The following is a 288,358-nucleotide window of genomic DNA, read 5'->3' as shown; positions in this document are numbered from 1 at the left end:
ATGGAGTTAGAATAGTAAGTGGCACCCCTACACTATCCAGCACTTACTCTACTCATGCACTTTATTGGAGTTAGAATAGTAAGTGGCACACCTACACTATCCAGCACTTACTCTACTGAGGCAGTTTCATGGAGTTAGAATAGTAATTGGCACCCCTACACTATCCAGCACTTACCCTACTGAGGCACTTTCATGGAGTTAGAATAGTAATTGGCACCCCTACACTATCCAGCACTTACTCTACTGATGCACTTTCATGGAGTTAGAATAGTAAGTGATACATCTACACTATCCAGCACTTAACCTACTGCTGCACTTTCATGGAGTTAGATTGGATGTATGACCCCTACACTATCCAGCACTTACCCTACTGATGCACTTTCGTGGAGTTAGAATAGTAAGTGGCACACTTACACTATCCAGCACTTACCCTATTAATGCACTTTCATGGAGTTAGATTAGTAAGTGGCACCCCTACACTATTAAGCACTTACCTTACTTTTGCACTTTCATGAAGTTCTAATAGTAAATTAAAACTAAAATCTATTCAGTAATTACTCGACTGATGTATTTTTCAAAACTTACAAAAATAATAGTAAGTAGCATATTTACACTATCCAGCATTTACCTTACTAATAAATTTAGATGTTTTTCTTTGTGTTTCTTTGTGGAGTGATATTCCCACTTTTTTTCTCATTTGGAGGGCTTCAAAAGATAAATTTGAGTATCTAAAATGTATTTAAAAATTTTTAGAAAAGTGAAAATCGATTAATTATGATCTAATGATAACTGATAAGTGTTAATTCGACTCTTGATATCTGCATTGTATACTTTTTTCAAATGTAAAAAAATGTACCTTCTTTAAATGTATTTGCTTCTATTTCGAAAATGAATGGCTTTCTTCTTAAACCAAGTTGGTTTTTCTGTGTGAAAAAAATAAAATATAGATATGGATTAATAATTAAGAAATTATGTAAAATAATTTCTCATGTGTGTATGCAAAGTAAGTGACAACCCTGCCCATACAAAATACACTACTTCCACCCTACAATACCCATAAACGAAAAACACTACCACACTACACTATCCACACTACTCCCACCCCTACTCAAACTAAACCCTAAAACACTACTACGTTACCCACACTACTCCCACCCCTACACTACTACACTACCCACACTACTCCCACCCATACACTACCCTAAATTCTAAAACACTACCACACTACTACACTACTTACACTACTCCCACCCCTACACTATCCCTAACCCAAAAACACTACCACACTACTACACTACCCACGCTACTCCCACACCCTACACTACCCTAAACCGTAAAACACTACTACGTTACCCACACTACTCCCATCCCTACACTACTACGCTACCTACACTACTTCCACCCATACACTACCCTAAACCCTAAAACACTACTACGCTACCCACACTACTCCCACCCCTACACTACCCTAAACCCTAAAACACTACTACGCTACCCACACTACTCCCACCCCTACACTACCCTAAACTCTAAAACACTACTACGCTACCGACACTATTCCCACCCCTACACTACCCTAAACTCTAAAACACTACCACACTACTATACTACTCACACTACTCCCACCCCTACACTATCCCTAACCCAAAAACACTACCACACTACTACACTACCCACGTTACTACCACACCCTACACTACCCTAAACCCTAAAACACTACTACGCTACCCACACTACTCTCACACCTACTAAAAAAAAAGTAAAAAGTACCTTATTTTAACTTGTGCTGAGTTATGTTGATCTGTAGAAAAATAGCTTTTTTTACAGAAAGCTTGTTTATTGGTCTCACTTGTTTGGAGAACTGTTTTAGGAAGAAATAAATAATTATCGTTTCTTAAAATAATTTATTTTATTTTTCTCAAATGAATACTGTCTGTTTAAATATTTTAAACGAGTTTAAAACAATTACATTTATATTTTAATGGGATTATTTAGAGATATTTTTAAATATATTAAGGTATTTTATTACTTAAAGGTTAATGTAGTATTATTAATAGTATTTAGAAAATAAAAAGATATAATTTATTGCTGCTTAAGGGGTCGATTCCGATCCGGTAAAATTCCCGTCCGTACGATTCGTATCCGGAGCCGTTTCCGTACGACTCGTACGGACGCCGTACGACCGGACGATTCCGATCCCGATCGGCCGACCCGGGCGCGATTCGTACGGTACACGTCGATTTGTACGGAAAAGCGCACGATCACCTACACACCGTACGGCGCGTACCCCCCATGATCGCAGGGGTACACGCCGTACCCCTGTGATCATGCGGGGTACGTGCCGTACACCCAGCGTACATGGGGTACGTGCCGTACACCCACCGTACATGGGGTACGGTGCGTACCCCATTTACGCTGGGTGTATGGCACGTACCCCGCATGATCACAGGGGTACGGCGCGTACCGCTGCGATCATGGGGGGTACGTGCCGTACCCGGGGGGGGGCGTTCCGTACCTGTTTCGGCGCGAACTCTGCGTTTACGACTGTTTTCGGCTCCCGTAGGAAAAGGGTCGTACGGCGCGTACCCGACACGAATCGTACTTGCTGGGTCGTAAAAACCAGCCGCGAACCGTAGTGATGTCGCGTACAGCCGGTTCCGAGTGTAACTCGTACGGAGATCTGAGTCGTACGGAGTCCTGTACGACTCGTACGGAGTTTGGCACCTGGTACGGATCATACTTCGTCGTACGTACGGGACGTCTACGGGTACGATTCGTATGGGGAAAAAAACTCCCCGTACGACGATTCGGAGCGCATTTTACCGGATCGGAATCGACCTATAAATGTTCTACATAAACATTTGTTTACTTCGTTTTTTATTACTTACTTGAATGTCTTTGAATAAACGCTTTAAAGTTGGCTACAGCTGATATCTCGTTGAAGAGGTCAGAGAGTCACCTTCTGATGTCTGCTTACTCTGGGAGTTGATAATCAACTGAATTTAAAATGGTGTCTTGCTCCTATTTATATCTTTTTGTCAGTAGCATCATTAATTTTTTACTTTACACCGTTAGTTTTCTAATTTTTATTTAAGACATTAAGGGGCTCATTAGGATGGCGGACGGAAGAGCCACCGCGGCCCTGGAGTAGGCGGAAAAAGCCTTTTCCGTGTCCGCCTGCCGCGGATACTCCGTCCGCCATATCAGGATAGGAAAACGTGTCAAATTTCCGTCCGCGACGGAAAAGCACGCTCCGCCGCCGAACTACACACGAGACCGTGGCGGACGGAACACATCCGGAGGCCCCGCCGTACCTACTGACGTCGAAGACCGTCCCCCAAATCAAGATGGCGGAAAATACACATAAAACCGCAGCGGAAAAACAACCTGTCTGAACACGGCGGAATCCCCACAGCGAAGATAGGTGACATAGCAGAGATACCCACCGCAAGCTGACCACCACCATGGACCCAGCGCTACACGCTTTCCCGATGCTCTTCGCGATCCACCACGTCCTAGTCATGGCCCACCATGGACGACGACGCAGGTAAGGCACAAACCATTGGCTGTCTGCAGGGGAATACCAGTAAGGGACGTGACGTAGGGAGGGGGAGTGTCATGTTACCGAAACCACTGATGAGAAGCAAATACAAATACACATTAGTAGTACGCAAGCAGGAATGACAACGACAGACCACGAGACCTGATAGACTACCTTTATTGTACAAAATAGGGGTATAATCACAGTGTATGCGTGAGCATGGGCAAAGTGGGCACCACAGCAGCTACATCATTGGCAGTCAACGAGAGGGCAGAATGCAGTATCAGAGCATCAACAGGGCATTGTGGAGTACAGAGCAGGTACATCATAGGCAGTAAACGAGAGGGCAGAATGCAGTATCAGAGCATCAACAGGGCATTGTGGAGTACAGAGCAGGTACATCAGAGCAGGTAACGAGAGGGCAGCATGCAGTATCAGAGCATCAACAGGGCATTGTGCAGTACAGAGCAGGTACATCATAGGCAGTAAACGAGAGGGCAGAATGCAGTATCAGAGCATCAACAGGGCATTGTGGAGTACAGAGCAGGTACATCATAGGCAGTAAACGAGAGGGCAGAATGCAGTATCAGAGCATCAACAGGGCATTGTGGAGTACAGAGCAGGTACATCAGAGCAGGTAACGAGAGGGCAGTATGCAGTATCAGAGCATCAACAGGGCATAGTGGAGTACAGAGCAGGTACATCATAGGCAGTAAACGAGAGGGCAGAATGCAGTATCAGAGCATCAACAGGGCATTGTGGAGTACAGAGCAGGTACATCAGAGCAGGTAACGAGAGGGCAGCATGCAGTATCAGAGCATCAACAGGGCATTGTGCAGTACAGAGCAGGTACATCATAGGCAGTAAACGAGAGGGCAGAATGCAGTATCAGAGCATCAACAGGGCATTGTGGAGTACAGAACAGGTCCATCAGAGGCAGCACGTGAGAGGGGCTAAGTGCATCAACAGTCCATTGCACAGAACAGGCCCATCAGAGGCAGCACGTGAGAGGGGCTAAGTGCATCAACAGTCCATTGCACAGAACAGGTCCATCAGAGGCAGCACGTGAGAGGGGCTAAGTGCATCAACAGTCCATTGCACAGAACAGGCCCATCAGAGGCAGCACGTGAGAGGGGCTAAGTGCATCAACAGTCCATTGCACAGAACAGGTCCATCAGAGGCAGCACGTGAGAGGGGCTAAGTGCATCAACAGTCCATTGCACAGAACAGGTCCATCAGAGGCAGCACGTGAGAGGGGCTAAGTGCATCAACAGTCCATTGCACAGAACAGGTCCATCAGAGGCAGCACGTGAGAGGGGCTAAGTGCATCAACAGTCCATTGCACAGAACAGGCCCATCAGAGGCAGCACGTGAGAGGGGCAGTATGCAGTATCAGAGCAACAACAGGGAATTGTGGAGTACAGAGCAGGTACATCAGAGCAGGTAACGAGAGGGCAGAATGCAGTATCAGAGCATCAACAGGGCATTGTGGAGTACAGAGCAGGTACATCAGAGCAGGTAACGAGAGGGCAGTATGCAGTATCAGAGCATCAACAGGGCATTGTGCAGTACAGAGCAGGTACATCAGAGGCTGCACAACTACGTGTCCCTACCAACCCGTCACAGGGACCACAAGAGTGCCACGCAGTTCTCAATGGACACACCATGTGAAGTAACATTTGAGTGAAGTGTACAGCACCTCACATCACAGAATCAGGGGGACTGCGTGAACTACCTGCCTCGGACACACTGGCAGCACCAGCAACAGGAGTGTGAGACACAGCCACAGCCCGAGTGACACACACATGGGCCACGGACCCAGACACACTGGCAGCACCAGCAACAGGAGTGTGAGACACAGCCACAGCCCGAGTGACACACACATGGGCCACGGACCCAGACACACTGGCAGCACCAGCAACAGGAGTGTGAGACACAGCCACAGCCCGAGTGACACACACATGGGCCACGGACCCAGACACACTGGCAGCACCAGCAACAGGAGTGTGAGACACAGCCACAGCCCGAGTGACACACACATGGGCCACGGACCCAGACACACTGGCAGCACCAGCAACAGGAGTGTGAGACAGAGCCACAGCCCGAGTGACACACACATGGGCCACGGACCCAGACACACTGGCAGCACCAGCAACAGGAGTGTGAGACACAGCCACAGCCCGAGTGACACACACATGGGCCACGGACCCAGACACACTGGCAGCACCAGCAACAGGAGTGTGAGACACAGCCACAGATGTAGTCACTGACACGTGAGCCACTGACCCAGACAGACTGCCAGCACCAGAAACAGGAGTGTGCAACACAGCCACAGATCTCCTAACTGACACGTGAGCCATAGACCCAGATACCCTGCCAGGATCTGCAACAGGAGAGGGCACAACTGACACTGTGCCACCATCTGATACATGAGAGTCAACTGCACCAGCGCCACTGGGACAACTGAAATGATGAGCCACAGGGCTGTATGGGCCAGGAGGCAGGGTGGGCCTGGGAGCTGGGGATAGCTCACCTAGAGCCAAATCGGGGTTGGCAGGTGTCAATGGTGTGTGTCTGCGTTTCTTAGGGAGGTGTGAGTGCACCCTGGACAGGACTGGACTGCCAAGTGGTGGGGACTCCAAAGAATCACCACCCAGCATAGGTGGAGCAACTGCTGCCGGGGATCTGGTTTCTGGGGACGTGCTGGAGCCTGCTTGTCGTTTGCTCTGTGCCTGCCGCCTGGACTCGGAATGATGTGTAATGGGGGATGCAACAACAGGGGACACCCACCTCTGCTTCTGACTGGCCTGGATGGGAGTGGAGGTATGTGGGGACTCCGCCGCGGAGACATCAGTTTGGCGTTTAGTAGAAAACATCAGCCTCAGTGCAGCCAGGGGTGAAGTATGCCTGTCCTTGATAGCGCCATTGTCCATGCTAGATGCCTTGTCCGTAGGATGTGCCTTATCCTTAGGTGGAGTGTTGTCTCTGGATGTAGCCTGTGCCCTGCTCGCCGCCCTGTTCCTGCCAGCAGGCTTGTCGTCTGTGGTGCACCTGTCTCCAGCAGACACCTGCTCTCTGTGTGTGTCCCTGCCCTTGGGAGTGGTCCTATCCACTGCTGTGGGCCTGCTCTTGGGAGTCTCCCTGCTCTTAGTAGGTGCCTTAGTCTTCTCACTGTCCTTGGGAGTGTCTCTTACCTCTGCTGTGGGCCTGCTCTTGGGAGTCTCCCTGCTCTTAGTAGGTGCCTTAGTTTTCTCACTGTCCTTGGGAGTGTCCCTTACCTCTGCTGTGGGCCTGCTCTTGGGAGTCTCCCTGCTCTTAGTAGGTGCCTTAGTCTTCTCAATGTCCTTGGGAGTGTCCCTTACCTCTGCTGTGGGCCTGCTCTTGGGAGTCTCCCTGCTCTTAGTAGGTGCCTTAGTCTTCTGACTGGCCTTGTCCAAGGAACAGTCCATGGACATGTGAGTATCCCTTGCCTTGGGAGTACCTTTCGTGTTGAATGCCTGTGTAGCTCCGGAAGGCATGTCCCCCAACAACACTTGTGGATCCTGTGTGTGTACTCCAGTGCATCTGACGTCGTCTACGTGAACAGATTTAGCTGATCTAGGGGATGGGGTCTGTGCCCTGCGTGCCCTGACGTGCTGTCTGACGCTGCTTCTAGTGCAATAACCTGTATTTGAGTCCTGCTCAGAATAATCACTACCCCCTGAGACATCCAGCGGTGTAGATGGGGAAACAGAAGTAGCACCCTGTTCGTTCGACTGTACTATTGCAGACGACACACTGCTTGCCAATGACTGCACTGTCCTGTGTAGACCTGCAAGATCGCCATGCATCCCTTCCATGAATGCCACCACCTGCCCCAACTTCCTATCATGGTCCTGGAAAGCATTTGTCATATTGGTCTGCCCCACACACAGCTGTCGCAGCAGATCAACGGCCTCAGCACACAGTGCATTTTGGCTCACCGTGGCAGGGGCAGCGGTGCCTGCACCGAACGCCACTCTGCTCCCCCTACTTCTCCGGCCACGAACAGTACATGGTGCAGTTGGCGGAAGTGTGGGCCCTGTGTGCTGTCGTACGACAGAAGGTGATGAGTGCCCACTCCCAGTCTGTGACAACAGTGCAGGCTCACCAAGAGTGTCCGACGAGGAGGACGATGGTGTCTCCACATGCGAGTCCTCAGGGACGGTCCTGTCCCCCTCTCCGGCGCTGGCCTCCTCCGTGTCAGTCTGCGTGTGTGCGAAGTCTGAGCCGGACTCATTTCCTCGGCTACTCTCCACCGTCTGTGGCTGAGTGTCCTCTGTCAAAGCTGAAATGCACACAAAAGATGTGTGAGTCATGGGCACACTCACGTACAGAAGGAACAGGATAGCCAAATCACATAGCAGACAAAGGTTTAGGAGCCCTCATCCTGCACATGGCCCACCCCTACCAGTCATCCTCACATTTTCTGCCATGGGGCCATGGACCACTAGGGGATGTGCTTTAACACTCAACTACTAAGCAAGTGGCGTGTCAACATGGCGGACCTGGATGTCAAATGAGTACCACCCAATGGGACCAAAATGGCATCACAGGCATACATACGCAACACGGAACTCAATAGTGTGTCTGTGCACCAATACATGCATAGCACTCACAAGTTTCCTACACAGACAGTATGCTCACCGCTAGTTTGCTGTTGATCGGCACTCAGACGTTCGGCCAGTTCAGGATGCGTCACTGCAATGATACGGTGCATGAGAGGGGTCATGGAGCGTCGGGCCAGACGGGGCGTCCTTGGAATCAGGCCCAGTGTTACTTCCGCTACATTCTTGCTCAGCCTGGAAATGTCGTCCCAGCGTTTGTGGCAGTGTGTATGTCGTCTGTTGCACACCCCCAATGCCCGTACTTCCCGTGCTATGCTCCTCCACAGGTCCTTGCGAAGGTGCAGCTTGACCTACCATGATGGGAGACAAAAGGGTTTAAGTCAGTGGACAGGTGGCCTGTCACACACATAGGGGCAAGACGTTACTGTCAGCAGCCATGCACAATCAGGAACATATGTCTAGCCCACACTACACAGCTAAGATAGAAATAGGCCTGATCATTTGGCCCCCTCATGCACACCAACATGTCCCACACTGCACTTACCACCCGTCCCGGTGCGCCGTAGAGGCGTCCATAGTTGCGGAGTACACCGTCCACGAGGACATCAAGCTCCGCGGCGGTGAAGGGTCGAGACCGGATCTCTTTGCCACGCGACATGGCAAGATCACGGAGTATGGCACTAGAGCAGCAGTCGGTGGTCAGCTCAGCAGCAGCAGCAGGTCGAGGTGATGGTCACAGGCAGCAGTCGGTGGTCAGCTCAGCAGCAGCAGCAGGTCGAGGTGATGGTCACAGGCAGCAGTCGGTGGTCAGCTCAGCAGCAGCAGCAGGTCGAGGTGATGGTCACAGGCAGCAGTCGGTGGTCAGCTCAGCAGCAGCAGCAGGTCGAGGTGATGGTCACAGGCAGCAGTCGGTGGTCAGCTCAGCAGCAGCAGCAGGTCGAGGTGATGGTCACAGGCAGCAGTCGGTGGTCAGCTCAGCAGCAGCAGCAGGTCGAGGTGATGGTCACAGGCAGCAATGGTCCCCAGGGTAGGAAGTTTCATTTTGGCCAACACACATATATAGGGCCCTCAGCACGTGTCAGTGGCATGCGTCGCCAGCAATTGGTCAGCCCTGGAAGCGTGATCGTGAAATGGGCCAATGACTGGCCCTGTTGTTGCGGTGCACAGCCTCCTGCTACTTGCGATCAGCCGTATGCGGCCAGCGTCCCTCTTCCCATTGGCTGCATGTGCAGGGACCGTCACGGGCACACATCGGCAACCGCACGTGCAAGCCTCAGGCACGGATGCTTCAGTTGCAACAATGTACTATCACTGGCGCCTCCATGGCGGTGCACGTACACAGCGGGGGAGGTGCAGGCCTATACACCCTGTAGATGTACTCAATGGACATGCCAGTTCATGACCCCCCTTACAGTCACCTTGCATCAGCCACCGTACACCGGCCGGAGCGGCCGGCCCATGAACAACCGCCGTGCCAGGCCCTGCCCAGGACCGCCGTGCCGGCCATGGCAACCACCGCCATTGCACGGCCCTTCCACTACCGCCGTGCCAGGCCCTGCCCAGGACCGCCGTGCCGGCCATGGCAACAACCGCCATTGCACGGCCCTTCCACTACCGCCGTGCCAGGCCCTGCCCAGGACCGCCGTGCCGGCCATGGCAACAACCGCCATTGCACGGCCCTTCCACTACCGCCGTGCCAGGCCCTGCCCAGGACCGCCGTGCCGGCCATGGCAACAACCGCCATTGCACGGACCGCCAGGGAACGCCGGTAGTGGAAGGGCCGTGCAATGGCGGTGGTTGCCATGGCCGGCACGGCGGTCCTGGGCAGGGCCTGGCACGGCGGTAGTGGAAGGGCCGTGCAATGGCGGTGGTTGCCATGGCCGGCACGGCGGTCCTGGGCAGGGCAGGGCCGGCCGGCCGGCCGGTGAAGGCTGGATGATGCAATGGCACTGTAAGGGGGGGCATGACCTGCCATGTGCATTGACATCAGCTAATGGATGTGTTGGCCTGCACGTCCCCCGCCGATCACGTGCCCCGCCATGTTGGCGCCAGTGATACAACATTGTTGCAAATCGACCATCCGTCCCGGAACCTTGCACATGCACTTGCCGGTGTGTGGGCGTGACGGTCTGTGCACGTGCAGACAATGTGAATGTCGAAGGCGGCCCGCGTATGCCCAGACGTAAACAGCGGATGCAGTGCACCGCCATGGCGTGGTCAATGTTTGCATCTTAGCCGATGATGCACCTTGTACCATTGTCTGCAGCTGCCTGCTCACGGTTGTGTGCGTGATTGCGTGGCTACACATGTCATGCTCCATCCCATGTGTGTCCATACCATGGCCATCGGTGAGCCACAAGTGTCCATCACGTGTGCATGTCCACATCGGGTAGTACCCTACACAAGTTTGTCGTACCTCACATGTACACAGTAGATCCCGTATGTATGGGCACCTGTGAATCAGTTGTCAGTGAGTGGTATGTGTCAGATGATGACTATGGTGGGGGTTCTGTTGTGTACTGTACATGTGTGTTGCCTATTGTGTCCCCATGCATGTGATGTCCGTATGCACACCATTCCTGGTGTTGCCATTGGTGCATCATGAAATGGGGGGGTGGGGGGGTGTTTAATTTAGTATGTGTGCATGTACTTGCATGTGTGCATGTGATGTTGGGCCTACACATGTGGGTCATGTCACATGTCTGGTTGGCAGTGATGTTGAGGTGAGACACTGTGCATTGCACATGTTGCTAAACATCATGTTGCTAGTGGATGCACATTGTTGCTACGTCAATCCATGTTGTCCTGACAATCAGAGGAGTCACACATATGACAAGCATACACTGGATACTACATGTTGGTAGAGGGCGTTGACATGTGATTGAGTTGCACACACATGCGTTGTATGTGATTTGACTTCCATTCCATCTACTCCCACACAGGAGGGCTCCAAATGTCCATCGCCCATACACTGTGCTGGAGGATATGGTGGACGAGGAGGTGATCCGGAAATTCAGGCTGGATCGCCGTCGATTGTTGGAACTTGTGACCCTATTGTCTCCTCACCTGCAGCCGCGAAGAACCTATCCAGGTTCCATGACACCCACGCAAAAGGTGATGGCGGCACTCCATTTCTTTGCAACAGGCACATTCCAGTACACAGTTGGCGATGCCGGGGGAATGTCACAGGCCATGTTCAGCACGGTACTCCGGGATGTACTGACAGCCATGATGCTGTACAAGCATGACTATATACATTTCCCTCAGGCGGCGGAGTTGGCAGCGGTCAAAGCTGACTTCTATGCCCTGGGTCGTATTCCACACGTTGTGGGTTCCATTGATGGCACGCATATCGCTATCATTGCACCACGGGCACGTGAGCAGGTGTATAGGAATCGGAAACACTTCCATTCCCTGAACGTGCAGGTGGTGTGCCAGGCCGACAACATCATCTCACATGTGTGTGCAAGATTCCCTGGCTCTGCACATGACGCCCACATCATGCGGAGCAGCATGGTCCCCCAACTGATGGCTAATCTGCGTCCGGCACAAGCGTGGCTTGTTGGTGAGTATGCTGTGGTGACAGGAGTGATATCTGTGTGGCATGGTGTGCCCCACAATGCAGGTTGTGATGTTTCTCTCTCTCTCTCTTCCACCAACACAGGCGACTCGGCTTACCCAAACAGGCCTTGGCTGCTCAGTCCCTTACGCAATCCCACTACAGCTGGAGAAATGAGATACAATGATGCCCATGGTAGGACACGTCGAGTGGTAGAACGGACATTTGGCCTGCTCAAGTCTAGGTTTCGGTGCCTGGATAAGACTGGAGGGGCCCTGCCTTACTCACCAGGCAAAGTATGCAAGATCGTGATAGCGTGCTGCATGCTTCACAACCTGGCTGTGCGCTATAACATTGAACTGCTCTTGGACCCTGATGAACTGCAAGTTCCTCGCCCTCCCGACCCACCCATGTCAACTGATGAGGATAGTGGTGAGGAGGAAGGTGTGGACCAGAGGCGCCAGATCATTGATCGCTACTTCCCTTGATTGTGAGTGTGCTCCTCTTGTGCTGCTTGGGTATGCCCTGTGAATGTGTGCTGGTGTTGTGGCATAGTGGTGTGCTTCATCTCTGTGTTCTGCTATGTGATGCATGCATGTGTGTGTGTGTGCTAAATTGTGGCCAATGCACGTCTCCATGATGTGTGTCGTCTCATCCATTACTGTTGTGATGCGTGTGGGTTGTTAAATGTTGCACTGCAGTGTGTTCTGATGAGTGTGATCATGTTTCCTGACGTGTCTTTGCGGTTTCTATTTTCCCTAGGTCACTCCCGCAGCGCCATGATTCTGTACCAGTTGGATACCTGTACCTAGTAACATCTGTTTCTGATGCATTCATGTGAATAAACATGGAGGCAACACATGATTGAGTGAGTAAGTGGCTTTTATTTACAAATTGTGCATGGGTGTAGGTGCATATTTACAAATGAGTGAAGGGGTGGGGGAGTGAGAGTAGAAGGTTATGGCAGATGAAATGTCCGTGCGGACACCACATAGGGTGGTGTCTGCCTAGTACAGCAGGCCTGTGGCAGGTGGGACCGGATAGTTGGCAGGGTGAATGGCATGCGCAGGTACTGGTACAGTCATTTTCTGTTCCTCTTGGAGCGTGTGCCAGCTGCTTCCACACTGCTGTCGCCCACTTCCAGCCTCGGACGGCCCCTCCGTCTTTGTGCCGGTACGGAGTTAGCTGGTTGCGCTGGGGCATCGGGTACCACATCCGCCGCAGGTGGCGGTGGCGGTGGCGGTGGCGGTGGCGTTGTTTGTGGCCTGATTGTCCTGGTGAAGATGTCCACTAGTTGGCCAAGCCGCCTCTCAATGGCCCCCAACATTGCAGTGTTGTCTACAAAGTCCTGGTGGGCCCGGTCTGCCTGTGCCTGACCACGTTGATAGCTCACCTCCACCCTGCCCAGTGCCTCCAATGACTGTTGCACAGGATTGGGTGTGTTGGTATCCTCGTGTCTTCTTTGGCGTATGCTCCTGCCTGCCGGATCTGGCCTTGCATCTCTGCCTTGCCTCACACTCTCCCTGCGTGGCTGGGATGGCGCTGGCACGGCGTTGGCCGTTGGGTTGGGCAGGGTGGCAGGGGCAGGAGTGGTGGTAGTAGTGGTGGTGGTGGAGGTGGTGCTGGTGGTGGCTGTGCAGGTCACAGTGGCCGGTGTTGTCACAATGGCAGAGGCCGTAGTTGTTGGTGCAGGGGTGACCTGGGAGCCAGATGGCCCTGGCTGGCTGCTTGTGCCGGGATCATCCTCTGCCCCGGAGGTGGCTGGCCAATCGTCCCCTGAGACGTCTGTGATTGGCGAGTCTGGAGGGCGGGTGTTGCTTCCAGCTGTCAGATTAGGATGACCTGCAAAACCAAAATGTGAGGATGAGTAATGTGGACTTGACAGGTTGTTTTCATTTTGTTGCCGATTCTGTCTGCACTGGTACTCACCCCACCCACCACCACCACCGCCATCCCTATGGACATGGGGGCCTGTTGGGAGTTGTAGTTCCATCCCCTCACACCCACCACCACCGCCATCCCTATGGACATGGGGGCCTGTTGGGAGTTGTAGTTCCATCCCCTCACACCCACCACCACCGCCATCCCTATGGACATGGGGGCCTGTTGGGAGTTGTAGTTCCATCCCCTCACACCCACCACCACCGCCATCCCTATGGACATGGGGGCCTGTTGGGAGTTGTAGTTCCATCCCCTCACACCCACCACCACCGCCATCCCTATGGACATGGGGGCCTGTTGGGAGTTGTAGTTCCATCCCCTCACACCCACCACCACCCACCACCACCACCACCACCGCCATCCCTATGGACATGGGGGCCTGTTGGGAGTTGTAGTTACATCCCCTCACACCCACCACCACCCACCACCACCACCACCACCGCCATCCCTATGGACATGGGGGCCTGTTGGGAGTTGTAGTTCCATCCCCTCACACCCACCACCACCGCCATCCCTATGGACATGGGGGCCTGTTGGAGTCATTTCGACGTTGGTGAGTATGTGGACTGCATGCATGGGTTGGGGTCTGGGAGATGTGTCTTCACAGTTGTGTGAGGCACACCATGTAGTTGTGCTCGTGGTGCTTGGTTTGTACTTACCAGCCTCTTCTCCCTCAGGAAGTCCATCAAGGCTCTCAGGGTGGATGATGGTCATCACCTTGTCCTCCCACTCGGTGTAGGGTAAGGGCTCCGGGGGGGTTCCACCGCCTGTGTGATTAGCCCGGAGATAGTTCTTGGCTCGTATGGATTTGACTCGGGTCTTTAGATCATGCCACCGCCTCTGTATGTCCTGCTTCGTCCTCGGGACGCTCCCGGAGGCATTCACCCTGGTGACTATCCGGTCCCACATGCTGTTTCTCCTGGCTATGCTGGTCTGCTGCACTAGGGCCCCGAATAAGTGGGGTTCCACACGGATAATCTCATCTACCATAACCTTCAACTCGGTGTCAGTGAATTTTGGTTTTTTTTTTGGTGCCATGGTGTGTGGTGCTCGGGGTGTGGGTTTGCGTGGATGGGGAGGTGCAGGTGTGTGGTGTGTAAGAATGGTGTGGTGGGTGTTTGTGTGGTGGGTGTGTTTGGGTGTGGGTTGTGTGAATGCTATTTGTCTTTGGTCTCAGTTCAGTGGTGTGTCCTGCTAGCAGCTATGCTGTGATGCAGAGGAGTTGTGGAGTGGGTGGGAGTTCTTTTATGGTGTGTGTCTAGGCCGTGTCTGAATGGTTATTGGCAGTCAGGTGCTAGGTGGGAGTGTTGCCAGGTGTGGATTGTGTGGTGCTTGGCGGTGGATCATTGTGTGTTGTGATTGGTTTGGATGTTTTCGGTGGGTGGCCGTTTTTTTTCGTGTGTTTGGTGATAAACTTCCGTGGCAATGTATGGCATTGGTTTGACAGTAGGGATGTTGTTTGTGTTGTCGTTCCGCTGTGGAGCACGGATTCTCGGTGCATTGGTACCGCTGCGGACGTGGATGGCGGTGACTACCGGGGTACTTGCGGAGTTATCCTAATTGCGGACACGGACATTGCGCAGGTATCGCGGGGGTAGTGGATGTATTCGCGGTCATGTGCGTACGCGGCGGTCGGTGTTCCTTCTGTTCCGTCCGCCTGCCGCGGACTCTGGTGTACTCCGACCGCCGCGGACGGGGATTGGTGTGCTCCGTACGCCGCGGTCGGCGTTTTTTGCATGTTTTATCCTAATTGCTGTTGCGGATTTTCCGCGGACAGGTCCGGAGTATCTTGCCACCTTCCGCGGCGGACGGTACACGTTTCCGTCCGCCATCCTAATCGACCCCATAATGTGGAAACGTATAATTTAAAATGTTTAGTTTCGAAGTGATGATTTGATACTTTCGTTCCATTTTGGCATCCATTTTGAGACTACTGTTTATCTTTAATGTCATGGAAATGGTTGATGGACTTCTTTTTAAACCTCAGTACTTAAAATGGCGGATATATATATATGCAATATATTTCTGTTTATATAAAATGTTTCATTCTCATTTAAATAATAATCGTTTCTATGTTTTTATGAAAAGTTAATTTTTGTCTCTGTGAAATTTGTGAATTTATGTAAATGCGAGCACTAAATTTGTTACACGAGTATTAATTTTGTTACTCGAGTATTTATATTAAAAATTCGTTAATTTATTAGCATTTCCGTGCAGTTTGTCACCAAATTTTAAAACACTTCCCCACCCAAAACCCCTAATTTCCCTGCATCCCGTCCCAGATTTTATATTTCTTAAATAAAATTTTTTAAAAATTGTTACTCGAGTATTAATTTTGTTACTCGAGTATTTATTTTAAAAATTCGTTAATTTCTGAGCATTTCCGTGCAGTTTTTCAAAACATTTTAAAACACTTCCCCACCCAAAATCCCTAATTTCCCTGCATCCCGTCCCAGATTTTATATATCTTAAATTAAAAAAATCATTAAAATGCGTTGTAAAAGTATGCGTTATAAAGGATTTCGTTGTAATAGTACTTTTCTATTACTTACTCTATATTGCGTTGTAATAGAATTCGTTGTAAAGTATTGCGTTGTAGTATACTATGCGTTGTAAAAAATGCGTTGTAAAAGCATGCGTTGTTATAGTATGTGTTGTAACGTCATGCATCCGGGAGGAGGTCGCAAGGTTCTGGGGACCATGGGAGCAGGGCTGGTTAGTCAGTGCTGGGGCTGGTGGGGCTGGGTGCAGAGTGAGCAGGTCAGCCAGGTGTTGTGCGTCTTTGAGGTCCTCGCGGTCATGAAAAGGCACCTTGGGGAGGAGACCTCTGGACAGTAGGGCCACTCAGTAAGTGGGTCTTGGGTGTCTCGATGTTCCTCGATAGGTGTTTGCTACTGATGCTGCTGGAGTTCGATGTGGACTCTTCTTCTTGGTATTTGCAATTGGGAGTCCAGTACCCCTGGTATTGGTACGCCTTGGCTCCGGTAGGTCCTGGTGCCTCCAAACTCAGTATAGAAGTAGTTCTGACCCTCCTCAGCTGTTGTACCTTTTCTTGCTTTGGTGCTGCGTCAAGGTCGTCGGGGAGCAACAAGTCGACAAACTGGGCTTCATGGGATTGGTGCCTGCGGTGTGCAGGAGAGTGATACCTCATTTCAAGGAAGCTTCATGGTGATTTCTAGAAGGCTGGAGGTGCTCCAGGGTTCTTAGCATCCTTTCATGTTTTAGGGCAACACAATAGAGGTGATTGTCGAGTCCTAGAAGCAACATGTAAGGTCTGGCGCCTTTTTCTTCTGCAGCAGAGCTTCAGTTCTCAAGCAGAGGGTCTTCTTTGTCCTGGTCTTCTCTTGTCCGTCAAATCTGATTTTCAGGTCTTGTGGTGCCACCTAAATACTGAATTTAAGGGCATTACAAGGGCAGACAGGGAGTAGCCAATGGGCTACTTACCTTTAGGGTGTCTACCCCCTCTAGTGACCACTTCCTGTGGGAAGAGTCACTCTCCTAGCCCAAATAGGAGGTTTTCTCACCATCCCAAGATGGTGGGATTTCAAGAGAGGGGTTCACCTCGCCTGCCCCACCCTCCGGATGGAGAAGGCTAAGTGGGGACCCACCTCATAATCTAACTAATTTTCCCGCATTTCCTCACACCAAAAGTGGAGCAGGAACAGGGGCCTGCCCCCCCCCTCCTCCCCCACCCCACAATCTGGAGGTTCCTGAGTTGGATTTCAAAGGCAGCATTGCCTATGAAGCTTCCTGCCCAGGAAGGCCATCCTGTTGTGGAGGAGGTGTGAAACACCTCTGCCCAGAGCAGGCTTTTTCTCTGTCCTCTAAGAGCTCTGGCTTTCACCCCATGAGGTCAGAAAATGTTTGGCAGTGGCAGGTTGTCGAAAATAAGTCCGGAATCACACCAGTGCTAGGTAGGTTTTCGGGGGACCCTCCAAAAGGGTCTCCTGTGTGAATTTATTAATAAATCCAACTCTTGCATAAGTGAGGATTTATTAAGACAAGATGTTTGGCACCAAACATCTCAGAAATCAGTGAAACCATCATGGAGATAGGAAACTTGTGTTGACAAGTATTCAGCTCACTCTTTATGTCTTCTCTGTGTACTTAAAACTCAGAGTGGAATGGACATTATTGGGGCATACATACTCATCCTAATATGCCACACATAGGATATAGTGCACCCTGCCTTAGGTCTGAAGGCCAGCAGTATGGGAGACTTACCTATATACAATGAAGTGTATGGGAGGCATTGCTGTGTGCCATGTTGACTCTACGTATTTCTCTGCACCAAGACATGCATCCTTCAATAGCAGAGTGCATAGCCTTGGTGACGGGTCCCTGAGGTAGCACAACCAGTGCTGCCGCCGCCAAGAACCCTCTACAGTACCCATGCCCTATGTACTAGGGGTAACTGAAGTAGTACCAATCAGGGTACAGTTTTTGTGAAAGAGAGGCACTGGAAACCTGGTTAGCAGGGACCCAGTGCACTTACAGTTCGAAATTACATTGGGCAAAAAGTGAGGGCTAACCATTTCAAAAGAGGCACTTTCCTACAGCAGCATATTAGCTTCAAATTCAGCTGTAGCAGGAGTGGTTGGCTGTTTGGAAATATAAGCATATCCAAAATAGCATACATTTAAAAGAAATCTAGAGCCAATCACAGATTCTTCAGGACCTCATATAAAAAGACCTACACTACACTTATGACTTGGTTCCAGATGTGTAGGAATAGAATATTTGAATCACCAGTCATACACTAAATGAAGGCTTACTGGGTGTTTCCTCTGCTTGTTTTCGTGAGGCTTGATGCGATAACCGAATTGGATTGACTTACTTTCAAAACAATAAGGTATATGACTAGTGATTCAAGTATTCTATTCCTACATATCTGGCACCAGGTCATAAGTGTAGTGTATGCCTTTTTATAATAGGTCCTGAAGTATCGCCACCTGATCCTTGCCACAATTTGAGGTGAGAAACATAATGACCTGAAGTTTTAAATCACTAAATTTATTATGCCAATTAGGTTATTTCCTAAACTAGCACATCATTGTTTTAATTAGGCTAGTGAGCTCATTCATTAAATAGTTCTGACACTGAGTATCACAACACCTATTTTCAATCACACTTTACACCACCCTACATATATCACAAAAGCCTACACACCCTCACTTCACCATACGGCTATTAAAGTAGTAGGTGCCCGTCTGGCATTGTAGCGCCGGCCTGAAGAGGAGCTAGACCAATGATGAAGCATGACACCCTTTTGGGTGTGTGAAGGCCCATGCTACAATTGGAGCGCATTTGTTTCCCGGGAACTGTAGTACTGTCTTTTACGTCTTTGGGAACCGCCCACCCTTAAACCTGTATTGTATTTATTTAGGCTCATGTGTGATGGACCTGAAAAGCTTCTGGTTCTCCTTATATAGAGTATAATGAAAATAGGTCAGTGAGTTACTTGTTTTGTCTGACAGATCCTTTGTTACTTGCAGTTTATAACTTATAATCCTAACATAGAACAGTGAGTTATTAACTGATATCCAAGATCTGCATGCAAACTGCAAGGAATAGCTCAGAGAGTTACATTTTTCCCCAGTGTTTTGTTATCCTAATGTTGGTAAAAGGGTTCATTTGGATAGAAGTAAATTGTGATTATTAAAGAGAACCCCCAACCATGGTGTTATGTTTTAAATTCTTGATTTGTGCTTCTCCAGACCAAGCACTGTTAAACTATCCTTCCTACCAGTATGGATGCAATGTGACAAACACCTTGTAGTCCTCGGTCTTATGTAACATTTTCTATACACTAATTTACACACCTATGATTGATGTCTCTGTGTAGTGTGTGTGATGTAAAGTGCTCTGACACTCTACACTGGTATGAGTGGTGGTGGCGCTTTAAAACAAATTAAATGCATCTTAGAGAGAGTGGTTTTGGGCACTTGAGGGGGCACTGTTACCAGATGGTTGTGAGGGAATCCGTCGCGGAGGTAATCGTTGGGGGGCGCCAACAAACACTGTCGCACTGGGTGCCACCAGTGCTAAAGCTGGCCCTGTCTTCAATTGAAATGACCATCACATTTTCTCAGACAAATAGATTAACTGATAGAACTATGCAGCGCACAAACAATAATATGTGGAAATGCCATCACCTAGTGTATTGATTTGTTTTGATAGTATTAAAATATTTTTTTTCACCACACTTCAGAATTACAGAAAAAATTGATTCATTTGTGCTTCCCTACTTCTGAAATATTCTAAAATATCTGTACAGTTAATTTAAAGACATTTAAATTTTGTTGAGTGCTAGAGAAAAAAAATAACTCCATACAGCCTTCCATCCAGCACACCCCGAGTAGCCAGTATGATTGTCACATAAATCCTCTCACTTTGAAGTCAGAGAAAGAAAAGTAAAACACCAAGCTCCCTCATAAGACAGAGCCAGATGTTTGACCTTTGTCTTTGAATACACAGGAAATGTGACAAGATAAGAACAAGATTTACAGGCCTGTTGACAGAAATCGAGCGCTGGTGGAAAGGTACTATAAATAGGATTTAGGCAACGGAAGGAACAAACTCAAGCTGGACAAATAAAGGCAGGAAATAGAAAGCAAGCAAATGTGAGTTACAAAACACAAAGCCAATGGTAAGGAATGGGCCGAATGCACTCCCAGGGAAGCTTTCTGAATGTACCCAAGATGTTGTTAGAAACCAGATGGCTGCGCTGTGTGGTAGGCTTCGACCTAAAACCTGGGCGCGGAGACGTGACCTAAGGGACAAAAAACAAAAAATGTTAAAGAGGGTCTAAGGGGAAAATGACTTTAAAGACCACCTTGCATCCTGTCCCCCAAACTAACTAACAACAACACACAGGGGATGCTAAGGGTCTGGAAGAGACTACAACATACTCTACACTCAAATGTAGTGTGAAGGAGGTAGCCACTATCAGGAGAGAGAGGAACAACAATGAAAACAAAGTGTAAAAGTGTGCCCATCAGCCCACTCATTGGCGGAATCTCATCATCTGGGTTTCAGTTGGAAACTGGTATCTACTAGTTACCTCTCTTAGGCATGTGCAGAGGAATACTAGTATAAGATCCACCAGTGTGAGAGACAGCCAGCAGGATATATTGATAGGCTGACAGGAAAAAAGAGTTGCAGTGCTCAAGAAGTGGGTGAAAGTGTAGGAATGTGATATTAAAAATGCCTGTTATGATGCCAAAGTGCAACTTTATTGAGGAGGGTCAACATAACGGCAAAGTTAAAAGCAAAGTGATGATAGTATCTGAAACAAATATTACTATCAGTTGTAGAGAGGATTGGTCAACATGTTTGAGCGTACCAAGGCTTTCTTCAGGACCTATATATTATACACTACTGCAATGGTGAAAGAAGTAATATAGACCTACCAGTCAATGATTATGTGCGGTGGTCTCATATCATTGTGATTAGAACTCTCCCATCAATTGTATGGAGGTGGCCTTACCTCGCCTGTCCGTCGTTGCCCCGGTCTACCTTCCCCTCGGCTCAGAAGGCAGACCGGGGCAACGACGGACAGAGCGGGGCCCCTGCAACCTGAGCGAGTGCCAAGTTGAAGGGTTGCACTTTGGCATCAGAACAGGCATTTTTAATATCACATTCCTACACTTTCACCCACTTCTTGAGCACTGCAACTCTCTTTTCCTTTCAGCCTATCAATATATCCTGCTGGCTGTCTCTCACACTGGTGGATCTTATACTAGTATTCCTCTGCACATGCCTCAGAGAGGTAACTAGTAGATACTAGTTTCCAACTGAAACCCAGATGATGAGATTCCGCCAATGAGTGGGCTGATGGGCACACTTTTACACTTTTTTTTCATTGTTGTTCCTCTCTCTCCTGATAGTGGCTACCTCCTTCACACTACATTTGAGTGTAGAGTATGTTGTAGTCTCTTCCAGACCCTTAGCATCCCCTGTGTGTTGTTGTTTGACGTGACCTAAGGGCCAAAGCTGCCGACTTTGGAACTGGAAATCCAGGTTTGAGTACTGAATCCCTGAATCAATCATTTTAACATCCTGTGGTTCTGGGCATATCGCATAATCTCCCTGTGCTTTTAAAAATGAATCTGACCTTCTGTAATATAATCTTGTGTTCATGTAAAATGCTCTCATGACCAAGGTCCAAGCTCTCACTTTTTAAAAAAAAACCTGAAAAGAAAAAGCATCGAAGATGTATAAATGGTCAGCGCTTCGAATTGAATTCAGAATAAATGTTAAAAATCTTGCGCCTCTTTCTGCAACAGCATGCTGGCTAAAAGTGTATCTAATCCGCGGCAAGGGCAATGAGTTGCTGGCCCCCTGGTCCTTGCTTCATTGGTCGTGGTCAGTGGCCCAAGGACCCAGCTGGACACCTCTATAGACTTCATCAAAGAAAAGTGGCCAGAGTGTTGATTGCAACACAGGCACAATCTTATTTGTGGGGTTTATCATCTCCTTTCGAGTCAGGCAGATGGGACAAAACTTGAATGACGTGAAGCTGGACTCAGAGTTAGACCTCAGAAAGGTCTCCGGGTGGTCAGATAGGTGTCAACCATGGTGCGTTTCTGCTTAGTCCGCTGCTGGGCTCTCCAACCATCGAACACTCTCTGTCTGTCCCTCCAAACCTTGTAACCTATTTCTTTCTGGGCATGCTGAGCTCTCACACTACCACGGTCTGATTCCTGTTGGTCTCCTGTTGGGACACTCTAGGCACCAGAGCGAGGAATTCCAGAAGATTCCAGAGGCACGGGTAAACGTAGTCAAACCTTTCTATAGTTAGAGATGCTTGCCCAAAAATAACATGCCTATACCACCTGTCTGTTCAAGTAGTTAATCATGTAAAAAGAAGAATGCTTGATATTAAACCACACGGAAACATAGAGTGATACAAAAATTATGCAAAGCATTAAACGGTACTCTTGGTATCTTCCATTTTAGGTGTGGATCTTAGTGAGGGAACAAATGTCAAAGGAACTGTTGCTATCTCAAATAATAGGATTCTGTCAAAGTCCTTAGACATTTAGGACCTTATTTACAAGGCCCATGCGCCCCGGAATGTCACTTTTAATGACGCTCCAGTGGTGCACATTGGAGTGCCAGATCTACAAGGCCACTTAAAGCTACCCTGCCTGGCTTTTCATGGCCCTGTAGACATGGCATGAGGCAACGCAGAGCAAGTCGCTGCGTTCCCTCACACTGCGATGGGGAGGTGTGCCATGAGCGTTACAGTGGGTTTTCCATGGCATTTGACACATTCTCAGATTTACAACATTCTGTAAACCTAGGAATACATCAAAAGCCCCAGGGGAGGCCCAATGAGGAGAAATAACTTTATTTCTCTTCTTTGTTTCCTCTTTCTAAGTGTGGTGCATTCAGCAGCACACTTAGAAGGAGAAGATCACTTCCAATGATTGTTTTTTGTGCAGGAAGGTGTCCTTTCCTGCACAAAAACACTCATTCCCACAGCGCAAACATCCTTGTGCAATGATGCAAGGGTGCGTGCATTGGCGCATGGCAGTCAATTTAGTGCCAGCACAGGCAAAGAGGACAGAAATGCACCCATTGTGCACGGGATGCCTGCGTTGGCGCATGGCAGCTAATTGAGTGCCAGAGCAGGGAAAGAGGACACAAATGCGCCGTATCTAATAGATATGACGCATTTCTATCCTTTTCTTTTGCAGTAGGGGAGCCAGGGCAGCAAAAAGGATTGCGGCGCTGCCCTATGGCAAAATATTGTAACTGAGGCCCTAAATTAGCAGTGTACAATGAAAATGGATGATTCAGGAATCAATAATTCTCACCTCAGCACCACCAACCTTTGAGGTTGGACTCAGATGCGGTCTCCTTAAATAGTAATATACACATATAAGTATATGTCTAAATACATAATTGTAAACGTGGTGCATCTTATAAGCACTTAGCGAAACCAGGGTGATTTTTAGGGTTATCAGCAAAATGTTTGACAACTTATTCATCATATATTGTGCTATGTCTGTTCCTTGACTTAGATCTCTCATAAGAGCTAGATTCTGGCTATTTTTATGTTCTCGACAGGCCTGACCATTCTTCTTTTTTTATAAATGTTATTGTTAACAGGGAGACAAGAATTATTACATACATTGTATCACTTACAACCCTGGTCGGGCCGGCTACATGTCCTGGTATGAAAAATCTAAGAAAGCAGTACATGTGATACACAGCAAGTCGCCTGCAACCACTTTGGGCCGGCCGCGTTGATATGGTAGGTACAGCGTTAAAAAACATTGCACTAGTGGATATCAGTATATATGATACGGCCAATGCTCCTGCGCCCTGACTGGCATGTAATGCATAAAGAGTGCCCTGAACCCCTCTGGGCTATGATGGTAGAGCCAGGGGCTGTGTCACTGCCCACTACCCGACCATGGGAGCGCGATTGGTGTTGCAAAAACAGTGGCTGTACGGCCTCGTATGTTGAAGCATCAGGAAACCTATTGAGGTTGTGTACTAAGGAAAAACATCTAACAAAATAACTTCTTACAGGTCAGAAAATGTACTGTCTGTGTTATAGTGATGAGGTGCCGGGTCATGTCGCAAGCAGGGTGGGGATGGGGACCAAGCTCCGTCAGCTTGCGTGAGAAGTCTCCGGGCAGCCGTGGGAAGTCGCAGATCACTCGGGCCCGAAAAGCTGGAGCGCTCTGAGTTTGGGGGGCTGAAGCACTTAAATTCTATGCGTGTGAGATAGTGTACGAGGGGCTGCCATATCCGCTGGAACCTCTTATCGGTGTCAGCCAGGCTGTGCGACAGCCGCTCCATTGCCAGGAGATGCCACATCCTAACGAACCACTGCGCCACAGATGGAGGCGATGTTTGTCTCCGAGTACATTCGATGAGTGGACGTGCGGCTAGTATTAGATGGCTCACTAATGCCGAGTCGGCATGGGTCATAGCATCGATGCGGGGTGGGCATAAGCCTAAGATCATGGTGGTGGGCATGCCTGAGAGCGGGAAGCCCAGAATACCCTTAATATGCCTGAGAGCGGGAATCTCAGAATACCCTTAATATGGCCTAAGACTTCCTTCCAAAAGGTTGTAATTACCTTGCAGGACCACAGAATGTGGCAGAGAGTACCACCTTCCTGCCCACAACGCCAGCATAAATTAGGGACCGTGCGGTAAACAGTTGTTAGACGGGAGGGTGTATGATACCATCGAAACATCAATTTGTACAATAAATGTGCGTGTCGCAATAATACGGTAAGTTTTAGGGATGTCGTGCCATAGTGTTTCTCATTGTTTAGTGTTTATTTCCCCAGGGGTATCTTCTTGCCACGCGGCCTGGTTTTTTAGGTCTCGCACTGCGAACCAATCGCAAAGCGATCGTCGCTGCGAGACTCTATTGCATTCGTTTCTGCTTTCAGGAGTCAAGGGAGACAGGAGACAAGTGATGTGCACGCGCAACCTTGCGAACTGGGATCAGGTCGCACGCGCTCCTTGTAAGCAGACACACACACACACACACACATACAGAACCCCTCCCCCCCGCCGTCGCACACACATACAGAGACACACACACACACACCCCACCCCTCCCCTCCCCCCCCGCCGCCGCACACACACGAGCGCACCCTCCAGCACAATGGCATTTTCCTTGCACCACTGAGACCGCGCTCCCCGGCCGCTTCGTAGCTGTAGCATGACTTTATTAATGTGTTTGCATCCTTCCACCTCCTCGTCTGCTGACCCTTGGATCCCAGGGCCAGCCAGGGTGCTCTGAGTGCTGGCCGAGGCACGCGAGTCTCCTCTCCCCAACGCGCGCAGCAGCTGCGGCGCCTCATCTCCCCAGCGCGTGCGCCACCTGCGGCGCCTCCTCTCCCCAGCGCGCGCGCCTCCTGCGGTGGCTCCTCATCCCCATGCAGCAGGCACGCGTCGCAGATAAAGAAGCTGGCTTTGCCTCCTCCCGTATATTTAGACGTCTATGCTCAAAGAAGATATGCTTCTGAGTGATACCTGGCATTTTGACTATTTCTGTGGCACAGAGAATAGATTGTCAAAATATCTCCCCAGGCTATTCAAGGGGCAGAACTAGTGCTTAGAGAACATGTGTGCCGTACGAAGCGCACCGAAAATGAAAACAACGGGCGAGCGCTGCTCTGATAGTATCTGGGGAAATAAATGAGGTTTTGAGGCGTGCCCGGCACACAGCGGGGAAGGGTACGTCCCTCTACCTCCCATACTCCCGCTCTCTCCTGGCCCCTCCGCCCACACAATCGCTCTTGACACAGGATCGTGGCAGATATAAAGCAGACATCGGGCTCTGCAGAAAGGGCGGGAGCAGCGTACACCCTCTGCAGAGAGAGGAGGAACCGTGACAGGCACCACAGACCGAGGCACGAGAAACACGGTCTGCCCTGACAGGAGCGAGGAGACCGTGGCAGGAGAAACTCGGTCTGTCCGGACAGGAGCGAGGGGACCGGGGCACGGGGTTTTCCGCTAACCGAGAGGAAGACGAGGGACGAAGGTAAAGACCTTCTATGTGCCCCTAGTCTGCCACCCGCGTTTCTCTCGTGAATGCTTGTGATCTCTAGTTAGTGCCCTGTTTCTCATAGCCTTCTCCGTATTTAACTAGGCTGTCTTCTGCACTCCTCTAGTCACTCCCTTGTATTTCTTTAGTCATCTACCCATGGGCTTCTCGGCTGCATCTTGTGTTCCTCCAGTCTGTCCCACGTTTGCTCCCGTGCTTCCTTAGTCTGCCTCTTGGTTTGCCCCTGTGCTTGTCTAGTGCTGCGCTGACTTCATCTGGTTGGACCCGATGCTTGATTAGTGTGTCCCTGTGTTCTGCTCGGTTCCCTCCATTCCCTGGTGTTCTGCTAGTTTGCCCAGTGCTTCCCTGGTGTGCCCATATGTTCTCCTGGTTTGCCCAATGCTTCCCTAAAATGCCCATGTTCTTGAAGTGTGACCACATGCTTTACTAGAAAGGCCCTTGTCCTACTAGTTTGCTTCTATGCTTCCCCAGTGCTCTCCTGCAGTCTGCTAGTTTGCCACTACTTCCCTAGTGTACTTCTGTCCACTGCTATCTTGCCCCCTGTGCTTCCTAATTCGCTCCTCCTGCATTCTTCTAGTTTGCCCCTGTACTTCCCTAGTGCGCACCTGTGTTCTGCAAGTTTGCCCCTTTGCTTCCCCAGTGCACTCCTGTATTCTGCTAGTTTGCCCCTTTGCTTCCCCAGTGTACTACTGTATTCTGCTAGTTTGCCCCTTTGCTTCCCTAGTGCACTTCTGTGTTCTGCTAGTTTGCCCCTGTGCCTCCCTAGTGTGCTCCTGTGTTCTGCTAGTTTGGCCTGTGCTTCCCTAGTGTGCTTCTGTAATGCTGTGGTGGCGCTGAGCGATGCTGTGGTGGCCTTCAGCGATATTGTTGTGTGCTCAGTGATGGTGTGGTGGTGCTGAGTGATGCAGTGGTGGCGCTGAGTGATGCTGTGGTGGCGCTGAGTAAAAAAAATAATGCAAAGCATTGTCATTTACAATGCCAGTAACTCAAACTTTAATCCTGCGAGACCTATTGCATTGTAAATGCTTGTAATGTGTAGGAGCTGTGATTGAGTGTTGGAGTACCTAGCAAGTTCTTGAGATTAGTCCTTTAGAGCCATCAAAGTTGGGTACTAGTTTCTTGAAAGGGGAGAGGGGGCGCGTCGCTGCTGTGTGTATCCTGACCTGTGTTGCCCAGTGTCACATTTGGAGGTTTTGATGGGGGTTGTGGTAGGAAGAGCAAACTTCACCTTACAGGTCTTAAAGGGCTTGATGGTGTCGCCTTTTAACAAGACACTGAGTGTCTGGCAATCCCACTCCACCCAGTAGCAGAAAGCGAGTGGCGGCTGGCCCGGGGGAAACACCGGGTTGCGCGGTTGGGAGAGGGGAAGGAAGAGAGACCCCTCTTCAATGCAACTCTGTCCCAGATATTTAATACCGTCCTGGTTGACGCTGCAACATAGGCACTGGGCGGGCTTGCTTGTTTGGGCAGCCACACCAGGTCCCACAGAGGCCGGCATGCTACTGCCCGGTCCATGTGGAACCAGTGCTTCTCGCTTTCGCGCACCACCCCCTCGGAGATGTACCTCAAGTGTGCTGCCCAGTATTATTCTAACAGGTTTGGGCACACCAGTCCACCCCTGTCTCAGGGTCGCATCAGTAGGCAATGAGCGATGCGAGGAGGCTACCCATTCCATATGAAAGCACGAAGGTCTTTCTGCAGACGATGGATGTCCTCCTGCAGGATTGGCGTGGGCAGCATCTGAAAGACGTAGAGAACCCGGGGAGTATATTCATTTCGATAGCATTAACACGCACCAACCAAGAGATATAAAGAGGTTTCCACTGCTGTAGGTCCGCCAGAATCGCGCGACGGAGGCAGAACTAATTAATGAGGGCCCACTTGGAGGGATTGGGAGTAATATAAAGACCCAGATATTTAATAGAATCAGTTGACCATTGGAATGGGGTGACATCCTGTAGTGCCTTAGCCTCTGCGGCTGAGAGTGTGAGATTGAGAACGAATTACTTAGTCACATTGACCTTGAAGCCAGAGAAAACTGTGAAGGACTGCAGGTTGTCTTTGACAAGAGGGAGTGAGGTCGCGGGTTGAGCAAGGGTGAGAAGGAGGTCATCGGCAAAGAGGTTGATCTTGAGCTCGTGCCCACCAAAAGAGATGACCCTGATCCCCTTGGAAGCCTGGACGCGCATAGCCAACGGTTCTAATGCCAGTGCAAAGAGCAGTGGCGAGAGCAGGCACCCCTGCTGAGTACCACAGCCCAAAGAAATGAGGCTTGTGGTTCTCCCGTTTACACGAATACGGGGAGGTGGAGTGACATAAGATGCCATGATTTTGGAGACAAAGGTCTGTCCCAAACCCACCTTGTGTAGCACCGCCTAAAGGTATGTCCAGTCCACCCTGTCGAATGCCTTCTCCGCATCTAGTGAGAGAAGACAGGCGGGTATGTCGAGTCTGTGGACTTTCTCTACTAAATGGGCAATTCGCCATACGTTATGGGCCTCTTGTCGCTGGCGAATAAACCCCACTTGTTCTGGATTGATAAGGCCTGGCAAATACGGGTCGAGGCGCACCGCAAGGATTTTAGTAAAAAGTTTTGCATCCGTGTTAAGAAGGGTTATAGCGCGATATGAGAAGCATTGTGCGGGGTCTTTTCCGGCTTTAGGTATAAGTGAGATTTCTGCCATTGCCATCTTGGGGGTAAGCCCAGTGTCCTGTGAAAAGGAGTTGAAGAGGGTCAGGAGGTGATCCTGTAGTTGGGGGAGGAACGTGCGATAAAAGACCACTGGGATCCCGTCGGGTCTAGGAGCCTTGCCTAGGCGAAGAGAGCAGACTGCATCGCACAGTTAGTCTGCTGTGATGGGGGCATCCAGGAGGACTGCGTGTTGTGGGGATAGGGGTTCCCAAATGCATTCAGTAAGGTATGTGTGGAGCCGCGTGGGGGAGGGGTCTTTGCGGGAGTACAGTTGCTGATAATAGGCCCGAAAGCCTTCAGTTTCTCTCTATCTGCTGTTACCCAACCCCCATCACCCACCCTAATTTGGCAATATGGGACTTTGCAAGCTGGTGGCGTAGTTTACGTGCCAGCAGCTTTCCTGTTTTGTCACTTCCCTCATAGTATCGTTGACGTAAGGACAGGAGGGCACGTTCAGCTAGATATAGAGATATCTGAGAGCTTTACAGTGTGGAGGCGTCGCAAGATAGAAGATGAGACAAAGGCGTAATCAATGCGAGAATAGGAGGTGTGGACATGTGAGTAGTAGGCGTAGTCGCTCACGCCAGGGTGCTTATATCGCCATGCGTCTATCAGCCCGTAGCCTTCGATATCCTGTTTAAGAGTTGCCGACATGGCTCCTGTGTTTTGAAAGGTCACAGCACTTCTATCAAGGGAGGGGTCTCACACCAGGTTAAAATTTCCGCAGACAATGACGTCTCCTTCCACCTCCCCCAGTTGTTCCTGTAGAACACGTCTAATAAAGGTGTCTTGGGAGTTGTTGGGAGCGTATATGTTGAACAGTGTGAGTGACTGTTGCCCCTGAAGTAACTGAAGGGATAGAAAGCAGCGCTCCTTGTCCCGTGTCTCTTTGATTACAGTGGTATAAAAGGAGGCCTTGCATAAGATACCTAGTCCCAGGGTTTTAGAGGTGGTGTATGCCCGGTGACACTTGAGGTCCTTGGGGTGAGCCATGCGGTGAAGGTCTGCCTTAGGTTCATCTGGCAGCAGCACCAGTGCCCTAGCCTCTGCCAACTAATGTAGTGAGCGGCGTTTGCCCTGCCATTGGAATAGGAGCGCGAAGGGGTGGCCCCACAGGTAGCGTATTCCCTGGGCGCGCTAAGTCACAGCGCTTCCGGAGTGTAACTGGGGAGAGGTCTTGGTAGAGCTGAATCATTTGGCCCAGAAAAGTGAGCTCAGCCTTGTTTCTAGCCACTTGCATTATTGCCTCTTTTTCAGTGAAAAAGTGTACCCTGGTTGAGATATCAGGTCCACTGTCAGCTCTCCCCGCTCTCAGAGAGACTCGATGAGCCCGGTCTAAGGCAGGAGGGGATGTGTCATCATCTCCTGGACAGCCTGTAGGAGCTCCGCCATAAAGGCCATAATGTCCTACCCCTCCACTCCCGGTGGAACACCCCAGATGCAGATGTTATTATGGCGGCTCCAATTTTCTAAGTCCTCCTGTTTGGTCTGCAGCTCGATATGCTGGTCTTCTAGCGGGTCGAGGTGGTGCCATAGCATCTCCTGGTCCTCAGCCCGAGCATTGACAGTCCGTTCCAGGTCATCCACCCTGTCGCCAATTCCTGACACCCCTTTTCGACTGTCCCAGACACCTGCTTTGAGGTCGTCTCTGAGAGAAGAGATATTGGATCGTATCTTCTGGAGAAAGCGGTCCATATACCTTTGGGTGATTGGGGCTGAGAGCTCTCTCTCTGCAGGCACCCCCGATGACATTGAGGGACGTGATGCTGCTTCCGGTTGTGAAGCTTTACCCCAGAGGGACATTACTGAGATATCCTTGGAAGCCTTGGAGCGGAGCATTGCAAGCAGGGGTGTACCATGTTCACTTCGAGAGGCCCATCCTCAGTTCAGCTCACCAAATGACAGTTCCACGCCTGCTGGTTCTCCTCGGACCCAAACAGGACCACTGGGGTGGGAGGAGGGTCCAACCAGATTCAACGGGACGAGTGCCGCTACAGGTCACCTCACCGGTGAGCAGGCCAATATTGGTGGGTAGGGGCCAACCAGGGTAGCCAGAGTCCGTATCAGCTAGAGTCCATCAGAGGTGAGCATCCCCAACCGCATTCCCGTTGCCAGTCCCAGCCGGGGATCACATCCCTAGGGCAATGCCTCACTCACCATCCATGTCCCTGGCGCTGTGAGAGATTGCTGCAAGAGCTATCGCACCACGGGCTGGGTGGTCCGGGGGCGCCACGCACCCGGCGAGGACGTCCGTCGCTCCACCCACCAACAGTCCAAGGTCTTCCAAACGTCCGGCGTGCATGCCAAGGGCGGTCCCCCCATGCGGCATCCCAACTTTCAGCCAGCACTGCCCGCTTACCAGGAGGAGGGGAGCCCGCCTCTGTTTCTCCGGCCTACTACCATGGAGGCCTCTATGTGCCGATGCGCCGGGTTAGTCTATTCTGGCCCAGGGTGTCCGTGCAGGTCAATGGGCGATGCGGTGTTGTCCCCTCCTCTGGCCCACTCCAAAATTCCGTGTAGAGACGGGGGACGTCCTGGGCTGTGTTCTGTAGAGGGCGGAGGCAGCTGGGCCCAGCCCGGGCCTACTCACATGGCGATGCAGTCGTCGACCCACTCTGCTGTCTGCGGTCACCGCTGCCGAGCAGGGAGCAGCCCCAGACAACCTTCTTGGCAGCCGGGGGCCCCCAGGAGGGAACGGGCTCACCCCAAAAGTGCCAGTTGGTAGGAGCCTAATGTCCATGTGCCGCTGGAGGCAATGGGCGTGCCGCAGATTCCGGAGTCAAAATGGCAGCCCCCGGCTGCTACCACCAGCCTCAGCCCTCCAGCGAAACAGAATGTAGCAGATCAGGCCAGCCGGTGCACAGACACTCGCCAGTCAGGCTCTGGCAGGCTCCAGGGGCAGGTAAGAGCACCCTGAGTCAGTAGCAGACTCTCAGTGCTGTCAGATGCGGGCTCCGGGAGGACGGAGTGCAAAGGAGACATGTCCTACTCCATTGCTCACGTGGACACGCCCCCCCGACTGTTCTTCTAAAGCACATAGTACCATCATTGGCAACACTCCCCACCCCACCATACTTAGCATGCATGCGAACAAATAATACACCACACAGTTTTCTGTTTTGGGTAAAATTGCTGCAGGTTTATTACATACAACGTTATGTAATATGGTGGCTTATCTTATGGGCGATCCAAGAGCAGGCAACCATCTGGGCCGCTGCCTGCCTAATGAGCCAAGCAGCACTGGGGTGAACCCCATCTGTGCTGCCTCTTCTGGTGATCCTCTTCCTGGATCACATGACACATTTGGTCCCTTATTACTCATGCCCCTTTCAGAGCGGAGCGTAGCAAGGCAAGCCCCCGGTTGTTCAGGCCCACAACCACCCAAAGGACTTACGGGGCGCCAGAACGGTTTTCCAGGAACCTCCCATGAGGCTCCTGGGATTTAGCTCTGGCACCGCTTTTGTGCATCGCAGAGGTAGCCTTCTGTACCCATTTACTTCCAGATCGCCCTGTAACTCCGCCTGCAACAAAAAAAGACAACATTACAACATTCTTTCCCTCTTACCTGCCACCAGCCACGCCGGGTAAGCAGTAGGGTGGGAGATGGCGTGTCCGGCGCGCAAAAGAGGGCGTCCAGATGGTGGGGGAGGCATATATACCCCTCCCCTTGCCCTCGCGCCCAGGAAGTGATGCTCTGCAGCGCGCCGCGAACCAGGCTGAGGGACTCCTACCTGAGTCCCTATCCCTAAAAGGAGGAGGGGTGCCCCAATGTCACTAGAGAGCTGCCCTCTTTAGGTAGCGTTAAGCAACTTAACGTAGCTTAACGCTGCCTTGTAAATAAGGCAACCTTCTTGAGGGATGGCGCCAATTCACTAATCATGGTAGAGCAGGAGAAAGTATAACAGACACCCACCTACATCAACACAACCAGAGGCTGAAGAGAACGCCACACGAAACGCTGAAGACAATATCACAAATTCAACAGAATAAACTCCCAACAATCCATAGGATACTAACTAGCCCCAGACTGGATAAACTCTATTAGAGACAGCAAAGGTAAAACACCTCAGATAAGAACTGGAACTGAACCCACAAAGCACTTGGGAAGGGCACTATTTAAAAGACACAAAGGCATGGGGCCTCGGCTGACTGCAAGAGACTTCCATGAAGATAGTTCGTTACCGCATGAATGTACATTTGCTGGGGGGGGCAAAGGGGGGTGAACTGGAATGCTCCCTCCATAGAGGTACCAGGGAGGGGATGAAAGGCACTCTGCACTGTTGGGGAGGTGGGTAGTTTTAATTCCGTCATGCAGGGAGGCAGGGTGGGGGTAGGGAAGGGGCGTTGGGAGTTACAGGAATTGTATTATTAGTTATAGTTGTTTAACACACATAGCAGCAGAACACGAAATACATCACTTGGTAGAGCAGCATCACCAGCCCAATGAATACATTACCACAGAGGGAGCGGGGCGACAATGACGACTAGATAATCAGATCTTACACTCTCCATGATCAATGCAAAACACATCAAGTAACATTCACCTTCAGCTCCTTTCATGGAATGTGAACAGAGGGAAGGACAAACTGAAGAGAGGGCTGATATTACAATATGTCAAACGACAAACACCGGATGTGGTCCTACTCCAGGAGACCCACCTGGTGGGCACCTTATGTAAAGCTCTCAACAGATGGGGTTTTAAACTAGTGGTACACTCCGGCTTCACCGCGGGTTCGAGAGGTGTAGGGATCCTAGTCAGAAAACAATTTCCCCAAATCATATAATAGACATGGACAGATGAACAGCAATATCGGGCCAATGGGAGGGACAACCCATTAACATAGTAACAGTCTACATCCCCTGGCACTACATACGATAGCTCTTCCTGCACTGAGTACTTTTCTACTCAAAGTGCCGGAAGGGGAGTTGATAATTGGGTAGGACTTCAATATAACTCCGTATGACCAAATAGGCTGTCTGCCCCCAAGGAAACCACCCCGAACCACTTACCAGTTCGCTGACTTCTGGGAGCCATGGGACTCGTAGATATTTGGCGAGCACAATACCTACAACTTCGAAAATACACGTTTCACTCAGGAGCACATAATAGTTTATCACTAATAGACTTCGTGCTTACATTAGCAGACAGAGTGGCTAGGTTCAAGGGGTGCACCATCTAGCGAGAAGCATCTCAGACCATTCTCCTATCCTGTCCAGCTATGCCACAGAAACCCAAAACCAGCGCCGTACATTTCCTATATAACCAGAATACCTAAAAAAAGCACAAATACGGAAGGGCCTTTCCTGGGCCACACAATATTACTTCGCAGAAAAAGAACACTCAGTCACTTCACCAAACACCCTTTGGGAAGCATATAAGTATATAAACAAGTGATCAGGGGACAAGCTATCTTCCTCATATCAGGCCACAAAAAGGAGACGAAGCGAGTGATGGAGGCCCTAGAACAGGAAGTGCAGGACCTAGAAGCACACTCTCAAGACCCATCTGACTCCAACACATATCGACACCAAAAAGCAGGAATACATGGAACACAGGTGGGAGGAAGCTAGAACTAGGCAGGTAACCACCCGACACAAGATTCATGAAGTAGGAGACAAAGCGGGTAAACTGCTTGCCTGGTTAGATAGACGTGAGTGAGCAGACAGATGGGTGGCTAGGTTAAAGACCGACTCAGGGCACCTAACCAAAGACCCACAACATATTGTAGAAACATTCACACAATACTATGCTAACATTTATACACAAGTAACCACTGCTACAGTAACAGAAGCAGACGAATTCCTCAGAGACATCCGCATTGCCACACTCACTGAAGAAGAGACACTACAGCTCGAGAGTGATCTCACAGTAGAAGAAATAACATAAGCTATAGGTAGTATGCAGTCAGGAAAGGCCAATGGACCCAACGGCATCCCAATCAAACTGTATAAAATGGCATCAACAAAATTAACACCACACCTGATAAAAATTTAGCAGGCCAGCTTGGAGGCCAGGGAGCTCCCCAGGGACCAACGTCTGGTGACAATCCGCAAACCAGAGGAGGACTGTGCCTCATAGCGATCTATTTCAGTGCTTAACACAGAAGCTTTAATACCGGCAAAAACACTTGCAAATAGACTGACATCATACCTTACCAAACTTGTACACCCAAACCAATCTGGCTTCATGCCGGGCAGGAACACAGCTCTTAACTAACGTTGTCTTCATGGGGTATTGGGACCTAGAAAGAAAACCATCCAGGAGGAGGCAGTCATCCTCTCCTTGGATGCCTGCATAGCCTCTGACACTACTGAATGGTCCTTTCTTTTTGCAGTCCTACAGCGCGTAGGGCTCAGCCCCAAATTCAGGTCCTGGGTCTGTCTTCTGTACACAAAGCCACTTGCACAGGTAGTGGTCAATGCTAGACTATCAGAAACAGTTGCTCTCTGGCGAGGGACACAACATGGATGCCTCCTGTCTCCAATCCTTTTCACTCTTGCACTAGAATGGTGTGGGTAAAGGGGACCCCCTTATACGAGACTCTGTAGCGAAACACTTGAACACTCTTAAAGCAAACAAGTAACTGAAAAAGCCCATAAATGCACAACCAATCGTGACCTCACCACCACAGGCCAGCATAGTTCACCTACTATCTGACCCCCTTGGAGTGCGGTATCACGATAGACAAAGAATCGCCAGACTCTATACATGAGCCATCTGCAGCTCTCCCTGCCAATCCTTCTTATTTTTGGCCACCAGTTACCCCACCTTTAAAGCTCCACAAAAGGCCAGCGTAAATGTTGACCTAAAGAGGCGAACCTCCTCTGTGGACCTACAGACGTTTTCTAGGACACCCAAAACTGCTGAAAGTGTGTCTATACCAATGGGGCACCGGGCATCTTTCTGTGTCCCCTGCAAACGTTTCTAACCCCGCAAAGCCCTTTGCACTATGAAAGATCTGGCTGGGTCCTGGTGGCCATGCATTTTTTAGAAGAAAGAGATTGCTGCCATGTGGCATTGTGCGCCTGCTGCAGTGAACCTGCTGCAGTGAACCTGCTGCAGAGCGCCACCACCTTCCTCAATGCTACTAATAATGACAGGATAGTAGTAGATTCAGGCCACACCCATCTCCCACCCATCCCCTAGGAAACTACAGTAGGTGCTGAATGACCCTTCATAAGCCCGCCTTGTCCTGGTTGCTAAACTTGCTGCCACAAGGTCCAATAGGTTTGAACACCAGTTGCCACAGATGGTCTGGAAAAGGTGTTGGGGCTTCTGCTGTTTCTGTGTGGTGAGACCTGAACACCTGCATCTTGAAACAAGACAGAACATCATCGGCATTATTTAGTACCCCTGGGACATGCTTGGCCCGAAATAACACATTCAGTTTCATGCATTGGAGCATTATCTCCTTCAACAACCTCAACTTCATTTTACATTTGGATGCTTAATGGTTAATAGACTCGACCATTGTCATATTGTCAGACCAAAATATGACTGACTGGTTGCGGAGCCGGTCTGGCGGCCATTTGGATAATGCCACCAGAATGGGGAAAAAGCTCCAAGAAACCTATGTTAGCAGTCAGCACCGGACTCCACCCAAACTGCTGGCCAGTGCTGCGCACACCATGCTGGGCCCAGGATGGCACCAAACTCCTCGCTACCCACCGCATCGGTAAGAAGGCCTGGTTCCTCACTGGTCTTGGCGGGGTTTGACCACACCACAGTGCCATTGAAATCTCACAGGAATGCCAGCTAAATACACATGTCCTGATGTACCTCGCAGGACAACCTGGTGTGGTGGTGCTTCTCCCTCAAAACCGACATTGCCAGCGCAATGGATCACAAAAATGGGCGGGCCATGGGAATGATCTTCAAAGCAAAATTGAACTGCCCAACAGTCTTCTATAACTGATGTAATGTGACTTTATCCTTACTCAAATAATCCTGCAAAGCGAGGGAGAAGGGGGAAACCTTTCCCTGTGGGAGCCATGACACCCCTGCATCAGACTCTAATTAATTATTCAGGAACTCAATGACCGTTGACGGTCCCATAGTCTTGCCTTGTATTAGGGGAACTCCAAACTCACTCATCAGTGCACTGAAGGAATGCAATGCCTCACCCCACTCTGGTGAGCCAGGCGAGCGTAGGAAAAGCAAATCATCCAAATAGTGCAACACCCATTGGTGTCCCGCTCTCTGTCTAAACACCCACTCTAGGAAGGAACTGAACTTCTGAAAAGTAGGAGCAAGAGACCGAGGAATCCATGGGAATACACTTATTCATATAATCTTTCCCCTAAAACTGAAAGCCAAGGAGATGAAAATCCTGAGGGTGCATGGGGAGAATCAGCAAGGTCGACTCTATGTAGGACTTCACCACGAGGGTACACGATCCCAGCTCCTGGAGAATCTCAATTGCCTGGTCTAAGGAGGCATACCTGACAGAACATACAGTACCACAGGGCCATAGCAGCCGAATAAACGCTGCATTAGGAAACCTTGAGCCGGGAACAGTGATTTTCGAGCAAACTTTTTAAAATTGTATTTCTGTATGTTGCTATTTTTTAAAATACTCACGGAGCACTTACTACCTCCTTGCTTACATGTGCGATCATCACACTGAAGCTGGGGCCATAGCAGCCGAATAAACGCTGCATTAGGAAACCTTCACCGCCATCTTGGGTGAGTCACAGGGCGAGCAGACTACTTGCTCGGCCCTCCCACCCTGGCCAATATAAAATGGAACTCCCTCCCCGGAGGCGCAATGGACGGGCGCAGCGGGCGCGCCGAAGGCTCGCCAAAGGCAAGCCCGTCTGCGCCCGTCCGAGCCTGCCCCGAGCCTAGGGCCACCCCCCCTGGATCACAGACTCCTGATTTACTACACCCGGGAATCTATTATGATGCAGACTGTCTAAAATTGTTAAACACCAATAAAGCCCACTGCACCCCGATCAACCTACATACGCTAAACTATGTCCCATATACCTGCCCCCTTTGTTCTCTTCAGATTATGGACTACCTTCACTTATCAAATCCAGTAGCTACACCTTACAACAAATCTTCCCATACCATCAAACTAGCCCTTCTAAACGCTCGATCTCTCCCGAAACATAGGTATGAAATTGCACAACTTATTGAAAGTTGGCACCTCGATATCCTGCTACTCACCGAAACCTGGGGAGACCAGGCGTCGGACCCTGATTTCACTTCAGCTACTCCGGAGGGTTTCTCTAACATCAGACTTGATAGCTCGCTTAAAAAAGGGGGGGAGTGGCAATATTATATCGCGACACCTTTCGTTTACGCACAGAACCTCTAAAAATTAACACATGTGAGGCTCTGAATTTTACTTTTGTTACTCCTTACTCTACCTCCTTCAGAGGCATTTTGCTTTATCGTCCCCCTGGCCCCCGTTCCACTTTTTTGTCCTCTTTGAGTCATATTTTAGAACCAATTCCTGGAGAAAACAACTTCACCATCTTGGGTGATTTTAATTTTCACTTAGAGAGGAAGGAAGATCCCGACACTCACTCCCTCCTCACTGAAATTAATGCAGCAGGTCTCACTCAATTTGTCCACTCTCCTAAACACCTAGCTGGACACACACTAGATGGAATTTTTTCCAATCTCAACTCTCTAACCATAGAGCACATACTACCTCTCACATGGACAGACCATTCTGCTGTCTGCTTCAACATTCTCCCTCTGACCCCGATTTTCACGAAATCCTGTAAACCTGACACCTTTAAATCCTGGAAAAATATTAATGCCCTTGAAGTTATCAATAAAGTAGACCCCCTGAAAGAAATTGACACCTCTGACCCAGAAGCCGCAGCCATCTATTATACTACATGTATTAAGACTGCAATCGACACCTTAACAGACTTTCAAACTCTGCCCCATGGTTCACTGAAGCACTCAGGTTAGAAAAACAAAGTTGCAGACGCCAGGAACGTAAGTGGCGTACTAACTATGACCCCCATGAGAAAAGCTGCTACAAAGAAAAACTAAAAAATTATAAATTATCAATCATTAATCAGAAAAGTATTTTCTTCAATAATCAAATCGAATCAGCTCAAGACTCAATTAAACAACTCTTTCAGGTCGTATCTCATCTTTCCGGCCATGACAAACCTTCCACTACAGAAGCCTCCCAACCTATGTGCAATGCACTTTCTACTTACTTTCAAGAAAAAGTTTGTGATATCTATTCCAATTTTAACAAACTTACTAATGATACACATCAGACCCATACTCATATCCCACTCAAATCCACACACCCCAATCCCCCCATACCCCCCAATTATCCCAACTTTTCATTTAATCACACTTCGCCTGAGCTGTTTCACAAACTTATGATGTCCACCAACTCTGGTTCACCCGATGATCCCTGCCCACCTTCAGTTATTAAAATGGTTCCAGAGAGGATCTCAATTGTTCTTGCAGACATCTTTAACGCCATGATTTCATCCTGTATTTATCCTACCATATGGAAAAAAACAATAATCAAGCCTCTACTTAAGAAATCTACCTTAGACCCCTCCAAAGTAACTACCTACAGACCTATAGCATGCATTCCATACCCATCCAAAATCATTGAGAAAATTATGAATATTCAATTATCTGAATATATAGATTCCAACAACTGCTTAGATGCCTCCCAATTTGGATTCAGGAAGGGACACAGGACGGAGACAGCATTAATAAAAGCTTCAGATGAGATAAGAATGATCCTTGATAAAGGAGGCGCCGCGGTGCTCATACTACTCGACCTGTCCGCGGCTTTCGACACGGTCGATCATTCCATTCTTATCGACCGTGTCGGAAAAGCCGGAATCTCATCTAATGCCCTCTCTCTCCAGGCTTCCTTCCTGACAGACCGAGAGCAATCAGTTTCCATGGGCACTTTTTCCTCTGACTCCTTTTCACTACCTTGTGGAGTCCCTCAGGGATCCTCGCTAAGCCCAACACTTTTTAACATTTATGTGGCGGACTTAGCGAGGATCATTAAAGCTCATCGTCTAGCAGTTACATCGTACGCAGACGATACACAGCTTGTCCTGGCTATTAACAACAATGGAATGGAGGTTGCTAACTTCCAAAAAGGAATGGTTGCCATATGTAACTGGATGAATTCAAACTGTCTGAAACTTAACTCAGATAAAACCGAGGTGATGGTGTTTGGGAAACTCACTCCTGCATGGTCTTCTATCTGGTGGCCGCAAGATCTTGGCCCCCGCCCAATCCTGTCACCAAGGTTAGAAATCTTGGTGTTATCTTTGATAACAAACTCTCGTTTATCCAACAAGCCAACTCTATAGTTTCTGCCTCCTTTTTTACACTTAAAATGATTTAAAAAATCCAACCTTATCTCCCCTTAAACACCATAAATACTTTGATTTCCACCTTACTAATGTCCCGAGTCGACTACTGGAATGCACTCATGCTTAATGCCCAAGAACAAGTAGTCAATAAACTTCAGCTGGTCCAAAACGCAGCTGCGAGACTCGTCACAGGTACACCAAAATTCAAACCCATCTCTAATACCATCCGTAAACTTCATTGGTTACCAATCAGACAGCGTATCAAATTCAAAGCCCTCTGCATCGTTTTCAAAAGCATTCATGAAAAAGCACCTTCTTTTCTTAAAGATGTCCTCTGTCCCTATCGACCACTACGCAATCTTAGATCTGCTGATGCAAATCTTCTGAAAGTAATCAAAACTAATAAAGCGACTTGGGGAGATAGATCCTTCGCAGTAGCCGCGGCTAAACTATGGAACACCTTGCCAGGACATCTAAAAAACGTTCCAACACTACTGTTATTCAGGAAGCAGCTGAAGACGTGGCTGTTTAATCACTAGATCCCTTCACTCTCGGGCCCAACCTTTCAGTTTTTCCTGTCAAAGCGCCAAGACACCCTTGGGTAAAAGTGCGCTCAACAAATTGCATAAAATAAAATAAATAAAAATACCATCAATTGCTTCATTTAAAGATTGCCCACTAGGAGCGGACAGGTTATGTATTAACCGGAATTCGCCCGGGTCCTTCCTTCGCACCACCCTCAGTGGCGAGCAGACATAACCTTCCAAGGGTACTGACTCAAATGGGCCAGCCACCCTCCCCAACCTCACTTCCTTATCAATCTTTGCTGCAGCCACTGCTTGGTTAGACCTCAGGGACTGCTGATTTTTGCAATGGGGAAAGTCCACATATCCTGTGGCTGTTATCCTGAAACCCTCCTTAAAACCTTTAAAAAGAACCTGAGCTGCTGCCGGGCAACTATACCTATTAAGCCATGGGATCAATTACGTCACATTCACTGGTGAGGGGCCTTGCAGAGCATTGGGTCATTAGTTATATTATTTGCCCCCTCTATTCTTTGATTTCTTGAAAATGTTTAAATCAGGGTGCGAAGGGAGACCGCAAAAGGAGAAGGCATGCTTGAATTTACACGACTCAGGCGGCCTGGTACTCCCTCCTTTTCAAAGCTGAAAAAAGGCTTTGAAACACTTGGCCCACCTGTACAGGGTTAAATAAATACACCTGCCGCCGAAAACCAGTATATATACACACTAGCCTTTCCCCCTCTTTCACCAGGGCACAATAAATACAGCTATCGCCGAAAACCAGTATATGTAAAAACTAGCCTTTCACCCTACAATTCCACCCTCATGTGAGCCTCTACACCAGATCCGCCACCGCGTGTGCTACCAATGTGGGTCAGGCAAGTTGAAACTCAATCCTGTGCTCCTGTCTGGCCCGAGATCCGATGGCCAAATTTCTGCTCGAGATCCTGAAACGCTGAGATGTAAACCTGGAGTGGGAAACAAAGGAAAACAGAAGACAAAATTAGATTCTTGCCCCTTTGGGCATCCGGCAGCTTGTATTAAAGTGGAGGGGTCCGACATGATCCAGTTCCTCTGTGACCTGGAAGTGTTTAAGCATTTCCAGGTCGCCACGCGCCCGGCAGCCAATGCCTGCCCATGTGCGTTATAGGCTGGTGCCAGCGGCGTTATCCACCACCAGTTCCCCGTCTGGGACCGGCATCCCACCATAGGCATGTCGCCCCATAGTACAGGGCTGCCTTGACAATGTGCAGGTTGAAAGCCCTATAATGTATACATTAGAGTCTTGCTGGCGAGAGTGCATATTCATGAGCTGTCACAGCCTCATCCCTTAAAAGGAATAGACCAGATGACTCCAGTGTGGAACATGGAAAAAAAAACACAGGAGTTTGACCCATAGACCGATTGAGATCTGGGTAATAATATAACATGTAACAATATCCCAATCGGTATCAATGGGGGAGGCATCAGATGATGAAGGGCGGATCCGAGTGGTGACTGATGGGAATCTTTTCACAGAGATGAGAGACCCTATGTGTGATTTCCACAACACATTATTTAGTTCTACTCCTTTTTCCCTCTATTCACCACGTAGGATTTTAACTTAGTTTGCATTTGCGCTGACCCCTTGCTATTTGTTGTTGAGGTGTCTATTTAAATCACGTCATCCATTTCTATGCATCTATTGTAAATCATTTTGTGCTAAACCACACAGTCACTTGTACATAGTTTCACCATTGTCACTACGCGCCTTTCGCTACCATATGTGTCACGAGCACATTTGTGCACCAAGTCCAAAATGGACTGTATGCAATTCTTGTCTACAGTGCTGAAACAACTGTACAATTTCCTCAATAATTCCTTTTAAATATATGATGCCATGTGCACATATGAAAACTTTTCGTGAGTCTCCCGCTTTCCTTCCTCGTAATGTATGTTACATACTCAATTAACTGCCTCTGCCATTGATACCGATTGGGAAATTGGGATATTGTTACATGTTATTATACCAGGTACGAGTGATGTAGAAAATAGAAGAAACTGTAAACCAGTGATAGTAATGATGGGCAGTCATATAGGGAAATAACTACAGGCAGAGACCACTTCACCTGCCGGAACCGCAGTTTCATCAGCAGTTGACTCGCAAAACCTCCTACCGAAGGACCCAACTACCTCAGATGCATACTCCTCAACCGCCCGCTCCGCCCGCAAATATGCAGTCGAATTATGGGACCTCCTCGACTCTACCTCCCCCGACATCGCCTACCTGATGGAGACCTGGCTGAACCCCACCTCAGCTCCCGACATTGCCATAGCCCAGTGGTTCCCAAACTGTGCTCTGCGGCACCCCGGTGCGCCGTAATGAGGTGCCAGGGGCGCCGCGCGCCCGATGTGGGAAAGATATGTGAATGTGCGCAATTAACAAATGATGCGTCTTTCCTGTCAGCTTGAAGGCAGCAATCCTATTTAAATTACCCAGACGCAGTGCAACACACGGGGGTGTTACAAATGCCACCTGTGTAATCCTGAATCATGGTTTGGCCCTAAGAGTGCAGGGCCGCCATACAAGTTTACGACGTGCTTTCACGTAGCCTCCACGTACCCGCGCACAGCAGTCTGTGGAGCCTCGCGCGTTATTGCTGCCCTTGTTGTGCTTCGCCTCTTAAGACCCTCTTCACGAATTACACAGGTTGGTTGAAATACTCCTTGCTTCCTTACTGCATTACTGCAAAGAAGGGGGACATGACAAGCTCGTGACCCCCAAGCAGCCCTTGTATTTATGCTGGGTGCTGTTCGTGACGTACTCCTACTCTACTCCTGTGAAGAAACACCACATTGGAATTTACAAGCCCTGGCCTAGTGTATGGGAACATGTTTTGAATAACGTATGTTTCCACACTACTAGGCCAGGGCTTGTAAATTCTGGCACTGTGTTTCTTCACAGGAGTAGAGTAAGAGTACGTCACGAACAAAGTGCAGGAACAGCAGCCAGCATAAATACAGGGGCTGCTTGGGGGGGGGAAGGAAGGGGGTTCACGAGTTTGTCATGTCCAAACACAAATAGGCGCCGTTTGGCTTGCCTTTGCCACGCCTTCACGCTTCACGGCATGCCAGTTGCACGTCCGCGCATTGGCCTGCTTTTTTTGATTGTTAGGGTGCTTAGGAGGCAGCATGTGGTGGCCACTACTAACTATCCCTGTATAACGGACTAGCTAGCACTAGCAAACTAGTTCTGTGCAATTCTTTCTAGTTTAAGTCAGAGATAGGGAGTGAAGCTGTTGTCATACCCAGGAGTCATGGCCACATCTCAGTGCACTTCCAAACTGCAGTTTGTTGCCATATTCCTGCAGTATGCCACAACAATGAAAATACAGCACTTTACAAACCTTAGACATAAAAAATAAAAAAACACCCTTCCACTCCTCCTCCATGGTAAATCTGTCATAGACCATTTCTGGGGGCCCTGCAGCCTGTTTGGTTCTAATCCAGTCTTGCTATTAGGCTGTGCTTCACTCTAGCTGTGCAAGGGTTTTGGTGGTGCTTTGCTTATGGCTCGGAGCATCCCATGGGTCTTAAAGAGAAGGAACAAAGGGCCTTTTACCCTCAGTAATGCTCTCTAAGCATCACATTGCACAAGTACCTTTACCGTGTATTTGCCAAAGCAGTACAGGGCACTGGGACGACTGCTTGATCCATGATTCGCTGCACCGATGAGGCAAGCCCTCCACAGGTTCACACTAGACAAGCTCACAGTACACACTAGTCGTGGTCTCAACATGCACAAATAAAGCATACACTGCACACAATCCTACCGTAATGTGTCACACCCATTTAAAAACCTCACACTGATTTGAAAGATTCACACCTGTGATTTGTAGAGTAGCAATGAACATGTGTTCAACCCTTCTGTGCACTCTTGTTCATCTCCATCTCTCTCACGCACACTTCTCTCTCACTATTTCCTCTTCCCCATCACCTCTCTTTCCGCCCTCCCACCACAATCCACAGATAACAATAAAATCAGCTCATTAAAAGTATATCTGTGCAATGCAAAGGAAGGCACCCTTCTCAATGTTTTGCTGCACAGGGTGCCACCCCTTGCCCACTCACCTCACAGAAAACCAAGTCTGATTTTCGATTTATTTGAATAGAGCAGCTAGCTAGTAGCCAGAATGGCCGACAGGGAACAGTAACTAGATTAGAAAGCCCTCATCCGTTCGACACGCCCAGCCCCACCTTCTTGTATGTAATGGTTTTATCTCCCCTGAGAGAAACACTCTTACATTCTGCTTTGTCATCTATATGAGTTGATTTGTATATAATTTGACATAACAGTGTTTATTTGTATTCTTACACGTTCTGGCTTTGATTCTGCTGTATTTATTATTACTTCTTACTCTCTCTTGTATGTTATTATTTCCCAGGTTATGTGAAGTGCTCTGATGCGCCTGGGCTTTGTACGTGGTACATAGAAATAAATGTATTATCACGTCTCCATGTATTTTCTTTTAAACTTGTATGCAATTTTAATTTGCATCATTATTTTTCTTTCATGGTTTCCATACCCCCATTTTCTTATGGGCATATTTGAGTGGAACAGGGAACCACAGCTAGAAGAAGGGAAAGGGTTGTTGTAGGAGACAAAAAGACACATTTTTAATCTACTTCATCCCAATTAATTTCAGGGAGAAAACTGGAAGTACTCCAGAGGTTGTGCTTACATTCACCCACCAGTAAAAAAAATTGACATGATGGGGAGCCACGGCCAGCTGCCAATTAGGTCAAGGGAGCCACAGGTCAAAAAAGTTTGAGAACCACTGCCATAGCCATTCCGGAACTCTACAAGATCACCCGCAGGGACCGCACCAACGGCGCAGGAGGAGGAATCGCCATCGTCCACAAGAACACCATCAGAGTCTCAACCAACACCGGCGATACCCTCAGCACCGCCGAACACATGCACTTCCAGATTCACATCGACCCCAACACCACTCTCAGAGGAACCCTCGTCTACAGACCCCCGGACCCCGACCACAGTTCAGCGACTCCATCGACCACTTCATCAGCACACACGCCCTCACCTCCACGGACTACATCCTCCTTGGGGACCTGAACTTCCACCTCAAGAACAACAGCAACACCAACTCCACCACCCTGATCGACAACCTCGGACTCAGACAGCTCGTGACAACACCAACCCACGCCGCCGGCCACACACTGGACCCCATCTTCAACGCAAGCCCCCACGTCTCCTTCAACCACACCACCGAACCCCACTGGACCGACCACCACTGCATCCACTTCACCTTCAGGAAGCCCACCACACACCAACACACCCAACAGGCGCCTCGACGCTACTGGCGCCAGGTCACAGAAGACCAGCTAACCACCACCCTTGCCCAGAGCCCACCCACCGACCCCTGCGACCCCAACACCGCCGCCCGCAACCTCAATCAATGGATTTATGACTGGCCAACACCGTCTCCCCGCTCAAGACTCCCTCCAACAGCCACACCCACAAGAAAGCCACCTGGTTCACCGAAGACCTCCAGGCCTCCAAACGAACATGCCGAAAACTGGAGAAGAACTGGCTCCGCAAACGGACTCCGGACAGCTACACTACATACAAGAACGCCACCCGCAGACACCATCAACTCATCAGAACCGCCAAGAGGGCCTCATTCAAAGACCGCCTGGAAAACAATGCACACAACAGCAAAGAGCTCTTCAACATCGTGAAGGAACTCTCCAACCCTAGCTCCAACACCAACAACATTCCGCCTTCGCAAGACCGATGCGATGCGCTGACCACCTTCCTCCACCGAAAGATCGCCGACATCCACGACAGCTTCAACGCCACAACCGCCCCAACAACCATCGCCCCCACGACCCCCACCTGCACCAACCGCCTGCTCTCATGGACCAACATCAACGACGAGGACACCAGCAAGATCATGAACACCATCCACTCCGGATTACTGCTAGACCCATGCCCTCACCACATCTTCAACAATGCCAGCACAGCCAACACACCCCATCTCCGGAAATTAATCAACATCTCCTTCGAGACAGCTGGAAGCATGCCAAGATCAAAGCCTTACTCAAGAAACCCAAGGCGGACCCCAAGAACCTCAAGAACTTCCGACCCATCTCCCTGCTCCCGTTCCCGGTGAAGGTCACAGAGAAAGTCGTCAACAAGCAGCAGACCCGCTTCCTCGAGGAGAACAGCATCCTGGACCCGACCCAGTCCGGGTTCCGCAGCAACCACAGCACCGAAACCGCCCTCCTCGCCACCACCGACGACATCAGGACCCTGCTCGACAACGGAGAAACAGCTGCCCTCATCCTCCTGGACCTGTCAGCCGCCTTCGACACATTCTGCCACCACACACTACGAACACGCCTACATGACGCCGGGATCCAAGAGAAGGCCCTGGACTGGACCACATCCTTCCTCTCCGGCAGAACCCAGAGCGTCCGCCTCCCCCCCTTCCGCTCCACTGCCACCGAAATCATCTGCGGCGTACCCCAGGGCTCCTCCCTCAGCCCGACGCTGTTCAACATCTACATGGCACCGCTCGCCCACGTCGCCCGACAGCACAACCTCAACATCATCTCCTACGCTGACGACACCCAGCTGATCATCTCCCTCACCAAAGACCCTCACACCGCCAAAACCAACCTCCAAGAAGGAATGAAGGCCATCGCCAAATGGATGAGGAACAGTCAGCTGAAGCTGAACTCGGACAAAACGGAGGTCCTCATCCTCGGCTCCACCTCCTCAGCCTGGGACGACTCCTGGTGGCCATCAACCCTAGGAACAGCCCGACACCCACCGACCACGCACTCAACCTGGGGATCATCCTTGACTCCACCCTCTCCATGACTAAACAGGTCAACGCCGTCTCCTCATCCTGCTTCAACACCCTCCGAATGCTCCGCAGGATTTTCAAGTGGATCCCCACCAAGACGAGAAGAACAGTCACCCAGGCCCTCATCACCAGTAGGCTGGACTACGGAAACGCCCTCTACGCAGGAACATCGGCCAAGCTCCTGAGTCGATTGCAACGCATCCAGAACGCCTCGGCACGTCTGATCCTCAACATCCCCTGCCGCAGCCACATCACACCCCACCTGAGAGACCTGCACTGGCTCCCCGTAAACAAGAGGATAACCTTCAAACTCCTCATCCACGCACACAAAGCCCTCCACAAGACCGGCCCAGCATACCTCAACAGACGATTCAACTTCTACTCCCCCACCTGCCAGCTCCGCTATGCCAGCCTGGCCCTCGCCACACTTCCCCGCATCCGAAGAACGACTGCCAGCGGCAGATCCTTCTCCCACCTCGCCGCCAAGACCTGGAACACCCTCCCCGCCAACCTGCGGCAGACCCATGACCTACCGGCCTTCAGAAGACTCCTCAAGACCTGGCTCTTCGATCACTAGCAGCACCCCAGCCGAGCACCTTGAGACCCTCGTGGGTATGTAGTGCGCTTTATAAATGGCATGATTGATTGATTAATTGACCACGAGCAGTCACCAGGCCCTGGGTAAAGTATATGGGAAAGGCGCATGCTAGGAATGCCCACTGGACAGCATTTGCTACTGCCACTCTCTAGCACCCAGTGTAAGTGTGTAGGTGGAGCAACATCACAATGCATTCTTAACGCATGCATAGATTCCCTATCTGCTGCCATTAGCTGTGCTCTATTAACTCTAGTGCTCCTAAAATGTTCCTATTCCCCTAAGATTCTCTCTTATGTATACTCCTACCATCCTCTAGTTCCTTTAACACTAAGAAAACTTCAGATGTCAGTTGTGCATTTTAAAACAATAAATGTTTACATGTTTTCTAACTTATTCCTTTCTTACAACACTCTGAAGTGGCTTGAAGGCAACATGTTGGAGCTAAGCCATTCCTGAAAATGTTGATGAATCAATCTTTATGTGCATTCCTCTGCCTCTCTTCTCAGGGTTAGATCCCAGTCCACCCACTGCCTTGCTCTTTTCTCCCTTTATATTTAGAGGGAGGCGAGCAACTTAAAGGTTGACCAAGGCTCGAGCTAGATGCTGGGCTCTGGCTCAGCTCCAGGTCTTCTTAGAACCCCGAGCCCAAAATGAGCTGAGCTTTCATATGGCTTCCGCCTGACATCCTTGCTCTAGCCTACACACAATTTTAAAAAACAAAGCATTTAGAGCTGAGGTAAAAAGGAAGGACCAATGAATACTTGTTTAGTGGCTGATTTTCACAAAGTGAAACCTGAAAGCATGGAATTAATCCCAGCTTCTGCTCTTATCCAAACTGTGGGGCACACTTACTAGACAATGGCGCAGCGTGGCGCTGCAAACCATCTTGCTACGCCGAGATGAGTCATTAGGAAAGTGCAGGGATGTGTCGTATTTACAGCAATACAACACATCCCTGCGCTTTCCTCTGCCTTGGCACACAATTGGTGGCCTAGTGCCAATGCCGGCACCCTTGCACCATGGTGCAAGGGTGTCTGCGTTGCAGGGATGATTGTTTTTGTGCAGAAAGGGACACCTTCCTGCACAAAATCAATCATTGATGGTGTTTTCCTCCTGATATGTGTGCTGCAGAATTCAGCACACATAGAAAGAGAAAAAAACAGGCGAAATAAAGGTATATCTGCTTGTTGTGCCGCTTTACAATCTGAATCATTCCCAGGTTTAGGAAACCTTGTAAATCTGGTAATACGTCAGAATCCATTGGTGTTGCGTGGGAACATCCTCAGCAATGCCTCTTTCATGTAGAGTAATGCGTGAAAGGAGGCCATATTTTCAAGGCCATTAAAAGGCACACAGGGTGGCTTTGCGTGGCCTTGTAAATATGGCTCAGTATTGTGCCTAAACGGAGTGTCAAAGAAAGTGACGCTGCGACGATATAGGGTGCACTACTTGTAAATATGCCCCTGTCTGTTCTTAGGTAAATATTTTGTTTCTAAATCACAAGGGACACTGTTCCTTGTAGAGGGTGCAGCGTGTCACCCAGTCTTAAAAGTTTCCTCTTTTAAGACTGGGTGACACGCTGCACCCTCTACCCGGAACAGTGTCCCTTGTGATTTAGCAGTCATTTGTGGAGCACGGACACTGGACCGAAACGAGCTCCTGCCCCCCCCTCCTCTTATTTATTTATAAAGTTTTATGACTCACATATTTTGTTTCACCTATTCCTCTTTTTCTTCATTATTCTAAATGAACTTATGTGACTTATTAATGTCATAGCTGCCGCATATTAGAGAAATGCACTTTTTTTTAAAAAATTGAAGAGACTTTATCATATTTTACGTGATGTTTGTTGCATGATTTATATGGCAAACATTTCCAGGGATTGGCTCGTGCACAGGATCTTAGAGTCGATCCGTACCCTTGGTTCGGCTCTCCTTGTTATTTTATTGGCTCACCCACCTCTATTTATAGTCTGTAATTTCATACCTGCCCAAAGTTTCCAGGCGCTATAAGGTGGAAGGAAGCCAAGGTGGATATTATGGCGTCTGACAAAGTCCTGAAAATGAAAATCCCCTCTTTTGAGGAGCGATGTGTCCTCCTCCTGGGCCGTGCAGCACTAGAAAGTACCGGTGAGCAGCGGTGGTTTCTTTACTTGGGCGGGGCACTGTCGACCTCCCCAACTTCTGAGTGCTGCGCAGGAAAAAATAAAATGGCAATGAAAAGATTTAATTGCTATTTTATTTTTTAACGTTGTGCGCGCTGCAGCAGCCAGCCTGCCCCGAGCCCAGAGACAGACAGGGTGTATCCTCTGCTGCTGATTGTCAGCAGAGGACAGGAGCAGTGGCTGGCTGGATGCCCCAAAGTGCGCATGTCACTTTGGTCGGCTGTCTTGCTCCTGTGAAAGTGATATGTGCACTTTGAAGCTCTCCACCCAGCTGTCTGAAAACTGCTGGGTGGAGACCAACCACAGGCCAACATGGCCTGAAGGAGCGTAGAGCTAGCCTGCTCCACCCAATCCTGGCGCTGGTCTCACAGCATAAGAGCAGCGGCAGGATTTGTTAAGAGAGTTGGCTGAGCCCATGCAGCGGGAAAGAAGATCAGTACTGGAGCGAGGAGTGCAGCCAGGTAAGTGGCTTATTTTCATTTTTTTTAGATGTATTTTGTTTATGTATTCACAGTGCGGGCATCTTCTCCAGGCCGCTGGCACCCACTGATCTTGCACAGATTGCTGATCTGCTGCAACTGGTGCTGGCAGCAGCGGTTTGCCCGCCTCACCACTCCCCATAGTTGGCAGACGCCAATGCCACTGAGAATGTTGGTTACAGAGACCTTCCAGTAAATTGCAGAAGGGGTGTAACTCTTACTGAATTCAGCAATAAAGATATTTATGTGACGGCCTCAACATGTCCAAGTGAAGAAGCAAAACCATCCTTTGATGGAAGAACCATTAAATCGAAAATTTGGAGAATAATAAAAAAAAGCCACACCTTTTTTTCCTCAATTGTTTGTCATTTAAAACATCAGGATCTGGATCACCCTTCATGGGGTCAGAGGGGACCGAGATTGTGGTGAGGGACTCGTATATAATGTGGATCCTTTCATTTTTGACTTGGCCTCTCCCGAGAGAAGGTTGCTTAAAGTTTGACCCTCGCGGGCTCCCGCACAGCTCTCTCCCTTCACTTCCGCCTCAGCCGGCCCAGAGAGCGCCCGAGGAAGGCCTACGAGGGCCTGGCTGCCTGACAAGAAATCCATGGCGCTAATCCACCGGCAGAGCGCGGCTTGTGAAGTTAATGATGCTTGGGACGTGTAGAGGGAGGATCCGCCCTCCCTGAAGGGAGCTATTGATCAGCCTGGAGGCGGCGAGAGCAAGGGCAGCCCGCGCTAACCACGAGCCGTAAACTCTTTAATGGCCGATCAATACCTATTCAGGCCTACCGGCATCCATAATCACCCCTAAAGCTTCAGTGCCCCCGGGGGGCTCCAGACACTGCATCCTGAGGTTAGGAGCACCCCTGTGTGTGTGTGTGCAGTGCGCCACTGATCCCAATGCCTCCATTAAAGGTGCCCCAGAGGGTGTTGTGATATTTATCACAACTAGTAAAATCTGATGCTTTGGAATTTCGCAAAAAATGAACCTAGCCTGAGTTATATCCAAAAAGTAGGGCATAACATGCCGGGTTTGGTGCTTTCCACCAAAATCTGCATGTGTAGGCAGTGGCGCCTCCACCGCCATGGCGAAGTGGCGTCGTCCACTGCTTTTAAGCAGTGCGAGGAAGAAGAAACATAAAACGATAATAACATAGTTATTATCATTTTAAGCTTTGTGATGCTTTGCAGGCGGGGTGGGTGGGTATGTGGGGCTGTTCTGCTCTCGGAGCAGGGCAGGGGAGGAGTGGTTTGCCTACTCCTACTGTTTGGTCAGCCATCTTGGGCCACCCAAACCAGTCATGCGTACTTTCCCCATTCTCCATGCTGGCTGCATTATAGCCTGCATGGAGAACAAGCCCAGGCCCCCATTCCCTTGTTGAGCGTCGAACCAGGACGCTCAAAACCAATCACAACGCTGCACTCTGCAGCATTGGGATTGGTCAGTGGGGCCTGCGTCCTGTTCCTCAAGTTCCACGAGGCGAGCAGGAGCAGAGACGCAGGACCCAGCGGCAAGGTACGTTTCTTTTATCTTTTAATTTTTTTTTATTGCACGACCACGCCGCTCAACCCGCCGAGAGCCATGCCTGCCGCCACTGTGTTTAGGACTCAGTTACACAAACACTTTATTTTACATTTCTAATAAAAACTTGATGTCAAGTGTTCAGGTGGGATTTACTAGTCAACACAAATCAGGATTTGCTCGGGGCAGTTATCCAAAGTAACGCAAAGTTACACAAAGCCCTGCATTGCGTTACTTTGCATCAAGGGGGAGTTCCTTGGGTGGTGCATGTCCATCCCATGCACCCACACATGGATTTTGACGCAAATACCTATCTACCAAGAATTGAAGACCAGGATTTTTGCCAAAATACTACAAGGCTTATTTACAAACCCTTGCGCCGCCGGTGCGTCACCTTTAACATGAGAAAAAGTGATGTTTGGCAGCGCAAGGGGCTTGTAAATAAGCTCCTACGCATCTTTGAAGCAGCAGTGACAAGAAATTTTTAATTTCTCCTAATTTTTCCCACTTTGCATCTGTGCTGCATTTTACAGCACAGTTACAAAATTGTAAGAGCCTTAAAGCATAGGGTTTGTACTGGTAAGGAACCTTCCAGTTCAAAACCTATGTGTCAAACCACGCAGACACCTTTGTAAAATGGATCTAGGGAGTTTGTTTTAGCGCATGACCCTTAAAGTGCACAACCACAAGGAGAGAGCAGCGCAGCACCACTTCTTAGTAGATATGGTGCTATTCTGCTCTCTCTCTTTAACGCAACGTAGCACAGCAAATGTACTTGTTGCGTTGCATTGTGAGACATCTTGATAGAGCTAGGCTTGGGTATTTACCATGCTTCTTCCTTAAATATCAGCATAATTGACCTGAATTTATACCCACGGTGTAGACTATATTGCACGCTGTAAACTCTGCACCTATTAAAATTGCAATCCACAACCCTTGTGAAAGAACGGGACAATCATTTTCGAGGCCTAAAATTAAGGTGTGCAGTTTATCTGACCTTGCATCACTGTGCCTTCTCTCAGGATAGTGCTGCAATTGCTTACCAGCAGAGCCACTAGAATTATGCGATTCTGAGGCAGCTGCATTTATCTCAAAATTATGGATTTGCTGTATTAGCCACATACTCCATTATCTGCTGCATAATCTGCAGATTTTAACAAAAATAATAGTTTCTAGCTTAAACGGATCAACTGTTATTAAAAACATGGAGACATGTCCTGCGCACTGTAAGGCCTTTCGCAAACTTTGACTGGTCATCTTTCTGTTGCTTATTGCTGTATTTGGGTGTCTAATTGGTACGGATAAGGTGATTATTTTGCCCAGACAGCGTTACCATGTGTAAAAATGTTGAAATAATGAAGTAAAACAGTCACAGAAAGGTTCCACATTATGCCATATAATTTGCCTTTTTATTGCTATATAATTTATCCAAGCTTGCCACATAATTTGGTCCACCTCTGCTCCATAATTTCAGTGGCTCTACTTACCAGTAATCTTCATTATTTGTAATCCTACTTGTCTTTGTCACAGTCATCACTTTTGAGGGGGGGTCCCATCTCAGACATGAGAAAGAACAGTAAGCAAACTTCACCGCCTAGGGATGGTATAAGCAGGGGCACTGGAATTGCGCAATTTGCGGGCATATTTTGCATAACTATGGGTTTGCCACATTAATCATCATCTGTTGCATACTTTGCAGGTTTTAGCAAAAAAAGAATTCTAGCTATAATGGATCAAAAGTTATTTGAACCATTGCGACACATACTGCCGTGCAGTGGAAGGCCCTTTGCAAAGGTTGGCTGTCAACCGTTCTCTTAAATATTGCTATATTTGTTTATTAAACCAATACCAATGGAGTAAAACCTATGCACAAGCAGTTTTAAGAAGTGTAAACATGAAAAACTAATGCAGTAATGGTTTGAGCATTCAAGGAGTTTGGCTAGGGGCCGTAATGGAGGCATTTCTCCATTAACATCTCCAGTTCTTGGTATTTCTTGCCTTAAATACATTTTTAAAGTTACTCACCTGTTTCCAGCTTCATTGTTACAGTTATGTTTTCTGTTCTCAAGCACGTGCTGTGAAGAGACTGAAAAACACCCATCTCCTGAAAGTGGTGGCTTGCGAGCAGCAAGTGAAGCTGTTTGGACAGAGTTTTAGGAAAGCCAAAGTGGCTCTTTTTTATTAATCGATTGTGCTCTACGCCATGTGTGTTTGGCTTTGACATAGCAAATTTGAATGCATCTGATAGTCAATTTGGGAAGGTCTTTGCAAATTGGACTTCCTAGGTGGGGCTGGCCAACAGCTGCAAAGAGCTGCTTCGTTTTTCTGAAGGATTTGGTCCAGTCGATATAGTACATAAGGACTTTTCTGGCATCTACATTCTGTACAGCATATCCACAACCAACTGTGGCTATGGGGGAAACCTAGGGAAAATCAATACTTTATTAATGTGGAAGGGAGAGACAACTTTTGGCAGAAAAAAAGGCTGTGTTCTAACAACAGGCCAGATGTTCACTTGGATAAATGTTTCCTTGACAGTTAAGGCTTGCAGTTCACTAACCATACAGAGAAAAGCGATTCCCGATAAATCTTGTAGGGACAATGTGAAGGTGTTAGAAGGGTGTAAGCCTTTTTGAGATCTTCAATGAAGGCTTTAAGACCCTGATATTTAAGACGGGCTATTTTGCAAGTAAGTGGTCCTTCGGCTAGGTATAGGCTTATGAAAGAACAGGCTGGACCTAACTTTTGTAGGTACAATTAACCTATTATAGCTTGTATTGTGGCTTCAAAGGGCTTTTTGTCAAGATTATTACAGTAATTTACAAATAGTTTCTACTTAGCCACATAGCATACCATTGAAGTGGCCTTTTTGGTCTTTTTAAGGGGTTGTGTGAAAATCTCGGGATCCTGTGGGTTGCCAAATTCTGTGACTTGAGGTCTTGAATCACAAGATTGAGTGACATGAGATTAGGGTGAAGTAACTACTTTGATGCCTGCTTGAGACGATCTGGGTGCAGTGGTAGCTTTTGTGGAGATTTATAGACAGTTCCAGGAGTAGAAGAGTACAGTACCATCGCTGCCGAGCCCAGGCAGAAAACTGAGATTTTGTTTCATTTAGGTTAACCCCGTCTTTCTCACTACATATGGGATGATCCCTGGAGTATCTTAGTATCAGGAAACGCAAGTCAATGGTTAGCTCTAGTGAAATCAAAGACCACTGGGCCCTCGTAGTGGATAGCAGGTTGACAACATAGCATGATAGGGTGAGGAGTTGGAGGTCTAGTCTTTTACAGTCATGTGAACAGAATTTTAAGTTTAGTTCTGGATTGGAATAAGGTGCCTTGGAACATTAAACTTCAAAAAGCTGGTTACCTGCGTAGGGTTCGAAATCACAGGCTCCCAATAGGTTAGTGGTTTAAGTGTTTAAGATCCAGTAATTGTCTTGAGAAATAGTAGCACGTCATGATTTAGAGGCTTAAAGGTATGATTTACTAGGACTCACCTCAGAACAGTAGCTAAGCTTACAAAAATCCTTTAGTGGTCATTGTGGATTGTGAGAAATCTTTTGGAGAACCTCGACTCTCTTTGTGATATTTTGTGTAGTTCTCTGCGGGTGCGAGTAGTACTGCTCAAGACTGCCTTGAATGTGCTGATTCAGTGAATAGAGTGAGCAGAGGTAATAAGTCAAAAAAATGTTTTTAAAAACACGCTTGAAATAACACTTAACCAAGAGAATGAAATGTGTATTCAAGAGGAATAATCTTTTTTTTCTGTGTAGCAATTATTTTATTGGTAAAAATTAAGAATTGAGCAATATCAAATACAGTGACGCACAAGTTACTTACCTTCGGTAACAATAGATCTGTAAGAAACAGTAGTTAGTATTAGATTCCTTACCGTAGAATATCCCCAGGTGTCAGACTGGATCCGGAAAATTTTGCGTGGCAGTACCCCTGCGCGTCGGTAGGCGTGGTCTGTGGCTCCGCGTCCGTCGTTGGCGTCGGGATGATGTCGCCGGAGTACTTAGACGCCGCCCTCGCGCGCTGACGTCAGTTCTTATACACAGCTTTTCCGCGCCAGAAACGCAGAGCCATGATAAAAACCAACACTGGCGCCATAAGTAGTAGTAGTAGTAGTAGTAGTAGTAGTAACGCATACTTATAGCGCGCAGCTGTCACCCAAAGGGTATCCTGGCGCTTGACCATAACACTACCTACAAATGACATGCATTACACAGCCCTTGGAAAAAGATGACTTTTAAGATCCTTTTCAAAAGACAGCAGATCCTGCCTACACCTCAGGGATAGCGGTAAGGAATTCCAAAGTTTGGCGGCCGTAAAGCTGAAAGAGCGGCCGCCCATCCTTACCCTTTTTATCCTGGGGACTGTCACCAAGAATGCCGAAGAGGACCTCAGGGTTCTAAAGGCTGAGCACCAGGAGAAGAGATCTTGCAACATCACTGGACCCAGACCATGCAGAGCTCTGAAGACCAAGCAGGAAGCCTTGAAACAGATCCGTTGCTGAACCGGCAACCAATGAAGATCCGAATATGCAAAGCGAAATGAAGAAGCAGAGCGAGGACGAGACAGGGCCAGCTTAGCCGCCATATTCTGAACCCGCTGCAGCTTCAAGACCAAGATATTAGGAGCCCCTAAGAGCAGTGCGTTGCAGTAGTCTAATCTACTGAGAATGATACTACGCACTATTTCAATCCTAGCTGAAGGGGGAAATAGCAGAAGAATTTTCCGTAATGTACGGAGCAATAGCATGCATGTCGCTGTGGTTTTGTTCACAAAGGCATCCAACTGAAGGTTGGGCCCAAACATGACACCTAGATTGCGCGCAGACTCAGCAGCCGCCACTGTGCCTAGGATGGAGGTAGGCCAGAACTCCTCAGGTAGAGGGCGAGGCAGCCGATCCAAAGTGCAATGGAGAACCTCCGTTTTTGATCCATTAAACTGGAGTGAGTTCTGGCGCAGCCAGTCTGCCATGGAGGTCATGCAACGGTGAAATGTTTCCCTAGAAACCGCATCCTCGCCTTCAAAAGAAAAAATAAGTTGAGTGTCATCGACATAATTGATGACCGATATGCCGAATTACTTAATCAATCTTATCAGCGGGCGAAGATACAGGTTAAATAGGATCGGGCTGATAGCTGACCGAAAAGGTGGCAGAGCCACAGCTTGTTGCCTATTGCAGAGGTAGGAAGTCAACCAATCCAAGGCCTGACCGGTCACCCCGGCCTTCTGCAGCCTGCCTAGTAGCACAGCATGGTCAACCGTATCGAACGCGGCCGACATGTCGAGAAGCACAAGAAATGCCGCTCTTCCCATGTCGACACGCGAACGAAGGGTATCCAAAACTGCCACCAAAGCTGACTCAGTGCCGTGAGCCGGCCTAAATCCAAATTGGGCCACGTCCAGGCAGGCGTTGGATTCAAGGAAGCTAGACAGAACCCTAGTGACCAATTTCTCCAGTATTTTTACAGAGAAAGGTAAAGGCGAGATGGGCCTGTAATTCGCCGGGCACAAAGGATCCAAGGTGGCTTTTTTTAGCAGAGGTGAAACCACTGCGAGCTTCCAGCAGTCTGGAACCGTGGCCGTAGCTAAGGACTGGCAACAGATGGCATGAAGCGGGGAAAACAACTCCGCTTGGAACAACTTCCAGAATTTATGGGGTAGCGGATCTAATGGAGATCCTGAGGAGACGCTGTTAGCCAGCAGACAAAACTCCTCCAAGGAAGGAGTAGGAAAACAGGTCAACTGAAGCTGTGCCACCTCCTCACTAGCAGCATCAGGGACCGCTATACCAGCAAAGTCCATGGAGGGAGAAAGTGAGGAGCTAAGCGGACAGGAAACCGAAAGCCCATTCAGTATATTCCTGATTTTTTCCTCAAAAGCAGAGGCTAAGGAATCACATAGCTCCTGGGAAGCTGGACTGGTGTTCGAAATACAGGCAGGATTAGATAGATCATTAACTATTTTGAACAAAGTTTGAGACTTGTTTGCTGCCTTGGCCAAAGTATCTTCCAGGTACTTCGCCTTAGCACCCCTGATCAACATTTTATAGTCCTGAAGGGATTTTTTGTAGAGCAGTTTATCTGGTTCAAAATAGTGCCTTCTCCGCCTGTTTGCAGCGTAGTTTCTGTTGGAGGAGGTCGTTGGAAAACCAGGGAGTGACCCTCCTAGGCTTATGTTTTGCCTTACGCGGGGGAGCCACCTTATCCAGTGAATCTAGAATCTGCTGACAAAGAGCAGAATAGCTTTCCTCCACATTCTCCCCCAAGGTAAAAACCCTAGGAAGTAATGTGGGTAGACTGGAGCACTTCAGGATCCGCGACCATTGCCGACTAAGCTTTGGATTACCAGGGCCGCTCTTATTCAACAAGCCTGCTGGTAAAAGGATGGAAAAGTGGATCAATGCATGGTCCGTCCAGCATTGCTCCACTATCCCCTTAATCGAGACCTGCGAGTCATCCGCAAAAATCATGTCCACGGTATGACCTTTTACATGGGTAGGGGAGAGCACCAGCTGCGTAAGATGTACATTACTGCAAGCCTGGCAGAGTTCTCGATAGGCGAGGTCATGTGGGCCATTAGGCCATAGATTGAAATCGCCCAACACTAGAAACCTGGCATGTGAGTTAGACAGATCATGGATAAGATCTATCAGTTCCTGAGGGGGTGGCACAGCGCTGCCGGGAGGTCTATAGCAGAGTAACCCAGCAACCAGTACACCACTCTGGCCTTTTAGGGAGAACCCCAAAGGTTCGAAGCCAGTGACCCCTTTAACTACAATCTGCGAGAGGGCGAGTGAATCCTTAAAAATAAAGCCCACTCCACCGCCTCTCCCGCTTACTCGCGGATTATGCTTGATCATATAGCCCGGGGGACAGGCCCAGCCGAGCTCGACTCCACTATCCGCCCTTGTCCAAGTTTCGGTCAGAAAAAGTACATCCAGCTTCGAGGATTCAACAAGGAGGGCAATCTCTGCATGATGTTTGCAGAGCGAGCGAACGTTAAGCAATCCGCAAGAAAGAGCCCCCGAGGAAGCAGGAATAGTAACCGGTTGTCTGCCCGTGCTAGAATGGCAGCCCAGCTAGCACAACTCGGCCCTAGAATACACCAGGCGAGTAGGGGCAGCATGGCTAGCGCTAGACGCGACCAGTGCGTGAACGGGCACAAACGGGCTTACCTCTGGCGCACCACCGGCGCGCCGCCGGTGCGCCCACTGCGCGCCCACGCTGCGCGCCTGCTCACTCATCCCTTATAAACTGAGCTGCGCGGGAGTCCTGTGAGGAAAGCCACTGGACCCGCAAAAAGATGGCGCCTGAAAAACGGCCCGACTAGGAGAACACCCACGCAAGATGGCGGCCGAAAACGCCGCGAGCAGTTTCAATCGCCCACTATTCTGCCTAAGTCCCGCAAAGTGCGGGTGGTTCCACGATTATAGTGCAGGTAAGAGCCGGAGTCTATGCCCCCAAATGTCCAAGCTACACAAAGCGCCTGCGACCTATGTGGCAGCGCAAGTGTCAAGTAGGATAAAAAGTTAAAAATAGCTAGCAGCTACAGCATAGGGTTAGCGTGCGTGCAGTAGGTAGAGAAGTCATAAAAACTAGGGCCCTGAAAGGGGATGGCCTTAACTCTAGATATCGGTTCGCAGAACGGGGAGGATGGGTGGGGCGGTAAGGAATCTAATACTAACTTCTGTTTCTTACAGATATATCGTTACCGAAGGTAAGTAACTTGTGCATCTGAAAGAAACATGTTAGTATTAGATTCCTTACCTTAGAATAGATACCCCAGCAATACCAACCCCGGTGGTGGGTCTGCAAACCAATAATCACACCAGAAAGTCCTGGAGAACGGAACGGCCTAAAAAGCCATCTCTCCGGACTTGGCTGTCCAGGCAGTAGTGTCTTGCGAACGTGTGCAGCGAGGCCCACGTAGCTGCCTGACAGATGTCCTGCAAGGGGACTCCCCGACCCAGGGCAGTAGTAGCCGCCGTTGCCCAAGTGGAATGGGCACGTAGCCCCACAGGAGGCTCCTTTTTAGCCAGAGAGTAACAAGCCTTGATGCACAAGACGACCCATCAAGAAATGGTCCGTTTGTGCACCGCCCAACCCTTCTTAGCGTCCACGTAACCAACAAAGAGTTGGTTATCCACCCGGAACTGGTGTGTGCGATCCAGATAATATGAGAGCGCACGTTTTGGGTACAAACGGTGGAGCCTTTCTTCCTCTTTCAAGGGAAGGGGTGGCGGAAAGAAGGTGGGCAAGGTGATGGACTGCCCGATGTGGAAGGCTGTGACTACCTTGGGCAGGAAAGAGGGTCGCGTCCGCAACACAACTTTGTCCGGATGGACAGAAAGGAAGGGAGGTTGAGAAGAAAGAGCCTGGAGCTCATTCACTCTCCTGGAAGCGGTGATGGCAACCAGGAATGCAGTCTTAAGAGTAAGGAGACGAAGAGGACAGTTATGAAGTGGCTCGAAGGGAGGGCACATCAGATAAGTCAGAAAAAGGTTCAAGTCCCACTGAGGAATCACGAAAGGAACAGGAGGAAACATACGAGTGATGCCCTTCAAAAAACCTATTTACAACCGGGGACTTGAACAAAGAGGGCTGATCAGGGAGCCTTAAGAAGGTGGAAATGGCAGAGAGGTAGCCCTTTACAGTGCCCAGAGCAGAGCCCTGCTGGGCAAGAGAAAGAAGAAAGAGGAGAACCTCTGAAAGAGGGGCAGAAAGGGGATCCACAGCCTTTGCTGTGCACCATGCCACAAATGTGTTCCACCTGCAGGCGTATACCGATGTTGTGGAGGGATGCCTGGCTGCCAGAATCACATTACAGACTTCAGGAGGCAAGTCAAATGGCCTCAACTGCCGCCACTCAATCTCCACGCATGTAAGTGGAGACTGGACAGGTTCGGGTGGAGGATCGTCCCCTGCTGCTGCGACAGAAGGTCCTCCTGAAGAGGCAGACGAATCGGGGGATCAACTGACATGCTGAGTAGCTTGGGATACCAGTATCTTCGTGCCCAGTCCAGAGCCACAAGGATGACTTGGGCCCGGTCGCGCCTGATCTTCTTCAGCACTCTGGGCAGAAGTGGTATAGGCGGAAAGGTGTACAACAGACCGCAACAACTCGCGGCGAAAAGCGTCTCTGAGCGAGTGCCGCCTTGGAAATTCCAATGCGCAAAACTGATGACATTGCGCGTTCTCTTCTGTGGCGAATAGATCTAACCAAGGCTCTCCCCACTGCTGAAAGAGGCTTTGCGCCACGTCCGAGTTCAGATGCCATTCGTGATCCATCATGCATCGACGGCTGAGTTCGTCGGCCCTGGCGTTCAGGGAACCTGCCAGGTGTTGAACCACCAGGGTCACGCCCTGATGTTCCAGCCACTGCCAGAGGCACAGAGCCTACTGGCAAAGGGTCCACAACCCCACCCCGCCCTGTTTGTTGCAGTACCACATGGCAGTGGTGTTATCCGTGAACACCTGCACTACACTCCCCCAGACAGAGGGGAGGAATGCCTTCAGTGCAAGCCGAATCGCCCACAGCTCCAGAAGGTTGATGTGGAGCCGGGACTCCGCCGGAGACCAGAGGCCTCTGATCTCCGCCTCTCCCATGTGGCACCCCCAGCCCTGAAGGGACGCGTCCGTCACAACTACGTGCTCCGGTTGGGGTAGGGAGAGGGATCTGCCGCTGACCCAATCGCGGTCCGTGAGCCACCACTGCAACTGTCTTGCAGTGCCCTCCGAGATCAAGACATGGTCAGGCAAGTTGCCCTGATGCTGGGCCCACTGAAAACTTCAGGTCCCACTGCAGAGCCCGCATCCACCACCTGGTGTGATGCACCAGAAGGATGCAGGAGGCCATCAGCCCCAGAAACCGCAGCGCCAACCTGACCGAGACTCGGGATAGTGGCTGAAAGATCGGAATCAGAGCCTGAATATTCCGAACCCACTGTTCGGGAGGATAAACCAGAAACTGCGCCAAGTCTAGAACCGCTCCGATGAAGAGAAGCTTCTGAGAGGGACACAGGTGCGACTTCGGCACATTGATGGAGAACCCCAGCAGGTGCAGGAGGTCGGCCGTAGTCTGGAGGTGGCTGACGACTGTCTGGGGCGAGCCCGCCTTCAACAACCAGTCGTCGAGGTAGGGAAAGACTGAAACCCCTAACCTGCGCAGATGAGCTGCGACCACCGCCATCACTTTCGTGAACACCCGTGGGGCGCTGGTAAGGCCGAAGGGGAGCACTGTAAACAAAGTGCTCGTGGCCTACCGTGAACCGCAGGTAGCGCCGGTGGGCCGGCAGGACGGGGATGTGGTAATAGGTGTCCTGCAAGTCCAACGCTACCATCCAGTCTCCTGGGTCTAGGGCAGCTAAGACCTGAGCCAAAGTCAGCATCTTGAACTTCTCCTTCCGGAGGAAGCCGTTGACGTTCCGGAGGTCCAAGATAGGGCGTAGGCCCCCTTTGCCCTTCTTGGGAACCAGAAAGTAGTGGGAGTAACAACCACACCCTACTTCTGGCCCAAGAATGCGCTCGATGGCCCCCTTGGCCAAGAGGGCCGTAACTTCCTCTTGCAGAAGTTGCAAGTGATCCACCGACACGCGGTGGTACTTCGGTGGCATGGCTGGAGGGGTCGCCTCGAAGGGGAGGGAGTAGCCCCTTCGGATGATTTGCAGGACCCACCTGTCCGATGTGATGGAGCACCAGTGGACGAGGTGATGGCCAACCCTGCCCCCCAATGGCGTCAAATGGGCCTGAAAGCTCAGACTAGGAAGGCTTGGAGGCGGATGCTGCTGGGGTGGTTGTGGACTGGCCGCGCCGTTGTCCCCTGTTACCGCCGTGACGGTAACCACGTCCGCCTCCGCGCTGAATGTTAGTCTGCGGCCCGTGGCTGGCAGGACATGTGGGAGTCCCCCTTCCTTGGCCATGAAAGGAGCGCGGGGCAGAAGATTGCTGGCACGGGGCCGACAGGCCCAAGGACTTGGCCGTAGCCCTGGAGTCCTGAAAGCGTTCCAGCGCATGATCTGCCTTGCCACCGAAGAGGTGGCTGCCATCGAATGGCATGTTCATAAGGGTGTTTTGGACATTGGCCGAAAAGTTGGCGGAACTCAGCCAGACGTGGCGGCGAACCGCCAGACGTGGAAATCGCTCTTCCTAGCGAGTCTGTGGTATCCAGTCCACATCTGATAAAGTAACGCGCTGCGTCCCTTCCCTCCGCAAGGGCTTGAGCGAGTTTTGCCCGGGCTCCCTTCGGGCACTCAGGCAGCACGGCCGCAACCGTATCCCACAGAGAGAGGGTGTAACGGCCCAAGAGGCACGCGGTGTTCACTGACCGCAACCCCAAACTAAGGGAGGAGAACATCTTCTTTCCGAACTGTTCATACCTCTTGGATTCCCAATCTGGTGGTGCCGTCGGGAATGCGGATTGGGAGGTAGTGGCCTGGATAACCAGACTCTCGGGGTGGGGTGGGTGGACAAGAAATTAGGGTCGCCAGGGGCTGGGCGGTGGCGCCTAGCGACTTTCCTATCTACAGGAGGACCTGTAGTAGGCCTGGACCAAGTGCCCAACAGGATTTCTGTGAGAGCCTCATTAAATGGCAGTAGAGGCTCTGGGGAGCTTACCTGCGGTTTAAGGACTTCTGTGAGGATGTTGGACCTCACTGTTGCGACGGGGAGCTCAAGAGCCAAGGCCTTGGCTGCCCTCATCAGCACCACACTATAAGCTGCCCCCTCCTCCGTAGCCACGGTAGGAGGGGAGACAAAACCAGTGTCTGGGGAGGTATTCAGGCCACTGGCTTCCCCTAGTTCCTGCGTCCAGTCCTGATATGACTAGCACTCACGTGCCAGGGGGTCCTCAGACCCCCCCCCCCCCCCCAGTGTCCCTCGTCGTCCATGTCCTGAAATTCAGGGATAAAGGATGGACCCAGATCCTCGAAGAATTCCTCTTCGGCCGGCGCCGAATGCGGCGTCATGCGACGCCACTCTGATGCCGGATCCGGACAGAGGACGGCGCCAGGGGTGACACCCTAGGGGTCGACGCCGGCAGGGTCGTAAGGTCGACCAGCAGCGACCCGGATCCGGAACCGGATCCAGGGGGGCCTTGCGAAGCACCCGGCCCACTTGGGCTCCCAGTCGGGTCCTTTGGGCCCGAAGGCGCCGCGGAACCAGATAGAGGAGAGAGCGACCTCATGGCCATAAGGAAGGCATCGATCTCCTCCGGCGTCGCGTTCTGCCCAGGGACCGGCGGGTATGGAGCAGGCCGCGACGCCTGCGGCTCCGGCGGAGACGCGTGGGCGGTGTCACCCGAACCCCTGGTCGCACCGCGCGAGCGTCGGGGGGAGTCAGAAGAGCGATGTCGCCTCTTCGACTTCTTGTGCCTCTTACCTGAGGACTTGGAGCCCGACGAGTGGTGTCGACTCGCCGAGCTGTGATGACTCCGGCCCCGCGACTGGTCCCTCGACCTCCTTCCGGACCAGGACCTCGAGCGGCACGAGGCCGACTGCCGGAGCTCAAGGCGCTTGCAGGACCGCTCCCGCCTAGCCTTCGACGTCAAGGCCCGGCAGTCGGGGCACGACTTGTCATTGTGGTCGGGTCCCAGGCAATGTAGGCACCGGCGGTGGGGGTCGGTAACCAACATCAGTCGGTTGCAGTCGGCACAGGGCTTGAACCCCTACTACAGAACTGGAGTTACAGGACAGAAACTACTCCTTCTGTAGTAGGGGATCTCTGTGTATAGTCATAATCTAGTGAATAGAATGGCAAGCCCATCCCCACACAAAAGCGGCGGTGGAGAGAAGAGTACAACACCACTACTGTGCGAACAGATTTCACAGCGAAACCTGTACAACCTGAGCATCTGCCCTGGCATCAGAGTCCAGACAGTAATGCTTAGCAAAGGTATGGACTGACGTCCACGTGGCGGCCCTGCAGATTTCTGCAATGGGAACATTACGTAGCAAAGCAGTCGTGGCAGCTTTGCCCCTTGTGGAATGAGCCTTAGGTTTACCCCCTAAGGTCTTATTAGCCTTTTGATAACACAATTGAATACAGGACACAATCTACCTCGAAATGGACTGTTTAGAGGTAGCAAGACCTGTCCTGACTGACCCATAATTGATAAACAATTGGTCCGACCTACGAATATCCTTGGTTTTATCCAGATAAAATTTCAACACCCTCCTGACATCCAGGGAATGTAGAGACCTTTCCGCTGGAGAGGAAGGATTCTGAAAAAACGTAGGCAAAGTTATGGTCTGGTTAACAGGGAAGTCAGAAATAACCTTAGGAAGAAATTTAGGGTGAGTACGCATAACAACCTTAGCAGCATGAAATACAGTATAAGGTTCTTGGCAACACAACGCCTGAATTTCACTCATCCTGCGGGCCGATGTAATGGCCACGAGGAACGCCGCCTTCCAGGACAGGTGCTGCAGCGAAGCCTTATGACTGGGTTCAAAAGGTTCCTTCATCAATCTGGACAGCACCACATTCAATTCCCATGAAGGCGAAGGAAGCCGGACAGGAGGGAACACTTTATCCAAGCCTTCCAAAAAATCTTTGATCACAGGGATCTGGAAGAAGGAGGTCTGTGAAGGGCATTTCCTGTAGGCAGTAAGCGCGGCGAGATGAACCTTAATGGAATGACAATTAAGGCCAGCCTGCGCCAAATGTAAAAGGTATGGAAGGATGACATCTTCCTTATATGTCGTCGGATCATAGTTCTTGGACTTGCACCAGATGCAAAATCTCTTCCACTTGTACGCATAAGAGGTCCTAGTGGAAGGTCCTTTGGCTTCCTTCAGTATGTCCATACAATCTGCAGGGAGATTCAAATGGCCATATTGCACTATCTCAGGAGCCATGCCGCCAAACTCAAAGACGAGAGGTTGGGGTGCACCATCTGCCCCCGAACTTCGTGAGAAGGTCCTGCCGGCACGGCAGCCGAATGTGAGGAAGGAGAGACCGATGAAGCAGGTCCGTGAACCGCCACTGCCTGAGCCATTCCGGGGCAATCAGGGTCATCCGCGCCCTGGACTGGGCTAGTTTGATAAGCACTGCCGGAATCAGGGGAATGGGTGGAAAAGCGTACAGAAAGCTGTTCGACCAGTCGATCCATAGCGTATTCCCCAGCGTTCCCTGCTGGAAGTACCTGGATGCGAAGTTTCGGCATTTGCTGTTTTCGGCGGTGGCGAACAGATCCACGTCTGAAGTGCCCCACCTGTCGAAGACGTCTCCGAGTACTTCGTCGTTTATGACCCATTCGTTGTTTTCCTGGATCAGCCTGCTCAGTGCGTCCGCCTGAACATTCTGCACACCTGGTAGATGAGTAGCCGTTATCGTCAGTCCTATGGCAAGCAGCCAGTGCCAGATCGCCTGCGCCTCCAGCGACAGGGTGCGTGATCTCGAACCCCCCTGCTTGTTGAGGTAATACATCGTGGTCGTATTGTCCGTCTGTACAAGCAGAGAGTTGGTCTGGAAGGACGGATGAAGGCCTTCAGTGCCAAGTGAACCGCTCTGATTTCCAGGAAATTGATATGATACGTGGACTCCGTCAGGGACCACGTCCCTTGTATCTGTAACTCTCCGGAATGCGCTCCCCAGCCGTGGAGAGAAGCATCCATCACGATGGTCTGAGTGGGAATGTCCTTGTGGAAGGGAACCCCCTTGAGGAGATTCTCCGCTGAACACCACCATTTCAGAGACTGTAGAGCATGCAGAGACAGTTGTATCTTGTCATCCCAGTTTCCTCTCCTCTGGTCCCACTGATCCTCCAGACACTCCTGCAGCGGTCTCATGTGTAGCCGCGCGTGTGGTGTGAGGAAGATACAGGAGGCCATCGACCCTGATGGAGCAAGGATTCGCATATTACGCGACTTGCTTGAATTCATGAACCTCAAATAACTTATAACAATGTAATTCAACCTGTTCGTCTATCCTAATTTCCCTTTATTCTGGCATTTGGGTGTCCTAGTGACGCTTGCCTATGTGTTTATTAACTCAATAACGCTCGTAACTAAAAATGGCCGCTGCTTGCGGGGTTTCTTTCTGCGCATGCGTTAGTCACACTCACGTGACGTGACATACTTGCAGTTCTGGTGGGAAACTTTGCGCTTGCGCACTTGCTTTTAAGATGGCTGTCTGTGTCCTAACATGGAGAAGCTTGCGCAAATGTTTTATGTTATTGTCTGTTTGCATTAAAACTCTCACGCAATAGTATATTTTAAGTAAAGGGGTATAGAGTAGCTATTCATGGTATACAGTGTATTCATTTATTTCTATGTTTTAATTTGTTTTCGCTTACTTTTCATGTACCGCGGTATTGAGGATCTGATGGGATGCTCGGGAATCCATATTGAAATGCTGTTCTGCGCATGACAGACTTCGGCCGGTGACATTGAATGACTGCCAACCAGAGGTGGCAGCCAAGACGTGCCTGGGAAGATGCACCTTCACCCAGCCGAAGAAGCCGAACTGTACTGCAATTGATACATTTGTAATGCTTTCATTGTATTCTGTAGAATATCTCATGGGAACCCCAAAATCACTAGGCGGGCCCAGAATATGTAAATGTGAGCTTGTAGAAGTAAGACATGATTGGTGTGTTGACCTATCCTACTTGGGGACCAATCGAAATTGGGGATTCTGACACTTGCAACATTTGGGGGGTGGTACACTGACCCGAAAACAGTATAACTAGCCTAGGTTTAGCTAGAGATTGTCCGAATTGTCCGAATAGCTGACCGGTCACTGACCCAACGCACTCAATAGGTGACTGATACAGAGAGCTGCGGAGCACTCTGTCCGAAATATACCATAGACTCGAAAAGGTTTTACTAAACCTTAAGTGCTGGCGGAGCACTTTGCTGGGGAGTTCGCTAACCCAATCGGGGTTCTGGCCGATAGCTGCAGAGAGGGTGGAGCGCAGGCGTTGCTTCCAAACTGCGGGTGCTGGTCGTTCCTTGGTGGTCCTGTCCTGACCCTAATCTGGTTTTCCTGTCCTGTCCTGGGGTGTCCATTCTGCACCTGCTGTCCCATTGATGACTGTCCTTCCTTGGGGTTTTTCCTGTCCTTGACTGATCCGTGGCCAGGGTTGGTCTTCACACCATTCTAGGTAAATATAGTACTGAAAACTCTATACTGCACCTTCTATTTTTCTGTCTTTTGCATTAATAAAGACATACTTTTGCGCATAATTGATTTTCCATGCTATTGCCAAGCTACTGAATGAAAGTCCATACGTTATTGCTGTTTTCTAGCATGTTCCTATGTTACCCTTCCTTTAAGCACAACTCTTCATACCGTTTATGAAATATAGATGTAGTTTATAATTTTCCCTTTCTCAAGTTGATTGAAGTAAGGTGTCTAGAACTATAGCGTGTTCCAATTTTTTTACCCTTCCTATAGATGTATAGGATTTCTAAATTCTCACCCAACTTTTGAAGTATTTCCCAGTAGTGACATGCTCGTACGTGCATAAATTTGCCCATTTATAGTTATACATTCTTAAGTTCCATTCCTGAAATCTGCTTAGCATTTCCCATGTTCTTATCTTCCTTTTAGACTCATAAATGGTTGCCCTGATATACTTTAAATATGGTTATGTGCTCTTTGTTATCTTGATTATTGATTGCCTCTTAGTTATAAACTGTATGCTTGCTGAATCTGAATTCTAGATAAAATCTTTAAAACTTCCCAGTAGTTTGTGGTCATTTACGAATACAAAGAAATATAAATGTTGGTATTTGGTTTGTCTGCCTTTCTTTTACAGCTAGCTCCCTGATCCATTGTGGTCATAGGTACCCGTAACGGTGGATTGGTAAGTCGGGTACACGAGAAATAAATAGGAAAGGAACCAGGGTTACTGGTAGTAGAGTGTAAGGTCACCCGATTAATGTATATGATAAATTGAAAGTATATGGGCCCGATACGTGTATGGTAAAATTATTGGCCGGGTGACCTGCGCGCTCTATCAGTAATATTCCGGTAGCAGAGCTATGGTTAGGGACTAGTTAAAGTTAGGTAGGACTAGTTAAGAAAGCTAGATAGGTCGGATGCTGCTATACAAAAGTTTTGCTGCTAAAGTGTAAATATATTGTTGATAATAACTCGATCGATCACGTATAATGTTTTTGCTTTGAAAATTATGAAATGTTTTAAATTGTTTTTTCTTACTGTTATATTGACAAAAGTACTAACCCACTCGTTAGTAATTGTTTAAATGTTTGTCTGGAATCCCCGGGGAATTGAATAGTGGGTGGTGAAGAGAATCCACGCCGTAGTGAGGTCACTTTCTGTAAGAAAATTGGTGCAGATTAGGCAGAACTGGAAGCACTAATTAGGGTTTCTGAATATATGCTTGAATAAATGATAGCAACGAGTTCGCTGGCAAAACTTCTATTGTGATATAACCTAGTAAGGGTCACACCGGAAGGAGTAGCAGGTTCGTCGGAGCTTGGGTGATAGCAAAGGGGTTCGCTGGTGAAACTTTAGACTTAGTATATATCCCGAAAAGAAGTGGATGAGTCAAAGGAGTAGCAGGTTCTCTAATGCTTGAGTGAAGGGTAGGCAGAAGAGATCTATCCGTAGTGTATGAAAAGTAGACAGAAGAGGTTTACTTGCAGTAAAACGTAATCTTTCCTTTCTAGACACTCGAGTACAGTGGCAAATGTGTTTACGTTGTTAACTAACTAAAGCACTTGCACTTTAAAAGGAGAAATCGAGTTTCTGTTACCTTGTAAAGGAGGGAGTCAGTTGTGGAGCTGCTCTGACGTCACTCTGTGCCGCGCTGGTATTGGTCGAAACAGCGGGTGTGTAGCGGAGCTGGAATTGTAAAGGAGGGTTGAGTGCCGAAGCGTGGAAACCTGTCTCACGAAAAGGCCGCGCACCCATTGGTCGGGATTATTTGAAATCGTGCATTTCATTGGTCGCACGAAAATAAAAGACGCACTTGGATTGGAAGTGATTTTGTAAACAAAGTCGCTCGCAGCAATCGTATGTGGCACACGTATAGACCGCATACTAGACCTGATCCGAGACATTTAGGGTTTGAGAACGATCAGTGGAAAGGTCATAACACTAGCATTATGTACGGAAATAAGAGAAAATTGTCACTTGTAAATAAGGTGAAAAATTACTTCAAAAAGGACAAACCGATTAAAACTAGAGAAGGTGTTGTCATACCGCCACCTAATACTCCTGCATCTTTCATGATGTTTGATAAAGGGTACCACTCGTGTGTATGGTTGGGAAATTGGGCAGAATACACAAAGGATGACGGAATTTTGGCTTTTCCGTTAGAGGGTACATTTAATGGCAGAATTTTATTTAATTTGAGAACCCGAATGAATGATTTGCATCCCAGACCTAGATTGACCCAGTACGAAGCGTTAGAGGAATGGGAAATCGAGACTTTTGAGAGAGACAAGCCCCGATTAGACAAGGGGTTAACAAAATTTTATCCGAAATTGAAACAAGAAACCCGAGATAAAAAAATGAAACAGTGGAGACAGAATATGATAGTCGAGGGACTATATCCAATGATGTCAATGGGCGGTCCTGCGGGAGAGAAAAAGACAGAAAAACCAAGCATTGGGTGTCCAGTGGGGATTCGGATGATGATTTATTGGATGATATGTTTACGAAAAACCCACCTCCTTATAATGAAGGACCCAGATCCTCTAGTGTAGGGGATGCTTCCCGAAGACCTCCTCCTCAGGAAGGGACTAGATCTGTAAATGTAGGAGATGGTTGTCAAGTACCTCCCTATAACGAGGGCCTAGGACCCATGGGTGCTAGAGATACTTGTCCAAGACTACCATTTAGTGGGGAGTCAAGATACTCAGGTGAGAGAGACTTCTGTCCCAGACCCCCCTACGAGGTTGAGGCAAGACCCTCAAGTACAGGGAATCAGTTCTCGAGACCTCCGTATGAGGAGGAACCAAGATCCTTAAGCACCGGAAGCTTGTTCCCAAAACCTAATTATGGTGAAGGACCAAGTATGACTCATCCAACTGCCCCAACGTTGTCTCCTCAAATAGTACCTGAAATAAGCCTGGAAAGAATACTGCAGGAAAAAGAGCGAGAGGCCCTAGCCAAACAAAGAACCGAAATAATTCAGAAAATTTCCCAGTTAAATACAAGCCCCGACAATACCGGTAACTATTGGACCAGTTGTTCCTTTGTATGGGGATAGACTGGGGAGTCCAAAGACTCCGATCATTACCCCAGCTATAGTGCAGCCGAGAAAAGAGCCCTTGATTGTAGATGATCAGACGAGTGAATGCGAATCTGAGGTCTCTTTAATGGATTTACCAATTAGGGACCCAGGAAGGAGCTTGCCGAAAAGACATAATCCTTTCAATACGAAAGAGATTCAGATGGAATCTACTTCAGGTACCAAGAGTGTCACGTTGGTGACTCCTGAAGAAATTGAGAGATGGAGTCGAGACCTAGAGAGGCAAACTCCTCAGACAAAACCATTAGATATTTACAAATTGAGAATAGAAATGGAAGAACTAACGGCCGAAAACGTGTGGTTAGACAGATTAAATACCTATTCTGAGGAAGAGTTGCTGTTTATCTGCAAGAGTCTTACCCGGAATACCAGAGTGCTCCATGAGAAATTAACAGACACTGCAGCTAGTATGGGAATAGATATTTCAAAATCAAAGCCATTACAAAAACCCTATAGAGCTGAGTTCTCAGACAAAGATCTGGAAAATATGAATGTGTCGGGAAAGAAGGCGCAGATCAAAGAATTGTTGACTGTGTTGCAAAAATGGGGAGACGTAGAAAAGTGGAAAGCCAGGTGGGCAAAGAAAAAGGATGAGGCTAGATCCAAACAAACGACTTCTGAGTTTGTTTTAAAAGAAGCAGACAAGCCAGAACAGTTATACCCCATGCGAGAAGTGCCAGGTGGGAAGTATGTGCACGTTCCATGGTCCAGACAGGATATTGTGTCCTTTACCAATGACTTTCCAAAATTGCGAGAAAAGCCTGTGGACTGGTACAGGCAGGTGGAAAGGTTTGTAAAGGTGCAAAAATGCCTATGGAAAGACCTGGATGGGTTTTTCGACATAGTGGTTCCTGTAGATTTATGGACTGAGTGTAAGATTGCCGTAGATTGGCCTAACAAAGAATACACAAGGGACCCAGTTTCAGGAGCTCCCTCTGATGAGGTGATGAGAAAATACGACCAGGTCATGTTACACCTAAAGAAAAAGGTGCCTGCAAAGGAAACTGATTGGACCAAGATAGATAGAACCACGCAGGAAAGGGATGAGACTGTGCACTCCTTTTATGAAAGACTGTTACAGGTGTTTAAAACGTACAGTGGTATAGATAACATCGAGATGAAGGATATGACCCACTTCATTTACAGGTTTGTAAACGGTTTAAGACCCGAAATTTGCCAGTGGATCAAAGACAATAAAATCTGTTGGCAGTCTAAGAAAATGGATGAGGTCTTACGGTACGCAAAGTACTGTGAAGACGAAATGGCTGATAAGCGAAAGGCTCTGAAGGAAAAGGTTATGTGGGCACAAGTAAAACTAGCGGAACAGCAGGAAAAGCAATTAGGTAAAATGAATAAAAATTCCCAAAATCAAGGTTCTGGGGGTGGAGGGAAGCCCAGAGTGAAAATGAGTCGAGAAGAAGCCAAAAAAAAATGTCCCTGTCACCAGTGCGGAGAAATAGGGCACTGGAGAGACGAGTGTCCATATGCACAGCATAATAACCCTCAAAACCCTGATTTAAATCCACAGACGCAGAATGAAAGGCCAAGAAAGACCCAGCAACAGGTAAAGGCGAGTAAGTTGCCTCGTGCACCTAAACCAAATTTTAAGGGAAAAACACCGCAGGGTGATGATATAGAGATCTGGGGAGAAAATGAGGATAGAAATGCAGCAACTTCACAATTTCTGTTGAATGATACTTTTCTCTGTGACGATCAATACTGACGGGGCCTGAGAGGGGAGGACAAGGAGTGTGTACTTGGCGCCTCCTTGCCGGTAGACCAGTCAGGGCCATACATTGAAGGAAGGGTTGATGGCAATGATGTTACCTTTCTGTTGGACACTGGTGCTACCCGTTCTACTGTGAGAACAGCAGACGTTCCAAACCTACCCCTCTCGGGAGAAGCAATCCAAGTAGTGGGTGTATCTAATCAATTGATTAGTACCCCAGTTACTGAGCCCATGGAGATCACAATAGGGAATTTCAAAGAAATGCATAGATTTTTAGTTTGTGATACCAGTCCAGTAAACTTACTGGGACGTGATTTGTTGTGCAAAATGAACTGTACCATCTTTTGCACACCAAAGGGCGTTGAAATTCAGACCCCAGACGAAGATGGCATATACAAATTAATGTTAATCAGACCTGACTCAGAAATTAAACAACTGACTATACAAGACTTACCCGAAGAACTCCAAAAGACAGTGAAACCAGAAGTATGGGACTTTACTGGAAAGGATGTAGGCTTGATGGCAAATGTAGACCCAATCAAAATAGCCATGAATGAGAATGCAGTTTACCCCAATACCAAGCCATACAAAATGAGTGCAGAAGTGAGAGCAGGAGTTGCCATTGAAAAAAAAAGATTGCTAGAAGCGAACATCATACAAGAAGTGATGAGTAGCCCATGTAACTCACCCATAATTGGAATCAAGAAACCTAGTGGCAAGTACAGGGTAGTGCAGGACCTGAGAAAGGTAAACAAAATTGTTGTTCCCTGCTGTCCTATTGTTCCGAACCCAGCAGTAATCCTGTATCAGATCCCTTGGGATGCTGAGTGGTTCACTGTGATTGACTTATGTTACGCATTCTTTTCGATCCCATTGCATCCAGACAGCAAATTTCTTTTCTCATTTAAATTCGACAGTCACGTGTTCGTTTGGAATCGCGTCCCTCAGGGGTACACAGAAAGTCCCTCTATCTTTAATCAGATTTTGAAAAAGTGCCTCGAATCTTTAGTTTTACCCGGAAAATCAGTTTTGGTGCAATATATAGACGACCTCTTGGTGGCGTCTAAGAGTCAGAAAGACTGTGTTGCTGACACCATTGCCTTACTGAATCACCTTGGTGAAGGAGGACATAAAGTACCACCTGACAAATTGCAGTTCTGTACCAAGTCAGTAAAATATCTGGGGCACCAGATAGAAAAAGGTATCAGGAAGGTTACTTCAGAGAGAGTCAGAATAATTCGAAACATGCAGTTACCCCGTACTCAGAAAGAAGTCAGAATGTTCCTTGGAGTCGTAGGTTATTGCAGGCAATGGATTGTGGGATTTGCAGTTCTAGCAAAGCCTTTGATAAAAATGACAAAAAAAGGAGCAAAGGACCCAGTGGAATGGGATGAGGAAAGCTTGACAGCATTCACAAAATTACGAGAATGTCTGTGTACAGCCCCTGCTTCAGGAATGCCTGATTATTCTAAGGAATTTTCACTGTTTTGTGACACACGAGACAATTGTGCATTGTCAGTCCTAACCCAAGCCCATGGTTTGACTAGACGTCCGTGGCATATTTTTCTGCTACTCTGGATCCAGTGGCTGCTGGATTACCAGGATGTCTGAAAGCAGTAGCTGCAACTTGTACAAGCCTAGAACAGAGTGAATCAATTGTTATGGGACATCCTGTAACTGTGTATGTTCCACATGCAGTTGTAATCTTGCTGACAAGAACTAAAACTCAGTACCTCACCCCTAGTCGGCTGACTAAGTACGAGAGGATTCTCGTAGGTGCTGCAAATGTGGTCATTACTAGGTGTAACATATTAAACCCTGCTACCCTATTACCAGACTCAATAGTTGCAGAAGCAAAGGGAGAGGTCGAGCATAATTGTATTGACCTGACAGAATTCAGTACTAAACCACGCCCAGATATCAAGGAAACGCCCCTGCCTGTATAAGATAGTGAGCTGTTTGTGGATGGCTCATGTCTGAGACATGAACTTGTAGGCCTAAGTGCTGCTTATGCTGTAGTCACAGTAAAACGCATTGAAGAAGCATCCTGTTTATTTGAAGTGAAGTCTGCACAAGTAGCCGAATTGATTGCATTGACAAGAGCCTGTAAAATTGGAAAAAATAAAAGGATAACAGTATATACTGACAGTCAATAATGTTATGGGGTTGTGCATGACTTTGGCCAATTGTGGCTACAAAGAGAGTTTCTGACTTCTTCAGGTACTCCTATCAGAAATGGAAAAGTTGTACAAGAATTACTGGATGCAATCCAGTTACCAAAAGAATTGGCAGTGGTCAAGTGTGCTGCTCACAAATCTGGCACTGATCATGTGACAGTAGGAAATCGAAATGCTGATGAAGTGGCCCAACATTGTGCCAGACATCGAATGTCTGTAAATATCAAATTGGGGGGATACGGAAACAGCTGCCAACTTATGGTGTTTGAAGATGTGCCTACATGGGAAGAATTGAGAGATTGGCAGCATGCTGCGACACCAAAGGAAAAGGGAAAGTGGAGGAAACTTGGTTGTCGACAGAGAAGTGAGGATGGTATCATTGTGGGCCCTGATGGTATGCCTGTGTTGCCTAGATGCCTGCTTGCTTCTATGGCCAGATTGATGCATGGAGATGCACACGTTGGCAGGGATGCCATGGTTCGGGTTTTCCAACAAACATGGTACAACCCGAAGTTCAGGAAAGTAGCAGAGTCACTCTGCCAGAGGTGCTTAACATGTCAGCAGTATAACGCTGGGAAGAGAACAGTAGTCGAATTGGGAAAAATTGGGAAATCGGGAGGTCCCTTTGTAAGATTACAGATAGACTTCATTCAGTTGCCCCTTTGTAAAGGAATGAGATACGTCCTTGTCATTGTCTGCCTGTTTTCAAAATGAGTGGAAGCTTACCCAGCCAAAAAGAATGACGCCTTGACTGTAGCCAAGTTATTACTACGAGAGTTAATACCTAGGTACGGGGTTCCAGTCACAATTGAATCAGATAGAGGTGGGCATTTCCAGAACGAGGTGATCGATCAGCTCTGCAAAGCATTCAAGATTACACAAAAGCTGCACTGTGCATATCGTCCAGAGGCTTCTGGAGTAGTAGAACAAATAAATGGCACTATCAAGTCGAGATTAGGGAAGATGTGCGAATCTACTGGCATGAACTGGATAGAGGCTTTACCTCTTGTTCTGATGGGAATCCGAAGTATTCCAGACCGAAAGACAGGCCTGAGCCCCCATGAAATCCTGATGGGAAGAGTGATGAGACAAGCCTGGGTACCAGGATACAAACTAATAAGCATTTCTGATGATTTGGTACTTGAGTACTGCAAGCAACTGGGTGACCAAGTGCGTTCTATCTCTCGCCAGATTGGGGAAGATGCCGTCGCCAGTCCAACAACTCCAGTCCATAATTTGGTTCCAGGCGATTGGGTTGTACTCAAGAAACATACTCGTTCAACTTGCCTTGCACCGAAGTGGGCAAGACAACGCCAAGTGATACTGGTGACCACGACAGCGGTGAAGTGTGCCGGCGTTCCAAAGTGGATCCATGCCAGCCATACTAAGAAGGTGATCAGAGACGAGAAAACTGACGCTGAAGGTTGTCCAGCTGAGGGGTCTCCAGACGATGGTCCTGAAGTAGCTGATGACGAACAACCGAGCACCAGTCAAGATGAGTGGATACCCATAATCGACCTGACTGATGATCCAATCAGAACAAGAAGTCAAACCTACGCAGACAGAGTGGAATAGAGAGAAAGAGACAGGAATAGGAGAAGACAATCAGATTATCGAAATCCATGTCAAATCTGAAGGAGAAGATGATCAGATAGGGACAGAGCAAGTGATCGACACACCTCCACAAACTCCTGAGATTGAAAAGGGACAGACAGGAACTAGGGTAAAGGTTCAAGCGGAAGAAAATCAAAGGTTCGAAGTGCTTGAACAAGACCAGATAGAATTAGAAGAATGTGTTCAGGACACAGAAATTGAAACGCCCAAAAGTCAAATCCAGTATACACCTGAACAAGGCCAGCTTAGTAACCAGGCAGAAGAATTAGAGATAAGACCTGGGACTAGTCAGACAGGAAGGGAAGAAACAGAAGCAGAAGTGCCACAAACCAATGAGAATAAAAGAGCATTAGAAGAAAGCCAAACCACAGTGCCAGCTAAAAGACTCAAGAAAAAGAAAAATATTGAACCAAGATATATTAAGAGACTAAGACTAAAAACAGTAGAAGAAAAACTTGAGCAAAGAAGGAAGAGTTCCCGTATAGCAGAACAAGCTGGAGAAAGCTCCAAAAGAAGAAGTGATCGAATAAAAAGACTGAACCAAAAATATCAGGATCCTGAATGGACTTATTTGATATTGGAGGAATTGGAGGATCTTGATATAACTGACGAGAGTGACGAAGAACAGACAGCTGATCAGTCTGCCGAAGAAGACGAACCAACCTGAAATTGCTCAGTGTAAGCTACCTGTGCAAAGTTACAAAGAGAGGTTGAGAACTTCTTCTGAGCGAAAATGTCTGATTCAAATGTGAATGGAAGGCCTAGACATAATTGTTGTAAAACATGCTGCAAAGTATGTATATGTAGTGTAGCCATAGTATTAATATTATGGATAGGACTAACAGTTTTTATTCCTTATATGGTGAGCAAAAATACTAACATTGACCCTACACAGACGGTGACAAAAGATACTGAAGAACTGACAACACGAAGTGTAGAAAGACGTGAGAAAGCACTTAGCATGAGACAAAACGAAATCAGACTTAGAAGCACCAGATGAGGAAGGACTACATTATCACGGAATTAAGAACCAGACTCATTTAAATGTATTCGCAAACCTGTTAGTGCATTATGTAGAAACCATGGAAATAGAAGACTGCTATGTCTGCATGAAGCTACCTACTTCTGTAGCTGAAGGCGTGACTTATCACCTGCCCTTGACTTATAGAATTTCCTGTAGTATTTTAGCTAGCTTACTCTACAAAAGAGGACCGTTACAGTACTACTACTCTAACTCTGATGTGATATTTTCTGAACTTACTATACGTGGAAATCTGAATCCTGTACATACTAAAAGTGACGTTACACGTTATATGGGAGAATACTTTCTGACTATAGGTACAATAGACTTAAATGACGCACACAGAGATAACTTGACCTGTTCATTACATGAACAAGAGAAAATGTTTTTAAACATGGCAGAGAAAAGAAGGGAGAGTTTCCAAAGAAAGGCAAATGATAAAAGACAGAAGACTCCTAAATGGGCTGAAAACATGGAAAGCACCTCAAATGGTGGGGCTGGTCCTGCTTTGTTGCTGGATTTCGAGAGAAAAGGGAAACTCTGTCTTCACCGTGAAAAGACTAGCTATTATAATAACATTTTCATTGGTTCCAGTCAATGTGAGCACAATTACAAGGTAATTGGAGGTTGGGGTTTCAAAAATGGGTCAGAACCTGTGTTTCCCGGAATTTATTATATTTGTGGAAACAAGGCTTATTTCAAATTGCCGGATCACTGGTATGGAAGCTGCTACTTTGGCATTGTCTTCCTGAAAATATACCATGTGAATGAAATTTCTGGAAGCAATGAAAACACTAATGGCTTAGTGCGTAGTAAAAGAGAAAGCGTAGGTGAACTAATGGGTAGTATTTTTAGTGCACTGATACCTGGAGTGGGAGTGGTTCTGAACACACAGAATTTGCAAATTGTCAACAATAGTGGATATGTTGTCTACTGACACAGCTCATGGATTTCTGTTGGTCAATACCGAAATGGTTGCGATCAGATCAATGGTTTTACAGAACAGACTTGCTCTAGATACCTTATTAGCAAAAGAGGGCGGAGTCTGCCGGATGTTGAAAGCGCAACATTGTTGCACTTACATACCGGACAAAAGTGTGCAAATCAAAAAATATGTGAAGAACATTACAAGTTTGGAAAAAGAACTCAAACCACTGGAGGTTGATAGTGCCTGGAAGAGACTTACTGATGGTCTCTCCGCTGTAGGTCATTGGTTTGCTAATTTAGGTAAAGGATTTTTGTTAAAGGTACTGATGCCAATTGGAATAATAGGTTTCATCATATTCCTCATATTTGTCTGTTGCAAATGTCGCAAACACCAAAAGAAGTACACTGTGAATAAGAGAGGTGTGAAACCGAGTGTGGATGAACTTGAATTAGAGGAACAGAATAATCAGATTTATAAAAGGGTGAAGAATTCTCACCCTAACAAAGACGTTAAGGAATAATTGAATCGAATGTTGGAAGAGATTGAAATGTACAAAGTGTAAAAAAGTTGGCATCTGATTCCATTAGTTTGTGATGATAGTAAATATCATCAAAGAGGGGATTGATGGAGCAAGGATTCGCATATTACGCGACTTGCTTGAATTCATGAACCTCAAATAACTTATAACAATGTAATTCAACCTGTTCGTCTTACTAATTTCCCTTTATTCTGACATTTGGGTGTCCTAGTGACGCTTGCCTATGTGTTTATTACCTCAATAACGCTCGTAACTAAAAATGGCCGCTGCTTGCGGGGTTTCTTTCTGCGCATGCGTTAGTCACACTCACGTGACGTGACGTACTTGCAGTTCTGGTGGGAAACTTTGCGCTTGCGCACTTGCTTTTAAGATGGCTGTCTGTGTCCTAACATGGAGAAGCTTGCGCAAATGTTTTATGTTATTGTCTGTTTGCATTAAAACTCTCACGCAATAGTATATTTTAAGTAAAGGGGTATAGAGTAGCTATTCATGGTATACAGTGTATTCATTTATTTCTATGTTTTAATTTGTTTTCGCTTACTTTTCATGTACCGCGGTATTGAGGATCTGATGGGATGCTCGGGAATCCATATTGAAATGCTGTTCTGCGCATGACAGACTTCGGCCGGTGACATTGAATGACTGCCAACCAGAGGTGGCAGCCAAGACGTGCCTGGGAAGATGCACCTTCACCCAGCCAAAGAAGCCGAACTGTACTGCAATTGATACATTTGTAATGCTTTCATTGTATTCTGTAGAATATCTCATGGGAACCCCAAAATCACTAGGCGGGCCCAGAATATGTAAATGTGAGCTTGTAGAAGTAAGACATGATTGGTGTGTTGACCTATCCTACTTGGGGACCAATCGAAATTGGGGATTCTGACACTTGCAACATTTGAAGGGTGGTACACTGACCCGAAAACAGTATAACTAGCCTAGGTTTAGCTAGAGAAATTGTCCGACTTGTCCGAATAGCTGACCTGTCACTGACCCAACGCACTCAATAGGTGACTGATACAGAGAGCTGCGGAGCACTCTGTCCGAAATATACCATAGACTCGAAAAGGTTTTACTAAACCTTAAGTGCTGGCGGAGCACTTTGCTGGGGAGTTCGCTAACCCAATCGGGGTTCTGGCCGATAGCTGCAGAGAGGGTGGAGCGCAGGCGTTGCTTCCAAACTGCGGGTGCTGGTCGTTCCTTGGTGGTCCTGTCCTGATCCTAATCTGGTTTTCCTGTCCTGTCCTGGGGTGTCCATTCTGCACCTGCTGTCCCATTGAGGACTGTCCTTCCTTGGGGTTTTTCCTGTCCTTGACTGATCCGTGGCCAGGGTTGGTCTTCACACCATTCTAGGTAAATATAGTACTGAAAACGCTATACTGCACCTTCTATTATTCTGTCTTTTGCTTTAATAAAGACATACTTTTGCGCATAATTGATTTTCCATGCTATTGCAAAGCTACTGAATGAAAGTTCATACGTTATTGCTGTTTTCTAGCATGTTCCTATGTTACCCTTCCTTTAAGCACAACTCTTCATACCGTTTATGAAATATAGATGTGGTTTATAATTTTCCCTTTCTCAAGTTGATTGAAGTAAGGTGTCTAGAACTATAGCGTGTTCCAATTTTTTTACCCTTCCTATAGATGTATAGGATTTCTAAATTCTCACCCAACTTTTGAAGTATTTCCCAGTAGTGACATTCTAGTACGTGCATAAATTTGCCCATTTATAGTTATACATTCTTAAGTTCCATTCCTGAAATCTGCTTAGCATTTCCCATGTTCTTATCTTCCTTTTAGACTCATAAATGGTTGCCCTGATATACTTTATATATGGTTATGTGCTCTTTGTTATCTTGATTATTGATTACCTCTTAGTTATAAACTGTATGCTTGCTGAATCTGAATTCTAGATAAAATCTTTAAAACTTCCCAGTAGTTTGTGGTCATTTACGAATACAAAGAAATATAAATGTTGGTATTTGGTTTGTCTGCCTTTCTTTCACAGCTAGCTCCCTGATCCATTGTGGTCAAAGGTACCCGTAACGGTGGATTGGTACGTCGGGTACACGAGAAATAAATAGGAAAGGAACCAGGGTTACTGGTAGTAGAGTGTAAGGTCACCCGATTAATGTATATGATAAATTGAAAGTATATGGGCCCGATACGTGTATGGTGAAATTATTGGCCGGGTGACCTGCACGCTCTATCAACCCCACATGCAAAACTTTTCTCTGCGAATCCACTTGTTTGCTTGTCGCAAATCCAGAATAGGCCTGAACTCGTTCTTGTCCTTTTTGCGGACTAGAAAGAACCGTGAGTACAGACCTCTTCCCCTTTGGGACAGAGGGGCGTCTTCTATCGCCCTTTTCCTTAACAGGGTATCGGCCTCCGCCTGGAGCTCGCGCAGCTGAAACTGCGAGCAAACCGGTGGTATTGCTGGAGGCGGGCTGATGAACTGAAGACTGTATCCATTGCAAACAATATTCAGCACCCACTTGTCCCGAGTAATTTTTCTCCACTCTGCCAGAAAATATTGAACGTTTCCCACCACCAGAGCGGGTAACGGATGACGGGGAAGTAATCGCTCAGGGCCTAGACCCGGCCGGGCCTTTGGTCGCAGCGGCAGACTGCTGTCCACCCCTGCCCCTCTGACGTTTCTGGAAGGGCTTCCTCTGGAACTGTTGCTGCTGTTGCTGCTGTCCAGACTGTTGACCTCGCCCTCTGCCCTGCGCCCCGTACCGTCTCTGGAACGGGCCGTAGTTCTTCTTCTGGTCCTTGGGCTTCTCCAAGCCCACAGCCGTTAGAGTCTCGGCCTCCGCCTTCATGCGGGCCATCTCATCGTCGTCGTGTTTCCCGAATAGGGTCTCGCCCGAGAAGGGCAGGTTGGTCACCCTCTGCTGGGCTTCAGGCTTCAGTGACGTCAATGGAGGTAGCGGCCGTCCCGCACACCTTCCTGCCCGCTGAGTCCAACCAGCGACTCTCCTTGTCCGGAGGCACATTGGAGGACGGGGTGGTGGCGTGTTGCTTCCTCGCCGCAGTCACAATTACGGAATCCGGGGTTGGATTCAATCGGAGGAAAGCCGGGTCAGCCTCAGGAACTTTGTACTTCTTTTGTAGCCTGGAGGGGGCTGCTTTCGTCACCGCCAGATTGAGGAAGAGCTCCATGGCAGGCTCCACTAATCCAGGCACCAAGGGCAACAGGGGCCTAGATAGGTGCTTCTTGTGGAGAGTCTCAAATATTACGGAGGTCGTAGGCGTGGGCACAGTCAGTTGGATGCCCAGCTTGCTCGCAAGCCCTCAACAAGACTTCCAGAAAGGAGACCAGGTCGTCCACAGGGGATACCCTCGTCCGAGGGGAGTCTGATAGCGTTGGGGAATAATCCCTTGCGCTGGACGAATCCGTGCTGTACTTAGACCGACCCTTCTTAACGTGTCGTCTGGATCTCGTCGAGGAGCGCCGGTGACTCCTTGATCTCCCTCCCCGTCCGGAGCGAGATCTGGGTCTTCTAGGCTTTTGGGCGTTCCGCAGGTGCTTGCGGCGGAACCTGCGGTGGTGGCCTGACCGGGACCTCGGCCGAGGTGCCCCCTTAGGCGGCGTAGGGAGGTCCGTCAGTGAGACCGACCTCGGAAGCCATGGCGGCGCATGTGGCGGCACAGGAGGAGGTGGTGGCGGAGGAGTGCGCGGAGGCAGCTCCTTCGGCAGTGGGGGAGGAGGAGTAGGTGACTTCGGCTTGGGAGGAGAGTACACCACAGAGTAAACCGAGCCCGGTGACTCCCTCATCTTCCTCCTCGGTGTAGGCGATCGAGAGGCAGCGCCCCCTGTCGGTGACCGACGTCGCAGTCGTGCCCCAGAGGATCTGGAAGGACTCCTGGCTCCAGAACGCCTCCTGGAGGATGATCTCTTCCTCTTAGGCGCCGAGCGCCTCTTCGGCGTCGAAGAACGCCTCCTCGACGCCGACGAACGCCGTCTCGGCGTCGAAGACCTATGCCTCGACGTCGAACGCCTTCTTCTTGACGCTGATCGCCGAGTCGACGTCGAGGGCGAACGGCGGTGTCGCTTCAACGGCGAGCGCCGACGCCGTCTGGAATCCTCACGACGTCGATGATGATGACGTCTTCGGCGGCGACCTTGACGGCGGTCTCGTCAGTCCCCTCAACGCCGAACGTCGACGTCGTCTCGACCCAGAGCCCTGGGGAGACGGGGAGCAGATCGCCGTCATGCCTCTCGACGCCGTCGTCGATGGTATCGACGTCGACGGAGAACGTCGACGCTTTCTGGCTTTCTTGACGCTGGGGAGCCCCCCAGAGGCCTCAGCATGGGCAGAGGAAGCAGATCCAGCCTGCCCAGACCCACCTTGACTCTGCAGTCTTCTTTCTTCCAGTCCTTGGGGCCTGATCTTCTTTGTCTCTCAGGGTCCTGGAGGAGAAGGTCTGGCAAATCTCACACTGCTCAGGGAGATGAGTAGAAGGGAGGCACAGGATACACACAGAGTGTGGGTCCGACTTGGCCTTCTTCCTCGAGCACTCCGGGCATTTATCAAATAATGCAGTCATTTTTTACAAAAGAACTGCTCAGAACACTAGAAGAGGAAGAGGGCACCAAAACACATCGAGCGTACACACTCACACACTTTAAAAGTGCAAAAAATTCTATAATAAACCCAAAAAAGGGAGAGCTCAATGCTCCAGGGTCCTGCTAGCAGGAGCCGGGAAAAAAAACTAAGTAAATGGGACCTGCTGGGCATTCTGAGAAAGTTCTAGAAAGTTTTCTTAAAGGCACGGTATCCCTTTTTGAGCCACATAATAGCAGCCTATGGGGCTTGTCTGTCCTCCCCTTCCTCTCTATCATTCCTGAGGCTTTACTGGTAAAAGGGGAAGTTTTTCTCTGTGAAGAAAACTTGGCAAGCTGTGCTGGTTGTGGTTTTATGTGGAATGTCTAGTTGAAGTACTGGGCAGTGTAGCCTGAGGATATAGGTTGCATTATGTCTTTAAATTCTCTCTTAAGTGTCTTTGCAGGACTGCATTTTTAGACAACTTAAGAGATTATTTTTGATTGCTCCGGGGTCCACGCTCATGAGCGGGACTATTCACTAGATTATGACTATACACAGAGATCCCCTACTACAGAACCCTAGTGTTTGCATTGTGAACTCTTGATTAAATCAGGGCACCAACCACAATTTTGATGGTCAGAAATGTCTTTTGCTGACGAAGGTGGGAGAAAATCCACCTTTATAACAAATGCTCCAATATGCAAAATCATACGGTGATATACGCCCAACTGGACACAAGGTTTCACATATTCTTACCTTTATAACTTCTGAAGGGTGAGGAAGACTATCCCTCTAGGGTAGCAACTTCCTCATCCTCATGTTTTTACTGTTAGTTCCTATTTCCACAGTTCTACTAAAATCACCAATTTCGAAAGCAGTAAAGCAAACATACCAGAGGCCGTGTGGTGATTTTTCTAGCAGTGTGTCTCGAAAGATAAGTACATATCAACAAAGGAACATTCTGTGTATTTATTGTTGCTGATAGCTAGTGATGCAGGACTGGATAAAGAGAAAATTTTCTCCTTCAGGTGATCTCCATTGATAATCATAAGCACTGCAATAGGGTTTTCCTAGAGAGGAAAGCCTGAAAAGGCGGGGCTAAGTGCTCCAGAATCCTGTCACCAGAAGCCGGAAACAAGAAACTGACACCTACAGGACATGGAGCCCTTCCTTAAAGCTGCAGTGTTGCTTTTTTCAGCTTGACATTACTACAGCCAATTTGATACACTGCCCGTATCATTTTCCCTTTACATTACATTTTTTTTAAAGTCTAGCAAAGGAGGCTTTTAAATACCACCTTCTGTTCTTAGGGACATTTTCATTTTTAAAACAATTTTTATTGAAACATTTCTCATGGCATTGCATAAAGTACATGTCTGCATGACATCCATATATACATTTCCACATTCCATTTACATTCTGCTAATAACATTTTCAGCAATAAAGTACTGGGCATTGATATCCGTCTGTGTGCCCCTTGCTTTTGATAACTATCCTGTCGGCATGCACCTGCTGACTCCTCCTTCTCATATACTATCAGTTGACTCAGAGTCCTCTTCCAGGGGTGGGTCACATATGTCGCCTCTATAGCTATTCCATCCTTCCCAAACCTTTGCCCATTTTTTCGGACATCCTCGATGTATATACACTGATTTTTCCGCCATCATTGCCATGTCCATATCTTTACACCATAGGCTGAGGGTAGGGCTATCTCTGAATCCCCAGCGTTGCGCGATGTTGCGCTTTGCTATTATCATGCCTAACGTCACCCAGTCTTGGGCCGTCCCAGCGAGGTCTGTGGGCTCCCAGATGTTGAGCAAGCAGCACCTAGGTTCTGGCAATACTGGGACATGTGTGACCTGTGAGAGTGTCCGCATCACCGCCGCCCAATAGGAAACAATCCTGGGACACTGCCAGGTAGTATGGAAAAATGTGCCTGCTTCCCCGCATTGTCTGAGGCAGAGTGGTGTGTGCGCGCGGTGGATTTTGTGGGGAAGCGCCCTCGTGTAATATGTGCGGTGTAGGATTTTAAGTTGTACTAGCCTTAAGTCTCGATGGGATTGTCACTTCCCTGGGAGACGCAAGTGCTTCTCGCCAGTCGGCCTCCTCGATGTCTCCTAGTTCCCGCTCCCATGTACTCGGCAGCGCTAGCGTGGGATCCAGGTAGTTGTTAATTATCTCACGGTAGGTCAGTGAGATCGCTTTCATGTGCAGGTGGTCCGTTAAAAGTCTGTCCGCTAGTGGAGAGGATTCTTCAGGTCGTATCCCTGGCGGCAGTGGGGATTGAAGTGCTTGCTTAATCTGTAAATATCGGAATTGTTCTGTCTGCACTAAGCCATAGGTGGCTTGTAAATGAGCAAAAGTAACCATTTCCCCCTTCTGCCAAAGGTCTCCAACTGTGGATATGCCTATTAGATCCCAATTTCGGAACCCCTTGGTATTGTCCAGCATCCAGAGTTGTTTTGTGTCCCATAGCGGCATCGTAGTGTCACTACCCCATCCCAGCCTAATACCGTCTGTCTCTCAAACCATATACGAATTGCATTTGACGTTGGACCTGTTATGTTAGGTCTCTTCTTTTTATTGTATAATGCCCCCACGATCCCTGATGGAGCTAGTAAGTGCCTATCTAATCTAAACGCTGGATCCTCTTGGGGAACGTGAAGCCATTGATTGATAGCTACGAGCTGGGATGCCCAATAATATACCTTGATGTCTGGGAGGGCTATTCCCCCATCGTACCAGCTTCTAGTTAATTTATGTAGGGCTATGCAGGGCGTCTTCCCGTCCCACAGCAGGGTTGTCACTTCTGTATTAATCGCCGCGAAGTAAGCCGCAGGAACAGGGAATGGTGTATTTTGCAGTACGTATAGGAACCGCGGTAGTGCCATCATCTTAGCAGGCGGCCCTCCCAAGTAGCGTCAGTGGCAGTGTGCACCAGTGTTTAACATCATTTTTGAATCGCGATAGGGGTTGGGTCAGATTACGTTCCATGAACTGTGTGCAGTCGTGTGAGATAAATATCCCGAGGTATTTAAACCCATCCGTGACCATCTGGAGCGTACAGCCTTGCGGGAGTCGTGGAGGAGGACCATGTAGGACCTATAATAGCGACTTCTCCCAATTGATGGTATAACCCGATACCCGCCCATAGGACACACAGAAATCTATAAGGCAATTAATGGAGCTCGCCGGAGATGTTAAGTATAGTAGTACATCATCCGCGTAGAGCGAGATGCGGTCTTCCCAGCCGTCAGCCCATTTCATCCCTCGTATAGTTGTGTCTTGTCTAATCCACGCTGCCAGTGGTTCAAGGACTATGGCGAATAGAAGTGGCGACAAAGGACAGCCTTGCCGTGTCCACCTGCCCAGTTGGAATTCTGTCGATAAATGGCCATTTACTACTACCCGTGCCACTGGTTCCGTGTACAGTAGCTGTACCCACGCACAGAACTTAGGTCCGAACTCCATACGTTTAAGTACTGCAAAGAGTTAAGGCCACTCTACCAGGTCAAAGGCCATTTGCGCATCTAGAGAGTATTGCTGCATCTTCTGCGATGGTCGATTTACGTTCCATTACACCGTGGATCCTTCTAAGATTTAGCGCTGTGTTGCGATGGGGCATAAAGCCGGACTGATCCGGGTGGATCCCTGCCGCTAGGTGCTGTTGTAGCCTGGTCGCTAGCGTCTTGGCTAGTATTTTGGCCTTCGCGTTAAGGAGGGAGATTGGTCTATAGGATGTGCACTCATGAGGCGGCTTACCAGGCTTATGTATCGCCACTATAGTGGCGAGCCTCTTGTCTTTAGGCAATAGTCCTCAGTCCAGACTCTCCCTGTACATGTCAAGTAAGTGTGGCACAAGCTGCGGGCCGCCTGTTTATAGAACTCAATCGGGATCCCATTGGGACCTAACGCCTTACCCGGACACAGTGCCCTAATGGATTGTGTAAGTTCCTCCGGGGTGATGTCGCTCTCTAGGGCTTCTATAGCCTCCGAGTCTAATGCGGGCATGCGTATATCTCGATTGAATGCTATATTTGCATCCACCGTTGCAGTGGACATTGGAGTATAAATTGTCTTGAAGTGTCGTGCAAGAACTTTAGTAATTTGATGCGGCGTAGTTACTAGGTCTCCATCTGTGGACCATATCTGCGCTAACCACTTGTGTGTCCTTTCCTTCTTTCCTAACCAGGCCAGTTGTCGACCTGCTTTATCTCCCTGTTCGTAAACAGTGTGGTGCGTCTTAGTCAATCTAGCGGCGGCTTCTTCGCGTGCGAACGTCTTGTATTCCTGCTGTGCTAAACGCAGTCTATGTGCGGCCTCCTCAGTCGTGGTAATTGCCAGGGTCTCTTCTGCCTGCGCTACCTCTAGTTCCAGTTCGTCAATGTGCCTCTGTGTCTCTCACTTATGACCTGTAATTAGGGAGATAGCATATCCTCTAAGCACTGTCTTGTATGCCTCCCATAGTATAGAGGGGGAGGACACCGAATGTTGGTTTTCTGCGAAGTAACATTTCTTCGCCTTAATAAGGGCTTTGCTCATCTTGCAATCCCTGAGGTACCCTGGATGGATCGGGAACATCATCTGATTTTGCGGGTATATGGAGCATATGTGATCAGGATTGGGGAGTGGTCTGATATACCCCATGGCAAATGTCTAACCTCCACTAGACCAAGTATCCCTGCGGCTAGGCTAAAAATATAGTCGAGTTTGGATAGGCTATTGTGCACTCCTGAGTGAAATGTAAATGGTCCGTCTTCTGGGTGTCTGGTTCTTTATATGTCTAATAGGCCGAGCGAGTCCACAAAGTCTCGGAGTTTATGAGTGGAACTACTAGTGGTTCTTGGTGGCTGTCGGTAAATATCTGCGTTCATAGTGGCATTAAAATCCCCTCCCACAATCAGTTCACCCTGAGGAAGCGTGAGCAGGAATCTACCGAGTTCTGGGAAGGCAACCTGATGTAATGTTGGCGGTATATATACTGACACTGCATTGTATTTCCTGCCATTCCATTAGAATGAGAGTGCAGCAAACCTGCCCTGGTCGTCATATTGGCACCCAGTCACTATTAAGGGACACTGCTTGTTTATAAGAATCCCTACTCCCCTTGAGCCCGAAGTGATCTCCGAATGTACCCCCATCCGGAAGCCCCACCGGTCCAGAGCTTTGACTGTCGTCCCCTGTAGGTGGGTCTCTTGAAGGTGCACCACTGCTGGAGCCTTCCGTTTAAGATATTTTAATATTAGCCCACGCTTAATCTTGTCCCCCAACCCATTTACGTTCCATGAAATCAGAGTCACTGGGAGGTCCTGTCGCTGGGCTGGCTGCACTTGCCTGGTTCCGTCCCTGTCACCTTGGTGTGTAAAAGTCATTATCTTTGGTTGTAGCAGAGTTATCCCGAGCTATGTCAAATCTGCATGCCATGCAATATCTGGAACCATTGTTTCTTTGATATAAAATACGCACCCTGGTTCCTCAGTGGGTAGGGTTCCCTTGTTTTTCCTGTGATGCAATATCTTAGAGCAATACTGCGATTAATCTTATAACAAAAAACTAGACACACCCAATTGCTTTGCCATTAACTGACCCTGTCCCATCACCTCCCCCTTGCCTCCCTGCCTAGCGGATTCAGAACTTCCCGCCTCTCCAACTGCACAAAGTGCTTGATCCAATCAATTTCCTCTACCGTATTTTGACAGCTCAGCATTTCGATCATATCGTCAAAACATTTGGCAACTTTGAAACAACCCCCCTCTCCCCCTTCCCCAACCTCTACCCCCCCCCCCCCGCCCCCCTGCCTGTGGACTCAAAACTACCCACCCCCAAACTTGGCAGAGTGCTTTTCTCCCCCCCCCTAGAGTGCTAATAATGCAAGGGGTACAGTAGCTCCCCCTCCCATTGAGTCAGATCATAAGAACTGGAAATATAGCCATCCACTTTGTAACTACTGGAGTCCTCCCGGAAACACATTTAAGAGATCAATCAGCTTGCATCACAACTTTGGGAACCCCTCATTAACAGATCACACAGTCATGAACTTACCCCTATCCCCCGACCCCGCTACTTGCGCTTTCTCAATCGTCCCTTTGCGGGCTATCCATGTCCTATCGCACCAGGCCTCAGTCCTGTTCTTCAAGTTGGTTAGGGCTTCGACCCTCTTCCTCTACTAGACCAGTCTGTACAGTGTCCGCATGGCCACCTTGATGCTGGCCAGTCCTGTTGGAGCGTTCTCGTCTTTGGCTTCCCACCGTAGACCAACCGTCCATCCAGTCCCATACTGCCTCCGGTGAGTCAAAGAACCATAATTTACCATCAGATTCCACTCGGAGCCTTGCAGGAAAAAGCATTGCGTACTTCACTTCTCAGTCCCGGAGCACCTGTTTCACTGCCTGAAAGCTACGACGCTGGGCCTGAACCTTGGCCGTGAAGTCAGGGAAGAAGATCACCTCATAGTTGTCTATCTTCAGCGGGGGAGCGGATCTCGCCGTCTGGAGGATAATGGCTCTGTCCCTATGGTTGAACACTCGAGCAATTAGGGGCCTCGGGCGCCCCAGGCTTCGGTTTCCCTCCTGGTACTCTGTGGGCCCTCTCGATTGAAAAGTAGTTGGACAAGGTCTTAGGCTTTAGGTGATTCAGGATGAGATCTTCTACATATAAGTCTGCCGCCGGCCCCTCCGTTTTCTCCGGAATTCCTAAGATGCAGATGTTGTTACGGCGAGCCCGGCCTTCGTAGTCCTCAAGCTGCTGCGCCATCCTCTCTTGCTTCTTCTGCATATCACGCATTTGAGCCTGAAGTTCCAAGGTGTCCGACTGCAAGGCACTGGTGACTATCTTGAGATCTTTGACTTTCTCGTCCATCTTCCGGAGGTCTGCCCTGATGAGACCTCCACCGTAACTGAGTCGACCGAAGCACGCACTCCATTAATAGCCGCCATCATATCATGTAAAGTTGGCTCTGTTCCCCGCTTGGATACCGCTGCCCCTCCTTCCTTATCCGGTTGCGGTGATTCACCTTTTTCACCCGTTCTGGACTATGCGAATTTAGCTAGTTGTTTTTGGGCATTTGCTTTAGGCCCTTTTCCTCCTGATGCCATGGCTGAGTACTCTTAGATGACAATCTAGGTGGGAACACTGGAACGCGTCCGAGACGTATATCACTGGCGAAAGGGGTTATGATTGTGGGTACCCCTCTTGGAGTTCCCCTCCGGCGTCCGTAGCCCCTGCGAATAGACCTCGCAGGATGAGTTCCTGCGCTTGTCTCAGCGTGTAACATTATCGCGTAGTTGTTTGCACCAGTGGTCCTGAGGAAGCGTTCCTGTACTCTCTGCCTGGCACTCTGTTGCAGGACTCCCTGCAGGTCCGGGGTCTACAGTACCTTTATCTCATCTGCGTAGGCCGGGTTTACAGCGCCCCCCCCCCAGCTCCAGCCGCTGTCTCCGTATTTATCCACCTGCCTTTGACGAAGTAGGGAACGTCCGGTGACCTCAGTGCCTCACTCCAGCAGCAGCATAGAAGCAGTGGCCTCTGAGGAGGCAGCAGTGATCCCCTTCAACAGCGCAATTCAGGCCTAGAGAGATGTAAGGGCTGTGTACTTCTGGTTTCTAGCGCTCCCAGTCATTGCTCTCCACCAGGTCCCTTCTCATGCCCCATCCATCATTGTACAGGCACCCGACACCCAGGGCAAAGGTTGTGTCCCTCTAGTGGCGTTCAGCTGTGCTCATTGTAGCTGTGAGGCAACAATCAGGGCCACCACTGTAGTCTGGATGCTTCGTGCACAATGTCCAGGGTGCTCCCTCGCTTATTACTCTCACTCTGCCAGCTTCTTCCCCCAGCTCGGGAGCCACAGCAGGCCGCAAAACCGGGCCTCTATTTGCGGTGAGGCATCGCGTACCGCGATTGCCTGGCCTCTCCCCACTGTGCTTGATCTGCAGCCGGGCCGTCCAGGCCCACGAACCGGGCAAAATATATTTCCTCCAGCACCACAGACTGCCTCTCAATCAGGCTCTCACGCCTCAGCAACCACCAGGATCTTTCCAACAGTATCGCACGTTGGGACGCCTGGGCCATCTCCTGAGGTCTCCAAGGCCGCAGCCCCACCGCCGCGCTACACTGCACAGGTGGCCGATCAGTGGGCAGCGCCTACCGTACACTTCCAAGCACTTGTACGCTACACTGTATGGGGCTCCGCCGGGTCCCAGACGAATTTCACCGGCTTCAGGCACGTCCGCATCTTCCCGGCTGCATCCCTTCCACTAGAACTTAGGGGGCCGTCATTGGTGTTCCGAACATCACCACAGATCTGGAGGACAGGATCTACGCCTCCGCCGCCAAAAACGCCAATGTCCTCAGTGGGGTGAGGCAAGGATGGAATATCTGTGCCTGTTAGCTCGAATTCAGTAGTGGATGGCATCGGATCGGGCAGGATTGGACTGTGGGGAACGGGAGCTCCGTCAGGCAGCGACCATTCTTGTTGGTTGCTGGCCACGCCCCGACTTTTCCATTTTTAAATGCATTTTTAAAGCAAATATACCTTTCATTATAGGCTGCTAATTTTTTTGGTGTCAAGTCAAAATTCACAGCCTACCTGACGTAAGATGCAAAACAGAAATATATATACTTTAGAAGCAATGTTCCAGAATTCTAGGTCAGGACCGGAGGCTCCGATTATGATTTTTCCTTTCTTCTCTTTATTATATAAAAAATGTTCAGCAGCCTTAGAAAACAACATCAGAATGTATTTTATCCCAACCAAATGGGAAAAACAATCTTTAGAAGACATTAAACCGAACAAGTCTGCGACCAGACTACAATTCCCATAGGTCACTTCCAACATTAGTCCTTTCACAGTGTCCACAGAATTCTAGAAAGACCCTTCACTGCAGCGGCCCCTCTTTCTTCGCTGCTTCACAGCCAAAGCTAAGCCACATTTTCTTCTCTTGACTGTTTCAGTCTTTGCATTCATTTGGCTAAACGTTACTCGCTCCGGGTCCCTGATTCCGTTGTAAACGGGGCCCGGAGTCACTTTGTTGGGATTTGATTGCTTGGTAATTCCTTTATAGATTCGCATCGGCCACTGGAGCGCTGTCACTCCTTTCGCGGCCATCCGTCAACTTAAAAGATTTCAACGGTTGGTTGATGTACGGACTCTTCAAGGTGGAGGGGATCCATCTTCTTCGGGATGTTCTCCTTCCAGGCGATTGGATGGCGGGGTTGGATCTCAAAGATGCGTATCTAGTGGTCCCGATCCATCCTCCGCACCGCAGTTTTTTGCAGTTCCAGTGGAAGCTACAGGTTTACGAGTTTACCGCCCTTCCGTTCGATCTCTCTTCAGCACCTTGGTGCTTCACAAAGGTTCTCCACCTAGCAGTGGAGTTCCTGCGGAGCAAGGATATTCGGATGATTGTCTATTTGGACGACATCCTGCTCATGTCGCAATGCCCTCAGAGGTTGACACTTCAATCGCAGCAGACGGTTTCTCTCTTGCAAGACTTGGGGTTCATTAACAACGAAGACAAGTCAGTTCTTCGTCCAGTTCAGAATATAGTCTTCCTAGGCTTTCTGGTGGACTCGAACCACGCGTCATGGAGCCTTCCGTCTCGGAAGATGACCAAGATCTGGCACCTGCTGTGGCAGACCATCTCCAGGACCCACATCTCCCTCCGTCAGATTGCCCGGGTGGTGAGTCTGCTCTCCTCGTCCATCCAGGCAATCTTTCCGGGGCCTCTACACTACAGGGCGCTACGACGCCTGAAAGCACATCACCTCAGAAGGGACTTGTCGTACGACCAGATGGTTCCCCTGTAAGACAAAAAGGATATGTCCTGGTGGCTCTCCCACATGGACGCCTGGAATGGCAAGGCCATTTTCGGGGCCACCCCGTCATTGTAATAGAGTCCGATGCCAGCAGGTCAGGGTGAAGCGCCCACTGCGGGGATTTCTCCACTGGAGGCGCTTGGTAGTTAGACGAGCAAGCATTGCTTGGAGCTTCTGGCAGGGTCGTTCGCAGTCCAGTGCTGGACCAGAGACAGAGTTCGCTCATACTTCTTGTTAAAAATTGACAATGTCTCCGCGGTGCACTACATCAACCACCTGGGGGCCCTCGGTCTCAGACTCTAGCGAACCTGTCAAAGGAGTTTTGGGGCTACTGTCTGGAGCACCACATTTCCGTAACGGCGGAGTATCTACCGGACCAGGCCAATCAGGTGGGGAATGGCATTCCCGGCACCTGCGGGATTCCAGCCAATGGAAACTGGATGTTTGAGTCTTCCAGTGGTTGGTCAATCTCTGGGGCCCTCTCTCGATACTTGTCTACGTCACGTCTGGACCATCAGCTACCGAGGTTTTTCAGTTGAAGGCAAGATCCGCTTGCGGAAGCAACAGATGCTGTTCTCCAAGAGTGGGGTCAGGAATGGAGTTATGAGTATCCTCCGTTCACCATGATTGTGACAATGGCGGCTCAGGTCCGCCATCAGAAGGGAGAGGTGGTGGTGGTACCAAGTGTGGTTTCCAGTTCTTCTGGAACTTTTTGGGGATTTTCCAATCCTACTCCCCCTATTTCCTCATCTCCTTCAGAATCTGGTCGGGGAGCAGCATCGCTTGATCGCCCAGAGTTCTCTCCACCTCATGGCATGGCGGGTTTCAGGAGACGCTGGTGGCTCCCAGGCCTTTCGAGACCGGCTGAAGTCCTTTTATCAAAGACCTGGGCTACCAGTACCTCAAAACGCTATCGGCCCACCTGAACGAAATGGCTACGTTGGTGTCTTCGACGGGACTTGGATCCCATGGTCGCAGGAGTCGTTCCCATTCTGAATTTTTTGGCAGAATTGGCGACGGACGGTCTGGCATACCGAACCATTAATGCGATGCGTTCAGCTATTTCAGCGGCTCATTGTCCGATCGATGGCTAGTATCCCTTTGTCTGTCGGCTCTTGCAGGGTATTCGGTTATCCTTACCTCCTGAGCCACGTTACTCAGTCTTATGGGATGTCGATTTGGTCCTGAATCTGTTTCTGTCCTGGCAGCCTAATAAATATCTTTCCTTGAAGGAACTTTCTGCTAAGTTGGCCATGCTGCTAGGTTTGGTTCAAGAAAAATTTCGTATCCAGCTTTTTTGGACGTACCCAAGCTGTGTTGTGCATTGCTTAAAGCTTATGAAGATTTAACCTCTGATTTATGCCCTCCGAGCCAGAGACAACTCCTTATTGCACTAAAGAAGCCGCACAAAGCAGTATCTTCCCCCACCATTGCTAGGTGGGTGCGTTGGGTCATGCAGGAAGCGGGCATTGACACAAAGCAGTTTGGTGCCCATACCACCAGGGGTGCAATGGCTTCTAATGCCTTTTCCATAGGAGCTCGCTTGGAGGATTTGATGTGAGCTGCGGACTGGTCTTCAGATTCCACTTTTAAACAGTTTTATTTCAAACCGGTTGTGGATCTGGTACATTTGGTGGTAAGTAAGCTTTGAACGAGCATGATCAGAGCCTCCGGTCCGGACACAGAATCGATATTTACCTAGCTTAGTAACGGTAAGTTTCAATTCTATTAAGGACACGGAGGCAAGGATTATCCCTCCCGCAGCACATTTGGTGCAAACCCTCCCGTATGGTAGTAAGTAAAGCTTTCCTGGACGTGTTGGCATGGCATGCATATGATGGTTTGATGTATTTCTCTGGATTACTGTTATGTTGTGTTTTCACAGTTTTTCTGGAGAATCTTACATGATGTACTTGTTTCAGGGAATGCTGGTTCCAAACAAGACCAGTGATTCTGAGGAGTACGCACGGAGGAGGGAGGGAGGGACAGCTGCAGTGAAGGGTCTTTCTAGGATTCTGTGGACATTGTGAAAGACTAATGTTGAAAGTGACCTATGGACTCATGGGAATTGTAGTCTGGTGGCATACTTGTTCGGTTTAATGTCTTCTAAAGATTATTTTTCCCTTGGTTGGGATCAAACATTTTCTGATGTTGTTTTCTAAGGCTGGTGAAAAAAGGTTAAATAATAAAGCGAAGAAAGGAAAAAGCATAATCCTTGCCTCCGTGTCCTTTACCCCTTCCATGCTCATGACAAGGTCAGCTCGTCATGCACTGCAGCCAAGCTGACCATGTAATTTCAATGGAAATTAGAGTAACAGCGGGAATTGCCTTAGCACCAAAGGGGTTAATAGAATTGAAACTTACTGTTACTAAGCTAGGCAAATTTCGATTTCGCACATGGGTGGGACTATTCTGTGCTTATGATTTCAATGAAGATACTCCTGAGGAAGAACTAGGATTACAGGTTAGAAACGGTTCCATATTTATCTTCACTGAAATGTTCCTTTCTTTTTTGAAATTCCAGATTCATTGCTCCACAGTGCACTCAAAGAGCATACACATTTCTCCACTCAGCTATTCAAGCTCCTCCAGTTGGTTTCATTTTCATTACTGACATGCCATGTCAAACAGTAAACACAGCCTATCCATTGCCTGCACTGTACTCTTAAGAGTTATCCTATTTTGCCAGGGAATAGCCTACACTCATTCACCACCCTGGAGACAGGGTGTTCCTCTTGTGGAGAGTAACTTGCTCATCTATCAAAACATCTGCAAATGTAGACCATTGGACCATGCTGATTGACATAGATACCAGGATGTCAAAAGCACCTGCCACTCAAGAGGAATCTTAGGCCTGTTATCCCACCAGAAATGGAGGGGGATAATTTAAACATTTAAATAAAATAAAAAAGCTGCAGCCTTTTGGTAATCACTTCGGAAACGAGGGCAAGGAAGAAAGGCATTTAGAACCTTTTCACCCATAAGATTGCATCTGTTATAGAGCATTTAAGGGGGACCCTTAAGTCTGGTGAGGGCGACATTAAGGTTCCAGGGAAGGCGGACCCTAGGTGGGATAACCAGTTTAAAACCCTCCATGAAAGATTTGATGACAGCGACTCTAAACAATGAAATTGGGTGTTTACTAAAGGGAAAACTCTTAGATCACAAGGGCAATTAGACACAATCTGTCAGTGTCCATGAGCAAGTACAGCAAAATATATCTACAGCATTATGACAGAGCTGTGCAGTAAGCCCCCGCTAAAAACAACCCTCAAAGAACCAGCTTAAAAAAGTAAACCCGGATACAACTTGTACCTGGATTTTGAGGCTAGCAGATCCTGTGCCAGCCATGATTGTTCATACTGCCACTGAAGAATTACTTTACTTTCCCAAGTGGTGGGAAACACTGAGGGAGCTCATGACGCAAAAACAGCATCCCATTTTGTAAACTTGTGCATGCCTACATAAGTACACTTTTCATGTTTGTGTACCAATCTGTGATGGATTGGTTAATGTAATTTTTTTTTTAAGTAGTGCAAAAGTGTTTCTTCAAAAAACAAAACAGATTTGTCCGTTGCGGGAGCAGGTTGAAGGAGGGTTGAAGCAAGACAGTGGATGGGAGAAAAGCAGGACAAAACACATATGAGGGAGAGGACAAAACAACATGAGGGAGAGCACATGGAAAAATATAGAAACAAAGGTGAAAGAGAGCAACGTGGAGTGCAAAAGGTTGGGTGAAACATGGCTGAGAGCACAAACAGCGAAGGAAATAAGCAAATGGGCGAGAGAGAGCAATGTGGAGGGAAGGAAAGCACATGATTGAGGCAGTTGGAACACATATGCACTCTAATTGAGTGCTCGAAAAAAATGGCTCCCTGAAATAGAGCAGTGGAAGCATGAAAAGAAAGTCAATCAAAGAGACATTAAAGAGGCTATGGTTCATGGAAGAGACAAACACAAGAAGAGGAATGCAATCCATAGAATAGAAAGTAAGCAAATAAGAGTGACAATAAAGCCAGACAGTGGTTAGCAATCAGCAGGCTGCCAGTCCCTGTATGTTCTTGGTAAGCCTACAGGATGTCTTTCGCTGTCCAGGAGGCTTGACCTAAAAGACACATTCTCGAGTCTCCTTTAGTCGCTGTGCTGTGCTAAAGCTTCAGAGCCCCCGAATACTAAGTCAACTGGTAAAGCCAAAGCAGATTCAGCCAATCATGGTCACACAACAACTAAACGCAGAGTCAACCTCAAATGGACGATCACAAACAACCCATTTAGAAGCACCCGGTGCAGGCCAACTCGAGGGCTTGGCATTCTGGAAGAATGTGCAAGCCACACACGGACACATGCACACAAAGCAAACACTAAGAAAGGTGTTTCCAAGGCAAGATGGTAATGTTTGCATGATCGCAGCCACCCTTTCCCACCCCTCTTTCTCCCAAACACATTACACAGCAGCAGGAGCCGGCTTGGTCTCTCACCAGGACACTTTTAATAAAACATGAACGGTAGTGTAACAAAGCAAAGGAAAAAAAAATCAATTAATATCATTTACAACCCACACAAACTCTGTACAGTGCTAGATTTTTTTTCAAAGTTTTTTGTTTTTTTGTTCACCCCAGACACTCCCCCCAAGCGATAGGATCCTCTCCTGTAGGGGGTGTCTCATTTATAGAGAATGTCATAGTGTCCCGGCCTGTACAGTAAGAACACGTTGGGGTCCGAGCCCTCAGGGAAGATGTGGTGGTTAGTGCTACCGCCCTCGCCACGGTCCATATACTCCACCAGGATGGAGACGTGCAGCGCCTGAGCCAGTGCAATAATGTGGATATGGTCACTTTCCTTGGCCATCGGCTCCACTTCCTGTTGGGGAAGAGAACACAGATCAGCAGAATATAAAGGACATCAAAACTTTACACTTTATTTAGGAAAGTCACGTTCATATAAATAACTACAAATTAAAAAGGGCAATTATTTTCACAGCACAAGGACTATTCAAATGCAGTCAATAAAACGGCACTTGTTTTAAATGGCATCCTAAAGAAATGGCAATAGAGAGGCAGATCAAGAGCGATCAATAGTAGATGCAACTGGAACAGTTCATGCTGATCTATTTGATCTACACCATACCTTAGTGACGAGGTTGAAAAGGGTCTGTTTGTGGTCCCTTCATGAGTGGGCCTCGCCTAGCAGTTTGGGATGCACTGTTCCCATGAGTAGCATGGACAATGCTAACTTACATAAGTCTAGAGTGGCACAGTGAGCAAAAAATAATGGACTGGAATGCGCAACTAAGGTAGTTGCTGTTATGGTGTAGACGCTGGTGAAATGGGTGGTGGTGGTGCTCTAAAATGAAGCAAGTAAATATCCTGCACCATTGACTGCCGATGGATGGTAGGCATCCATAAGGGTTGGTCGCCTGTGGCCACATGGACGCTCGACTCGGTCTCTTGTTTATTAAAGCAGGCATATTTCTGTTGAGATTGCAGTTGATGTGGCTGGTAGGGCCAACAAGAGTATTGAATCCTCTCCTGTTGATAATATCTGCAGTCTTTGTGATGATACTGAAACGTGTAGTACTTCTGCCTTTCCTCGAATCCCACCACTTTTAAGGTCTTCACTTCATGTTTCATGCAGAACAGCTCCTCTTCTGCTTGTTGTTCAAATAAGGAAACAATTAAAGATTAAGGATCTTTAATTGAGCATCTGGATTCAGAGATGTCAGCTCTAGGTAGGATGATCCTCTCAAAGTAATCATATGAGAGTACTCTGATATCACCAGATAAGCAAAATATCTAGGCACTGGTAATTTAGTTTGAATTCCGAATGCTGCCCTAAACTATTTAATCTAGCCATCTTTCTGTAGGCAACTAAGCAGATAATTGTTACAGTTTCCCAGGGTGCCCAAGGGCACATCCCTCTGAGGGCTATAGCAAAGGTAGCAGCACTACAGATCTTGTGTGCAAAATCCTGTCCTTCCTTTCCATGTCAAGGGGAGCAGATGTTCCTGTATCTGAGGAGTGGCATTTTCTGACTACTGACACAATCTAGTCAGGCCTTGGCTCAAGTCAATCTTGTTCTAGAGGGGTGTGTTTAAAATAAAAAATAACAAAACTAGGTGTTGTAGCCTTAGTAGTCACTGGAGTTCAAAAATGTATCCCCTAGACACTCTAGCTGGTGACCCAGCAAATGAAATTAAGTGTCTGTCTTGCTTCCAGTTTATGCCGAAGGTGGCCTCATGTCTATGCCTCTGCAGAGAGGATAGTCATGTGTAGGAAGTTCTTGTGTGACTTATTAGGGGAAGGGGGGGCTTTTTTAAATTGGCGACTGTAGGAAAGTGGGTTATTATGCGAGTTGGTTGTGAGACAGCACCATGTAATAATGTCACAATCTCTATTAGGTCCAGTGAGGTTTCTTTAACAAATCCTTTAGCTCAGTACTGGGTAGCTGCGGCACAGAGCCGTCAGGCGTAGTCAAAGGAACAGATGTAAAGCATTTAGAAGTAGTAAAACACTAGGTAAGAAACACAACGCAATAAAAATCTAACAAAAATCTATCAAGAGGAACCGGGGATATGATTTTTGAAAGGCAAGTATGTTTTATTAAGTAAGCTCTTTGGAAGGTAAGTAGGTTCCAATAAATCTGTGTAATCGGTGTTGCAGTTCCTGAACAAACGACTAGCACAACTACCAATCCTTCTTGGACTGGCCACAACAGGTTTGGAGCCAGACATAGGGACTACTTCGGTCCAGAAAGACAGTTACCTGTCAGTCCAGCAGTCCTTACAGGTGATTTCACTGGGATTGTGGTTCCAGCCGAGAAGTGTACCTGATGCTGGGGATGGCAATTTTTAAGTCCATTCTTAGATATTGTAAGTGCCAGGGAAGCCAAAGAGAGTACATGGGCTGGAAACTCGACAGCTTGAGTTCCCCAGCACCATGATGGCTTCTCTGAATCCAGGAGTGTTTGGTACCAAACTGCTCCTCTCAATAAACCCACACTGATAACATCGTGGAATTTATTGAAACATGTACTCAGAGAGCACCTCAGAGGTGACCCCTGAAAACCTACCAGCCCTGGTGTGGTCTTAGAGTGGCTTTCGGCAGCCTTCCACCAGCAGACATGTTTCTGGACCCCCTGGGTCGAGAGCACCCACTCTCTGGGACCAGAAACAAAGCACATCCAGGGCGGAGGTCTTACACCTTCTCCAGCCAGGATGGGCACAGTGCTCGAATGGGAAGCTTCAAAGGTCTGACGCCTTTGTAATGCTACCTCCAGCCTCTGCTTCTAGCAGCAGATGCCAGCCCCCGATGTACACCCCCCACTGTGGGCGGGAAAACCGATGGGAAAACTAGGCAAAATAGGAGGTGTGCGCACATCTGTCAACTCCACCCCTAAGGTGAAGGAGGCGGGGTTAAGTACACCTTTCAGTCCCTGCCATCTTGAAGATGGGGAACTCCTCCAATCAGGGCTAAGACTATGCCCTCTCCCACAGAAGGGTGGCATAATTGAGGGTGTAGACACGCAAGGTAAGGTGCCCATTGGCCCTGCCTCTCACTCCCTTAAAACGCCCAATAATCTAGTAGGCTTTCCCAGACCCTGAAAATAGTTCCCGCCGACCTAAGAAGAAGATGGACAAAGCAGATGCCATGCAGAGAAGACAGTTGACGCCCACAGACTTGGCCCCGGCCCTACCAGCCTGTCTGCAGCTTCAAATACCTTGCGAAAAGAACAAAGCCTGTCCTGCAGCTAGCGACCTTCACAACCCCTAGGTGGACTGTCTGCCTTTGAAGAAGCCCAGAACTCCAGAGGAACAGCGGCTGTGTCCACAAGAAACCAACCCAAAGGACTCTGGTGCCCTCCGGATCCCTGACCACTCTGCACCCGATGCCTTTGGGCTGTGTCTAGGTGGCCAATCGATCCAGAAAATGTTCCTCAGTGATCCTGAGAGTCCAAGTCCATCTTTGACTTAGCCCTCCTGGACTCCACAATGTGTCAAAGGACACTCCTGCACCCGAAGCCCCTGGGCATTGAGGACCTCGACTGACAGTGTCCTTACAACCTACAGCATCCCAGCCTACCTCTGCTGTTGCTGGTTTCCATCATGCAGCCTCCAGCCCGTCGCCTGCAGCCTCTTTTGCAAACCGGGTTTCTCCACTGAACTGCATTGGGCATCAAACACTGTGTTTGCCCTCTGCACCCGGCCACCCCTGTGCCACTGGTGGTGTATGTTTGGGGCTGCCTTGTGGACCCCACCCCCATGCTTGCCTAAACCTCCGAAGCTTGAGCCATGCAACCGCCTGCAAGCAGTGTGTCTTCAAGCACCCCCAGTCTCCATTGGGTAACCTTGGGCCGGTTCTTCAACTCTGACCTTTGCACCCACTGGTGGTGCAGTGTTGGTGCTTACCTGAACCTTGCCCTATTACTGACTAGATTTGTAAGTTGTTCACTCACCTGTAAAAACGCATTATTTTTTCCTCAATAAGTTAAAATTTCAAAGAACTTGAAAAGAATTCCTATTTAAAACATACTTACCATTTTGAGAAGATCTTGCTCTTAAAATAAATCTTGAGCAAAGAATGTTTTTATAAACGGGTGTGGATCTCGTTTTTGAGTAGTGTGTCATTTATTGGTCATTGTGTGCACAACACACGTCTTACACTCCTCTGTGTTAGGCCAAAGGCTGTTTGCCCACACTACCACATATTGAGCACTTTGGGCTTGCATTCAGCTCAGTAGACTTCTGGGGGAACTTCTGGACTCTGTGCACGGAATAACCACCAAGGGGTATACCATATGTAGAGCCAGCTTCCTATACCTGGGTACCGGTTGTAACCTATACCAGGGACTTATACATAGTTATGTCATCCAATCAAATATTAGCCAATTGTACTCGTACTTTTAGGGTCAGAGCACATGCACTGGGGCCTGGACAGCAGCGCTGAGTGCACTACAGAGTTGAAAAAAACAGCACCATCAGTCCAAAAACTTGAGGAACATACAAAAAGAGGTCCTTTCCTGCAGTGACACCAAAGTAGGTATTGAGACCATCGCCTTCAAAGTCACAGGTTGAGGCATATTTGGTGGCCTCAGAGGAGTCTGAAGGAATTCTGAAAGATGAAGGCCCAAGAGAAGCTGGTCCCATATCCAGAATAGGGCCACAACCTGAACGTGGCTAAGATACCTCTTCTACTGAAGATGCAGAAGATACTGCAAGCTTTTGGGTGAGCCTGTATAGAGCTCCGTTTCGAGTATCTGGATGTCGAGTGTTATGTTGTCAATCAATAAGTTGACTTTGGATGATGGGAACTCTTCGATGAGTAAGATCTTCCTGACGCCAAATGGTGGTGGTGGTTTGGTGAGGAAAAGATCTAATTCTTGATAGCAACTTACCATTAGCCCTCATTGATCTTTTCGATGGTGAGTGGGATCAACAGGATAGATTAAATCTTTTTTCATCTTCTGGATCTTTTTTCCTTTTATCTCCATCTTCATAAGACCTTTTGAGGCCCAGGAGTGGTCTCAGTAGGAAAATAACCCTCTTGGGAGGCTCCCTTGATTTTTCTTTCTTCTTGGCCTTCAAGCTTGCCCCTCAGTCTAATGCCTTCACGATTTTTTAAGTGTGCTTTTGGACATTTCTACACAAATTCACATTCAGCAATATAATGTGATCTTGTTGGTCCAAAGCTGTTTTTCTCCAGGCCGTTTCTTAAATAAGTAAGTTATTGCAATTAAAATAATTCTCTGGAAAAAACAAAGAAGGCCTGATAATGTTTTCTACTGATGATGCCTATTACTAAAAAGAGATCACTGTGAAGTACTAATCCACACACAAAGGGTGAGTCGATCCTGCCACCCCGGCTGCTGCCATACTGCTTGACGCCGAAAAGGCATTTGATTCATTAGAATGGCCCTTTTTCATCTCCATCATGAGGCGCATGGGCATGCCGGAATGCTTTGTGACAACAGTAGCCCCTTATATACTCTCCCCACAGCTAGAATCCGACTGAACGGCACAATAACGGAGCAATTCACCTTATCACGCGGCACACGCCAGGGATGCCCATTGTCCCCGTTGCTTTTTATACTGGCAATGGACCCTATGGTCAGGCACCTCCAAGAGAGACACTTGTTTCGCGGCCTGCAGTTCCGTACTGGCCCGCTACTGATGTCATTGTATGCTGACAACACTATTCTTTACGTTAGAACGCCCCATGTAAATTTAGAGCCGCCCCTCTTGGAGATTACTAGATTTGGTGTCTTTTACGGACTCAGAATAAATTGGCACAAGTCCCTCATTTTTCCTCTCACCCCCAGTACCACTAGCTGGGACTGTCAGTTCCCGTTGGAATGGTGCACTGACTCGGTCAAATACCTGGGGATACATGTGCACCTTGACACTGTAGCCATAGTTAGGCTAAATTATGGTAAAGCGTTGGACTACCTAGAGGACCAGATAGATCGTTGGATCCGCCTTCCATTATCCATGGTCGGTAGGATAGCCATTATTAAAATGGTTGTGCTCCCCCAGTTCTTGTACCTTTTTATCAACATCCCGATCCCCCTCACTCAGGTATTTTTCTCCCAACTCCGCTCCCTGCTTCTGTGGTTGGTTTGGGGCGACAGGAACCCGAGAGTTTCCTGGAAGGTGCTTACGCTTCCATACGAGAAGGGTGGCCTCGGTGTGCCCGATTTCTATTTGTACTTCCTGGTGGCACAGAATTCCTTTGCATACTCCTGGTTCCACCCCGACGCCCGTATACCGTACTTAAAGCCGGAAGCAGACCTGGCACTGCCAACTCCACTACACACGATGCTACCTAAAGGGATCCCCCAAGACATACAGTTTCCTCCACTTGTTGGGCCTGGGATAAGATACGGAGGCTATTGGGACTAGGGGTATTGTACTCTCCTTCTCTACCTCTCCCTAACGCACACTGGCTCCCTATAACTGGAGAGACGGTAATTAAGCACACTTTATCCAAATTCAACATCAATACTATCGGGGACCTCTTCCCTGATGGACATGCTTTTTCCATGACGGAAGACCTCCGCTTCACGGATCGCACCTGCATGGACTCCTTTGTGCTGACCAGGTTGTTATCCATGATGCGCACAGCGTTTCCTACATTCCCACTCGCTCCAGACGAGGCCCCCCCTCTGTCCCTTATCATACAACACCCACAGGGCACGCACTTGGTGGCTAGATTATATAAATTATGTAACACTACGCTTCCTGCACTGGATGCCAGGGTACGTACGGCGTGGGAAGCGGACCTGGGTGGCCCCATTACAGACGACCAGTGGACCTACTGCTGCAGTGCTGTACGGGAAGTGTCGACAAACAGTAGACACAAACTCATTCACTTTAAGTTCCTCCGCAGGTTATATCACACCCCGGCACTGGCCCACAAGATTGACCCGGCCCGACCACACCGCTGCCCTAAATGCAATGCTCCCCATGCTGACTTTGCCCACCTAGCCTGGACCTGCCCCTTGCTTGGCGAGTACTGGTCCCAGATTAATCTCACACTCAGTCAAATACTCGGGGTTCACTTGACTCCCACACCTGAAATCGCGCTTTTGGGTTACGTTCTACAGTTTCCACGTCCTGTCCGCAAACTCGCTGCACTGGGCTTTCTGTTGGCAAAGAGAGAGATCGCCCTGCGGTGGTGCGCCAAGCGACCTCCCAGCTTGGATTCCTGGCTCCGAAGCATGTCCTGCTGCAATGTCAATAGTGTGGAGTATTCGACTATGGTCCCTGTCCCTTCGCGCCCTTTGGACATTTGGGGGCCCTATCGCACTTACATCGACAAGATTACTGCTGCGCGCCAGTCCAAGCTGGTGAGTCAGGTACCCCCACGGGGGTGGGATGAGAGAGATCGCCTCCCTCCCCAGATGTGGGCGGAATGCCGTGGAACTGTGGGCCCTAGTGACACTCACCCTGATACAGTACGAATGCCTGACCGAGTAGTGTACCGGCTCACCTCCATGCCTCCAACTTGGTGCGTCCTTTGACTCAGCTCCTACTCCCCCCTGATGCGGGCCTCCCCCCTTGGTTTAAATGGACCTTGCACTGTTTTGCTTACTGGCAATCCCCGAGACCATGATGTCCTGTAATGGCTATATTCTATGTGACCCTCTACTTATATACTGCACTAGATATATATTTTACTGTGTAACTAGTAACACATCTGTAATTGCATACATGTTTTGTGTATTATTGTTTGGAAAATGAGAAATAAAGGATTAAAAAAAAACAAAATCCACACACAAAGGGCAAACTACCAATTCTAACAGAAAGAATACATTTGGAAATTAAGTAACTGTTGCAGGTTCTAAAAATACTTTCAATGTATTAAAAGGCCACAAGGATGAACAGGAAAAATAATTAGATCTATCAGCATCAACTTGCTTAGTTTCCTCTTTAAAAAAATGCTGGAAAGAATTTTAAGACCACACAGGTGGAAGACATGCTTTCCAACCTTCTAAGAAAGATCAAGACAAAGCAAATGCAAACTGAAACCTCTACCTTTCAAGATATGGTTTCATCGCAGTTATTTTTAAACTTCATTAGAGTTTTTAAAACCTCACTTTTGTTCATCTTCGCATCTGAATGTAAATTTGTTTTTTAACAGAAAAGGTCTTGCAATGGGACTCAATAAGGATATAATCCTCCTTCACATAAGAAGCCGGTAATCAAGATGGGGAAAATAAGTTGTATGTGTGGGAAAAGTATAGAAATTAAAGATTTTGTTGCCAACCTTCCATATATCTGCCTCAGCATTGTCTTCGTGTTGGATGTTTAGTTATTGATGCAGAGATCCTTCCATGGTACATTTGAAATATTGGCATTAAAGAGCGATGCTCACCAAAAACTATGGCATTGGAACTTAAACATTTGTATGCCATAGCAGATTAAGGTGGTAGAAGCATTCCCAACAAATTCCCTGGGGAATAATCCCAAATAGGCTGATATAAGAGCAGCTCTAGATAGGTCATTTAATGTTTCATATTGAGCTATATTGATCATAAAGTGTGATTTAAAAAATACATGTTTTAACTAGAAGTGGTTATGCACGTTTCTGGGCAGGTAATAGGAATCCTGTTAAGGCCATATGACAGGAAAGTGAGGGCAGGAAACCATTCAGGTTGAGTACTGAGATGGCTAAAAACACAATATCTGTAGTCTAGTCAAACATTTACTGTGTCCCATGTAAAACTACCCAAGAAGAGGAAAAACACACACGTAGGTGATCTCTTCCAACAGCAGAGGTGTGTGGGAATAGGGGTTGTGCTGCTGTTCTAAATAACCTGCTGACATAATAAAAATTGGATCGGGGTATAAGGCCCAAGGGATACAGAAAAACAACAACCCTACTCAAGTAAAGGAAATAAGGTAACGTTTGAGGTATCCTTACAGTAGGGCAAGGAAAGGGAGATTAATCTGTGTGTGAACATAAACCTAATTAGATACGGCAAAAGACAGTAAAAATGTACACCATTAAATTTGGGGTGTCTACTGCAGATATTTCATAACTTCCCTAAAAACGATTTCATCTAATTATTTGAGACAGATTGTGTTTTGTAACTAAAACAGATGGAAAGGAAGTTTAAGATTCTTTTTTTCCAATGGGTCAAGTTTCTGATACTCCACGTGGTCAAGAGCTCAATACCTACAGAATTAAAATAATTCAAAATAAAGATATGGAAAGCAGCAAGTTAAACCATTTCTAAACAACCATGCTGGTTTATGCTGTAATCAATTTTGCTGTCTCTGAAAGATGAAAAGATGGGCACTTAGATTAAAAAACTATTATTAGATTTTGTGGCTTTGGGTGGCAAATTTTGCAGGCAAAAAAGGCAAATATTGTTGCCTGAAACCGCAATTATTGCAGTATTTTTGGGGTAGGGAGAAAGTGTGCCTGCCACAAAAATACTGCAATGCCTGTTCTCGGTCACTGCTGGAGACTGTGCTATGTCATAATCTGTAACCTCGCAGAGACTCCAGCAGCACAACGCCTCGAACTGGAGGACGTTTAATGCCAGAGTGCAGATTGAAACCCCTGCTCTCGCTGGCATCAGACAGCTAACCCTGGGCGTAGTTCGCGAAGTAGCGCTACGCGAAGTTACACGAAGTGCACTTCGCACTACGCGAACTTCACGTAGCACTACGCGAGCTGCGTAGTAGCATGTTCGCACTGTGCAAGATGCGTAATCAATGATTGCACAGTGCGGACAACCATCCGGCACTGTGCAATCATTGAAAACGGCATCTTGCACAGTGCGAGCTGTAGTTTTCTGCCGCTCGAGTAGATTTTTACTCGAGCGGCAGCTTTCTCAACCCGGACTGGTAGTTTCTCATCGCGAGTGGTCGCGAGCATGCGCGACCACTTGCAATGAGAAACCTGCCTCCCCGCGTTGAGAGTCTCGCCAGGATGTCATTTTGCTTGCTCGCGGTCGCGAACATGACGTTGAGGAACACGAACAAGCAAAAAATGAACGCTGCACTACGCTACGCGTGTTCGCACTGTGCTACGTGCAGCTCGCGTAGTGCGAAGTTGCGCAAACTTCGCAAACTACGCGAGCGTAGCGTAGTGCTTCGCCCAGGGTTACAGACAACCTGCTTCAGGGCCGGACTGGGAACCAAAACCGGCCCTGGCAAAGTGCTCGGCCAGCCCCCCCACCCCCCGGGGGGAGGGGGGCGAGCGCTTTGCCAGGGCCGCTTTTCAGCCGATTTTGTTACAGGGCCGTTTTTGCAGCTATGCTGCAAAAACGGCTCTGCAACAAAAACGGCCCCCAGGGCCCAAAACCGGCCCCCACCCTTGCGGCCGACCGGGGGATTGCCCGGTGCCCACAACGGCCAGTCCGGGCCTGACCTGCTTGCATTCCTTGCAGGGCAGCAAGGGTTTATGAGAGGGGGCATAGGAGCGGGATGGGAGGGGTATAGGAGCGGGATGGGAGGGTTATAGGAGCAGGATGGGGGGCATAAGACTGGAGAGGGGGTGGGAGGGCCCGATGGGTTGTGGGAGGCGGAGGGGGGATGTGCCCTAATGTCTGTGCCAAGAGGATTCAGGATTGTGTGTGTGTGATTTTTAATGTTGGGAAAGGACAATTTTATAGATTTTCAGTTAGGGGAGTCCGAAACGGGGCAACGGGATCTTTGCATAAGAAGGGAAATGCCCTCATGCAGTGTTTGCTCAGGAGAAGGGAAACTCCGATGTGAATGACAGTCTTGGAAAAGACATCTGCTGTGCCAAGATCACACTATATAAAATAAAAAAACTAAATAAATACACGAGGAAAACGTGGGGATGTTAGGGATGAATAGAACACAGAGGGCCAAGAGAGAGGAGTGAGAAAGTGCAGCAGAGTGTGTGGGGGCAGGGGTGAGGTCCAAGCACCTGCATTGTCAGCAGGGAATGGCCCGTGGCTAATTGCACAGGAGGATCTGTGCATTTCACTGGCAGGCACCAGAGGAAGTTAAAACCTCTGCTGCCTACTAGCTTGCAGTTCACCCTGCTTTTACGGGCTCAGCAGCAGCGAAGAGCCAGTACAAGGGGTCCCGTTTTATTCACTCCAATTTTGCAGCCACTTTTGTAAAAAATCGCGGAATTTTCACAAGAGTGCAGATTTTGCAATTCTTAATATCCAGGTTGGTTTGATGATATTGTAGGAGTCATTATTTTCAAGGATAAAGTGATAATTCCAGATTAAGTAATATGGATTAGAGAAATACATGCTTTCACAGCCAAGCTCAAAGCCTTTCCAGAGCAGCACCCATAATCTGGAACCCCTCCCACCAGAAACTAGCACCGATCCAATACCTGCTATCTAGAAGGAGGTGAAATCAATACGGGGAACATCCTTTACAACGCAACTGTTACAACGAAGTACCTTTACGGCGCAACCATTACAACGCAACTTTTACAACGACTTGCGCTGGGGGGCGCTCTAGGATAAGGAATAGTTTCCAACATCTTCCCTACTATCCACTGGGACTGGAGTTGGAATAGTAAATTAAACTATTCACTATCCAGCGCCCCCAACGCAAGTCGTTGTAACGACTTGCGTTGTAAGACTTGCGTTGTAAAACTTGCGTCGTAAAGGCATGCGTTGTAATAGCATGCGTTGTAACGTCATACATCCCATCAATACTGATGACGTAATTGTTTCCTGCAAGAACAATCAACAAGGAATGAAGCAACAATGACAATCATCCCAAGAGAATATGCCACTCTATAGCCGGCTCTAACTTCACGTAAATGTTTCAACAGCAGTCTCTCTGTAATTATGTAATTATGAAACGATGGGTGACAAACATCAGTCAGTGACAGACTCTCATGAATGTAGTGTAGACACTTGGAATATTGAAACTATATCCAGGACAGTGCACTTATACACCCCAGACTCTTGGAATCATGAAATAAGCATCTGTAAATAGTTCCATTTGTAGGCTTTTATATTACTGAAACAAGAACCTAGTACAGTGCTCGGATACCCTTGAGTCATGTCCATGCTCCACAAATCCCACAAAATATATTAAATGAACTTTTGTCTTGGAGTTCCTGTGGTTTAATGAGGTTTCTAAATTCTGACACCATAAAGTAAATAATGTATAGAATGATAATTTGTTGTTTGCTGTTAAGGGAAATGCCAATGTTTGATGGATTTGTACAAATACATACCTAAACAAAAGCAAAATGTAGTTTAATAAGCAAGAGCACCTACTTCCTACCCCACAGTTTACCCTCCTAAAAAGAATGCAACATGGAATTCCTTCTACTTCCAGATGTTACGGAGCTGCTCCAATTGATGGCTTAAACCTTCCAATCACTTCAACGATCCTCTACCCGCCACGTTTTCAAAGAACTCACATCAGCCATTCTTCCACCCAGGTCCCTGATTATTCATGAATCTCTCATGCAGGGTAAGATTCCCGACTGCCTCAAAATAAGTCAAGTCATTTCCATCCCAAAAAAAGCCAAACGCAGACTTAGCGGATCCTAACAGACCCTCTTCCCAGCAACCTACTTAAGTCTTCATTCCAATGCTAATGCCCCTATGGACTACTTTTATAAATACCGCTCTTATGCAAGGAACCATCCCAGACATCCTCAAAGCTATTCAGGCATTCCCCATCTTAAAGAAACCATTGTCAGACCTGAATGATTCTATTGCAGGACCGGAGGCTTCGGATTATGCCTTCTTTCTTCACATTTATTTTTCACAGCAGCAAGAAAGACGAAAAACTACTTTTCCCATGAACACTTGGGAAACAGGAAAAACAAACAAGTCCTTTGTCTGTCTTCACAACACTGACAGCTCCCATCATGCTCCACTGCTGCTTCCTCTTCCTTCGCTGCTCAGCAAGTTAAGTGTGTTTTCCTTATCTCTCCTGAGGTTTTGGGGACTGTTCTCATTTCGTTTTGTGCCCTGGCTCAGCGCTTGTGTGTTTCCACCCCACAGATTCCCCTCGAAATCGCGGGACGCTTTTAGCGCTCCTGACGCGATTTTCGGCCCTTAGGAGTGCGGTGCGCTACTTCCGCCGCTAGGGGGCAGGCTTCTCCTTGCTAGTTATCGCGCTGTAAAACGTTCAAAAATCGGCGTTTTTCGCGCTTTTGGCGGCAAGTGACAGCTGCTACCCCTGGCCACCCGGTTGACACCCGTTTGGGTCGCAATTAGGCTTATCACCCCACATGAACGCCCTGCATAGGGTTGTATGGCTTTTGTGACAGTGACACCCTGAGGGGTCGGAATAGCGCTGGTGTGTGGCGCGGGGGCGCTTTTCCGGGTGTTGCCCTGTGATCTGAAGGGCTGCAGCGTCCCCAGGGCTTGTCCCTTAAGTGTGTGCCTTGTGCCCCCATATTCTTCTGGGCTTGCTCCCAGGACCGTTTAGTACCTGTGAGGGTGCTGTGAATTGGCTGGCTGTACCTCTGATCCTGCTGAGCTCAACTTACCTCACTATGCAGGGGGAGTCAGGCCAGTACCCTGAGGAAGACCCTCAGAGTTATTCCTCATGGGATGAGGACTTCTATCAAGCGGTGGATGATTCCATCTATAGGGCGGTGGATCAGGCCATGATCCCCCTGGAGCAGCGGCTTTCGGCGAGGTTGGATGAGGCATATGCAAGGATTGCCTCCCTTATTCCCGCGCCTGCCCCAACCCCAGACCCCGATCCGTCCCCGGCTCCACCCCCCCCTAAGAAGCCTTGTAAGGACGGGGTTGATCCGGCGGCGTTTGCGAAGGTTAAAAACGTGTTTATGGCGCATGAAGCGTCCCAACCTGTGCCCGTCCTCCCTGCGGAGGCGCCCCCCCCCTTCCCCACGTACTATGTCTCCGGAGCCACAGCAGGATGATGACTCTCCGGATTCGGAGGAAGAGGCCTGCTCGTCGAGGTCGTGGCTTCCGTCCCGCCTTCCTCATCCGCGGGTCCTTCAGACATGTTGGACCCGGATGATATTGTCCACCCCAGGTCTTCGGACTGGGTCCCTGGTGATAAGGTGGCCCAGTATGTGGCGAACCGGCTCCGTAAGCCTGTTGACAAGGATGCTCATAGCCGCCTTAGAGGGGAGTGCCCCCGCCCTTCCTTAGAGGGGAAAGTAGCTTTGACTCCAAGATGGCAACTTTTCTGGCTAAATTTGTCAAGGACCCCCGAAAGGGTATAGATAGGTCCTGGCGTACTTGCCAGGACAAGCTGTTGGACGCGGTTGGCCCTATGACCAAGATCCTCGACACGGCCGAGGAAGCCAAGGTGTCGGGTGATCTCATCTCCCCAGAAGTTCTATCCAATTGTGCCCAGCGCGCCATTATTTTCCTTGGCAACGCTAACTGTGCTCTCTCTACAGAGAGAAGGAGGTCGCTGTTGATTAAAATCGACCCGAAGTTGGGTGACCTCGCATCCTCTGAGGCTGGCGCGGTGGCGCAGGGTGGTCTGTTCGGAGACCCGTTTATAAAGGAACTCGGCAAATTTGTTGCCACGTTTACTTCCCTGGACTGGGCTCAGTCCAATATTAAAAAGGTTTTTGCTCCTCGTGTTTTTGACAAGGCCGAACGTGGCAGGGGCCGCTCGTTCAGCCGGGGCAACAGCGCAGACAGAGGACAAGGCTCCGGACGTGGGCAATTTCAAGACAACGCCCGCTTCAACAACTTTTATCCCACAAGAGGACAGAGGTTCCGAGGCCAGAGAGGCCAGCAACAAGGTGTTGGAAGAGGTGAGTGTGTTACCCTCTGCGAGTTTGCGGGTAGGGCGGCGCTTAGCGCAGTTTCTCCCTGCATGGTTTTCCCTTACAAGCGATGCTTGGGTGCTGCAGACGGTTCAGGGCTTCCAGCTGGAGTTCCATGGCCATCCGTGTCAGCTTCAACGTCCACGCCCCATTACTTTCTCGCAGCGCGATGCAGACTTGGTGCGCGAAGAGGTTGCCGCCCTCCTCCACAAAGGGGCTATTTGTTGCGCTTGCGAACATTCAGGCGGTTTCCTCAGCAACCTTTTTTTGGTCGACGGGGGTCGTCGACCGGTCATCAATCTGAAGGAGTTCAACGAATGGCTGGTGTATCGCCATTTCAAGATGGAGGGTATCCACCTTCTGCGGGATGTGCTGCGTCCGTCGGACTGGATGGTCAGGCTAGACTTGAAGGACGCCTATTTGGCGGTCCCGGTCTTTCCTCCTCACCGGCGTTTCCTCCAGTTCCGGTGGGACGGTCAAGTTTACGAATTCACCACGCTGCCTTTTGGGCTCTCCTCGGCCCTGTGGTGCTTCACAAAGGTGTTACGCCCGGCGGTGGAGGCCTTGAGAGCGCAGGGTATCAGAATGATAGTGTATTTGGACGACATGTTGTTCATGGATCAGTGTCGGGTACGGCTGGTGTCCCAGCTGCGATTTGCGATCGACCTGTTACAAGGTTTGGGCTTCGTCATCAACGAGAAGAAGTCCCTTTTGGTTCCTTCCCAGTGCGTGACTTTTCTCGGGTTCAACATCGACTCGGTGTCCTCCACCTTGAGTCTTCCCGCCAGGAAGATGGCGAAGATCAGGCACGAGTTGCGCCAGACCCTGGCGAAACCGATGATCGCCTTGTGTCAGCTTGCGCGGCTGGTGGGCCTGCTATCGTCTTCGATACAGGCCATCTTCCCAGGCCCTCTTCATTATCGGGCCATGCAGCGTCTGAAAGCTTTCCATCTCAGGAAAGGCCTCACGTACTCTCAGCTGATTCCATTGTCGGAGGAGGTGAGGGACGTGATGCAGTGGTGGCTGTCGCACATGGAGGCCTAGAATGGTCGTGCGATTTTCGGCTCCGCCCCAGATATCGTGATAGAGTCCGACGCCAGTCGTTCGGGTTGGGGGGCCAGATGTGGAGATTTCTCCACTGGGGGCGCTTGGTCCACCCTCGAGCAATCGATGCATATCAACTGCTTAGAGTTACTGGCGGGATCCTTCGCGGTCCAGTGTTGGACCAAGGACAGAGTGCAGTCCTGTGTTCTACTTCGGATGGACAATGTATCGGCGGTCCGATATATCAATCACCTAGGTGGCACCAGATCCGAGGCGTTAGCGGACCTGGCGAAGGACTTTTGGCATTTTTGCCTGGAACATCAGGTGTCCGTCACGGCGGAGTATCTACCAGGTCGGCAGAACGAGGTGGCCGATAGGCACTCTAGCCACCTATTGGATGCCTTTATTTACAACAAGGGGTGGTGAGGGACAGAGTCTCTGAATTAAGCAGAATACTCTCACCCAGTCAAGAGATCAGGGCTAGATCCAACACCGTTTTTTAGCTCATTGCACCATCCCAGTTTCAGAACCTGGCTGTATGCAAATTAGTCTGTTCCTGTCCCAGTGCATGATGGGAACAGGGCAAACCAAACTACAAAAGCCAATTCTTACACTGGGAAGGAAACAAGCTTCCGGGGACCGGTTTCTGGCATTACAGCCGTCTTCGGCCCGGCTTGCTTGAATCCTGATGGTGCAATGAGCAAGGGACTCATGTCCGAGTATACCCTTCCACGCTTAGGGTGGACAAAATTATTTACAACAAGGGGTGGTGAGGGACAGAGTCTCTGAATTAAGCAGAATACTCTCACCCAGTCAAGAGATCAGGGCTAGATCCAACACCGTTTTTTAGCTCATTGCACCATCCCAGTTTCAGAACCTGGCTGTATGCAAATTAGTCTGTTCCTGTCCCAGTGCATGATGGGAACAGGGCAAACCAAACTACAAAAGCCAATTCTTACACTGGGAAGGAAACAAGCTTCCGGGGACCGGTTTCTGGCATTACAGCCGTCTTCGGCCTGGCTTGCTTGAATCCTGATGGTGCAATGAGCAAGGGACTCATGTCTGAGTATACCCTTCCACGCTTAGGGTGGACAAAATTATTTACAACAAGGGGTGGTGAGGGACAGAGTCTCTGAATTAAGCAGAATACTCTCACCCAGTCAAGAGATCAGGGCTAGATCCAACACCGTTTTTTAGCTCATTGCACCATCCAAGAATTTTGTCCACCCTAAGCGTGGAAGGGTATACTCAGATGTGAGTCCCTTGCTCATTGCACCATCAGGATTCAAGCAAGCCGGGCCGAAGACGGCTGTAATGCCAGAAACCGGTCCCCGGAAGCTTGTTTCCTTCCCAGTGTAAGAATTGGCTTTTGTAGTCTGGTCTGCCCTGTTCCCATGATGCACTGGGCCAGGGACAGACTAATTTGCATACAGCCAGGTTCTGAAACTGGGATGGTGCAATGAGCTAAAAAACGGTGTTGGATCTAGCCCTGATCTCTTGACTGGGTGAGAGTACTCTGCTTAATTCAGAGACTCTGTCCATCACCACCCCTTGTTGTAAATAATTTTGTCCACCCTAAGCGTGGAAGGGTATACTCAGATGTGAGTCCCTTGCTCATTGCACCATCAGGATTCAAGCAAGCCGGGCCGAAGACGGCTGTAATGCCAGAAACCGGTCCCCGGAAGCTTGTTTCCTTCCCAGTGTAAGAATTGGCTTTTGTAGTCTGGTCTGCCCTGTTCCCATGATGCACTGGGCCAGGGACAGACTAATTTGCATACAGCCAGGTTCTGAAACTGGGATGGTGCAATGAGCTAAAAAACGGTGTTGGATCTAGCCCTGATCTCTTGACTGGGTGAGAGTACTCTGCTTAATTCAGAGACTCTGTCCATCACCACCCCTTGTTGTAAATAATTTTGTCCACCCTAAGCGTGGAAGGGTATACTCAGATGTGAGTCCCTTGCTCATTGCACCATCAGGATTCAAGCAAGCCGGGCCGAAGACGGCTGTAATGCCAGAAACCGGTCCCCGGAAGCTTGTTTCCTTCCCAGTGTAAGAATTGGCTTTTGTAGTCTGGTCTGCCCTGTTCCCATGATGCACTGGGCCAGGGACAGACTAATTTGCATACAGCCAGGTTCTGAAACTGGGATGGTGCAATGAGCTAAAAAACGGTGTTGGATCTAGCCCTGATCTCTTGACTGGGTGAGAGTACTCTGCTTAATTCAGAGACTCTGTCCATCACCACCCCTTGTTGTAAATAATTTTGTCCACCCTAAGCGTGGAAGGGTATACTCAGATGTGAGTCCCTTGCTCATTGCACCATCAGGATTCAAGCAAGCCGGGCCGAAGACGGCTGTAATGCCAGAAACCGGTCCCCGGAAGCTTGTTTCCTTCCCAGTGTAAGAATTGGCTTTTGTAGTCTGGTCTGCCCTGTTCCCATGATGCATTGGGCCAGGGACAGACTAATTTGCATACAGCCAGGTTCTGAAACTGGGATGGTGCAATGAGCTAAAAAACGGTGTTGGATCTAGCCCTGATCTCTTGACTGGGTGAGAGTACTCTGCTTAATTCAGAGACTCTGTCCATCACCACCCCTTGTTGTAAATAATTTTGTCCACCCTAAGCGTGGAAGGGTATACTCAGATGTGAGTCCCTTGCTCATTGCACCATCAGGATTCAAGCAAGCCGGGCCGAAGACGGCTGTAATGCCAGAAACCGGTCCCCGGAAGCTTGTTTCCTTCCCAGTGTAAGAATTGGCTTTTGTAGTCTGGTCTGCCCTGTTCCCATGATGCACTGGGCCAGGGACAGACTAATTTGCATACAGCCAGGTTCTGAAACTGGGATGGTGCAATGAGCTAAAAAACGGTGTTGGATCTAGCCCTGATCTCTTGACTGGGTGAGAGTACTCTGCTTAATTCAGAGACTCTGTCCATCACCACCCCTTGTTGTAGATAATTTTGTCCACCCTAAGCGTGGAAGGGTATACTCAGATGTGAGTCCCTTGCTCATTGCACCATCAGGATTCAAGCAAGCCGGGCCGAAGACGGCTGTAATGCCAGAAACCGGTCCCCGGAAGCTTGTTTCCTTCCCAGTGTAAGAATTGGCTTTTGTAGTCTGGTCTGCCCTGTTCCCATGATGCACTGGGCCAGGGACAGACTAATTTGCATACAGCCAGGTTCTGAAACTGGGATGGTGCAATGAGCTAAAAAACGGTGTTGGATCTAGCCCTGATCTCTTGACTGGGTGAGAGTACTCTGCTTAATTCAGAGACTCTGTCCATCACCACCCCTTGTTGTAAATAATTTTGTCCACCCTAAGCGTGGAAGGGTATACTCAGATGTGAGTCCCTTGCTCATTGCACCATCAGGATTCAAGCAAGCCGGGCCGAAGACGGCTGTAATGCCAGAAACCGGTCCCCGGAAGCTTGTTTCCTTCCCAGTGTAAGAATTGGCTTTTGTAGTCTGGTCTGCCCTGTTCCCATGATGCACTGGGCCAGGGACAGACTAATTTGCATACAGCCAGGTTCTGAAACTGGGATGGTGCAATGAGCTAAAAAACGGTGTTGGATCTAGCCCTGATCTCTTGACTGGGTGAGAGTACTCTGCTTAATTCAGAGACTCTGTCCATCACCACCCCTTGTTGTAAATAATTTTGTCCACCCTAAGCGTGGAAGGGTATACTCAGATGTGAGTCCCTTGCTCATTGCACCATCAGGATTCAAGCAAGCCGGGCCGAAGACGGCTGTAATGCCAGAAACCGGTCCCCGGAAGCTTGTTTCCTTCCCAGTGTAAGAATTGGCTTTTGTAGTCTGGTCTGCCCTGTTCCCATGATGCACTGGGCCAGGGACAGACTAATTTGCATACAGCCAGGTTCTGAAACTGGGATGGTGCAATGAGCTAAAAAACGGTGTTGGATCTAGCCCTGATCTCTTGACTTGGTGAGAGTACTCTGCTTAATTCAGAGACTCTGTCCATCACCACCCCTTGTTGTAAATAATTTTGTCCACCCTAAGCGTGGAAGGGTATACTCAGATGTGAGTCCCTTGCTCATTGCACCATCAGGATTCAAGCAAGCCGGGCCGAAGACGGCTGTAATGCCAGAAACCGGTCCCCGGAAGCTTGTTTCCTTCCCAGTGTAAGAATTGGCTTTTGTAGTCTGGTCTGCCCTGTTCCCATGATGCACTGTGCCAGGGACAGACTAATTTCCATACAGCCAGGTTCTGAAACTGGGATGGTGCAATGAGCTAAAAAACGGTGTTGGATCTAGCCCTGATCTCTTGACTGGGTGAGAGTACTCTGCTTAATTCAGAGACTCTGTCCATCACCACCCCTTGTTGTAAATAATTTTGTCCACCCTAAGCGTGGAAGGGTATACTCAGATGTGAGTCCCTTGCTCATTGCACCATCAGGATTCAAGCAAGCCGGGCCGAAGACGGCTGTAATGCCAGAAACCGGTCCCCGGAAGCTTGTTTCCTTCCCAGTGTAAGAATTGGCTTTTGTAGTCTGGTCTGCCCTGTTCCCATGATGCACTGGGCCAGGGACAGACTAATTTGCATACAGCCAGTTTCTGAAACTGGGATGGTGCAATGAGCTAAAAAACGGTGTTGGATCTAGCCCTGATCTCTTGACTGGGTGAGAGTACTCTGCTTAATTCAGAGACTCTGTCCATCACCACCCCTTGTTGTAAATAATTTTGTCCACCCTAAGCGTGGAAGGGTATACTCAGATGTGAGTCCCTTGCTCATTGCACCATCAGGATTCAAGCAAGCCGGGCCGAAGACGGCTGTAATGCCAGAAACCGGTCCCCGGAAGCTTGTTTCCTTCCCAGTGTAAGAATTGGCTTTTGTAGTCTGGTCTGCCCTGTTCCCATGATGCACTGGGCCAGGGACAGACTAATTTGCATACAGCCAGGTTCTGAAACTGGGATGGTGCAATGAGCTAAAAAACGGTGTTGGATCTAGCCCTGATCTCTTGACTGGGTGAGAGTACTCTGCTTAATTCAGAGACTCTGTCCATCACCACCCCTTGTTGTAAATAACCTATTGGATGCCAGCGTGTGGAAACTGGATCCTCGAGTGTTCTCCCAGCTGATGGCCAGGTGGGGTCCCTTCTCAGTGGACCTGTTTGCGTCACGTCTGGACCAACAGCTGCCCAGGTATTTCAGTTGGCGCCCGGACCCGTCTGCGGAGGCGACGGATGCCTTTCTTCAGGACTGGTCGGGCGAACAGGGGTATGCGTTTCCCCCGTTTTCGATGATAACGCGTGTGTCAGCGTTGTTGCGTCGCCCGTCGGCGCAGGTGGTGATGATTACGCCATGGTGGAGATCTCAAGTGTGGTTTCCGGTTCTTCTGGAACTTTCCTGGGATTCTCCAATCCTTTCCCCCACTCTCCTCATATCCTTCTCAATCCGGACAGGATTCCCCACCGGCTAGTTCAGGACGGCTCTCTGAGGCTGATGGCTTGGAGGATCTCCGGCGTCGCTGGTCTCTCCCAGGCCTTTCGGGAAAGGCAGAGGACCTGCTTTCTAAGGCCTGGGCGGTCAGCACGACTAAGATACCGATCAGCCTGGCATAGATGGCGTCGTTGGTGTGTGCGACGGGGTTTTGATCCCGTGGGGACGGATGTAGTGCATGTCCTTAACTTCCTTGCCGGATTGGCGGAAGAGGGTCTTGCCTACCGTTCCATAAATACTTTCCGCTCTGCAATCTCGGCGGGTCATGATCCGGTGCAGGGCTCCTCGATCGGGGAACATCCGCTGGTGTGCAGGCTTTTGAGAGGGATCCGCCTTTCGCTGCCACCGGAACCGCGTTACTCTGTCCTGTGGGACGTTAATAGAGTGTTGAACTTATTTCTGTCCTGGCAAGCGAACAGGTTTCTTTCACGTAAAGAGCTCACGGCTTAGTTGGCGATGTTGCTGTGCCTGGTGTCCTGCAGGCGAGTCTCGGACGTTCGAGCTCTTGACATCACGGCCAGAGTTTTTTCCCCTGACGGGGTCACTTTTACAGTGAGCAGGCGCACTAAGACCTTAACACGGGTTATTTCATACCCAGCTTTCCCAGACTCCCCTAAACTGTGTGTGGTGCAGTGCCTCCGTGCTTACGAAGATTTGACCAAATCGCCACCGGGCGAACGTCAGCTTCTTATTGCCCTACGGAAACCGTACAAGGCTGTTTCTTCCCCAACAATCGCCAGATGGGTGCGTTGGGTGATGCAGGAGGCGGGGATTGACACCAAACAGTTTGGTGCGCATTCAGCGAGGGGTGCTATGGCCTCCAAAGCTTTTGCACTTGGTGCTCGGCTAGAAGATCTGATGAGAGCGGCTGATTGGTCCTCAGATTCCACGTTTAAGAGGTTTTACTTTAAGCCAGTGTTAGAAGTGGCTCGGCTGGTGGTCGACAAGCTTTGAACTGGCATAATCCGAAGCCTCCGGTCCTGCCATAGAATGAGAATTTGCCTAGCGTTAGTGCTGGTAAGTTCCAATTCTATTAAGGACTCGGAGGCGAGGATTATCCCTCCCAATGGCTTCCAAGAAGCGGACCCTCCCCCCGTATGTACTGTAAGTAATGCGTTTATGAAGTTTGCATTCATGGATACTGTTGCTTTGCACTGTTATGTTTTAAGGTGCTTGCTATGCGACAGGGAAGTGCAGTTTTGACGGTGTGGTCTTTTGCAGGGAATGAGGGTCCCAAACAAGATGCGTGAGTTTGCCTGAACTTGGGCTTCGAGCGAAGAAAGAGGAAGCAGCAGTGGAGCATGATGGGAGCTGTCAGTGTTGTGAAGACAGACAAAGGACTTATGTTTGTTTTTCCTGTTTCCCAAGTGTTCATGGGAAAAGTAGTTTTTGGTCTTTCTTGCTGCTGTGAAAAATAAATGTGAAGAAAAAAAGGCATAATCCTCGCCTCCGAGTCCTTAATAGAATTGGAACTTACCAGCACTAAGGCTAGGCAAATTCTAATTATTACCCAATATCCAACATCCTGACCCTGGCCAAACTACTAGAAAAATGTGTTCACACGCAGCTTAGTAACCACATAGAACACTTCAACCTGCTCGATCACTTCCAATCAGGTTTTCGATCAGGACCCACATAATAGATGACGCATTACAAATACTGGATCAAAACAAAGCCTGTCTGCAAATCCTGCTTGACTTATCCTCAGCCTTCGATACAGTCAAACACGACAACTTAATAGACCTCTTGAAACACAGAATGGGACTATCTGGAACGGTGCTAAACTGGTTCACTTCCTTCCTCCAAAAATCTTTATCCAAGCCCACCCCAGTCACTTTGGGAGTACCCTAGGGATCTTACCTCTCCCAGACACTCTTCAATCGGTTTATGAAACCACTCACCGAGCTTCTCAACTCCTCAAATATCCAATACCACATGTACGCCGACAACACACAACTCTACATTAAGGTCCACTCTCTTGAAGACATCAAGTCCCTTAATTCAACGCTCCAAAAAACACAGACCTGGCTGGCAAAAATCTACTTAAAACTAAACATCCTCAAAACTGAATTCCACTTAAATCGCTCCCCCCAGCCAAACAACCATCATCTGCAAGTGGATGAAGCACCTAACAGTACTCAATGGTCAATCTCTCATCATTGATTCTGCAAAAGCGCTAGGAATAACCCTGGACAATAAGCTAAATATGAAGAATCACATCAGCGCTGCAACTAAAGTAGGACATTTTCAGATGAACACCCTGAGAAAACTGAAACCTTTCATACCTGCAAATTACTTTAAACAGGCAGTTCAAACTTTAGTAATCCCCAGAGTGGACTAAGGGAGGGTCGCTCTCTGCGGCCTTCCCAGATCAACGACCACCCCTTTAAGAGCCTCAATCAATGCAGCCGCTAGACTCATCGCAGGCTCCAAAAGAAACTGTCACATATTCCCTGACCTTCGTGCCCTCAACTAGCTACCTTTTGAGGCCAGAATCCATTTGAAAATCACCTGTATGACACACAAGGCATTGCATCACAAAACCCCGAAATACTTAGCGGAGAAATTGATACTATCGTGTGGTAACAGAACTACTAGAAATTCGGATAATCTTCTACTGAAACCAAAACGATTTTCCAGGAACAAAACTTACAACTGTACCTTCTCAGGAATGGCTCCAAGGATTTGGAACGCCTTGCCCCCAGAAACTAGAGTGAACCCGTCCGCTGCTTTTTTTTTTTAACAAAGTGAAATCTATTCTCTTGTACAAATTCACCTGAACTTTTTTATACAATCTTGTAATAATTTCCACTATTGTATTCACATAGACATATACATAAAAATACAATGAATTATCACCTATATTTGCCCTGTAAAGCGCTCTGATACCGGCAAGGGTCTTGTTCGCACTATACAAAACCTTCAAAATAAATAACAGTTTCCAGCCAATCGCGAATATCATCACTTTAGGCAAACTGCTTGAGAAATGCGTTCTCACACAGCTCTGCAAACACATTGAGAAGGTTCAACTCCTTGACCTTTACCAGTCAGGTTTCAGAGTGGATCACAGTACTGAAACAGCCCTAATTCACATTGTTGATGATGCCTTGAGATCTCTTGACCCGAATGTACATTGTCTTCTGATCCTTCTTGATTTGTCCTCAACATGTGACATGGGCAAACATGAAAACCTGATTGGTCTTCTTCAAAAAAGGTTGGGGCTAACGAGCCCTGTCTTAATTGGTTTGCCTAGTTCCTGCGAAACAGAACGCAAAGAATCAAAGTCAACCATTCCCTTGCAACCAGTACCTCGTTCACAGTTAGAGTGCCTCAAGGTTCCACTCTCTCGTCCATGTTTTTCAACTTTTTCATCTAAATTTTGAACCTTTCCAACATTCAATTCCATATGTATGCTGACGGCACTCAACTGTATTTGAAAACGGTTTCACCAGATGACAAATTCTCTAAACTGTGAGTTGCTTAAAACTCAACAATGGTTAGCTCAATCATCTTTTGCGAAATACTCTCAAAACAGAATTCCTCCTGATTGCCCCCACAATCACTCTCCACCCACTCAAGACTGACTCAAACAACTTACAGCGCTCACTGCACCCCTCATGTTGTTGATTCTGCGATATCGTTAGGTATAACTTCGGAAAATACCTGAATATGCAAGAACACATCAGTGCAACTATAAGGGGAGCCAATCATCAGCTCAACACTTTAAGGAAAATAAAGGCCTTCTTGCCTCCTGAAGACATTCAGTCTGCAGTCGAATCCCTAGTTATCTCACGCTTGGAATATGGATTGGTGACCCTAGCTGGGTTACCTAAAGCTAGATGGGCACTTCTTAGAGCTACTCTGTATTTTTTGGCTAGACTCACCACTGATTCCAGAAAATATGACCACTTCACACCGGACATAATGCAATTAAACTGGCTGTCTATCGTAGCAAGGATACGTTTTAAGATAGCTTGCCTGACGCACACACTTATTCACTACAACACCCCCCTGTACCTGGCAAATAAACTTGAACTTTCGGGTTCAATCGGAACCTAAGAAGCTCTAACAACCTCCTGTTGAAACCTCCCAAATGCATAAAGAAAAGAACATACAATCGTACTTTCCCTGGTCTGCCACCAAGAATATGGAACGCTCTTCCTCCCAAAATCCGATTAAATCTCTCTAACGCCTAGTTAAAAAAACATGTCAAATGGTTACCTTGAATGACCATTTAGAGCAATAGTACCATAGTCATTGTAACTTCTATTTCCTGTTGACACTCTTTGTTACTATTGTTCAAAAGTTCTAATTTTTGTCTCTTCAGTTGCCCTATGAGATATGTTGCGCTGCTGGAACTTCACATGTTCCACAAGATGAGTTGGTACCTAGGTTTATTAAATTATAAGAAGTTCACAGACTTGATTGCAGAGTGCACTGTTCATTGCGAACCGAAGTTCTTCCCAAAATGAATCACAATGTCGACTTCAATCTATTTCATGCTCTACTGTTTAAGCATTTATTTCTTTATATATAGTACGTAATTAGTTCATTACATTTAGTACCATGTTAATGGTACCAGGTCCTATTGCCTTACAACAAAATTTTATTTCAAACACAGTTTGTTATGATACAATTTCAGTAAACGTGTATAGACAGCACACGTAGCCGAGGCGCACCGATTGATTATTATTTTTGACAAGTGTGCTATAATAAAGTTAAAAAGGATATAACTACAGGAGTGCACCTCCAAACCAAATATTGTAAAGTGTTACCTCGGTTCAAAATTGCTATTCTGTTTTTGCACGTGCTCCCTATGTCTTTTGTTGCTTTTCTGGTACCTTATATGTCCCTTTATGCTTTTGCTCCTTTGTACAGCGCTCTGATACCCGTACGGGTCTTGTTCACGCTCCATGTTGTGGATCAGGAAGGTAGTGTTCACCTTCCATAAAGAGCATAGCTAAAAGTCTATGTAACAAGTTTACATCAAAAGGTGTTTCCTCTTCATGTGGAAGTTCTGAGGCGTTTATCAATTTGCATAAATGAGGAACAACTCCAGACAAGTGTAAATTGGAATAGTCTGGAAATATTGGACCATAAAATAATTGTCTGGTGTAATGGAGTATTAACAGAGGTGGTCATCTCTTGAAAATTGAAGAAATTGGACAGGTCAAGTCAAGGAAAAAAAATGTAATCATTTTGGGATGGTTTGATTCATACTGTCGATGTTTCAAAACAACCCAAGAAGGTTAAAGTAGAGGAGGAGGATAGCCAAAGAAATGTTGCAAGAGGAGGAATATATTTGATTAAGATCATAATATATGTCCATGTTATAGGGGGAAAAGGGGGCACTCTTATAATGCTAACTGGGAACAGATGCTATCAGCTATCTCATCCAAACATACCACCGAGTGTCGAAGACTAGTTCAGCACGGCAAGGGTAGGAAACAGGTCATGGTAGTTTGTATAGATCCAAACAATTCTTGGATAAACACCTGGAGGAAATGTATAGCAAGGGGCACTCTGAATTACCAATCAGTTGAATATGTATGTAACGAGCTACTAGCAATCATAATTGAATCCAACTGTTGACTGGAGAGCAATGATTTATGTGCTTTTATTTAGTCATGTAATAATAAATGAACATTTCCCTGAAACTTGGAACGGGTCAATTATAAAACCAATTTTTAAGGAGGATGATTCCTCTGCCTCGGAAAATTATAGACTTATAAGTCTTATGGATTTAGGTGTAAAGGTTTACGGAAAGAGAATACTCAAATCTATGAAATATTGGATTGAGATCCATGAATTAATCCCCATTAAGTAAGGTGGGCTTAAAGCAGGTCATTCAATAGCAGACCACTGCTTTAGCTTACAGAAAAATGTATGTTAGTCGATGGAGGTAAGAGGCAAATTATTTTGCTGGGTTTTTTCAGTTTTTGCACAGCAATTTGAATTGGTCGTCCTCGTCATAGTCTGGTAGAAATTAAAGGAATTGAAAATACTCAAGTTTTATTATCAATACTGCAAGAACTCCGCAGGGGAATTGGTCATGGGTGGAATTAGATTTAAGTAGCTTCTTGACTAAAAAATATTCCAGTGGTTCTTAACCTTTTTCACTTCTGTGTACCCCCACTTAATCATTACTGGAATCCATGGGACCACACCGAATAATAATTCCAATCTGGGGGCTCCCACGGAGTTATTACTGGAAGCCGGGGATTCTGGAATAAGCAAATTTGATGTTTTAAATCCCAAAACAATGGAAAACGATGAAATATTTTATTGAATTCCCAATAATAAAAAAAACCACACAATTTTAATAGGAAGGGTGGATCTTTTCAAAAATAAATTAATGCAACTCATTGTCCAAACTATTTTCTATTTGATGCACTTGCACTGCCTCACAAATCAATCTGAATATGCCAACCTAATTTCTAGTCTTTGAATCTCAGATTACTTCACATTTACAGAACCTTTTAAGATGCTCTACTTTACATATTGCTTCTTTATTTATACACACTTTATTAACCTGTTTAAATTAATTTCCGAACCAGTCGGTGAACCCCGGAGTGAGCTTCGTGGACACCCAGGGGTTCCAGGACCACAGGTTAAAAAGCGCTGGTCTACATCAAGACTGTTTTAGCCCCCCACATTTTTTCCACTTTGTTTACATGATCTTCCCACTACCCTTTTAAGAACAACTTTTTCACCCAGGATGGGAAGCCATCATGTTCTATGTACGCATACAGCCTTGTAATTATTGACTTGACTCAACTAGGACTCTAAAGGAAGTTAAGAGCATTTTATAAATATTGCAAATTTAAAAAGTTAATTATTACTATGGACGAGACTAAAACAATCTGATTTGGGGCCAACATTAATTCCTTTCATTAGTATGTTGGTTAAGCTAAAGTGGAGGAAATCTCTTACAGATATTTAGCCATGAATTTTAATAATAAAGCATCCTGGAATATGCTTATCGGTATTCTAAATTCACAGGCTTGACCAATCATTTCCAAGCTACATAAATTGAATAACAATTTTGATGGCTCTTCTTTACCACCTGTTTTTGAAGTGATGGTGCAAACCAATCTGTTATATGGTGGCAAGATCCTCTGTATGGGTGGAAAACAGGATTGGAATTTGATTGAAGGGCAATGCTTGAAAATTCTGTTGTGTCTATCTACATCTTCAATATTCCAAGCAATAAAGTTGGAACCCAGATTAACCTCAGAACGTTGTACAAGTACACTGTAAACCTTACGACTTTGGAATGGATTTGTAAATTCCATGCACGCTAAAATTGCTATATTTTGCAGAGATGAAATTGTGAATAGTGATTTAAAGTGGGCTAAGAGGCTGGGAGAGCAGTTGGTTGTAATTGCAAAGCAGTTTTCTCTAGATGCCTCCATATTACGAACAATTTGGTCTGTAAAAACTTGAATTGTGCTCTAGGGTTGAAGTGGTTCCTAGAAATATGATTTGATTTATTTAATAGAGAAGAGCTCCAAGAGCTCCATTATCTTTTTAAACGATTCATGGCAAGCAGATACAGTATTTCCACATACTTACCCTCTCCTGAATCCAAAAATGAGGCCTCCAATTAAAAACATTTAGAATTGACTTCACCCATTTTTTACACCCCGGAGTTGGCAAGACTCCTAGAAGAAATTGAGGGGATTTGTAAATGTGGGTTAGACGTGAAGTGTACCAATTCATATATATTGACGGATTGCTTGTTTTAATGGTATTTATGACTACATTTTTTTAAGCTGTTTTAATCACATACGGTTATTAATTCGCACTTGCGAGCAATTGAGGTTTTTTATTTGAAATGCAATCAGATATTTTTTGTGAAGTCTGAACATTTTTTATTAACTTTTTATGGTCTGCAAAATCGGACTTTACTTTTGGTTTTAATTGTGCTTATCATAATCTGACTTCTTGATGTACATTATGTGCATTTTCATTTCATGGACTATCGTGAGCCCCTAATAAATAGCCGGGCTATGAAAGTATCACTCAGATATTTTTTGTGAAGTCTGAACATTTTTTATTAACTTTTTAAGGTCTGCAAAATCGGACTTTACTTTTGGTTTTAATTGTGCTTATCATAATCTGACTTCTTGATGTACATTATGTGCATTTTCATTTCAGGGACTATTTTGAGCCCCTAATAAATAGCCGGGCTATGAAAGTATCACACAGACATTGAGCAAAAAACGTCCCAGAATATGACTTAGACGCTCCTTAGATGAACTATGTGATCATTCATCGCACCGCTTGCCTTCCCAAAATGAAGACCTTATTTGGATGGTGGCCACCTCTGGGTCTAAAGTGTCAGCATTTGAATTTCTTCCACCATCAGGAAAGAAGATAATAATTTCCACATGAGGAAAATGGTGAAATAAAAAGTTCTTTAACCTGAGGGGGTACATATGATTTTCGCAAGAAACAACCATAACAAGCAGTTTGCTCTCTAGCAACAGACTCCCTACATATTATTGTAGGGCAGAAAACCCCACTTTTGATCCACAAGCTAAGGCTTAGTCTACCAATATGCTGACAGAGGTCAAAACAAAGTAGATGCACAAGGACAGACCAGATTATGTTCAGCTGTCCTTGCTGGCTAAGTGAGGTTCTGCACAAAGAACAAATGCATATCTTTCGGGGTTTGTAAAGTGAGTCCACCAAAAGCCTTTAGTAGAAACGTGACTCAGGGCATATGAACATTTCAACAAGTGAGAGAGGATCCTGGGATAACCGAGTGGAGAAAATATACACCTTAAATGCTACTTGTTCTGAAGGGTCATGGGGGGTGATGGCAAAGCACCTTTCTCATGACAATATATAGCAACTGCCTTGGTTGCACTAGGTATCTGCAGTGAGCTCCTGCTACAAACTCTAGCATTGCTACAGAGAGGCACAAGGCAAGGACCGAGAAGCATCGTTACCTGTTGGCAGAACTCCTTGACAGTGCGACCACCCTCAATGAAGTGTTCAAAGAAGTGGTGCTCCCGTTGCAGGTAGCCTGAGGTCAGCAGTCGAAGGTACACCACCAAGTAGTCCGAGATGCCTTGGTCATTGAAGGCAGCAAGCAGGTCGGTCAGGGGCATGCGCTTTTCCACTAGCTCGATGAGGTCCATGAACTGAATGAAAAGGACACACATTGGAGGAAGACATTGGAGTCACAGATTCAAACACGTATCCAGCCCCTGCATTCCCCCCCACCCCACACTCACATCCATTACCCCGCTATGACGATAACTTCGGAAGGCGCTTCTTTCAAATATTGCTTTGGCTTTCCTTATCTTTATGCAGGTAATGTAATTATACATTGTATAGATGTTGACATCTTTGTAAAGTGCTCTGACATTGGCAATGACGTGGGCCAAGCTCTTCAAATAACAGAATTAAGAGTTTGGAGATGCCAGTCCCATGCTACTTCAACACCCCTCGCGCCCAGAAGAGATGGAACATTCCAACGGAATCTGAAAGGTATGGGGAATTCCCGAAGTGACCCCCCTCTTCCCGTCTACGCCCCTCTGCATTGGAGATCTCTCCTCACGTGTTCCAGAAGAAGAGGGATCATTTATTTTATGGCATAGATGTATTTTATATTTGTGATAAAATCAGGAGATTCTGAAGTGAAAAGAGAGATAACCACAGTAATGTTCGCGCTCCCTGGGGCTGGGGGCCGGGAGGGCAGGCAGCGCTGCTCCGCAACACACACAGGCCACAGGGGCTGGTGCCAAGGAAATCAGCGCCGTCCTCCCGTGACTGCCAACACAAACAAGGTTTTCTTTAAAAAAGAAAATGCTGCAGCGAGTGCTTTGGAAGCACGAGAGAAAAGAAAAGCCTTTTGTCTGTAAGCCCCGTCCTTTTCAGACTGGGGGGCGTGTATTTGACTGTTGTTTACAGCCTAGAAAGAAAGTAAAAAAACACGCCCCCAATCTGAAAAGGACGGGGCTTAGATCGAAAGAAGAACGTCACTAGGAACTCTTCTCCAATGGCTGGCCACCGTTTAGGAGGCCAGCCATTGGAGAAGAGGGGCGGGGCTTAATCCTCTCTAGTGAAGTACACTAAAGTCATTAAATCTTGCGAGCTCGAGTGCGCACCCGATGCCACGCGAGACCTAAAAAGGGTGTTGTGGCGCTAGCTAAAGAAACAAGCAGGAGAAAAGCCAAAAAAAAAGTTTAACAGGAAGAGAAGAGCAATGTTTTTAATGCCTACCTAAAGGCCAACAGATTGGGCAGGGTTTTAATGTGTAATGGAAGAGCATTCAATGCCCTACACATACTGAGCACAAAACTATGGCCAATCGCCAAAAGAAAATACATAGCAATGCAGTAGGATAAACAATGGAAGCTACTTCCTCGCCAACTCTGCCAGACACCCCTACCATTCTCCATGGGACTCACTGTATTGTGGAAATCTTCAATGGTGAACTCTGTAAAGCCTTGGTTTACAAGATCCTCTTTGCTTTTGGCAGCTATTATTTTGAACCTGGAGACACAAAAAAAAATACAAAGAGACAAGAGTTTACTTTTTGACTGACATGTTCTGCAGTAAGGCCTGCATGTTGTCTCTCTCCTTGACCCCTAAATAAAATCTTGCATGGTCAGGTTAGCAGTAATAAACATCTCTCCTACACCCACCTCTGCTTGAAATGAATGAATTGATGTTTGTGCAATACTAGATTATGGTTTGCCACTTATAAACATCACAGGACTTACTTTTAGAATCAGAATGTTCATTTCTTCTCATATAGGTAAACAAATCAAAACTATCAATTTTTAACTCACTTCTGAAAAATGCCATGCCCTTAACTGCACCATCTTATCTTATTTGAACAGAATATTCAAATGCTCTTCACACTGGCCTATAACACTGCTAGGTATCTTTTGTCTCTCCAATCAGTATTTCACACAAACTCCTTCTTTGGTACTTGGGGCCAAAAAGAAAACCAATTCTTCCCATTTTAGTTTTACTATATTGCAAGCACAATAATACATACTTCGAGCCCAAAAAGAGCTGAGCCTCGCCAACCTATGATAGGGTCCATCCTGTCTGCACACTTCCTGGATTTTATATCTGCCTTGATCCAGATGCAGAGCCAGGCATGGTGCTACCTGAAAAAGGGACTCTCAGCAGAAGGCAGACAGGTAGGTATATTCACTGGTACGGGTCTACATGAGTGTGGTACACATGGGCACTGACTTGCCAGACTTGGTTGTTATGAGACAGTGTGAAGCTATCATTCGGGTCGCACCGAGACCAGTAATTGCACAAGAGATCGTAACATTCTGTTAATTTCTCGGGCTGTGATAAAACTCCTTCACTGAACAATAGCTAAGGATTATATAGCCATCAATTAATCTTGGTTTCCAAGTAAACAGCCTTATTTAACGTCTGATGGCCCAATGGAATGATTAAAACAATTTTGGGAAATGTGTTTTTTCTGGGTTTTCCAGTGTTCTGGCAAAGGGTAAAGCCTGAACAGTCTGATAATGTTAGCAAATTCAGAATGGAATCAGTACCAAAAGCAAGTTTACAAAGCTAACTGGGGTGACCGAGGTAAAAGCGTAAAAGAGCAGTTGCAAAAGTGGAGTACTGTATTCCTGCAAAACAGACATGCTTGCCAAGATCGCGCTACAAGTGTTTTAAAATCTTATTATCTACCATGTTTAACTACAGGACCCCAATTCAGCCCCATTGCAAGGAAAGAGGCGCTGGCCAGTGTCAAGGCTGAGGTTCTTTGCGTGCATGAATAGCCCTTTCCATCATGACTGTCAGGACTGGCCAGTGGGCATATTACCAGTAATGGGCCTCAGTAACGCAATTTAGTTTTCCTAAATGAACTCTATGGCAGAAGAAGGGCTGAATTTTGCTGAACACTGGGAACAGCAGTAATCTAGAAGAGGGTGGAAGCAGCCAGGCCTTTCCTTTGGTCCACCCCACATTACATTCAGAGCTCCTGTTTTTTTTGTATTTGATGAACATCCTGTAGGCCCATCTGGAGTGGGAGAAAGAGGATCACTGGATGAGGAGGGGGAGGGTACTGAGATGTAGGCGGATTCTGCATCTCTTCCCATTCATCATTATCCATAGGCAAGAGTACACTGCAGAATTACACACCATAAAGGTAAGCGGACACCACAATCCCCACCTTCCTCTTAGCTGCTTTTATGGTATGTCGTTACTATCCATGCTGTTCTGTTATGGTATCTAGCTATTTGTTATGCTGCTAGGTTATGCAGCTTCAGTAAATATGTTGCTGATGTCTATAGTATGTGGTTGTTGACTGTTATGCTGTGTAATATGTGGTTGTTGACTTATGCTGTGTAATATGTATCTGGTGTCTATGTTATATTAGGTGTTTTTACATAACACTTTACATACCCTTTGCATACGTTCAAAAGAATTAGCATGTTTTATGCTTAATGGTGTATTTTCAGGATCACTCCTCTGTGAGGCATACCTATGCCAGATGCCACTGTAATTCTCCAATATACTTCTTAGTAGCCCACTGGCGGTTTAGATACTGTACTAGCTTTAGGTTAAGGGTCTACAACGAGTGGCCCAGGAGTACCTTGTAAGTATCTCTCAGAGGAGAAAGCCAAGCCCTCATTCGGAGGGTCTGTGCATATTAAAGAAAGCAGCACTACTCATCTCAAGATCCACAGAGTGGCAGACAGCCAAACCAATGGCAGGGCTTCAAGGTAATAGTCAAACACACTCTGTGTCCTCCTATGGTGTCTGTCACATGACTGCCTGGCTCCACTCTCTCTAGCTAAGAGATAAGGAGATTGGCCATGTTGTATGACATGCTCTGTCTGTCACCCCTTGAGTGTGAAAAATGGGCTATGAAAGAAGAGTGCTAGCAGTAGCTTGAGTAGTAACCAGTGCTGATCCACTCAAGTGTGGGACGCCACAAGCCAGATTGAAAGTATTATTTGGGTGCATGATTAGCCCAAGAGTGAGGAGAGAGCAGCATATAAATCCATGGCAAAGAAAATGAAGCTCCTTATGCATTTGTCTGTGTGTATGTGTGCACTTTTATGTGTGTCCCCATGTGTGACTGTGTCCCCTCCCTAAAAAACAGTTTTGCAACCTGGAAGCTATGCCTGGTATGAAGGACCACAAAACATATATGATTGCCCCCCACAATCATAAGGGGTTCGTCTCTGACACAATCGTCTGATTATGGCATAGTAGTGACAATGGCATAATAACTGTTATCCCGGACATATTTTGGGCATTAGTGGTGTAGTCGTGGCACACTGGTAGGCATCACTAGCATATTAAAAGCATGAATGGTCTAATTTTAGCCACCCCTGACATAACGGTGGCCGCCGCTCACATTACAATGGCCAGGATTGAAATATGATGGCCATCCGCTTCATTCTGGTGTTCAGCCTTGCCACAATGGTGGCCATTGTATAATGGAGAGCACTGTTGGCATATTAAGGAATCCTTAGCGTTGAGATGCGCATCCATGGCTCATGGTTGTAATACCTTGGCATTTAAAGAAGAATCTGTTCATGTGTGGAATGTGTACATGTGAGTACAAAAAAATGACAAGCTGGTATTCTGAATAGGAAATGTATGTTTTTTAAGGGTTTTCTTATTTAAAATGGACTGCTTACCTAAAATGGAATGTGGTATTTGACAAGAAATATGTGTATTTTCAGAAACTGATATGCTAATTGTTGGACCTGGCCCTTCAGAGTCTTCTACAAACATTTAGCTTTTACTCCTCCCTTTTTGGTGAATTTATTTTTGTTGGCCATAGGACTCTGCACTTAACCATTGCTAAAGTGCTTGTGATCGCTCCTTAAAACATGGTAGAATTGGCTCTGATACTTAATTGGCATATTTAATTTACTTATAAGTCCCTAGTAAAGTGGCACTAAATGTATGCAGGGCCTGTTATTTAAAGCTACTAGTGGGTATGTGGCACTGATTGTGCCACCCACTTAAGTAGCCTTTAAACATGTCTCAGGCCTGCCATTGCAGAGCCTGTGTTTGCAGTTTAAACTGCCATTTCGGCCTGGCAAAATAAACCTTTTGCTAGTTCCAAACCTTCCTTTTTAATGCATATGTCACCTCTAGGGTATGCCCTGGACAGCCCAGAGGGCAAAGTGCAATTTATATAAAATGTGGGACATGTACTTTTAAGTTTCACATGTCTTGGTAGTGAAAAAAACTCTTAAGTTCATTTTTCACTACGGCAAGGCCCATCTCTCCCACAGGAGTTGCCTTATTGCATTTTAGAAGTGTTATTTCCAAATGGAAATAGATCAGCTGTTCAAGTTTGGTGTCTTTGGAATTAAAATTTAGAATCCTAACTTATGGTGAAATCGGATTTTAAATTACAATTCTGAAAATGCCACTTTTAGAAAAGTTTAAGAAAATAAACGCAGCAAGTGTGCACTCTAGGTACTAATTCAAGCAATCAGAATCAAATATACCAAAATATAAATTGAAATTTTTCAAGAAGATCGCGTGTGCACCAGGTGAGGGGTCCTGCAGACCACCTAGTTCAAAATGAAAAGAAGATACCTGGAAGTGTATCCAGGTTAACCCAGTGCACTACAAGTGTATACAGCATCAATCACAAAATATTCTTCAAAGCCAGAAGCGATATTAAGATCTTTAAATAAAATCGCAGATCTTAATATCGCTTCTGGCTTTGAAGAATATTTTCAGAACCCTTAGGATCCTATGTTTATTGTTTTTGATTACCATGGGATTATTGTATTATCACGTACATTTCATTGATGCTTTTGTGATTGATGCTGTACACTATTATGTGACACACTTGTAGTGCACTGGGTTAACCTGGAATCACTTCCAGGTATGTTTATGTTTATGTTTTGGTGATTTGTATAGCGCGCAAATACCCTGGGGTATCTCGGCGCTTAAGGACTACGAATCTGGACAAGGGGAGCGCTGGTGAACAAATTATTGGTTAAAGAGCCAGGTTTTTAATTGTCTTCTGAAGACGGTGAGAGTGGGACTGGTTTTGATGGGGAGAGGAAGAGTGTTCCAGAGTCTGGCAGTGGCGACAAGGAAGCGCCTATCTCCCCAGGAGGATGTTTTAGTACGTGGGACAGGTATGAGGTGGGCTGAGGAGGAGCAAAGGGATCTGTTGGGAGTGTACTTGGAGAAAGCTTTTTTCAGGAACAAAGGTCCTGAATTGTGGATGGTTTTATAAGCTATGCAGAGTTCCTTGAATTTAGTGCGGCCTTTGACGGGCAGCCAGTGAAGTTGGCGTGTGGCGGAGGTGATGGGAGTTGAATTTGGGGATGGTGAGTAGGATTCTGGCTGCCGCATTTTGGACTGACTGGAGTTTGTTAAGGATCTTTTCTTGGGCATTAAGCAGGAGGGCGTTGCAGTAATCCGTTTTGGAAAAGACAAGGGTGGTGACAAGAGTTTTACCAGCTGATACCGGGAGGTATGGAAGTAATTTCTTGATTTTTCTTAAGGTGTGGAAAGAGGAGACCACAGCGTTTACATGGTGATGGAACAGGAGTTTATCGTCAAATAGGACCCCGAGGTTTCTGACCTTGGTGACGGGTTCTGTTGGAGGTCCCAATTCATTGGGCCACCAGGTGGAGGACCACCCGGGAGTGAGGTTGCCAAAAGTCATGACCTCGATTTTATCTGAGTTTAACTTTAGGTATCTTCTTTTCACTTTTAGAAAAGTTGGCATTTTCTTGCATTAGCCATCTGGTGCCTGCAGCCGGTCTCTGTTCACACGACTGGGTGTAGTTGGCAGTTAGGCTGTTGTGTATTCCTCCTAGACAGCCACGCACAATGGGAGCTTAGGTGTGACTGGGTGGGTCATTACTGACCGGATGAGAGGAAGGAGCTGGACCCAGCTTCACTTACACCTGAACAGGCTATGCCCTGTCTACACACAAGGGCCTGACAACCCTGCACTGTCAATTCAGCCAGATTGGAGGTAGGGAATTACCCATGCCTCAAAGACACTGTCTAGAAGCTTCGCCCACCTTCCAGAACCAGGGCACCTGGGTATAAAAAGAGGACCTCAGACACCAACTCCTCAGTACACTTCTGGAATTGTGGATACTGTGCCAGGAAGAGGGACCACCATGCTGAGGAAGGAATGCCACTTTGCTGGACTGCACTCTGCTGGACTCCTGCTTTGCTGACCTGCTGACCTCTTTTCACCCAGGCAAGGACTGAGCCTGCATCTCTTGAACCCAAACCCCAGACTGACTCCAAGGGCTGGCCTCTTGATCTGAAGCCTCAGGGACATAATAGGCTTCCAATAACCTTGCAACTGAACCTGGAACCTGCCATTTGTGAGTTTACCCTGCCAAGTGGTCTCACCTCCGTCCTGGACCGTTGGATGTTGGTCTACGGTGCTTCCGAGCCCCTGTGGATCCAGAGGAAACCATCTTATCTGCTGAGCTGCGCATACCCAAGCAGAACCAACACATATTCTCTGCCGAGCAGCGTATCGAGCAGAACAGATGCATCTTCGCTGCCGATTGGCGCTTGCCCAAGCAGAACCAATACATTTCCTCTGCTGAGCGGCACATATCCAAGCAGAATCAACGCATGGCTGCTGCAGCATGGATTGAACTAGTCACAAAGACCCAAATAACCTCTGCAGTCCTCAGAACCGACATCACCTGACAGCACAACGCATCCACGGCCCAGGCCCTTGCATCTATCGCTGACAGTAGCTTTGAGGACCGACTCCACATCGCAGCTCCTCAGAACCAGCGCATCGCCCCAACTGTGAGGTGCATCCTTGACACTGGACTTCGCATTGCAAGCCCCATTGACGGAATCCTCAGCAACGACGCACCAGGACTTCACACTGCAGCCTTGCAGCTTCTTGGAACCGAAGCAGTGCTTCGTCTGCGTAGCGTGCTTCTTCTACGCTGATCCACGCAACGTGCCGCAACTTGGATTTAAGGAACTTTGTTAAATGGGCCTAGCGGGGTCTGTTTAACCGGCCCACGCTCCATCGCGGTCGGCCTGAACTTGTGACTGTCCCGGTCTGGCACCACCAGACAGCCACAGTTGGCACTCTGTGCTTTTTGGTGCTATTTTGATCTAAAACTCTAAAATGTAATCCCTCAGGCTCTACTAATTGAATTTGTCGTTTTGGTCTTCTTTGATTTATTAAATTAAAATCTAGTTTTCTAAAAAGGGAGGGATCTTTCTGTGGTGTTTTCACTGTTTGAAGAGTTGCACAAATACATGCTTCCTCCAAGTTAGCCCGACAGCTCTGTTCCAAGCTACCAGGGCATTGAGCACAGGTTAATTTGGGGTTTGCTTGTGCCCTACCTTGACTAGGATTGTGGTTTGCTGATTGACCAGTAACCCAATTTCTTACACTAATGAAGACAACAAGCTTCAATTTAAAAATCAACTAAAATTGATAGTTGAATGATAACTCAAACTGAGTTGGAGATACTTATTGCTATGATAAAGTATTTTGTGTCAGAGGGCCACATGATGCTTTGGCAGTTATTTAATTAGTGAGGTGGAGGCATTTGATACTGATAAGCTTTTTCATGGCATTTAGGCTGGGATCCTCTCTTGAATCGCTTGGGGGTCACTACAGATAATCCTGCTTTGGCTTGTCATAGTGTATTGCTAACATATTTGGTCACTATTTTACAGTGATATAATCTACTAGCGATTCAGGAGGACTTTCATTGAACAGAAGTAGCTCTCACTATAGAAAAGGTTAGAGAACCCTGCTTCAAGAGTCTTGTGAGTCAGTGGTGATCCCCTTCTGTCTCTCCTATTTTGCTCCAATTCAACTGAGCTCAGATTCCCAAGACATTTGGCAGGGATGACCTGTAGAAAAAAAAAATAGGAAAGAGATCACAATATTCAGTGGGATCAGGCTGTTGCTTAAGTTATGTTTTATAGATCTCTCTCCTGAGGCTGACACCATTGCTGAGGACTTGGACAAAGTATATATTGTTGAATACGGTTACATTTGGAGTCCACAAAAAACCAAAGGGCAAGAATAATATCTCATTTGATTCAGAATGCTATAATAGTAAGGGTTGCCAAACTCCTGCTGTTCTCCCTGGTGGCCAGTGAAAATCACATTGACCAAGTCTAAATAAATCAAGGTATAAAATACAAAACGTGTGTCAGAAGAAAGCAGATCAGCTAAAAAAGTTGTATAGCTGTCTATTGCGGAGGCATCGATGTCTGGCAACAGTCAAGTGTGTTGAGGGTGCAATTGATGTAGAAATTATAGAGGCCTATCCTGACCTACAAATACTTGGTAAATGTGGAAGTCTCACTTGCTTAATCAGTAACACAACTGAGATTTTTGGGGTTTTTCCCCCACTACAGACCGTAGCAAATGACAGCACTGGCATAGCATCATGAACCAATAGAATGATTGGCATTATAGATTAAATTGAGGAGAGTCAAGCACGTGGCTCAGACAGGATGCAGAACCCGGTAATCAAGAGGCCTACTGAGGTCTGGGCAGCTCTGTACTTACTACTCTTTCTTGAAGAGGAAGGTTCAGGCAAGTTAAACAATCAAGCAAACCAGCAAACAAGCACCGGCAAGGTCAATCAGTCTAGCTTCCATTTTGAGTCCTGAATAATGTAGGATGATTCAGTGAATTTTTAAGATGAAAAATAGTTTCCATGCAAGCACTCCATATAAGAAGGAAGCATACAGCTAACAGTTAATAACATGCAGTGAGAGAGTACTCCTCCTACGGGTGGAGCCAAAGCCCACTTTGTATATATTCCAAAGTGTTGGTTAAATACACAAACAGGCAGTTGAATAGTCAAAAGTGAAAAGAAAGTAGCTTGCACCCTAACATTTGTTTAAGCAGCTAGACAACTTTGGTAGAGAGAGGCTACATGTGTTGTAGGCAAGGCATCAGAGGTACCTTTGATCTCGCCGGAGGATGAATTTCAGCCAGGGTTAGGTACAGATCACAATATCCACACTCTGGTTTTTCATGTGGAAGTCCACTAAAAATGTAGCCGTCAGTGATGCTTGTGGATCAAATTGTCATCCTTAAGGATTCCCTATGACGTCACATTGTTAATAAAATAATTTCATTTGGATATATTCGCAAAGATCTATGTGTGGGGAAAAGACTAATTGGCCAACAAGATTGTTATCTTAAAAGGCCTCCAGCAAGGGTGTGTTTTGACACCCTTGCTTTTTACTGAATACCTTCCTGACCATGGGAAGGCACTATCACACACAAGGGTTTACCATCAAACAGGTTTGATACACATATCAAAATTCTGCTCTCTGCAGAGTATTTGGTCCTGCTAGGCAGAACTCCAGGTGTCTGCTCGGCATTAAACTAATAATGTTGGACACCGATCATAAAATCAATGACTAAACAGTGAATATGCCCAAGAATTGGGTGAAAAAAAGTATATTTAAAATGGGTTTTGAGGAGGTTCCCTCTATTTTGCTCCTAAAGACCAAACCTAAGCATCCAACAATCTTTAATTGGAAATTCGTACACCGACACAGCTTGAGTGATGCATTATTAATTAATAAACTATAATTAATGGCCTAATAAGGTTGACTTCCAGATAAGGAGTAAAGTTACTTTGGCCTTTATTTGAGGCCTTTCATAAATAAATAACTCCAATCACTACATATCTAAATTCATATAGTAAAAGCAAATATTACACTCAAACTAAACAGAGAAATCTGTAACAGGCTAGCTTTGAAACCAACTCATGTTACATTCGATGAAAATGTACCTGGATTCACCTTATCCAGATTAAAACTGCTTAGAAACAGAGGTAGAGACAAATACAGAATTGTCCTACAAGAGAAAAACGGGTCCGGACCCTGTGGGTCTCTATAACAAACACACAATGGAAGAACATATGGCCTGATGTTCCCGTATTGATTAAGAGTGTACAAAAGATCTAACTGATGTACAAGATAATGATGCATTGACACCAGCCAGATTAAAGCAAATGTACAGTACTGCAGAAGGCCTATGCTGGAGAGGATGCAGGCAAGAGAGTGATACAATACAGATCGGGTGTTCGTGCCCAAAATCAAAGATATTCTGGAAAGAGACTGTTAGTCACATTTGTGGGTTAATAGAATACCCACAAAGGCCGAACCCGGCAGTACTCATCCTGAGCATCCACATACCGGAACTTGCTCATATTACAAAAGGGGACAGGAGTCTTATAACAAACATGTTACTGGGTACTAAACAATTATTAGAGTGAAGTTGAAGTTTCCGTGTCTATCAACAATACAGGAAAGCACAGGGAGGCTTTAGACACCGCAGGCCATTGAGAAGTTGACATGGTTACTTGTGGAAATGGACCACAAATTCGACACAGTGGAAAACACTGGTTGACTATTTGCTGGGCAGGGGGGTGGTGTTCGGCTTACCTAGATCCCTGAGAGCCCTACAAATGACAACTTGAGGTGTGAGACCTTATATGCTGGAACTTACTATTTAATAGGCATTCAATGAATAATTGTAGTACAGTTAATGAGTATACTTCACTTTCTCACGTTTAATTTTTGATGGTGTTGGGTGGGGGAGGGGTCTCTTTCAACCTGCTAATGACTTGTTTAGGTGACCTGAGTTATAACCGTAGTTGTGGAATTTCTGTTACTCCTGCTTGTAAGTTCAAACCATAAAAACAATAAAATGTTGCTGAATATTAAAAAGAAATTGCATAGAAAACAGTGTAAGTTGTTGACGATTCTACTTCATTTTGGGTTAATCTGGAGCACAAAATGCTGCAAGGAAGTCGGTGCTAGAAAGATTTAATCAGAAATAACTTATCACTTTCCTGCCCCAACTGCAACTACACTGGAAGACTGTATTAATGCCCAGTTTTTCCATTTCCATGCTGGGATTTCTCACAGAACCACTACAAACTATGACTGAGATGCAGTCCTGCTGACTCCAATTTCCATCCTGCCAAGGAAGATAACCTGTGCACTGTGACAAGCTTCCTGACATCCTTGGGATAGCCTAACCCCCAGATCAAGGTATGGGGGTTAGGCTATACCAATTGATCTGGTAGAATGGTTCTCAAGCTATGCTCTCTTTAATATAGTATTAGATACAGATGGGAGTCGGCAAACATTAGCAACAATTAACAAGTAGAATTGTTCAAATTGTTTACCATTCTAACAATGCTGTTTACATTAACACGCCTCATCTTTCTAATATTCACAGCTCATGCTTTCTATGCAAGAAAACAATAATTTCAATAACTATTTGAAAACCCATTGTTGTATCTTTGTTGTGTTTACCTTGGGCATGCAAGAGTGACCAAACCAAAGGGTTAGATCAGTCTCCGTGGGAATTAGTCATGTTCGAGGTTGCCAACATCTGTTACCCTGGTTAGTTTATTGCTTGGATGTGTTACTGTGAGCTAGCCGAAACTCACTAACACTTACCGATGGTTTTTTGTGGCCTTAGTCCCTATACTATGAAATTCGTGTTGGTCGTACACACAGTCCTACTAGATTTGTAGGAACCATATAACCTCATTACACTTTCTGATCCAAAGCATATTCTTTGTATTGAGCAGACACTTTCTAGTAGGCAGCTGATCTCTCACTTGATCCCAACTATTCATTCAAACTTGAGCTGGAGTAGGGTTTAGAGCAAAGTCAATTTATGAGCTCACCTCTTGCAGCTGCTAACTGTAGCCTCACACTTGCCACCCCCTTAGGTCAGCTCACTGCCCTCAGCCTACACCATACTCAAACCAGCAACATACTTCTACTGTAAGCCAAGTGTCCATGATGCACTTAAGTTGGCAATGTATAAAAAAAAACATTCAGCCTCACACCAATCCTTTTCAAACTCCTGATCGCAGCCGACACACATACCGTGCAAGTTCTTTGCTGTCGTCCAATAGCGACTCCAGGTGAGAGAAGCCAAACGCCCGGTAGAAGCAGTTACCATCAGGTCGGGTTTTTCGAATGTGTGTATATTTTTTGTGCAAGTCCTGCAACCAAAAATCAAAAACAGAAAGGAATGGAGGAGTGAGCAAAAGAACATTTTTACATTTAGGTTAAAATTGCCAAAATTAACTTACATTTCATTGCCCGGTGCAGAGCATGACAATTCCTGCCCCCATGACGGGTGAGAGCAGCAGCACGGAGGCTAGTATCAGTCCACTCACAAAGCTTAGACTAAAAGGGGTCATAGATGTTATTCTACAAACCTCTGAGCAACCTTTAAGCACTGCATGGTATCAATATGTACTTTAGCAGGGTGCTGGAATATCTGAAGCGAAGGGGAATCCACGTAGCGTTGTTGCCGGAAACCCACTTGAAAACTAAAGAGGGCTTCCCCTCTGCAGGTGTTGGCGGGATCAAGGGGTGTACAACACATGCTCGGCCTTTGCCAGAGGGACTTTAATATGGGTGAAACCGGGCGGGCAGTTTCAAATTACTAGCAACACGATTGACACGGAGGGGCGTTACTCTATCCTGGGCAGGATATCTCCTTTGTTAATGTCTACACTCCTAAGGTTGACCAATCTATATCTTTTGAAAAGTTGTCCCAGGAGCTAACTCCTCTATTGTCACAGGCACTTAGTATTGGTGGTGATTTTAACTGGGTTTCCAAAACCGACTTAGATCGCTCTCACCCCTACTTCATTACTCCCCAACTATCCATGTGGCCCGGTGGATAGTTGGCGACATCGCCACACACAGGACTGGGACTACTCCTTCCACTCGATAATGTACGCACTCCATGTGCAACTCAACACCTTTTAAAGCTCACCTTACATACTTGGGGCTATCACGTCTCTTAAATACTTGTCCAAGACTATATCCGACCACCACCCCTTATTGTTGACGTTACAATGGGGTAATACAGACACCTGTATTTTCAGTCGGTGCCTGAAGGTAGCCAACCTTGAGGATCTTGTGTTCCGCAAGACAATCAGGGAGGGGATTTAGCATTATTTTCATAAGAACAGCAGTTCCCCTCTACTACTCACGCAGAGCCTTCAAAGTTGTTATTTGGAGGCAATGCCTGCCAGAATCTGCAGGGGTGAGACGGGCCCTAATGAGGGTCATAGTCGCTCATGAACAGCCCTTTAGGGATCTCGAGCTCCTGCGACCAGTGAGACCTGACCTACAACAGGCACTGCTGGAGGCAAAGGAGAAGGTGGTGGAGCATGTGGAGCACCTCCGCTGCTTCGACTATAAAGCCTATATGGTTAGGTCACACTGCAGGGGACAGAACAAGTCCCTTGCTGCCATGGTTGGCCAACCCCACATAACCCGGTTAGCCGACTGGTGTTGGTAGCGCCGGAAGGTGCCCGCATGTATACGGAAGGCGAGATATACCAATTTTTTGCTGAATTTTACTCCAGACTGTACGCAGCTAGGGATGTTATAGGGTACCACACCATCCATGAATGATTAACTGACCTTTTGCCAGATAAGCTGACCCCGGAGGAGGTGGAGGCGCTAGGGGAGGATATTTCTGAGGAAATCCAGGCTGAGGTCCAACGAATGGCCTGTGGGAACGTTCCGGGGATGGACGGCCTCCCTGTGGAGATCGATGCCACTTATCTTGACCACTTATCTTGACCTCCCTGCCTCCCACTTGGTAGCATTATACTAGCAAGCACTTACAGCAAAGGCATTCCCGCCCGTTTGCTGGAGGCCCTTATTGTCCCCCAGTTCAAGCTATGGACACCTGCTACCAATATGGTTGCGTAAAGGCCTCTGTCAATGTTGAACGTTGACTATAAAATCCTTTGCTGGTTTTTGCCAAAATGCTTAATACGTCAACCCAACCAAAGAGGGCTAGGGGAGATTTATAGACCTTCAGGTGTTTACTCCCACTCCTATAGCTAACAAACACAAATGAAAACAGCTGGGTCTTAGAGAAAAGAACCTAGCTGGAAGGGGATGTTCTTTTTTTAATGACGATTTCCCTCGCCCACCAGCAGTGGCATGTTTCATCATCGCAAATCTCTATGTACTGTGACAGCTGATCACGGTGCGGACTCCAACTCCCTCACTGAGGAGGAGCTCTTTAGAGGTTTTTTTTGAAGAGTTTATTGAAACCCTGTGGGGAACTAGCCACCAAAATCCTGAAATCTCTTTTTCTTGAAGTGATGTAAAACTTCCCAGTTTTTTTGTTGTTTTTAATTTTTTTATTGAAGTCCTTTTTAGGGCTCGGGCGGAGCTCTGAGATCCTAATGTTAAAGAAAAAAAAAAAAAGTTTCATTAGGGCTCGGGAAAGACACATTCCTTAGTTTTTTCTTATCTGAATGTTGATTGGTCGTCGCGGTGCTGTTTTTGTAGTAGTCTTGATGCCATAGGGCATTAGGCGGCCATGTTGGCATTTTCTCAGCGGTTTCGCGCACGGCCGTCCATAAATATCAATTAGGAGCTGTCAGGGAGGTGCCGTAATGGAATCCAGATGCTGTGTGCGCGTTCACCATTCACCAGCCGATGCTGATAATAAACACGAACCACTGCAGCAAGATTATATACAATGCCAAAGTTTGACCTGCCAAATCAGAGCAAAGGCAGTTCAGGATCAATTAATACATTTGATGCAGTTCACGAAGAGGTAGAACAATGCTGCCGGCACTTAGTATTAGAACAATAATGTCTCAGTCTACAGTATTCCTGAGGCCTTTGGCCATAACATAGGGCCCAACGGGTGTCTCAGCACAGCCGCCAAGTTGTAAATACATTAAACGAGAACCCCCTCCTCACACTACCAATCACATAACTGGCACTGCAAGCAAACAAACTCAAGGGCGACATGATTTAACGCTGAATTCACATACTACAGGCCACAAATACAACAGTGTATAAAGTATGCACCAAAACGCAAGCGTTTTAAAACAATACACGCAGATAATAGTGCAGTTTTAAATTGAAGCGCCTTTTCAGGCTCTTGCATCAATGGACAGGTGGCATTGGCTGCTTAGTCAAGCACCTGAGCTAGCGCCTTGCACACCGCATCCTTTATAGAATGTCCGTTCTGTACATATGTGTTTCGATGGACAGTGACGATGTCGGTTTTATATTTTATTTTCATGCATGACTGAATGACAAAGATTATTCTTTTAGTTAATTTTAGGGTAAATGCAGGTCTGTGCAGTTATGCAATGATGCCCCTGTAGACCTCAAGGGAAAAAAATCATTACTGCTTACGGTCAAATCAATGCACTCCAAAGTTGCATTAATTAAACTCTTATGCTGCGGGACCAGTGCAGTGGATGTTGGCTATCCACCCACCAACCAGTAAATGCATCAGAAATGAGTCCCTCGGGTTGCTGCACAGAGTGTAATTATTAATATTCTTCGAAAGCAACAGGGCTACATAGCAATGCTTCTGTCCAACACCGGAGAGCCGCAAGGCATGAGACCAGCCACCAGATTAAGAGGACTATGTCACATCTAGTACAGAGGGGATTATTGGATAAATGAATAACCCAGTGAGGAGAGCTCGGATCCCAACCAACACAATGGAGGGAGCCATGATCAGGCAATGAATACATTATTAATGATTTCATTCCTCAGCACTGACTAACACTGCCCGAGACACTTCCTTCCACTACACGGTGACTCACTCCTAGCTCACACCTTCGCAGCTTCACCTGCAGGCAACACTTCTACACTGGATTACTACTCGGGGCAGCTTAACACTCCAAGTCGTTTGTAACTACATTCTGCCCCACGAATGCAACCTTTAACGAGCAGGCCCCTGCTTACTCCCAAAAGAAGATCATGAACAGATGCCTGCTCTGAGGTGAATACTTCACGTAGGAACCAACAGAAGTTACGTTAGTCTTCTTATGGCGAAGTGCCAGACAGGGCTCGAGCACATTACCCTAATAAGGGACAACACACAAGCCTCCAGTAAAACAGATGTGGTGGTGCTGGATATCAGTCAACAGCTTAGCAATGCTGGAGTGAACTGTCCACCCCTCTAGCCTGGATTTCTTGTCTTAAGCATCTATTATTGTGGCTTTCATGCTAGACCCAAAAACCCAAGGTTACACACGCCTGCTACTAATCATAGAAACAGAGACAGGCAGAGAACACGCTAACCACCTTAAGTAGGTTGGCCTGCGGTTCTTTTTAAATTAAACACCTATACTCACGAGTTAAACACGTACAGCATGAAATGACAATTCATATTTAAACAGACGGTCAAAGTGAATATGCACGTCTCAGACACAAGTGGTAGTGCAGAGTGCAGAGTGGTAGTGCAGAGTGGTAGTGCAGAGTGCAGAGTGGTAGTGCAGAGTGGTAGTGCAGAGTGCAGAGTGGTAGTGCAGAGTGGTAGTGCAGAGTGCAGAGTGGTAGTGCAGAGTGCAGAGTGGTAGTGCAGAGTGCAGAGTGGTAGTGCAGAGTGCAGAGTGGTAGTGCAGAGTGGTAGTGCAGAGTGGTAGTGCAGAGTGGTAGTGCAGAGTGGTAGTGCAGAGTGGTAGTGCAGAGTGAGAATGCAGATTGAGAGTGCGAGTGGTAGTGCAGAGTGCAGATTGGTAGTGCAGAGTGGTAGTGCAGAGTGGTAGTGCAGAGTGCAGAGTGCAGAGTGCAGAGTGCAGAGTGCAGAGTGCAGAGTGCAGAGTGGTAGTGCAGAGTGCAGAGTGGTAGTGCAGAGTGGTAGTGCAGAGTGGTAGTGCAGAGTGGTAGTGCAGAGTGGTAGTGCAGAGTGGTAGTGCAGAGTGAGAATGCAGATTGAGAGTGCGAGTGGTAGTGCAGAGTGCAGAGTGGTAGTGCAGAGTGGTAGTGCAGAGTGGTAGTGCAGAGTGGTAGTGCAGAGTGGTAGTGCAGAGTGGTAGTGCAGAGTGGTAGTGCAGAGTGAGAATGCAGATTGAGAGTGCGAGTGGTAGTGCAGAGTGCAGAGTGGTAGTGCAGAGTGCAGAGTGGTAGTGCAGAGTGGTAGTGCAGAGTGCAGAGTGGTAGTGCAGAGTGCAGAGTGGTAGTGCAGAGTGCAGAGTGGTAGTGCAGAGTGCAGAGTGGTAGTGCAGAGTGGTAGTGCAGAGTGGTAGTGCAGAGTGGTAGTGCAGAGTGAGAATGCAGATTGAGAGTGCGAGTGGTAGTGCAGAGTGCAGATTGGTAGTGCAGAGTGCAGATTGGTAGTGCAGAGTGCAGATTGGTAGTGCAGAGTGGTAGTGCAGAGTGGTAGTGCAGAGTGGTAGTGCAGAGTGGTAGTGCAGAGTGGTAGTGCAGAGTGGTAGTGCAGAGTGGTAGTGCAGAGTGGTAGTGCAGAGTGAGAATGCAGAGTGAGAATGCAGATTGAGAGTGCGAGTGGTAGTGCAGAGTGCAGATTGGTAGTGCAGAGTGCAGATTGGTAGTGCAGAGTGCAGATTGGTAGTGCAGAGTGGTAGTGCAGAGTGGTAGTGCAGAGTGGTAGTGCAGAGTGCAGAGTGGTAGTGCAGAGTGCAGAGTGGTAGTGCAGAGTGCAGAGTGGTAGTGCAGAGTGCAGAGTGGTAGTGCAGAGTGCAGAGTGGTAGTGCAGAGTGGTAGTGCAGAGTGGTAGTGCAGAGTGCAGAGTGGTAGTGCAGAGTGCAGAGTGGTAGCGCAGAGTGGTAGTGCAGAGTGCAGAGTGGTAGCGCAGAGTGGTAGCGCAGAGTGGTAGTGCAGAGTGCAGAGTGGTAGTGCAGAGTGGTAGTGCAGAGTGCAGAGTGGTAATGCAGAGTGCAGAGTGGTAGTGCAGAGTGGTAGTGCAGAGTGGTAGTGCAGAGTGGTAGTGCAGAGTGGTAGTGCAGAGTGGTAGTGCAGAGTGGTAGTGCAGAGTGGTAGTGCAGAGTGGTAGTGCAGAGTGGTAGAGCAGAGTGGTAGAGCAGAGAGTGGTAGTGCAGAGTGGTAGTGCAGAGTGGTAGTGCAGAGTGGTAGAGCAGAGTGGTAGAGCAGAGTGGTAGAGCAGAGTGGTAGTGCAGATTGGTAGTGCAGATTGGTAGTGCAGATTGGTAGTGCAGAGTGCAGAGTTGTAGTGCAGAGTGCAGAGTGGTAGTGCAGAGTGCAGAGTGGTAGTGCAGAGTGCAGATTGGTAGTGCAGAGTGGTAGTGCAGAGTGCAGAGTGGTAGTGCAGAGTGGTATTGCAGAGTGCAGAGTGGTAGTGCAGAGTGCAGAGTGGTAGTGCAGAGTGCAGATTGGTAGTGCAGAGTGGAGATTGGTAGAAGTATTACGGGCAGCAGTACCACTACCACCAATGCTACTGCTACCAGTACCACCACCACCAGTACTCCCGCTACCAGTACCACCACCACCAGTACCACCACTACCAGTACTACCACCAGCAGTACTACCACCAACAGTACTACCACTACCAGTATCACCACCTCCAGTACTACCAATACTACCACTACCAGTACCACCACCACCAGTACTACCAGTACCACCACTATCAGTACTACCAGTACCACCACCAGTACTACCAGTACCACCACCACCACCAGTACTACCAGTACTACCACCATCAGTACTACCAGTACTACCACCACCAGTACTACCACTACTACAGCCACCAGTACTACCACTACCACCACCAACAGTACTACCACCACCACCAGTACTACCAAAATCAGTACCACTACCACCACCAGTACTACCCACCACCAGTACCACCACCACCAGTACTACCACAACCAGTACTACGGGCAGCAGTACCACCACCACCAATGCTACTGCTACCAGTACCACCACCACCACCAGTACTCCCGATACCAGTACCACCACCACCAGTACTACCACCAACAGTACTACCATTACCAGTACCACCACCTCCAGTACTACCACTACTACCACTACCAGTACCGCCACCACCACCAGTACCACCACCACCAGTACTACCACTACCAGTACCAACACCACCAGTACTACCACTACCAGTACCATCACCAGTACTACCACTATCAGTACTACCAGTACTACCAGCGCCAGTACTACCACTACTACAGCCACCAGTACTACCACTACTACAGCCACCAGTACTACCACTACCACCACCAACAGTACTAACACCACCGCCAGTACTACCAGTACCACCACCACCAGTACTACCAGTACTACCACCACCACCACATTAACACACTCCATAACACTTAGCAAAAATACATTACCATTTACAATGCCATTAGCTCAAACTCAAATAAATCCGAGCCCAATTGCATTTCTAATGCTTGTTTAAAATCTATCATGGACTCATTATCTTGATGTAGAGCGTTTGGTCCTTAGGTATCAGAAGATTTAATCCTTAGCAGGGGGCTCATTTGTTCAGTCTACATTTTTTTCATACCTTGTCAATCCACTGATAGCATTTTCCTATGCCTAGACAGAAATGATTTGGTACAGCAGACTTCAGCCTCCTCCATGATCAGATTATAATTTTGCCAGAAGGTGGATTAATCTGTGTCTGTAAATTTAAGATGGAACCAAAAACGCACGAGAAAGGTCACTTGTGATAAAAAGGGAATTAGAAATCAATTGATGGGTCAAGAAGCTGTAATTTAATTTAAATTGGGAGTGGCCTCTATGTCCGCACTGAGATCTTCCAGCACATTGCTCTGATGTGAAGGTGGTGAAACTGAGCCACACAAGTAGGCGATCATGGCCCTTTTGACAAACAGTCCTTTGCCACTGACCAATGTTCCATGCGAACAGATATAAATCAATGAGACTTTTCCTAGTTGCACACTGCACCTGGACTTCGCAGGGATGTCTGATGGGAAATCAACCATTAACATTTCAAACCAATTGTCCACTCAATCAAAAGTATATTTTGTCTACTGGTTGTGTCTGGGTTGGAACTAGCGGCAGAACAACGATATCCATAACTTAACAGGTTTTGTTTGGGTTCATAAACTCTAGATGAGCTGGAACTGGGACACAGTAAGGTAGAATGAAGTCACCTGCTATCAAAATTACAGGCCTTGCCCTAGATGATTTACTTAGATCAGACTGTTGTAAATTGAGATTAAGCTCATCAAGGGTGTTCATTTAATTATTTTCCTTTGAGATCCTAGATCATGTGTTCTAAAAGTGTACTTCTGAGTTCTGTATTCAGAACGATTTCAAATGGGAGCAGGAGGAACTCACTCTTAAGATGCACAAAAATCCACCAGTACACCGCCTGATGGATGATCCCTGCACCTCTTTACTGTTAGTATACAGTAATAACAATAAACTTCCTTTTTTAGTTAAATAAACAATCATGCTTCTTGAGAACCAACGCTTATATTGTCCTTAAAATCTATGTCACTTAGTTTGGACCCAATGCTTGTGAGACTCCAACACAGAATTGCACGGTAGCCACAAAATAGGGATTTGGGAGGTGTAGAACCAGCGTGAGTGCCTGGAGAGCAAGAGTAAGATCTAAAGATCCCCATCATCGAAGCACGGTTGTTTAAAACGATTTTCCTTCTATTCCCTCTTAGAAAAATCATCGCCACATTGGTGAAAATTGCAATTTATGGAGGGCGATCATAGACAAAGCTAGAGATTTTTCTTTATTGCTGAAGAGTACTCTTATTAATATCGACAATCACTTTCCCAGAGACATGTCTTGGCAACTTGGGAATTTATGTTTATTCTGATTGGATCAGCACATTGTATCCTAAACTGCTCAACGTAATCCAAGATTAGCTATGTAGAGTGGTGAGAATAAAACAAAGCTACCAGCGGTGCGTTGTCTTGAAATATAGATCAGCTTTCCTAGTGTAACTGACCATCCCGATGTCCCTTGCTGGCAGTACATTCAGGAGCAATAAATATCATTTATTCAAATTTCTTTATTCGGTTTTATGATCAAGAAACCATAAAAGCAAAATATAAATACCAAGATAAAATAGCGTGATACAATAAATACATTCCCAGGAAAAAGCCTTTACAAGTACAAAACTCAAGTAATGAATAAGAGATGCATCAAAGATAACAAACACCAATAACGTTGGAGTAAAACTACTAAAAAACAATACATTTGAGTCAATAGCCCAGTCCGCGCTTTAATAGCTAAACAAGTACAAGGGACCCAAGAATAAAAATAAGGGAGCAACCCAACTAATCGCAGCTCGCCCTCAGTTTAATAGCAGATTTAAAAAAAACTAAAAACGTGAAATACGGTATTGCCCAACACCATCTGGACAAATGTAAATGCAGGCCGAACTTGTTTAAAGTTGGCCTGTTTCAAAATGGGCATTATGTATGATTTTCTCGGGGTAGCATAAAATGGACAAAACATAGTAAAATGGAGCATATCCTGCGGAGATGTACCATTGCAGCCACAGGACGGGAGAATTTGCCCTCTATTTGCACCCGAGGATAAGATGAAAGTAAATAAAAGTCAAACCGAAACCTGGTCAGGAGAAATCTGTCATAAGAGTTCACTAGACCAAGAATGTAAGGCTCCGCTTTCACTGTGGACCTTAAAACAACAAAGTGGAGAACACTTGGCTTCATAAGCTCCCACTCCTCCATTAATGAAGTCTGGCTTGTGCAAAACTTTGACTTCAGGGTGGGTACGTCTATTTTAGAGATACCAGGATCAGAAAAAAGATTGCTTCTTCCCAGGTTGGTTAACATCCGTTTAATGTATTTCAGCCAAGATATCCTTTGGGCTTGATCCAGAGATAAACAAACTTTAAGGATAGCCTTATTTAACGAGTCCCCCTCCTTAACTCATATTTGTAACCATAGTGACAGCGGGCTAAAAGCTATCTGGTCTGTGATATAGGGCATGCCCAACTCTTCGCGGGCAATGAAAGAGGGGATATCTTTAGGGACTGACAACAATCTTCTCATAAACCTATTTCCCAAAGTTTGGACATCCTTTTCGTCTACATATCCCCAAATTTCGCTGCCATACGAGACTTTTGACAGATACTTTGCTCTATACAGCTCCAGGAGGGCACCCGCCGGTCTTTGTTACCCAATCTCGCAGCAAAGTTAAAAATTGCGGCAGATTACCAGCTAAGGTCATTTCTCTTACGGGTAAGTGGAGGGATCCAATTCAATCTATCGTCTAAGACGGCAGTACTCAAAGTACGGCCCGCGGGCCATTTGCGGCCCGCCAGGCCATTCCATGCGGCCCCCGTGGAAATCAGCAGGCACAGAAATTGCATAATTTCTGCCTCTTGTAATTACTCGGGCCGCATTTGCCCGGAAAAGCATAAAAGAGGCACGCGATGACAAACAGTGTCTCGCAGGCTCACCCCTAGCCCCCGCCCTCACCTCCGTCTCTGGCTTCACTTGCTCGCCCTGCCACTGAGTACCTTGGCTTTGCTACTTGTACTTACTGCTCACAGACAGTGGGGCCTCTTTAATATCTCGATTGGTGCCACTAAAACAGAGCTGTCTCTGTAGTTAAATTTATGTTTTGAAGGCCCCTGGTTAGGGTTTCCGCCGAGCCCGGACTTTCCTTTCTCAGGGTCTCAGAGCAGACACGTGGTGTTAGCAGAATAAATCAAATAACGATCCAGCAAAGTCTTCACATGGACCCGTGGGCTGCGCCTAGCCGTTTGTTTCATGCATGGCTTCACTTTAGGTAAATGGGATGCTACAGGCTCTCGGTTCACAACTGTGGTGCTATGGAAAGTTTACAGGTGAAATTGGGGGAGATGCAGTTTATACACAGTTATATGCCTCGGAAGCAGGCCAGCATAATAATTGTGTACAAATCCCAGCTTCCCCACTTTATTAAATTGTATGATTCTGAGTGAAACATTTATGTGCCTGTGTTGTGGAAAATATTTCTAACGTGTTTTACAGGCAATTCAGCTTGCTTTGTGCATTTCTTTAGAAAGTATGTTACTTTTTAGTCATCCAACTCTACCAGTCTTGAGTCGTTGCACAGATGTAGCATCAGGTCTTTTATGCGCAGAATTGAACAGTAAATAGTTATTGGTTGTGGCACACATTAGGTAGAGTCAGAGCTGGGAGGACAGGGGCACAGTGTGTATGTAGAGATGAATGGACAAAGGCAGAATTAAATGGTAGAGGTACCAAGAAGGGGCAGAAAAAGGAAAAACAAAGGTACTGGCAGACTTTGTATGAGTAAAGCATACAAGCAGAATGATAAGCGCAGTGAGGAGGTATAGAAACTTGAGGGGTCAACATAAGAGAGCAAGGGAGTAGGAGCAATGTCAAATATGAGCGCAGAGTAATGATTTTGCAGGTTATGAGGAGTGTGAGGGGGCATGAGTAGCGTAAAGACTGGACAAGTGGGCTGCTTTACATGTAAGGCTTATATTGTCAAGGATATGGGCAAGGAAATAGTGAGGGGTACAACACGGTAATGGAAGCCTCATTAACAAGTAAATTGTCTTTTAAAGACCTGTGAAGTACTCGGGTGCGGCTGTGTGTGTGCCCGGGAAGCTGGGGTGAGGTGACAGAGGGTGACCGACAGAGGGAGGGAGACAGAGACAGAGAGAGAGGGAGAGAGAGTAAGACAGAGAGGGAGACAGAGGGAGGGAGACAGAGAGGGAGACAGTGGGAGGGAGACAGAGAGGGAGACAGAGGGAGTGAGACAGAGGGAGTGAGACAGAGGGAGTGAGACAGAGGGAGTGAGACAGAGGGAGTGAGACAGAGGGAGTGAGACAGAGGGAGTGAGACAGAGGGAGTGAGACAGAGGGAGTGAGACAGAGGGAGTGAGACAGAGGGAGTGAGACAGAGGGAGTGAGACAGAGGGAGTGAGACAGAGGGAGTGAGACAGAGGGAGTGAGACAGAGGGAGTGAGACAGAGGGAGTGAGACAGAGGGAGTGAGACAGAGGGAGTGAGACAGAGGGAGAGAGACAGAGGGAGAGAGACAGAGGGAGAGAGGGAAGGAGACAGAGGGAGGCAGAGAGTGAGACAGAGGGCGAAAGACAGAGGGAGACAGACAGAGGGCGGGAGACAGACAGAGGGAGGAGGGAGACAGATAGAGGGAGGGAGACAGAGAGGGAGGAAGACAGATAGAGGGAGGAAGACAGAGGGAGACAAACGGAGACAGACAGAGGGAGGGAGACAGAGAGAGAGGGAAACAGAAGGAGAAAGAGAGAAGGAGACAGAGACAGAGGGAGGCAGAGGGAGACAGTGGGAGGGAGACAGGGAGGGAGATAGAGGGAGCCAGACAGAGGAAGGAACACATAGACAGACAGAGGGAGACAGAGAGAGAGGGAGTCAGTGAGAGAGTCGAACATAGAGGGAGACAGATAGAGAGAGAGAGGAAGACACAAAGAGAGAGTGAGTGAGACCGAGGGAGACAGAGAGGGAGAGGGAGAGAGAGAGAGAGATAGAGAGAGTGGGAGGGAGACAGAGAGAGGAAGGGAGACAGAGAGAGAGAAGGAGGGAGACAGAGAGATAGAGACTGATAGAGGCAGAGATAGGGACAGGGGAAGAATGATAGAGGCAGAGACAGACAGAGACAGAGAGGGAGACAGAGACAGACAGACAGAGACAGACAGACAGATAGAGGCAGAGACAGGGACAGACAGAAAGAGACAGAGACTGAGAGACAGAGAGGCAGAGAAAGAGACGGAGAGGGAGCGGGAGACGGAGGGAGACAGAGGGAGAGAGAGGGTGGGAGAGGGAGGGAGACAGAGGGAGGCAGAGGGAGGCAGAGGGAGACAGTGGGAGGAAGTCGGGGAGACAGAGAGAGGGAGTCAGGGAGACAGAGGCAGACAGACAGAGGAAGGGAGACAGAGAGAGAGGAAGAGAGAGGGAGACAGAGAGAGAGGGAGACGGAGAGAGGGAGAAAGAGAGCTAGGGAGGGAGACAGACAGAGAGAGGGAGGGCGAGATAGAGAGAGGGAGGGCGAGATAGAGAGAGGGAGGGAGAGAGAGAGATAGAGAAAGAAGTGTGTATGCCGAGTCTGGTGGCTCAGTGGATGAAGGCGTCCGCTGTAGGGGCCTGTGTTCAACCTCTTGGTCACAGTTTTTTTTGCTCTAGCCCTGACCCCTTCCCCCACCGACCCTGCCTCACCGGTGCGGCCCTCAGCCACAAACCACACTGTAAATTTGGCACCCGAGAGAAAGTTGGTGAGTACCCATGGTCTAAGAGAACCCCCAGGTAAGAAAACACTGCTGTTTTGGGAATAGGAAGGCCATACCCTGAAAATGTAAGATCTAGTAGGCCGCATCCCCAAATCCATAATATATGATTTGGAACTGTTAATTTTTAGATCAAAATCTCCCATACACTTGACGAATGAATATAAAATGGTTTGTAAGCCCCTCTCTGTCCTCGCCATCAAGACGGCATTGTTTACACATAGCAGGACAGGGAGGCCTCGCCGACCAAATCCGGGGATAATCAGCCTTGGTCTCCAGGAGAGTTTTCTGCAAATTATTAATATAGAGAATAAAAAAAAGGGGCCAATATGCAACCTTGGCGGACTCTGCTCCGTACAGGAAATGAGCGAGATACCTTCAAGTTTGACGAATAACGCACTACTGCTTTGGTGTCTTGGTGCAAATCCTAAAGAAAGGAGACCAACTCCTTATCAACCACTAGGGCTATTAGGATCTGCCATAATTTACCACTATATACGCAATCTAATGCGGATGGCAGGTCTATAAAAGTCAGGAAAATGGTACCCCTTTGAGCGACTGTATTTACTAGAGATTATAAAGAGGTTAAGAGATTGTTCAATCATAGAGTGGCCAGGGCGAAACCCATATTGGGAGTCCGACAGGATGTTATTATCAGACGCCCAGGCCGATAACCTATCCAGCAATATTCTGCCAACCACTTTTACCACAGAGTCTATCGAACAAATCAGCCTGTTATAATCAGTGCTTTCCCTATCCCCCTTTTTAAAGACTGGCAGAAGCAATATCAATCGAAGTACATTAAGGATTCATGATCTATTAATTGGCAGGTGGAATTTTGGAAACCAATCAATAAACTGAAAGTCAAAGTTCAATGTGTGCTTGAATACAGGTTGCTTCGGGCTATCGGCCTATTCATGTTTTCAAGTGCCATCAAGCCCCTGGTCATAAACTTGTGTTGTGACACATGAAGATTCTGTTATTGACTTAGTCCCATCGCTGGAGGTGCCCTGCTGCTGAGGGGACTTTCAACCATGGATCTAATAGAGAATGACTCTTTAACAGAGTCTAACTTGATGTTAGAATTTTGTATTCTGATCTCTTGTACACCCACAGCTTTGTTGTCCCGGCAGCAGACTTGTGTGACCTATCGGTCAGAATATGTACCAGGAGGATGGCATCTGAAGTACAATTCCGGAGTCTCTCCACGGTAGTGCAATGCCACTGTTTCCTATTAACCATCAAACACCAACAAGGGTGAACATTTGTATCATTAGATGACCCCAAAGTTGTGAGCAAGGCCTGGACGACATATTGTTGTTTTCATTTGCATGAATATTGATTGCTTAAACAGTCAGCTGATGAGCTCTTCTGAAAAATAGACAGACAGCGCTACTATGTGGTGGAATGTCAGAAATAAACGTCAGTGTTGAGAAATAAGCGACGTGGCAAGCCTCAGCACAAATTAACTACTGATTTCAGGAATTGTTATAAATCAAGAGAGTAATGGGGACCTTTATACATCATTACATTTGTAAATTTTTTTGCACCCTTCACATTGTAACAGTTCCTGGCATCTTTTGTGCAGAATATGAATGGCTAAAAAAAGAAGTCATATGACGCGCTTCCCCCAAAATGTACACCCTGATACGTAATGGATTCTACTAGGCGAGGTGGTTTAAGTGCTTGTGGCTGCTGTGATAAACAGGGAACAGGATAGACAAGAGTGCAATGATAGAGATCGTGGCCCGTCGGTGGGGATCGGTTGCAGCGACTGTTAAATTAATTCTCATCATTGTGAGGGATCGTATTCCAAAAGAAAAAACTGGTAGAGGCACATTTTGCATGCAACAACAAGCAGTAATGCTCTGAAGATGGTAACAATTGGTCAGTAGATCTTCCATATTAATTTAGGTCTTAGGTCAGTGCTAATAGTTAACTGGTGATTGGCTGGTAAATTATTGCATCCAGCCCTCGGGCACATGTATTTCCTGGCATTTCAATTGATGCAAGAGTTTAACAGAAGTGGTAGCTGAGGTTAATGGAAGTGATAACAGGCAGGTATTAATGAGCTGTTGTGCAACATTGATGATTGGGTCTGTAATTGTAGGCATAGTTATTTTTTTCACCATCTGCTCCACACTGAAGTTCCAATTGCCTTACCACCAAGCCCTTGTTCCTCCAAGATCTTCTCTTGGGGAAATAGTGATTAATATGCCACTACCAGCAGCTACACGTGAAGCGGAACGCTGGTCACAGCACTCCGGTAAGTACGTTTTCAGGAAAGTTAATTTAAAAAATTGACACTGCAATTTTCAAACAGTTCAATGTTAACCTATAGAGGAAAACAATAATGCGGTTTCAAGGGTATGTACCCAACTTACGGTTCCATTCTTCGTGGTTTAAGGTCAGCAGAGGGCAAGGTTCAGGTAAGCACAAAGTCTGCACCACCAGCGGCACAGAGGTGGCGGGGTGCAGAGGCCAAATTTGAAGATCGGCCCAACGTAGACTGGGGGAGCTTGAAGCCACGCTACTTGCGACAAAGTAAATTGGTTGCAGGGGCCAAGCTTCTGTGGTTAGAGCAAGCACGGGTGGCCACAAGGCAGCAACAAACATACACCACCCGCGGTACAGGGGCAGCAGGGTGCAAATACAGCATCGGGCACGCAAAGCTTTTCAACTGAAAAACTCAGTCGGACAAACATGCTGCAGGCGTCGAACTGAAGGCTGCACAAAGGAGATCAGCGACAGTCGAGGAAAGTGAAGGTCATGTAGGTCGTAGGTCATAGAGACACCATTGGTCGAGAGCCCCAAGGCCCAGGGACTGCGGGTGCAGGGGTGTCTTTGGACATCGGGTTTTCTTTCCGGAGCTGGTTGCGGTCGAGGGGAGCCTTTGGATTCAAACTGTTGGCATCGTCGGGGAATCCAGGAGGGGTCAGTCAATGCTGGACTTGGACTCAGGATCACTGGGGAACCTTTTCTAGATCGATGGCCCACCTGGATACAGGCTAGAGGCGTCTGGTGCAGTGTGGTAAGGGATCGCTGATCTGGAGGGCACCAGAGTCCATTGTGTTAGTTTCTTGTGGACAGAGCCGCTGTCCTCAGGAGTTCTAGTCTTTTTCGCAGGCTGTCCACTCAGGGGTTGTTGAGGCCGCTGACTGCAGGTCAGGCGTCGCTTCTTTGCAGGATCTTCGAGGGCTGCAGGCAGGCTGGTAGAGCTGGGGCCAAGTCAGTAGGTGTCTTCTGCACAGCGTCGTCTTCGTCTTTTTTTCTTCTTAGGTTGGCAGAAACTAGTTTCAGGGTCTAGGGGAGCCACCAAATTACTAAATTTAGTGGTGTTTAAGGGAGCGTCAGGTAGGGCCCAAAACGCACTTTACCTGGTGTGACTACACCATCAATTAAGCCATCCTCCTGTGGGAGGGGGCACGGTCCTAGCCCTGATTGGAAGAGCCCCCCCATCTTCCAGATGGCAGGGACTGAAAGGTGTTCTTCACCTCACCCCTTTCGCCTTATGGGTGGAGCTGGGTGAGGTGGGCACACCTATTCTTCCAAGATCTTCCTGCCGCTTTTACCACCCAAAGTGAGGGGGGGGGGAGCAAGGGGGTGTAAACCAGGGGCTGACATCTGTTGCTAGCAGCAGAGGCTGGGAGTCGCATTACAACGACAGCAGGCCTTTGAAGCATCCCTTTCAAGCACTGTGCCCATCCTGGGAGAGGAGGTGTAACACCTCTGCCCAGGATGTGCATTGTTTCTGGTCACAGAGAGCAGAGGCTTTTGACCAAGCTGTCCTGAAACATGTCTGGTGGTGGCCGGGTGCCTAAAGCCAGTCCGTGGCCACACCATGTTTGGTAGGTTTTTAGGGGAACCTCTGAGTAAATGTTTCAATAAATCCCACACTGGCATCAGTGTGGGCTTATTTAGAGGAGTTTGGTACCAAACATTCCTGCGTTCAGGGAATTCATATGGTGTTGGGGAACTCCAGTTTCCAGCTCATTAACTCTCTATGGCTTACCTGGCACTTACAATATCTAAGAATGGACTTCAATCCCTCCAATACACCTGTCATTAGGTGTGCATGGGAGTTTATCTCGTATAGATTATATATTTTGCAGAGTGGATCTGCTATCCCTGTGTAGAGGTGGGACAACTCCCTAGAGGTATCTCTGAGCATTCTCCAGTCGTAGTTACATATGGAGATAGTCCCACGGACATTAGACATGAGATGGTGCTTAATCCCTGGTATTTGCGACTCCCCACGATTCGGGAAGGGCTAATTCAGATGACAGAAAATTACTTAAAGAAAACATGGGTTCAGTGGAGTCAGCCTCCATGTTGTGGGAGGCATATAACACAGTGGTTAGGGGGCAGGAAGTATCCATGGTTGCTGGATATACGAAAGAAAAGCAAAAACAGCGGCTTACCCTAGATGGTGAAATAGCCCAATTGGAGGAAGAACAAGTGATTTCAGTATCCCCCGAACTCAAACAAAAATTACTCCTTAAGCAGAAGAAATATAGAGATATCGCTGAAGAGGCGGCTAAGGCTCCCTAGGGAATAAAGCAAGCAAGCTTCTAACGTGGCTGGACCGGTGTGAGCTGGCCTCTAGGTGGATATTTGAAATTGTGACGGAGGGTGGGGACCAATTTAAGGACTGCATTGCGGGGGGTCTTTGCAGAACACTTTAAAGTAATATACGAACCTGCATGTAAATCTTCAGGGGAAGAGGCAAGAGAGCTGTTATCTACCCTTAGACTCCCGGCGTTAGATGATGCGGAGATGAAGGAGCTTGAGCTCGACTTGACCAGAGACGAGGTTACCAAGGCAATTGGTGCCTTACAATGGGGAAAGGCGATGGTACCGTGTGGTCTTCGATTGAACTATTTAAAATGAATGCATCTACCGTAGCCCCATATTTAATAGACACGTATGAAGAAAGTGTTGTTCAAGGTATCCTCCCTGAAACACAAAGATTGGCGAATGTGGTTGTGATCCCAAAACAGGGCAAACCTCCAGAATGGTGTGGTTCATACTGGCCGATATAGTTATTGAATTCAGAGGTGAAAATACTGGCAAAAAGCTTGGCCACGCGATGGTCGCCCTGCTCCATAAATTGATCCATCCCGACCAGTCCGGCTTCATGCCGGGCAGAAATACGGTGCTCAATCTACGAAGACTCCATGGGGTCTTAGGCAGGGCTAGGACTATACAAGAAGATGCAGTAATCATGTCCCTAGATGCCAAAATGGCATTTGATTTGATAGAATGGCCCTATCTGTTTGCAGCGTTAGAAAGGTACGGATTTGGCCCGAAGTTTCTGTCATGGGTGCGGCTCCTGTATTCGGAGCCCCTAGCAAGAGTGACTGTGAACGGGGGCCGTTCAGCAACCTTGCCTTGCATAGGGGAACACAGCAGGAATGTCCACGCTCCCCGTTGTTATTTGCTTTGGTTCTTGAACCGTTGGCAATCTGGATCAGTGGTTCAAACTAGACAATAGACTGGGCAGATAGAATCTCGTTCTAAGCAGATGATATCTTACTGTATTTGGCTCTGCCCCATTTTTCCAAACACAGAATACTCCACATATTCACCCTGTTCCAGAAATATTCAGGCTATACAATAAATTGGGATAAGTCCCTTATATACATTCTTTCTCGGGAGGATCTTCGGCTACCCGCACAGTGCGGTGCTAGAATTGTCACAGAAGGTTTTCACTACTTGGGGATCTATGTTACGACGGACCCTGTGGCCTTTTAAGATAATTTGGCCCCACCGCTGCGCTGTCTACACACTGACGTACGACACTGGAAGTCACTGCCACTCACGTTATTGGGCAGAGCAGCCTTATATAAAATTATGGCTTTGCCTCGATCTGTTTACGCATTACAGAATACGCCCTTCCCTGTCCCACCCAAAAAATTTCAGGCTGTGGAGTCAAGAGGTCCGGACCCTTCTTTGGAACAACGGTATTCCCCATATCTCCTTGACTAAACTCACAAAGAGCTGGTACGATGGTGGAATTGCACTTCCAGCACTCAGGAGTTACTACTGGGCCCCAATTAGCGGTCACTAACCACTGGGTACATTGGGCAGCAAATGAACCCGCTTATAGAATGGATAGGTACAATAGGACAGCTGGCTCTTATTAACGGGAGCTGTATGGAGGAAGGAGAAATGCCCCAATATATACTCCGACCGCAACCACAGTTGCTTTGTGGTATGCAGCGACTTCTGCCTTGGGTTGGAAAAACAAGATTACCCTAGCCACCCCCCTCTTTGAGTCTGACAGATTGGGGCTCCTGGCACATAGCCTGGGATTTTGTAAGTGGGACCTCATTGGGCTTTCAAAAGTAGGTGACTTATGGGCGAGAGGTAAAGTGGTCCCCTTTAGTGAATTTCAAAGAAACTATGATCTAAATCCAAGGGAAACTTTCCAATACCTGCAAGTTCGTAATGCGTTGTATAAGGCGGTGCCCAAGGGCAAGGATCTCCCAGCAGCTTGATGATCATCTGAAAGACAAGGTAATCTCCCTGACCTACAGAAAGATTTTAATAATTCCCCAGACGCCTTGGTGAACATCCATTCTAAGTGGGTGGAAGATGTGGGAGACCTAGATGATGAGTGGCAGGAAGCGCTGACCTCCCCTCAGGAGGTCGCATTGCGATCTAGATTTAAACTAATCCAACTTAAGCTCCTACTTGAGTTTACTATACTGGTGTAGCATTGGTCAAGATGGGTATTTTAAGCTCCCCACAATGTCCCAGGGGTTGTGGCCAAGGGAGCACGTATCTACATCAGTAGTGGGAATTGCCGACCCCACATTTAACTTGGAAGAAAATAACCTAACAAATGTGGGAGGTTTGCAGGACAAGTATGGAAGTAACCCCCCGGCTCTGCCTCCTCAACATATGGGATGCGACAGACTTGACGGCTATAGAAAAGATCTGGGTTTCCCTGGGAAATGTAGTTGCAAAACGTAACATAACTAGAGCTTGGAAGGGAGACAAGGCACCCAAACTCCGGGACTGGAAAGCTGATATGGACGGGTGTATGCAGACGGAGAGGGTGATCTACGATGGAAGGGGTTGCCCCCGAAAATGGACCAAGATCTGGGGGGACTGGAACAAAGCGAGGAGAATGCTATGTGTACCATTTCTTGATCCCTCTATACAGGAATGAATAACTCTGTGAAATTATTGGTCATAATGTAAATTGGTGATATGTAATGGTAATGTTGGAATGTACTGATAAAATGATGATGGTTAAGGTACTACTGCACGATGTCACTTTATCATACGATGTCATAAGTTTGTTTTTCTTATTCAATAAAAAGAATTTATGTTATAGTGCACCCTGCCTTAGGGCTCTAAGGCCTGCTAGAGGAGTGACTTACCTATACCATAGGCAGTGCTAGTTGATTTGGCACACAGGCATGTAACATGTTGACTTTGTTGTTTTGTCTGAACCAGGTAATGCATGCTGCAGTGGCAGTCTGTATGGCCTAGGTGAGGGTCTTTAGGGAATCCTCTTCAACCCCAGTGCCCTAGGTACCCAGGTACCATTTACTAGGGACTTACAAAGGGCCAATTGTGGAACATTTTTAGGGAAGAAGCACTGGCACAGGATAACTGGTTGGCAGGGACCATATGCACTGCAGTTGAAACCACGTCAAATACCATGCAAAACGTGGGGCTAACCATGTCAAAAGAGCCCCCATAGGTATAGAGCAGGTGAATGCAGCACATCACAAGACCACATACATTCAGTGAAAAAAACACAAATAAAAGTTAGTTATGGTTAACAAACAATTCTTAAAACTCTGTGAAACTTGCCAATTACAGTACACACACCATAACTCGCATCACCCACCATTCTCAGTACACCAGCCTACAAGGTTGGCTGAGGTAGGGAGGCCCTATAATATCATGGGTAGAGGTGGGTGGAGAAGGTTCTGACGAGGAGAATCAATTAATATCCCCAGGAGGAACAGATTCAAACACCATGCTGAAACAGTGCTTGTTTTTAATGAAAAAAAACAGAATGGCATTGAAATACTCTGTAAAGGGCCATCAGTAATGTCTTTTTTCACTTATATCATCGCTGGGAGTAGGTGTCGAAGCTGGAATGGGGGCCTCCAAATAACCTTCAAAGTCCATCCTTCTATTACTGATGGTTGATAACCTAGAGGTTAGTTTTAGACTTTAAGAAAGACCTGCCTGTCAATATAATGTTGGATATCATCTATATGAGTGCATTTTTAAAAGGGATAAAACAAAAAGAACTCTAATGTTTGACTTTCTAAATATGTTCAAAGCAGCCAATTTTATACAATAATTGTGCAAATTAGGTTTGTTACTCTGGGAGGCCCAAAGAATCTTTCTTACATGGTGGAGCGGATATGGAACAGCATTAAAAGCTTTGAAGACCATAGCCTTACTCTTTTGTCCAGATTGACACCTCATTGGCCCACCCTACATGCAATGCCAAACACGCACCTTGATCTTCTGTTGGTACACATAGTCATCATTGGCATACTCCTTGTACAGGACTGAGAGCTCCAACCGATCTGAAACCAGCGGGTTCTGAACAGCTATCTGCAATGAGAAGAGATTAGTGAGTCACAGAAAAGGGAAATGTCCTACAGTGTTTGCTTTACATCTCCTTGTCCCACCAGAATATGTCAGACTGTAAAAGGGGTCCAGGAAAAACAGAGACATGAGCCGTTGAGAAGAGGGTTAGGGCTCTCAGCTGAACCTGCCAGTCAGCATACTGCTTGTCCCGATCCTGCCCTAGTTTCAGTGTCTTAAGGAGAGCCCATCTTTTGGCTAAGCAGCTCCTTCTAGTTAGGAGTATTTAGTATAGAGAGAATTATTTTAAGGTTTCACTTCTTGCAGACAGGATGGCCCATGAACGGGCTGGTATCCCAATAAAACAAAGGGTGAGAGTGAGCGGCAGGGAGATCCCTACTCAAAACCAAGGCAACAGTGGTGGTGGTGGAATCTGTACACAAACAGAACACTTAAGTGAGTGTGGGAGGACACTACTTATTGACAACAACAGAGCTTGAGGGCCATTCTTGTAGTTAACTCAGGGACAACCTCTGCACATGGATGGACTTGGTCAATAAGTCATTTTGTAAACTCTTCTGTTAATCCCTTAATCTTTTTGCCATGTGCTTCTATATGGGTGGGTGAGACAACTCTAACAGGTTTCACAAATATGGGTAAATGGAGGTCAGATGGATGCAAATGGCAGCGCAGCAGCCTCTCAAACGACTCCTTGAGATCTTCAAACTTTCCCTACCTGAAGTTCACCATGGTAGGTGGATAAATATGTAAAATATTACACTTAAGTTCACAATGATATCAATGCCCCTGGGGTCAGGTGTTCCACCCCATACCCATCTGTTCAAGCAGCTTATTGTTACCCAAGTCTATTGTGGCCAGCTAAGCATTTTTGTGGGCCAAAGTGACCCCTATGGCTTGGAGTGGGAAATGAGAAGCAAAACTGCATTCCCAGTTACTATGCCTTTTTTGGAGAGTACTATAAAGAATTTGCCAATCTTCGGAATGATTCACCATGGAGAGGAGTATTTAGACACAATGGGGGCTGAGGTATAAACAATCTGCCCAGCCAGGCAGAGTACATTGGAAGGGAATATTCAAATTCAGCTAGAATCACTGGCTAATCTCTGAGAATATTTCTGGCCCACAAACCATTACATCGACATCACTCTCCCTAGAACACGATCTTGCACTAAAACATGACATTCTACTCCACCAATGTCTGTGGGACTGATGTTGCTTACCTCATGCTGAATGCGGTCCTGCTGCGCCATAATTGCTTCATCGTATGCCAAGCAATTCACACCTAAAAAAAATAAGGTAAAAAAAGTGACGAAGGAACATAATTAAAATATGCGATTATTTGCAGTACACAAGATATGTCCCATTAAATTGGTGCTGAGGCTTGGATTACAGATCATAAGGATAAAATTAGCCTTTCGGCTGCAAACATGTGTCACGGTCATCCCAAAGCCAACAATGGAAAAGACTACTATAACTGAAAGAACCTAAATCTTGGATCTTGTAATAAAAGCACTTTGTCCGGATACATGTACAGCAGAAAGTGCATTGTCTGTTGTCATAACAAATCCCCAAGCAGCCTCCCACCATCCATTGATTGTCTTCAACAGACATGTCACATCCACCAGAAGCCCAACTGGAGGTCACTACCCCTCTTCCCTGCCTCCAAGACCATCATGGGAACAAATAAAACACAGACGGTGGCTACATGCCCTGTGCTAGTAAGTGAGCAATGTGTCCTCCCCCAAATGAAATCACAATGTACATCTTTCTCCATGGTAACAACAAGAATTTAGTTTTGACCTGGCCTACTACTTCAGGGAAATGTCCTGCAGAAAGGACGATCACTGGTTGCTCAATCGCAAGCTCGCATTAGGAGAACGCATCTCACAAATCCATGAAGTTGAGATAACATGCAATGAAAACTATATTCCCTGCCCGAAATGCTTCTATCATATCTAACACCAGCATACACCCTCAGAGTCCAATCCACACAGGCAACTCCTAAGCCACGCACTACCTCCACTACTGCTGTAACCCAATAGGTACCTTATATACATCTTCAACTCTTCAGCCTATCCTCACCACATTTACCCCCCCCACTCAACTACCACAGGCACTTTAAGTGCCAACCCCTAGAATGCGTATTCTACTCCTTACCCCAGTACACAACACCAACACCAGAGGTTTAGAGGAACATAATTCAGGACGGCATAAGACAGGAAGCAGGAGATTCCCAGCAGTATTGAATACATTACCATTGTGCACATGGAGATATTATATTCAGTGGAAAAACGTATTTTTTCTCCTTTGTATTACTTATACTAAGATAAAATTGTCTATATAAATAAAAAACAATAACAAATATTTTTTTATCTAACAATTGGGTGGATATATACTGTTTATGTAAACCCTAGGTCCACATTTGTAGCCAATTTCCTAAATGTTTTGTTTACAACTAACAAACCAATTTTGTAATTGATACAGTAATTTGACTTACAAAATATGTTATCAGTAATGTGATAAAGGCAGTGAACTCTCTATATGATAGTGCACATTTTGGTCTACCAAGAGGGTGTAGCTCGCATAGGTTTTATGGGAAAGGCATTTAGAATGGAAGGGGAAACCTGAGGGCGCATTCCACGCTGAAACGATTTGTCGAACGCCATTGTGTTTTATCACATCGGGATGATTTGAAAGTCGTCCTTAAGCTACAAAAGGGGTAGTATCATTGGAGGAGATTGTTTGAATGATATTACATACCAGGGTACTGATCAGGAATTGGGGACGCTCCCCACGTGTTTTGGGGATATCGCATTGTTTGGTTACATTTATACCTCATACTCCTGAGGATTAATCAGTCGGCACCTATTAAGTGAATACTTTACAACCATTATATTGACATGTGAGTGCGTAAGCCGGACCATTTTTTGGACTTATTTTATGTCATCAACAAACCAGAACCTGCAAAGGGAGTCAAAGGCACTTACCCGGAAAAAGCGAAGCACTGCTGTTGGCTGGAGTGGCATCTGACAAATGCCATTCGGAATTGTTTGCCAGCTTTCTACTTGGAGAGGTGGGGGCCTGACCTCAGGAGGATGACAAGAACGGACCGACCCCTGTGTCAGGACAAAGCTCAGTGGAAGTGTCCACCTCAGGTGGGCTAACCAGCCTTCAGGACCTTGAGCCAATTGTGAGATCACAGTGGGCAAGTTCCAGACTACTTGTGCATGATGCGGTTGCCAGGAGCATGTTGATGAGGTAGACGGAAGAAGAAAGGGCATTAAGAGACCATAGACTATGGTATGAAATAAATCACAAGCACCCTAGGCACAAAATAAAGGCCAAAGAGTTTGAAAAGTGGCTCTGAATCATCTCAAAACCAATACTTAATTTCAGAGAGACGTCCTTACATTTCGAGTGCCTGGACTTTAAGCTGCCTACAAGGAACTATGCTGATCTAAGACACTTCCTGAGCAAATTATCACAGACAATCGGGCTACCAGCTTACTGAAAAAACCTATGCACCTCAAACAAAGACAGGGAATGCTTGGTCTGTAAATGGTGTTGGGCTTGAAAGCAGAATGCCCTAGGTGGTGCAACGCATAGTCATGCAGATCAATCCTTTACATTCCAAAATGGTGGCACAAAAAGAAATTAGAGGAGTTAAGAAATATTTTGGGAAATGAAAGAACTTAAGCGGTCAGTTGTTTAATCCAAGTGCCTTGAATGCCTTTTACACATGTGTAGTATGGGTATTGTAGTATGCTTATTGTATATATTATTCTCTGGTGGAACTTATCTATGTCATGAGTGGAGATTCTAGAGTGTGAGCACGTAAGCAGTCACTTGCTGTGCTGCTATGTAGGGAAGCAGTCATGGGTCCTTTCCAAGAATAAATCTTTAACTGAAGACATCCAGTGTTCCAAGACCTCTTATTTCTTGCCTTGATTTACATTTTTATGGCGCAGAGCGAGTGTGGAGATTCTGGAACCCACCGACATTACCATAATTGCAAGCAACACTATTCACTATAATTTGCAAAAGTACATTTGGAAACTTTTCACTCTTCAGTGCTCCCATCTAGCCATTCGTATATATAGACTTGTGAGACTGTTTCTTTCTGGGAGTTTGGCTGCAGCACTGTTGTATATTTGGGGAACAGCAGTTGCTGAGGGATCGTTCAATTGGTGCACCTGCCGTTAACCTTTGCCAGCACGAGTGTGACCATATTCTATATGCGACGCTAATTTCCGAATGCAAGCTCTATTTTAATTGATGCACTCACCAAGGAGATGCATTCTTCATTCCTGTTGCATGTTGAGACATTCTGACGTGCTGGTGGCAAACGTTGCGACATGTGATTCAAGCCCTACTTTCCTTCAAAAGCACATGTTCACTAGCAGTTACATGGTTTCGTCTGTGACAGGCACACCAATTTCGCCTGTTTACACACTGTGACAGTACCACAAAACGACCCTCGGCTTACTGGAAACAGCTCAAGTTCATCAGCGGGTACGTGCGTGCGTGCATCAATTCAACTGTGACAGGCACGCATATCTCGCCTGTTTACACACTGTGACAGGCTTTTTATTGTGTATTTATTTGAATATTCTTCAGCATTTCACCAGTAAGACATGGGAGGGATACATCTCTAGCTCTTTCTTTATCTCTCTCTATATATCTCTCTCTCTTTCTATCTCTCTCTCTCTACATCTCTCTCTCTTTCTGTATCTCTCTCTCTCTCTCGCTCTCTCTATATATATATATATATATATATATATATCCCTATATATATCTCCCTCTCTATATCTCCCTCTCTCTATATATCCATATCTCTCTCTATATATCTTTCTGTCTCTCTCTCTCCTTATATCTCTCTCATATATATATATATATATATATATATATCCCTATATCTCCCTCTCTCTCTCTCTCTATATATATATCCCTCTCTCTCCGTCTATATATATCTTTCTCTCTCTGTCTCTATATATCTTTCCAAATATATCTCCCTCTCTTTATATCACTATCTATATATATGTATATCTTTCTCCCTATATCTCTCTCCCCTATATAGCACTCTCCCTATATATCTCTCTCTTTCTATATATATCTCTCTTTCTATATCTCTGGAGATCTATCTATCTATCTATATCTATCTATCTATCTATCTATCTATATCTATATCTATATCTATATCTATATATATATATATATATATATATATATATATATAGATAGATTTCAGTAAAACATGTCTGCATTTGACCAAGAATGACCTGCCAGTATGTTTTCTATGTTCACTATGTCTTAACACTACCCTCTCATGTGACGACTATCATCCAATCACTGGCAGTATATAATGGTGTATCTCTCATTACAACATTGTCATGTGAACAAGGCTCTTGCGAGCCGAAACGTCATGAGACTGAACCTTCACCTCAATTAAAAATTTGGAGAACTTTACTTGGTCCTTGTCCGTTAAATTCCTTCCTGGCTGGGGCTGATCCAGAGCGTGAGAAGAGTGACGGTGTGTTCGATATTCCAGCCGTGTTGTTTCCGGACCGGCTTTTACACGGGACCCTTCTTGGATTTGGACGACGCCTGAACCGGAAACAGTTTCCTGAACTTTGTTCTGGAAGTAGTAACTCCGGAAGGAGTAAGGCGCCTGACCCCCACCAGCCGAGAGAGTTTGACGCTGCTAAACTGAAGTTTTGGTTGAATCATTCCGCTGCCTTGTGGTCCGGACGATTGGTGATCCGATAATTCCCAGACGAGATCAAGTAAGCGCGCAATTTGGCATGGTGGGAGAGAAGCTTTAGTGCACGGCTGATTACACTACAGGATATTTTATCCGAGTCAGTGGAAACGCCGTTTTATTGTTGGAGGTATTGCAGGGATGTCTAGTGACAATGTTCGGGATCGGGAGACATTGGCAGCCACGATGTTCTCCGACAGCACCCCCCTCCCTGTTGACATCAGAGGGAGGAGTAATAATGATGCTAGTGGCAGCGGCAACAGTGCAATGAAGGATCTATTCAAAACGCTTGAAAAGAACTCCCGCCTGGAACAGTCAAAATGGTGGGAATCCAAATCTCTACAAAGTTATATAGAGGTAAATCGCATACCACAAGGTCTCCGCATATTGACAGCCCGAACATACGAGGACCCTAACCCTGAGCTTATGAGGGAATGGGCTGAATGCAATTTGGACGCATCACGACGAAATCTTGATCAAGTATGCTGACATCGATAGGGCTAAGTTACTGAGCGAGATAGCTAATATCCAGGAAGAACTGGAAAGTATGGGAGATGAGGAGGAGCGGACACTTCTATCTAAAGCTATGAATGAGCGCCTTAAGAAGGAGGAAGCCAAGATCACAGAAAGGAAGGCTTATAAATTTGCAAGAGACCGTAATGACTATGAGTTGGGCCAAATATTTACGTTTTCACGCAAATATGATTCTCTCCGCAAAGGAGCAGCCAAACCGCCGCCACCTAAAACTAAGACCCCTCGCCAGAAACAGACGCAATCTGACTCTACAAACTCCTCCAACTCCATCTTTAGCTCAGACATTGAAACTGGATCTGATACTGACCGCCGCAAGCAAGTACAAGCGGAAGGCGGACCCAAACCCTCTCCTGGCCAAGAAATGGCTTTTTTATGCCAGGAGAGATTAAAATCGCTGAGGCCGCGGGCACAACCAGGTCAAGCCGCAAATGGGCAAATTACCGGAGGCGCAAAAGAAGCAGGGCGGCAAAGAGGAGGTTTCCAGAGGAAAAGAAGGGGACGAGGACGGGGGCAGGGAGCTGCTGCCGCACAGGAATAGTGGGGAACAGTAACCGCACCATCGTTAACCTCACATCATTGAAGTTAACATCAAAAGAAGAAGAAATCCTTAAACTAGGATTAACCTATGCTTCCCCATGTAACTTTAACTATTCAGCCACACGATGTGACGTGTACAAAGCAGTACGCAAACTTAAACTACGAAAATTCTACGCCTTGAAAGATAGAGCTAGAAATCATGTATTTCAGACAATGAACACGGATAGTGATACAACGAATGCCACTCCAGAGACAAAAATTATTACTGAACTGTGGGAAACAGAAGGGATTGGATATGAAAGCACTTTGAATGATGATGGTAAAACATTTGATGAAAGGGGCAATAGAATTTCAACAGAAACCCAATTCAGGCCACCTTCTGTATTTGTACCAATTTTACCAAGAGACAACATTGATATCTTCCACGAGAGTGTGGTGGGGGACTTAAAACAACTACATGGTGAAACTGCTAGGAAAAAGTGGCAATACAATGGCCGTGCTCAGCAATATGAAGCTCTAACAAAACGACTATCCAAGGATAAGGAAATCATTGTGAGAGGAAGTGATAAAGGGGGCAATGTGGTCCTTATGTCTACGACCAATTATGATCAAGAAGCCTACGCTCAACTCAATGACCGGACATGCTATGAGCGTGTTCAACTTCAGGTATTGACTTCAGTCAAAACAGGCTACCATCAAAAGTTGGCCAAATGGAAGGCATCTAAACTTATTAACGAGGCAGAGTACAAATATCTAAAAACTGAACACCCAATCACGCCTATTTTGTACTTTCTCCCCAAGGTGCATAAAGACCCCCTACACCCACCGGGCAGACCGATAATTTCTGCTAGGGGCAGTCTTTTGGAGCACACCTCTGTATATATTGACTATTTTTTGCAGGGGTATGTGCGAAAATCTGGATTCTTTTTTAAAAGACACCGGGGATTTCTTAACTAAAATCATGGACATTGAATGGGTGGCGGGTGATTGGCTAATCGCCTTGGATGTAACAGCGCTGTATACCAGCATCTCACATTCTGATGGTCTTGCAGCTGTGGAACATTACCTATCAAGAAGAGGCCCTGAATTTGAAGAACATAATAGAATGTTGTTGATTATGCTCCGATTTTGCCTTGCAAACAATCTGTTCCTGTTCAATCATCAATTATATCGCCAACTTCAGGGGGTGGCTATGGGGGCCAGCTTCTCCCCGAGCTTTACGTGCCTACACATGGGGGCTTGGGAGGAGTTGGTCCTCAGGCACAACTACCATAGTATCATTAGCAACAATTTGATTGCATGGTACCGGTATATTGATGATTTGATGATAATTTGGAGGGGTGGCAAGGAGGAGGCTTTAAGCTTTATTGAGAGTATAAATGAAAACAATCTCAACCTCAATTTTACAGCTACCCTTAGCCAGGAATCTATCACTTTCCTTGACACTGAAGTGTATATTCACAATGGTCACCTTGAAAGTAGAATTCATCGTAAATTGACTGCAGGAAATAGTATTCTTCATGCTGCCAGTGCACACCCGGCACATTTAATATCAAGCATCCCCTATGGGGAGATGCTTCGTCTACGCCGAGTGTGCAGTAACCCCTTAGATCTCAAGCTGGCTCAAAAGGAGAGTATGATGCGTTTTTTGGAAAGAGGTTACTCTGAACAGACGGTTCGCAAAGCCATAGAAAAATCTATGACACGAACTAGGGAGGACCTCCTGGTTAAAACTTTGGATCAAACAGCAGTTGGAGCTGTGGAGGCTAAGAGTAGGATGGATGCGGAAAAGAATAACTTTCGCATTAGAACGGGTTTCAGTAGGCAACACCATGAAATATATAAAATCATGAACAGACACTGGCCTCTAGTGACCCGGGACTCTATAATTGGTTCTTCTCTACCTAAGAAAGTTTCCCTCACTTTCAGTAAGGCTCCTTCACTACGTGACAAAATAGTTGATACCAGTCCAGAACCCTTCAACAAAACGTCTTGGTGGCAACAAAACAAAGGATTTTATCGCTGTAAGACCTGTAAGGCATGCGTCCATGGGGAAAATACAAAAACCTTCATGGACGGTTTCACTGACCATCCTCATACCATCACACAGGTTTTGACCTGCAAGACCGAGTTTGCGGTCTATGTTCTACAATGCCCCTGTCTACTGAGGTATGTAGGTAGTACGAAACATGCTGTACATAAGCGCATCTTACAGCACTTACGTGCGATCACCAATGGTGATAACACATACCCAGTGGCTCGACATTTCAGGGAGGCCCACCAGAGCAACAACACCTTGCTGAAATACTGGGTGATTGATTCAGTACTAGCCAGTAGGAGGGGTGGGGACAGAGAGAGCAAGTTGAGGAGGCTTGAGACTAAATACATCCTTTTGCTTAATACCAAGAGTCCTGGGGGATTAAATGTGACAGAAGACCTCTATACATGCTTACCCTAATGACTAATACATGAGTACACTATTGATATCAGCCAACTCAGGACGGCAGCACACCCAAATTTTCCTTGGCGACTACAATCTCCACTGGAATGACAGCAATGACGCAGTGGTAAACAGCCTCAAAAGCTTTCTCAACGCATTTGATCTCAACCAAATATGCAATAACCCGACCCATAAGAGAGGTTCAACCCTTGACCTTATCATCTCCAAAGAGGGCGCTATTCAACTGGAATCAATCCAACCTTGTGACTGGTCAGATCACTACATTGTCTCCTTCCTCATCAAGGAAAAAATCAGACTTAACTCAGTTCAACCCCCTAAGCACAAAGTGTGGAAAAGAGACTTGAAGAAACTCAATCCAAACTCCCTACCGCCGAACAGCTGCAATCGCCTACTTCCCCCTCCCGGCGTATCAGACGTTCATCTTCTGACTGACTACTATCTCAATACTATGTCCACAATAATCAATGAGGCGGCGCCCATGCAACTGAAAAGAGTCTCGTCCAAGAAGACTTCCAACCCATGGTATGACGGTAGCCTCAATGAGGATAGACGAGCCATGCGAATGGCAGAGCGCACCTGGAGATCAGCCCCTTCTGCAGTGCACCTAAAAAGTCTAAAGATACAGAGAAACGCCTACTTCAGGAAAATAAAGCGCTCAAAAAGAAACTTCTTCAGCCTCCAACTCGCCCAAGCTAAAAACCGTCCAAAAAAACTGTTTGAGTTAGTCAGAACACAATGCAAAGAGCAACCCCAGACACCCAGCCCTATGGGCGATACTCCTTCCTGCGAAGACTTCTCTGCCTTCTTTATCCAAAAAACTGAGAGAATAAGAAGCGATCTCCTCAATGACGCTATCCTGTACTCCAACCCCCGACACACAGCAGTGCCTCAACCAAAGAACAATGCTACTTGGTCAGCCTTTGACACCTACTCCGAAGAGGAAATTGGCAGACTGCTCAACACCTTGAAACCTTCCAATCACCTCTCCGACCCCCTTCCTGCTAACGCTGTAAAGGACTTTTCTCCTTGGCTTCTCCCACTCTGGTCAAAGATTATCAATAGCTCTCTTCAACAAGGATCCATCCCCAACGCCCTCAAAGTAGGGCAAGTCACTCCGCTACTGAAAAAACCAACAGCAGACCCCACTGATCTAAACAATTACCGCCCTATTACAAACATTCCCACTCTCGCTAAACTGCTGGAAAAATGTGTACAGCAACAACTGACTAAACACATAGATAAGTTTGATCTCCTAAACGCTCATCAGTCAGGCTTCCGAGCAGGGCACAGCACCGAAACTGCCATGACTCACATAGTGGACGATGCCCTCCAAATCCTAGACCAAAACGACACCTGCCTCCTCATCCTTCTGGATCTCTCCGCAGCATTCGATACAGTTAAACATGAGAACTTACTCGAACTGTTAAACACAAGAATGGGCATATCTGGGACTGTTCTAAAGTGGTTCACCTCATTCCTACACAACCGGACACAAAGATTCAAAAGCAACAACCTGCTGTCCTCTTCGGTACCTGTATCGCTAGGCGTCCCTCAAGGATCCTCCCTCTCCCCAACACTGTTCAACCTAGTTATGGAACCTCTCACTACGTTGCTACAGGCATCTAATGTGCACTTTCACATGTATGCCGACGACACCCAACTTTATCTCAAAATACAATCTCCCAAGGACATCATGCTTCTGAACACCACAATCAGAAACACCCAATCCTGGCTTTCTGAGAATCACCTCAAACTCAATGCTCTGAAGACCGAGTTCCTCCTGATCTCACCTCCCGCTAAAATATCCACGGCTCAAACATGGCTTAAGCATTTAACGGCTCTAAATGTACAGCCCATCGTAGTTGACTCCGCAAAATCTTTAGGCATAACACTGGACACCAATCTCAACATGCAGCAGCACATCAGCAAGGCAACCAAAGGAGCGAACTTTCAAATCAATACCCTGAGGAAATTCAAACCCTTCCTTCCTGCCAAAGACTTCCAAACTGCAGTACAATCTATAGTCATCCCGCACATAGATTACGGTAGCACCGCCCTCTGCGGGCTCCCCCTAACTACAACGGCACCCCAAAGAGCATCCCTTAACGCCGCTGCGAGACTCGTCACTGGCTCAAAAAAACACTCGCACATCTCCCCGGACTTTAAATCACTGAAATGGCTACCTTTTGAAGCCAGAATACAACTGAAAATCGCTTGCATGACACACAAGGCTGTGCACCGGAATTCACCCGCCTATCTCACTCAAAAGCTGACAATTTCGGGTGGCTCCCGAACTACTAGAGGCACAAACAATCTTTTGCTGAAACCTCGAAGATTTCGGAAGGAAAAAACTTATAAACGCTCCTTTTCAGGAATGGCACCCAGGATCTGGAACTCACTCCCTCCGGAAACAAGGCTCATCTCCTCCGAAACAATATTTAAGAGGGAAGTTAAAGCGATCCTCATGGCAAAATACACATGATCTATTGCTCCGTATCACTCATGAATCTGCCTTGCAAGTCTTTCCCGACCCTGGTCTACTGTGCCACCCGTGTTTTCGAATTACTTAACTGTATACGCTCATTCTTTGTATTTTGTTATAATGTTTAATGCACATGGTTGATTATGTATATTGTTATATTGTTATATTATTGACGCACCTGGTTGACTTTGCACACTTTACCCTCTCCATCTCAACGTTCCTTACTACTCTCGCACCTGTGGGACTATACACCCTGCTCACACCTACCTCAACCTAACTGTATACGCTCACTCTTTGTATTTTGTTATAATGTTTGATGCACTTGGTTGATTATGTATATTGTTATATTGTTATATTATTGACGCACCTGGTTGACTTTGCACACTTTACCCTCTCCTTCTCAACGTTCCTTACTACTCTCGCACCTGTGGGACTATACACCCTGCTCACACCTACCTCAACTGTACCCTCCTTTAAACTCTAAATATTCTAAACACGTTTAAGCAGGTATATGCTCCTTATTATTGCACTTTATACTATTGACGCAATTGTCTGTCTATACACTGTGTACCGACACTACCTCACCTGTTATCTACCTCATGGCCTTTATCCCACCTATGTAACTTGCACCTTGTACCTAACTACCTCATATATTACTCTGTATATACGCTTTATTACTTTGTATTTTTTACCCCCATGCCCTTGTAAAGCGCTCTGATATCTGCAAAGATCTTGTTCGCGCTATATAAAACTTTCAAAATAAATAAATAAAATAAATAAATGGGCCAGTGATGACAATCTTGTACTTTTACAGAATCTCCCCGGCTGGGTGAAGTGAATATAATACATAATCTGTAATGTTTTGATTTTGTATCTAACATGAATCTGTTGCTGCTGCTAATTTGATTATGAAAATTTTTACCATTAGATGGGTAAGACTGGATTTAAGAGGACTTGACGGGTCCTTATTCCCTGACAGTTTTATAAATCCAGCCTACTATGTATTTCAATCACGGTGATTATTGATTTTTAACATAGTGACATTAGAAAGAAAGGACTTGTGGACGGATAACTCTTCATGAATTGCTATTTTAACATCAATTTTATTGTATAGGACCAGATATTTGATACTACAATTGCTTTTACCATATTTTATAGTATAGGTAGTTGTCTAGTTGATTGTGATAGTTATTGTACATTGTATATACAATATTGCAGCCGGAGTGACTTTTAGATTATATTGTCACCCTTCTGTTGACAGCAGCAATTTTTGCACTAATTTGCGGTATTTTGCACATTTAGTATACCTTGCCATTTTTGCACTATTGCGATTTGTTGCACATCAAATTTTGCACTAATCTAGTCGTTGCACTGTGAGAAATAACATGCATTTGCACTTTACTGAACAACAGCGTGCTGTGAATATTGTAATATGATTTTGGTATTTCACCGAGATCAGACAACATTGGTCCTATTACATATATTAATTTTGATGATTTGATATATGTTTCTAGATTTTATCTGATTCCATGTAAAAACTTGGTTTTGATTTGGGCAATGTTTTGGTATTTTACCGAGATTTCAGTAAAACATGTCTGCATTTGACCAAGTATGACCCTCCAGTATGTTTTCTATGTTCACTATGTCTTAACACTACCCTCTCATGTGACGACTATCATCCAATCACTGGCAGTATATAATGGTGTATCTCTCATTACAACATTGTCATGTGAACAAGGCTCTTGCGAGCTGAAACGTCATGAGACTGAACCTGCACCTCAATTAAAAATTTGGGGCACTTTACTTGGTCCGTGTCCGTTAAATTCCTTTCTTGGCTGGGGCTGATCCAGAGCGTGAGTGGAGTGACGGTGTGTTCGAGAGATAGATATATATATATATATATATATACACACACACACATATATATACACATATATATATATATAAATATTACCTACTGGCGGTCGCCAGTAGGTATATATAGTTAGGATTTTTTCTCTATGGGATTTTTGAAAATTCTATGTCTAATAACTTTGGCGTTTGTGGACGGAATTGGCTGAAATTTTCAGGAAAATGGCACATTTTGTTTCTGAGCAGCCCTTGAAAATTTGGGGGGGGTTCGTCAAGGGGGGGCCGAGAAAAAAGGGGGGTCCCAAAACGTGTTTTTAACATTGAGTTTTCCATAGGGCGGTTGGCCTCACTTTTAGCCCGAACGGCTGAATGGATTTGCACGAAACTTGGCAAAATTGTAGGGACTGGTAGCCCGATGTGCCTTTGCTAGGTCTCAATATATGTGCTCCAGTGGATTTTGAGAAATTAACGTTCAAAAAAAGATATATATCTGTAACAGCGGACCGGGCAGCGCTCCGGTTCGCGGACTTTTCGCGGTACGGAGCTTTGTGAAGCGAAGCTGATTGGTTCTCCGGCGTCTGTGAACATTCCAAACAGTCCGTAGCGGCCGCCATCTTGTCTCTCGGTAGGATCGAGAGACAAGAGGAGGCCAAAGCGAAGGGGCAAATGACCATAAGGGGGCATAGTAGATCCTCGCTGACCCCCTAGGTTTGATGTGGAGGTTTTAAAAGGGTCCCGCGGGGCAAAAAAAAATAATAATAATAATAAAACGGCTGAATGGATTTGCACGAAACTTGGTAAAATATTAGGGACTGGTAGCCCGATGTGCCTTTGCTAGGTCTCAATATATGTGCTCCAGTGGATTTTGAGAAATTAACGTTCAAAAAAAGATATACATCTGTAACAGCGCTCCGCTTCGCGTAACGGAGGTTTGCGAAGCGGATTGGTTCTCCGGCGTCTGTAAACATTGCAAACAGTCCGTAGCGGCCGCCATCTTGTCTCTCGGTAGGATCGAGAGACAAGAGGAGGCCAAAGCGAAGGGGCAAATGACCATAAGGGGGCATAGTAGATCCTCCTTGACCTCTTAGGTTTGATGTGGAGGTTTTAAAAGGGCGCCGCGGGGCAAAAAAAATAATAATAATAATAATCGAACGGCTGAATGGATTTGCACGAAACTTGGCAAAATTGTAGGGACTGGTAGCTCGATGTGCCTTTGCTAGGTCTCAATATATGTGCTTCAGTGGATTTTGAGAAATTAACGTTCAAAAACAAGATATATATCTGTAACAGCGCTCCGCTTCGCGGAGATAAAATTATATCTGTATTACCTAGCTGTTGCTAACACCAGTTAGCGACGGCTAGTAGGAGATAGCGACCAACTTGGGCCCCAAATGCATGTGAGTGATATTTATCACTAATGACATGCAAAGTGGGCATGCCAAGATGTTAGCGACTGGAAACAGTCGCTAACATCGCTATCTCCTATTATCAACTTTTGGAAATATTCGCGATAAGCGCTAATATCTCCAAAAGCTAGCACCTGCCCTGAGCAGTTCTTAGCCATGTTATCCAATGGGAGGTGGATAACATGGCTAAGAGCATTAGCTCGGTAATGCATGAATATCGCTGAGTTTTCAGCGATATTAATGCATTGCGGTCGTTTTTTATCGTATTTGCGATAAACCTTGATAATAGCAAGGTTTATCTGCGATAATTTCTGACGATGCTTAGCGGTAAAAAAATCGTTGCTAAGCATCGTTAGGGATAAATATCGCTTAACTTTGGTAATATGCCCCAACGTCTGTTAACGTTCGATTCGAAGGAAATCAGGAAGTGTTGAAAAACATTGTCTGCGCCATCTTGTCTTTTTTCAAATGCCACACTTTTGTCGTGCACGGCAGTCATTTTAGATGCCTTGACCAGACCCACTCTGTGCACGCTGTCGATCCTTAGCATGGCTCCCCACCCTCGCAAGCATCTCCCCCAGGCAGTGGTTACCCCCGCTCTCTGTCTTATGCATGGGTAATAAACCTCCCCCCATCTGCGCTGCTCTTCCCTGAGAATCACACCCTGTGCCCGCCCGACACCTCCCTTTCGCCCTATTCACTACCGCACCCTCTGACACTCCTTTTCCTCTGTGTCCGATTGTCCAGGCCGGTCCTAGGGTATCAGCTAGCCCTGCAGATGTAGTTTATGGCCCCAGCTGTAAAGAATCACCCCTCTTCAAAGGAGTTATAGTAGATCAAGGCCCACACTCGATGAGATCCGTCACAGCAGACGCGTTCCTATTATCTGAAAACCATTCTGTATTGTGATTGGGGAGGGGACCGAGCCTGAAGCGGAAGATTCCAGGGATGACTCTTTGTACATCAAAGTTTTTACAATTATGTGTCACATTAAAAATATATAGCACTCCGACAAAGTAGTAAGATTATAAAACTTTAATAACTTATAAATATATACAAGAAAACAAAAACAGTAATAACATATAAACATTTTTAGGGAAAAACAACGAAGTAGCGGTCGGCTGTGCGAATAGTCCCAACGCAGCACAACGTCCAGATTTCTGGCGTGGGGCGTCGCGGGGGGTGGGTCATCAGTAGCAAACTGGTGTGCGAATAGTTCCAAGGCAGCAGAACGATGGCACCAAGGTGATGTCCAGTAAGTTGCCGCACTGGTTTTGGTATCCTACAATGCTGCTCCGAATAACGGCGTGGGGCGCCCCGGGGGAGGCGGCGTGAACGGGCCTCTCCAGGTGGAGTCTCATCTGTTGTAGTGGGGCGCCCCTTTACCGTTTCAGTTGCCATTCCGTCCGTTTTTGGTCCACTGTGTCAAAAGCCGCAATTCAGCTGAGTTGCGCCCACTCTTGCGGTGCAGCGATAGGCGGCTGTCACAGGACTCTCAAAATGGCGGCAGGCTGTTTCCTTTTTGGGCCTGGTCCACTGAAATGGCCCTGGGACACCTTGGAAATCGGACGCTTGTCTGCTAGGTCTTGGACCCCATTCTCGAAAGCGTCCCCTCCGCCTTGAGGATTCATCAAAAGTTTTGGGGGCCCCCGACTCCTGTAGGCTTCTGGTGGGGAGCGGCTGCCATGATTGCTCGCGGAATGACCACGACGGAGCTACGAGATGGTGGTGCTCTCATGCTGACGCCAGCTTCAGTCTGAAACATCCAGAAACAAGGTGGGGCTTTCATCGTTTGGGAAAAAAAAAAGTTTTCATCCAATGAAAAGTGTTGTTTTAAAGTCATATGATCAAGCCTTCCATCTTTAGGAAACCAAAAGTAAAATGAACCAATGAAAAGTATTATAAACAAGTCACATGACCTGTTATGCGGCATAGGGTATAAAATGCGGAGAAAATACGTTGGCACGTGAGGCGGCGTCAGTAGCGGACCGATGTGCGAATAGGCCGAAGGCAACACAACGCGCCAAGATCCGGATGGCACCGAGGTGGTGTCCAGCAAGTTGCAGCACTGGTGTGGCCATCCTACAATGCTGAAAGTCGGCGTGGGGCGCCCCGTTGGCCTGTGAGTTTGCGTCAGTAGCGGACCGATGTGCGAATAGGCCGAAGGCAGCACAACGCGCCAAGATCCGGATGGCACCGAGGTGGTGTCTAGTAAGTTGCCGCACTGGTGTGGCCATCCTACAATGTTGAAAGTCGGCGTGGGGCGCCCCGTTGGCCTGTGAGATGGCGTCAGTAGCGGACCGATGTGCGAATGGTGCCAAAGGCAGCGCAACAATATTTTCGGAATAGAAGACACCACAAGGCGCTGAGATGCCAAGATCCGGATGGCACCGAGGTGGTGTCTAGCAAGTTGTGGCACTGGTGTAGCCATCCTACAATGGTAAAAGTCGGCGTGGGGCGCCCTGTTGGCCTGTGAGATGGTGTCAGTAGCGGACTGATGTGCGAATGGGGCCAAAGGCAGCACAACAATATTTTCTGACTGACACCACAAGGCGCTGAGATGCCAAGATCCGGATGGCACCGAGGTGATGTCTAGGAAGTTGCTGTACTGGTGTGGCCATCCTACAATGGTAAAAGTCGGCGTGGGGCGCCCTGTTGGCCTGTGAGATGGTGTCAGTTGCGGACCGATGTGCGAATGGGGCCAAAGGCAGCGCAACAATATTTTCTGTATGGAAGATACCACTAGGCGTTGAGATGCCAAGATCCGGATGGCACCGAGGTGATGTCTAGCAAGTTGCTGTACTGGTGTGGTCATCCTACAATGCTGAAACTCGGCGTGGGGCGCCCCATTAGCCTGTGAGATGGCGTCAGTAGCGGACCGATGTGTGAATAGGCCGGAACCAGCACAAGGCGCCAAGATCCGGATGTCACCGTGGTGGTTTCATAGTTGAGAGGCACTTCATCTGCAGTGGGGCGCCGAGATCCGGATGGCACCGAGGTGATGTCTAGCAAGTTGCTGTACTGGTGTGGTCATCCTACAATGCTGAAACTCGGCGTGGGGCGCCCCATTAGTCTGTGAGATGGCGTCAGTAGCGGACCGATGTGCGAATAGGCCGAAGGCAGCACAACGCGCCAAGATCCGGATGTCACCGTGGTGGTTTCATAGTTGAGAGGCACTTCATCTGCAGTGGGGCACCGAGATCCGGATGGCACCGAGGTGATGTCTAGCAAGTTGCTGTACTGGTGTGGTCATCCTACAATGCTGAAACTCGGCGTGGGGCGCCCCATTAGCCTCTGAGATGGCGTCAGTAGCGGACCGATGTGCGAATAGGCCGAAGGCAGCACAACGCGCCAAGATCCGGATGTCACCGTGGTGGTTTCATAGTTGAGAGGCACTTCATCTGCAGTGGGGCGCCGAGATCCGGATGGCACCGAGGTGGTGTCTAGTAAGGTGCACTGGTGTGGTCATCCTACAATGCTGAAACTCGGCGTGGGGCGCCCCATTAGCCTGTCAGATGGCGTCAGTAGCGGACCGATGTGCGAATGGGGCCAAAGGCAGCGCAACAATTTTTTTGGAATAGAAGAGACCACAAGGCGCTGAGATTCGGTTAGCACCGAGGTGGTGTCTAGCAAGCTATGCAGCTGAGTTGCGTGCGCACTTGCGGCGAATAGGTCGAAGGCAGCATAACAATGTTTTCTGAATAGAAGACACCACAAGGCGTTGAGATTCGGTTACCACCGAGGTGATGTCTAGCAAGTTGCCGCACTGGTGTGGCCATCCTACAATACTGCTCCGAATAACGGCGTGGGGTGCCCGAAGGGGGGGGGGGGGAGGCGGCGTGAACGGGCCTTCCTAGGTGGAGGCTCGTCTGCTGTAGTGGGGCGCCCCTTTACCGTTTCAGTTGCCATTCAGCTGAGTTTCGGCTGCTCTTGATGCTACAGCGACAGGCGGCTGCAACAGGACTCTCAAAATGGCGGCCTGTTCTTTGGATTTGGGCCTGGTCCACTAAAATGGCCCTGGGACACCTTAGAACTCGGACGCTCGATTTTTTTTTCCTTTCCTGTACATGCAAAAAAAGGTAAATGCCCGGTACGTTACACGCTTCATCTGCCACGATGAACTCTCCAGAGGAACCGAAAAAAAATATAGTTATGGTAACTATACCATGCATCGTCATATGGAGAGGTGGCACCAATTAATTATAGTGCTGCATAAAAGAGAGATTTGGAGGAGAACCCCTGACCTGCTAGTACATTCATCAAAGAAGTGGCACTGACAGCATCAGAGGCAAGGGAAACGGTCCCAAATATTTAGAAGAACTTTGGAAAGATTAAAATGACATGTTTAGATTGTGGCAAATTAATTTCATGTGGACAGATGAGTGTTACTCTAATAAATACAGCATATGAACATCATCATAGTCGATGGTTGGTAGAGACATTTTGACTATATCCTGGACCTGCCCGTCCTCGCCCAAAATGGCGCCGGAATAAATGGGACTCGTAACTCCTTGTTGTGTACTGGTTGCAGAACCTTGAAATCACGAGATACGTATGCAGTTTTGAAGCACATGGCGGGCGGGGACGAGAATTGATTGAATATTTCGACATCCCTATTGATATTAAGTTCTGATGTGTTATTGATTACTGTACTATTGCAAGTTCGAATTAACGTCACCCATGGTACTTGCCCGCAAATGTATATCTAGATAATTTTATTGTAACTGGCCCTGTCGTATTTTAATTATAAAATGTACGTCCACCGATTCCGTAACTGTTAGACACCTTAGTTCTTGCAACCTAATGGCCCGCCCGTTACGTTCCTCTACAGTGTAAATGTCTACTCATCATATACGATTACAGTTTGCTCCGTGGCCGGCCCACGTGGTTATAGGCTCGTATTTGTATAATGAAATTTTCACAATAAAGGTTTTTAAAAGAAAACATGGTAGTAGTATATACATTGGTAAAGTTTTTAATAATAGTCACTGTTTTAGAATCATTAAAAGGCAAGTGAAATAAAGCAGACCAATTACATGAAGGGTAAAAGGTATAATACGAAGGAACGCAGTAAAGATAAATGGTCAAGGGCTGTTGTGTTTTCTATTCCTGCAACATAAAGTGATCGATAAGAATCTCATATTCAGGCGTATCGGCGACTAAGACAGCAGGTCGACCCTCTTTTGCTCAACGGCTCCGTCATGGGACGAAGAAACGCTCTTTTTCTCGAAAAAAGAATATATTTTACTTGCAGGACAGTTGTAAATTTTCCGGGAAAGTACATTAGCCTGGAACATTATAACATATATTTAAGAAAAAATAATGTTCGGAAGTAATAAAAAGCGTAATTTTTAGGTCATATGACCAAGCCTTTCATAATTAGAATAAGAAAAGTAAAATGAACCAATGAAAAGTTTTATTAACAAGTCACATGACTTGTTATGCTTACGTTACGCGCTGCGCGCCCCGGATGACTTCCGGATGCGCTAACGCGGCGCGTCATATGACGCATTACGCGACAACGCAGGTCCAGAATATAGTCAAAATGTCTCCAACAACCAGCGGTCGGAACACAACCCCTTTCAGCAGGCTAAATAGTTCTGTTAAATGACAACAGAAGGGACAGGCAACAAGAACCATTAGTCAAAGAGGGGAGGGCTAGTTCTTCTCTACCGGGTTACATTGGGGCGCTACCGGAACTGATCAAATTGGTAGTCTACAGTGTTTCTGTATGTTTCAGACTGAAGCTGGGGTTAGCATGAGAGCAGCACCATTTCGTAGCTCCGTCGTGGCCATTCCGCAACCAATCATGGCAGCCGCTCTTTATCGTTATTTTGGGCGGGGTGGGTGGCGGAGCCGAGGTGTTTTGCAGCCATCATTGTGTGGAGTTCAGTTCATTTCACTAGTTTTGTATTTGTCATGAGGGGTTGTTCCTAATGTTTCTATTTTAGCGAGGTCAAAAAGAGATCCCATTAGTGGCCTACTGATTTTGCTCGATTCCTTTTCTTTTTTTTTTTTACACGATTTTTCGTTATCTGCAAAGACTAAACAGAGTATTGCGACTCTGTGTTTGTTTGTAAATAGAGAATGAACCAAAGAGAACCAATTCTAAAACAGTAAATACTTGGATAACAATCAATCAAATGGAGAGAGAAGCAGGCACGACGTATTACAACGGGGGCAAAGGCCTGCGTTAACTACCCTTCACTATGTGCAAAGAGAGAGTACTCCTAATAGAAATGAGGGGGGGGGGGCACCATTCAAAGCAGATCAGTGTGCATAAACACGAAAATGTTTTCACTTACCACGTACTTGACATTCGACAGCTTATGATATTTGCTATTAAAAAACCATTGAAATTCACTGAAAAAACCATAGGTTATAGACCATATATAGTTAGGAATTAGCATTTAAAAAACCTTATTTTACTCACACAAAACCATTGAAATTCCATATATAGTTAGTTGCACTAACTATATATCGCGCACCCGCAATCCACTGCTGATGATGTCACATATTACATCATTCATGACATGGTCAGTGACATCACTGATGACATCTCAAATGACCCGATGGGCGTGTGCACTATTGCACTTTGGTATTTGCAGTCCACGATATTACATACATCGCAAGCTGCTGCGCCCCAAACTGTATGCAATTCATTCCCCAGTGGGTCACTTGTGGCAGGTAAGACTGGGACCCTGCAGCATTCAATGTCACTCAAAACGGGCTCACCTTGAAAGGGCAAATCACATGTTGAAAGAGGGGGTGCATACAGCAACTGCCAATAAACTTCAAACAGCCAGTTATTTGCAACTAAATATGTAGGGTTACAACAACACTACCCAACACAGAATCACGGGTAATGCTCCATTTGTTATTCTGAGAGGTAAAACACCCATGTCTGCTTTGAATCCTGTGTGGGAGGGACATAGAGTGAGACAAACCAATGGAGTGTTGGACTTGGAGGATGTTTGTGAACATGTGAAAGGGAAACAACATGCCAGTAAAAAATAGTTTGAAAAACATTTAAAGGATATGAATGTGGCGTCTGGAGATTGGGTTTGAATTAAAAAACCCATGTAAGTGGTAAAAGGGGAATCCAAATTTTCAGAACTTACAGAAGTGATGAAAGTATTAAAATAGGCTGTTTTGCTGGAAGATAGGGGATGGTGGAACAAAAACGTGCTTGTAAAATTAAGTAAAGAACAAGCAAGCGTTATAACAAACAGAAGCAGTTGTTGGCATGAGTGTGTGGGTGGTAACACAGGAAATGAAGGTTGGCTTTATCTTAGAGAGCTGTCTGACACAGTGTAGGACATGAGGCAGCAGTTAATGCTGTACCTTCAGCCAAGATATGTAGTGGGGGCGATGGTAGTTTTATAGCTGCTAGTTTGTTATGGACAGTACAGTATTGGGGAATGGTCAGTGTGATGATAGGAGCAGATTGATCAAAAGTGACAGAGATAGAACAGCTCCTTTCAGGTTTAGAGATTATGTTACTTATTAACCCGTTCAGTGCTCATGACGGAGCGGTTCTGTCATGAGCACCAGTGCTCCTGTGCTCATGGCGGAACCATTCTGTTATTAGGATAGGGTCACTAAATCCCACTGCTGCAAATAGCAGAGGAATTTTCTTTTTTTTTGGGGGGGGGGGGGGGCCTCAGGAGGTGGGGATGAGCTTCCTCAACCTCCCGAGGCCCTTTTCTGATTTTCAATGTAATGACGATCGCAGTACATTGAAAACAAAACAAACAATTTCAGTTTCAATGTTTTGGTGCTCGTGGGGCAATCTCAGCCCCCGAGCCTTGAAACACTTGGGAGAGGTATCGTTGGAAAGGGGAGAATCTCCGCTTTCTAATTGTACCCTTCCCTTGTGGATCCCTGCTTGAGGATCGCTCCAGGTGGTCGATCTCCAAGCAGGGATCCACCCACTAGCCACCAGGGAGGGGGGAGCGGACCCTTGGGCAAGGGACTTTGGTCCCCCCATAAAATTTTGCCAGACAGCCTTTCTGCCCCTATCCCCCCACCTCGGGGGCAGAGAGCACCCTAGACTCCAGAGATTTATTTTATAGGCCAGGGGTGGGGGCTGCCCAGAATGGGCATGCCAATGCCCCCACCCTATCCCTCTAAAGAAGACATAAGACTTTCTGCCCACCCCCAGGAGGTAGATGGGGTCAATAGCCCCTGTTCTGGCAGAAAGCCCACTAGGCCCCAGGGATTTTTTTTAATATATACGTAGGGGTGGGGGTTACCCAGAATGGGCATGCCAATGCCCCTATCCGCCCCCCAAAAAACAATACTACAGTCTTTCTGTACCCCCTGGGGGCAGATGGGGCAATAGCCATTTATCTGCCCCCCTAGGCACCAGAGATTTTTTCCCCATAGTTCGGGGTGGGCGCTGCCCAGAATGGGCATGCCAATGCCCCCCCTCAAAGAAATGCCACATTCTTTCTGCCCCCCCCCCTCCCCCACAGGAGGCAGATGAGGGCATTAGCCCCTGATCTGCCCCCAGGGATTTTTTTAGTTTTTTTATTCATAGGGGTGGGGGCTGGCCAGAAAACGCTTGCCAATGCCCCACCCCCAAAACATTACCAATCTTTCTGCCCCCCCCTCCCCCCAAAGGCAGATGGGCGCAACAGCCCCTTATTTGCCCCCTCGGTAGGGCAGAATGTCCACTAGGCACCAGGGTTACATTTTTTCAAAATTCAGGGGTAGGGGCTGCCCAGAACAGGCATGCCAATGCCCCCACCCCCAAAAAAAGATGCCACAGTCTTTCTGCCCACCCAGGAGGCAGTAGCGTCTGACCTGCCCCGGGTGGAGGGGGGCAGAGAGCCCACTAGGCGCCATCGATTATGTTGGCTTTTTATATGTAGGGGTGGGGTCTGCCCAGAATGGGCATCCCAATGCCCCCACCCACCCAAAAAATAGCAACTGTCTTTCTGCCCCCCTTGGGGGCATACCGGGGCAATAGCCCACTATTTCCCCCCTCCCTAGGGCGGTAGAAAACCCACCAGGCACAGACTTTTTTTCAGAATGTACCTATCTGTGGATTTTGGGTTTTAGCGCAGCTAGCACCCAAGGAAACCTAGCGAACATATACATTTTTGAAAACTAGACACACAGGGGAATCCATGGTGTGGTGACTTGTGTGGCTCTCACTAGGTACTGTTACCCAGAAGCCCTTGCAAATCTCAAACTTTGTAAAACAAAAAAGAAAATTCCTCACATTTTCTGATTGGTAAGTTCTGGAATCTGCGCAGATCCACAAACTTCCACCCACCCAGCATTCCCCAAAGTCTCCCGATAAAAATGGTACCTCACTTGTTTGGGCAGATTTTTTTTTCTTACCCAGAATCCCTTGCAAACCTCAAACTTTGTTAAGAGAAGATGATGAGAACCACATAAATCAGCCCATCCTGGATTCCCCTGGGTGTCTAGTTTTCGAAAATGTGCAGGTTTGCTAGGTTTCTGTAAGTGCCGACAGAGCTAGGGTTAAAAATTTGCAGCTAGGTACTTAGCAAAAAAAAGGGTCTGTTTTCACTGTAAAAATGTGGTGAGTCCACGTTGCGTTTTGGGCTGTTTCCTGTCGCGGGCAAAATACCTACCCACACAATTACGTACCATTGTTATCAGGAGACTTAGAGGAACACAGAATTGTAGAGTAACTGTTTTTACCAATTGACTTTAGATGCATTTCTGCCTTCCAAATGTAAGACAATGTGTAAATAATAAATCAATTTGAAAAATGTCCTAGAATTCACATGCTAGTATAGGTACCAACAATTTCGGAGATGTGCAAATAGCAACTGTTTGTAAACTTCATATTTTGTTCCCATTTCAGAAATACATAGGCGTCTTTCATACCGATTTTTCACTGTTTATATTTTCCCAAATTAATTGCTATAGACGACGCTGCTCAGTTATTGGCTCTGGGTTCGTCTGGTTCTTGGTGAACGTACAAGTCCTATATATCCCCACAACCAGAAGGGTCCAGCGGATGTAACTGTATATTGCTTTAAAAAAATGTGTCATACTTACAAGTTACAGGTGAAAACGTTGCCCCAAATGTTTGTTTATATTTCAACTCATTTTCAATTTTTCCTATTTTCAACTTAGTCTCTATAAAAAATCCTTGAAGGATCTACACAAATGACCCCTGCTGAATTCAGAAATTGGTCTACTTTTTTTTAAATGTATAGCTTTCCAGGATACAATATTGCTTTCATACCCATTTCTACCATTACCTGGAAGGAGGTTGAAAGTGCAAAAATAGGCTATGTTCCAGTAAAATGCCAAAACGGTGTAAAATGTTTTGGTTTTCTGACAAAAGTCAGTCTGTCCCTGAAAGCTGGGAAGATGGTGATTTCAGCACCACAAATTCTTTGCTGATACCATTTGCAGGGAAAAAAACAGACGCTGTCATCTGCAGCACCTTTTCTGGAGCCCCCCCCCCAATGTGGCTGTATTTTAGCAAATTTCTGGATCCTCTCCAAGGGAATCAACAAACCCTGGGTACCTTTAAAATCCCCATGGTATTGGAAGAAAAGGACGCAAATTTGGCATGGATACCTTATGTGGTCAAAAAGTTACAGGGGTCTAAGTGCGAACTACCCCAAATAGCCACAAAAAAAAAGCTTAGCACTGGGGCCTAGCAGCGAAGGGGTTAAACCTTTTCGTTTAGGACGTGTATCTTTATTTTGTCTCTTATCTTTTGTTGATTAATTACGCATTTCTTTATTGCTTATATTGTTAGTTTGGTTTCTTGCATTTTATTTTTTATTTCAGTGCAGTTGAATTATTATTATTATTATTATTATTATTATTATAATGGGGGAGATGGTGTAGTATGGGAATTGTAGTATGCTTACTGTGTATATTATTCTCTGGTAGAACTTATCTATGTCATGAGTGGGGATTCTAGAGTGTGAGCATGCAAGCAGTCACTTGCTGTGCAGGGAAGCAGTTGAGTGTCATTTCCAAGAAAAAAAATCTTTAACTGAAGAAGACCTGCAGCGTTTCCTCTAAATTCTTGCTTGGATACTACAACTTGCTTCTAACCATAGTCGGTATACAGACACCGCTACTAGCAGGTTAGGAGGAGCATGCAATAGCTGGTGTTACAAAACAGTGACATTTTTGTGCTATCTACCTGCTAGGCCCTATCCATGCACTGTAAGCTAAGATTTCCACACCAGCCCGGCAACATCATGCTCCTGTGGTATTTGAGCATAACTGTGGGGATGCAAAGTAGTATTTTTCTCAACTCCTAATGCTCTAGTTGGACAGCAGAGACACCTGGCAGACAAAATAATGATGGGTCAAAGGTGCATTACTACATCCAGAAGCCAACCTCGAATATTATTCTATCACTAACAGGTAGTACTAGGGTGAATTATTTGCCTTCTCCTGCCCAACTCTCAAATGAATCCAACGATACTATTTCGAAGCCACCCAGTATATTTAGTTGAGTGGCTGGTAAAACAGCCTAAAGTCAGTTGTGACGGGCTAAATCTCAAATTAACAGCTGACCCAAAGTTCCATGCCTGATGAATACCAAGTACAGTATGGGTCAGAAGAACAAACGTTGCGAGAAGCACTAGCGCACAACCATGCCTACTGTTACGAGTCGTGCTAGGGTCAGGCAATGGCGTTTTTTACATTATAAAAGTTCACCACATTGTTGTTCCCTGGGTCGGAAGCGTTAACTAAGTTAGCACCCTCTTTAGTCCTAAACATGATAAGCTTTGTTTTGGAGTTATTAAGCAGAAGAATGGTATTGTTTCACATCTATACGTCACTCAGTACTCTTCGCATCCAGCAAGGTGGGGTCTTGATTACATTTTATACAGACCGATGTGTCATTAACCTAGGAATGTACACTAATGTTGCTGTTCTTAAACATGACATGGCACACATAGAAAAAGAATTGTGACAAAGGAGCGCCATTAGGGAGTTTGAATGCTAGCCGTAGTACTTAATATGTGCCAATGGTAGGCTCAGTCAGTCATTTGTTGGGGATCTGAACGTACTTTTCATCATCAGACTTTTATTCAGAGCACAGAAAGATGGAGCAAAAGTTAGATAGCAAAACAGGGACACTGAAAGAAAGCGAGGATAAAAAAGAACCCCCAAGAGTGAGATGAAGTGAAGGAGAGTGAAAGAAAGAGGCACAAGGTGGAATAAAGGCATACTCGACATTCTACACTGAATTTAATTGAAGCACATCTGAGACATATAGGGACCTAAAGAAACGTTCTGAGGTTGGTTTGGACAAAGGAGCTGAACTATCTGATGGTGTCCTGGTCCACCTATAGCACTGTGGATAATCGGTGCAACATGGATTTGTAATCAAGGGTGTTTCTTGAAAGTTTGAGCGGTGTGCCATCCACCTGGATTTTTTGTTCAACTTTTCCCTTGTAAGCTTGGGTTTGGATAAACTACTACAAGCCATTGTACTGTATTAACTAAGGTTCCTGTCAAGAGCACTTAGGCAGCATATTATGGCTGCTGCATGCCCTGCACAATGTAAAGGAAGGTATGAGAAAGGGCGATGCCTTTAGGCGGTTCTGCCTTTAGTCATAAGCCCATGCGATCAACCTTGGTCGTTTCCCCAAAACTCAGACAAGAACATGAAAATTCTCTGGTAACAATGCATCTCGATCAGTAGGCCATATCTTTTTTCAATTTGTCTATACAGCTCACTTCTTACAAGGTGAAAAGAAATGTCCTTCCCTTGTGCCTAAGTTCCATGGACCAACATTACCAGATGGACCTTGCCAGCGCATACACAAGCTTGGTGGTTTACCCTCCCTCAGGATAGAATACTGTGACCCTTGGCGAAAAGGGAAGAAATATACTTAATATTACTCAAATCTTCACTTAACTGTGTCATTTGCCCTAACTTTATATTCAGTACTATAGTTCATAGTTCTGCGTTCCTACACAAAAACCTTTCTATTAAGCAAAAATATTTACTCAAAAATGCATGTAATAACTGACACTCTGTAGTCCAATTGGCAACGAGCCCTTCAAATTATGTAGTTGCTTCTGCTTTTCATCCCCTGCACACTTATCCTATTGCTGCACCAAACTCATCCTCGCTCATTCTTCCATGCCGTCATCTTTGTAACTATGCCTTCTCCTCCTCTTATATTTAGTCTCTCTCAGTACCACTGGCATACATAACACATCAAGCTACTCACTCCCACTTGATGCCACCTCATGTAGCTCACACTCCATCTCGCTCTTTGGCCGTACACATCAACAGTCTTTTACAACAACAAGAACAAACCGAATCCGTTCCTGCCATGATGTCCTCCCTGTGACATGCCTCCTTTATTCGTCATTACCGGATTCCTTCTCTTATCCTTAGTGGGGAGGGAGGGAGGCATGCCGCGGGAGAGGGGAGATTGGGTTAGATAGTTGTTGGTTTACTTTTTATTTGCTTGCTTTTTTATGCCTAATATAGCTCTCGTAACACACACCAAGTCATTGATCACTGGACCTTTAGTTGATGTATAAACATTTCGACTTACAATGGTGATCTCTTTTATAATTTATAATTGACTTCTGGCATCCCTGACACTGATACGATGTAAGTGCACTGATACATATAGTACATTTTAAAGTGCCGCTTTGTTTTGCTTTTCTGTACTAATAACAAATTGATTTGTAAAAAATAGAAAAAACAAATTATTCAACCAAGGAGACCAAACAACAAAAGAACTGCTGATCTATATCATAAAACTCACATGAACTTTCTATTTCTGTATAAGGAAAGCTAAATCTTTCTGCAATAAAGTCTCCTTTATCAAAACACTGATTCTCATAAACCTTACTTCACAGCGATTACATTATACTCAATAAGACACTCACAAGCACACCAACCTTCACACAAATACCCCTTCTCTGGTCTCGTGAATACCAGTGAAAACAGTCACCTCTCCATGCAGAGCACACATTATAATCTTCTACCAGCAATCAAGAAAAAAAGATAATTTCTTCAAAGAACTTGACACAATGCTTGACTTACTTCTAATCTCCACTCTAAATATCCTTATCTGTGACCCCAATCTAACATCCAACTCAATATATAACACTCATCTAACCACTCCTCAACCAACACACCTTTCCCACCAACCCAATGATGTGATAAACCTTTGATGTCTACGTTTGACCAACAATGGCCCACTCTAAATCCACCATCATATCATGACATGATTCACATGGCAATCAATATTTTGCCTGCACCTCCCGCCCTACAAACATTCTCATATCCAGGAGGAAACCATCTTCCAATATTTTTCACCAAGCTTGCAACAATCATCGCCTCTGTTCAAACCTTATGCTTCCTGATCTGGGAGATGCATCCAACACTGTTGACCACCCATATTAGCCTCCTCCCTTCACTTACTCAGCATTTCTGCCCTAAGACACTACTGGATAACATCCCAGGTCTACAAATACTCCTTTAATTTCAGTCGGGACTCAAACAAATCTGCACCATCCCTCCCCCAATGGGCATCCCTCATGATAATATTTCCTCTTTTGGCTTCTCCAACCACCTCTATGCTGACAACAACCATTTTCTTCTTCTTTTCATATTTCAAACTGTCCTCCAGACATGCACCTCAGACATTCTCACAGCCATTCACCAATGGATAGCACTATATTCGTAGAAATTCGTAGATGCGAAGTTCCACCAAACGGACGTGCTTTCCTTTCCCTCCTCCTCTACACCTTCCCCTCGATCTAACTATATATTGTACCTTTCGCTCATTTAAATTTGTTATTTTCACCCAAGAAGCTCTCGCTTCTCTTCAGTCCATCAAAGAAAATGGAAAGCTTAATCACCAACACAGTCACAGTAGCATGCTTCCAATTACTTAACATGGGAAATATTCACTCACTGAATCTGTTAAAAAAATGCCATATTACTGGTTTTCAGCAGAATATATTACTAGTCTTCTGGTTGGCCTCCCTAACTACCCATGGGCACCTCAATATAAGGCTCCAAGTTTTGAAACCAGAACTTTATTTAATCTTTGACACACCTCCACCTACTTCCACACAGTAGACAGGCTTAATGCAACGAACAGCTATATAAACTACCATTAGTATACAAATCAATAAACAATCTGGACCCTGGCTATGTAGACAATATCCTTTACCGCTACTCACCACCACATACCTTTAGTCTGCTAATCACACCCTTCTGACTACAAATAACCAGCAAGTGCTTTTTTACAGTTTTTGTGCCTACTAAATGGGAGGCCCATTCCTCTGGAAAGCCTGACCATCAGCCACCCGGCCCTCAAACTTTTTCCTGGAATTCAGACTCACACCGCAAGAATATCTATTACAACAATAGCTACAAAACGGATAAATATGCGCTCTAATGCACGTTTCTACTGTATATCTGTTTATAACATACTATTCAAAACCGAGAAAGAAACTTAGCTAGACTAGTATCCTCGCATTACAGGTTGTTCTTGCCAATCATATAAAGATACTGATGTAATTTACCATAACCTGTTAAGTTCACTATACATGTATTTAATCAAAACTTCCTTGACCTATGTACCACTAAAGAAACTAAATACAACTTTTCTCAAAGTGTTACGTTGATGTTTGTAAATAAAACAAAATAATAAATAGGTGATGAAAGGTGGACGATGGAATAATACTGATCTGGGGCCACTATGCATGAGGGCTCTGTGCAGGCAGCTGCAAGGACAAGTTTAGATACTGCAATCTGAATTCATCCACCTGTCTATAAAGAGTCCTGGGTGTGTTAACGAATACTGTGCAGGGGACCAGTCTGCAAGTATTCGCTTGGTGTTTATTTCTTCCATTAACATTGTTTCAAAGCATTGACATATTGATAGATCCATGGACAGAGGCAAAGGGAGAGTATGATCTGCCAAGGATCAAACAGTTTGTTAAAGCTGTAGACCCGAGAATGTAGCACACTGCCACTTGCTGAGAAAGCTATACATTTACCACTATATTGCAATATATAATGAGACTGGGCACTCTCCTCCCAGAGGTAATATGCAGTCCATTTTTTTACCACACAATTACCAGCAGCTTTTATACGGATTCTAAATACAATCTTACCAAAAAAGGGACAGTGAAATTAAGTTAAAAAAGTGATACCCAAAGGCACACACATTGCCAAAATGGATGGCTGTGATCTCTACTTCTTCCAAGTTTCCAACTAGATCACAAGTAGAGTGACTGATTCTCCTGACAAGGCCATGGGGCTGCCATGCCCAAGGGGAAGCCCTTGTGGTTACTGGGCAGTGTGCAAGGTAGATGCAGATATTTACCATTAGCGCTTTAGAGCTTAAGACTATTTCATTACATCTTGATATCAGGAGTCGCTCATTTTTAGGTACAGCATTCAAGACCTTGTATATACTTTAGTATATAACTTCCCTCGTGGGCTTAAAGCCACTCCCCTGGTTTTTGTTTGATGTTTCAGTGTCTTTTAAAAATCCTTGCTTGGTAGATGTCAGTCCTTCCTCTTTGTCCTTCCTTTTGATCTTTAGTTCACTCCCCCAGAGCAGGGACTTTTTTGTATCTTTATGCTTTTTTGCTTATCTGTTGTTTGGGGACTTTTTTTTTTTAATTTGTTTACTGCTCGCATTATATTTTGCCTGTGTTCAGCTTTGGCAACCTAGCTGCTTTAATTTTAATGCACAATTCATCCCTCCCATTTCCAGCATGGTCACTCTTTATGCCTGCTGCGCTTTATCTTTCAGCATGGAATGCTTCAGCCAGACTTTACAATTGCAATCAATCAAACATGCTATTTTACTTGATTAATCATCACTCTATTACAACCTTATTTTAGAATATGTCTGCAACAAAGTCCTGCACAACCCTACTCACAAACATATCAAGCTCTCACTTCTTGCCCCGTATGGGTTGGGACCCTATTTCATTGCATTGGTAAGATTACTGTACAATAACCCAGTGGTGAGGGTTAAGACTGAAAGCATTATATCACAACCCATATCAGTGGGAAGAGGCACTAGGCAAGGTTGCTCCTTCTCCCCTCATCTCTTTGCCTTCACCATTGAGCCAATGGCGATGCGTGCATCGGCAGATCAATGGGGTGTTCAGGGGGAGGTGAGGTGCATGCAATTTCTTTATACACTGATGACTTGTTATTATATATCAAAGATGTAAGGGACATTCCTGACACTCTTGCTCTATTCGTCTGTCGCTCAGGACTACAGGTTAACTGAGAAAATCATGTTTGTTTCCATTTGTTCCTAACACACCTGACCCATTGCTTACCATAAGCAGAATCATGGTCACCCAGCAGCCAAACATGTACAGCTATTTGGGGATTAGAGTATATCATAATGACTGTGACCTCCTTGATGGCAACCTTGCATGTGCGCTCACCTCTCGGTCCTCACTGATGAACTTCTGGAAAACACTTGCTCTTCTGGAACAGGGGAGGATATCACTCATTAAGATGGTAGTGCTCCCGGTCTCCTGTATTATTTTACTAATCTCCCGCACTATCTCCCACCATCCTTTTTCTGACCTAAAGAGAAAATGCTCTGTGATCGAATATGTAACATATCGAGATGCAGGGTGACACTTTCAAAACTATATTTACCATCCGACAAGGGGGAGGGGGCTGTCGGGAATAACTTCGAGCAATATTTTTTTTATCATCTCAGCCACAATGGGTGGCCTGCTGGATGGCACGTCGTCACCCGTCAGACACGGGTGGAGAAGAAGCTCCGTACACAGTTATCGCCCTTCTCTCAATTTTTCATCCGTGTGGCAAGAAGGCTGGCACTCTTCCTCTGCTGGTGTAGGTGGCCTACCGCTGCTTTAGGAGATCATTTTTCCTTACCAGGAAAGTTAAGCCTTATGCTCCAGTGATTCCACTGCTTGGGACACACAGAGGGGACGAGATAACTTCACTGACTGACCTCACGGATTGGCATGGGCCAGGCATGCACACAATGGGTGACATATCATAATGGCACACTCGTGTCATACACTGAACTCACACAAGATGAAGGACTGCCTCTGGGACACTTCCTAATACACGCTTTGTGGATTAGTCTCCTACACCAAAGATGAGGAGACATAACACAAGAGCTGCAGACAAATGTGGTACTTCAATGCATACATGTTATGGGAGAGGGTAAGCACCTAACCCGGTGGCTTACAGATGCATTCAGCCTGAACACGGCACGAGACCTACCCCCACTGCGCTCCTAATGGGAATCTGATCTGTGTCGCCAATGCACAGACAATGAATGGAATAAAATACTGGCACGTCCCACAAATGCCCCCCATAATGTTAGGTTTAGATTAATCCAATATTACACAATACACATGGCCTACTTCAACCCAGAAAAACTCACCCGCTATTTTCATAGACAAGATATAAAGTGCCCTCGATGCTCTTGGCTTCTTACATATGTTTTGGTCGTGTCCTAAATTACAGAAGTATTGGGAGCGGGATGACAAAATATCTATGTGACTGTACAGATAGACAACTACCAAACACATGGGAGGTATTCGTACTGGGATTGTTCACCAGAGATAAAAAAACAGAGTCATGACTTGCTTTTTAGATCTGGGTCTGGTGGTGGCTAAACGATTAATAACAAGAAGATGGAACTCTAATGATCCGCCCCCCTTGCAGGCCTGGTGCTATTCTGCCCTCAATTGGGCCACAGTGGAAGGTACTTCTCTTTGCAGGGAGGATACTCTGGGGCTACGAAGGTTTATTATCTCGGATAGCTGGAATGCAATTCTGATAGCTTTTCAAGTAGCTGTGCACCATGACTGCACAGTGGACGTCTAACAGCACAAGATGCCGACTCTCTGTAGGAGAGTGTGGTTGGGTACCTCACATCATGGGATACAGTTAATGATAGAAATCAGGAAAAGTATCCTAAATTGGAACGGGTAGCACTGATAGAGCAAGATTTCGCATCGCGACTTGCTCGATTCATGAACCTCGAACCTGTCGTAACATCATAACAAATGTACGTTTTACTAATATCTTTATTTTGAAAATACGTGTGTGGTAGCGAAGCTTGCCTATGTGTTTTACTAATATAAATAATCGTTGTACCTAAAAATGGCCGCTGCTTGTATTTCTGTTTCTGCGCATGCGTTAGGCATAGTCACGGGACATGACGCAGTCACAGTTTGAGAGGGAAAGGGTGCGCATGCGTAATAGCCTAGAAAGGCCGCTCAAACATAACCATGTGGTGAAGCTCGTGCCTTTGCTCTCGTGTCGTTAAGTATTGCACTAATATCTAATTGCATAGTATATTTTTATAATGATAAAACTGAATTATGAAATCATGACATGTAATACATTCATTTATTTTTATGTACTAATTTGTTTTCGCTTACTTTTCATGTATCCTCGTCGCTGAGGGGTGATGGGGCTGGGGAGTCCATCTTGGAGGGCAATACTGCGCAGGATCAGCCGTGGCGAGGTGGCATTGAAACCAGGCAAAGAAGATTGCTACCAGAGCCGGCATGGGAAGATGCACCTTCACCCCGCGAGAAAGTCTAACTTGTACCATATTTGAATACATTGTATTTCTTTCCATTGTATTCCCTGCGACTTCTCGTGGGAACCCCAATCTTGCTAGGCGGCACCTTAGAATGCAAAATAGGCCTTAGAATAGTCTGTTCTGATTGGTGTGTTAACCAAATTCTACCTTAGGACCAATCGAAATTGGGGATTCTGACACTTTGCAACATTTGGGGGGTGGTACCCTGTCCCAAAACAGTATATCTAGCCTAGGTTCACCTAGGGAATTTGTCCGACTTGTCTGAATAGCTGACCTGTCACTGACCCAACGCACTCAATAGGTGATTTGAAGATACAGAGCGCTGCGGAGCACTCTGTCCGAAATTTGACCATAGACTAAGGTTTTACTAAACCTTAAAAGTGCTGGCGGAGCACTTTGCTGGGAGTTCGCTGACCCAATCGGGGTTCTGATCAATAGCTGCAGAGAGGGTGGAGCGCAGGCGTTGCTTCCAAACTGCGGGTGTTGGTCGTGTCCTGGTGGTCCTGTCCTGATCCTAATCTGAGGGTTTCCTGTCCTGTCCTGGGTGTCCATTCTGCACCTCCTGTCCATTGAGGGGTATCCTTCCTTGAGGGTTTCCTGTCCTTAAACTGACCCGTGGCCAGGGTTGGTTTCCACACCAGTCTAGGTAAATATCGCTCTGAAGCTCTTAAACTGCACCTTTCTATTTTTCTGTCTTTGCTTCAATAAAGACATATCTTTGCATATGATAAGTTTTCCATGCTTTCCGCAAACCATTGCATCTCATAAAACTATTTGCATTTATTTGCATAGCGTGTTCCTATGTTACCCTACCTTTTAGAAATCATTTTCGCCATTGCAGTTTGCAACTTCCGGTTATGGTCTCTGTTTTTCACCCATAAATATTACTAAAGTAACTTTGAAATTTAGCTCAATAGTTTCCTTAGTTTGTTTCCCTGTTGCATTAGCATTTAAACGCAAATGATTGCCCTTATAGTTTTCTTATGCAGCTATGTATTCTTTGCAATATTGATATTAGACTGTCTCCTCGTAGTGGAGTGTATGTTCTAACAATTTTAAATCTGAGATAAAGTTTTAAAACTCTCAGTTGTCCGTGGTCATTTCATGAAAATTAAAATTACAATTAGCGAGGTTTTGTATTTTGCTGCCTTTCCTTTTACAGCTAGTTCCCTGACCCATCGTAGTCATAGGTACCCATAATGGTGGATGGTAAGTTGGGTACACTAGAAATAATCGAAAGGAACTCACAATTATTGGTAGTAGATTGTGACGTCATCCGATCAATGTATATGGTGATTTGAAATATATGGGCCCGAAGCCGGAAGTGGCGAAATTATTGGTCGGGTGACCCGCGATCTCTAGCAGTAATTTTCTGGTAGCATCGAGGATGGTTAGGGAATAGTTAAAGGTTAGGTAGGACTAGTTAGTCTAGCTAAGTCGGAAGCTGCTAACAAGAGTGGGCAATTCGGGTGATCTGATAACTCGCTCGAAATGTTTACTTTGAAAAATTATGAAATGTTTTAAATTTGTTAAATTTTGTTATTATACTGTTATATGTATTAATCCATTCGTACGTAAAACGTTTTTATGTTGTTAGGAATCCCCGGGGAATTGAATAGCGAGTGGTGAATAGAATCCACTTGCTCTGAGGTCATTTGCTCTAAGGAAGGTTGGTGCAGGTTAGGCAGAACTGGAAGCACTAACTAGGGTTTTTTCTGAATGTATGTTTGAATAAATGTTAGCAACGAGGTTCATTGGCAAAATTCCTATTGTGGCATAACTTAGTGAAGGTCACACCGGAAAAGTAGCAGGTTCATCGGAGCTTGAGTGATAGCAAAAGGGTACATTGGTGAAACTTTGGGCTCAGTATATATCCCGAAAAGAAGTGGATGAGTCAAAGAAATAGCGGGTTCCCTAATGCTTGAGTGAAGGGTAGGCAGAAGAGATCTACCCGTAGTGTATGAAAAGTAAATGGAAGTAGTTTACTTGCAGTGAAATTTTCTTTCCTGTCTAGACACTTGAGCACAGTGGCGAATGTGCATTCGTTGTAAAATAACTAAGCACTTTAGAAAGTAAGAAAGTTTCCGTTACCTTGTGAAGGAGGGAGTCAGTCGCGAAGCTGTTCTGACGTCACTCCGTGCGGCGCTGGGATTGGTAGACGCAGCGGGTGTGTAGCGGAGCTGAAATTGTAAAGGAGGGGTGAGCGCCGGAGCGTGAGAACTGTTTCGCGAAAGGGCCGCGCACCCATTGGTCGAAAATATTTGAACTCGTGCATTCTATTGGCCGCACGAAAAATAAAAGACGCATTTGGATTGGGAGTGACTTGTAAACAAAGCCGCTTGCAGAAATCGTATGTGGCACACGTATACTCCGGAGACTAGACCCGATCCAAGATACCTAGGGTTTGGAAAAGATCAGTGGAAGACTAACAGATACGACATTATGTACGGAAATAAGAGAAAATTGTCCCTTGTAAATAAAGTAAAGAATTACTTCAAAAAAGACAAGCCGATTAAAACTAGAGAAGGTGTTGTCATCCCACCACCGAATACTCCCGCATCTTTCATGATGTTCGATAAAGGGTACAATACCTGTGTATGGTTGGAAAATTGGGCAGAATACACGAAAGATGACGGAGTATTGGCTTTTCCGTTAGAGGGTACCTTTAACAGCAGGATTCTATTTAATTTGAGAACCCGAATGAATGATTTGCATCCCAGACCTAGGTTAACACAGTATGAAGCGTTAGAGGAATGGGAGATTGAGGCTTTTGAGAGGGACAAGCCCCGGATGGATAAAGGGTTAACTAAGTTTTATCCAAAGTTGAAGCAGGAAGCCCGAGCCAAAAAGATGAAACAGTGGAGACAGAATATGATTGTAGAAGGGCTGTTTCCAATGATGCCAGCATGTGGCCCTCCTACAGGGGAGAAAAAGACAGAAAAATGTAAACATTGGGGGCCCATTGGAGAGTCGGATGATGAATTGTTAGATGACATATTTACAAGAAGCCCACCTCCTTATAATGAAGACCGTAGACCTTCTAGTGAGGGGGAAATTTTCCGAAGACCTCCTCCCCCGGAGGAGGCCAGATCTGCCAGTGCAGGAGGGGGTTGCTTCATACCTCCCTACCCCGAAAGTCTAGGCCCTGTAGAGAAGAGGGATGTTTATCCAAAGATACCCGTTATTGGGGAGGCGAGATACTCCCGTGAAAAAGACTTTTGTTCTCGACCCCCTTACGGAGGTGAAGCGAGACCCTCAGGTTCAGGGATGCCGTTCCTACACCCTCATTATGAGGAGGAACAAAGATCCCTAGGCACAGGAAGTTTGTTCCCAAGACCTAATTATGGCGAAGGACCAAGTGAAACACATCCCACTGCCCCGAGTTATGCTCCCACTCTGACCCCGCAGGTGTTACATGACAAAACCATAGAGAGAATATTGGAAGAAAAGGAGCGGGAGGTTCTAGCAAAACAGAGAGCTGAGATCATTCAGAAAATCTCCCAGTTAAATACCAGTCCTGAAGCCTTGACAATCCCAGTAACTATCGGACCGGTGGTTCCGTTGTATGGGGAACGTCAAGGGAGTCCGAAAACTCCAGTCATTACTCCCGTCATAACACCACCCAGACCAGAGCCCTTAATTGTAGATGAACAGACAAGTGAGGGCGAATCTGAAGTCTCACTATTGGATCTGCCCATTAGAAATACAGGGAGAAGGATGCAGAAAAGACATAATCCTTTCAACACGAGGGAGATTCAAATGGAATCAACTTCGGGTACTAAAAGTGTCACGTTGGTGACTCCTGAGGAAATCGAAAGATGGAGTCAAGAATTAGAGAAACAAACTCCACAGACGAAACCTTTAGATCTCTACAAATTAAGAGTAGAAATAGAAGAATTAATGGCAGGGAATGTAGGATTAGACAGATTAAATACCTACTCTGAAGAAGAGCTGCTGCTTATTTGCAAAAGTCATGCCCGAGTACTTCATGAAAAATTGACAGACACGGCTGCTAGCATGGGAATAGATATTTCAAAATCGAAACCTTTGCAGAAACCCTACAGAGCAGACTTTTCGGACAAAGATTTAGAAAACCTGAATATGTCAGGAAAGAAAGTACAGGTCAAAGAACTATTGACAGTATTGCAGAAATGGGGAGATGTAGAAAGATGGAAAGCCAGATGGGCTAGGAAAAAAGATGAGGCCAGGTCTAAGCAGGCAACTCCCGAATTTGTTCTAAAGGAAGCTGACAAGCCAGAACAGTTATGCCCTATGCGCGAAGTGCCAGGTGGAAAATATGTACACGTTCCATGGTCCAGACAGGATATTGTGTCCTTTACTAATGACTTCCCAAAATTACGCGAGAAGCCCGTGGATTGGTACCGACAGGTAGAAAGGTTTGTAAAAGTACAGAAATGCCTGTGGAAGGACCTGGATGAGTTCTTTGACATAGTGGTCCCTGTAGATCTGTGGACCGAGTGTAAAATCGCCATAGCTTGGCCCAGTGATTCTAAAACAGGAGAACCCTCTAAAGAAGTGATGAGAAAATATGATCAGGTAATTCAGCATCTGAAGCTAAAAGTACCCGCAAAGGAAACTGATTGGACTAAGATAGATAGAACAACGCAGGAGAGGGACGAGACTGTGCACTCCTTTTATGAAAGGCTGTTGCAGGTATTTAAGACATACAGTGGTATAGATAACATCGAGATGAAGGACATGACCCACTTCATTTACAGGTTTGTAAACGGGTTAAGACCCGAAATTTGTCAGTGGATAAAAGATAACAAAATTTGTTGGCAATCCAAAAAGATGGATGAGGTCTTACGGTACGCAAAGTACTGTGAGGATGAGATGGCAGAGAAGAAAAAGGCTCTCAAGGAAAAGGTGATGTGGGCCCAAGTAAAGCTCGCAGAACAGCAGGAGAAGCAACTGAGTAAGTTAAACAAAACTACTCAGAACCAAGGCCCTGGGGGCGGGGGTGGAGGAAAACCCCGAGCTAAAATGAGCAGAGAGGAAGCCAAAAAGAAATTTCCCTGCCACCAGTGCGGAGAAATTGGACACTGGAGAGACGAGTGTCCATATTTACAGTCTGATAATGCCCAAACACCTGATTTAATTCCACAGACGCAGAATGAAAAACAAGGAAAGACCCAGCAGCAGGTAAAAACGATTCAAGTGCCCCGAGCGCCAAAACCTATTTTTAAAGGGAAATCACCGCAGGGTGACGATGTGGAGATCTGGGGAGGCAATGAGAATAGAAATACAGCAACTTCGCAGTATTTGTTAAACGACACTTTCTTCTGTGACGACCAGTACTGACGGGGCCTGAGAGGGGAGGACGAGGAGTGCGTACTTGGCGCCTCCTTGCCGGTAGACCAGTCGGGACCATACATTGAAGGAAAGGTTGATGGAAATGATGTCACCTTTCTATTGGACACTGGTGCTACCCGTTCTACTGTGAGAACAGTGGACGTTCCAAACCTACCCCTCTCGGGAGAAGCAATCCAAGTAGTAGGAGTATCTAATCAACTGATTAGTACACCTGTTACCGAGCCTATGGAGATCTCAATTGGAAACTTTAAAGAAATGCACAGATTGGTCGTCTGTGATACTAGTCCGGTAAACTTACTGGGACGAGATTTGCTGTGTAAAATGAACTGCACCATCTTTTGCACACCAAAAGGCGTCGAAATTCAAACCCCAGATGAAGATGGCATCTACAAGTTAATGTTAGTTAGACCTGACTCAGAAATCAAACAAATGACTATACAGGACTTACCGGAAGAACTCCAACAGACAGTGAAACAAGAAGTGTGGGACTTTACAGGAAAAGATGTAGGATTAATGAAAAACGTAGACCCCATACAAATAGCCATGAAAGAAAATGCAGTGTACCCCAATACCAAACCTTACAGAATGAGTGCAGAAGTAAGAGCAGGAGTTGCCATTGAAATACAGAAATTGCTAGAAGCAAACATAATACAGGAAGTGATGAGTAGCCCGTGTAACTCACCCATTATGGGCATCAAAAAGCCTAATGGCAAGTACAGAGTAGTGCAGGACCTGAGAAAGGTAAACAAGATAGTGGTCCCGTGCTGCCCTATTGTCCCGAACCCAGCAGTAATTCTGTATCAGATCCCCTGGGATGCTGAATGGTTCACTGTGATAGACCTATGTCATGCATTCTTTTCGATTCCATTGCATCCAGATAGCAAATTTCTTTTCTCATTTGCTTTCAACAGTCACGTGTATGTCTGGAATAGGGTCCCCCAGGGGTACACAGAAAGCCCCTCTATCTTTAATCAGATTTTGAAAAAATGCCTTGAATCTTTAGTCTTACCTGGAAAATCTGTTTTGGTGCAATATATCGACGACCTCTTGGTAGCGTCCAAAAGTCATAGGGACTGTGTGGATGACACCATTGCCCTACTGAATCACCTGAGTGAAAAGGGACATAAAGTGGCCCCTGAGAAATTGCAGTTCTGTTCAAAATCAGTAAAATATCTGGGGCACCAGATAGAGAAAGGCATCAGAAAAGTCACCTCAGAGAGAGTCAGAATAATTCAAAATATGCAGTTACCCCGTACTCAGAAAGAAATAACAATGTTCCTGGGAGTTGTAGGTTACTGCAGGCAATGGATTGTGGGATTCGCAGTCCTTGCGAAACCTTTGATTCAAATGACAAAGAAAGGAGCAAAGGACCCAGTGGAATGGAATGACGAGAGCTTGACAGCTTTCACAAAGTTGCGAAATTGTCTGTGTACAGCCCCTGCTCTAGGGATGCCTGACTACTCCAAGGAGTTTGGCTTATTCTGTGACACTCGTGACAATTGTGCATTGTCAGTCCTGACTCAAGAGCATGGATTGACCAGAAGGCCTGTGGCATATTTCTCTGCCACTTTGGATCCAGTGGCTGCTGGATTACCTGGATGTCTGAAAGCAGTAGCTGCGACTTGCACCAGTTTAGAGCAAAGTGAGTCCATTATCATGGGACATCCCGTAACTGTGTATGTTCCACATGCAGTTGTGATCCTATTGACTCGCACAAAAACTCAGTATCTCACCCCTAGCCGGCTGACTAAATATGAGAGGATTCTCATGGGTGCTGCGAATATAGTCATCACCCGATGTAATATTTTAAACCCCGCTACTCTACTCCCTGACTCAATGATAATGGAAGATAAGGGAGATAATGAACATGACTGCATTGATCTGACTGAGTTCAGTACTAAACCTCGCCCAGATATTAAAGAAATTCCTTTGCCTGTACATGATGAGGGATGGTTCATGCATGAGGCATGAACTTGGAGGCCTAAGTGCTGCCTATGCTGTGGTCACGTTAAACAAAATTGAAGAAGCATCTTATTTATTTGGAATAAAGTCTGCACAAGTAGCTGAATTGATTGCTCTGATAAGAGCTTGCAAATTGGGAAAAGACAAAAGAATAACAGTCTATACTGATAGTCAGTACTGTTATGGGGTTGTGCATGACTTTGGCCAGTTATGGCTCCAAAGAGAATTCCTGACTTCATCGGGTACCCCCATTCGAAATGGAAAAGTTGTTCAAGACCTTTTAGAAGCAATCCAGTTACCAAAAGAATTGGCAGTGGTCAAATGTATTGCTCATAAGAAGGGCCTTGACCCTGTATCTTTGGGAAATGACTTTGCTGATCGGGTGGCAAAACAATGCGCTATGGATCACATGACAATAAATCCCAGACGGGGGGGGGCTGGAAACAGCTGCCAACTTAGAATGTTTGAAGAAGTGCCTACATGGGATGAAGTGAGAGAATGGCAGCATGTGACGCCCTGGGAGGAGAAAGAGAAGTGGAAGGAACAAGGTTGTAGACCAAGACGTGAGGATGGTGTCATTGTGGGCCCAAATGGTATGCCTGTGTTACCCAGACACCTGCTTGCCCCAATGGCCAGATTGATACATGAGGGATCACACATTGGTAGGGACGCCATGGTTCTGGTGTTTCAACAGACTTGGTACAACAAGAAGTTCAGGAAGGTAGCAGAGTCCCTTTGCCAGAGGTGCTTGACATGTCAGCAGTTCAACGCTGGCAAGAGAACAGTAGTTGAACTGATGAAAATTGGGAGATCAGGGGGTCCCTTTGTGAGAATACAAATTGATTTCATTACCATGCCTCGATGTGAGGGAAAAAGATATGTCCTTGTCATTGTCTGCCTATTTTCAAAATGGGTGGAAGCTTACCCTGCCACACATTGCGACGCCATAACAGTAGCCAAGTTATTACTGAAGGAATTGATACCTAGGTTCGGGGTTCCAGTCTTTATTGACTCAGATAGAGGCGGACATTTTCAGAATGAAATTTTGGCTCAACTCTGCAAAGCATTTGGGATCACACAAAAGCTGCACTGTGCATATCATCCAGAGGCTTCTGGAGTGGTAGAACAAATAAATGGCACCATAAAGAATAGATTGGCAAAAATATGTGATTCTACTGGCATGAACTGGATAACTGCCTTGCCTCTTGTTCTGATGGGACTCAGAAGCATTCCAGATCGGAGAACAGGCCTGAGCCCCCATGAGATCTTGATGGGAAGAGTGATGAGACAAGCATGGGTACCAGGATACAAACTGTTAAGCATTTCTGATGATTTGGTACTTGAATACTGCAAGCAACTGGGTGACCAAGTGCGTTCTATCTCTCGCCAGATTGGGACAGACGCCGTCACCAACCCGACAACCCCAGTTCACAAATTGGTTCCTGGTGACTGGGTTAAGATAAAGAAACACACTCGTTCGAGTTGCCTTGAACCAAGGTGGGGAAAAAAGCGCCAAGTAATCCTGGTAACCACGACAGTGTGAAGTGCGCAGGCGTTCCCAAGTGGATCCATGCCAGCCATACCCAGAAGGTGATACCTGACGAGGAGCCTGGAGCTGAAGGTTGTCCAGCTGAGGGGTCTGCAGACGTTGGTCCTGAAGTAGCTGACGACAGACGGCTGAGCACCAGCCCAGCTGAGGGTCCCACAGGCGTTGGCCCAGAGGTAACTGATGACGTATGGCCGAGCACCAGTACTGCTAAGAATCCCACAGACGTTGGTCCGGAAGTAGCTGATGACGAGCAACCGAGAACCAGCCCAGATGATTGGATACCCATAATCGATCTCCCTGGAGACCCACTCAGAACAAGAGAGCGAATAAGAGAAGACAGAGAGTGGAATAGAGAGGACAAGCAAGGCACAGCCGAAGACCCTCAGATCATTGAGATTCACATCAAGTCTGAGGACGAAGAAGAAGGTCAGACAGGGACAGATCAGGTGATTGACACACCTCCACTAACTCCTGAAATCGAAAAGGGAGAGACTAGAAATAGCGTAAAAGTTCGAGCAGAAGAAAATCAAGGGATCGAAGTGCTTGAACAGGATCAGTTAGAATTAGAAGAACGTGTTCAGGACGCAGAAACAGAGACATTCAAAAGCAAAAACCAAATTTCACCTGGACCAGGCCAGCTTAGTAACCAGGCAGAAGAAATAGATACAAGACCTGGGACTAGTCAAACAGGAAGGGAAGAAACAGAAACCGAAGCGCAACAGACAAGTGAAAATAAAAGAGCATTAGAAGAAAGCCAAATCTCAGTGCCCGCTAAAAGACTAAAGAAAAAGAAACACATTGAGCCAAGGTATGTTAAGAGACTGAAATTAAGACTAAAAACAGTCCAGGAGAAACTTGCAGATATAAGAAGAAGTCCCCGTATTGCAGAATTACCGGAAGATAGCTCCAAAAGAAGGAGTAAAAGAATAAAAAAAGACTGAACGAAAAATACCAGGATCCGGAGTGGACCTACTTAATCTTGGAACATTTTGAGGAACTTGATATAACTGACGAAAGCGACGAAGAACAGGTTACTGATTTGTCTACCGAAGAAGAAGAGCTCACCTGAAATTGCACAGAGTAAGCTACCTGTGTAAAGTTACAAAGAGGGGTGGAAAAAAACCTTCGTCTGAGCAAAAATGTCTGAGTCAAGAACGAATGGAAGGCCTAGTCGCAGTTGTTGCAAAACATGCTGCAAAGTATGTATATGTAGTATAGTTATAGTTATATTAGTTTGGATAGGACTAACAGTTTTCATTCCCTTTATGGTTAGTAAAAATACTAATATTGAGACTACACAGATTACTGACACTGAAGAACTGACAACACGTAGTGTAGAAAGACGTGAGGAAGCACTCAGACAAACAAAACGAGACTTAGAAGCATCAGATGAGGAAGGACTACATTACCACAGAGTTAAGAACCAGACACACTTAAATGTTTTCGCAAACTTGTTAGTACACTATGTAGAGACTATGGAGATAGAAGATTGCTATGTCTGCATGAAGCTACCTACTTCTGTAGCTGAAGGCGTGACATACCATCACTTGCCCCTGACATATGGAATTTCCTGTAGTGTTTTAGCAAGCTTATTTTACAAAAGAGGACCGTTACAGTATTATTACTCTAACAATGACGTGATTTTTTCTGAACTTCCCATACGTGGAAATCTGAATCCTGTACATACCAAAGGTGACGTTACACGTTATATGGGAGAATACTTTCTGACTATAGGTACTATAGACTTAAATGAAGCACACAGAGACAACTTGACCTGTTCATTACATGAACAAGAAAAGGTATTTTTAAACATGGCAGAGAAAAGAAGGGAGAGTTTCCAAAGAAGGGCAAATGACAAAAGGCAGAAAACCCCTAAATGGGCTGAGAACATGGAAAGCACCTCAACTGGCGGGGCGGGACCTGCTCTGTTGCTGGATTTCGAAAAGAAAGGGAAACTGTCTTCACCGCGAGAAGACTGATTATTATAATAACATTTTCATTGGTTCCAGTCAATGTGAGCACAATTACAAGGTAATTGGAGGTTGGGGTTTCAAAAATGGGTCAGAGCCTGTGTTTCCTGGAATTTATTATATATGTGGAGACAAGGCTTATTTCAAATTACCAGATCACTGGTATGGAAGCTGCTACTTTGGCATTGTCTTCCCGAAAATATACCATGTGAATGAAATTACTGGAAGCAATGAAAACACTAATGGCTTAGTGCGTAGTAAAAGAGAAAGTGTAGGTGAAATAATGGGTAGTATTTTTAGTGCACTGATACCTGGAGTGGGAGTGGTTCTGAACACTCACAGAATTTGCAAATTGACAACAATAGTGGATGTGCTGTCTACTGACACAGCTCATGGATTTCTGCTGGTCAATACTGAAATGGTTGCGATCAGAGCAATGGTTTTGCAGGACAGACTTGCTCTTGACACCTTATTAGCAAAAGAGGGCGGAGCCTGCCGGATGTTGAAGGCGCAACATTGTTGCACTTACATTCCGGACAAAAGCGTGCAGCTGAAAAGATATGTGAAAAACATTACTAATTTGGAAAGGGAACTCAAACCACTCGAGGTTGACAGTGCCTGGAAGAGACTAGTGATTGGTCTCTCAAATGTAGGTCACTGGTTTGCTAACTTAGGTAGAAGCTTATTGTTCAAGGTACTGATGCCAATAGGAATTATAGGTCTTATCCTATTTCTTATATTCGTCTGTTGCAAATGCCGAAAACATACTAAGAAGTATCAGGTGAATGCAAGAGGAGTGAAACGGAATGTGGATGAGCTTGAATTGGAGGAAAGAAATAATCAGATTTACAAAAGGGTGAAAAATTCTCACCCTTCCAAAAATGAGAAAGAGAAATTGAATCGCCTGTTGGAGGAAATAGAGTTGTACAAAGTGTGAAAGAAAGTTGGCATCTGATTCCGAGATTTTGTGATGATAGTAAATATCATCAAAGAGGGGATTGATAGAGCAAGATTTCGCATCGCGACTTGCTCGATTCATGAACCTCGAACCTGTCGTAACATCATAACAAATGTACGTTTTACTAATATCTTTATTTTGAAAATACGTGTGTGGTAGCGAAGCTTGCCTATGTGTTTTACTAATATAAATAATCGTTGTACCTAAAAATGGCCGCTGCTTGTATTTCTGTTTCTGCGCATGCGTTAGGCATAGTCACGGGACATGACGCAGTCACAGTTTGAGAGGGAAAGGGTGCGCATGCGTAATAGCCTAGAAAGGCCGCTCAAACATAACCATGTGGTGAAGCTCGTGCCTTTGCTCTCGTGTCGTTAAGTATTGCACTAATATCTAATTGCATAGTATATTTTTATAATGATAAAACTGAATTATGAAATCAGGACATGTAATACATTCATTTATTTTTATGTACTAATTTGTTTTCGCTTACTTTTCATGTATCCTCGTCGCTGAGGGGTGATGGGGCTGGGGAGTCCATCTTGGAGGGCAATACTGCGCAGGATCAGCCGTGGCGAGGTGGCATTGAAACCAAGCCAAAGAAGGTTGCTACCAGAGCCGGCATGGGAAGATGCACCTTCACCCCGCGAGAAAGTCTAACTTGTACCATATTTGAATACATTGTATTTCTTTCCATTGTATTCCCTGCGACTTCTCGTGGGAACCCCAATCTTGCTAGGCGGCACCTTAGAATGCAAAATAGGCCTTAGAATAGTCTGTTCTGATTGGTGTGTTAACCAAATCCTACCTTAGGACCAATCGAAATTGGGGATTCTGACACTTTGCAACATTTGGGGGGTGGTACCCTGTCCCAAAACAGTATATCTAGCCTAGGTTCACCTAGGGAATTTGTCCGACTTGTCTGAATAGCTGACCTGTCACTGACCCAACGCACTCAATAGGTGATTTGAAGATACAGAGCGCTGCGGAGCACTCTGTCCGAAATTTGACCATAGACTAAGGTTTTACTAAACCTTAAAAGTGCTGGCGGAGCACTTTGCTGGGAGTTCGCTGACCCAATCGGGGTTCTGATCGATAGCTGCAGAGAGGGTGGAGCGCAGGCGTTGCTTCCAAACTGCGGGTGCTGGTCGTGTCCTGGTGGTCCTGTCCTGATCCTAATCTGAGGGTTTCCTGTCCTGTCCTGGGTGTCCATTCTGCACCTGCTGTCCATTGAGGGGTATCCTTCCTTGAGGGTTTCCTGTCCTTAAACTGACCCGTGGCCAGGGTTGGTTTCCACACCAGTCTAGGTAAATATCGCTCTGAAGCTCTTAAACTGCACCTTTCTATTTTTCTGTCTTTGCTTCAATAAAGACATATCTTTGCATATGATAAGTTTTCCATGCTTTCCGCAAACCATTGCATCTCATAAAACTATTTGCATTTATTTGCATAGCGTGTTCCTATGTTACCCTACCTTTTAGAAATCATTTTCGCCATTGCAGTTTGCAACTTCCTGTTATGGTCTCTGTTTTTCACCCATAAATATTACTAAAGTAACTTTGAAATTTAGCTCAATAGTTTCCTTAGTTTGTTTCCCTGTTGCATTAGCATTTAAACGCAAATGATTGCCCTTATAGTTTTCTTATACAGCTATGTATTCTTTGCAATATTGATATTACACTGTCTCCTCGTAGTGGAGTGTATGTTCTAACGATTTTAAATCTGAGATAAAGCTTTTAAAACTCTCAGTTGTCCGTGGTCATTTCATGAAAATTAAAATTACAATTAGCGAGGTTTTGTATTTTGCTGCCTTTCCTTTTACAGCTAGCTCCCTGACCCATCGTAGTCATAGGTACCCATAACGGTGGATGGTAAGTTGGGTACACTAGAAATAATCGAAAGGAACTCACAATTATTGGTAGTAGATTGTGACGTCATCCGATCAATGTATATGGTGATTTGAAATATATGGGCCCGAAGCCGGAAGTGGCGAAATTATTGGTCGGGTGACCCGCGATCTCTAGCAGCACTACCAGTAGTTGGTCTTACATTCAATTTGTTGCATCTACTGCTTGTCAGGAGTGGGTGGAGTCAGGAAGTGGGTGCCTGAGGTTAGACTAGTTTACAGGTTTATATCCATTGAACTCGCATGTTGTCAATATGCGTATACAGGTTTATATCTATTGATCTTTTGAACTCGCATGTTGTCAATATGCTTATGCATATGTGTTCTACAATGGAGCAAGGACCTCGCCTATTCTTATGTTACATGGTAATATACTAATGTGGTTTTTCTTGAGTCACCTCATTGCATATTTGTTTATCATGCATATGTTATACCATTGCATGGTTGTTATTGTAAAAGTCAATAAACAGATCAAACAAAAAAAAATCGAGCTCTCACGTCTTCCATGCTCCCTCGCGAAAATCATACACAAAGCCTATAAGACCATCCTATTGTTATCACCAACTGGACTTTACACCCCAAACTGCCACTGAAGCCCCCTTTAGTATTGCATCCCAAAGTCCTTGTCTTTCTCACGTAAGCGCTACCGCCTCAGGTACGTACTTACTACATTCTTCAAGTTTAGCCCGCATTTAACTCAAATGGACTCTCGATCACCCCTGAAATGAATTCACGTCTCTTCTAACCAGGCTCACTACCACATCACTAAATACAATGTTTCAAGGACATCAACTTTGCTGCCCAATCTACCACGACCTCACCAGAGCACCCACCCCGACACCAACACGATCCGATATCCTGGTATCCTGCTGCGTCCTGCAAGCCCCCAACGGAACGTTACCATCTTCCAGGTGTCCCATGCGACCCCCTAGACCCAAGCCCCCCTCCCTCAACACTCTGAAGCCCCGAATGTTACCTTCCTCTACTTGACCCGCCCGCGGTCCCTCCGGCTCCATCTTCACAAACGCTCCAGCTCGAAAAGCATCCGGGTCGGAAAAAGCCGGAAGTGACACAGCCTGCTCAGAAAACCGGAGCTTCCGGGACGCGATGTAAAATAATGACGCACTGGTGGTCCGGAAAAGGCTACCTAACAGGAAGTGTCTAGCCTTGGTCTAGGGAGGCTTTAGGGGGCAAACGTAATTCCAGAACCCGTGTGCTTATAACTGAGTTTAAATGAATCCTTCGTGTTCATAAACAACGGACTGAATGTGTGGCTACAAACTGCGTATCTGTCTTAATCGTCTCTTTTCAGTCTTTCATAAATAAACGGTTTATTAGAAACCCTAAATATTGCGGTAGTTTAGTCAACGGGTTTGCAAATGTGGAATCTCTGCAGTTGCTGTGTATTGACATACTCTCTGCCACGTCTTTCTGGTTGACTTTGCATATAAGCTAGCACCTGTGCAAAGGTTATGGTTTTTACAAATGTATGGTTTATTGCCCTTACTGTAATATTACCTAATGTCGGTTTGAGGATTTTACGGATTGTAGATTTAGTACTAGGTATACTGAGAACGTGTGTAGTGTGTAGCAGATGTTTATTTGGTGTGTTAGAATAGAGCGTTTCTACTACTTGCGTGGTTCTTTAGCTCTTTCAGAATATGAATTCTATTTCAGGACCGAGGCTCTGATTATGCTTTTCTTCCTTTATTGCAACAACACAGCAGCCAATGAAAACACGTTTTATGTACAGCATACACTACATATCTCATGATACTTTGCTCTTAACCACCATCATGGCCCAGTAGCCCTTATAAGTACAGATAACACCATCTTGAGAGGCTCTTTCTTTGCTGCTCAGCAGTCAAGATAAGTGCCTCTTTATTTCTTTCCATATGTTTGTAGTCATGCTTTTTTGTTTTTTCTAGTAATGTAGCAGTGTAATTTCATTCCATACCTTTGCTTATTGCATTGCTTGAGTCCCCACGGGGGTAACCGCTCTGGTGACCAGGAAAGAGTTTGCACGTTCATCAGCTGATTGTGCATGTGCTTTTGCGCATTTTCTTCACAGTCCAGCAAAGTCTGTACTGTACATAACTAGGCTCTGCCTGGCTGCTTATATCGCTCAGCGCCATTGCTAATCGGGCCTGAGTAAGTTTGCATAGGAAACGTGTAGCCCAATTGGGCTACCTTTCGACTATGTTGGGGTTACGCGCAGTCCTCTCACCTCCTTCTCGATGATGCGTTCCTTTTAACGCTCAGTACAGCACTGACTTTAATAGCCTTCACAGCGAGGTCTGGTCGCTGCCTCGGGCTGCAACAACAGAGCATTTGCCCTAATTTCAAGCGAACTGTATGCTCCTTATATTTATTACATCTAGGTTCTCCCTGATGCACCCAATCTCCATACAGGTGGGATGTAATAATTTTGATTAGAGCAGTGGCTGGGGAGCGTCATCATACCATTATTTCATCTGCACCTGGAGTTGGCTCCGTCCTCCAATTATCCTTTTGGATAGGCTTGGCTATAGACTACATATATTTCCAATATGACTGAGTGGGTGCCTTTTGTGGATGAGGAGTATGAATCCTACTATGATGAGGATCAAGGGCACCACTTGGAGGGCAATTTAGTTCACGCACTGGACGCCTCAGGGCAGCAGTCTGTCAACAGGGCAATTGAGACTGCTAAACCTCTTACAGTCAATCAGGCTTTGGCAGCTGTCTTGAAGCCCATTACACCCCAAATAGACAGATTTGCCAAACGGCATGGGTAAGACCAGTAGGTTGCACCAAAATTTCTGGAAGGTAATGCTGATCCGCCTCACAATCCAAAGCCAATTCGTCTGAGTGGCCTCATGTTGATGCCTTTTCTAAGGGTCTCTTGGAGATCATGAATATTGTTCAGCCCCTACTACCTCCAAAGCGTCGCAGTCCAAGTGTAAGGATGATACCAATAGATTCTACGCATACAGACTCTACCCATTCAGACTACGATACCACCCTGAGATGTAAGAAAGCCAAAAAGTCAACCTATGCTAGACCTCCAGCTCCTTCCCTATCCCCTCCTGAGTGTTCAACTTTAACCTAGAGGACACAGTCCACCCACAAACATCTGATTGGGCCCCCTCTCCAGTGGTATCAGAATACTGACAAAATAAGTACGAAAAGGGTTCAACAAATAAATTTGCAACCGTTTTAGGGTGGAATGTCCGAGACCAGACCTTCCCAGCTAGGTTGCGGAAACTCCAGAAATCAGCGCTAACATGTTGATATTTCTGAAAAAGTTTGCCAAGGATCCCAAGAAGTACAGAAAACAGTTGTTCCTGGACTTATTTATAAGGCAACAAAGTCTAGGAGTATTCGCGATTTGACTCCAAATTTATGCATGCATATAGCATAAAATATCAAATATAGACAAATTCCTTAAATGTGCACTAGGCATAAAAAACACGTTGGCATCTATTAACTTACTCAGAACATTTCTGTTTTTATTCACAGATACATTTCCGAACTGGTAGATACACTACCATACACAGTAATAGTTAGGAGGTTGCCCCAGAGGGAGGGGCATGCAAAAAAGTTGTAGTCATGCGTGAGATAGATAAAGTGAAAAAAGCAGGAATCAATGTGAGGGTAAGTCCAAATACAGAATTATTACAATCATTCCAAAAGATAACTGGTTATACATAACAACAAAACCAGTTAAGCATGCTCAGTCCACCATTAGTCATTTTTTATAAGCATTTTTGATGATTTCCAGAAAACAGAGAAATATCATCTGTAGTTTGGGCAGGATAGGGTTGGTACGTGGTAAAGGCCCACTGTGGGACATGTGTCAATGTTTCGACCCGACTTAAAAGCATAGAGGGTAACTATATTCTCAGCTGGCGGGTCTTCCTCAGGACAGGGGAGAAGGGAGACAACCTATGGGAATAATCATAAAAAGGTTTCAATGCCACTATATAAAAATGTAGATGAAAAGGCCTGAATGTGCCTGTACAACTAACCTATTCGAAGGTGCCCGTAGGTAAGTAGTTTCAATCACAGCTCCCGGATTTGGGATGTCTGTAAAAAAGGGGGGGGGGATGTGCACATAATATATCCGATATATTAATCAAGAATATGGAAAATCTATGTAAAAAAAAGACCAAAGGTAGCTTGCCCGCACTTCTGTTGCGGTGTAATACCCAATATTCCAATTATTCCAAAAAGGGGGCTTTTCAAAGCCTCATCATCGTCAATCCAAATAGCGGGGACGAGTCTACATCACTGGTGAATAAATCGCCATCTGAAACATAGAACGCGGCCCCAAGTTAATATGAATCCCAGTGTATAAGGGGAGACACCCCGTGCGATTGTGTGCCCCTCGGAGTATTTACCTTGCAAATAGAGCCGAACCGGGAGAAGTCGGCACTTCGCTTGTCAGTACAAGACTGACCCAAGCGATCCGTGTCTGTAATGAATACCCGGGAAGCAGTGCGTGCATGTCGGCGTCAGTGCGGCGTGTCCCTAGCGCATCTGCCTGATCTCACGGCTCATTCGGCAACGGGAGAGCCGGTAGGGGGTAAAGGAAGAAATACTCCGAACCCGGCATAGATCACGGGGGAGTAAACGGGGCAGATCTTTGTGGACTTACAGTACATGCAACATAAAAACAATTATTGCTAAAGACCCGCCAGCTGGGGAAATGGTTGCCCTCTATGCTTTTAAGTTGGGTCAAAATGTCGACACTTGTCCCACAGTGGGACTGTACCACGTGCCATCACTATCCCGCCCAAACTACAGGTGATATTTCTCTGTTTTCTGGAAATCATCAAAAATGCTTATAAAAAATGACTAATGGTGGACAGGCCATGCCTAACTGGTTTTGTAGTTATGTATAACCAGTTATCTTTTGGAATGATTGTAATAATTCTGTATTTTGAATTACCCTCACTTTGATTCCTTCTTTTTAGGTCTCGCCTTTTCCATTCCGCAGGAATGGAAAATGGAGAGAATTCTAGTGGTCAAAATACTCGTCAAACCAAGGGTTTTTTGGTGCGGTTTTCTTCGAGTTCACGTGGCCACAGGCACGCGCTTTTGGGCCATAAACTTTCACGGCCATCTGTTCCCCAGCTCCAGCACCTCCCCTCTCTCTCCCCGCACACAGCCTTACTTGGATTTCTCCTCCCCCTCCCCAGCCAGCTTCCCCCAGGCCGTGTTCCCTCCCCTGCTACCCCATCCTCACTCATCCCTCGCACCCCCTCCTCGCTCATCAGGTCTGCAAATCTGCTTGCCTTCTGTCCCTTAATCTCCCCGTGACTCCCCCCTCACCTCTCCCACTCCACTGCTTCAGGCCCCCACCATTTGCTCAGGACATTGCTTGTTTTAACTTGATTCACGGCTTCCAACACGTTTCTTTTGCTCTTCTCTTCCGTTTCAATGCCTGACATTTATTGCCGCGTTATGCTTGTTTATTTTACCCGTAGTGTGTCCTCTGCCAGCCTCCTTTTCTCTTCGCTACCCTTTTCTTTGTTTTTTCATCTTTGTTTTCTCACTGTACTCCCTTTTGCCCATCTCTTTCTACTGTCTCTATCTCTTTTTTGCCCCTTCACTTCTGGATGATGCATGTCTCTTTTCTGTATCGCACTTTGTCTGTCCTGCCCCACCCAGTCTCTCCCGTGGGTGCACTTACATTTCTCTATCATTTCTCATTGTCTCCACTTAGTGTCTTTATTGCTCTCTTCCTCTCGTGCGTTGATCTTCGTTTTTCTCATCCACATTGCCTGTCTAATGCATGTCTCTTTCCTACTCTGCCCTTAAAATATTGGAATTCCGAGTTTCCCATTCACTCTCCTAGTCTCTTTATTGCTGTCACTCTATCTCTCGTTGCTATATTTCTCCCAGAGTATTCTATCTCTTGCCTGTGTCTGTTTGTGCACCCATGCTTTTATTGTCTGTATAGCTCTCCTCTCTCCTCTCGCATTTCTTCTCCCCTTACCATTTGCTCCTGCCTCCAAGAGCTTCAAAGGGATCTACTTCCCCGCCCACTCTTCACACTTCACGGCCGCCAGGCCGTGACTCCTTTACCACTGCTTGTTAGTTACCCTGCCAACTTGGCTCACTAAATGAAAGTGGCTGTAACCCCCTGGGGATATTAAATGGCAAGGTTAAACTATTTTCTCGCTCGTTAAATTATGTCATTTTGTCTCAACTGATTAAAGATAAATACATTTGTAATGCGAAATCTGCCAACGTGCTTGGGAAAAGATGTTGCACCCTGCATTTCTCAAGCTACCCTGCAGCACGCATTAAAATGTATAAACATGCATTGCAGAATACACGCAGAATGTCATCCTTCCATGTTCCCACTCTGTGCCAACCTTTATGGCTCACTCGAGTGCAACTAGCAATGATTTTGCCGTAAAACGGAAGTCTGATATGTCATTTTCAATGTGAATATTTACATTTTCAATGCCCCACCCCCTGCTTGAAGCAGCCCATTCGCTAACACGGAGGTCTTTCAATTAAAGTCCAATCTAAAAGAGGTCGGTATAATTTACACACTGTGTCGCTTTCTGACGAGAAGGTCAAGACGGGCAGTTTTTGAAGACGAAAGTCCCAGAATCCGCCCAAAGTAACACGATTACTTTTTATCTTTTAAATTGCTCTTTAATATAAAACGCGAGAACAATACAAAGTTAAATGTTATTGGAGCTGCCAAACACTTTGTAGGATGAGCCATGCACGTGTCTAAGCCCCTCCCCAAAGCACAGACACTTTTGACAATGGTCTCGGAGAACTAAACCCCCCTCTTACTGTAGGCCTACCAGAGGTGGCATTGTTTGTATTAATAAAGCCTCGCCGTGCCCCCGCCTCCAGTCACACCCCCGTCACTCCGGGCTCGAGCAGCACGTCCACCCCCCACCGTGCGGGAGCCGCATTGAAAGGGGAGGCAAACAGCCGACCCCCATCACGAACCAGTGTCAAGTCAGATGCTGCCTACCTGCCCCACGCCCCCCTCCGACTCTCACAGCCGGGTGTCTGCATGTAACAACAAACACACTGCGTTATTCCCTCCTGCCTGCATGAAAAGCAGATACAGGGGTGAGCATCTCTCAGTACTACAATTCTTGGTTACCCAGCTCCAGTGTCAGCAGCTCTGGCCCTTACGCCACATCCACATGAGGGTAATTTGAGCTTCTTCCCTAAAAAATTTTGACTTCCGGTTCAGGGCAGTGAAGCACCGCTGGTGGTTGCTTATTTACCAGGAAGAGCTGATGCCTGCTCACAGCATAAACAGTGTTTAGGGGCATCTTAAGGCCAAACGTATTTTGGGGGCCCCTGTTCGGGACAGCTTTGAATTTATGATCCTGTTTCAGCTCTTTTTCTTTCTTACAGCCATCTAGCTCCCCCTCTTCCTTCATCCTTCTTTAATTTCCGTATTTCTTGCCTTTTCTTAGCCTCTTCTTGAATATTCTTTCTTAATTCTGTGCAGTGCATTTCCCATGTTCTCCTCTTCAAGGTCCCCTCCCCATCGCTCTTATGATTGCCTCCTCTCTTCAAGTCTTCTCACTCATTCCCCTTCTTTCTTCTCTCCTCAATTTTGCTCGCAGTTCCCATTATCACTCCATTTTGTCATTCCTAATTTTTTTGTGAATGCTCCCATGCTGCAGTTTCACTTTAACAGCGGCCAGGCCCCTTTCTTTGGAAGCGGCTGGTCTAAAGGAAGGGACGCAGCCTCTATGAATGTGAAAGCGCTACATGGGCACTAGTAATTTGCAATCCAATAGATCTCGCATTTGCGAGAGTTTAAGCTATCGCATTGCCAATAGCTCAAACTCTTGCAAAATGCGAGACCTATTGCATTGCAAATGCTTGTTTCACTTTATCTATCTCACACATGAGCACAACATTCTAGCACGCCCCTCTTTTTGGAGCAACAGCCTAACTATTACTGTGTATGGTAGTGTATCTACCCGTTCGGAAATGTATCTGTGAATAAAAACAGAAATATTCTCAGAAAGTCAATAAGTGCCAACATGTTTTTTATGCCTGGTGGACATTAAAAGATTTTGTCTACATTTGATTTTTTTTGCTCACTATATGCGCGCATAAATTTGTACTCAAATCGCGAATACTCCTAGTCTTTGTTGCCTTATAAATAAGTCCAGGACCAACTGTTTTCTGTGCCCCTTGATACCCAGGTCCGCGGACATTAATTGGGCTACCCCATTATGTTATGAAGGATCCCAAGAAGGGCATCGACTGTGCCTGGTGCGGGTGCCAGGATAAGATGCTGAAACTTACAGAGCAACTCGCAAAATTTCTGGAAATGGCCTTAATGGCCAAGGAGGCTGGCTCCCCTATTGACCCCAATATCCTGGCAGGGCAGAGGCCCTCCCAGGTGGGCTTACGGATGACTGGCACAGCTCCACGACAGGGGGTACCTTCTTCTCGGCCAGACAGCATTTCTCCAGATGCCGCATTAACAGAGGCGGTCCCAGAACGGGGTTACAGTCTAATAATTCCACAGCTCATCGATGCCTTCACTTGGGGTGGTCGAGTATAATTCTTTATTTGCAATTGGAGTCTTTGACCCAGGATGCATAGGTCATACAAACCATACAGTGCTTCCGCCTGGAGTTTTAGTACAAAAGAGAGGGGGGGTCGACGCTGATTGGATCAGAATCTGCAGGAGTTCAACTAGTACATCACATACAGGCATTTCAAGATGCTTTCCATCTTCTGGAAGACTTGTTGCAGAAAGGGGACTGGATGGTCAGCCTGGACCTCAAAGATGCCTATCTATCCGTTCTCATCTTTCTCCCATACAGATGATTCCTATAATTCCGGTGGAGGGACAGTGGCTGGAATATTTGGTCCTTCCTTTCGGCTGTCTTCTGCACAATGGTGCTTCACCAAGGTGATGAAGCCGGTGATAGACACTTCAGAGAGAAGGGAATACTCATCATCATTTACTTAATGACATTCTGATCATGGCGTACTCCCTGGAGTTAGTCCCTCTACTTTTGCAGATGACGATTTGTCATCAACAGAACCAAATCAGTCCTTTGTCCTTTACAGACCATAGAATTTCTGGGGTTTGCGATCGACATACAGTTAGCTCAGCTGAAGCTCCCCAAGACCAAGTTAACGAACATAAAAAATAAACTGAAATCAGTCGTTTCCCATCAGTCTCCATGTGGTCGATCACTCGCCTGGTCAGTCTGCTAGCTTCCTCCATCCAGGCACTGTTTCCGGGCCCCTTCACTACAGGGCCCTCCAGAGATTAAAAATCCAACATTTACTGAAGGGCTTGGCTTACACAGATCAAGTTCCTGCGACAGAAGATGTGAGAGAGGAACTCAGATGGTGGATGGGACACGTGGATTCGTGGAACGGCAGAGCCATCTTCGGATCACAGCAAGCAGTGGTGAAAGAGTCGGACACCAGCCGCCATTGGGGTTGAGGAGCGCGTTGTGGAGATATCACAACAGGCAGCAGGTGGTCTCTCCAAGAGTTAGAACTCCATATCAATTTCGTAGAGTTTCTGGCGGGTCCTTTGACATTAGGACGCTTTCCCCCAAGACGATGTTGTGTTGCATCTTCCTCAGGATAGACAACATACCTGCGGTGAGCTATATCAACAAGTTGGGGGGAACAAGAGAGATCGTCCCTGCTGGTGGAGATAGCCAAGGACTTTTGGCACTATTGCCTGAGTCACAAGATAGCTGTGATAGCAGAATATATTACGAGTCAATCCAACAAAGTGGCGGATTGGAACTCCAGGTACCTGATAGATTACAGTGATTGGCAGCTCCATCCTTGTCTATTCAGACTGATGCAGACTTGAGTCCCTGCAAGGTAGACCTCTTCTGTCCAGACTGAACCGCCACTTGGAGGAGTTCTTCAGCTAGAGGTCGGATCCGTTAGCGAAGGCGATGGACGATTTTTCTCAGGATTGATCAAAGACCCTGAATTATGCCTTTCTCCTGCTCTCAATGATTCCCAGGGTAGCAACTCAGATCAAGCGGCAGGTAGCAGAAGTGGTGCTTGTCATCCCGGTGTTGAAAGCGCAGCCCTGCTCTCAATACTCCTGAAGCTGACATGCAATCTTCCACTCCTTCCTCCCCGCTCTCAGACAATGCTTGAGGACCCTCACGGGGAACTGCATCCAATAGTAATTTCAGAGCAGTTGCCCCTGATGGCATGAAGGCTTTCCGGCAACAGTGGAGTTTGCCAGGCATTTCGGGTATGGCTTCAGAGTTAATCAAACAAGCTTGGGCCCCCTCCACCAGGAAGAGGTTTTCTTCAGCATAGAGATGATGGATGGGTTGGTGCCTGGAACAGGACATAGATACTGTGGCGGCAGGATTACCTCTCATAGTGAAATTCCTGCCTCAGACAGCCACTGAGGGTTTATCATAAAAGTAAGTGAACAAAATTCATCCTGCTAAATAAATAAATACATTGCTAAATAAATTGCGACTCGCTAAAAAGGGTTTGTACATGGCCCAATAGTACTTTGGATACACAAAAGGGTCGCAAACCCGTTTGCGCATGCAAAATAGGTTTGTACATCTGGCCCCAATTGTCTCGAAAACAGTTGTCTAAATTTGGTATTCTCTTATGTCTCTCCGCATGTAGGAGAACTTCGGATATGAGAGTACTGGGCATTGCAAGTAGAGTATTTACTCCTGAAGGAGTTTCCTTTACAATTACTGGCAGGACAAAAACTTTTTCAAAGTGGATTGAATATCATGCATTTCGTAATAAGGATGAACTGAGTGTCGTAAAATGCTTGAAAGCCTATGAAGACTGTACTCGTGCACTGAGAAATTATGCTTATGGTCAGTTTTGGCATTGCTTTACTAAAACCTTTTAAACTAGTGTCATCTTCCACTATAGCTAGGTGGTTAAAATCAGTGATGGGAGAAGCTGGTATAGATACTCAAGTGTTTGGAGCTCATTCTGTTTGGGGTGCTATGGCCTCCAAATCCTTTATGTTAGGCTCTACTATTCAAGACGTTATGAAATCGTCCGACAGGTCATCTGATTCAACTTTTAAGCAATTTTATTACAAACCAGTTGGTGATATTGCCTCTGTGGTATTCAATAAGCTTTAAACTAGTATAATTGGAGACTCTGGTCCTGAAATAAAATACAAAATGTGCTAGCATTTGCACCAAGAATTGTCAATTCTTTAAAGAACACAGAAATGAGGATTATCCCACCCAGGAATATCAGTCACTGATTTGGAATGTCAGGATTTGACTGTTTGTTCCGTCTTTAGCCCTCTCAGGTATATGGATATTATGGTGCCTTATTTCTTTTGTAGGTTCCGATCAGAAAGCAGATTGAACACGCTCCAGTCTTGTCTCTTGAGTTGGCGCTTTGCACTCCTGTTGCTAGTTGAGCTGCTGCTTGCACGTTGAGTACGCCCATTGGAGTTTACCCTGCGGATACTGTTGGTTGTCGTTGATGTTTGAGTTATGATGGACTGTTCTGAGCAAAGAAAGAGGCTCTCAAGATGGTGTTGTCTGTTCTTATAAGGTCTAATGGGCCTTGATTGGTGGTTCATAGCAACGTATCATGGGATATGAAGGGTATGTTTTATGTAAAATATTTTTTCATTGGCTGCTGTATTTTTTTTTTTTTACCATTTGCAGATGCACTGAATTACACTCACTTTATTAACAACCTCACTAGTATTCATGTACTCACAGTCAAAATAAAATATTTTATCACTTTGGTTTTCATCAATTATCAAAAATAAAACCTAGCTCTGAAAGACTCAGCAACTCCAGACAAGCTCTAGGAGGAAGAAGGGAGCTACGGTGTCGCAAAGAGCAACTGATATGGAAACACTAAAGAATTTTATTTAAAGATAAAACAGAAAACACAAAGATAGGCACACTTTGTACTAGAGTCATATCAGGAATTCATACTGGGATGACAGTTGCTTCTTTTCATCTGCAGCCTTACGCTTTCCATCAGTTTACTTCACACAGTGGCTCTGATGGATAAAACTCCAGGGTCAGTCCTCCCAGCCTCTCCCTCCAGGCTGCTGAGGCAGTCTCAGGCCCACCGTACTAGCTGCCTCCTCTCATGAGCACTCATCACTTCTGTGGTATGTTTGATGGAGGGCCAGGTGCTCACGGACACTTCGCAAGAGGCATAGGTATGTGGCAGCCTGGAAATGCAACTCGGGCTGGGCTCGGCACAGCTTCTCACTGGTGACCCGGTGACACACACTCTGTTCCCGGATATATTAGTAGGCGGCCGTGTTCCGTTTCTGAGGCCCCTGAAGAAGCCGCAGCTCACGCAGGAGTGCCCGGAGGGTGCGGGCCGGGGAGCCCAGCGCAGTTATGCTACCAGGCTGCTGTATTTTTGCAGTAAAGGAAGAGAAGCATAATCCTCGCCTCCGTGTCCTTAATAGAATTGAAAATTCTTGGGGCAAATGCCAGCAATTTATTTACTCCCTTTACGGTTTTGTAAAGTCCACATTTGTAAAGCGCACAATCACCCGTAAGGGTCTCTAGGCGCTGGGGGGCCGTCGGGAAGATTAAGCGAGCTATTGCCCAGAGTCACATGGTGCTGGGCTAACCTGCCGCCGGAGCCGGGGATCTGGCATTCTCATTGTCCAAGTGGTCTGTTAATATTGCATTTGGTTTTGTTTCGTACTGTTCATGAGCAAGTCATGCTGTACGGCGGCTGCCAAACACAGTGTAACCTGTGTATTTTGTATTTATGATGGATTTTGTTGAATAGTTTCAACATTGTGACGTAACCCCCAGTTGGGACAACTCAGGTTCTCTGTTTATGTATGGAACTGTTTCTGCATGTTAGTAAACATAGTATTTTCCACTCATAAGTTAAATTATTGATCTGTTTAAATGAAACATTTTAGCTGTTTTAAACACATCGTTTATTATGCACACCCTGACTTGCTTTATCAGCCTAAAATGTGAGAAAGTGCAACACTCTGGTGCATAAAAATATTCCCCAGTTCTATATTGAGGGTTTACTTAAACAATTAAATAATGTACCAGCAGCATGAGCTTTCATTGAAGCCTCCAAACCCTAAAATCAGTAGTTACAGTATGCCTGCATAAAACAAGTGAAAGCTACCTCAATGTTTACAAGAAGTATTTTTGTTTTAATTGTAGCCTGTGTAAATAGAAAGTGTTTAAATGAAAGTGATATCCAAAGCTTAATCTTTGAAGATCTGTCAGTTTACCCACTTTAATAATGGCACTTTGAAAACACATCAAAAACAAGAGCCATAAAAAAGACAGAAGGGGCATTTATGTAAACTTTCCATAATATTCATAATTACTTGAAGAAACTATGACAGAATAACATTTATCTATATAACTGGGGGTGTCTGAAAAGTTTCGGCACTCCGTCCATCATCTAATTGTGTTTGCATTGTTTGCCCTAAGTTGGCAGGGTATGCCCACACGTGGGTCCCTTGCTCACTTTGCCACTGGATGCCAGCTAGCCTGACTGATGAGGGGTGTTACCCTGAAACCAGTTCCACGATGCTTGTTTTGGTCCAGAGAAGACCAGACTTGGCAGTTCGGGCTGGACTGTTCCATTGAGGAGCGGGGTCAAGACTGATTTCCATATGGCTGGGTCTGAACTGGGGTGGTGAAGTGAGCTAAATAACGATGATGGATTTAACCCAGATCTAATAGTGACTGGGGGGGAGTGTCTGAAAAGTTTCAGTGCTCCGTCCATCATCTTATTGTGTTTGTATAACCTTCACTCGAGACCCCCTAGATTCCAACCTCATATGTCGGAGGTTGACACTCTCGCACTCTTACTATCTTATGAGGACTATGCGGTCTCTCCTAACATCATAACTACTATCACATTTGATCCGGATAGAGAACCTAGTGTTAACTTTAGATCCTTGAATAAGAATAACTTACTTCAGATTTCCACGTCTCACCTAGTGGAAGCAACTACAATTTCTCATATCAAATCGATGCTTCTCAACTGCAGATCAGCAGTGAAGCACGCAGGGGATATCTCCGAACTTATCATATCACAAGATCTAGACCTCCTGATTCTTATGGAAACTTGGCTTAATGACTCCTCCTCCCCAATTCTTGGCATTTTAATCCCGCCTGGCTATGACATTATCAGATGCGATATGGCCATTAAATCTAAGGGGGGGCATTGCCTGCATCCATCGGTCCAGCCTCGTTTGGAAGCAGACTCATAAGGACCTGATGTCCTCCTGTGAGCACCTAGTCACTGAAATTTGGAACAAAGGCATGAGTGTGCGTGTGTGTGCTTCACTCGATCTATCTTCCCCTTGGGGATAACCTACTTTTCGTAGAACCACTGATGGAATCCATCTCGACCAGCTCAGCCCACCACTCTAACCATATCTTCCTCGGTGACTTCAACCTTCACTGGAATGACGCTAATGACCCACTAGTTTGCTCTGTTAAGTCTTTTCTCTATGACCGTAACTAAAAACAGGTCTGCAACGGACCCACCCACTGCAAGAGCGCTACCCTGGACTTCATCATAGCTAGGGATCACATCATTCAACTGGATGCCATAGTACCATGTTATGTTATGTTAAAGGGAACTTATCAAGCGCTCCTTCACTAAACGGCTTCTTGGCGCTGAGGGAGACGTGAGGCAGCAATACAGGGAAGAGACCTAGTTATCATATGCCTGGGAGAACAGTCATGTCTTCAGCTGTTTTCTGAACGGTGCATAGGAGGTGGCCGTCCTCAGCTCCATTGGGAGCGAGTTCCAAAACTGAGGAGCTAAAACTGCAAATCGAGAACCTCCATGTTTCTTGCGTTTAAAGGTGGGGGTGACTAGCAGATTCAAATGGGAAAATCGTAAATTACGAGTGGGGACATAATGTAGGACCTTAGACGAAATAAAAGCTGGACTCTTACCATAAAGAGCTTTAAAGATCGTTCATCCCATCTTGAAAAGACCACGCATAGCCACAGGGAGCCAGTGAAGGCTTTTCATCAGGGGCCGGATTCGGTGCCATTTAGGTTGATGGAAGATCAATCTGGCAGCCTGATTCTGGACTAGCTGGAGGCGTCTAAGTTGGTAAGCCGGGATGCCTACATAGAGAGAGTTGGAATAGTCCTGTCGGGAGATGACCAAGGCCAAGATCACTAAGGTCAGAGCTTCCTGAGACAGAAATCTGCTAATCTTCTTAATTCTCCGTAGTTGAAAAAACCCAGCAGAAATCACCGAGCTGATCTGAGCTTTCATTGATAGATCATTGCTTACGACTATACCCAAACTCTTGGCTGAGCTAGCCAGGAGGGTTGCCTAAGGTAGATGGCCAAAAGGGGTTAGCAAGTCCACCAGTGAGGATCAGCTCTGTTTTATCGGGGTTGAGCTTCAGTTGATTTTCATTCATCCACTCACTTATAAAAATCACGGTGTCTTGAAAATGAGACACAGAAGATGGATGGACATTAATCTCAAAAACGAATTGAAGGTCATCCGCATATTTATATGTCACGACTTTCCTTTCCCAAAGAGAGGAAATTAGAGGAAGGAGGTACAGATTAAAAAGAAGCGGGGAGAGGGAGGAGCCCTGGGTTACTCCACAAGATAGTTCCATCTTCTTTGAGGAGAAGTTAGCAAGACGTACCGATTGAAACCGGTTACTAAGAAAAGAGGAGAGCCACTTTAGGGCCAGACCCTGGATCCCGGCATTGCTGACACGGTCAATCAGGATGTTATGATCAACCGTGTCAAAAGCTGCTGACAGATCCAGGAGAACAAGGGCCTGGGTAAGCCCTCTATCTACGCCCCCTCTGAGGTTGTTCATAACTGTCAAGATGACAAATTCTGTGTTGTGGGAGGATCGAAAAAATGGCCTGGTGGGGATCCAAGACATGAAACTGTTCAACAAAGGTACTTAGTTGGGTTGAGACATATGCCTCTGGGACCTTACCAAGGTACGGTATTCATGAGATTGGGCGGTAATTGCAAAGAATAGAAGGGTCCGCACCTGGCTTTTTCAGAATGGGAATGATTTCCGCACTTTAAAGAGGTCAGGAACTATGCCAGACTCAAGCGATTTATTAAGAAGAGAGCGTGGAGCGTCTGGGCATTTGGAAAAGACTTCCTGGAGGACAACAGTCCGTCGGGGAGCCAGAGCCAACTCTTTTAAGTAAACCCAGAACGGTCTCTAAAGGAATAGTAGGAATAAGAGTCATCTGAGGTGACAAATCACAGATATTGAGAACATTTACGGGAGTAGCAGAGGTCGGAATACTAGCCTTAATGGCAGTTATTTTCTCCATAAAATATGAATTGAGAGAATCACAAAGAAGTTGTGAAGGGATTGGTTTCGGTACAATTCTGTCAGGTTTAGAAAGCTCATTGACTATTGAGAAGATTTCTTTAGATTTACTAGCTGAATTTAAGACTTTTTTAGAGAAATAATCAGTTTTGGTTTGAAGAATAGAGTTTTTGTATTCTTTTAACAGGTTGGTGTAGATGTTCTTATTAGCTTTATGGTAGTGAAGTCTCCATCTGCGTTCTGCTTGTCTCAGTGCCAGCTTTTTAGTCTTAAGATCAGCAGTGAACCATCGCTGTGCATCATTAGGTCTAATACCTTTTGTAAGCTTAAGAAGGGCAACGCGATCACATGAGGACTCAAGCCATAACTTAAGGTTTACATCCTGTGTGTGAGTCGACTCTGAGACTGACGGGGCCGTAGTGGTTAAGAGAGAACAGAGATGGTCAATATTAGTACTTCTCCAATTTCTAGACTTGCAGTTTTTAGTCAGTTGGATTTTAGTGGGGTGAATGTCAGGGAGGGTAAGAAAAATTAAGTGGTGATCCGACCAAGTACACGGAGAAATCAAAGGGGTCGGAATCATCTAATTAGCTGTCCAGACCTGGTCTAAAGTGTGTCCCTTGATATGAGTGGATTCATGCACATGTTGGGTGCAATTCATTCCGGACAGAAGATCTGTCAACTCATTAGATCTGGCACTCTCCAGTTCATCTTGAGGCCAATAATTAAAATCACCAATGATGAGAAGTCGAGCATGAATAATCGCCAAATGAGAAATCATTTCACCCAGAGCCTGGGGGAAGGTAGGCATGTAGAAAGGGGGTCTGTAAAAAAGAGCACAGGTGAAAGATGACTGGGGAGATTGCAGTTTAAAAACTAAACTGTCGACAGAGGGAAAAGCCTTGATCTCTAATATCTTAAACTGATGATCCTTAAGGATGATAGCTGCAACCACACCGCCCACCTTCCCTGGGGGACGGTTAGCTTGCAGGATGTAATAATTATCTGGCACAGCTGCCAAGATATCAGGGGTGGACTCTTCAGTGAACCATGTTTCCGTAAGGAGAAGTAGATCAGGCTTTTCCGACTGTAAGAGTTGGAAAATCTCAAGTTGGTGCTTCACTATGGACTGTGTATTCAGATAAATGACTGAGAATCCCATTTTTTCCAGGCTGTTGTGAGTATAAAGGGCATGCAGTGTGGTGGGTGAAGCGGGAATAGAATTGGGTAGAATTTCAGGTGATTTGTCGGATCATCACCAAATCTCCTTTCACGTTCTGGAAAAGGTATCACTTAGACAAGGTCAACCGCTCAAAAACAAGCAACTGACTCGTAACCCGAGAGACATCAACATCGCTAACCTATCCAACATGAGCAAGAATCTTCTGGCACCTCCCACTAACATGAATAATTTGGAAGAGCTGAGGAATCATTACTTCAACTCCATGTCAAATATTCTCGACTCTGCAGCCCCGAAGCAACTCAAAAGGATTCCTTGCAAACAATCCAAACCTTGGTTCAATGGTGCCCTTAATGACGAACTTCGCAAACTGAGGCTCTCTGAGAGATGCTGGAGAGATCCCCCTCCATCTCTAGTCTCAAACAGCTAAGGAAGATGAGAAGCTTTTATAACAAACTCATTTGGAGTGCTAAATCAGATCATTTCAGAGATCAGCTGACAGTGCTAAAAAACGTACCAAGAAACTGTTTGATATCATCAAACAGGCTAATCCTATTCCAGCAATCAAAACCACTGGATCTAGTGAGGAGTACTTCTCTGCGCACTTTTCTGAAAAGTCTAGGAATATTGAGCAGGAGCTACAACGTGCCGCTGCTAATCTATTGTCCAGGAGCTCCTTGGGTCTAACTGTACCTACGGCAGTGTGTGCTACGCTTTACCCCACAGAGTACACACCCAAAAACAATGCCCGGTTGTGGAGGAGGTGTCTCACTCCTTAGCATCTCTTAAACCATCCAACCATTTCAGTGATCCACTCCCCACCCAGTTGCTCAAAGACCTCAACGTGGCCATTCTGCCTCTCTGGATTCCTGACTGCCTTAAAATGGGGCAAGTCACACCCATCCCCAAGAAGCCCAATGCCGACCTAATAGATCCAAATAACTTCCGGCCGATCACCAACATCATGTCTTTAGCGAAATTGCTCAAGAAATGTGTTCACATACAGCTATGCGACCAAATCGAGAAATTTCAGCTCCTAGCCCAACATCAATCAGGCTTTAGATCAGGCCATAGTACAGAGACAGCTCTAACTCACATTGTTGATGACGCCTTGAGAGCTCTTGACCAAGATATGCCTTGTCTCCTAATTCTTCTGGACCTGTTCTCTGCTTTTGACACTATCAAACACGATAACTTGATTGGCCTTCTTCAATATAGGATGGGGTTATCTGGCCCTGTCCTAAATTGGCTCTCATCTTTCCTGCATAACCGAACACAAAGAATCAAAGTCAACCAATCTTTGGCTGCCAGCACCGCGGTCTCTATTGGGGTACCTCAAGAATCTGCACTCTTGCCCACACTCTTCAATTTAATCATGGAACCTCTGACTGCCATTCTGAATGGTTCAAACATTCAGTACCACATGTACACGGATGACATGCAACTATATTTGAAGATCTCTTCTCCAGATGACATTAAAACTCTTAATGGAGCATTTAAAAAAACTCAACAATGGCTTACTCATAACCATCTGTTACTTAATTCCCTCAAAACAGAATTTCTCCTGATTACCCCCCGCAACGAGGCCCTCGCGCAAAACTGGAACAAAGAAATCTCGGCACTCAACTGCACCCCGCATATGGTGGACTCCGCTTGTTCTTTAGGCGTCACCCTGACAAATTTCTAAACATTCAAGCCCACATCAGCGCCACCATTAAGAGTGCCAATCATCAGGTCAACACTTTTAGGAAAATCAAACCTTTCCTTCCTCCTGAGGACATACAGTCAGAAGTCCAATCTTTAGTTATCGCACGACTACAATATGGCTTGGTGACCCTAGCTGGGCTTCCTAAATCTAGGTTAGCTCCGCTGAGAGCTACTCTGAATGCCTCTGCCAGACTAATCACAGGTACCATAAACACACAAGAAGGCGGATTTGCTATATGTGATCTGCACATCACACTTATTCTCTTTTCATGTATCCAAACAATCTATCATATCATCCCACTATTGAGTGCAAACTAGGTGTGGAATGCTTATCCACCTAAAGCATTGACAATTAGATAATCTGCCCACCAATGGTGTTACAGAATATCACATCCATAAAGTACAAAGAACACCAGTGCACATCATATCAAGTCACTTTTATCCCAATGCCTTATGCACAAGACTTCAAGGCAAATTCTTTTTCCATCCACTCCTTCTCAATCCAAGGAAATCACGTAGTGTAGACAAAATACTTTATTTCCTTTTTAAAATCAATTGCTTCACAGCCGACGCGCGTTTCGCCCTTTCCGGGCTTTCTCAAGGCAGGTTTCCAATGACCTCAGCACTATGTGTTTCTTAACGTTTATTTCAATAAATCACTCTAAGAGTAAGCCTCGTCTGATTATTAAATCCAACGTTTCCAAAAAGCAAGAATGCAGATATAGTCCTTCCACAATTGTCATTCAAGAGCCATGATAAGTTCCATCAATAACGCCATACGCTTCACCGACACACGTGTGTAACACCAGGAGTTCACTCTTGCCCACACTCTTCAATTTATTCATGGAACCTCTGACTGCCATTCTGAATGGTTCAAACATTCAGTACCACATGTACGCGGATGACATGCAACTATATTTGAAGATCTCTTCTCCAGATGACATTAAAACTCTTAATGGAGCATTTAAAAAACTCAACAATGGCTTACTCATAACCATCTGTTACTTAATTCCCTCAAAACAGAATTTCTCCTGATTACCCCCCGCAACGAGGCCCTCGCGCAAAACTGGAACAAAGAAATCTCTGCACTCAACTGCACCCCGCTTATGGTGGACTCCGCTTGTTCTTTAGGCGTCACCCTGGACAAATTTCTAAACATTCAAGCCCACATCAGCGCCACCATTAAGAGTGCCAATCATCAGCTCAACACTCTTAGGAAAATCAAACCTTTCCTTCCTCCTGAGGACATACAGTCGGAAGTCCAATCTTTAGTTATCGCACGACTACAATATGGCTTGGTGACCCTAGCTGGGCTTCCTAAATCTAGGTTAGCTCCGCTGAGACCTACTCTGAATGCCTCTGCCAGACTAATCACAGGTACCAGAAAGCATGATCATATTACACCTGACTTAATCCAGCTTATCTGGCTTCCCATTGAAGCAAGGATTCGCTTCAAAATAGCCTGTCTGACTCATAAAGCTATACACTTCCATAGCCCCGTTTACCTTGCAAAACAACTCAAGCTCTACGGAGCCAGATGAAACGTAATAAACTCCAATACCCTACTTCTGAAACCACTGATATTCAACAAAAAAAAAGAACTTACAATCGCACCTTCTCAGGGCTTGCTCCAAGAATCTAGAATGCCCTTCCAACAGAGATCAGAGCCAACCCCTTGACTGCTTCATTCAAAAAACAGGTCAAATGGCTACTGTTGGAAGAACTTCATCAACAATAGCCCCTTTGTCATTTGCTAGACACTGCGCCTTTTCGTGCTTGACAATCATTTTTACTTTGTGTGTTGAAATGTATGCGTGACATTTATGTGTTTAATATATGTGCTTGACAACCATTTTTACTTGGGGCTTAAAATATATTCCATCGTTATTTGGAAAAAGTTAGATGCTAAAACTGCTCGACCCCATCGAGAATGGGCTTTTACTGGTTTGTTCAATTGCTACCTCTTCTTCCCCTTGCACCCACATTTACTCTCATGTGACAGGTTCCTCTTATGTTTGGGATTGTATTGTACTTATACTGTGTCTTCAAGTAAACTTTAGTTTTCCTCTTTGTACAGCGCTCTGATACCCGTCTAGGTCTTGTTTACGCTTTATAAAAATTTCAAATACATTTCTCAGTTTTAATTTTTAATCCTGATGCTTGTGTAGCGTGTATTAATAAAACATGCTAACATTTGAATATCTGTTTTTGGTGTAAGAACAGGAGGTACTTTTGAGAACGTGTTGACCTTTGAAAATCTGGAAAAGGGAAGGCAGAGGTTTCGTTCCTTCTGGCTTGAAATGGTCTCTGACTAGAGGCTTAATTTAAGCCTCCATAGGCCAGAGAGGAAAATATAGATTTGCAGGCATCTGCAGTATGTGTCCTTAAATTGTTTTTGCTGATATCTGATAATGGTAGCCAATCATGTGTAGAGACGTATTCATATCAGTCAGGAGAAGTGGTCTTGATATTCTTTATGATCACCAGTTTCTGGACCTAGAGAAGAGGGATTTTTAAGTGCGGAATCAGATGCTGGTTGGAATGATGCCAAAGGAAGACTGGAAAGCCTGCATCTGTAACTGGCACATCTTTTTCCTCATTTGAATTCTACGTCCTGAACCAGAGGCTTGGAATGATTAATCAAGAGAGCAGTTGTGCCTCTCATGAGATGTGAAAGACCAGAAAAGGCAGACCTCCAACAGTCATACCCATACACCTGCAATTTCCAAGGCATGTGAAGGTGTGAGTTTTTGTTTCTTAAATAGTGCTTATTTTTCTAAAGTGTTAATATTACCCTAAAAGATGTAGGACAAGATCTTCTTAGAATAGGGATATAGGGCCCGATGTAGACCGACCGGTATTTGAAGATGGAGATGTAGGGGCATGTAAAAATACAGAATCGGTAATTTTACCAAATCGGTAATTTTACCGATTCTGTAAAATACCGAATCGGTAAAATTACCGATTCTGTATTTCGACATGTAGGTAGCACTGTAATCAGTGCTACAGGGGTCTAAGAATTTGTTATTTACCACCAACTAGAAGTTGGTGGTAAATAATGAAAAGCATTTTTTTTGCTTTTTAAACAGTGCCATGTTGCAGACATACATGCCCTTAGGGCATGTATGTCTGCAACATGTGCACCCATGCACAATTGAGGGGTGTCAAAGTGACACCCTGCCACCCTTCAATGTTTCCCCCAAATACCGAATCGGTAATTACCGAATCTTACCGATTCTGTAATGAATTTGGTAAAATTACCTAAATCCCGATTGCCAGTTCTTAAATACCGAATCGGTATGATTCAGTATTTAAGAATCGGTAATCTGGGATTACCTACATCGGGCCCCCAGTGTTTTGAGATAAAACCACCCATTGAAAGATTTTTTTTTAATCTAATGGCAAATATAGTGTAATCATTTTTATTCTTCATTCTAGCTGTGGGAAGAGAAAAAATAACCTAATTAGTCTCTTTCTTATTAGTCTGCCTTATACCCTCTTGCAACAGCTACTTTTACCTCCAAAAGGACTTGTTTCGGCCACCAAACTCATTCAGCCGTCGGATGCTGAAAAAATCAATGAAAGCACTGCTCGTTACCCATTTCAAGGACCTCGCTATACTCCAATGCTACGTGTGTTGCAGAGAAAGCAAGTTCAACTGCTTCACTATAATCTAATAAACTCTTTGCTGTAATTTCAACACAGCTTGTTCTTTTGTGGTCCTGATGAGAACTCCATAATGGTTAGAGTTCGAAACGCGTAGACCCCCCCCCCCCTTTTTTCCAGCCATAAAAGTCCTGCAAAAACAGTATTGCTTCAACTTAATCTTGCAAAAAAGAAAATTTATCTGAACGTTTATCTTTATGGCAAACAAGAAATGATGTTTATATGAAAAATTTTCAACCATTGCAAATATTGTGATGTTGTGTAGGATGAATGTTTAGAGTGGGTATGAATGTAAGGATGAAAAACACACAGGTTAATGTCTAAATGTCATTTTTTTGTTTGGATTTGTATTTTTACACAATTTTTTATTGTATGATCGCCGCTATCAAAAAATGAAAAACTGAAAAAGTTTTTTTCTTTAAGATGAAATAACTTGAATAAATAAATATCTGATTTAAATCGGACCAAATAATAGTCCTTCCACCCCCCTTTTTGTTTTATTTCAATTAGTGGTAGGCAATTGGGATCAGAATTAACAGGTCGCAGTATTGGCAATTGTTGTTGTTATACTATTTGGTTAAAGGCAGGGTTCCTCAGGGGGGGGGAAGAGTCAATGCACATGCACTAGTGTATATAAATTCACCGGGTGGGGAGCAGTGGGAAAAAAGGAAAAAAAAAGAGGTCCGTATATGCAGCAAAAAACACACTGTGATCAAAGCATGCCAAGGATTTGTGCCCTTTATAGAGAATTTAAATTATTAATATTAATAGTACCCGCAGTCTGAAGATATTAAGTTGGAATGTGAATGGGTTAAGGGTGCTAGCTAGAAGGAGAATTTTGCTCTTCTTAAAACAATCAAAAAATGATATTATCATGATACAGGAGATGCACCTTCGAAAAACAGAGTGGGAAGAAATAGTCAAAGGCCAGAGATGGATTAATCAGTATGCATGCACAAATCAAAATTGTAATGTAAAAGGGGTGGCAATCTTAATAAAGAGTTCAGCAGAAGCCAAAATACTAGAAGTCATCACAGACACTAGGGGGAGATGGTTGATAGTGATTGTGAACATTAACTCTATAAAATACTCGATGGTTACATATTATGGACCAAATGTTGATGATCCCTCCCCACTAAATGATTTAATTCAAGTACTGTTAGAAAACGTAAATACCATAATAATGGCGGGTGATTTTAATGCATTACTGGACCCTGTTTTAGACAAATCCTCCACACGCCCCACGGTAAATACACCGAAAATGACCCAGACCATAAAAAATGTAATGAAGACCATGGGCTTGATAGATCCGTGGAGGACCAAAGCAGGTAACAACAAGGGCTTCACCTTCCATAACAAAAAACATGGGCATGCGTCCCGCATCGATTATTTCTTAATCGATATCAGGTTGGGAAACAAGGTTGCCTTAGTCACACACCAACCTGAACATCTGTCGGATCACTGCAGTGAGGCTTGTTTTAACTTTAGATAGCTCCACTTCAAGCATGAGATGGACTTCAGACAGATCTATCTTAGAGGACCAGAATATAATTAGGAGCTTGAAAAAGGACACTCTAGAGTTCTCTATAAACAAAAATTCTGCGCAGCCACACACAATCTGGGACACTTACAAGGCCTATCTGGAGGGAAACTAATAAGCTATGACACACACAAGAGGAGGGAAGCCAATACAAAAATAACAGAGCAAGAGAAGTTAATGGCTGCTGGACTCATTAAACTGAATAACGCAACTACAGATGAAGAGGTCACCAAAATTCAAAAGCAGATTGATGAAGCAAAAAAAGCTATTTCAGACCATCTAGATTAGATTTTATTACATAAATGGCAAACTACGAGTATGGGGAGCTACTCCAGTGGAAGGCAAGACGGAATCTAAGCAGAAACAACATCATAGAAATAACAGTGGAAGAAACGGGAAATTTCTCAAAGTGATCACGACATAGGGGAAGCCTTTATTGGCTTCTTTGAAAACCTCTATAAGGAAGGCTGCTTGGCAACAAAATCTCAGATCGAGACCTGGTTCAGCCTACATTTCGTCCCTAAACTTTCAACAGACAAACAACAATATCTTAATAGTGAAATAACACCAGATGAAGTTCTTAAAGCCATTAAAGACTCTAAGAGGGGGAAAGCGCCAGGCTCAGACGGCATTCCAGCAGAGATTTATAGTCTTAGCAGAAGAAATAGCTCCAGTTAACTTCGCTGTTTAATTACATTTATATAGGCAGCAACACTATCCCTGCTACGTGGAATGACGCCATAATCACTTTGATATTAAAACCAAAAAGAAAAACAGAGTTTGTGAATCCTACAGACCAATCTCATTATTAAATAATGACTATAAGCTATTTACAAACATCCTGGCCAAAAGATCGGGGGGAGCCATAGGTGAACTAATCAACGTTTCTCAAAAAGGGTTCATGACAGGAAGATATCTACATGAGCTGGTTCATGACTTGGTCGGCGCGATTGATTTAGCAACCGCCCAACAACACCCACAAGCTATAATGATGGTGGATGCTGCCAAGGCATTCAACCGTGTAAGTTGGCCTTACCTATATGAAGTCCTAAAGATTAACGGAGTGGGGGAAAATTTCTTGCATGTCATTCAAAATATATATAGTTCCCCAAAAGCAAGAATCCTGGTCAATGATAAATGAACTCCTGTAATGGAGATAGGTAGAGGCACCAGGCAGGGCTGCCCCCTTTCACCGTTATTGTTCAACTTATACATCGAACCATTGGCCAGGAGAATTAGAAGGCAACAACAAATCACTCCTTTTCAATATCAAGACTGGGTCAAGAAAGAGGCTCTATACGCCGATGATCTCATATTTACACAAGACCTTGTAGGCGCCTATCCCATCATTATGGATATGTTAACAGACTTTGGGAAAGTGTCTGGATACTTAATTAATGAAAATAAATCTGAAATAATGGCATGGAACACCCCATTAGATTCAACACTGAAAAAGCTAGAGAACACTGAAATCAGGAACTTAGGTATACAAATCACTAAAGATATAGATATCATGGCAAAGACAAACTGGACAAAAATTGCTACAGAAACTAGCAAACTCCTAAAAATCTGGTCCCATCTTCCTCTATCGATTATAGGTAGAACTAATTTAATAAAAATGAACCTGCTTCCGAAATATACCTTTCTGTTCAACGCGCTCCCCCTACATTTTGAGTCCAAATGTATGAGGATTGCACAGGGCAAGATAAGCAGTTTTATCTGGAACAATAAAGCTATACGAATTTCCTGGAAAAATTTGCGGAAAAAGAAATGCAATGGAGGACTAAATCTGCCAGACCTTCAGACATACTGTTGGGCCTTTCACTTATAACATTTTAAAGCATTATTATCGGACAACTACCATCCAAGGAGGTCTTGCTATGGAGCTTTAACTGGGGGCCTGGCAGATCAGAGGTCTGGTTTCCTTTTCAAGTTTGGGCATCCCAAATATTTAAAAAAGGTGTGCCTTAGGGTTCTGATCACAGCATGTAGACTATGGTCTCAGGTCAGAAGACGTCTTGAAATTCCTTATTATTGTCAGCTGGCCACAATCTGGAATTCCCCTGGAACTCCAGCATGCCTTTTAGACTCACTGTCGTTGCCTCTTATTCAAGCTGGGATAGAAAAATAGGGCCAACTGTCTCTTGGGACCACCTTGCTCAGGAAACAAACACAATGATATCAAGGTTTAAATATCTACAACTAACAAGCTGGGCCCGTGATCAACCATACGTAGGACAGGCTATGGACTGGGTTAATAAAATCTGCGATACCAACACACAAAAGAAAGAGATCTCAACTTGGTACTGGATGCTGATACAGGCAGAAGATGGCCCTAACACTCTACCAGAAGAAAGATGAAAGAGATCTCCCGACTGCCGACATTCCATCCCTGTGGCAAGTATCAATGGCTACACTCTGGTCCTTTGTCAGGTATGCTCCATTAAGAAAGAACCATTTGTATACTTTCTACAGGGTATATTGGTCGCCTCTGAAGCTGTCCAAAATAGGAGAAGGGAACAAGCTTTGCCCAAAGTGTGACAACGACAAGGCTGACGATATACATATGTTCTGGCAATGCCCGGGAGTCTTACTCTTTTGGCAAGAAGTGGGTAAGATACTGTCCACACTATTGAAAAGAAGAATTGAGGTAAGCCTACCACTTATTGTTTTTGGGGCTTTAGAAGATAATGACCTTGTGGGGAGAGCCAGGAAACTGTGAGAGCAACTTTTACTCACTTTAATAATTATAGCACGTAGGGAAATATGTATCAAGTGGGTTTCAAAATTACCTCCGACCTGTGCGGAATGGTTAGCAACCGCAGAACGTACAAGTAACTTTGATCGGCTTAGTGGCTCATCAAATAGAATTAAAACTTGGGAGCCATTAGTTATATATATAAGGGGATTAGCGCACACATAGTTGCGGTAAGATTGGGGTCCAATGATTAAGACACTCGCCTCCAGAAAGATCTCAGGTGGGCGACCCTTATATCTTTCGCAATGGAGCAGAAGGTGCATCAGGAGTAAATCTGTCCTGCAGGATGCGGGCACGAGGGCGTTGGCATCATGTAACACCTGATCACATACCTTGCAAGATGTCATATATGAGGACCAATTAAAAAAATTCAAAAATACACTGCGAGTCTCTTAAAGGTCAAATTTCCATACGACAACTAAAATGCCTCTGAGGTTTACCTTTCACATTATTGAAATAGCATTCAATTATCAACTATTCTCCTTGACTAAGAAACTCCGCCGTGGTGTGCTCTCTCCCCTAATAAGGTTTCAAGGTCTTGTGTTACCAGTAGAAGTGTATATGGATGTGGCGTAACTGCAAGGGCCGTCGACCTCAAATCTGGGGAACTGGGTTAGAGTCTCAGCAACAACACTCAACATTCTGCAATTCTGGGCAAATCACTGAATTTCCCTGTGCCTAACAAAAAAATGAATGTGTCCTTGTATAACGCAACTGGTGCTCATGTTAAGCACTCCGAGACCATTGGGTCAAGTTCACGCTATATAAAACTCCGGGGGAAAAAAACCAAGAAAAAAATAGAGGTGGGCAAGCCAACAAATTAACTGGGACAGCTGAGCTGAGTATCTGGTTGGGCTTCTAAGAGCGCATGCACGAGCCAAGCCCTGACAATATTTGGTATCTAAACTGTGCAACAAATACCATATAAAAATAAGCTAAAGACTCTTCAAAGTTCAAAAATGTGTACTTCTTTAGCACGCAGAAGCATTTCTACTTAGCATTTCAGATCATATCACTGCACTGAGAGACAATACCCCGCCATGACAATACCATTAGCGAATTAAGAGGCAAGTCAGTTGTCACATGCACCTGAAGGGCCGTATGCAGCCCCCTGATCAACAGCAGCACACAGTTCACTCCAATGAGCAAGAACTTTAAAAAATATGGTAAATGAACAGGCACACCTTTATTTAAAGGGTTAATTGAAGTTAAGGAAAGGAAGTAACTAGATTGTCCTGCACCTCTTAACACCTTCAGTTTCAAAGACATCTTGCAGCAAAAGTGTAAAAAAAATGATAAGGTCTGTTCAAAATGTACAAAATGTGTTTTATTAACATGCAGAACCATTTTTCCTTAGTATATCAGAAAGTTGAGAAGTATTTTTTAAGTGATAGTTTCAAATATGGATTTAGAAACATTAATTCTTCCCCCCACACTGACAACAACGCCAATAGTGAACTATGAGGCACATCAGTTGTGTACTCTTAGGGTGGCCTAGGTATTGTAAACACAGGAGAAGGTTTTGTACAGCACACATCCTGAAGTCATGTTTTTCGGGGTCCTCTTACACGTGATATGAAGAACAAGCATTTGCAATGCAATAGGTCTCGCATTAGGAAAGTTTGAGCCATTGGTATTGTAAATGACAGTTTTTATTTATGTGTTGGTTTTGAAAATAGCGAAATTAATAGCTTTGTCATTTACAATGCCAATAGTTTTAACTTTCGCAAATGTGACACCTATAACATTTGTAATGTAATATGTGTTGTATTTACAGTGCTTGGGACCTCAAGCCAAACCTAAAAATAGAAGGGGCTAGTGAGTGAAAGGCATTGTGTAAAAAGTGAAAGGCATTAACCTTTAAACAGATAGGTAACGCAGATACATCAGAAAAGATATCTTCTCTTCCACCGTTATATGGGGAGAATCATTCTCAGCTCTCGAGCAGAAAGGAAACATTTACCTGCAAACACACGAGCCTTTTCAATCTACCAACTGAGTCAGAAATAGAAGCCATTAATACTGGACGTGGTACCTGCTGCTGAGGTCACAGGTCCCCTGGTGGCATATTTCACCACATTATTTCAGATCGGAAATGCTGCAGTAAAAGGTTATTCAGGGATGCATGATGTAGCCTTTCATGTTCAGAGTTGACCTCTGCTATGTTTGTGTATCCAGCTGGAGTCACTGTTGCTGCAGTCTCTTAGAGCTGTTTGGCAGTGCTAAGAACCGAGTGAAGGGTTGGTTCTTGAAGTGAGTAATATTTATTTGTTAAGGTTATCCTCTTTTACACTGCCGTTTCCAAAGATAGACTCGCCATGGCCTATCCAAAGGAGAGCAGTCATGTTGGGTTGATCAAAGCTGTCCTCCAGATTGTGCTGCTCTGTAGGGGATCGAAGTCGGGTTGGTCAGTGGAGGGCGCCAGGTCGCATAGCTGAGAGCAGGCCGTCAGGGTATATTGTCGAGAACAGAGACCCCAGGTGGGCTGTTGAAAGAAGAACCAAGGTGGGGAGGGGTAAGGTTTATTAGAGGGCTAGCGCTTGCAAACCTAGATTGATTAAAAGAAGGGTCTCTCTTTAGTTCACTTGAAAGGAGGGCCATTTTTTTGATTGCTCAAGGTTAAGTGATTTTGGGAGGGCTCAAAAGACTGTTTGAGATCCTATTAATTTCTCAATTGTACGTGAACTGAGAGACCTGTTGGTATTGTTTTTTCCCCCAAAATTGTTAGCAATCGGTAGTATATTATGTTTTAATGCATTGGACATCGATTTGTGAAGGTTTCCAGAAAATAAAAACATCCTGCACATTTTTGACATTTTCTTATGCAGCACATTTGCTCACGTTGTGAAATTAAATAACCTGGCCACATAGTCTTTCAACTGGTGGTGCCGTTCTTCTTTGATATTCGTAAGACGGCGTCGTTTGTTATTACCTTTCAGACCAATTGAAGCCGTCTTTGTGTGGAACTAAATCAAGCTATTTGTTTAACTTTCTTGACAATAAAGAAGTTCTGTTTTTTCTTGCAATGATTATTAGTTGTTGTCGTTCCACGCTGTCGAGTCATTTAAATGTCGCTGCATCTTAAGGTTTCTGAGGCACACACTAAAAAAACCGAGCGGGCTGCTTAAGCAAAAAAAACGGAAGTCAGGCACTTTTGCCTGAGACGGGGGCGGGGCCTGCAATCCGGCAGGAAGTCCCGCCCGCCGCCGCCGAGGAAGAAGTGGAGCCGGCCGACTGATGGCCTCTCCGCAGCCCGGGGCTCCCAGGTGCTGGAGGGAGCCCCGGAAGTGAAGTCCTGCCCCCTGGTACCAGCGCTGCCGTAGATGAGACACTGAACACGCCGAAAGAGCCCGGTAAGTGGTGGGGGTGGGGGTGGGGGGGGGCATGTGTGCGTGCGTGCGGGGGAGCTGTTTATGTGTGTGTGCGTGCGTGTGTGTGTGTATGTGTCTTGGGAGTGCGTGTGTGTGACTGGGGGAGGGGGTGTGTGTGTGAGCGAGTGTCTGTCTGTATGCGCGCGCATGTGTACGGCGCGGGACGGGACGTGCGCGTTCGTGCACACGAATCCAGGAGAAAAAGCTTGTACACCCTCTTGTCCTCCTTCCCCCCAGACCGATAACTATACGTCTCCAGCTGGACACATGCATCCTTTGGATGCATTACCAGCGAGACCCAAAAAGGAGGGAAAGTGAAATAAAACATTTGTCTAGGATCACACAATTTGGTAAAGTGGGGAAGCTGGGATTAATCACAGATTTCCTGGTTTCACATTGTGCAATTTAGTAACTAGATGCATATGCTTTGCTTCTGCTATACCCACCTTACTGCCCCCTCCCCCACTGGACCACCAACCTGATGGCATTAATGCAGCCCTTTGTCACATCACAGACAAAACGTTGTGGCCCTTGGAAAACTTTTTGCGAGTACTCCTGGATTAGAGTGTGGGTGGCAAGCAAAAGCCACATGAAATCTTGGCTTGTTTTGAGCCCAATAGTACGTCGAGCTGAGCCAGAGGCAGTTACCTCGGTCAAACCATGCTTAAGCTTTCAGTGGTTTGCCCCCTCTAGTTACCACTCCGTCCAGCGCCAAGATACAAGTCTCTCATTATTTCCTTAGGGTGAAGTTTGTCATAGATTAAACAAGCATTGGCAAAGCCATTAGGTCTCGTCCTTTAGACATAATAGTTTTGTCACTGTTTTTTAGCCACGGCTTGGCAAATTAAGAAAACAAGCCTATCAAACAGCCGGTGTGTGATTCTGTATGTGTGAGAACCAATGGCACAACCTCTTGTTGCTCTTTTTATTTGCCAATCCAAGCTGCACTAGCCAATAAAAAGAATAAAATCGACGAATACATTTTTTTAAGAGCGGTTGTCAGAGAGCAGAACTGAGGGCTTAGGCGGTGGGAGCAACAGAGAGCACAGGTGGGGCAACACATAGGGCGTGGATGGGGGAGAAAGCCACGGGGATAAGAAGCAGAAGCAAGGGGCACCACAGAAGGAGGGTATGGGTGAGGGGAAGGAACAGGGAAGGCGGAGGGATGGAAGCAACATAGAAGGTGGGTGTGGAGGAGAAGGCAGGCAAGAGTGCAACATGGAGCATGCAGGGAAGAAGCACACGGGTTACATGGCAACAGGGAGGACACAAGAGCGAACGCAATATGGAGGTGGACGGGAGAAGAACACGGGCAACAGTGAGCAACTGAGTGCAGGGGGAGAAGTACACAAGGAGGACAGCTGGAAAATACATGCACTCTCATGGAGTTCTAAAAAAGCGGTGCTTGTAAAGGAAGCAGTGGAAGCACAGAAGCCAGCCAATTAAAAGTGATGCCAAAGAGGTTGTGCTCCATTGGAGGGACAGACACAATATTGGAGAGCTGGGGTATGAGTAAAAAGCAAGAAAATGAAAATGAAAATGACAAGAAAGCTAACAAATTGTAAGCAATGTGCAGGCTCCAAACCCCTGTATGTACCTGGTAAGCCCGCAGTATGTCTTTTGCAACCAGACAGCTGTGCTGAGTGATAGGCAAGGACCAGGCCCTAGGACTTCAGAGATAAGAAGAAAGGGAGGCAACAAGGGGGACATCTGGGCCAAAATTAAAGGATAAGTGAGGATAAACCTCTTCAGAAGATACTATACTTCCCCTAAAAATACCCCACAAATCTGTACTTAAACAACAACATGAGGGGCTTAACCGGAGAGGGAGAACTAAGCTTGCGGATACCAATTATCTTCAGGGCTCTAAATGCAAATCTGATAATTCACTGAAAGACAATCTCTTATACATCAAAGAGAAAACAAAAAAAAACATTATCAAATACTCCCATTGGAAGATTTTTGTAGCGTCTCCAAGATGATGTTTCTTGCATTGAGGGACCCATAGAGGATTTCGGTCAGACAAAAATGCAGAGATACAGAAATATGACACAAAAAAAATTAAATAAAATCATCATCCTTATTTCAGACCGAAGAACCATACAAGCAGATGCAAATACAAGAAAAACACACAATCAATTGCAAGACTAAAATTGCCGCAATACGGTTGAGTAGACTAGTTTAAGTTCAAGTCCAGATTACATCCTTTAGCACTAGTGGTTGATGGATCTAATGGAGTACCCCAGTAAAATTAGATACCTGCATACTAATACAGAGTGCCAGAAAGGCAAAAGGCCAGAAGGGGCTTCAGATGAGTCCGTTATATCATCTGGTAAACTGAGATAAAATCCATAGAAGGAACTCAAATACGCTGGCCATCACCTAATAAGTCCATAGTGTGAATTGCTAAGCAACACAGCGAAAGCAAAAGAGTAAAATTGGAAATTTATAGGCATTTTTTAAAATAGATATTGTACTTTAAAATAACCATTAACAGTATGTATGATGATCTACGTTTAAAAAAAAAATAAGATTCTACTGTGCGGGACATCCCTTTAGGGGAATATCATGTTAAGTTTCAAGCGCCTGTCCACTACAATCAATCACCGAAGGGCTGAGACCAGTTTGGCCCTGCACATTCAAAGACCTCCGAGTTCCCCCTTTTAGCTTCTCCTCTGGTGTTCTAACATCAATAGCACAGATGCACTTGGCCCGCAATATATCCAGCCTGCCTGGATGTATCTTGCCACCGCGAACACCACCAGCCTAGAGGTGTCAGATCTTAGGAACCTGGTGGAAACCTAGTAGCTCCTGACACCCAAGGATCTGCACATCGGTAGAAGCCCTTTTCTCCACTGCGCATCATACGCTGGACAGAAGAGTATAAGTGAGATATTATTCTCTAGGCCCATTGCACGTAGGGCATTCTGTGCTCTGGTGAATTGCATTTGTCCTATTAGTACGGAAGCCCATAGTTGGGAGGGACTGGTATCTAAATTGTAAAACCAATTTCCTGGCCAAATCGGGAGTGATTTCATCAATCGTATCCTCATAGCTGGGGGACAGCTTAAACTCCAGAAAATCCAAGGTCAAGTGCCTCTACTGCTACTTATGACATTTTGATGTACCATCTGCCTATAGGCCGATGTTATTGAGGATTTGGAGCCAAGAGGAAGGGCCTCTGGTGCTACCCAGAAACCTGCCAAACCCAGCTTCCTAAGCAAGGACCTAATGTGCAAAAGCCACGGTATCTGCTGGATGTTGGTATGTGCTAATAAGCCTTTGAGGGAGTCTCTAGTCTAAAAACATCTAGAGCAGTTGAGGTCCATATCCTATGCCAATACAGTAAGAGGCGTAACTCAGCTTCCCAAGAGACTTTCTTGAGTGCCAGAACTAGGTATACTAGGACCAATGGTGTGTTCTTTGGAAGCGCAAAAAGCTGCCTAATGAAGCTATTCTTGGAGTGAGTGAGGGCGCTACAGTTGGCATAGCCCCAAATCTCGGTTCCATATAGAGCTGCTCTCAAAGCCTTATTATTAGAAATAAGACGCACAGTTTTCCGTTTTTACTGATAAATACAGACAGAAAATAATTTGTTTCCGGTCTGTATTTATTTTTAAAAGCAGAAAAATACAGGAAATTGTGCTGTCTGAGCGACTTTCGACACTGTCCTTTATGAATTTCAAGCCAACATCCGAGCAGACAGCATGGAAAGGTAAAAAAAAACAGGATGAGATTTACTTAAATGTAGGCATATGTTAACATATATTTGTTTATATTGCTAATATTTACATGCGGGTGTAGTTTTCTGCTATATTGGCTGCTCAACTTGCTAAAATGCAACAGGCATTAATGTATGAGTGCATATTTGTTGGTTTAATAAATGTGGAAACACACCTTGTTTAGACTCCCATTTATTATTAAAACACAAAATAAATACCCAAAAATACCAATAAGATTGCCAAAAAATAAACATGGATAAATACAGATGGAAAAGTTGAAAAAATTAATACCATAAAAACGGGAACCCGAAAGGATATCGTGCTGAAAGCTTGGATATGGCCACGCGCAATCCAAAGCACGGCTCCAGAACTGTGCCCTATCTTATGATAAAAGATACTTACCTCTTTGAAGGCTTTTTGGATGTCATCTATCCAGTCATAGCTAGAAAACTTTACGTGCAATGGCGGCATGGTGTTCTACCTATTAGGGCCTTCACATCCAACTGGAGCATGTCTGCACCGAAAAATTGCCCGTCATGTCATTGTGACACTGAAACAGAGCAACATGTCTTTTTCTTCTGCCCTGCATACCTTAAACCAAGGAAATACTGGATTGTCCCCCTTTGCAACAATCTAGGCTTTAGGCAGTGCACGCAAGTACTTAGGTTAATGCAAAATGACACCACAGGACCTATTGTCTTTGCAGTTTCGCACTTTTTAGCAGCTATGTGGCACATAAGGAGATCCTTAAGTACAGAGGGCTAAGTGTACTCTACTGTCCTAACAATGTACTCTGTTAGTAATGCTTTCCCTTGTCTCCTAGACCCCCAGAACAATGAATTATGAGCTCTATTATCATTTTAAATATAACTTTTAATGTGATTTTAACATGATTTTGACAATTAACTGTGTGTTTTTTAATAACTTTGTAGTAGATGATGATATTGTCTTTTAAACTTGTGCTTTTATGGTATAATTTTGTACCGAAATAAAGATAAAAAAAAAAATATTATGAATCTCAATTGCTGGAGCAGCCTTCTTAGAAAGGGTTTTGTTATGTCCTTAGCAGTTAGGATAAATAATGAAATAGCGAGCAATTGGCTTTATGGTCCTGCATGGACAAAACTAGGGTAAGAACTATCCTTAGCCCTAAATAATCAAAATCTGATACCTGCTCTATTGTAGTTGTGGCAGCAGAGAGTTTGCAAATGTAGGTTTTAGGCCGAGCGGGGTTAAATACCATGAATTTAGTTTTCACACTTAAGTTTTAATCTCCACTCCACACAAAAAATGTTGGAATCATCCAACAGCTACTGCAAACCGTGTAGCGATTTAGGAATCAGGAGTGTATTGTCTGCAAAAAGCAGAGCAGGCCCTCTCCTGGCCCCTTCCCTGGGAGCATCCCATTCATCCCTGTCCAACCTGCTCATGGCATCGGTTATATAGAGGTAAAACAGAGGGGGGGGGGGGGTCTATACACATACTTGCCTGACTCCCTTCTGTATACTTATGGGTGGGGTGAGCTACCCCTTGTCCCCTCCCCCCATCTTACACAGGCATAGTTCGCCTTGTACAACCATACGAAAATAGCCAATAAATTAGGGGAAATTACCATCCTATCCAGTATTGTCCAAAGCATGGCCCTAGGTACTAGATCGAAGGCTGTGCGCAGGTCAACAAAGAGTCGTCCCCCGTTTACAGTCAGTCTTCCAAAAAAGACAGGCGAGACAGAAAATTTGGTGTACTGTACTGATACTGCTCCTGAATCCTGTCTGGAACTCTGATAGAACATTTTTCTCCCCTATTCACTCCAGAATATTATTTAAAATGCGTTTACTAACCACCAGGAAGCAGGGACCGGCATCCCTTTCAAAATGGAACTTGAAAGATGGTTCATGTAAAAACCCCAGATACCCAGGTTTAGTTTGTAAAGCTCATTTGGATTTGGTCTGGACCAGGTGCCTTCCCTAATAGCATAGAACGAATAGCTTCTTGCGTCTCCCCAAGGATTACCTCTAGATTTTCTTGGCCCGCAGCTGGGTATCCACATCAACCCATCCCTGGATGTCCAAACATGAATAGAAGTTACTAAAATGGGAAACTCAATTTTGAGAACGTACAAAGTATTCCACAGATCTCTTGCCATCATGGGATCGCAAAGCCAGTTTGGCCCAAAACTTTACAATATACTTATTGTCGGAGCATGGGGCAACTCGTCCCAGAGAGTCTTCCCATCCCTCTTGGCCCTTTCAAATTATTTCTTGTAACTTGCCCTACAAGCCACAAGCTGCAACCTATTCCTAGTCTCCATCGCTTGCAGTAGAAGAGTTTTGGTAACCCTTATGTCTTAGAATACCAGGGTGATACTTTCTGCCTTGTGTGTGCTTAATATCTTAGGCCAACAACTCTTTTTTTATTTTTTATTTATTTTTGCAGAATACACGAATTAGTCGGTAGAGAGTCATAATTTACAGAGTAAATATACACTGTTACAAATCATAACATAAATAAACCAGGAGCTAGGTAAATAAAGCACAAGAAGATCAATAGCGGTACATACATAAGCATACCAAAAATTGAATTAACCATACAGTAAAATAGTCCAAGATTCAACAAATATCAATAAAATCTGCATGGAAAAATAATTAATGAAACAAACAGTCAAATAACAGACTCTAAATGGTTAGTGACTCTGCCCCAAATTTGTTGACCAAGCTTCTTTTTTCTATGCCCCTTAAGGGCATATAAACTATACTCCATATTATGTACTACGAAGAAGCGTGCCCTCCATAATTCAAAAGAAGGCGGTTCCTGCTGTAACCACCAGGAAGCTATTACAAGCCGATATACAGCTGTAGCTAAAAATATTAACTTTACATGTTGTTGTAATAGATCTGGCGTTGCCGACCCCATTTCTACACCTAATAATATCTGCGTAGCACTTAATTGTAATGGCCAACCCAAAATGGCAGATAAATAATTCTCAATCTGTGTTAATAAAGTTGTTAGCCGCGGGCACCCAAAAAAATATGAAGGTCATCCGCAGATGGATATCCACACCGAAAACATTTCCCTATAATATCGCCCTGCCATTTGGAGATCTTATCGGGTGTGTAATATAAGTTAAAAATGGATTTATAATGTTGTGCAGATAACTTTGCCGAAAGAAATAAATTCATGGCCATCTCCAGAGAAATTTCTATCCGTATATCCTGTCTCCCTAGTTTAATCCCCCATTTAGCATTTTGTTGATCTAAATCATTCGCCTTAGTACCTAACATGTGACCATATAGCACTCCTATTTTTGCATTTTTTATATTATCTTCTATCAAGGGGTTAGCTTGAAGATTTATTGCTTTCTGAGACAGAAAATTCCTGATTTGCAAGTACTTCGCAAAATTCTCCCTGGAAAGATGGTATTGCTCACGAAGTTGCTCAAAGGATTTAAAGCAGCCATCTCTATAAAAATCCCCCAACAACCTTAATCCTTTTTGCCACCATACATACACCACCAGATCCCATAAGTCGATTGGTGAGAATATAGGAGATGTCAATGGTGTATACCAAGAGATTTTCTCTATACCAAACATTCTCCTTAGTGATCTCCAAATCTTATATGCCGCGATCATGACCTTAAAACGTGTACGTTTGTAATAACTCCATTCCAGGTGTAAGAGCAAACAGTTTTTAGCCTTCACGCCCAATAGCATCTGGTAAATTGACGTGCTCTCTGCCAAATTCGAAGGACCTATCCCTGTTAACAAAACATTCATACCTTGAAACATACAGGCATAATAATAAAAAGTGAAGTCAGGTACCGACCAGCCTCCTAAATTTCTTGGTAAGATCATATAGCGCCCGGCACGGCGGGCCTTGCCCCCAGCCCACATAAAGCGCATACAAAGAGTCTGGAGCTGTGCCAAACTTGCTATAGAGATTTCTAAAGGGACACACCTAAAAAAAATATATTTGTGGCAGTATCATCATTTTTAATAGACTGCAGCGCCCAACTAACGAAAGATGTAGACATTCCGCCTGATCCAACTGTTTCCGCACCCCTGATATTAGCTCCTCCCTATTAGACTTGACCAGGGCCATTGGAGAAACCCTTAGCTTAATCCCCAAATAAATAGCCTCTTTACAAACCCGCGAATCAGAGTACTTTGGCAAATTAGCACATAATAACTGGGTTTTGGCTGCCTTCAACTTATAGCCAGCAACTGCACCGAAGTTCGCGGCTAAACATTCGATCTCCTCCATTGCAGCTGCAGGGCATGGCGTGACAATTGCGACATTGTCCGCATAAGCTAGGACCTTGAACTGATAATTTTGCATAACCACCGGAAAAATCCTAGAGCTAGATTCCATCATTCTTAAAAAGGGCTCAATATACAATGAAAATAAGAGAGGAGAACAGGGGCAACCTTGTCTGGTACCCCTCTGTATTTGAACCAGATCAGACACGAGTCCCATGGTACTAATACGGGCAGTAGGTTGGAAATAAAGCGCCTGGAGTGATGTTATAAAATCAGGGTCAAACCCCCTTCGCCTCATTACGTCCCATAAAAAGCACCATGAGACCCGGTCAAAAGCCTTCTCGGCATCCAATAAGATTAAACATAATGGCTCCTGAGTAACATTAACAAAATCAAATAAAGTGATCACCCGGCGGACATGATCCGCCGTTCCTCATTGCGGGATAAACCCATGCTGTGTGGTAGAAACTAAATTAGTGATCACACCAGACAGCCTATTCGCCAAAATCTTCGAATACATTTTCCCATCCGCATTCAAAAGCGAAATTGGGCGGTAGGACCCAGGAAGGTTCGCAGGTTTTCCTTTTTTATAAAAGACTACTATACATGCCTCACTCCAGCTCCCCGGAGGTGCACCCGTCTGAGCAATTCTTATCGTCGCAAGGAGATCGGTTTTTAAAACAGAAAAGGTCTTATAAATTTCCAGGGGTAACTTATCTGGTCCTGCAGCCTTGCCCCTGGCTAACCTATTAACTGACAGTTCTAGTTCTTCTAATGAAATAAGTGACTCTAAATTTTCTCTTTCATCTTTCGAAAGATCTGTCGTACAGTATTGACCGATGAGAGTAGCAGCCCTATCCGTGTCATACTCATCTCCTTGGTATAGTGATTCATAGAATTGCCTAAACGCCTCTAATATACTGGTTTCATTATCTGCTAGATTCCCTCTTGAGTCTACTATATTATCTATCCGCTGTGTTACTTCCCTTAACCTTAATTTCTGGGCCGGGCATCTGCCACTTGCCTCCCCGTACTCATACTGAATTTGTTGTTTAATAAAACAGTTTTTTGCACTTTCCTGCGACCATTTCAGGTTTAGCCTTGCCTCGAGTCTAGCCACTACCGTCATCTGATCCGCTATATCCGCCCCAGAGCGTATACCCTGCACCAATAATTCCTCAGCCTTTGTTAGCTCTTGACAAAGCTCTTGTAGTTTTGCCGCCTGTTGTTTTTGATTGTATAAACCAAAGCTCAGGGCCTCCCCCCTAAATGCAGCTTTAAAACAAGCCCAGACATTGCCCACACTGCTAGTCCCCCGATTAATATTAAAAAATGTTACAATCCACTGTTTCATGTATTCAATGAATTGCTGCTCTAATAATAACTTGCGATCAAAAGAGAACGCCCTTGGTCTAATAGGGGTTACTATATCCGCTATAGAAAGAACCACCGGTCCGTGATCGGACGTGATTCTAGGGTAGACCTGAATGACGGCCGATTTCAACAATGACTGAGGAATAAAAAAATAATCAAGGCAAACTAACTTGCGATGGGGATAAGAAGAAAATGTGTACCCCGGAGCCTCCCCCCTTAAGAAAGCCCATGCATCCACCAACCCATGTGCCATCATTAATGCCTGCAATGGCTTGAACACCCGTGGCTACCGACCACTGTATCTTTCTTCTTTATTACATAGAATATTCGGGGCTAAATTTATATTTAAGTCTCCACAAAGAATCAGTGGTGTAGGCCAAGTAGCTAGCTCAACATTCAAAAACTCTAAAGTTGATGCTTCGTCAAGATTTACCCCATAAACAGCACAAACCGTAAAGGTTACCCGACCTAGAACACATTCTGCAATTGCCCATCTTCCTAAATCATCAACTAGAATTTTACCTGTTTTGCCTATATGCTTCTTTCCCAAAATTGCCACCCCTCTCGACGTACCTGAATACGTAGTACAAACGATAAGATTAAATCCCAACTCTTCGAGCAATCGGCGTTTTGACCATACAATGAGTCTCTTGGAAACAAATTATATCAAGTAAAGGGCACGTAATTCCTGTGCTACCCGGCGTCTTTTATCTATTGAATTCAACCCCTGAACATTCAGGGTGCCTATCCGAATACCCCTGCCAGCCATTTAACTGTATCATCTTTCACTAAACTAGCTCCATATACCGACTGAAAGCAAAACATACTGTTACCAAAGTGACTCATTTCCGACCAATATTCATGTATTATTTTATATTTTCCCCCTCCCCTCCCAACAGCACCCCCCCCCCCCCCAACTCCAGTCCAGTACTCCCTTCCCCCAACCCTCCCACCCAAAGTGAGGCTTAAGGACCATGTCCTCAGCGATGTTGAGGTGCTTTGACCGACCCCACCCCCCATTGACTCTCCCCGCCACCCTCCTGTGTCCCTCTTCTCATATTTTGACTAATCTTATCTCAACGAACCCTGTAAAAACAGGGAAAATTAACATACCATCTACTACCCTGTCTTTATCCAAATGATATTATGAACTATAAATTCAAATAAATTCAGACAATCATATTTAGTGTAATTACATAGATTCCATTACATTTGCCCTCATTGATTATTCTGTTTACACCTTTTCATACTTGCACAATTTCACCATTGCCTATTTAATGAAGAAGAAAGAAAGAAAAACAGAGTGTCCAACAATAACTCGAAAAAAACATTGCGCACACTTCATGGGAAAGAGGGAGAACAATCAAAAGAGACAAACTACAAACAACCACATGGCGATTAAACCCTCCTCACAGAATACAGCAAACAGAGCACACCCAACCCAAGGGGTAGCCTGCCTGCTACAACTACGTCATGTACAATACTTTTACTTTTTGGCGCTCTTCTCCAAGTCCGGTAAATAGTCCTGTGCAGGCTTGGCAGAGGTAAAATACCTCGTTTGGCCTTTGAAAATGACCTTTAATTTAGAGGGGTTGAGCAAGAAGACCTGAGCCCCCTTTGCTTGAAAAGGAGCAATCAATTTCCGCAATTGCCATCGTTCATTCACAGTAGCAGGGCAAAAATCAGGGCGGATAAAAAACTCGCACCCCATGCCACTCCGTTTTTTTCCTGGGCGTGCCAAATCGTAGAGTGCTTCACGCAACAGATAGTTGTTCAAACATATTAGTATTGCCCTGGGATATGAATTCTGGTCACCTTGCCGTTCTTTCCCATGTTGGCGCATCACAAAGGGGAACCTATGTGCATGTATCACTTCCATTTCCCAGTTCCATACACTCAATTCTGGGAAGGCTTCTTTGAACAGCTGGACGATGAATTTACGCGGCTCTGATCCTTCTCTTGTTTCAGCTATACCTAGTACGCGTAAATTATTACGACGCGCACGGTTCTCCAAGTCCGTTAGCTTTCAGTCTATGTCTGACTTAGATTTTTCCAAAGTTTCTATAGCTGTTTATTGCTTCACTAGAGAGTCCTCAACGGAGGACACTCTTTCTTCTACTTCAACCACCCGAGTGGTAACTTCTGCGCAAGTCTTCACCAAGCGTCGTACAGTGTTCTGGAGTTTCCTTTTGGCTCCCTGAGTGCGCAACCCCTCAGCTTTTGTTTCACTACGATGAGCCATGATAGTTTTATAAATCAGACCAAGAGTAATTGAGTCCTCTTCAAAATCCTCGTCTAAGTTAAGCTGGGCTAAAGGCGGCTCCTGGTCATGCTGCAAGCCTTCACAAGTCTCCCCAATTCTCCTTACAGTATCATGAGATAAAGATTGCTCATACTCATCTATATCATTATCATCAGGGAGGTCCCCCCACTCTCCTAAATTACTTGAGCTATCCAGATCATGTTCCTTATCCGACACAGTCGTTAAGTCTGACATTAAATAAAATTTACTATCAGATCCAGCGTACTCAGATTCTGTGCCCTTATCCATACCCTGGAGGGGGGGCTCACTGTTAGATCCTTGTAATAAGCGGTCATCCTCCACAGCTGCCACCATTGCGGTTACTATTATTGGCACTGCATTCTCTCCACTCACTGCCGGGGTTTCATTTCTATCATGACCGCTCCCTCTATCCGAGGGCCCTCCAGGAGTTGCAATAACAGTGGCAAAGTTCAAATTTTGCGCACTGGGGGGGCCCCAGTAGCTTCCCCCACGTATTCACCAACGAGTGCCAAGTCTGCCTCTGGAACCGTCTTAACTTTTGCCCCGCGCTTCTTATAAAAAATTGCTGGTACAGTCTTTTGCTTTATGGGCGTCTCCAGGACCTGGCACTGACTGACTCAGATTCTGGGGCTGGGGAGCTCCTTGTACATATGATGCTGCTATCAGCCCAGTCTGAATCTGAATATTGGTATTTTCAGAGGCCATTCTTTCAACACCAGCATCAGCTTTAGCTAAGACAGTTTTAGCTGTAGCCCCTGCAACGCTGCTTTTCATAACACTTTTCATTGTGTTCCCTTTAATTTTAGGCGCGTTATCGGCACTGTCTGTGTTAGCGCTATGCTCAGCCCCCCCTCCTGTAGGTGTATCAGCCGGTGCACCCCCTCTGTTCCTCGCAGTGCCCCTGCCCTTCGGCGCCATTCTTACCGGGAAGGTGCGTGTTTTGTTTAAATCACAGAAGTCCAGGGGTATGCACTCACACGGTACACACCACGAAATACGAAAATACCGGCGTCCAAGCCGACTTGTATCAGTCTGTTCTCCGGCAGGTCTTAAAACACGATATATTGTAACAGTGGAAGGACCGCACTGAGCCCAGCGCGGTCACAGCATTCGGCGTTCGCCTCGCCCCATCTCACCTGCCAGCTGTATACACTCCAATCACTAAGCGCCGGCCGCCGAAGAGCCTTTTGTAAACAAGCCGGGAATCACTCCTCAGGAAGCTGAAACCAGCACGACCTGCCCAGGAAAGAATAGCAAAAACTCTGCTCCGTCGAGGCTAACGGCACCGGACCCTTCTCGGAGGTAATCACCACGGGTGGGGGCAGTCAATCGGAGTCATAGGCAGAGCACCTCACACGGCCACCTCAGCGGCCGCCATCTTGCCTCTCTTATGTTGTTAAATAAGGGCTCATGAGCTTTTGATAAAAACAGCTCTTTTTCCTGTGGGGCAAGCATATTCAATAACTCTACATGCTCTGTGGCCATAGAGGTCACTACCTCCACACGTTTGGGATGCCTTTCCACGCAACCCCATCTGATGGCCTTACCGTTATTGGAAAGTTCAACATTTCCTATTTGGGGACGAGTCTGGGCAAGCGGGGTGTTAGCAAGGGAGCCCAGCAGAGTCAGGCTAAGGGCATTGTGGTCACTGTACACCCTTTCAAGGACCACCGTGTCTTGACCAGAACACCAGCTCTTCAAGTTAATTTTAAAAAGTAGCCAATACAGCTAGTGTTACTAGGCCCGTTAATTGTGCTTGCCGACAGTATCAGATAAAGTCTGCCTGTTTGTGGCTCTTAAATCAAAGGTTAGGGTGAGAACAAGTATCTGCGCTGCCCTCTGGGACCATTTAACAGTGGGGAGATCTAAGGGCAAGATTCTTCATTCCCGATCCTGCTCTGCCAATAGATCAGTATCTAGTGGGGTGAGTGGTTCAAAAGTAGCATTTTGATCACCTGCTGTAATGAGCTTCCCACCACCCCTATACTCTATTAGAAAATCTTCCAGAGTATTCATCACTTGGGTTCCTACATTCCTCTATAGAACCCGATTATAAACATTAAGCATCAACAGGGAACTGTCACTACTAAAATCAAATTTTACGGCCAACATTTCCGTTGACCTTGACGGTAAGTGCCTAACTGATCATTGTAGGTCTGTGCGGATCCATGTTGCCAGGCCCCCTGAGGGCCTCTCTCTGGGAGATCAAAGTGCGTGGATGTAAAAAGAAGTTTACCCATTCCTGGTGACAGGCACCATGCTCCAGGTCTCCTGATAGAGGCAGATATCATGGTTTTCTTTGATATGACCCCAGAAAACAATCTCATAAAATCATTAGACCCACACAATAAATCAAAAGGCATACAGTTGCAGGCAGACATATCTTCCAACACAAAGATTCAGTTCCCCGCAAATAGAACTAAAGCCAGAAATATCGTGAAATCGGTTAGAAATGACAAATCAGACCTGGAGCAAGTCCAAAGAAAAAAAAACTTTCAGCAGACAGTGAAACATCCTTGGGTAGAATACCTGAAAGAAAAGCAATAAATAAATAATCACTTTGCTCCTTTAGCTGTAAGAAGAGGAATCATCAGTTGTGGGTATAGGAGTAACACCCCCCCCCCCTCGACCATCACCATTCCTACCGGGACACTATGTTCCCAGCCCCGCACTAGAGCCGTGTTCCTATCTCAATTGTCTCATGCCGCATCACTTACTACTGTCCTCACTTACGTTTAGGGGGAGTATATTAGGAAAAATGGCTGTTCAATTTTGAGACATGATTGACAGTGTTATTTCATACAACTGTATTATTTCACTCAAGGATACCATCCCATAGCGTACAGTTTCTCACTTTAGCAATCCAGATGTACATTATTGGTATCCATTGATAGCTATCCTGTTTCTAAATTCCTGAGTCCGTCCTGATGATAATGCTATTAGTGAACTAAGGGGCAGGTTAGGAGTCATGTGAACCATATATGTGGGCTAGATAATAATTACGAATGGAGAAAACGTTTAGTCTATTAAATCACCCCCCAGCACCCCCCCCCCCCCCCCCCAATGAGCATTATAGTTATCCCAGTAGATTATTCAAGTCACTAGACCTGAGGACTGGTAACATTTCTAGGAGGCCTGTACTAGGTGACCCCACTGTACATGGTGATGTCTACCGGGAGGAGGGGCACAAGGCCTGGCTTGCGGCCAGACCATGCACCAAACTCTGCAAGCATCCACCATGACCAGTGTTAGTGTGCACAGGACATTGATCTCAGTTTGACATCTAGATAATTTTTGTTTATTGTTCCACATATCTTCTTAACTTGGCAGCAACTTATAGGCAGCGTATACAATATTTTATAAAATGGCGCATCTTATCCTCCTCTTAGTGTTGATACACTTGCTCGGGTGCAGTCTATTCCCCTTCTGCTGCTTGACTACTCTTTCACAGAATGCTGGCCAGCTTTACCTCTATGAAGTTCCCGATGATAAAGTGCATGTAACCTTGTGTACATTTTTTTGACCATCTTCAAGTCAGAAAAATTGCCACACTACAATTTGTTTAAGGCCTAAATGGTTGTGCTGCTCCAAATTTCTAAGGAGTGACAATAACAATCACCCTGCGAAGCTGCACCAGTGCTATTGCCGGTGGATGGTGTGGGCAGTGCCTCCTGCTGTAGTTTTCTTGGAGTCTATGATGAATTGTGAGTACACCACTCTGCCTCTCTAAAATACCAATATGGCGGTGAGGTAATTCACTTGAGGCTTTTTCGAGATGCTTTGGGCTTATTTTTTTTTATTAGTGTACCCCAGCTGTCAATCAGATGTCAGCTTCCATTTTTATTGCATTTCATTTGTTGTAGTCCTATTGGTACCCTGGTACTCCCGCAGGACCCACAGAACAAATGGCAGAGTGCTGCATCACTACAGCAAAGCCTTTAATTTATTTTCCGGCTGGATTTACTACAATGGTCATTTTTTTAAAAGTTTGAGCACATATGGATTTGGCTTTAAACCACAACCTACTTTCAAACACCTTTAGAACCCACATCAGTTGCACTCACTCTTTACCTTGTTTACCATGGAGTGCTTCTTCCACCCCCAAACATTCGAGATTTGTAAATTGCGCATCATCATGTTGTTTTAAGTGCACAGTTACACTTGTCTCTAGAGCTAACAATATTACTATGCTATCAACCCACACGTGTCAGTAACACTGATTTTTATAACTATGGTGTTATCAATTATGTCATTTAACTTGTCACGAGTGATGTAATAGGAGAGTCATGAGCAGTGCATGCCGGAACTGCAAGTTATAGGAAGCTCAGCAAACTATAACTGGCGAATTTCAGAGTTTTTCTGGTTTTTAAACGTTAGTTTGGAGCTTATTTCAATACCTAACTGCAGAATCTCTCTAACCTACATTGTTTTCAGTGATTATATGTACATTTCTAACTAACTATATACAAAAAGACACGTACAGTTCCAGTGGAAAGTATCCAGCCACCAGGCGTATTCTCTACCACAAGCCTCTGACCTATGTGTTTGTTTGTTTTTTAGGACATGTGCCTGTTGCATACAAATGAGGACTAATTGTATACGCTTGCCTGCTCTAATTCTTATTGAGCATGTGTGTGAAAGGTTTAGAAAACAAATATTTTAAAATGTGACATAACTAAACAGTGTGCAAGATCACCACATAATAGGCAGGCTGATCTGAATCATGCTAACTAAATCGACAGAAATGCAGCATAGACGAAACGTGCATTCTGCTGTTCAGAAATCTATTTTTAGGGAGAAAAAGTGCCAAGACATTCAGCCGGTATTGAGTTAATGTGGAAGGTAGCAGGTTTTTATACAATGGCTTGCCTTTCAAAGAAGACACTGGGGCACTGTTCCCAGAGCGATAAATATAAGAAACTGCACAATAACTCCCTCGCCGCAGAAAATCATTGGAGAGAAAAGAATAAATAGACCTAAGAATTTGGGACTTGCAACTGCAAGCGTGAGAGCTTCTTAAAAGCTTAGAGGTGTGTAGGGTTAAGTACATAGCTTGACATAACAGCGACAGGTGGTGCAAATCATTCAGTCAATGCCATGATTAGCATACGGTTAATTAAGATATAAATGTTAGGTAGAGCTTACACTAATTATTACAAATAGAAGGGATATGCAATGTAAAATTCTTTGGGTGTTTCTAATATCACCTTACTTTATAAAACTGCTGATATTAAAATAATAATTTTAATTATTCAGATACACAAGGTATGTGTACTGATTATACATGATAAACAACCAATCATCATAAACACTAAGTGTTGTGTGTCTATTACTTACAAGGATCAGGTTGAGGGTAAACACAACGTTAGCCTTCAAGGACATCGAGAGGTTGGGTGCTGCCAGTTTGCACCAGTATTTGATCAAAAGGTGTTTTTGTTGTTGTAAAACAACAGAAAAAAAAACGGTTAACCGTGCAACAAATAATTCCATAGGTTGGTGAGCAGACGACCAACCAAACAGACCATCAATCAAAAGTATTCATTAAGTATGCGTCACTCAATAAGCTACATACATTCCTTTCTACATACATTCCTTTAGAAGAAAAGACCTACATCAGTTTAACAGACCATAACAAGAAGTAGGTTTAAATAGATTTTAATGTAACAGACTCTTTACAGCTCATGCCGTATGAGATTGTTCGTACACAAGTGTACTGACATCACATCCATGGTCCCAGGAGCTTTTGTAGCAGTGTATCCATCATGGAATGCATAAAGCAAAAGTTCGGAGGAGGCCGGAGCGCTGGAGAGCAGTCAGCTCTTGTGAAGGAGCTGTGGGAGTGAAGCATGCTCAATGTCAGCGCTTCCATGTGCTTGGTTAGTTTCTCTTCTTGTAATTCTCCAGGTTAGACAAGATCCAGCCAGAGGGAAGCAAGAAAGCCAGCACAAAGGCAGATATGCCGATGACAGTATCCTGAGAAAGAAGAAAAAAAACACTCAGAAAGAGTAGATATAACATTGAGTGCAAAGGGCAGATGGGCTTATCACTACATGATCAAAGTCGACTTACTAGAAAAGTATCCTGGGAGAGGAATTATGAACCTAACTCACAGACTGAAAGCCCTCTAAAACAGTCTAAGAAAGGTAGTGAGCCAAGGAGCGTAAAGAGCTACAGTCTCTCTTGTAGAGAGGGGTTAATGCCATTGACCAGGAGAAAGGGTAGGTGTAAGCTAGAACATTGGTGGGGCACATATAATTCAACATGGTTAGAATACAGAGCAAGAAACCATATTGATGGAAACATCACGGAGAAAAACAAAAACAAAAAGCTCATATATGTCAGTGACTGCATTCGGAGACTAGGGGCTGTATTATATCAAGTGTCCTGGTGGCACATGTGTCTACGTTTGGCTGGACCACCTTTCTGTGAGGCACGGTTTAAAGTGCAGGATCACGCATGCATTGGGAAAGCTCATTAGGTGTATTAGGGCACACTCTCCCAGTTTGCACCTGGCCCACTCAGTTAAAAGTTACCTGGACAGGGCACACTATATTTAATATGATCCCAGGTATTGTGTGTACCTGTGCAAGTGCAGTGCGATGATCAGACACTGAGAAATTCACTCCTACTTGCATTGCGACAGCTGGGCTCGTCTCAGACACTTTTTTAAATTCCCCGTTTTGTGGTTATAATTTAATTTGTTTCTCACCATTTTCCCCTGCTTTTAAAATTCCCCGGCCGCATTACCTGCAATTTAATTGTTCCCTCACTGCCTCTTTGGCGGGCCGGTCCCTCGCGCTACACGTTTGGTGAGCGCCATCTTGGGTGGGGTAGGGAGACGCTGGACACTCCCGCGCTCTAACAGTCACGAGGACTGGTTAGAGACCTATTTCAACTGGTCACCATGACGCGCAGCGTGTGCGCGCAGCGTCTCTGCCGCAGCCACGCCGGAGTCACGCCAGAGTCCAGCCCGTCTGCGCTGAGGACGGGCTGGATGGCTGGACTGCTGGCCTGGCTAATGTAATCTCCCATTCACCTAAATATTCCTTACAGGATTTATTAAGGCTTAAACCTCCATCCGCACCCTGTTTCCGCCGTTGCACTCCTGAGGATCTTCTATTACCTCGGGGGTGCTTTTGTTTTCAGACAGACCTAGGAGGTTTTAACCCTCTCCCCCGCCCTTCCCCCGGGGAGCTCTGTTCTTCGATGGGACCCAATATGTCGAGTGACTTTGGCTTCCTTATTAACGCTCGCTCTCTCGTTAAAAACAATCTTGTTTTTAAAGAGTTTGTTTCAGAAAGGAACCCCTCCTGGGTTTTCGTTACTGAGACTTGGGCCAAAGATTCTTCCGGCCCTGACCTCGTGGAAGCAATCCCAGAGGGCTATTGCCTAGCAAGACAGGACAGGATAGGCCGAGTTGGTGGCGGCCTGGCTATCCTGTATAAGGATAGGTTTCACTGTCACATTGCACCCCTCTCTGACCCCAAGGATGCGTTCCAAGCACTAAACTTCTCACTGTCCGATCACCCTAATCCTGTGTTTAATGGGATTCTGCTCTATCGGCCCCCTGGCCCTAGAGCGGATTTCGGGCTGAAATTGCTTCAGATCTTGGAACCCTATTTTGGTCGCCAAGATCTCACGATTCTAGGTGATTTTAATTTTCACCTGGAGCTGCTGGAGGCAAAAGACACCATCTCTCTTCTGGAAGCAATGTCGGCGGGTGGACTCACCCAATTGGTGAAAGGACCCACTCATCGAGCCGGACATACGCTCGACGGTATTTTCTCTAATGATCAAAGGCTGACAGTTACTAACTCCCTCCAGCTTTTCTTGGTCGGATCTGGCCGTTTCCTTCGGTCTGACTTATCCGACCCAGAATATAGCTGGAAGGTCTCCAGGGACGGTGGAAGTACGTAGGAACCTTAAAAACATTAGGGAAGATTCTTTCCTTCCATGGATACCTAGATTGTCTACTGCTCAGGAGCAGGATGCCTCATCAGCGGTCTCACAATATGAAAAAAACATCTCGGAGGCCTTGGATCTTTTGGCCCCTGCTAGGTCTTGCTATATAGCCAGGAAAAGACCCTCAGCTCCCTGGTTCTCCGAACAATTAAGGCTCTTTAGACAACAAGTAAGGAGACAAGAGCGCTTATGGCACTCTAGCTGGAATTTTAAGGACAGAGAAGCACATAAGATTTTTCTCAAAAAATATAAATTGGAAGTGACCAAAACTAAACAGGATTACTTTACGGCTCTCACTTCCTCACTTTCATCTCCTAAAGAGCTCTTTAGAATTGTAGATTCCCTCACCTCTCTCCAGGCCCCAGACCCGGTGGTCGCCTCCCAGGGGCTCTGTAACGAAATAGCCTCTTTCTTTCAGTCCAAAATATTGGACATTCATAGTGCTTTGGAATCTTTAAAATCTTCCACCACTATGCCCTTGGTACCCGCTATTTTGGATTCTAACGGTGTCGTTTCTCCTCGGGTCAGGGATCTTGAATCCTTTCCCCCTCTCTCCTACCAAGATCTCGAGATCCTCCTTACCAAAACCAAATCTGGATCTCCACTAGATGTATGTCCGCTAAAGATCCTAAAGCAGTGCAGAGAATCCCTCCTTCCCCCTCTGGTTGACATCATGAACAGGGCGATGGAGGAGGGCGTTTTTCCCCAGCAGTGGAAAAATGCTGTGGTAAAACCTCTGCTCAAGAAATCCTCTCTTGACCCGGGGGTTTTAAAAAACTTTCGCCCCATTTCTCTGCTCCCGGCTCCCGCAAAGATGCTAGAAGCCCATCTAAATAAACATCTTGCAGCATTTGTGGAGAACTCCGGATGCCTGGATCTTTTCCAGCATGAATTCAGGAGGGAACATAGCACCGAGTCTGCCCTCACCATAGTGCTTGATAACATCCGCACGCGGGTTGATGGGGGCCAGACCTCCCTCCTGATCCTTTTAGATCTCACGGCGGCTTTCGATACCCTCTCTCCCTCAGTCTTAACATCTCGACTGAGGGATATTGGAGTGCGGGGGGGCGGCCCTGGGACTCCTTTCCTCTTTTCTCGATCTTAGAGAGCAAAGGGTGATGCTGGGTCAGTTTCTATCTCCATCCCTGTCTGTGCATTGTGGGGTCCCTCAAGGGTCAGCGCTTAGCCCTACCCTTTTTAATATCTATGTGACCCCCCTTGCCAGACTTATTAGATCTTATGGGATGGAGGTAGTCTCCTACGCGGACGACACTCAGATCCTCGTCTCTCTCTCCCAATCAGTTACGTCGACTGCCGCCAATTTTAGATCTTGTATGGAGGCAGTCGGCCAATGGATGATTCACAATTCATTGAAACTGAACGGGGAGAAGACTGAGGTGATGGTGTTTGGAGGGAGGGAGGACATCTGGTCCGCCGAATAGTGGCCGGACTCCTTAGGTGCCTGCCCGGATCTCACATCCTCAGCGAAAAACTTGGGGGTCATGATTGACCCTATCCTTAGCATGTGCCAACAGGTCAGCAGGACTGTATCGACCTGTTGGGGGATCATCTACATCCTTAGGAAAATCAGGCACTACCTGTCCCTACAGGCAAGAAAGCAACTGGCTGTTGCCCTACTGGGCTCGCGTCTGGACTATTGCAATGCGCTGTATGCTGGACTTAATAAGTGCCAGCTGCAGCGCTTGCAGGTGGTTCAGAACGCAGCGGCCAGATTTGTTCTCGATCTACCCCAACGTGCCTCTGCCACCGCTGCTCGGAAGCAATTGCACTGGCTCCCCGTTGTGGACCGCATTCATTTTAAGTCCATGTGCATGGTTTATAAGGCCTTAGCTAAGACCAGCCCCACTGGGATTGGATGCATCCTCTCCCGCTATAATCCCGGCAGGAACCTCCGTTCCTCTAATAGACTCCTCCTCTCCGTTCCTCGTGTTCGGAAGACTAGATGGGGTGGCAAGCCTTTTCCAATCTGGCCCCTAAATGGTGGAATGCTCTCCCTCTTGAGGTTAGGTCTCTCTCCACTCTTCAAGCCTTTAGATCTGCCCTAAAGACCTATCTCTTTGTATGTGCCTACCTGTAGTAGTGCTGTTGTAATTTGCTGATCTATTTTCGATAGGCGCCTTGACACCTTCGGGTTGAGTATGCGCAATACAAATTGCTTAATAAATAAATATTTATGGGGAACCTATAATGAGAGGAACAGATTGCAGATGACATCTCTGAGAGAACAATACTCAGAGGCACAAGTACTGCTCCAACGGATGCTGAAGCTTAGGCCAACCCGAGATATGTCTTGTCTTTCTTTATGTACCTGCCTGCCTTGCAAGGACCCAAGAAGGTGTTGTATCAGATCATCAATGATGTGCAGAGACATCAGGAACACACAGAATAGGAGATCTGCGGCAAGTATTTATGACATTTTTAAATCATTCACCTATATCACAGATTCAAAATGGGCAGGAATATTGGCAAAAGAGAAATCACTTCCATCATACTGGAACCACATTTGTGCTCACCTTTCTCATCACAATGCCTTTAATAGATCTTAAGTTGATGGAAGGAGACTGCTCTTACTCAAAGGCTTCTTAGTTAATAAAATGATGCTTCCTAGTTTCAAACACCCAAGCTAATTTGTGATAGCTATTCTCTAGATAGACAGCATTAGTGGAAGAAAAATCTAAATACTGCACTCACACAATTGAAAACTCTACATCTACAAAAGAGTTGTTCAAGTTGGTACAATGGCTCTCATCTTCCCAACCCATAGCAGAACCAGAAGCATCACAAACATTCTGTAATCAATTGGCTACCTTCTTTCAAACTAAAATCACAAACCTATAGACCGGCTTCGACTCACTTCCTGAAACACCTATCTTAACACCGGCAATCAGCAGTCATGTCGAAAATGCTCCTCTGGTACCGAGAATAGAGGTCTTGGTCAATTTTCTGACCTCACGCCACTCCTTGCACAAACTCTCTTGAGAACGCATATGGGCTCGCCTATGGAAGCATGTCCACCTGCAATACTTCATATGGCTGCCGATACTATATCAGAACCCCTCTGCAAAGTAATTAATAATATAATTCATTCTGGAATCTATCCCCAAACCTGGAAACAGGCCATTATAAGACCTCTCCTGAAAAAAACCTAACTTAGACACTGGGGACTGCAAAAACTACTGTCCCATTTCCCTGCTTCCTGTCCCAGCAAAGATCCTGGAGCTACATCTCAATAAGCAGCTCATGGAAACCGCAGATCATCAAGCTTGGCTCGATGATGCTCAGTTTGGTTTTAGGAGGCATCATGGAACAGAAACGGCATTAATATCAGCCACTGACTACATTAGGCGCACAGTGGATAAAGGACGGGGGTGGTGCTGATCCTTTTGGATCTGTCAGCAGCATTTGACACCATTTCACCTACTCTGCTGCTGGACAGATTACGGAGTTTGGGATCTCACATCAAGCACTAGCCCTCCTGTCCTCATTCCTGACGGGGGTACAAAAGGGGGTGGTGATGGACGGAGCATCTGAGTCAATCAAACACTCACACCCAGTCAAAAGATCTGGGTTTAATCCATCACCGTTCTTTAGCCCACTCTGCCACCCCAGTTCAGACATGGTTATATGCAAATCAGTCTGACCTGTGCCTCATGGGAACAGTCCAGCCCGAACTGCCAAGCCATGTCTTCCCTGGACCGGAAACAAGCTTCCGAGGACCGGTTTCTGGCATTCCAGCCGTCTTCAGCCCGGCTTGCTTGAATCCAGTGGCAAAGTGAGCAAGGGACTCACGTCTGAGCATACCCTGCCACACTTATGGCGGCCAAAAGCGGTACAAAAGGGGAGATCCCAAAGGGTGAACTTAAAATCTTTCCATTCAGACTCCTATGTTGTACCCTGTGGAGTTACACAGGGATCCTCTGTGAGTCCCACTCTTTTTAATCTGTATGTAGCACCCCTAGCATCGGTGATCCACTCATTTGGATTGGAGGTAGGGTCACATGCAGATGACACACAGATTATGGTTACTATCCCTAAAGGGCCAAGCGTTTTGTCAGAAAAAATTCTTGGATGCATGACCAGAGTGGCAGAATGGATGTCGACTAACTTTTTTAAGCTTAATGGGGATAAAACCGAAGTGATGATATTCGGATCAGGGTCATCCAAGTGGAATGGCAATTGCTGACCTCAGTCCCTGGGATGCTGCCCTACCCAGAGTGGAAAGGCTAAGAACCTTGGAGTCCTGTTGGATACTGAACTTAAGTTTAATAACCAAATGAATCGCACAGTCTCGCTTATAAGGATGTTAAAAAAAATCTTTCCTTTTATCCAACGACCAGCTCGGATCCAGGTTGCATTGGCCATGGTAATGTACAGACTGGCCGCTAATAAGAAATTGCAGCACAAACCCCAGGTAATGCAGAATGCATTGGCAAGGCTCATTTTGGACAGTCCTAGGAAACAATCGGTCAGGGAGGGACTGAAGGCCCTGCACTGGCTCTCCATTCAACAACGCATTAGCTTCAAATCACTCTGTAGGTCCATAAATCGTTGCATGCTTCCTATCCGTCTAAGTTGAAGACTATGTCCAAGTGGCATTCTTCTATTAGACCATTGCGCTCCTCGCTTCAAATGCAACTGGTTGTACTAAGAAGAAAAAGTGGGGAAGACAGAGCATTCTGGGAGGCAGCTAGTAAGCTCTGGAACTCCCTGCCTCTTAATTTTCGATCCATCCCCCTTCTGCTCCCCTTTAGAAACTCTTAAAACCTGGCTTTTCACAGTCTAGCATCTAGAGTTAGCTTTTGGCCCGTTCTAGATTCCTGGGTATTGACGGCTGGTCTCTTGCGCCTTGATGCCCTCGGGTGACTGCTACGCTTTATAAATCATCAAATCAAATCAGACCTCTTCCTCTGCTAGCGCCAAGATGTTGTGCAAGGACGCTGGTGCAAGTCTCGACCATGTGGTGAATTGCCTTCAGCCAGATAGGGCTTTTCCTAATTACACTTTTCACACTACAAATTGTATTCCCCTAGCCTCACGCCCTTTTATTCGTATGGGCGTGAAGTTCCAGAATGTTAAGTGGGCTGAGGATGCTGAACACGACCAGTCTCAACAAATTTACTTGCCCACTCTCTATGGCGAGTTAGATTTTTATCAGGGCGAGCTATATTTAAGACCTAATTGCCCCTTCTGGAGAGACCACAAACAGGAATTCTGTTCACTCACAGAGGAGCACTAAAGGCGCCTTTAAATCTTGTTTTTATCTTGCACATGTATGCTAAGTTCCGAGAGAGGTCAAAAGTCAGTTTACATCTACAATTACTTTTCTGTCTCTGACTGCAAACTTTGAGGATTTTGTAAGGTGAAGTAACTGACAAACATGCTGTACAAAAAGTGTGACATGAAAGGCTGTAGGATGTCATGTTTGATTCTAAGACATTTAGATAAGTAAAAAGTTAACTGTACAAACATTTCCAAATAAATTTCAGTAGTTATGAAAGTCCTAGTTTTGTAATTGCGAAAAAAAAATTTTTGACAGGATAAAAACAAATCAATACACTTTACTTGGTGATGTGCAAATTACAAATATGTTTACTGAAACTCACTTTCCATAGATTGTTTATACACTATACAGTTTTATAAGTAACCCCCACCCCGATTGGATGGTTTGCACATTCTCGCTATGTCGTCTCTGATGAAGGGTTGTCGCTATGTCGTCTCTGATGAAGGGTTGTCCGCCGGTCAGGTGGATGTCTTGGTTGGCGATGGGTAGGTTGGCGAGTAGTTTGCTAGGTCAACTTGGTATGCAAAGTTGATGCAGATGTATTTTTTTCTGTTAAATGTTTGATAGGTCATCGCAGAGTTCGTGGGAGGTGGCAAGGTTGGTGATGGAGGCTGAGGATGTGGATAAGTCCTTGACGATCAAGAAGATCTTATTGTAGCTGTTGGAGCTTCCTTCAATGCAATCACCTGGCGCTCTTTTCTTGGTGTCTCTTAGATACAGGTGGTAGCGTCTGAGTACATCCTTGTAAGTGGTTTCAGCAGCGGTTTTGCGGCTGGCTCTCCACTTTCTCTCTGTTTACAGTGGCGTTTGGTGCCTTGAAGGTCCTCTGTGTACCAGCTGGCCTTCTTGTTGGATCTGCTTTGTCTTTTAGGTTCTTAATCCATTTTTTTAAGTTGGTGATGTCCTTATTCAGGTTGTCTGTGGGGTTATGTTGATCCGGGCTGAGGGCGCTCATCCAATCTGCTTCGGAGACTTTTCCCCAGATGCAGTTTGGTTGACAGGCACTGCTGGGAGCACTGACTTGCGGTCGGTTGATGCGGAGGTGGATGATGGGAGTGGTCGGTCCTTGTAAGCAGCAAGGTGGATTTGTATATGATGCAGAAACTGGTGGTGAAGAGGGGGGGCGTGTTTCATGTGATGTGTGTTGGTCCCAAGACTAGCTGGGTAAGTTCAATGATTCCCAAGCTTTCGAGAAGTGCTGTGGTGCAGGGGTTGGTTCTGTCTTCTAGGTGGATGTGGTGGCCGCTGCGGAGTAAATAGGCTCCTGAGTCAATGTTGAGTCGGCGATGAAGTCTATGGTGAGGTTGTTGAAGGTGGTCAGCAGTCTGGGGTGTCGGTAGGCAAGGGTTCACTTCAGGTTTAATTTTCCGAAGATATGCAGCTTGAAGTGCAGATGTTCCATGAACGGGGTGGTGTTCTCTGTGGATGTCGAGCATCTGATGGATTCCTTTTAGATGGCTGAGAATCCTCCTCCTGGCTTGTGGGTGTGGTCCTGCCGGGGAATCTTGTAGCCTGCTGAGATTGCTGCGGCGATGTCGGGTACCGAAGTGGAGTGGAGCCAGGTTTTAGTAAGAGGACGTCCGGTGAGTCACTGCTCAGCAAGTTCCATATTCTGGACTGGTGTTTACTGAAAAATCATGTGTTGTGTAGCATGCATGTGAGGGACTGAATTTGCTGTGGCCTATGGAGTTGGATTGGGGGAGTTGATAGCGCTTGCCTGAGGTGTGTGGGTGGGAGCTGCAGAACTGAGAGTGGGTGCAGGTGAAAGGTCTACTGTGGTGTGTGGTGCTGGAGGAAAGGAGTCCCAGGTCGAACGATCAGATAAACACTGCAGAGTATTGCTGGGGAGTGATAGTATCAGGGTTCCGGACGCTGGGCATCGTCAGGGCGTGGTCTGGCTTGCCTTTGGAGCACAGTGGCAGCTAAGTAGGTCCTGGGAGGGGCAGTGCTACAGTGGCGCAAGGAGAAAGTGGCAGGAGTACAGGTAAGGAGTGGTGGAGGCAGGGAAAGGCGCTGGAGGGGATTGTGGGGCACTGGCAAAAACTGCTAGTTATCCCCTTTAAATTATGGAGTGGAGTGACTTGTTTAGATGCCAGTTTTTACACTTCATTAAGTCTGGTCTTTGGGGTATCAAATTTCATTAAGTGCAAGAAACAGATCACCTACATCAGGGTCTCAAACAGGACCTTAATGCTGTACTCTGAGCAGGAGGGAGCTGTGTCATGTTGTGTGTTGCTGGCTCTGTCTTGAAGCATGTGGTGGTTTTCATATGTTGGGCTCTTCTCACAACAGGCTAAGCACTTTACCATCACTGCTCCTGGTTGTGTATCAATAGCGTAGTTTTAATATTATACAAGAGTAATGAATTAAACACTAACCTCAATAAACTACTAATTCCTGTAATCTTTAGCGGACTTACAATCTTCAGATTGTTACACTAGGTGGGTGAGTTAATAGCAAATCCATCCTTCTGCTAACCCAAATTCTTTTTGCAACTTTAGGCCAGTCTCTCTTTTGCCTACTATGGCAATGATGGCAGAAAAATAAATGTTAATAGACAGCCAACTCATTTTCTAGAAGAAAACCTTCTACTATGACTCACAATCAGGGTTTTCGTCACAGTTCCAGTACTGAGAGTGTTCTTCTGGAGGTCTCTGAATATATACAAAGCAACCTTGACCAAAACTTACCCGTATGTTAATGCTGCTGGATCTCTTGGCGGCCTTCAACACGGTCTCTCATGCTATATTGCTTAAGGGACTGGAAGCCATGAGCATCAAGAACCACCCCCCTATCCTGGCTTAAGCCCTTTCTCAACAACTTTACTCAAGTGGTCTTTCTTCCGCAATTTACGTCTGCAGCAAGGCTATTAATCTGCAGCATTCCACATGGCTCAGCTCTGCACCCCACCCTTTTTGGGTTTCGCCTGCCGAAGGCTGCGCTCTGCGCAGCTTTTCGGCGCAGGCGAAATCCATTGATTACAATAAGGACTTCAGGAACGTCCCCCGGCTCCCATTGGCTAGCTCCATAAATGGAGGCTAGCCATTGGGTGCCGGATCTGTCCGTCAAGGCCGGACCAGATTCGGGGGGCGTTCCTGCGATTTTTTCGCTCTCCGCCGCTGCGATGTCGTCATCGCGGCGGTGGGCGTCCCGTGAGAGCCGCAGCCGGTCCAGATGCCGATGTAACACGGCCCCGCTCTCCCCGCCTCCCCCAGCAGATCCCCGCCTCCCTCTCCCCTCCCACAGCAGATCCCCGCCTCCCTCTCCCCTTCCACAGCAGATCCCCGCCTCCATCGTCTCAGGCCGGGCTCCCGGCTGCTGCTCTGGAGGCCTCCCTGGACATGGCAGCCCACATGGCCGCTCAGGAGGAGGCGATCCGCCTGCTGACCGGGGAGATCGGCCGTCTGACGCGGCAGGAAGATGCGGCCAGCAGCCCGGGACTGGAGCTGCTGCGGGCAGAGAACGAGAAGCTCCGCTACCGGATCATGCATCTGCAACGTAGCCTGAAAGCCGAGGCGGGGCTCGGCACACGGGCCTCACCGGCGGACGCCGCGGTGCTCCCGGCTGGCGAGAAGCAGGTAGGGTGAGAGGCGGAGCCCTGTCCGGGGAGTTCCCTTTTCGAATGCATCTAGCAAAGATCGATGTGAATATATTTATATTTTTGAGTGGGCAATACATTCCAGTTGTTTTTGGGTTTCGCCTGCCGAAGGCTGCGCTCTGCGCAGCTTTTCGGCGCAGGCGAAATCCTTTGTTGTCAATAAGGACTTCGGGAACGTCCCCCGGCTCCCATTCGCTAGCTCCATAAATGGAGGCTAGCCATTGGGTGCCGGATCTGTCCGTCAAGGCCGGACCAGATTCGGGGGCGTTCCCGAGAATTTTTCTCTTTTTGCCACGTCATGCGGCGGTGGGCGGGGCTTTTTTTTTTTGGCTCTTCAAGGTTGTTTGGGCCATTTGGCGGCCGACCGCCGGCCGAGAAAGTCCAGGTGAGTGGTTCCTTTCCTGTCCCCCCCTCCCGCTGTCCGTTCCTTTCCCGCCCCCCCCCCCCCCAACGTTCCTGCCCGCCCCCCCTCCCGTCCATATGCCCGTTCCATTTTGTAAATGCTTGTTTATTTACTTTCTGAATAGTGCTGGTGATACGTAGGGTAAGGTCGTGTCCCCATGTCCCCCCCGCTGTTCGTGTCCCCATGTCCCCCATGTCCCCCCCCCCGCTGTTCGTGTCCCCGTCCCCGTAGGTGCTTGTTAAGAAATTGTCTGTGCATTTAGTCACTGATGTAGTCTGGTGTTGGATAATTTCGCTGTTAGCGCTAAACTTGCTCAGACGTCTTAATTGATCATATTGTTACGCAATTAGCCGGTGCACAATTCGCAAAGTTTGCTTTTGTGTAGTTACCTAGGAGGTTATTGATATCTTCATGTAACGACACGACACCCATAAAAAATGAAGGTTTTCATCTTGCGTTTTTAAAGGTGCGCACAGTTAGCCCCTGGGCCTCCCTAGGGGAGCCTGACAACCACCCAGGGTCTCATCCCCTGAAAGGATTTTGGGTATGCAAGACATTGCTGACAAAAGGCTTTGCGATAACCTCGGAGTGGGTGGCATTGGCTCCAACTGATGTATGAAGTGGTATCTGCAGCTTGGCCACTCTAACTGTGCAGTCGGTGCATGTGTGAAGTGTTAGCATAAGGCTAGATAAGGAGACGCAGCAAAATGTAATCCTGTCAGAGTGCTGGACTAAAGAACACACATCACCAGTCCATCTCATATCAGTTGTTTAACTCGGTTTGCCCTCGAGTTTCTTTGGTAATGTTAGAGAGGCTGATATGTGACTGTTAATACTGCAGCCGTCCTGGTGCACCCGAGCAAACAGCCTGAGTTCAGACCCCTTGAGCCCAGGGATCAGTCTCTCCATACCTCAAACAATGTACAATCCTCACGGCCCCAAAGGCGCTGGTAATTATTAACAGAGGCCTACCTGTTTCTGTGGCAGGTCACTAAAGAAGGAAGGTAATAATCTATATATTTTTTAAAACAAACAATCAGAAGTCTGGCTCGTCTTAACCGCCAAAAATTCATTTCTGCAGTCCCTGCATCCTGCCTGCAGCGCTGAGAAGAAAAACAAGTTAGCTGAAGAGGAGCTATCAATAGTGCAGCAGGTAAAGTGGTCCCGGGACCGAGGAGTGCTACCCAGTTTACTATCCAAGCAATGGGCAGAGAGGCCTATTTCCTGCCTGCACCAGGCCCCACGACACCTTGCTACGCCATTGCAGGTTAAGCGTTGACGGTGTGAATAAACATATTTAATTGTTAGTAGGTATATCTCATTTTTCTGTCAAGGATCCATACCAAGGCTGCCTGTCACCGTGTACACGTTTGAGAAGATGTTGGTTTCATCTCTCTTCTGTCTCTGCAGATATCTTATCTCGAATGTGCACAACTTTACATGAAATGTTCACCGTTGTTGTAGTTGTAGAGATTGCCATATAAAAGAATGGGCTCCTGTTCAGGTTGCCACACTAAATCCACACACGTTCTTCCAATGCAAAAACTAAGTATATTGCTCCGAGTGGCAACTTTAGACCATCATTACAAGAATCTTGGTTAATTGTGCTTTGTGAGGTAATTGCTGTTTTTATTTATGATTTCTTTTAATGAGATCACACAAATCGCAATTCTAAGTTTCGGCAGCAATATCACTTGGTCAAGCCTGTCGACATTTGTTGGGTAAAAGGCCAAGTATTTAACAGAACATGTAGATGTTTGGTGACGTAAGCACCAGCAACTGCATTTTATTCCCCCAAAACTCTTAATTCGGTCATATTTATCATACCCGATACATTCCGATTCAGCAGAGTTAGATTTTATGAGGTGCAATAAATATCTCTATGGCCCTCGTTAGAAGCCGTCCAGTTCATTGCAAATGTACGGGAACTATGATTGCACCCGGCTTCTCTCTCTCACATTTACACTTCTCTAGGCGCAGGATACATGTATGCATATGTCTGTACTATTTTAGAAGCATTTGGAAGCACTGTTTTCTGGCTGTAAACACAGTGCTGGAATTGGCCGTGATTCATAGTTAACTTCCTACGACCCTCCCTATCCCTACACCCAATAACTCTATCCCTCCCTCGTCCTTGTATACCACGTCCACCATCCGTCCTTGGCGCCCCACCCCCCTCCCTACGACCCCCTCGTCCCTCCTTCACCCCATCTCTTTTTGCCCGCCATCCCCCATTCACAGCATAATCTGAAAAAGTGTGGGCAGAAGGTGAGGTGGGGAGCAAGAAGGGGGAAGGAAGCGAGAGAATCGGGTGCTAGAAAAGTTTACGCTATATAAAACTGCATTAAGTAAAGTAAATACTTGCACCCATTCACAGCATTATCTGAAAAGTGTGGGCAGAAGGTGAGGTGGGGAGCTAGAAGGGGGAAGGAAGGGAGAGAATCGGGTGCTAGAAAAACTCGAGGAAGATTACTTCATATCATTTTTTACACCTCGGTTTATTTTATTTGAATTGTAACGGATCTTTGTGTAGAGTGCAGAGTAGTGAGTGTGCAGAGTAGTGAGTGTGCAGAGTAGTGAGTGTGCAGAGTAGTGAGTGTGCAGAGTAGTGAGTAGGGAGTGCTAGACAGTGCAGAGTGACTAGGGAGTGCAGAGTGACTAGGGAGTGCTAGGGAGTGCAGAGTGACTAGGGAGTGCTAGGGACTGCAGAGTGACTAGGGAGTGCTAGGGACTGCAGAGTGACTAGGGAGTGCTAGGGACTGCAGAGTGACTAGGGTGTGCTAGGGACTGCAGAGTGGCTAGGGTGTGCTAGGGACTGCAGAGTGACTAGGGAGTGCTAGGGACTGCAGAGTGACTAGGGAGTGCTAGGGACTGCAGAGTGACTAGGGAGTGCTAGGGACTGCAGAGTGACTAGGGAGTGCAGAGTGACTAGGGACTGCAAGGGAGTGCAGAGTGACTAGGGACTGCAAGGGAGTGCAGAGTGACTAGGGACTGCAGAGTGACTAGGGAGTGCTAGGGACTGCAGAGTGACTAGGGAGTGCTAGGGACTGCAGAGTGACTAGGGAGTGCTAGGGACTGCAGAGTGACTAGGGAGTGCTAGGGACTGCAGAGTGACATGGGAGTGCTAGGGACTGCAGAGTGACTAGGGAGTGCTAGGGACTGCAGAGTGACTGCAGAGTGACTGCTAGGGAGTACAGAGTGACTGCAGAGATTAAGCTAATGGCAATGTAAATGACAATGCCATTTATTTATCTGTTTTCAAAACCAACACATAAATACACATTTTGTCATTTACAATGCCAATAGCTCTAACTTTTCCAAAGGCGAAACCATTGCATTGTAAATGCTTGTTTATTTTTACTTCCTATCGGTGTTTCCTACCAGATTTAAAACATTTTATTTGACACGGTTGTAAGCAGAGCAAGAACAAGCGTAAGGGAGATTGCATGCCTTCAACAGTGTTTACAGCTGTAGCACAATGATCTTGTACAAAGCGCAAATTGAGAATTGTGCACCAACATTGGCACTTACACTTCACTAATTGGCTGGTGAAAACTTGTGTTTATACAGCGGCCCGTGAGAGGACTGCGCTCCTTTCAGAGCCCCCCGCCGCACCAGTTCCGTCACATTTCCCCCTCCTCTGAAACAGACTTTTTCGCATTAGAATAACTGGCTTAGGTTTGGAAACGCAAACAGAGAGAGCCAGCCATGGAGACGGGGGCCGGAGAGAAATGGATGGACAGAAACGATGCACGTGTATTTCATGGAGTGCCAGAAGAGCTGGGACACGGGCTGTCACGCGGGCGTCAGGTACATGGGTCGCAGAGAAGGTGTGGCGTAACGGCCAGAGCGGCCGACTTTGACGATAGGGAACCGGGTTCGAGTGTGAGCAGGGATGCTCAAACATCCTGTGATTCTGAGCAAATCACTTAATCTCCCTGTACCTGAAAAACGAATGTGACCTGGTGCTCATGTAAAGGGCTTTATACCCTCAGGTCGAGTTCGAGCTACATAAAATTGCACAAAAAAGCACTAGCTTGTTGGGGTATCCCACGGGTCGTATGCGTTATCTCAGGAGGTGAGGCAGGAGGCCGCAGTGGTCTCTAGTCACTTCTCAGAGAACGTGTGCAAACCGGGCTCCAAGCCCGCGAGGAGTCTAAGACATTCATTGGGGTCAGACACTTTTGTTTTAGAGGCTGCCAGGGATGGACGGTCGGTTCACTCAGAGGTCAGCCAGTCTGCGGCACACAGCCCTGTGTAGGTGAAAGCAGATTAACTTTCTTAGATGTATGCACTGCAAGCCTGACCCCAGGGGTCCCTCTGCCAACCCCACCAATTGCATCTTAAAGCAAACCTAATATGTGTGAAGGGAGAGAGTCACAGGCTTCCCCACAGTCTGAACGAGCTCTCAGACTGAGGTAAAACTTGTGATGCCCGCAGCCCGACCCTGGCCCTGACATGGATTTCGCTCTCAGCTGGTGATTTTCAAGCTGCTGGTTAACCACTGCACAATGCTAAGAAAAGCAAAACAGCAAAACAAGCATTGGCAAAGCCAGTTGGTCTCGTCCATGCAAGAGCTAATGACTTTGCCAATGTCTGTTAGCAATGTTGTTGACCAGCATAGATGTTGTGCAGCATGGTTAAAAGTTGTTTAAAAAAAGTGCTAGTGTTTGGCAGTCTAAACCATATAACCTAGCATAGTGGCATAATACACCTCTTGTGTGTTGGCCTGAAATTATCTTATGCAAATGTAGCCCTAAGCGTGTCTGGGGCAGAACAAGTGCTTTTGATTTCTTATATATCTGTGGTTTCCCTCCAGACTTTGGCAAACACGTTTTGATAACATTCATAAAGGGTTCTTTATGGCTGAGAGAGGGACGGTAATTTCCTGTTTGTTCTTCGGGCCTCCCCCTTGTGTTTTCCACTTTCGCACAGCTTCCCTGCTTGAGGATTACTTGCTCCCCAAAGGCTGCTTCCTGTCGCGTGGATCAAAGTTGCGCACATGAACACCCGCCCAAAATGCCCACGGTTCCCCCTGAAAACGAAGCATGCAGTGTTTGCTGGCCCGGTGATTGGGCCACTTTGAATGCTGATAGCAATCAGTATGAACTTCCCTATTGCTGATGTAATGATGATGAATGCCGTGACACTGCTGTTTTAGACAGCTCTTCCCTGAGGATGCAAAGAACGTGTTAACACGCACTTCGATTGATGTTTTTCACCTGCTCCTTTCCAAATGTGTCTATCACATGTGCTCCTTGCCCTCTCTCTCCTGTCTTCTCTCACACTCTTGGCTTCACTCTCCATCTACCTTTCCTTTTTCTCCTCACTCTCTATCCTTCTCTCTTTGTCTTTCCTTTTTGCACACTCTCTCGCTCCTGTCCTCCTTCCTGCTCTCCTTCTTTCCTGTCTTCTCTATCCCTTCTGCCTTCTCTCACTCTATTCCCTCTGCCCTCCTTCTTGCTTTCTCTCTCTTCTGCCATCCCTCTCTCTTCTGCCTTCTTACTCTCTCCTGCCCTCCCTTTACAGCTCTCTCTTCTGCTCTTTCACCTTCTTGTCCTCCATCTCTCTTGTTCTCTCTCCTTTCTGTTTCAATCTCTCTTCCTTTTGCCCTCCCTCTACATCTCTCACACTCCTGCCTGTCACTCTCCATCTACCTCCCCATTTTCTCCTCACTCTCTATCCTGCACTCCTCAGATTTTCTTTTCACACTCTCTCGGTTCTGCCCTCCTTCCTGCTCTCTTCTTTCCTGTCCTCCCTATCCCTTCTGCCTTCTCTCACTCTATTCCCTCTGCCCTCCTTCTTGCTCTCTCTTCTACTATCCCTCTCTTTTCTGCCTTCTTACTCCCTCCTGCCCTCCCTTTCCACCTCTCTCTTCTGCTCTATTTCACCTTCTTGTCCTCCATCTCTCTCTTGTTCTCTCTCCTTCCTGTCCTCTCCTCCTCTAGCCATCCTTCTCCTTCCTGCCCTCCCACTCTCTCCTGCCCTCTCTTCCTTTTGACCTCTCTTCCTTCTTCCTTCTTACTCCTGCTCTCCTTAACTTCTATATCTATCACTTCTTCTCTTGCACTCAGTCTCCATCTCTCTTCCTCTTGCCCTCTCTCTTTATCTTACACTCTCTCCTTCTTGCCCTCTCTCTCCTGTCTTCTCTCACACTCCTGGCTTCACTAACATACTTTATGAAATAACGTGTATTCTAATTCACTTTGCATCTGCAACTAATTGCATTATAAATGCAATCCATATTTCTGTGTAAAGTAAAACACATCAACGTTTTACACATAATTCAAAGAAGTTAGAAAAGACCATTTGTCAAAAGCAATACCAAAAGCTCAAACTTTAACAAAGGCGAAACCATTGCATTGTAAGTGCTTGTTTATGTTTCTTACGCTGAGGATGCTCGGCTACTATTGGCAGTTCATGAAAATGCCCCTTCATCTCCGAGCTCTTAAATCCTGTCTCAGTTCCATCTTAGAATAAATACCAACTTCTTGAAATTATACTTGGATACGACGGAGATTCTTTTCTTTGGCACTAAACTTAGACCCGATTCCAATCTCTGGTTGCCATTTGACATTGGTAGAACAGAGAGGCTCGGGGGCATTTCTGTCTTTAGAGCCACGGAGGCTCAGAGGGGGCATTTTGTTGTGCAAAGAGCCCAGCGAGGCTCAAAGGGGCCAGTCATTTGTTTAGAGCCCTGAGAGGCTCAGGGGGACATTTTATTTCCTCAGAGCCTGCGAGGCTCCCACGTTGGCCCCATCATTTTCTCCGGCTGCCCAGCACTTCGTGGGCAGCTGCCACGTTTAGGGCACCCTGACATTTGGGGACACAGGGCGTCCTAGCCCTAGAGAGGCCAGTTGGCCTAGGGACAGCCAAAGGTTGTGGCTAATGTGATTTTTGCGCAATTGTGTTCTTTGATTCACCTCTGAATGTTTTTAGGCATCATGTGTTTTCCTTCCCTGCACCTCTGAATGTGTTGCTTATGCATCATGTGCCTTGTTCCTTACACCTCTGAATGTATGTTATGCATCATGTGTTACGTGCTTATACCCCTACAGGTATTGTGATACTTAGGTGGTTGTTCTTCCTAGTACAGGTGGTGCTAGTGAGGTCCTAGTTCCCTGCGTGACATTTTCCTAAGGTGGTTAGGGTTGCGTAGGTGGTACTTACCTGGTTACCAGTAGTTACTGGTTGTGTGCTAAAGTGATTTATACTCTATGTTCCAAGTGCTAATTCTAACAGTATTTCAAGTTCTATAAGTGCTGATTCCTGACAGTGGTCCAGGTGGCCCTGTCTTGTACATATCCCCTGTAAATTCTGCCCGTGCCTGTTGGCACATTGTAAAGTGTGTGTTTTTATCTAATGTGTTTTGGTGTAATACAAAGGCTATTTTTATATATAACCTTGTGTGGAGTTTCCTTTGTGGTGGGCCTTGGGTGTTGTTGCTGGGGTGCGTGCGCAAACACTTAACTCACATCGCCTCCTAGTTTAGCCTTACTGCTCGTGCTACATTACCAAGGGGGTGAGCAGGGGTTATCTTGGCGTGTAACTCCCTTGCCCTGACGTGGAAGTGGTAGTCTCTGACTGACTTTGGCGCAAGCCCTGGCCAGCCAGGGATCCCATTTCTAACATTGATTCCGCCTTAATTACCTCTAAACCAGACTACCCCAACAGTCTATGACTCGGCTTCCTTCCGATCTTATTCAGCGTCTTCAGACCATGAAAACACAGCAGCCCGACTGATCCTTAAACTTCCTCCCTGGCAATCGATCTCAAATCACTTGCCTCAGCTACACTGGCTACTTATTAAAAGTAGGATCCAGTTCAAGGCCCTAACCTTCTCTTTCAAGCTTTTTCACTCGAGGGGGCTCCTGTACCTGAGACGCGGTTTCAAACTATCCTCCCATGTAAGATCCCTTCGATCCAACTACCTCAGGCTGTTTCAAATTCCTCGTAATACTAGATCAAGAAAAGGTGGTCGGTCCTTTTCCTATCTGACAGCTAATCTGTGGAATGCCCTACCACTGGCATTGATAAACTGCCCTTCTGAAATGTTTTTTAGAAATAGGCCTAAATTGTCTCTTTTTGATGCTGAAATGACCCTTTCCTAAGTATGTTTCTGTATTTGAACGATGTGGAACCGCCTCCCGTTAGCGGCGGGACACCTTTTTAGGGTAGCTGTGCTATACAAATGTATTGTATTGCATTGTGATCCTACTTCTATTACCCAACTTTTTGGGTCAGGAACCCTGTTTACTCAATTTAGTGCGCAGGTGCAATTGGGGGATAAGGGGATCCCAAGCGATCACACATCAAGGGTACCTTCATGCAGCTGCGATGTGCACACATCAAGGGTACCTTCATGCAGCTGTGATGTGCTGGAGTTTACATCCACATATATATGCCCAGAGAACCCCAATTGGATTAGAAAAGCCAATCTTGCATTTTTAATCAATTGCTTTGCATTTTTAACCCATTTGCTGCATCTGACGGCCAACGGCCATCGCGCGCACTACCTCTGTAGTGCTGCGAACGTCCGTTGGTCGTCGCGGCCTCGCCCACTCCACTAAACTGCCGCCACGGTTAAGCGGCTAGATGCATGTTACAAGCATGGGCTTAAACCCAGTCCTGCCAAGTACCACGCATCAGGTGTTAGAGTAACGCATTTTAGTGTGGTGCCCCACATCACCGCACTGAAATGCATTGTCACGCATTATGCATCGCGTCTTAGCTGTCAAGACAAGCTGTTTATAGTGCTACCTAAATAAAACTGGGGTAGCAGCACACACAGTGGCGTGCAATGCTTCTGCAGGCTTTGTGCACCGCTCGCTCTGCAACTGGGCTGCTTAATGCTACAATGTATTTATTACAATTATGAGGCGCCGCGGGGAATGCACGTCACATCCTGCCGTAGGAGTTATCTTGTTGTCGGAGGCTGCAGTCCGACGTGCTCATGCATATCCAAACATGCTGTGTATTAACAGAGATGTGTGCACACTCTCATCAGAGTTCGATTGTCCCCTGAGGCGGAAGCCGGGGGATTAGGTCCTCAAACAAAATTTTACATTTATAATTTGTTTTGCCTTTTAATATTGTATTGTTTGCTACACCCCTACTTGTACCACGCTCTGGTGCTGACTCACCAGATTGTTCATCTCGACCCCTGTTCCCCGCACAGCCGATTAGGCGCTGACGCGGTAGGAGATAGGGGGAGTCGCCATCTTGGGTGGACTGCGAGGGCTGCGGTCTAGTTGTTGGCAGCCTCCCGCCCTCCCATGGGATTTAAACCGCGAGCTTAGCGCAGGCGCGCTGATTCAGAGTTTGATTCTCCCCTGAGGCGGAAGCCGGGGGATTAGGTCCTCAAACAGAATTTTAAATTTATAATTTGTTTTGCCTTTTAATATTGTATTGTTTGCTACACCCCTACTTGTACCACGCTCTGGTGCTGACTCACCTGATTGTCTGTTCATCTCGACCCCTGTTCCCCGCGCAGCCGATTAGGCGCTGACGCGGTAGGAGATAGGGGGAGCCGCCATCTTGGGGGGACTGCGAGGGCTGCGGTCTAGTTGTTGGCAGCCTCCCACCCTCCTCACGCCTTATAAAATGACATCTGGTTTCCGTCCGCGCAGCAGGCGCGCCAAAGGCATGCCCGTCTGCGCCAGGCCGTCGCCTCTCGCCAGAGATGCTGGCCAAAATTTGCCGGTTAGGGAGTTCTACTCACGAGAGGACCTGTATAAGTTACGCCCCCCAAAGTCTCGAGAAGGCTATGCCCCTTCTCATCCTCTAAGTGGCTCGCTCTCCTGCCAGTGTGGTCAGTTTTCCCTTCCTATCCCGGCCACTGTAAGAGCCCTCTCTAAACCTCATGTGCAACAACAGGTAAAGGTGTTACAGTTGAATGTGCGTTCATTAACGAAACATCATGCAGAAATATTAGATCTTATAGTTGATGAATCCCCAGACATCCTTTTCCTAACCGAAACATGGACGAGAGAGGATCAGCTGTCTATACCGAATTTATCCCTACCCCCTGATTTTTCGATCTCTTTGGTTAATAGAGCTACCAGAGGAGGCGGTATTGCAGTGATCACGAGAGCTGTCTATTCTTGCCGCTTTGAGAAAATCAGTATGGAGGGTGGGGAATGCACGCATTTTAGCATTTCTATTAATACTAACTTCACCTTTTCTGGGCTGTTAATTTACAGACCCCCTGGAGCTATGGGTGGATTCAGTGCTTCCCTTTTGGAGTTTGTAGAGGCGTTCGCTGTGGGGACAGCAAACTTCAGCATTTTGGGTGACCTTAATCTCCACTTTAGATTGGAGCACGATCCAACTATACGCACCCTGACTGCTGATCTAGCTGCCTTTCAACTTCATCAGATCGTAACTGGTTCCACTCATATTGGAGGCCATGTGTTGGACCCAATTTTTACGAACATTGAGGTGTCCAGCACCGTTACTCCTACTCCAATAGCCTGGTTGGACCACTTTCTAGTGGGTATGACGTTTTCTATTCCTGCCACCAACTCCTGTAATACACAAAGAGCCATGCTTAAGAGGATCTCCATGCTTTTCTGGGAGCCGCGCCTTTAGGTCCTCTTCACGAGGTGGAGTCAGGCTATGACTCTTTCTGCGCCTGGATCACACGGGCGCTTGGGAGCTTATACCTGCTGTTTGGGTCCAAGGTCGCACTCAGGACGCTAATCCTTGGTATAATGATACCCTGGCAGCCCTAAAGAAGTCCTGCAAGAGACAGGAACGGGAGTGGAGGAAAGAATACTCAGAGAAAAAAAAACTGCTATTTAAAGGAACTCAAAGCTTGTCACAGAGCTATAGGCAGGGCCCGGGCAGACTACTATGCCTCTGAGATTAAAGTTAGTTCAAATCCCGCTAAAGTTATTTTTAAGATCCTTAAGGAGCTTAATACCAAAGTCTGTAAAAAATATACCCACCTCTGCTGCCCATTGTGAGGAATTGGCCTCCTTTTTTGTAAAGAAAATTCGGTGCATATACCAAGCGTTTACCTCTGCGATGGAGCCGGGCTCTCTCCCTCTGATGAGACCTAGGCCTGCCTCCCTATTGTCGGCTATCCCTGAAATTACTTGGGAGGAGTTTGACGAACTAACAAGGAAGATTAAATCAGGCTCTCCGGCTGATCCCCTTAAGCCGGCCCAGTTTAGGGACTTCTCTTTGTGCTGTCTGGCTCCATTGCACAATCTTATTAACGCTTCATTCTCATCGGCTATCGTTCCAGTTAAATGGAAACAGGCATGGGTCTCTCCCATATTGAAGAAACCTACCCTAGACCCCCTGAAGCAGCCAGAAAATTTTAGACCAATATCCCTGCTTCCGTGGGCTGCGAAGATTGCGGAGTCCCATGCAAATTCAATTCTTTCAAACTTATTGAAAACCAATAACATCCTGGATGACACTCAGCATGGGTTCCGCGCCGGTCATAGTACGGAGACGGCTCTACTGACTATGACGGAGCATCTTCGTTCCACTCTTGATCGTGGTCAAAAGGCGGCACTGGTCCTATTGGATCTGAGTGCCGCCTTTGACACCGTTTCACATCGGATCTTGCTCCACCGGCTCGAAGAGGCAGGAGTTATAGATCTGGCTCTTGCGTGGTTTAGATCTTTTTTGTCGGAGAGATCTTTCCACGTCTCTATCCCCCCTTTCTCTCCAAGGCACGTGCTGTTGAGCAGGGTGTCCCTCAGGGCTCGGCCTTGAGCCCCATCCTGTTCAATCTTTACGTGCAACCACTTGCTGCGGTCGCCAAAGTATGGAACCTTAACATCGTCTCATATGCTGACGATACGCAGCTGGTGGTCGCCCTCACGGAGGAGTCGACTGGGGGCCATGCCAGATTCAAGGCCGGGCTGTCTGCGGTGGCAGAGTGGTTGACAGCTAACTGCCTGCAATTAAACGCAGTTAAGACAGAGGTGTTGCTAGTTGGTAGGAACACTCATTTGTGGGGAGATCACTGGTGGCGATCTACATTGGGGAAAGCCCCTGAGCCAAAGACGGAAGTGAAAAATCTGGGAGTCTGGCTAGACTCGATATTAAGCTTCTCTATTCATACTAAAAAAGTTGCCGCCACTTGTTATCGCATCTTACGCAGCTTGAAACCGGTCTTGAAATTCTTTGATTCTGCCACCAGGCAGCTGATTGTCCAGTCTACAGTGTTGTCTAGACTTGACTATGCCTGTTCCCTGCTGCTAGGTGCTAACCAGGCAGAAATCATCCGAATGCAACGCATTCAAAATGCGGCTGCCAAAGCACTAGTAGGCTTTCCCAGATGGCGCCCTATTTCTGCTACCATCCGAAGGCTCCATTGGCTTCCAGTAGTCCAACGGATACAGTTTAAGACTCTCTGTATCTCGTTTAAAATCCTAAGACTGACTACTCCAAAAATGCTCTGTACGCTTCTGAACTTGTATGTCCACTCGCGGGCACCATGTTCGGCTGGTCAAAACCTGGTCGAAGTTCCCCGATTCAAACGAAGTGGAGCGGGAGGACGCTCATTCCGCGTCCTAGCAGCAAAATCATGGAATGCCTTACCAACTCACATTAGAGAAATGGAAAGCCTGTCCATCTTTAGGAAAGCCATAAAAACATTTATTTCCGTAAAAAAATATTTTGTGGTGCCTATTCCATTATTCCACTCTTGGTTTCTTCTTCTGGATTTAGCGCTGGGACGCCCCTTCGCTGGGGAAGCTGCGCGCTTTACAAGCTCCAATAACATAACATAACATAACATCAATGTACCTAGCCCGTTAAGTGTTGTGGTAAATCATCACGACGGGCGCTGGCAGCGATGCCTACCCCTCCTCTATGTGGCTCAGCAATCTCAGTTTGAGAAGGAGCTGCAGTAAATTTGATCCCCAGGTGTGGCAAATTCAATTACTGAGAGAGGAATAGAGGCGGATTGAAGTCACTGCCATTGCAGCGCAGCAAGTCGCACTCCAAGTGAAGTTGGTGAGAGAGAGTGCGGCCTAAATAATGGATTTCCTTCAGGCTGGGAAATGCGGGGTTCTGTTCTCCAGGAGCAGCTTACTCTCACCTTAAGAACCAATCAGTGAGGAAAGGAAGGTTGGTGGAATGTGCTTGCTGATGCATCGCCTGTTTGCATTTCAGCAAATAGAAAGCATTTTTTCCATGGGCTGCATGGCACATTTAAGGTGGGGTGGAGCCAGAGCCGTCTCAGAGTACTTTAGGGGTCAGGCACTTGTGACAAGCATCTTCTGGCATTGAAATGCGCCACGGGTGTCCATCAATAATCTAAAAGTAATATAGGAGGTACCCTTCTTTTGGAAAAGGGATGGGTATAATGAGAACACAAAATAATAAAATAAGCAAATAGCACATTCCGTTGTACACATTCCTTTGTACTCGTTTAGTTTTAAATTTAGGGGCATTGTATGAAAAGGACTATGTAAATTTGGTAACCTGGCTAGACGATATCCTGTATCATTTCTTTCAAGACATAATACATGTTGTATAGACCAGTGGTTTGGAAGATAGTGATCCTTCCCACCTGTAACAAAAGGAAAAGGGAAGCCTGTTTGTTGTGTTCAACGGGTGTCCTTGCCACTGGAATGTACTGGGCTGATATAATACTTTGGAGGTTCTGTTGCAGCCACTACGTTTTAACAAACACCTTTGGTGCACAGTCCCATGGCACATACACACACACAAAGCACCGCAAATACATGTCTATCATTGCTACAGCACAACCGTAAAAGGGATTGTCCAATTTGCAATTTCAGAATTAAATGCAAAATGTTATTCAAGGAAAGAGTAATATTTTTTAAGGATTGTAATGGAATTATGCCATTGCTTTTATTTTTTAAACAGAAAAGGAAAACCTTCCTCATGGAAGAACCCCTCTGATACCTAGGTGAGACATGACTTGATTTAAAACAAGTTCAACATATCATAAGCATTCAAACCACATTCTCCAGGCTTCTCTCAGCTTTGCTGATGCTTCCTAATAACTTGCAAATAAACTGAATACAACAACTGTCAAAACAAGACTACCTCTGCAGGCAGATAAACGCAAGAACATTAACTAATGCCTCCTAATCACTTAGAGCTGCTGCCTGGCTGAGAGATTGTTCTCTCTTAAAGGGGCATCCTCTGAAGAGAAAGCAACATGCCTCGTCTGCACCACTAATAGACACCACCAGGAAGCATTCCTGAATTTTCTTTCTTTGATGAAGTCTGCTTGGATGTTGATACCGATTGTGACATAATTTACTAAATGCCCCCCGCCCTTTATTGAATGGTCTTGGGTAACACACACAGCATGATTCAGGCGATCTCGATGCGCAATTGGGGGTAATTTCTTATATTTATGTTTCCCTCGCCTTAAATACTTGATTTTACTCGCCAGAAAGTGTCACTCATAATTACACTGAAATTATGAAAATGTCCACACATACATATCTGAAACCTTGGCAGCTATGAAACTCCTAACTACTGTACATAAAATAATAAAAATCAATAGAACTGAATTATCTTGCGAAACGCGATCCTATAAAGCCAACTGTATACAAGACAATGGAACTAACATGTGACTCCAGAAGGTTTTACGTACACAACCCACTAGAAGCAACGAGAAATGAGCCGCCGCAATGAAGAGATGCGCGCGCCTCTCCACTCAAATCGAGGAGCAAATTGGGGTCTGCCTCCGTTACTTTTGGAAACTGGACGTAAAGCTCAGAGTGGCAGGCCCACACATCGCGGTTGTGGCTGGCGGCACAGAGGTCGGGGTCAGATGAAGAATACTTACCATACCAGACACGTTGCCCTTGGCGGGCTTGGAGGAGATACCAGCCCGTTGAGGCAGGACCACTCTGCTTCCCTTCAGGAAAGGAGCCACAAAACGAGTTACCGCGGAGGACATGGTGTACAGCTACGGACCTCGGCAGAAGGGCAAACGACAGGAAGTGAAGGGGACGCACGCAGCTTGCGGAAATGAACGTGCGCCCCGAGGCAGCTGGTGGCCATCTTAGAACGGGAACAGCCGCGCTATAATCAGCTTCAGCAAACGACATAACATTGTATCGCTCCCAACGAAGAGGAGGGTGGGGCGGTCAGACGTTTTCTTTTTTAAAAGAGAAGAAATACTGTTCTCAGCATAGTTAGGCCTCTTCAATGAGGTACAGATTGCATCGTATGATCCAGTGATTTAGGGGGCAGACACCTGGACATACCAATTGCTCCTCCTGGGTTTCACTGAGAACAAGGGCAAGTGTGGAATACTTGAATTCATTTAATTCCAGGGAAATTGTTGTAGAAAGCCTTCCAGAGGCCATCATTGTTTTGCTCAGTCCACTACAGACAAGGACCAGCCATATGCCAAATCAACCTTGGTCCTCCTGTTGAAAACAGAAAAATACAGATTTCCTCTTTTGTCTAATTTTCATTCTGGTTTAGAGATGAAAATGAGTATTGACATTGGCAAATCAATGGCCAGGTAGCAGCCATAGAGGGCTGGTCTCCCTTTCCTGAGCCTTGCAGCAATATTCCAGCTCTGTGAGGTCCAAGGGAAAGGGCCGGTTAGTGAGCCAGGCTCACAGAATAATTTAATTGCATTTAGATGTGTGCTTTCTAGGTTTATGTACACACTTGAAAATGCATACTTTGGGAAAAATTGAGAACAATTATTGAATGCAAGTGAAAGAATATACATCTCTCAAAACTCTTAATCAAATTTCCAACATGCTAATTTAAACAAGCATTTGCAATGCAACAGGTCTCGCATTTACCCGAGCTTGAGTTATTAGCATTGTAAATAACAAGGCCTTTTATTTATGTTTTGGTTTTTGAAATATAAATACAACGCATTGTCATTTACAATAACAATTGCTTAAACTCGCGTAAATGTGAGACCTATTGCATTGCAAATGCTTGTTGTTACCAGTGATTGGCACATGCATTTTCATCCTTGCCTTATCGGTTGACGTTCCATTTATAACCCACAAATATTCCACCAGTTTATCTGCTCATGTTCTGTATTTTCTGTTAACTGGGCAATCTGCCATATGTGGATGATCCAACATCCTTAAAATTATTTGCTGATTTTGCTTCAACCACAACCATAAATGTTTTCTAATTGAGCATTACTAACCCTAATGCTGCCTAGGCAAGACCTAAAAAAATATGTTTTGTGGCGCTAAGAAAGCAGTTTATATTCACTTTATGCTGTGTGAAAAGTATATTTGAGGAAGGTTCTTAGCAATGTATGGTTTACCACATTTTGGAAATCAAGCATTGGTTTTGTAGCCATGAATACAAATTAGAGACTGAATATTTTTTACATTTTGCATTTTTTCCATCAGGGAGCAATCACAAGGAGGCAGTCCCACCTATCGCACCACCTTAAGTTTAAGATGCGGTTACAAATATATGGATCTGGGGAAAAAGAGTGTGTGTGTGAAGGAGAGAGTGTGTGAAGGCGAGAGGGAATGAGCGAAAGAAAGAGAGAGGGGGAAGAGAGAGAGAGGGACAGAAAAAGAGAGGGAGAGAAGAGGGAGGGAGAGTGAGAGAGAGGGGAGAGAGAAAGAAAGAGACGGGGGAGAGAGGGAGGGAAAGAAAGAAAGAAATGGAGAGAAAAAGGGAGAGAGAGGGGGGAGAGAGAAAGGGAGAGGGAAAGAAGGAAGGGGAAAGATAGCGAGTGGGAGAGAGAAATAGCGAGAGAAAGAAACAGAGAATGAGAGAGAGAGGGAAAGGAGAGAGGGAGAGAAAGAGAGAGGGAGAGAGAAAGAGAGGGAGAGAGAAAGAGAGAGGGAAGGAGAGAGAGAGGGGGACAGAGAAAGAGAAAAAGAGGGAGGGAGAGAGAGAGAGAGAAAGGGGGAGAGAGGGAGAGAAAGACAAAGAGTGAAAGAAGGAGGGAGGGAGAGGAGAGGAGAGAGAAAGCGCAGTGGGACGGCAAGAAAGAAGGAGAGATCTTGTGTTAACATACACACTCTCACACACACACACACACACGTGTAATCTTTTACACACTCTCCCATAGTTACTCGCTTTTTTCGCTTACACGCACACACATTCCTACTTGACACTCCTCCCCCCTCCCCCTCTCTAACAAGCGCTTACAACGTTCGGTCTTTCAACTTAACATTCTCCCTCCTTTTGCACGCACAAACGTGCGTGTATACAGAAACACAAGGCATAGCCACATCCAAATGATCATGTAAAGTCTTATCCTGCAAATTGTTTTGTATGCAGTTGCAGAATTTCATTTTAATCCTAGACAAGTTTCTCTACACATTAGTTTCGAAGCTTTTTTTAATTAGCGTGGAATTAGTCCCACACATCACTGCATGCAAAATGTACTGAAATGACAAAATGCAGCAGTTACTA

The 288,358-nt window shown here is 46.2% G+C and overlaps 1 protein-coding gene and 1 long non-coding RNA gene across 2 annotated transcripts; both read right to left on the bottom strand.

Annotated features, from left to right (window-relative positions):
* Nucleotides 1-98,444: 98,444 nt before the first annotated feature.
* On the bottom strand, nucleotides 98,445-212,698 carry OTUB1 (OTU deubiquitinase, ubiquitin aldehyde binding 1). Its single transcript, XM_078660547.1, has 7 exons — nucleotides 212,551-212,698; nucleotides 164,513-164,574; nucleotides 163,200-163,298; nucleotides 141,576-141,694; nucleotides 130,118-130,202; nucleotides 128,651-128,845; nucleotides 98,445-98,838 (listed from the first exon to the last, which is right to left on the bottom strand). The coding sequence occupies exons 1-7, from the start codon at nucleotides 212,588-212,590 to the stop codon at nucleotides 98,641-98,643; spliced, it is 798 nt and encodes a 265-aa protein (XP_078516673.1). The 5' UTR covers nucleotides 212,591-212,698; the 3' UTR covers nucleotides 98,445-98,640.
* Nucleotides 212,699-259,362: 46,664 nt separating this feature from the next.
* Nucleotides 259,363-286,145, bottom strand: LOC144781607 (uncharacterized). Its single transcript, XR_013601014.1, has 2 exons — nucleotides 285,783-286,145; nucleotides 259,363-259,696 (listed from the first exon to the last, which is right to left on the bottom strand). It is a non-coding gene; the product is annotated as an uncharacterized LOC144781607 (long non-coding RNA).
* Between the last annotated feature and the right edge of the window lie 2,213 nt (nucleotides 286,146-288,358).

The sequence above is a fragment of the Lissotriton helveticus genome, chromosome 9, assembly GCF_964261635.1.
Source record: "Lissotriton helveticus chromosome 9, aLisHel1.1, whole genome shotgun sequence".
Classification (NCBI taxonomy): Eukaryota; Metazoa; Chordata; class Amphibia; order Caudata; family Salamandridae; genus Lissotriton; species Lissotriton helveticus.
Note: the sequence above shows the minus strand (reverse complement) of the source record. Positions and strands in the feature narration are given on the sequence as shown.

What these genes read in the sequence shown, in the direction of transcription:
- OTUB1 (XM_078660547.1), bottom strand. Translation starts at nt 212,590, where the DNA reads ATGGAGCCGGAGGGACCGCGGGCGGGTCAAGTAGAGGAAG. An exon ending in AGGACCGCATTCAGCATGAG is followed by an intron (nt 163,299 to 164,512) that starts GTAAGCAACATC and finishes TTCTCATTGCAG; the next exon opens with ATAGCTGTTCAGAACCCGCT. An exon ending in GACAGCAAAGAACTTGCACG is followed by an intron (nt 130,203 to 141,575) that starts GTATGTGTGTCG and finishes TTGTGTCTCCAG; the next exon opens with GTTCAAAATAATAGCTGCCA.